The sequence below is a fragment of the Ranitomeya variabilis genome, chromosome 4 (genome assembly GCF_051348905.1).
Source record: "Ranitomeya variabilis isolate aRanVar5 chromosome 4, aRanVar5.hap1, whole genome shotgun sequence".
NCBI lineage: Eukaryota > Metazoa > Chordata > Amphibia > Anura > Dendrobatidae > Ranitomeya > Ranitomeya variabilis.
This window is the reverse complement of record NC_135235.1, coordinates 391,957,874-392,246,231: the sequence shown is the minus strand read 5'-3', so window position 1 is coordinate 392,246,231 and position 288,358 is coordinate 391,957,874. Positions and strand designations below refer to the sequence as shown.

Below are 288,358 nucleotides of genomic sequence, written 5' to 3'. Positions count from 1 at the left end.
ATAGATATCGTTTACAGTAAACAAATTTACAATGGCAGACTGGTACAGAGGGGAGAGGCCCCTGTCCTTGTGGACTTACATTCTATGGGACAATGGGGAAGAGATAGAATGTCGGGGGTGCAGCAGCTCTGGTGGTGGTGAGGCGGCAGAATGGTTATTGCAGGCTGTAGGCTTTCCTGAAGAAATGAGTTTTCAGATTCCGTCTGAAGGATCCGAGGGTGGTGGATAATCGGACGTGTTGAGGTGTGGAATTCCAGATTTTGTATCATTTGTTTTTATCTAAGTGTACACTAAACATTTTTTTTGTAATTTTTATCCATAATGTGGCTTGTTGCTACTCCGTCTTCTTTTGTGGTTGTGACTTTTGTATCTGGAATATTCCACTATACTGTTGATTCTGTATTATAGTGGGGGAGCTTGACCGTAACATGCTCCCGACCCCATTACTTTACTGATGTTTTATGATTACTGTTTCAATAGTGCTCCATACAGTATAATGGCCCCACATAGTGCTCCATACGGTATAATGGCGCCACATAGTTCTCCATATTGTATAATGGCCTATAATAGTGCTCCATACTGTATAATGGCCCCACATGATCCTACATATTGTATAATGGCCCCATACTGTATAATGGCCCCACATGATGCTCCATACTGTTTAATGGCCCTATATGATACTGTATAATGGCCCCACATGATGCTGCATACTGTATAATGGCCCCACATGATGCTCCATACTGTTTAATGGCCCTACATGATGCTCCATACTGTATAATGGCCACACATGATGCTCCATACTGTACAATGACACTACATGATGCTGCATACTGTATAATGGCCCCACATGATGCTCCACACTGTTTAATGGTCCTACATGATGCTTCATACTGTATAATGGCCCCACATGATGCTCCATACTGTACAATGGCCCCCCCCTGATGCTCCATACTATGCGATGGCCCCACATGATGCTCCATACTGTACAATGGCCCCCACATGATGCCCCATACTGTATAATGGCCCCACATGATGCTGCATACTGTATAATGGCCCCACATGAAGGTTCATACTGTTCAATGGCCCTACATGATGCTCCATACTGTACAATGGCCACACATGATGCTCCATACTATATAATGGCTCCACATGATGCTCCATACTTTATAATGGCCCCACATGATGCCCCATACTGTTTAATGGCCCCACATGATGCTCCATACAGTACAATGGCCCCACATGATTCTCCATACTATACAATGGCCCCACATGATGCTCCATACTGTACAATGGCCCCACATGATGCTCCATACTGTATAGTGGCCCCACATGCTACATATTGTATAATGGCCACACATGATGCTCCATACAGTATAATGACCTCACATAAAAAAATACTACTCACCTCTGCCCGCTCCAACGCTTATCTGGTCTCTTCATATACCACAATCCTACCTGTGGGCACATGTGCCATCTCCTCAGCCATAATGCCGCCACTCTCATCAGCCCACGCGCCATCCCCCTACTCAGCATGCGCGCAGACTGATGGGACGGAGCACTACCTGATGGGACTGCGTGTAGCATGATGGGACGGCGCACGCGCAGTGCTAGTGATAAGGGAGATGGCGAGCGACCTGAAGAGAGTGATGGTGACGCTAGTTTGGAGATGGCATGCGTGCCCCCTCTGGCACGTGTGCCATAGGTTTGTCACTACCGTTATACAGGGCCGGCGTCAGCACCCGGCGTACCCGGGCAAGTGCCGGGGCCCTGGCGAGACAGGGGGGCCTATTTAGGGCCGGCGTTAGGGGCAGGCTGCCTGCATGCGGCCCCTGAGGCAGGCATCTGCGGTCCGAGGTGCAAGCTAGAAGAGAGGAGGCAGAGGCAGCACGGAGCTCTGGAACTTTTGCAGCTGCTGGAGAGCCGCCCACAATCCGTCGCCATGGATACGCAGCAGAGCAGAGTGACTTCCGACTGTCCAGTGACTGGAGAATGAGCCGAGCGTCGCCAAACAGGAAGTGTGCAGCACCTGCCACCTGGAACAAAGGATTGCGGGGGGCCGGGGGGATGCAGAGCCTTGCTGGGAGGACAAGGTATGGGCTCTTATATACTGATTGGGTTGTGTTATATACTACGTGGGCTGGGCTGCTATATGCTACGTTGGCTGCTATATACTACATGGGCTGCGCTGCTATATACTACGTGGGCTGCGCTGCTATATACTACGTGGGCTGCTATATACTACATGGGCTGTGCTATATACTACGTTGGCTGCTATATACTACATGGGCTGCGCTGCTGCTATATACTACGTGGGCTGGGCTGCTATATACTACGTTGGCTGCTATATACTACATGGGCTGCGCTGCTATATACTACGTGGGCTGGGCTGCTATATACTACGTGGGCTGCTATATACTACATGGGCTGTGCTATATACTACGTTGGCTGCTATATACTACACGGGCTGCGCTGCTATATACTACGTGGGCTGTGCTGCTATATACTACATGGACTGCTATATACTACGTGGGCTGTGCTATATACTACGTGTGCTGCTATATACTATGTGGGCTGCTATATACTACGTGGGCTGTTATATACTTCTACGTGGGCTGCTATATACTACATGGGCTGTGCTATATACTACATTGGCTGCTATATACATGGGCTGCGCTGCTATATACTACGTGGGATGTGCTGCTATATACTACGTGGGCTGCTATATACTACGTGGGCTGTGCTATATACTACGTGGGCTGCTATATACTATGTGGGCTGCTATATACTACGTGGGCTGCTATATACTTCTACGTGGGCTGTGCTATATACTACGTTGGCTGCTATATACTACATGGGCTGCGCTGCTATATACTACGTGGGCTGGGCTGCTATATACTATGTGGGCTACTATATACTTCTACGTGGGCTGTGCTATATACTACGTTGGCTACTATATACTACATGGGCTGCGCTGCTGCTATATACTACGTGGGCTGGGCTGCTATATACTACGTTGGCTGCTATATACTACATGGGCTGCGCTGCTATATACTACGTGGGCTGGGCTGCTATATACTACGTGGGCTGCTATATACTACATGGGCTGTGCTATATACTACGTTGGCTGCTATATACTACACGGGCTGCGCTGCTATATACTACGTGGGCTGTGCTATATACTACGTGGGCTGTGCTGTATACTACTATGTGGCTGTGCTATGTACTACTATGTGGGCAGTGCTGTATACTACTGTGTGGGCTGTGCTATATACTACTGTGTGGGCTGTGCTATATACTACTGTGTGGGCTGTACTGTATACTACTGTGTGGGCAGTGCTGTATACTACTATGTGGGCTGTGCTGTGTACTACATGGCTGTTCTATAAACTACGTGGGCTTTGTTATATACTATGTGGCTGTGCTATATACTATATGGGCTGTTATGATACGTTGGCTGTGCTATATACTACGTGGCTGTGTTATATGCTACGTGGGCTGTTATATACTACATGGCTGTGTTATATGCTACGTGGCTGTGCTATATACTACGTGGCCTGTGTTATATACTACATGGCTGTGTTTATATGCGATCATGAATCGTGGTATGTGTTAAAGGGGGGGCCCACTGAGACTCTTTCGCCCGGGGCCCTCAAAAACCTGGAGCCGGCCCTGCCGTTATAGACAGTATTGTGTGCACGAAATCATAAACCTCAGAGCTAGAGGAACTCCAATCTATTCATCTATTTAGTGAGACCATTAGAATGGAGTTGCTGTTTTCTGGGCAGTACACATTACAGCCCTCATTCATTGAGTCATTTTGTGTTCCAGTCTTGGTGACTGGTCTGCCATAGCAAGATGTGCCAAATCCATTCAGCGTTGTACACCGCTTGCTGAATTTGACGCCTCCGTCCACTGCCGTGCTCTGCCCGAGTACTATACTGCACTGGGAGTCCATGGTTGTCATAATTTACTCCACTTTCGTGCTGGAAAATATGATGAATCTGTCAATCTCCTCCCTGCCAGGCTCTCCCCACTGTTTAGTGTGGCCCTGGCACAAACACTGCAAAAGCCAAATTCTACCAAATCCGTCTGATGAATTATGTGCTATGAAAAAGGCAGAAACTGAATGCAACTTTAATTACTTGCAAAAAAAATACGGTTTGCTGGTCTGACAGAAATAATCTAAAAATGCAAAAATATTATTACATTAATGATGTTTATCCCATGAAAAATTAAGCAGTGCCCCAAAGTATATTTAGCAGCCATGAGACGAGAAAGGACTGTAATACGATGTTCCCTGTGCCTATGAGCACAGGATCCTCGGTGCAGACTGCAGCCGGCTCTGTAGAGAGCAGCTGCTGGAATCTCCTCACTACAATGCAGTTGCTGTATGGCGCCACTCACTGGAATGTAGCGCTACTCAGGAGTCAGGTCCAGTCTCCACACATGCGCACTGCAACTTCCTGGGATGGTTAAGCGCTGCCCACACAGTGGGAGGTGCCGCCTCTTCTGGTGACGTCATCGCGCATAGGAGCAGCTGCCTTCTGGACACGCCCTCCCTCCCGCCTCTGTACCGGAGTGATAGCGCCCCGATACCTGGCACCAGGTCGCCCACCTGTAGTGGCAGCTTTGGGGGTCTCATTGCTCGGTATGTATGCTAGCTTTGTCTGACTGGCTGCTCGTTTGTATAGCCGACACTAAACAATCCCTGGTGGTAAAAATCGATTTTTTTTTAAAGGGAACCTGTCACCACGTTTTTGGAAGATGGGATAAAAATAGCGTTAAATAGGGGCAGAGGTGGGCATTACATTAGTGTGTTTGTTATGCGTTTATTACCCACCTAAGTTGCCGAAATACCTTTGCAAAGTCTCCGTTTTCGCCTGTCAATCAGGCTGGTCTGGTCAAAAGGGCGTCTTGTCTTCCCCCAGATTTTGCGTAGTTTTCCGTTGGTGGCGTAGTGGTGTGCGCATGCCCAAAGTCCTGAATCCTCTGCCAGGGGATTTAAAAGAGCGCGCTGTTCGTTTTCATTGGTGATCGGTGGGCGCGGCCATCTTCCTTTGGCCGCGCGTGCGCAGAAGCGGCGCTCTGCTGGCCGCGGCTTCAGGAAAATGGCCGCGGGATGCCGCGCGTGCGCAGATGGATATCGCGGCGGCCATTTTCCTGAAGCCACGGCCAGCAGAGCGCCGCTTCTGCGCACGCGCGGCCAAAGGAAGATGGCCGCGCCCACCGATCACCAATGAAAACGAACAGCGCGCTCTTTTAAATCCCCTGGCAGAGGATTCGGGACCTTGGGCATGCGCACACCACTACGCCACCAACGGAAAACTACGCAAAATCTGGGGGAAGACAACGCCCTTTTGACCAGACCAGCCTGATTGACAGGCGAAAACGGAGACTTTGCAAAGGTATTTCGGCAACTTAGGTGGGTAATAAACACATAACAAACACACTAATGTAATGCCCACCTCTGCCCCTATTTAACGCTATTTTTATCCCATCTTCCAAAAACGTGGTGACAGGTTCCCTTTAAATAAGTAAAATCCCTCTTCCCAGTTCAGGAATGGGATGCCAGAAATCCGGATGGGACTCACACCAGTGTAGAGAGAACTGCATTGGCCTCAGTCACACCTCACTGGTGCCTGCAGAGAAAGTATAATGGATAGAACGGCCATTCAGGATCTGTGGAAAGCTGGGTGACAATCCCTATGTGCAGTGTCGTCATTGATTGCCCCTCGCAGTGCGGCTATAAGGGGTCTGCAGATGATAAAAGCTGTAGGCTGACACCAGTCATGTGCCCGAGCAGAATGGCGGACCCCGCTGGCTTCATGTATAATGCCGCTACGAGGCTGCTCCCCTCTGCGGTGACGGCACGCACCGGGTGGACCAGGCCTGGGGAATCGAACCCTTCTAGCAGGGTGAGATGGGCTGCCTAGTAATGGGGGCTGGCCACCCACCACCAATTGGCACCCCCCGCTGTGATGCAGGCTAATGTGCTACCAAATTATCGCCAAGAGTCGTAGGAGAATGCAGACGATGATGGTGTTATATATAAATACATATGTACATTTTGTTGGCTTGAGTAGCTTTGATTCTTTTTTAAATGTTTTTTTTTTTATTGTTGTCTTAGGTCTTAAAGCACTAGGTCCCTGTCTTTACTAATATACTCAGCAGCCACTGTCTTCAGCGCCGCTCCGGTCCCGAAACTTGTGATCGCAGCTCCTGACTGACCGGAAATCAGAGGTAACGGTCACAAGCTCTGGGTGTAAGTCTGTGAGACCCTCATTCTGGCTCCATAGACTTACATTACATTGTCACCTCTGGTCTGCCAGGCAAACACTGGAGCGATCCGGCTGGTCACAACACCAGAGCAGCAATGATAAAAAGTGAAGATGGTGGCTGGTAAGTATGCCACTAAGGGCAGGGAATGTATATTGGTAGCACCTCTCCAGCGCTGCAATAAAGAAAAAGGTGGAGTGGTGCTTTACTATTCCTTCTATTTGCCTTCATTATGTCCTTTCATGTTTCCAGATGCCACCTTATTGATAGAAGTCTGATACAATTTCTTCTACTGGTGCACAGTCGCTACCTCTGATGTTCCTGGGACAATGGACATAAATAATGACAAGATTGCTGGGAGAATCTTAAATCTAACCCTTGAGGTCATCTATCTGCTGACCGGAGAGGTGAGGCATATAACCATGAATAAAGGCATAGCTGTCAGCAGAATGATGCTTCAGACAATCAGCCGACAGCCATCTTTGCCATCTCTCCCATACATGGAGACGCGATTGGTTGAGCACCTCTGTATTTTCTAGGAATAAGGGTACTGTCACACATTGGCACTTTGATCGCTACGACGGTACGATCCGTGACGTTCCAGCGATATCCATACGATATCGCTGTGTCTGACACGCAGCAGCGATCAGGGATCCTGCTGAGAATCGTACGTCGTAGCAGATCGTTTGGAACTTTCTTTCGTCGCTGGATCTCCCGCTGTCATCGCTGGATCGTTGTGTGTGACACCGATCCAGCGATGCGTTCGCTTGTAACCAGGGTAAACATCAGGTTACTAAGCGCAGGGCCGCGCTTAGTAACCCGATGTTTACCGTGGTTACCAGCGTAAAAGTAAAAAAAAACAAACAGTACATACTCACATTCCGGTGTCTGTCCCCTGGCGTTCTGCTTCTCTGCACTGTGAGCGCCGGCCGGCCGGAAAGCGAGCACAGCGGTGACGTCACCGCTGTGCTTTCCGGCTGGCAGACACAGTGCAGAGAAGCACAGCGCCGGGGGACAGATACCGGAATGTGAGTATGTACTGTTTGTTTTTTTTTACGTTTACGCTGGTAACCACGGTAAACATCGGGTTACTAAGCGCGGCCCTGCGCTTAGTAACCCGATGTTTTCCCTGGTTACCCGGGGACTTCGGCATCGTTGGTCGCTGGAGAGCGGTCTGTGTGACAGCTCTCCAGCGACCACACAACCACTTACCAACGATCACGCCCAGGTCGTATCGCTGGTCATGATCGTTGGTAAATCGTTTAGTGTGACAGTAACCTTAGTGTCTGATTGACGTGGCGGACAGTATCTTATCTCAATTAGATCAAAGCGATTCACAGTCCAAAATTCGACGCATTTAATGATGGAGACTGAGGTGAGGAATTCAGTAATAAGATGGGGACACATCCAGAGAGGCAATGGATTCAATCATAAGATGGGGACACGTCAAGGGATTCAATGATAAAATGGGGAAACGTCAAGGGATTCAATGATAAAATGGGGACATGTCAAGAGAGGTCAGGGGCAGCACGGTGGCTCAGTGGTTAGCACTGCAGCCTTGCAGCGCTGGAGTCCTGGGTTCAAATCCAACCAAGGACAACATCTGCAAGGAGTTTGTATGTATGTGATGGGGACACATTTTCAGAGAGGTGAGAGATTCAACGATAAGATGGGGACACATCAAGAGAGGCGATGGATTCAATGATAAGATGGGGACACTTCCAGAAAGTTGAAGGATTCAATGATAAGGCTAGGTTCACATTGCGTTAAAGCAGCCCATTCAACACATGCGTTAAACGGGCTGCGTTAACGCAAGTGCTGAAATTCGATTGCGCTAGCACAGATAGAGCTAGCAGATGCTCTATCTGCGCTAGCGGTGACGGACCCGGAAACGCTGCAGCCCGCGTCCAAGGGTCCGTCACTCAATGATGGCACATAGCTAGCGCACGCCCATTTTGATGTGCCCGAAATAGGTCTTAATGGCAGCGTTAACTGACTGCGTTATGCCGCAGTGTAACGCAGTCCGTCTAACGGACTGGGGAAAAGTAATGTGAACGCAGCCTAAGATGGGGACACGTTGAGAGAGGCAAAAGATTTAGTGAGGAGATGGGAACATGTCCAGAGAGGTGAGGGATTAAGTGATAAGATGGGGACACAACCAGAGAGGCGAGGCAATCAGCAATGAGTAAAATTGAGCCATGGTCAGTAAGGTCAGGGATTGAGGATGACATTAAATGTTTTTGTATTAGTAAAAAAGGAATAGGCTTTATATAAATAAAACAACTGGAAGATAAGGTTGTGTTTCACAACTTGATGTAAGATTTCACCCTGCCATAATGTTGTATTGTATATTTATCATTTAGGGTTATATTTTTACAAAGAAGACATTTGAGGAACCTGAGATATCTGGTAATAGCTCAGGAAGATGGAGCAGGACACAAAATGACATTGCAGTGTCTCCTCATGTGATGACTCAGGAGAACGATAATGAGCAGAAGATTTTACAACTCACCAACAAGATTGTGCATCTCCTAACTGGAGAGGTGAGCATGGCTGGGAGATTATTCTGTAAAAAGGAGGACATGTGAATGCTTCCTCAACACAGTTTCTAGCACTGGAAAGGGTGTTGGAGGAGAATGAGGGGGCATGTAACGGTGTCAGTGGCATGACTAGAGGGCTGGCATCACTGTCAACAGTATCTATGTCCCCGGAACTGGGTACAGTTGAAAGCTGCCCTGACACTTGAAGATTGTCAGGCAAAAAACAGAGGATGCAGGCGTTATTGCACTGGCTGCGGTCTACAGGCAGAAGCTAGTTGTCACCTTCATGACCAGGCGAACTTTTACAATTCAGACCAGTGACACTTTATGTGATAATAACTCTGGAACACTTCAACGCAGCCCACTGATTCTTAGGTTGTTTGCTCATTACATATTGTACTTCATGACAGTGGTAACATTTGTTCAGTATGACTTGTGTCTATTTGTGAAAATAATGAAAATTTAGTGAAAATGTTAAAAATGTTTGGAATTTTCAAACATTTTCATTCTTATGTCCTTAAACCAGACTGCAACACCTAATTCCCCCAAGCCCTCGATCACCTGTAATAAAAATTAAATTTAAAAAACAATATACCATACCTGTCGGTCGTTGTGTCCCACGCTGTAATCCATGTCTGGGGGCTAAATAGTTTTTCAACCTGGATGGTGCCAAGATGCGACTGTCCCTGCTGAAAACCACTGGTGAATAAGATGCTGAGAGCGCATCTTGGCACCGTCCGCTGCCACACGTGTGCCTTAAGTATTACACATATAAATGGACGTGTGAAACCGGCCTTAAACCCAAATTTCACACTTTCACATGGGGAAATGGATAAAAATGGCACCAAAATTTGTCCCACAATTTCTGCTGAATGTGGCATTACCCTATATATGGCTGTACAGTACTACTTAGCCACACAGTGAGCCTCTGGAGGGACGGAGCGCTATTTGCCTCCTAGAGCGCAGATTTTCCTAGAAAAGTTTGTGGACTCTATACAGAGCCCCTAAGTGCTAGAAGAGCAGAATCCGCCCTCAGGTGAGACCATTTGGGAAATATTGGGAATTTATCTTCAGGTATGGTGATGACTTGACTCTTGAGTGTTTTCCAGAAACAACCAGCAGTGGATGTTGCTGAGTGAAACTTGGAATTCTGCTATTGTAGTGCTCGTACATTTTTCTCAGCTTTTTGCATGCCTAAACAGACGGAAACTGCAGGATCACAGGTCAGACAGCGTCCTCAGTGCCTCCATCTGCCTCATTATAGGGAATCTTCTGCCGAGGGTTCCATCTGAATCACATGTTTCAGAGATGTACACAGAAACACTGGTGCAAACGCTCAGCGCAGTGCGCAAGACAAATATGAGCCGAGCCTTACTGCGATCTTTGAGAGGCAGAACGAACAAATCAACAGAAACTGAGGAATTGGTTTTATTTATTTTTTATGCCTTGTGTATAAGTGCTTAGACAGTGCCATTACAGCGATAACAGATTAACATAGTTTTTTTTTTCTGTTTGATTGCTGTGACACACTAAAATGCTCTTTTTTTTTTTTCTAAGTGTAGTGTTGCCGACAGTCATATGAGAGCTTGTTTTTTGACAATTTGACATTTTTTATTGGTACCAGTTTCAGGCACATGACATTTTTTTAATCACTTTCTATCCTGATTTTTTGGATGCAGAATGAACAAAAACCAGCAATTCAGGAATTGTTATTTTGGTTTGTTTTTTTTTTCTGTCGTTACGCGTGTGGTAAAATTGATAAGGCAACTTTATTCTTTAGGTCAGTTCGATTACAGCGATACCATATATAGATAGATAGATTCAAAAAAAGGAAAGCAGCACAAAAAGGTTTGAAAAAATAAAGTGGACTTTAATGCCTGAATGGCGTGGCAATGTTTCGGATGTGATATCTTTTCTCAAGGCTTGAGAAAGGATATCACATCCGAAACATTGCCACGCCATTCAGGCATTAAACTAAACTTTTTGTTCGACGGTATGATGATAAAGCATAGGTTTTTTTTGCCTTGTGCCATTAGCTGTCTGATCGCTGTTATAAAGCATTGCAATGCTTTATATCTGTCAGTGCTACACTGACAGAAGCCTCTTAGACCATGGTCTGCTCATGGTCTAAACAAGCTTGCCATAGCCTGGTGATCCGGATGTCGTCATCCGGTCACCATGCCAACGATCAAGCCCTCGCGATGACCTCACGGGGGCGCTGATTGGAGGGGACAGGGAGCCCTCTCCCTGCCTTCTAAATGCTGTGATCAGTATAGAATGCAGCATTTACAGGGTTAAACTGCTGGGAGTGGTGCGGTCACTGTTCTTTAGGGCTTGTGCACACGCTGCGGATTCCATTGCGGAATTTTCAGCAGCGGATTTGATAAATCCGCAGTGCTAAACCGCTGCGGTTTTTACTGCGGATTTATCGTGGTTTCTATTGCGGTTTCCTCTGCGGGTTTTCACCTGCAGATTTCTATTGGAGCAGGTGTAAACCCGCAGTGGAATCCACACAAAGAATTGACATGCTGCGGAATATAAACCGCTGCGTTTCCGCGCTTTTTTTTTCCGCAGCATGTGCACTGCGGATTTCGTTTCCCATAGGTTTACATTGTACTGTAAACTCATGGGAAACCACTGCGGACCCGCAACAAAATCTGCAGCGTGTGCACATACCCTTACAATGAGAGTCGGGTGTCAACTGTCATATTCGCTGAACATCCATCCGTCTTGCGATTGCGCGCTCTCATATCGCACGTATCCATACATCCTAGGTGGGGAGGTCCTTTCCAAGTAGGACATATGGCTACGACTCTAAGGTCATGAAGGGTTTAACCCCTTAAGCCCCGAGGGTGGTTTGCACGTTAATGACCGGGCCGATTTTTACAATTCTGACCACTGTCCCTTTATGAGGTTATAACTCTGGAACGCTTCAACGGATCTTGGCGATTCTGAATTTGTTTTCTCATGACATATTGTACTTCATGATAGTGGTAAAATTTCTTCGATATAACTTGCGTTTATTTGTGAAAAAAACGGACATTTGGCAAAAATTTTGAAAATTTTGCAATTTTCCAACTTTGAATTTTTATGCCCTTAAATCACAGAGATATGTCACACAAAATACTTAGTAGGTAACATTTCCCACATGTCTACTTTACATCAGCACAATTTTGGAACCAAAATTTTTTTTTGTTAGGGAGTTATAAGGGTTAAAAGTTGACCAGCAATTTCTCATTTTTACAACACCATTTTTTTTTAGGGACCACATCTCATTTGAAGTCATTTTGAGGGGTCTATATGATAGAAAATACAAAAGTGTGACACCATTCTAAAAACTGCACCCCTCAAGGTGCTCAAAACCACATTCAAGAAGTTTATTAACCCTTCAGGTGTTTCACAGGAATTTTTGGAATGTTTAAATATACGGTAAATGAACATTTAACTTTTTTTCACACAAAATTTACTTCAGCTCCAATTTGTTTTATTTTACCAAGGGTAACAGGAGAAAATGGACCCCAAAAGTTGTTGTGCAATTTGTCCTGAGTACGCTGATACCCCATATGTGGGTGTAAACCACTGTTTGGGCGCATGGCAGAGCTCGGAAGGGAAGGAGCGCGCCATTTGACTTTTCAATGCAAGATTGACTGGAATTGAGATGGGACGCCATGTTGCGTTTGGAGAGCCCCTGATGTGCCTAAACATTAAAACCCCCCACAAGTGACACCATTTTGGAAAGTAGACCGCCTAAGGAACTTATCTAGATGTGTTTTGAGAGCTTTGAACCCCCAAGTGTTTCACTACAGTTTATAACGCAGAGCCGTGAAAATATAAAATCCTTTTTTTTTTCCGCAAAAATTATTTTTTAGCCCCAGTTTTGTAGGCGTCATGTTGCATTTGCAGAGCCCCTGATGTACCCAAACAGTAGAAACCCCCATAAGTGGCCCCATATTGGAAACTAGACCTCCCAAGGAACTTATCTAGATGTGTAGTGAGAACTTTGAACCCTCAAGGGTTTCACTACAGTTTATAACGCAGAGCCGTGAAAAAAATAAAATTTTTCCACAAAAATTATTTTTTAGCCCCCAGTTTTGTATTTTCCGAAGGGTAACAGGAGAAATTGGACCCCAAAAGTTGTCCAATTATTCCTGAGTAAGCTGATACCCCATATGTGGGGGGGAACCACTGTTTGGGCGCATGGCAGAGCTCGGAAGGGAAGGAGTGCCATTTGGAATGCAGACTTAGATGGATTGGTCTGCAGGCGTCACGTTGCATTTGCAGAGCCCCTGATGTACCAAGGGTAACAGGAGAAATTGGACCTCAAAAGTTGTTGTCCAATTTGTCCCAAGTACGCTGATACCCTATATGTTGGGGTAAACCCCTGTTTGGGAGCACGGGAGAGCTCGCAAGGGAAGGAGCACTGTTTTTCTTTTTCAACTCAGAATTGGCTGGAATTGAGATTGGACGCCATGTCGCGTTTGGAGAGCCCCAGATGTGCCTAAACAGTGGAAACTACCCAATTCTAACTGAAACCCTAATCCAAACACACTCCTAACCCTAATCCCAACGGTAACCCTAACGACACCCCTAACCCTGACACACCCCTAACTCTAATCCCAACCCTAATCCCAACCATAAATGTAATCCAAGCCCCAACCCTAACTTTAGCCCCAACCCTAACTTTAGCCCCAACCCTAACTTTAGCCCCAACCCTAACCCTAACTTTAGCCATAACCCTAGCCCTAACCCTAGTGGGAAAATGGATATAAATACATTTTTTAATTTTATTATTTTTCCATAACTAAGGGGGTGATGAAGGGGGGTTTGATTTACTTTTATAGCGTTTTTTATAGCGGATTTTTATGATTGGCAGCTGTCACACACTAAAAGACGCTTTTGATAGCAAAAAAGTTTTTGAGTCTCCACATTTTGAGACCTATAATTTTTCCATATTTTGGTCCACAGAGTCATGTGAGGTCTTGTTTTTTGCGGGACGAGTTGATGTTTTTATTGGTAACATTTTCGGGCACGTGACATTTTTTGATCGCTTTTTATTCCGATTTTTGTGAGGCAGAATGACCAAAAACCAGCTATTCATGAATTTCTTTTGGGGGGGCATTTATACAGTTCCACGTTTGGTAAAATTGATAAAGCAGTTTTATTCTTCGGGTCAGTACCATTACAGCAATACCTCATTTATATCATTTTTTTTATGTTTTGGAGCTTTTATACGATAAAAACTATTTTATAGAAAAAATAATTATTTTTACATCGCTTTATTCTGAAAACTATAACTTTTTTATTTTTTTGCTGATAATGCTGTATGGCAGCTCGTTGTTTGCGGGACAAGATGACGTTTTCAGCGGTACCATGGTTATTTATATCCGTCTTTTTGATCGCATGTTATTCCACTTTTTGTTCGGCGGTATGACAATAAAGCGTTGTTTTCTGCCTTTTTTTTTTACGGTGTTCACTGAAGGGGTTAACTAGTGGGACAGTTTTATAGGTTGGGTCGTTACGGACGTGGCGATACTAATTATGTGTACTTTTATTGTTTTGTTTTTTTTATTTAGGTAAAGAAATGTATTTATGGGAATAATATTTTTTTTTTTTTCTTTTTTTAGGAATGTTTTTTTTTTTTCTTTACACATGTGGAATTTTTTTATTTTACTTTGTCCCGGGGGGGACATCACAGATCGCTGATCTGACAGTTTGCATAGCAGTCTGTCAGATAACCGATCTGACTTCCAGTACTGCAGGCTTACCAGCGCCTGCACTGAGCAGGCGCTTGGTAAGCCACCTCTCTGCAGGACCCGGATGCAGCCCCGCGGCCATTTTGGATCCGGGGACTGCAGGGAGAGGAGGTAAGAGACGCTCGGAGCCACGCGATCACATCGCTTTGCTCCGAGGGTCTCAGGGAAGCCCGCAAGGAGCCCCCTCCCTGCGTGATGCTTCCCTATACCGCCGGAACACTGCGATCATGTTTGATCGCAGTGTGCCGGGGGCGGTCCGTGACCGCTCCTGCACATAGTGCCGGATGTCAGCTGCGATAGTCAGCTGACACCCGGCCGCGATCGGCCGCGCTCCCCCCGTGAGCGCAGCCGATCGCATATGACGTACTATCCCGTCGGTGGGAATTAAGGCCCACCCCACCTCGACGGGATAGTACGTCATATGGGATTAAGGGGTTAAAGGTGTGGCTTTTAGGATCAATTCTTCCATGAAGCTCGCATCTGGCCAGACTTCACTAAATTTCCTTGGTCGACCACTGCATCGAGGGTCAACGACTCTTCATTTTGTTTGTGTCTTCCATGCTGAGAAGCAGGTAGATTCATCAAGGAGGCATCAGATTGGCCCCAAATTTATTCAGCAGAAGAATAAGAACACTGACTATATGTTTTGGGTTAAAGTGGTTGTCCAAAGTTGGTACAAAGGTCTGCAGTCACTCTACTGACTTCAGATTTGTGAATCCTGACAGCGCGTGCGGTGTGCTGTTAGGATTCTCCGGTGTCTGTGGCGAGATAAAGGTAGTTAAATGAGCACACATATGCATCATGCATGCTTCTGTCCACATTCCGACTAGACATCTGTAGCCTTCCCTTGAATGCAGCGAGGCCTCTCACGTCTAGTCAGAATGTGGCCGTGAATATGCATATCACAAACTTGCAGTTACATGACAGCCAGCACAGGAGAACCCTGTCATCATGCACCATGCACATTATCAGGATTCACAAGTCTGCAGTCACAGACTTTTGTGCCAACCTTGGACAACTCTTTTAAGAACTATTTTCATAGTAAAGAAGAACAAGGAGCTCAGGAAGTAATGATATAGTCCCATAGAGCACTGATCTCAACATCATGTACTCTGTCTGGGATTACATGAAGAGATAAATTATTTGCCTATATCCACAGAAGATATGTGGTTAATAGTGATGAGCGAACATGCTCGGATAAGGTGTCATCAGAGTATGCTTTGGTGCTATCCAAGTGCCTTTGGCGTGCTTGAAAAATTTGTTCGAGTCCCTATGCCTGCATACATGCTGTTGAACAGCTGCAAGACATGCAGCGGCGACTCAACCATAGTTTTTAAGCGCACAGAAATACTCAATTCGGTCACAAGCGTGCTTGGATAACACTCGCTCATCACTTATCAACAACTTTGTTTCAAGCATGTGATGGCTGTTCAAATTCATCTGTGGCTAGTAATAAATGTGATGAATATGAAAATCACACCTGAAACCAGATAAAAAGGGGAGAAGTAGACTCAATCTTTGCATTGTGTGTCTGGGTGTACAACACTAAGCTTGGAGAACTATCTGAGGATTTGAGAACAAATTGTTGAACAGTATCAACAATCTCAAGGTTCCAAGTCCATTTCCAGAGATCTTGATGTTCATTTGTCCATGGCTTGCAACATAATCAAGATGTTTCCAACCCATGGCACTGTAGCTAGTCTCCCTTGACGTGGGCAGCAGAGAAAAATTATTGAAATGTAATAAGCTGCCTCAATCTGTCCTGCAGGCTTGGGGTGCATCAGTGTCAGTGTGAACTATTCGTCAACATTTGAATGAAATGACACACTATGGCAGGAGGCCCAGGAGGACCCCACTGCTGACAGTGAGACATAATGAAGTCTGCGGTTTGTCAAAATGTATGTGACTAAGCCAAAATCTTTCTGGGAAAGCGTCTTTTGGACAGATAAGACCAAGATAGAGCTTATTGATAATGCACATCATTCTACTGTTTACCGACAATGGAATGACGCCTACAAAGAAAAGAACACTGTACCTACAGTCAAATGTGGTGGAAGTTCAAAGATGTTTTAAGATTATTTTGCTGCCTCTATCACTGGGTGCCTTGAATGTATGCAAGGCATCATGAAATCTGAAGAATACCAAAGGATTTTGGGTCACAATGCAGTGCCTTGTATCAAAATGGGTTTGCATCCTAGGTCATGGGTCTTCCAGCAAGAAAGTGGCCCCAAACATATTTCTAGAAGCACCCAGAAATGGATGGAAACAGAGTTCTAGAAAGTTCTGAAGTGGCCAGCATGGACTCCAGATCTAAATCCCATCAAACGCCCATGGATAGATCTTAAAATTGCTGTTGGAGAAGGCACCCTTCAAATATGAGAGAACTGGAGCAGTTTGCAAAAGAAGAGTGGTCCAAAATTTAAGATGCGAGGTGTAAGGAGCTTGTTGATGGTTATAGGAAGCGATTGATTGCAGTTATTTATTCCTAAAGGGGTGTGCAATCAAATATTAAGTTGAGGGTGTCAACAATTTTTTGTCCAGCTCATTTTGGGGGTTTTGTGTGAACTTATGTCCAATATGCCTCTTTTTTTCTCTGATTTTTTTATGTGTTTTTTTTCCAATACATGCAAATTAAATAAATGTGTATAATAAAGTATGTGTAATTGCAATAATTTTCTATGAGAAATACTTCACTTCTAGAACAATTTCAAGGGTACCAACACTTTCAGCCATGACTGCTATTGACCTGAAATTCTCACCAGATGTTGGTAGCAACCCATCCAATCCACACCGGCAAAGAAATCAAACCATAGATGTCATCAATTAAGAGAGATATTGTTGATATTTTTTTTGAGTGGGAATACATAACTATGTAGAGCTTACCAAAGCCAATTGAACCCACTCATCTGAGCAGCATGCTGCAAAAATTGCCCTTGGTATTCTCTCTTAGTTGCAATGCTTCTGAACTCATCCACGGTATGCAGCTGCACATGCCACAATGGAGGGGTAAGTCCCCCCTCTGCAGCAGTCGCGCATGAGCCCCCATAGCTGTCTCACAAGGTGCTGCATCAGAGGGACACTTTCTTTTTTCACATGGGGATGGGTGGGGGAGTACACTTTTTTGATGTATATACTTTTTGTCAGATTACTTATAGACTGCCATGTGATGACTCTTGTCCGTGTCAGATTCCTAAATAAATGTTAATATTCTCTCACCTAGGTCTGGGAGTATTTAGAAGGACACAGAAATCTGTACATGGACATCATAGTAAATGACCCATCCCTCACATCACAGGGTAAGAGGATACATTCACTGCCTGTTACAGTAGGTAGCGCCTAATCATGTGCCTAACGCATAAAGAATTTATATTAAACCACTGTTTGTTTGTTTTCTACAGATGGTCCTAATAGGAGATATACACCTGAAAAATGTCCCATCCCTCTTTACTCCAAGGAACTTCCAAAGGAAGATCAAGATACCTCACAAGACTCTCAGGTAGAATGGAATGGAATTGGAGCAATTAAAATCCTCTCTTTATATCCAGATGAGTCCATCGTGTTGTTTATGAATTACGTAGGGTGAAGATTTGATTGATATTAAAGTTGAAGTACTAGAGGATGAAGAAGATGCATTTGAGAAGAATGAGGAGCAATGCAAGGAGGAGTCGCCTACTACCACACCATGTGAGTAATAATTACTAAACCCATGAGGTTGTCCCATGTTTGTAGCCTTTTTGTCCCTAGTCATTACGCTTCATTCAGATGTCCCTTTTTCCTGTATGTGTTCTGTCTGTGTTGTTCATGGCTAGAACACAAACTCATAGTCTAGGAGGCTCTTCAAATCTTCATGTGTGTTTGCAAAAGATAACCTAGACATGTCCATTTTTGTACCAAGTCCTGGATCATTTCCCAATGAAAGACTGTTGTCTCGATTCGTTGTACACGCTAATCTTAATGAAGGAATATTTTGGAGTAGAATGCGCCAAATTCAATGAGGTGCATGCCACTTAATGAATTTGACACATCTTCTCAGTGGCGTAAGCCTCACCAGAAATGCGTAAAAAAATGTTGATGAATTTGATGGGCAGACATTGCCCCAGACTTGCCCAATTTGACAGAGCTGCTATCAAAGTTGTGTAAGAGTGGAAAGTCCCAATATTTTTGCAGAACTACACATTGCTCGAAAAATTTTCTGTTGTGAACACTTTGAAGAATCATGGTCTATGGGTCTGTGGAAAACTTAGCACATGAATGCCATACTAGTTGCATCCTAGTGATATGCATTTTTTCACTGAGTGTTTACGAGAAAAAGTTATAAAACTCTGATGGTAGAAAAGAACAAACTGACCAAACACTTTTATATAGTATAAATTTCTGTACCACAATGAAAAATTGTATTATATTTTGTAGGTGATGGAAAGAATAGGAAGATTGTTGCTGGGGAAGATCCAATTTTATCTATTTGTGATATGAAAGAAAAAGACATTGCAGTGGTTAAGGAAAATCAGGCTCTGGGTGGACCAGATGTAGCATGTGATGGTTCTGGCCTCAAGAGAAGTGGTCCCGATACAACAAATATTGATGTGCATTGCACATCCCATACATGTAATGACTTGTTCCCATGTTTTCATTGTTTTACAAAAAATTCAAGTCTAATTCCAGAAGAGACAATTGATGTATGTAAAACCCCATTTTCATGCTCTGCCTGTGGAAAATGTTTTACCAAGAAATCAAATTTGGTCCGCCATCAGATTATTCATACAGGTGAAAAGCCTTTCCCTTGCCCCGAGTGTGGAAAGCGCTTCAAAACGAAAAGTGATCTGGTGAAGCATGAGAAAACACACACTGGAGAGAGACCTTTTTCATGCATTGAATGTGGCAAACGTTTTTCAGGTAAATCTAACCTTTTTTATCATCAGCTAATCCACACAGGAGAGAAGCCATTTCCATGCTCTGAGTGCGGCAAATGCTTTACACGTAAACAGCAGCTTCTTGTTCACCAGAGGACACACACAGGGGAGAAGCCATTCCCATGTTTGGAATGTGGGAGATGTTTCAGTAATAAGTGTGATCTAGTTTTCCATGAGAAGACTCACACTGGAGAGAGACCGTTTTCATGTTCGAAATGTGGTAAAAGTTTCATTCGGAAGTTTCGGCTCATTCATCACCAGAAAACTTGTAGACATCAAGATACTTAACCATGCAACTGGGGAACACAACGTAATAAAAATCGCTTCCCTCAATTTGAAGCCATTCCCAGTTTCTTTTCTGTAATGGATCATTTGCCAAGGAGCTTTGAAGACTAAAGTACCGCATGAGAATCAAGGAAGCAGTGAGAAGTGTATATGGTTTGACATTATTAGAATGTCTCACTATGCACACAGAGTTGGTTTTAGGAAGACTTGTCATCTTGAGATAAATACTCCAGCTTGTTGTTACGTATGCTACTATGGTTGCTAGTTATTGTACTCTCATTTTTTTAAATTTTTACAGCTAGTCATTAGAAAAGAGAGGTAACATTTTTCTTATAGTGTGTATTAATTAAATTGTCCCAATATATATTGTCTTTCCACTTGAGGTCAAGCTTCAAAGGGTTGTCTCAGGAGACATTATATAAATTATGTAAATAATTTCCCCCCCCCCGGTGACTAAACTGATTGTAACTAAGGAAGTTACAAGAAAAGTATCTCCTTAAAGGGGTTGTCCGATCTTCTGTTGAAAGTCTGTAGTCTTTCTGTGACTGCAGAGTTCTGAATCCTTGCTTGCCCACTGCATGTGTCAGGAGTCTGCAGTGTTACCAGTAAGAGTTTGCGGTCATGTGACCACAGGTATTCGATTTGAATGCATGTGGTCACACATTGACTAGTTGTGCTCAACCCCACTAAATAGAAAGGAATTGAGTGAGGCCATGCACATCTACTCTTAATGTGGCCGGCATTATGCAAACTGCATACTTGTGGTCACATGACTGTCTGCTCTCACTGGTAATACTGGAGAATCCTGACAGCGAGTGTTGCTCACAATGTAAGGATGAAGAAATCTGTATAAAGTGACTGCAGACTTTCATCAGAAGATCGGGCAACTCCTTTCAAGAAGACGTGAGTATCTCCTCCAATTGGTGCTGCTCCACTGATTCTGGAAATGTTTTTATTTTCCTTTTGATCCACTCCCTTCCAAAGTTATGCTCCTGGCTAATGAAGGGGATGTTAACCCCTTTACCCCCAAGGGTGGTTTGCACGTTAATGACCAGGCCAATTTTTACAATTCTGACCACTGTCCCTTTATGAGGTTATAACTCTGGAACGCTTCAACGGATCCCGGTGATTCTGACATTGTTTTCTCGTGACGTATTGTACTTCATGATAGTGGTAAAATTTCTTTGATATTACCTGCGTTTATTTGTGAAAAAAAACGGAAATTTGGCAAAAATGTTGAAAATTTCGCAATTTTCCAACTTTTAATTTTTATACTATCACAGAGATATGTCACACAAAATACTTAATAAGTAACATTTCCCACTTGTCTACTTTACATCAGCACATTTGGAAACAATTTTTTTTTTTGTTAGGGAGTTATAAGGGGTTAAAAGTTGACCAGCAATTTCTCATTTTTACAACACCATTTTTTTTCAGGGACCACATCTCATTTGAAGTCATTTTGAGGGATCTATATGATAGAAAATACCCAAGTGTGACACCATTCTAAAAACTGCACCCCTCAAGGTGCTCAAAACCACATTCAAGAAGTTTATTAACCCTTCGGGTGTTTCACAGGAATTTTTGGAATGTTTAAATAAAAATTAACATTTAACTTTTTTACACAAAAAATTTACTTCAGCTCCAATTTGTTTTATTTTACCAAGGGTAACAGGAGAAAATGGACCCCAAAAGTTGTTGTACAATTTGTCCTGAGTACACCGATACCCCATATGTGGGGGTAAACCACTGTTTGGGCGCATGGCAGAGCTCGGAAGCAAAGGAGCGCCATTTGACTTTTCAATGCAAAATTGACTGAAATTCAGATGGGACGCCATGTTGCGTTTGGAGAGCCCCTGATGTGCCTAAACATTGAAACCCCCCACAAGTGACACCATTTTGGAAAGTAGACCCCCTAAGGAACTTATCTAGATGTGTGGTGAGCACTTTGACCTACCAAGTGCTTCACAGAAGTTTATAATGCAAAGCCGTAAAAATAAAAAATCATATTTTTTCACAAAAATGATTTTTTCGCCCCCAATTTTTTATTTTCCAAAGGGTAAGAGAAGAAATTGGACCCCAAAAGTTGTTGTCCAATTTGTCCTGAGTACGCTGATACCCAATATGTGGGGGGGAACCACCGTTTGGGCGCATGGCAGAGCGCGGAAGGGAAGGAGCGCCATTTGGAATGCAGACTTAGATGGATTGGTCTGCAGGCGTCACGTTGCATTTGCAGAGCCCCTGATGTAACTAAACAGTAGAAACCCCCAATAAGTGACCCCATATTGGAAACTAGACCCCCCAAGGAACTTATCTAGATGTGTTGTGAGAACTTTGAACCCCCAAGTGTTTCACTACAGTTTATAACGCAGAGCCGTGAAAATAAAAAATCCTTTTTTTTTCCACAAAAATTATTTTTTAGCCCCCAGTTTTGTATTTTCCAAGGGTAACAGGAGAAATTGGACCCCAAAAGTTGTTGTCCAATGTGTCCCCATATGTTGGGGTAAACCCCTGTTTGTGCGCACGGGAGAGCTAGGAAGAGAAGGAGCACTGTTTTACTTTTTCAACGCAGAATTGGCTGGAATTGAGATCGGACACCATGTCGCGTTTGGAGAGCCCCTGATGTGCCTAAACAGTGGAAACCCCCAATTATAACTGAAACCCTAATCCAAACACACCCCTAACCCTAATCTCAACTGTAACCCTAACCACACCCCTAACCCTGACACACCCCTAACCCTAATCCCAACCCTATTCCCAACCGTAAATGTAATCCTAACCCTAACTTTAGCCCCAACCCTAACCCTAACTGTAGCCCTAGCCCTAACCCTAGCCCTAACCCTAATGGGACAATGGAAATAAATACATTTTTTTAATTTTTTGTAACTAAGGGGGTGATGAAGGGGGGTTTGATTTATACTATTTATAGCTCGTTTTCTAGCGGATTTTTGATTGGCAGCCGTCACACACTAAAAGATGCTTTTCATTGCAAAAAATGTTTTTTGCTTTACCACATTTAGAGAGCTATAATTTTTCCATATTTTGGTTCACAGAGTCATGTGAGGTCTTGTTTTTTGCGGGACGAGTTGACGTTTTTATTGGTAACATTTTCGGGTACGTGACATTTTTTTGATCGCTTTTTATTCCGATTTTTGTGATGCAGAATGACCAAAAACCAGCTATTCATGAATTTCTTATTTATTTTTTGGGGGGGCGTTTATACCGTTCCACGTTTGGTAAAATGGATAAAGCAGTTTTATTCTTCGGGTCAGTACGATTACAGCGATACCTCATTTATATAATTTTTTTATGTTTTGGCGCTTTTATACGATAAAAACTATTTTATAGAAAAAATAATTATTTTTGCATTGCTTTAGTCTGAGGACTATATCTTTTTTGTTTTTTTCTTTGATAATGCTGTATGGCAGCTCGTTTTTTGCGGGACAAGATGACGTTTTCAGCGGTACCATGGTTATTTATATCCGTCTTTTTGATCGCGTGTTATTCCACTTTTTGTTCGGCGGTATGATAGTAAAGCGTTGTTCTTTGCCTCGTTTTTTTAAAAAATTTTTACGGTATTCACTGAAGGGGTTAACTAGTGGGACAGTTTTATAGGTTGGGTCGTTACGGATGCGGTGATACTAAATATGTGTACTTTTATTGTTTTTATTTTTTTATTTAGCTAAAGGAATGTATTTATTGGAACAATATATATTTTTTCTTATTATTTATTTAGGATTTTTTTTTTTTTTTTTTTACACATGAAATTTTTTTTTTTTTTTTTTTACATTTTTACTTTGCCCAGGGGGGGCATAACAGTAAAGTGACAGATCACCGATCTGACACTTTGCTGTGCACTGTGTCGGATTGGCGATCTGACGTGCAGAGTTCCAGGTTTCCTGGCGCCTGCTCTGAGCAGGCGCTGTGAAGCCACCTCCCTGCAGGACCCGGATGCCGCGGCCATTTTGGATCCGGGCCTGCTGCAGGGAGGAGGAGGTAGGAGACCCTTGGAGCAACGCGATCACATCGCGTTGCTCCGGGGGTCTCAGGGAAGCACGCAGGGAGCCCCCTCCCTGCGCGATGCTTCCCTATACCGCCGGAACACTGAGATCATGTTTGATCGCAGTGTGCCGGGGATTAATGTGCCGGGGGCAGTCCGTGACCGCTCCTGGCACATAGTGCCGGATGTCAGCTGCGATAATCAGCTGCCACCCTGCCGCGATCGGCTACGCTCCCCCCGTGAGCGCGGCCGATCGCTATGACGTACTATCCCGTCGAGGGTCAGATAGGCCCAGGTCACCTCGACGGGATAGTACGTCTAAGGTTAGAGAGGGGTTAAATGGCTTCACCCAACCACTAACCATGAAAGGAGAAAAAGTTTTGGTGTTATCATTCATATTCTCTGAAAAAAGGCCAAGGAAGCAAAAATTCTTCCAGTGTATGTAAATTTTTGCGCACAACTGTAGTGTGTTATAGAGGCCTGATCCAGAGGCTACAAAAATTGTTCTGCTCCAAGTGTCATACAGTAGGGGACCTGGCTTTGAAATAGTTTGTAGCATCTAGTGTGCTATAGAGGTCTGATCCAGAGGCCACCACAAAGTCCTTCTGTTCCCAGTGTCATACAGTAGGGCACCTGACTTTATAATAGTTGGTAGTACTTAGTGTGTTATAAAGGCCTGATCCAGAGGCCACCAAAAATCCTTATGTTCCTAGTGTCATACAGTAGGGGACCTGGCTTTAAAATAGTTTTTATCACCTAGTGTGTTATAGAGGAATGATCAGAGGAAACCAAAAATTATTCTGTTCTTAGTGTCATACAGTAGGGGACCTGACCTTAAAATAGTTTGTAGCATCTAGTGTGTTATAGAGGCCTGATCCAGAGGCCACAAAAATAGTTCTGTTCCTAGTGTCATACAGTCGGGGACATCTAACTTTCAAATTGTTTGTAGCATATCTTCTTTGTCATACAGATCTCATCCACGCTCAAACAATTCTTTCTTCTGTGACTAACACGATACAACACGCCATATTTCACCTTGGAATTTACTGTCGCTGAAATTCAGCTGTTTGCAGAGGTTGGGCAGAGTTTCAAATCTAATTATTTATTGCTAATACTGTGCTCCTACCACACTATCTGAGCAACATGACTGAGAAAATGCGAGGCCATGGTGGAAGGGGAATTAGGCTTGGTGCTCAAGGTGTACGTGGGGTAGGTGGTAATGTTTGTGATAGCACAGTGAACCAACGTCACGTCCTATGCAAATACAACTGACAACTTCTGTTACTGGATTGGCTACTCTACTACCTTTCTTTTGCAGGTGCACAGCGGTACGCCTTGTGGATGAGGTCCAGAAAGAGCATCTGCTTGAGTGGATGGCAATCGCAGCTTCAAGTGGCCTCTCCTCTTCTTCTTTCACCTCAACATCACACCCAGTACAGTCCACAGAGGTGGCACCCAAATTCTCCTTGCTTCCCCCCGCGTCCCAACTCTCCAACCATACAACTGACTGTATGGAACCATAGATGGGTGAGTCTGAAGAGATGTTCACACATTCTATGCTATAGTCATCAGAAGTGTACTCAAAAGCTTCACAGAGTCAAGAGGAGGAAATCTGCACAGATGCCCCAATTTTTTTGAGCTTGGATCTGGGGCAGGATGAAGTAGGGTCCGAACAGCATTCTGATCCTCATCATCAGACGTTAACCCCTGGGAGGGAGGTGATCTTGATGAGACTCAGATATCTGAGGCTCACGTGGACTGTACGGTGCTGTCAGGGCAGGAAGAAGAGGAGGGTGACTCCAAGGGCGAGGAATGTGATAACAGAGGATGATGATGATGAGGTGTTAGATCCCAGTTGGCGTGAACACAGAGGCACACAGCTGAGTAGGTCATCTGAGGCAGAAGACGAGGAGATTAAGTTGCACCGTACGTCACAGACATGTAGTGATGCAGCCATGAAACAGTGCACCCTCAGCCATAACTGTGGCTGTGACCAGCAGCATCCGTGGGTCTGAAGTTCCCAGGGTGGCAAGGGTTGCCTGTCCTGGGCTTTTTTTGACACTGCAAAAGATGAGCCAACACACGTATTCTGCCAGCTTTGCAAAAAAAACCTGAGTAGAGGTAAAAAGTACACTAATTTGACTAGTACATGTATGAGCCTTCACATGTGCAATCAACATGCATTACTCTGGGAATCCCACTGCGCTAAAATGCGGACCTCAACAACTATCAACTGCCCCATCAATCGCATCTGCTGCTTTTTCCTTCTCCGCTGTTACCGAGCCAACTATTGAGATGGAGGTCTTCAAACGTAGAACCTTCGGTTCTTTACCTGCTTCAGTCATGCTGACTGAGAACCCACCATTCAGCTGTAACAGAAGCGGACATGCCTGCTGTTTTTGACCAATCTCAGAGAACGAGCACATCACAACCTTCTCAATCCACTGTAACATCTCTGCCTGCACCTCTCTCATGGTCCAGTAGTTTGTTCGGTTCACCATACTCAGCCCTTTCTCAGCACTGCTGCCAGCCCATGGTTCCGCAGTTGTGGTCACGTAAAAAACTGTCCTTCAACGCATGACAAAGCTAAGAGGGGACCTGAATTTAGAATAGTTGGTCACTCCACCATCTCTAATCTGTTGGCCATGGAAATGCTGCCTTTCCACCTGGTAGATACAAATGGTTTCTGAAAGCTGATAGTCGTCGCAGTCCCCCAATACCAATTGCCTAGTTGCCATTACTTTTCTAAGAAATCTGTGCCTGCGCTACACCAGCATGTCGCAGACAACATCATCCATTCCTTGACTAAATCTCTGTCTGCCAGGGTGCATTTCACCACAGACACTTGGAAGAGTAAGCATGGCCAAGGGCGATACATCTCGCTGACTGGGCACTGGGTGACTCTGGTGGCTGTGGGGGCAGGCGCTGCTCCACAAGTCTTGGAATCCCCAAGGGTTGCAGGACAAACCTCTACATTTAATACTTCCTACACTGCTTTTGAGTCGCTCGCCTAGGCTGTGGGATACTTGGTACCAGGTCCGGTACTTAAAGGGGATGTCACGGTGGCTGCGACCCAGTTTGTGGCCCTGGGTGCCCAATTAAAGGGAAAGTCTTTTAGGGGTTTTATGAATAAAGTTCGTGTCACCTGTGGTATTCAGTCAGTAGGGACCGATGTTGCTTAAAGGGGTCCTCTGGGGTGGTGGTATGGCAGCTAGATGGTACAACTTCCCACAGGTGAAGATGGGTCCCCAGGGCTCCCAGCATATAGTGAAGATGGTGGGTGGTGCGATGAAGAATGAGGACACAGGTTTGCAATGTCTTTACCTGGTTTTCTGTAGGCTTCAGGCAACCGCAGTCCAGGGCACCAGACAACAGGTAAAGGCAGGGTCCGGCCGGCTTGGAAGCAAATCGAGACTCTTCCTTACCAGGTGGAGATCAAAGCCTTCCTCCAAGTGTGGTGGTGTTGTAGTCCCTTACTGCCTAAGGCTTCCAATAAGGTCCTCACAGTTCCTCTCTATCCCCCATAAAGGTTAGGACACAACCCATATGACAGGTGAACTGGGCCTTTTTACAGGGTCTCTATCATGACCCGGGCCCTATAGATATCACTGTGTCTCCTGGGTATCAATGCGGTCAGGTGATGTACAATCCAGCGGTCCTGTTGGTTTAAGCTATGCCACTATAGAGTTCAGAATGACCATGGTCTTCCAGCTACTGGAATCTGCACTAGCCAGGGAGGTAGCCACTTCTCAGCTCTGCTCCACTGGTGTTATTCTCCTGCGCTTTCTCCCTCCTGCACTCTTTCTACAAGCTGTTCTTTCTTTCTGTTTCCTTCTTCCAGGAGCTGTAGTACCTTGGACTACATGGCCCCTTCAGACTTTCTGGCACTCACTTCCAGTCTGCACTCTCTGCTGTCTGGGACGAACTGTCTACTTTCCCTCCAAAACCAGAATATATCAAGGGGAGTTCACCCTGAATCCGGGTTTAGAGCTCCCCCTTCTTGTCTGGAGTGTGAACGTGTTGTATGTAGTGATTACCTGGTGAAAGATATCCTTCATCGCTTCCAAGCATGACTGTTATGACCCCAATGGCGAGGGTCTCAGAGGAACAAGTAAGTCTGCGAAGTACAAAAATCCAGCTCATAGGGCAGTGGTAACTGGGTTGACCATATATCTACTCCTAACGCCAACACTAGAAGTAGCCGGGGAACATGCCTACGTTGGTCGCTAGATGTCTCGCGCCAGCCGGAGGACTAACTACCCCTAGAAGAGGAAAACAAAGACCTCTCTTGCCTCCAGATAATAGACCCCAAAAGTTGGATACAAGCCCCCCACAAATAATAACGGTGAGGTAAGAGGAAATGACAAACACAGAGATGAACTAGGTTTAGCAAAGAGAGGCCCACTTACTAATAGCAGAATGTAGTAAGATAACTTATATGGTCAACAAAAACCCTATCAAAATTCCACACTGGAAATTCAAGAACCCCCGAACCGTCTAACGGCCCGGGGGGAGAACTCCAGCCTCCCTAGAGCTTCCAGCAAGGTTAGGATACAGATTATGTACAAGCTGGACAAAAATGCAAACAAAAACAAATAGCAAAAAGCAAGAAAGCAGACTTAGCTTAATCTAGCAGGAACCAGGATCAGTAGACAAGAGCACAACAGATTAGCTCTGATTACAACGTTGCCAGGCATTGAACTGAAGGTCCAGGGAGCTTATATAGCAACACCCCTGAACTAACGGCCCAGGTGAGCATACAAGGGATGACTGACATACCCAGAGTCAAATCACTAGTAACCACTAGAGGGAGCCAAAAAGCAAATTCACAACAGTACCCCCCCCTTAGTGAGGGGTCACCGAACCCTCACCAAGACCACCAGGGCGATCAGGATGAGCGGCGTGAAAGGCACGAACCAAATCGGCCGCATGCACATCAGAGGCGACCACCCAGGAATTATCCTCCTGACCATAGCCCTTCCACTTGACCAGGTACTGAAGCCTCCACCTGGAGAGACGAGAATCTAAGATCTTCTCCACCACGTACTCCAACTCGCCCTCAACCAACACCGGAGCAGGAGGCTCCGCAGAAGACCACAGGCACAACGTACCGCCGCAACAAGGACCTATGAAATACGTTGTGAATGGCAAACGACACCGGAAGATCCAGGCGAAAGGATACAGGATTAAGGATTTCCAATATCTTGTAAGGACCAATGAAGCGAGGCTTAAATTTGGGAGAGGAGACCTTCATAGGAACAAATCGAGAAGACAGCCATACCAAATCCCCAACGCGAAGTCGGGGACCCACACCGCGGCGGCGGTTGGCAAAACGCTGAGCCTTCTCCTGTGACAACTTCAAGTTGTCCACCACATGACTCCAGATTCGCTGCAACCTATCCACCACAGAATCCACCCCAGGACAGTCAGAAGGCTCCACATGTCCCGAGGAAAAACGAGGATGGAAACCAGAGTTGCAGAAAAATGGCGAAACCAAGGTGGCGGAACTAGCCCGATTATTAAGGGCAAATTCAGCCAACGGCAAGAAGGTCACCCAATCATCCTGATCAGAAGAGACAAAACACCTCAAATAAGCCTCCAGAGTCTGATTAGTTCGCTCCGTTTGTCCGTTAGTCTGGGGATGAAAAGCGGATGAAAACGACAAATCAATGCCCATCCTACCACAAAAGGATCGCCAGAACCTGGAAACAAACTGGGATCCTCTGTCCGACACAATATTCTCAGGAATGCCGTGCAAACGAACCACGTTCTGGAAGAACACAGGAACCAGATCAGAAGAGGAGGGCAGCTTAGGTAAAGGAACCAAATGGACCATCTTGGAGAAACGATCACATATCACCCAGATGACAGACATGCCCTGAGACACCGGAAGATCAGAAATGAAATCCATAGAGATGTGTGTCCAAGGTCTCTTCGGGACAGGCAAGGGCAAGAGCAACCCGCTGGCACGAGAACAGCAAGGCTTAGCTCGAGCACAAGTTCCACAGGACTGCACAAATGACCGCACATCCCTTGACAAGGAAGGCCACCAAAAGGACCTGGCCACCAGATCTCTGGTGCCAAAAATTCCCGGGTGCCCTGCCAACACTGAGGAATGAACCTCGGAAATGACTCTGCTGGTCCATTTAGCAGGCACAAACAATCTGTCAGATGGACAAGAGTCAGGCCTACCAGCCTGAAATCTCTGCAACACACGCCGCAGATCAGGAGAAATAGCTGACAAGATAACTCCTTCCTTAAGAATACCCACAGGTTCAGCGACTCCAGGAGCATCAGGCACAAAGCTCCTAGACAGAGCATCGGCCTTCACATTCTTAGAACCTGGTAAATACGAGACCACAAAGTCAAAACGGGAGAAAAACAATGACCAGCGGGCCTGTCTAGGATTCAGGCGTTTAGCAGACTCGAGATACATCAGATTTTTGTGATCAGTCAAGACCACCACACGATGCTTAGCACCCTCGAGCCAATGACGCCACTCCTCAAATGCCCACTTCATGGCCAACAACTCCCGATTGCCCACATCATAATTTCGCTCTGCCGGCGAAAACTTCCTGGAGAAAAAGGCACAAGGTCTCATAGTAGAGCAACCAGGGCCTCTCTGCGACAACACGGCCCCTGCCCCAATCTCCGAAGCATCCACCTCCACCTGAAAGGGAAGTGAGGTGTCAGGTTGGCACAAAACAGGCGCCGAAGTAAACCGGCGTTTCAACTCCTGGAAAGCCTCCACGGCAGCAGGAGCCCAGTTAGCTACATCAGAGCCTTTCTTGGTCATATCCGTCAATGGTTTAACAACGCTAGAAAAATTTGCGATAAAACGACGGTAGAAGTTAGCAAAACCCAAGAACTTCTGAAGACTCTTAACTGACGAGGGTTGAGTCCAATCATGAATAGCTCGGACCTTGACTGGGTCCATCTCCACAGCAGAAGGGGAAAAAATGAACCCCAAAAAGGGAACCCTCTGTACACCAAAGAGACACTTTGAGCCTTTAACAAACAAAGAATTTTCACGCAAAATCTTAAAAACCATCCTGACCTGCTCCACATGCGAGTCCCAATCATCAGAAAAAAACAGAATATCATCCAGATAAACAATCAAAAATTTATCCAGATACTTCCGGAAAATGTCATGCATGAAGGACTGAAAAACTGAAGGTGCATTAGAGAGCCCAAATGGCATCACCAAGTACTCAAAATGACCTTCGGGCGTATTGAATGCTGTTTTCCATTCATCGCCTTGCTTAATGCGCACAAGGTTGTACGCACCACGAAGGTCTATCTTGGTGAACCACTTGGCACCTTTAATCCGGGCAAACACGTCTGACAACAGCGGCAAAGGATACTGAAATTTGACAGTGATCTTGTTTAAAAGCCGATAGTCAATACAAGGCCTCAAAGATCCGTCCTTTTTGGCCACAAAAAAGAATCCCGCACCAAGAGGGGAAGAAGAAGGACGGATATGCCCCTTCTCAAGAGACTCCTTGATATATGAACGCATCGCGGTATGTTCAGGTACCGACAAATTAAACAGTCTCCCCTTAGGAAACTTACTGCCAGGAATCAAATCTATTGCACAGTCATATTCCCTATGAGGAGGCAGTGCACTAGACTTAGACTCGCTGAAGACATCCTGATAATCAGACAAATACGCCGGAACTTCCGAAGGCGTAGAAGAAGCAATAGACAAGGGCAGGGAATCTCCATGAATTCCATGGCAGCCCCAACTTGACACCGACATTGCCTTCCAGTCCAAGACTGGATTATGGGTCTGTAACCATGGCAAACCCAAAACAACCAAATCATGCATCTTATGCAGAACAAGAAAACGTATCACCTCCCGATGTTCGGGAGTCATGCACATGGTAACCTGTGTCCAAAACTGCGGTTTATTTTTTGCCAAAGGCGTAGCATCAATACCCCTAAGAGGGATAGGATTTTCTAATGGCTCCAGAACAAAACCGCAGCGCTTGGCAAATAACAGATCCATCAGACTCAGGGCAGCACCTGAGTCTACAAACGCCATGACAGGATACGATGACAGTGAGCAAATCAAAGTTACAGATAGAATAAATTTAGGTTGCAAATTACCAATGGCGACAGGACTAACAACCCTAGTAAGACGTTTAGAGCATGCTGAGATAACATGTGTAGAATCACCACAGTAGTAACACAAGCCATTCTGGCGTCTATGAATTTTCCGCTCATTTCTAGTCAGGATTCTATCACATTGCATTAAATCAGGTGCCTGTTCAGACAACACCATGAGGGAATTTGCGGTTTTGCGCTCCCGCAACCGCCGGTCGATTTGAATTGCCAGGGCCATGGAATCATTCAGACCTGTGGGAATGGGAAAACCCACCATCACATTCCTAATGGCTTCAGAAAGGCCATTTCTGAAATTTGCAGCCAATGCACACTCGTTCCACTGGGTCAGCACGGACCATTTCCGAAATTTTTGGCAATACACTTCAGCCTCGTCCTGGCCCTGAGACATAGCCAGCAAGGCTTTTTCTGCCTGAATCTCAAGATTGGGTTCCTCATAAAGCAAACCGAGCGCCAGAAAAAACGCATCAATATCAGCCAATGCCGGATCTCCTGGCGCCAGCGAGAAGGCCCAATCCTGAGGGTCGCCCCGTAAAAAAGAAATAACAATTTTCACTTGCTGAGCGGAGTCTCCAGATGAACAGGGTCTCAGGGACAAAAACAATTTACAATTATTCCTGAAATTTCTAAATTTAAATCGGTCTCCGGAAAACAGTTCAGGAATCGGTATCTTAGGTTCTGACATGGGATTTCTGATAACATAATCTTGTATGCCCTGCACACGAGCAGCAAGCTGATCCACACCCGTAATCAAGGTCTGGACATTCATGTCTGCAGCAAACACAAGCCACTCAGAGGTAAAGGGGAAAAGAAAAAAAAAAATGAGAAAAAGAAAAAAAAAACTCAGAATTTTCTTTCTTATAATCCCGCTTCTGCAATGCATTTAACATTTAATACTGGCCTGGCAAACTGTTATGACCCCAATGGCGAGGGTCTCAGAGGAACAAGTAAGTCTGCGAAGTACAAAAATCCAGCTCATAGGGCAGTGGTAACTGGGTTGACCATATATCTACTCCTAACGCCAACACTAGAAGTAGCCGGGGAACATGCCTACGTTGGTCGCTAGATGTCTCGCGCCAGCCGGAGGACTAACTACCCCTAGAAGAGGAAAACAAAGACCTCTCTTGCCTCCAGATAATAGACCCCAAAAGTTGGATACAAGCCCCCCACAAATAATAACGGTGAGGTAAGAGGAAATGACAAACACAGAGATGAACTAGGTTTAGCAAAGAGAGGCCCACTTACTAATAGCAGAATGTAGTAAGATAACTTATATGGTCAACAAAAACCCTATCAAAATTCCACACTGGAAATTCAAGAACCCCCGAACCGTCTAACGGCCCGGGGGGAGAACTCCAGCCTCCCTAGAGCTTCCAGCAAGGTTAGGATACAGATTATGTACAAGCTGGACAAAAATGCAAACAAAAACAAATAGCAAAAAGCAAGAAAGCAGACTTAGCTTAATCTAGCAGGAACCAGGATCAGTAGACAAGAGCACAACAGATTAGCTCTGATTACAACGTTGCCAGGCATTGAACTGAAGGTCCAGGGAGCTTATATAGCAACACCCCTGAACTAACGGCCCAGGTGAGCATACAAGGGATGACTGACATACCCAGAGTCAAATCACTAGTAACCACTAGAGGGAGCCAAAAAGCAAATTCACAACACATGACATCACTCTCCCCGTGGGGAAAGCAATGCCACTGTGACGGCCAGGACCCTGGGGCGTCACACTTCTGCCTCCTCCTCTATCTCCTCTAGTGCCTCCACCTACACCCTGAACCTACGTCTTAATGAGACATGCGCAGCGTCAGACTGGAGCACCTTGGGCCCACCAGACAAAATCATTCTTGTGGCCCGCCATGTAGCTACATAGAAATAAATACAACACCACCAGTTGTGTTGTAACACACACTAATATCAGTGTATAATATAAGATACTACACTTCCTAATGTTATAGAAATAGTTGGCACCCAGATTTTGGCTCAATGATAAATGTCTTTATTACAGAAACCGACCTTGCGGATACAGTTATTGGTAAAGCAATCCCTTCTACAGAGAGTGCCCATTGCACTCCAACGGGGAGGGGCAGAACTCCCACATACATATAAACCTATAAACAACCAAGAGCATAATGCCCCCCAAAAATTCATAACATCAACAGTTTCATGTGAAATGTGTAAATTTTATTAACATAGTACAAAAACAAAAGGTAAAAAAAATCAAATAATGCCAGTAATGAGGATAAGGTAAATGACTAAAAGACACACTAACATGGAGATGCACACATTACGCATTGTAAGGGTGCCAACACAAGCAATATATAAGATAAATAATCTATTAGATAAAGTACCAGCATTGCGAAGGTTGTAAGGATGGAGGGGAAAAATGCAGTAATCTTAGGCTGCATAGCCAGTAACTCATGAGCATAGCTCTGCCATGTCCCTCCTAAATCCACCCATATTGCAACGTACCCATAAAGTGCAAATCAAACTAAGTAACATATCATGTGTTGCGCTTACCCATGTGTGTAATCTCCTGCTGGAAGTGTCAAACAGATAGCCCCGATGCGCGTTTCGCGTTCTGAGCTTCCTCGGGGGGCTGTGTGGATACTGGTAAAGAGGGGTTTTATATATCAATACTACAGCTGCAGCTGATTACCGCACAAGTCATGCGGCGCATGAGGGCGGATCATCCCGCCGGTGCTGCGCTCCTTCCGGTCATCACAGCGATGTACAGAGAGGGAGAAAAGCTCCCGTGACGTCAGAAGTCTGGGCGTCACTGTTTACAGATGCCTTTGGGGGCGCGGTTTAGCTCGGAGTCGATCACGCATGCGCACTACTCCGGCGGCCATTTTGGACCAGGGAAGAGATACTGGCAGCACACACAGACAGGTGACGTATGTCAAAGAAGCGTTATAAAAATAAAGTTATATGCGATACTCATCAGAAAAATACAGAAAATACAAATATTTGTTCCCAGCACCACAATAATAAGTGTCAACAAAGTGCAACGTGCAGTATCTTAATGGAGTCCATATCTTCATGTATGTATCACAGCAGTGGTGTCAGAATCGCTATAATGACAATGCCACCTCTTCTTTTGTTGGTTATACAATCAAAAAAATGTCCAAGCAGCAAACATCTCTATTCTGAGTAAATGTAAGTGCGATTTCGTCATTGCAGAGTAAGTGTAGGTACGAGATAAAACAACTGGAACCAAACAAAAAAACACAAGACAAATTAATAAAACCAAAATAATAAATAAAACATGAGAAACAAAGGAAAATAATTGATACCAAACCACGTCTATAGAAATGGAACAAAGGATAATTTCTCATTAAGGCCATTTGGGGCCATAGTCCCCAGTGACACAATCCACCGGCATTCTATTTGTGCCAGTGTGTGTTTAAGGTCCCCACCCCTAATGCCGGAGTGGACCCGATCGATCCCCCGTACCTTAAATGCATCCGGGTTGCAATCATGGTGTCTGAAATGTCTCGGAATGGTCTTAAGTAGGGTTGAGCGAAACGGATCGGTCATTTTCAAAAGTCGCTGACTTTTGGCAAAGTGGGATCGGCCACGCGGTCGACGATCTTCGCGCCAAAGTCGCGTTTCATATGACGCTTTCCCCGCCATTTTTTTTCAGCCAATGAAGGAGTGTGGGCAGCGCGATGACATAGTTTCCGGCTTGCTTTTGCGGCGTCACAGAGCCATATTACTGTTTGGGATGTAGTGATTTTCACAGTAAAGCACAACCTATGGTTTGCACGGGAGAGAGAGAGAGGGAGAAAAAAAAAAATTCCCCATTGACTTGCATTGGGTTTCGGGTTTCGGTCAGCCCCCCGACTTTTCACACGATCCGACTTTCGAGGAAGTCGGGTTTCACGAAACCCGACTCGATCCTAAAAAAGCAAAAGTCGCTCAACCCTAGTCTTAAGTTCCGAGACATTAATGACGTCCCTTGCAGCTACAATATCTCTGACATGTTCTCGGTCCCTGACACGGAGTTCACGAGAAGTGAGGCCAATATAAATTAAATTGCAGGTACAAGTAGCATAATATCCTACATAAGCAGTGCTACATGAAATGTAGCTTGTGATCCGGTACTCCCTACCCCCACCCGCCGCCAAAAAAGTAGTAGCCCTAAGAATATTCCTACAAGCCTTGCAAGAGCCACATGGAAAACAGCCCCACCTCTGTAGTACCGATCCAAAAATTCTGGGGGGAACTGGGACATAGTGACTCCTTACCAACTGATCTTTAAGACTCCTCCCCCTTCTAGCCGTAAGGAGGGGTCGGTTGGGCAAAATTTTGTTTAGGGTGGGTTCTGTTTTTAACACTGACCAATGTCTCCGCAGGACCTCCCGAATGTCATCCCACCTGTTGTTAAATGTGGAGAAAAATCTAAGTGGCTGATCTTTCTTAATAGGGGTAGACCCGGAAGGCCTGCAGAGCAATTGGTCTCTGGGAGCCCCCCTGGCACGAAGATAGCCCTTTTTGATGACTTTCCTGCTATAGCCCCGATCCTGGAAACGATTGGTGAGGTCTCGGGCCTGACAGTCAAAGACTCCATCCGTGGAGCAAATCCTTTTCATTCTTAAAAACTAGCCTATTGGTATGGCACGTATAGTAGACCTAGTATGTGCTGAAGTGGAATGCAGTAGGGCATTGAACGACATCTCTTTCCGGAACACGTCGGTCTGTATCCCCCCATCCTTATACTTAATTATTTTAATATCCAGAAAGTCAATATCATCAATGGCTACCCTATGTGTAAGCCGAATGTTACGACTATTCTGATTAAGTCCACGGATGAAGTCCAAGAGGGCAGGCTCGGGACCCTGCCAAATCAAAAACACATCATCCATATAACGATACCAGCACTGCACATGGGAAGCGGCGCATGCGCCCTCCCCAAAAACCTCCCTCTCCCACAATCTGAGAAAGAGGTTAGCGTACGAGGGCGCACACGCCGCACCCATGGCAGTGCTGCGGTTCTGTAAAAAATATCGATCTTTGAATGTAAAAAAGTTGTGTGTCAAAATAAATTGAAGTAATTCCAGGATCAGGGCACGCATAAGGGGGTCAAGGTTGCTCAACTGCTCTACTGCTCTACTCAACTGCCTCTAACCCATCATCATGCTTGATGCTAGTGTACAGAGATTCTACATCGATTGTTGCAAACACCATGTCTGGCTCTAAAGTGAGGCCATCCAGTTTCCTCAGGACGTCCGTGGTGTCTCTGACATAGGAGGGGAGCGACTCCACCAAAGGGTGCAGATAGTACTCAAGAAATTTACAAATAGGGTCGCATAGCCCTCCTATGCCAGAGACAATCGGACGCCCCGGGGGTTCCACTGGATCCTTATGAATCTTCAGCAGCAGGTAGAAGGTATGGACCACCGGATACTCGACAAACAGGCCTTCAAATACCTTCTTATATATAACACCCCGTGTCAGGGCCTGATCTAAGATACCAAACAACATCCTAAAGAAACCAGATAGTGGGTTACATGACAGAGATGTGTATGATTCACAATCTCTTAACTGGCGAAAGGCCTCCCTCTCAGTGATAAATGTCCCCTGATGTGTATTAACCACTAAACCAATGTTTTATAGCACCAGCGCAATGGATGGGATTAATGATGTCTCATCCATACACTGAGAAAATCCGAAGCATGAATTGACCGATGCAGATTTGACATGAACAATTTGTCAATTCATGCTGTGGATATTCACCACCGATTTCATGCTTTTCAATACAAAAGATCAGGTCTGTGGTAAAGGTGCAACATTACATAGTAGTAACCGCAGAAATAGCTGCACAATGTCTGTGTGGATATTTCCGCTGTTAATTTGCTGTGGGATTTCCATGGTAGAAATTCTGCAGCAAATACATTATGTGAATGTCCCCATTAATAGTGCTGGGGGTCCTAGATCACTTATGTTTGGTGATAGTGAATTTTTTGGAAATCTCTCTGCTACCTTATAAGGCCATATCTTTTTACGAAGGGCCTTATTTTCTTAGTGGTGGGGGAAACAAACCTTTAGTCTGTCAGGGGTGATACAGGGAGAGGGGTGTCAGTCAGTCAGGGGTGATACAGGGAGAGGGGTCTCAGTCAGGGGTGATACAGGGAGAGGGGCTCAGTCAGGGGTGATACAGGGAGATGGGCTCAATCAATCAGGGGATGTAGTCAGCAGATGTAGACCAACCATGACTGTTCACATTTCCACAAATTTGTGTTAACATCAGCAGCAGCCACAGCAGGCACAGAAGCCACACTAAAGATCACAGAGTGCAGTTATATGACATTAGTGCATCACACAAAAAAATGCAATATCACCTAGTCTGTACAGTCTGCGGTTGGGGTGCAAAAGTCCTTTGAGATCTATGACTTGTTCATCTTGATGAAAGTTAGGCGGTCTACACTTTCATGGAACAGCCGGCTGCACTGAAGACGCGGTATGAGAGAATACTGGCTACCGGGCATGATAAAACCTCCAAGGCGTGTGAGCCGAGCTCAGGCCACTCATCCATTTTGGAAGACCAAAATGTGAAAGGGTCCAAACCCTCTCTGATGGTATTGATATTCGGTTCTAGATACTCCTCCACCATTTTCTCCGTTCGTTCACCACATTAAAGATTTGGATTCTGTTATGCTGATGCACGAGCTGGTCTAAAAAAGGTGTCAAAGGACTCACAGAAATTGCTTCTTCCAGCTACACCACTGCTGCTGCTAATCTTTTGGCATTGGCGAATTGACGTGCCGGAGGTTGGAAGTCTAGAGAATGATGCGAACTGTGTGCTTCACTGCTGTTTTGGGGAAAAGCTCTCTTAAGGTTGTATAAAAGCGTGTTTCGATATTCCAGCATTTACGCGTCCCTTTCCAGGGGGGGATGCATGTGGCAAAATTTGGTTTTATAATGTGGATCTAACAGAACGGCAACCCAGTAGTCAGCAGTATTCCTAATCATAACTATATGGGGATCATGTTGCAGATAGTGCAGCAAGAAGGCACTCATATGTCGAGCTCTACCATGAGGTCCAAGGCCGTGCTGTGTTGCTGTCTGGGTAACAATGAGGCTCATTTCCTCCGGCCCCTCCTGCCAACCACAAACAACAGAGAGGGGGGATTATCCTCTTCATCTAAAGCTAGGTTCACATTGCGTTAATGTGTGCACGCTAACGGACAGCGTTGCACGGCGAAAATGTCGCAATTAACGCCGTGCAACGGGTACGTTAGCGCACCCATTGACAGCAATGTGAAGTTTCCCTCTAGCGCATCGCAAGCGCGTGCCTTTTTCGGCTCGCGCTAGTGATGTGCCGTTCTTCTGTGGCGCGCCTCGGACGCTGCTTGCAGCGTCCGCGGCGCGCCCGAGGTCCGTTCCCTGCTCTCGCAGATCGGGGATCTGCGAGAGCGGGGACGTTAACGCGACCCCTAGCGCGGCCCCTAAATAAACATTGCGTTAGCGCAATCCGCTAGCGCTAGCGCTAAACGGATTGCCCTAACGCAATGTGAACCTAGCCAGTAGTTGCTCACCCATCACTTCTTTCTCCTCCATTTGTTCCTCCAATCTTGCACCTTCGATAACAGTTTGTCTGTTATCACCAGTCCCCCTCAATCGCAGTAATCCACGCTCCCTTGGCACCTGCCTGTGTGACAACAGTCTGGAATTTAGAGACAATGTTATCCCTTCCGCATCCTCTTCTGCTTCCTCCTCTTCTTCTGGGACCACCATCTCCCACAGGCTATTCAAAGTCTGCGCCAGCATATCGAAGACTGGAATAGTGATGCTGATGACGGCATCGTCAGCGCTAACCATCTTAGTAGCCATTTCAAAACTGTGCAGAAGGGTATAGAGGTCCTTAATCAGTGCCCACTTTGTAAACATGGTATGCCCACGTCCGTACTGCGTTGGCCCAGGCTATATGACATGACATACTGCGTCATGGCTCGTTGCTGCTGCCATAGTCGCTGCAACATGTGCAGAAATTCCACCGTGTCGGCACATCGCGTATCAACCTGTTAACTGCCATGGACAAAGATCTCTGTATAGATGCAAGTCAATGACCAGAGGGGTTTGAACAATGGAAATGAGCACACAGCTTATGTGCTTTCTGGAGCACCTCACCCAGGCCAGGATAGTGGTGGAGAAAACGCTTTACCACCCGGTTGAGGATGTGAGTCATGCAAGGCACATGCGTGAGATTGCCTCGCCGTAGGGCTGCCTCCAGGTTAGCACCATTATCGGACACGGTATACCCTGGATGCAGGTTCAGCAGAGACAGCAATTGATCAAACTCAGCCTGCAGAGCTGTCCGCAACTCTTCCGCTGTATGACTGCGATCTCCAAGGCATATCAATTTTAATACTGCCTGATTGCGGTGAGCCCTGGCTGTGCGGTATGGAGGTGGTGGGGATTTGCTCTGCAGTGTTGGAGCGCGTGTCTCATTCAGGCAGAGGTTGAGGGCGCAGTTGGATGCCCCAGAGGAGATAGAGGAGGCAGAAGCACTGGAGGAAGTGTTAAATGTAGAGGTTTGTCCTGCAACCCTTGGGGATTCCAAGACTTGTGAAGCAGCGCCACAGTCACCAGTCACCTAGTGCCCAGTTAGCGAGATGTAACGCCCTTGGCCATGCTTACTCATCCAAGTGTCTGTAGTGAAATGCACCCTGGCAGACAAATATTTAGTCTAGGAATGGGTGATGTCTGCGACATGCTGGTGTAGCGCTGGCACAGATTTCTTAGGAAAGTAATGGCGACTGGGCAATTTGTACTGGGGGACTGCGACAGCCATCAGTTTTCGGAAACCCTTTGTATCTACCAGGCAGTAAGGCAGCATTTCCGTGGCCAACAGATTGGAGATGGTGTTCAACCCCTTAGCTTTGTTATGCATAGGAGGAAACAATGTTTTCCATGACCACAACTGTGGAACCGTGGGCTGCTGCAGTCCTATGAGAGGGCAGAGTACGGTGATCAGAACAAACTGCTGGACCATGAGAGAGGTGCAGGCGGAGATGTTACGGTGGATTAAGAAGGCTGAGGTGTGCTCATTCTCTGAGATTGTTAAAAATTAGCAGGCAATTCCGTTACAGCTGATGGCGGGCTCTCAGTCAGCATGACTGAAGCGGATAAAGAACCCGAGGTTCTGCGGTCGAAGACCTGCATCTCAATAGATGGCACGGTAACAGCGGAGGAGGTAGAAGCAGCATATGCGATTGGAACGGCTGATGGTTGTTGGGGTCTGGTTCTTGGGGTCTGCTGGTCCCCTTTTTAACGAAGTGGGATACCCAGAGTAACGCATGTTTATTGCGCATGTGAAAGTTCATACATGTGGTAGTCAAATTATTGCACTTTTTACCTCTACTCAGTTTTTTTTGCAAAGTTGGCAGATTATGTGAGTTGGCTCATCCTTTGCAGTGGCAAAAAAGGCCCAGGCTAAGCAACCCTTGCCATCCCTGCAAGCTGCAGACCCACGGATGCTGCTGGTCACAGCCACAGTTGTGGTTGAGGATGGATTGCTTGTCATGGCTGCATCACTATGTGTCTGTGACGTACAGCACAACGTAAACTCCTCGTTTTCCTCCTGAGGTGACCTACTCAGCTGTGTGCCTCTGTGTTCACGCCAACATACTCTGTGTTATCACATTACTAACTTTTGCAGTCACCCTCCTCCTCTTCCTGCCCTGACAGCAAAGTAACGTCCATGTGAGCCTCAGATATCAGGATCACCTCCACACAGGGGTTAACATCTGATGACGAGGGTCAGGATGCTTTTCAGACCCTACTTCGTTCTTCCCCCGGATCTAAGCTGAAAAAATTTTGGGCATCGGCAGATTTCCTCTTCTTGACTCTGTGATGCTTTTGAGTACAATTCTGCTGACCATTGCATAGAATGTGTGAACATCTCTTCAGACTCACCCATCTGTGGCTCCGTATAGTCAGTTGCCACTTTGGAGAGTTGGGACGCGGGGGGAAGTAAGGAGAATTTGGGTGCCACCTCTGTGGACTGTACTGGGTGTGACTTTGAGGTGGAGGAAGAGTAGAAGAGGCCACTTGAAGCTGCGCTTGCCATCCACTCAAGCACATACTCTTTCTGGGCCTCATCAAGAAGGCGTACCGCTGTGCATTTGTCAAAGAAAACTAGTGTAGTAGCCCATCCAGTAACTGAACTTGTCAGTTTGTAATAATTATAGGGGATAACTCAGGAGACTCTTTGCGTGGAACATGACAACTACAGGACACAGTTTTATAAGTGGTAAAGTCTGTATTATCACACGGTGATTCAAACAGGTGCAGAGAGAAACTCAAGTCCACAACACTTGGTGCAAATATTAAACTATAGGAAACTTCAGAGGAAAATGCAATCAAGCAGAAAGTCTATGAAGCACAATTATTCTTGAGGATACTTGACACGAATAAGTCCTTGCTTAGTCCACAACACAGATAGATATGCTTATAAGGCAGTTCAAATAATATCTTAGCTCAACCAGGGAGGTCTGGGTAATAGTCTCAGGTTCTTGCAGAGCAGAAACAGCTTACATGTCCAGCAAATGCAGATGGAAGCAAACATGAGCAGCAGATGAAGGAGGATGTATGCAGCAGGAACTCAGAGCAGAGTAGCAGGATAACCTCACAGGTTCACAGGAGCAGGTATATAGCCAGGGAGTCACCAGAGGTCAGGAGCTGGATGCAAGGCAGAATACTCTAGCACAGACTGAAGGCTGGGGTGGAGTTTTATAGCAGGAAGACACAGTGCACATGAGACAAAAGACGCCATCTTGGAAAAGGGCAGTAATGCACAAAAAGGTAATAAAAAATGTTCAGAGTCCTGACACAGTTGTCTTTGCATAGGACATGACGTTGGCTCACAAGTGCTTTCACAAACATTACCACCTACCCCACGTACACCTTGAACACCAAGCCTAATTCCCCTTCCACCACGGCCTCGCTTTTTCCCAGTCATGTTGCTTAGATAATGAGGTAGGAGCACAGGAAATTCTGCACCACCTCTGCGAACAGCTGAATTTCAGCGGCAGTAAATTCCAAGGTGAAATATGCTGTGCCGTGTTAGTCACAGAAGAAAGAATTGTTTGAGTGTGGATGAGGCCTGTGTGACAAAGAAGTTATGCTACAAACAATTTGAAAGTCAGATGTCCCCTACTGTATGATGTTAGGAACACAAGAATTTTTTGTGGTCTCTGGATCAGGCATCTATAGCACAGGAGATGCTGCATACTATTTGAAAATCAGGTCCCTTACTGTGTGACACTAGGAACAGAAGGATTTTTTGGTGGCCTACGGATCAGGCCTCTATAACACACTAGATGCTACAAACTATTTCAAAGTCAGGGCTCCTACTGTATGACACGTGGAACAGAAGAATTTTTTGTGGTCTCTGAATCAAGCCTCTTTAACACACTAGATGCTGCAAACTATTTGAAAGTCATGTCTGCTACTCTATGACACTATGAACAGAAGAATTTTTGTGGCCTCTGGGTCAGGCTTCTATAACACACCAGATGCTATAAACTATTTCAAAGTCAAGTCCCCTACTGTATGGCACTAGGGACAGAAGAATTTTTGTGGCCTCTGGATCAGGCCTCTAAAAAAGACGAGATGCTATAAACTATTTTAAAGTCAGGTCCCCTACTGTATGACACTAGGTACAGAAGGATTTTTTGGTGGCCTATGGATCAGGCCTCTATAACACACTAGATGCTACAAACTATTTGAAAGCCAGGTCTCCTACTGTATAACACTTGGAACAGAAGAATTTTTGTAGTGCCTGGATCAGGCCTCTATAACTCACTAGATGGTATAAACTATTTTAAAGTCAGGTGCCCTACTGTATAGCACTAGGAAAAGAAGGATTTTTGGTGGCCTATGGATCAGGCCTCTATAACACTAGATGCTACAAACTATTTTAAAGTCAGGTTTCCTAATGTATGACACTTGGAACAGAAGAATTTTTTGTGGTCTCTGGATCAAGCCTTTATAACACACTAGATGCTACAAAGTATTTTAAAGTCAGGTCCCCTACTGTATGACACTAGGGACAGAAGGATTTTTCGGTGGCCTATGGATCAGGCCTCTATAACACACTAGATGCTACAAACTATTTGAAAGTCAGGTCTCCTACTGTAGGACACTAGGAACAGAAGGATTTTTTTGGTGGTCTATTGATCAGGCCTCTATAAAACACGAGATGCTATAAACTATTTTAAAGTCAGGTCCCCTACTGTATGACACTAGGGACAGAAGGATTTTTTGGTGGCCTATGGATCAAGCCTAGGTAACACACTAGATGCTACAAACTATTTAAAAGTCAGTCCCCTACTGTATGGCACCAGGAACAGAAGGATTTTTTGGTGGCCTATTTATCAGGACTCTGTAACACAATAGATGCTGCAAACTATTTTAAATACAGGTCTCCTACTGTATGACACCAGGAACAGAAGAATTTTTGTGTCCTCTGGATCAGGCCTCTTTAACACACTAGATGCTACAAACTATTTTAAAGTCAGGCCCCCTACTATATGACACTAGGAACAGAAGAATTTTTGTGGCCTCTGGATCAGGTCTCTATAACACACTAGATGCTACAATCTATATTAGGCTGGAGTCACACACAACGTATAAAAAAACAGTCCGTTTTTGATGGCTGAGATACGCAGAAAATTTCCTGAACAGTGATCCGTATTCAATGTGAGGATGCGATTTTTTCTCCAAAAATTATCCGTGTGTCATCCGTATGGCATCCGTATGGCATCCGTATGGCGAGATTTTCTCGCCGGCTTGAAAAATGGACATAGAATGGATCCATGGCCTCAAATATTCGTAAAAACATATATACAGTCTATATATATATATATATATATATATATATATATATATGAAGACTCAAAAAAGAGGCAGCACTCCATTGTTAAAGTGAAACATGTGGTAGGTTTAATCGACCCACATAGCCGGGCTCGGCTTTGAGTCTTTGTGAATCTGGTGCAATCATTGGACTGGTTGCCTGGGGCCCTGCACCCGAAGATAAGTACAAGTGTTGTGCTGTTCCTTTTTCTTTACAATATATATATATGTATATACACTCACCGGCCACTTTATTAGGTACACCTGTCCAACTTCTTGTTAACACTTAATTTCTAATCAGCCAATCACATGGCGGCAACTCAGTGCATTTAGGCATGTAGACATGGTCAAGACAATCTCCTGCAGTTCAAACCGAGCATCAGTATGGGGAAGAAAGGTGATTTGAGTGCCTTTGAACGTGGCATGGTTGTTGGTGCCAGAAGGGCTGGTCTGAGTATTTCAGAAACTGCTGATCTACTGGGATTTTCACGCACAACCATCTCTAGGGTTTACAGAGAATGGTCCGAAAAAGAAAAAAAATCCAGTGAGCGGCAGTTCTGTGGGCGGAAATGCCTTGTTGATGCCAGAGGTCAGAGGAGAATGGGCAGACTGGTTCGAGCTGATAGAAAGGCAACAGTGACTCAAATCGCCACCCGTTACAACCAAGGTAGGCCTAAGAGCATCTCTGAACGCACAGTGCGTCGAACTTTGAGGCAGATGGGCTACAGCAGCAGAAGACCACACCGGGTACCACTCCTTTCAGCTAAGAACAGGAAACTGAGGCTACAATTTGTACAAGCTCATCGAAATTGGACAGTAGAAGATTGGAAAAACGTTGCTTGGTCTGATGAGTCTCGATTTCTGCTGCGACAATCGGATGGTAGGGTCAGAATTTGGCGTAAACAACATGAAAGCATGGATCCATCCTGCCTTGTATGGAGCATCTTTGGGATGTGCAGCCGACAAATCTGCGGCAACTGTGATGCCATCATGTCAATATGGACCAAAATCTCTGAGGAATGCTTCCAGCACCTTGTTGAATCTATGCCACGAAGAATTGAGGCAGTTCTGAAGGCAAAAGGGGGTCCAACCCGTTACTAGCATGGTGTACCTAATAAAGTGGCCGGTGAGTGTATATATATGTCAGTGAGAAACATATATACATATATTTATATTTAATACAGAGCTAGATAGCAGAAAAGCTGGTAATTCAAAAGCCGGCTTTTGCTATCTCCTTCCCAAACCTGACAGGATATGAGACATGCTTTACATACAGTAAACCATTTCATATCCCTTATTTTTTTTACATATTACGCACTACTAATGTTAGAAATGTCTGTGTGCAAATTTTTTGGGCTGTAGCTGTTAAAATAAAGGGTTAAATCATGGAAAAAAACTGGCGTGGGCTCTCGAGCAATTTTCTCCGCCAGAGTGGGAAAACCAGTGACTGAGGGCAGATATTAATAGCCTAGAGAGGGACCATGGATATTGCCCCCCCCCCCCCCCCCGGCTAAAAACATCTGCTCCCAGCCACCCCAGAAAAGGCACATCTGTAATATTAATTAAAATACTATACTTGTGAATGGAGCACAATAGAAGCAGTGCACAACACACTTGTAGAACATGTGCCCTGCTGGCTTTGTCTATGGACATCAGTAATGGCCCCCCAAAAAAAGTGCTGAAAGGTAAATTTAACAGCCACACTGGACACTTGCTAGCAACACTATCTGACTGCTATACAGCCGCCTAACCAACTAGCTAAAATTTTGCTGCTATCAGTGCCAGCCTCAGGAGCAGCCTCTCTGCACTGTTACAGTGTCAAAATGGCGGTAAAACAAGATGTCCACTATTTATATTGAGAGGGACATGTGATTTCAGCAGCCAATGACTCAAGCCGTTGTGAGAGGACATTGTGGGTATTTCCTGTGACCTGATTGGCTAGCTGCAATGTGCACACATAAAGTTAGGGGGAAAAAATTACTGTTTACAAGAACGCCGCGCCTCTGAACTCTGCAAACCACCTCCCCTCAACAAACACGTGCCAAACGCTCATGATACACCACCATTACCATTGCTAAAGTGCTGAAAATACTTTTGTGGCAATGCAAATATTTTCCTGCACTTTTACCGAATGTTACCGATTTTTGCCAACTTTATAAAATGTTGCTCGTGTTTCCGATCACAAATCCGAATGTGCCATATTTGTGCCGAATTTATGTTTGGCCATTGTTTTCTGAACAAATTCGCTCATCTCTAGTGGCGACGTGAAGAGAGTACTTCTAGAGAACCATTTTGGAACTTCAATTTAGGAACAAGATCACCTGAAGGTCTCAACTTGCGTCGCAATATTATTTATCATTAGTAGGTTTCTTTTTGTGCTGTAAATATGTTGTTTATTTTTAATTGTCTTAATTCATGTATGTAATTTTTGCGTCATTAATAATTCTTTGTAAAAATGTTTTGATGTTTTCATGTTTCTGTTGTATTGCTCATTTATGCAGTTTTATTTATCATGTGATTTGTTTTTGTCCAATGAGCATCATTTACTAGGTATTTAGGATTGATGGGAAAGATTTCCCATCAGGCCATAAGTAAGAACGCAGTTTGCGTTTGAAACGTGTCTCCATGTTGTTTCCTGTCCCCCGCAATGTGCCATGGAATGTTTAGAATTTTAAAGAGAACCTGTCACCCCCCCCCCCCCCAGGCTGCATTCTGTCAAGGTGGCTCTTTTAGTTTGAGTCCCTGCAAACGCTGAAATAATCGTTTTTATAATGTGCCCCTCATACCTGAATTTGTCAGGGGGGCACGTCTTTTCCCCCTGACACAAACGCCTCCCAGCCGTCACTCAGGGCCTCCGTGTGCCGGGCCCCGCTTCCATTTCCTTCCTTAACGTCCCCAGCGCATGCGCTGTAAGTTTGAACGACAGTGCAAACTGGACATGCCCCCCCCCCAAATAAACTTACCACGCAGGCGCCGGGGACATAAAAGCGATTATTTCAGCGTTTGCAGGGACCCGAACTAAAAGAGCCACCTTGACAGAATGCAGCATTAGTGCTGCACAAGGTGGCTCATTTAGTTAAAAACGCCTGGGGGTTCCTTTTAAAGTGTCTTTAATAAAGGATTTTCATATTTTTATGGATTGTTGCCAGAATCTGGAATTTTTTCTACTTGTCTGTAAAATTGACATTCCATGGACAGAAAATCTGGGACTAGGTAACGTAAGTAGTCTGTTAATTAATGTCCTAAGTAAATGAACGCAGAAATATTGTGTGTATACTTTATGTACAGTATTATCGACTGTATTGATTTGCCTGTTGAAAGTAATCTGTATTGTTTCCTGTTAGCCTTCTATTACTTCTAACTACTTTGTCTTATAAAATAAATACCCGTTGTAAGTCATCACTGAGTCGCCCTTACATCGCCCATTGCACTGTCGTATCTAGTTTACACAGAGATCTGATGTTATATACATGATATTATGCCTCTGGTATAATATGTGATGTCTGTACTTATAGTATAATATAATCTATCCCGTTATCCTATGCAGACGGTCTGATATGTGTGTCACGGTATATCATAAACCAGTCATGTATACTGTGTGTGCTATACTATGTGCACAAACATCGGATGGTATACAGAATAATAAGTGACTGGCATATAATATACTCTAACCTTTTTTCAATACTTGGATTAGTATGTATAACCCCTTTATGACCTATGACATACCTTTACGTCATTTCACTGCAGTTGGAATGTTTTTCCCATTATCCAGTAAACTATATGGTAAAATCAATGGCGTCTTTCAGAAGTACAACTCGTCCTGCAAAAAAAAAGCCTTCACACAGCCATATTGACGAAAAAATAAAAAAGTTATGGCTCTGGGAAGAAAGGGAGCAAAAGAGCAAAAAAAAAAAAAAGAAAAAAAAGAAAATCCCAAAAGTGGTGTAGGGGTTTACGACCGCCGATACGCCTTTTAACGGCGGCCGCTAAGGGTACTTAAACCACAGCGCCGTTAATTAACGTGAATAGCGCTCCCCAGAGTCGGATTTTCTCTGGGGTCTCGGTTACCGGGGGTAGCCGAGACCCCAGAGAACATGATTCGGGGGTTTTTTACCGACCCCCGAGTTGCGATCTCCGGTAATTAACCGTTTACCAGCGGTCGCAAAAACCCCCCAAAAAACGCGATTTCCCATTTAATTTCTCTGTCCTCCAATGTGATCGCACATCAGAGGACAGAGAAATGGGGTCCCCGATTGCCCCCGATGGCCACCCGATATTCACCTGTCTCCCCCGGTGCTCCTCGTGGCTCCCGATGGGCGCCGCCATCTTCTTCCGGCAAAAAAATGGCGGGCACATGCGCAGTGCGCCCGCCGGCCGGCACCCGGGAGATCTTTGGGGTCTCGGCTGCTGGGGGTAGCCGAGACCCCAAAGAACATGATCGGGGTCGGTTTTTACCGACCCCTGTTTTGCGATCGCCGGTAATTAACTGTTTACCGGTGACCGCAAGGAAAAAAAAAAAAAGCGATGTGTAATTCTCTGTCCTCTGATGTGATCGCACATCAGAGGACAGATAAATAGGGGGATTCAGGGACCCTATCATACTTACCGGTGTTTCCCCGGGTCCTCCTGTGTCTCCTCCTTCCCGCCAGCTTCTTCCTATGGAAAGAAAATGGCGGGCGCATGCGCAGTGCGCCCACTCTCTGCTGCCATCTGCCGGCCGGCAGGAGAGAGGAGTTGGGGCTAAAATTAGGGTTAGTGTTAGGGCTAGGGTTAGGGCTAGGGTTAGGGTTAGTGTTGGGGCTAAATTTAGGGTTAGGGTTGGGGCTAAATTTAGGGTTAGGGCCGGGGCTAAATTTAGAGTTAGGGCTAGGGTTAGGGTTGGGGCTAAGGTTAGGGCTAGAGTTAGAGTTGGGGCTAAAGTTAGGGTTAGGGTTGGGGCTAAAGTTAGGACTAGGGTTGCGGCTAAAGTTAGGGTTAGAGTTGGGATTAGGGTTTAGATTAGGGTTGGCATTAGGGTTACATTTGGGATTAGGGTTAGGTTTGGGATTAGGGTTAAGGTTAGGGTTGGGATTAGAGGTGTATTGGGATTAGGGTTAGGTTTGAGGTTAGGGTTGAGATTAGGATTAGGGGTGTGTTGGATTCTGATTAGGGTTCTGGTTGTTTTGGGGTTAGGGTTGCGATTATCCTTAGGGCTGTGATTAGGATTATGGATCGGGTTGGCATTAGGGTTAGGCCTCTTTCACACTTCAGTCTTTTGGCGTCAGTCTGAAATCGTCATTTTCGTCAAATAGCGGATCCGCCATTTTTTTTTTGCGGATCCGCTATTTTCCCATGGACATGCATTAGCGACGGATTGTGGCGGATGGTCGTCTGTTCCATCCGCCATGCGACGGATCCGTTGAGATTTGGTGGACGTCATCTAGACATTGACGGCCATTGTAAAGTTTTTTGTCTGCGCCAAAAAGGCGGTTCGCTATGCATCCGTCGCGTTCGTCATTCCATAGAATGGCCGCCTATGGGCGACGGATCCGTCATTTCGGCGGATCCGTCGCCCCAATCCGCTTTTTCAATTGCTCATGCTCCAAAAAGTAGATACTTTTCCCAGACAACCCCCAAGTAATGGATCCGTCAAAAAAACGGATCCGTTAGAACCGTTTTCTCAACAATTGTGATCCGTCACTATGTCGGAGCTGACTGACGCCAAACAACTGAAGTGTGAAAGAAGCTACTTTCACACTAGCGTCGGGCTCGGCCCGTCGCGGTGCGTCGGGCCGACGTTCCCGACGCTAGCGTTGTCTCCGCCGCACAACGGGGGCAGCGGATGCATTTTTCCAGCGCATCCGCTGCCCTATTGTGAGGTGCGGGGAAGTGCGGGGAGGTGGGGGCGGAGTTCTGGCCGCGCATGCGCGTTCGGAAAAAGCGGACCGTCGGGAGCAAAAAACGTTACATGTAGCGTTTTTTGCTCCCGACGGTCCGCCACTGCACGACGCATCCGTCGCACGATGGGTGCGACGTGTGGCAATCCGTCACAATGCGTCGCTTAATGTTAATCAATGGTGAAAAAACGCATCCTGCAAACACTTTTGCAGGATGCGTTTTTTCGGCAAAACAACGCATTGTGACGGAATGCAGTTAACGCTAGTGTGAAAGTAGCCTTAGGGGTGTGTTGGGGTTAGATTTGGGGGGTTTCCACTGTTTAGGTACATCAGGGGTCTCTAAATGCCACAGCCAATTTTGCGCTCAAAAAGTCAAATGGTGCTCCCTCCCTTCCGAGCTCTGCCGTGCACCCAAACAGTGGTTTACCCCCACATATGGGGCATCAGCGTACTCGGGATAAATTGGACAACAACTTTTGGGGTCCAATTTCTCCTGTTACACTTGTGAAAATAAAAACTTGGGGGCTAAAAAATCTTTTTTGTGGAAAATTTTTTTTTTTTTATTTTCACAACTCTGCATTATAAACGTCTGTGAAGCACTTGGGCATTCAAAGTTCTCACCACACATCTAGATAAGTTCCTTGAGGGCTCTAGTTTCCAAAATGGGGTCACTTGTGGGGGTTTTCTACTGTTTAGGTACATGATACATCAGTGTCTCTGCAAACGCAACATAATGCCCGCAGACCATTCTATCAAAGCCTGCATTCCAAAATGGCGTTCCTTCCCTTCCGAGCTTTGCCATGCGCTCAAACAGTGGTCTCCCCCACACATGGGGTATCAGTGTACTCAGGACAAATTGGACAACAACTTTTGGGGTCCAATTTCTCTTGTTACCCTTGTCAAAATAAAAATTTGGGGGCTTAAAAATCTTTTTTGTGGAAAAAAAATTTTATTTTTATTTTCACGACTCTGCATTATAAACTTCTGTGAAGCACTTGGGCATTCAAAGTTCTCACCACACATCTAGATAAGTTCCTTGGGGGGTCTAGTTTCCAAAATGGGGTCACTTGTGGGGGGTTTCTACTGTTAGGTACATCGGGGGCTCTGCAAACGCAACATAACGCCCGCAGATTCTATCAAGTCTGCATTCCAAAACGGCGCTCCTTCCCTTCCGAGCTCTGCCGTGCACCCAAACAGTGGTCCCCCCCACACATGGGGTATCAGTGTACTCAGGACAAATTGGACAACAACTATTGGGGTCCAATTTCTCTTGTGCCCTTGTGAAAATAAAAACTTGGGGGCTAAAAAAATCTTTTTTGTGGAAAAAAAATAAAAAATTTATTTTCACGACTCTGCATTATAAACTTCTGTGAAGTAGATGGGCATTCAAAGTTCTCACCACACATCTAGATAAGTTCCTTGGGGGGTCTAGTTTCCAAAATGGGGTCACTTGTGGGGGGTTTCTGCTGTTTAGGTACATCAGGGGCTCTGCAAACGCAACATAACGCCCGCAGACCATTCTATCAAAGTCTGCATTCCAAAACGGCGCTCCTTCCCTTCCAAGCTCTGCCATGCGCCCAAACAGTGGTTTACCCCAACATATGGGGTATCAGCCTACTCAGCATAAATTGCACAATAAATTTTGGGGTCCAATTTCTCCTGTTACCCTTGAGAAAATAAAAAATTGCAGGCTAAAAAATAATTTTTGAGGAAAAAAAAGGATTTTTTATTTTCACGGCTCTACTTTATAAATTTCTGTAAAGCACTTTGGGGTTTAAAGTGCTCACCACACATCTAGTTAAGTTCCTTAAGGGGTCTAGTTTCCAAAATGGGGTCATTTGTGGGGGGTTTCCACTGTTTAGGCACATCAGGGGCTCTCCAAACGCGACATGGCGTCCAATCTCAATTCCAGCCAATTCTACATTGAAAAAGTAAAACGGCACTCCTTCTCTTCCAAGCTCTGCGGTGCGCCCAAACAGTGGTTTACCCCCATATATGGGGTATCAACATACTCAGGAGAAATTGCACAACAACTTTTGTGGTCTAATTTCTCCTGTTACCCTTGTGAAAATAAGAATTTGTGGGTGAAAAGATCATTTTTGTGTAAACAAATGCGATTTTTTATTTTCACGGCTGTACTTTATAAACTTCTGTGAAGCACTTGGGGGCTCAAAGTGCTCACCACACATCTAGATAAGTTCCTTAAGGGGTCTAGTTTCCAAAATGGTGTCACTTGTAGGGGATTTCCACTGTTTAGGCACATCAGGGGCTCTCTAAACGTGACATGGCATCCGATCTCAATTCCAGCCAATTCTGCACTGAAAAAGTCAAACGGCGCTCCTTCTCTTCCAAGCTGTAGTACATGCCTGCACAAGGCAATCTTGCCTTATGCAGGCGTGTACTACGGAGGACAGAGAATGAACTTCAGTCTAATATTGCAGCCAGCATGCAGCCAGCAGGTAAGGAAAGGGTGAATCAAACACCCGAAAACCCCGCCCATATGACTGAAAATTGTTCCCTCCAAATTCAGGTGACAGAGTCCCTTTAAGTCTTGTTTGCCACAGGGATCAAATTCTTATTTCTCACTGCAAAATGCAAATACATTTATATCATTTATACAATGTGATTTTCTGGATTTTATTTTTGATATTCTATCTCTTAATGTTAAAATTAACCTACCCTTAAAATTATAGACTGTTCATATGTTTGTCAGTGGTCAAAGTTACAAAATCAGAAAGGGTTCAAATACGAATTTCCCCCACTGTATATGTGCATGCAGGTCAATGCAAGCTGAATAAAATCATACCTTAAAGCGAACCTGTAAGCAGGATTGTGCTGAATAACCCACAGACATTCTCAGGTTGGCCCCGTTATACTGATTAAAATGAGACCTTGGTTGATAAAATCCATCTTGTGGTTGTTCTTTATTTGTAGTTTTCAGTTAATGAGATTCTCGTGCTCCGGGGCGGCTTCTGGGGGTCTTCATGTGGTGCTCTGCTTACATATTCATCTGTATGGCTTGAAACAGGTCACTGATCCACTGATCCTTCACTGACCTGCCCCCTAATTTACATAATGCATAGAGTATAGTGGGGTTAGAAAATTTTTGACATTCAGCAAATTGGCGCCGGCACCTGCTCAGTAGCATGTATCACAAAATTCATATAATATTGTCAGGTAAAAGAAAAAAAAACGTAATCAAAATGGTGCCGATGGCAGCGCGTGTGCAGTAGCATCTATCGCGTTCTGATAGATGCTACTGCGCAAGTGTCGCTGGCGCCATTTTGCTGCAGCCAAATGTATTTTCTCCAGCAAAATGGCGGTGGCACATGAACAGTAATATCTATCGCTTGCCAATAGATGATACTGCACAAGCGCCACCAGCACCATTTTGCTACAGCTACATTTTTTTCGCTAAGGCAAAATGCCGGAGGTGCATGCACAGTAGCAACTATCGGCAAGTGATAGATGTTACTGTTATTATTCATTATTCTGTATGGAGCAATATATGGGGCCTATTATACACTGTATGGAGCCATATATGGGGCTCATTATACTGTATTGAGAATTATAGGGGGTCCATTATTCTGTGTGGAGCAATATATATCACCTATTATATACTGTATGGAGCAATATATGGGGCTCATTATTCAGTATGGAGCAATTTATGGGTCCCATCATATACTGTATGGAGAATTATATGTGGCTCATTGTACTGTATGGAGCAATATATGGGGCATATTATATGCTGTATAGACCAATATATGGGTCTCATTATACTGTATGGATAATTATATGGGGTCCATTATTCTGTATGGAGCAATATATGGCTCCTATTATATACTCTATGGAGCAATATATGGGGCTCATTATTCTGTGTGGAGCAATATATGGGGCTCATTATTATGTATGGAGCAAAATATGGGTTCCATCATATACTGTATGTAGCATTATATGTGGCTCATCATACTGTATAGAGTAATATATGGGGCTCAGTATTCTGTATGGAGTACTATGTAGTGCCCATAATACTATATGTAGCAATATATGGGGCTCATTATTCTGTATGGAGCACTATGTGGTGCCCATAATACTGTATAGAGGACTATACCATCTGGATTCTGACAAATTGTAGAATGAACAATAGATATCACTCATGTAATGTCAGAAGTAAGTGAAATCTTTGGCATTGCACTATACCTATATTTCTCTGCCACATTTGTGCATCATGAATTGTGATATGTGTTAAAGGGGCCCACTGAGTCTCTTTCACCTGGTGCCCATAAAAACCTGGAGTCGGCCCTGGGGATGAGGTTGCCATGCATGACAGGATGGGGTTGGGGGCCATGCATACCAGGAAAGGGATGAGGTGGCCATGCATACCAGGATGGTGGTGAGGGGGCTATTTATACTTCGATTGGAGGCATATATATACAGCTCTGGCAAAAATTAAGAGACCACTGCAAAATTTTCAGTTTCTCTGATTTTTCTCTTTATATCTCTTTATATGTTTTTGAGTAAAATGTACTGAACATTGTTGTATTATATAAATTACTGACAACCTGTCTCCAAAATTTACAGCTAAAAATGTTGCATTTGTTTGCAGCACATGGGAAATCGACAAAATAATAAAAAAGAAACAGTGCTTTCAGACCTCAAATAATGCAAAGAAAACAAGTTCTTATTCATGTAGAAACAACAATAATCTTGTTTTAACTCAGGAAGAGTTCAGAAATCAATATTTTGTGGAATAACCATGATTTTTAATCACAGCTTTCATGCGTCTTGGCATGCTTTCCACCAGTCTTTCACACTGCTTTTGGGTGACCTTATGCCACTCCTGGCACAAAAAGTTCTTTTGTTTGATTGCTTGTGACTATCCATTTTCCTCTTGATAACATTTCGGAGGTTTTCAATGTTGGGTTCAGGTCTGGAGATTGGGCTGTCCATGACAGGGATTTGATGTGGTGGTCCTTCATCCACACCTCGATTGACCTAGCTGTGTGGCATAGTGCATTGTCCCGCTGGAAAAACCAGTCCTCAGAATTGGGGAACATTGCCTGAGCAGAAGGAAGCGTTTTTCAAGGATAACCTTGTATGTGGTTTGATTCATACATCCTTCACAAAGCTTAACCTGCCCAATTCCAGCCTTGCAGAAGCATCCCCAGATCATCAACGATCCTCCAGCAAATTTCACAGTGGGTGTGTAAGGGGGTGCCACACCTTTACCCCTTTAAAATGTATAGTTGTGTAATAAATTATGCTGCTATGTATATACGAGTAGTATGTTACTATGTGTAAGATATGTATTGATTACATGTTGTTATGTGCATATAGTGATAGGGTAAGTGTAGTACCCTTAGTCGGACACTATATGGGGCACAATATTATACATAGTTATGTAGGAGGGGCTGTCTGTATTAAGTGGAAAATGTCTTCCCGTTTAGTGCCTAGTGCCCGTGCTGGGCAGATAGCTCCGCAACGTTCAAGCGTCATACCAAGCCATGCAGAGTCCGGATGGACAGCAAGTGCAGATTTGGCAGCAGTGTAACCACAGTTCGGGACAGAAGCTAGAGAAGTGGTCCTTGACCAGTACAGTGACTCAGGTCTTTCAACATGTGGCAGATCATTGCTTGGGCTGATGCCCTCCGTACCGTTGCGAAACAGACGAGGGAAACTCAGGTGCTGTGAGCTCGCACAGGGAGGACGCTGTGTTATGACAGGAGGCGATACAACCCCGTAATGTACTGCAGGATATAGGAGAAAGCATAGGGAGAGTGGAGAATGCGAACTGTTTGGAACCTAATACTGATGGTGTAACTGACTGGAATGTGCTGCGACAAGTGAATAGTAAAGTTCATCATTTTAAGTTGGAAAAGGACTCTGTCTCTTATTCTACAAAGGGAGCAGCAAAACTTCAGCCAGCCCGATGGGACCCAGATGGTTCAGAGGGTGAAGCGAAAGGTAGGCTGCAGAAGGGACATTGTTTGCATGTAACTGGGGGCCAGGACACGTGTAACCAGTTGTTCTCAGCCACGACTATGGTCCTGGCCCTGCCTTTTACAGGTGCAAGACACTGTGGCTTGTACGCCTCTCCAGGTCTCCGTCTGACCATTAGACAACCAGATGTTTGGCAAAGCTGAATATTAGACTCATCAGAGAAGATGGTCCAATCCTTATGGTCTTGGGCAAAATTCAGCCTGGCTCCCCTTTGCTTCTCATTGATGAAAGGCTTTTTTCTAGCTTTACATGACTTGAGTCCTGCCTCTAGGAGTCCGTTACGAACTGTTCTTGCCATGCACTTCACCCCAGCTGCCGTTTGCCTTTCCTTTTGTAGGTCACTTGATGTCATCCCGCGGTTGCTGAGTGACATTTGAATAAGATGACAGTCAGCCTGGTTAGTGGAGAGTCACTTTCGCCCTCTGCCGATCTGTAGATTTGTTGTCCCCAATGTCTACTGCTTGACCTTGTTATAATGGACTGCTGTCTTCGAAATTTTAAGGATGTAGAAAACATGACGCTCACTGTATCCCTCTGCTAGTAAAGCCAGAATTGAGCCCTTCTTTTCCTCACTCAAGACTTTTCTTTTCAACTCCTTTGGCATGGTTAAAAGTTATTTTTTCATTCAAATTAATTTTAGGCTATTCCTAGCACTTGTTTGGCCATCCAGCTTTTCCTATTGCAAGAGGATTGTGAAAACCACAGCAGTGTTTTTTATACTTTCCCTCGTTAAATTAGAACCGGTTCAGGTGATCACCTAATCAGAAGCACATCGAGTGGAATGAGGTGTACACTGGAATGGAATGGCATGTTAGACATGCAGAGATGGTGATCTTTAGAAAATTTTGCAGTGGTCTCCTAACTTTTCCAGAGCTGTTTATATATATATATATATATATATATATATATATATATACACTGTACCAGGATTGTGGGATATTGGCACAGAACTTTCCACATTTTTTACTTACATTTTTTTCTTTTTTCTTCTCTAAAACCTAAAGCCTAGGTGCGTCTTATGGTCCGAAAAATACGGTATATATCAGTGAGCGAGTGGGTACGTGGAGGCCATAATACTGTAGGACTGCATTATATTCTATGAGGGGGGCTGCATTATATTCTATGTGGGGGGCTGCATTCTACTACATGAGGGATACATTATATACTATGAGGGGGCTACATTATATTCTTTGAGGGGACTATATTATATTCTATGAGGGGGGCTACCCCAACCCCTGCTATAGCATTAAGACATGTACTACCTTATATTATACCATTATATTAGCATGTTTTACCAAACAATTGATGGCCTTTTATTTATTTATATGTAGCTGCATAGTGGGCCCCAAGAATCATTTTCTCTGGTGGGCCCAATGTGCTCCAGTCTGATGCTGGAAGGGGCCCAACATGGAGGATATTATTACTGGAAGGATTAGGGATATTCTACAAGGAAGGGGAGATATTATGACAGGAACGGTCACAGGATGGGCTCATTGTTACTGGAAGGAGCCTAGGATTGGAACATTATACGAGGAAGGTGTCCAGGATGGGGAAAATTATATCAGGAAGGGCCCAGAATAGTGAGATATTATGACAGGAAGGGGCCCAGGATGGGGAAAATTATATCAGGAAGGGTCCCAGGATGGGATATTATATTAGGAAGGTGTCCAGGTTGTGGAATATTATATCAGTAAGGGGCCCAGAATGGTGAGACATAATACCACGAAGGTGTTTCATGTTTGCATGTTTCAGCACTGCAGTGTGCTGCCTTATTTGCTTGACTGTATAAGAGTTGGTGACTCTAGGTTCAGCACCTGTTCACACTTAGTCTATGTTTGGATGTGACGGTCAGTTTTTTCAAATGTATTATTTAGCCTTCTGACCGAGCACTCCGCCTCCTAGCCACAGGTGTTTTAATTGCAACAGGTCCATTACCCCTCCACAGAGAGAGAGAATGTTAGTCTAAGAAGAGGTTTTTCGTAGGTACCTGTTGTGAATTTGCTTTTTGCTCCCTCTAGTGGTTACTAGTTTTTTGACTCTGGTTTTTCTGTCATTCCTTTTATCTGCACCTGGGTCGTTAGTTAGGGGTGTTGCTATATAAGCTCCCTGGACCTTTAGTTCAATGCCTGGCAACGTAGTTATCAGAGCTAGTCTGCTGTGCTCTTGTCTACTGATCCTGGTTCCAGTTATATCAGCTAAGTCTGCCTTTTGGCTTTTTGCTATTTGTTTTGGTTTTGTATTTTTGTCCAGCTTGTTCCAAATCTATATCCTGACCTTTGCTGGAAGCTGTAGGGGGCTGGTGTTCTCCCCCCGGACCGTTAGACGGTTCGGGGGTTCTTGAATTTCCAGTGTGGATTTTGATAGGGTTTTTGTTGACCATATAAGTTACCTTTCTTTATTCTGCTATCAGTAAGCGGGCCTCTCTGTGCTAAACCTGGTTCATTTCTGTGTTTGTCATTTCCTCTTACCTCACCGTCATTATTTGTGGGGGGCTTCTATCCAGCTTTGGGGTCCCCTTCTCTGGAGGCAAGAAAGGTCTTTGTTTTCCTCTACTAGGGGTAGCTAGATTCTCCGGCTGGCGCGTGTCATCTAGAATCAACGTAGGAATGATCCCCGGCTACTTCTAGTGTTGGCGTTAGGAGTAGATATATGGTCAACCCAGTTACCACAGCCCTATGAGCTGGATTTTTGTATTCTGCAGACTTCCACGTTCCTCTGAGACCCTCGCCATTGGGGTCATAACAGTTTGCCAGGCCAGTATTAAATGTTTAATGCATTGCAGAAGAGGGATTATAAGAAAGAAGATTCTGAGTTTTTTTTTTTTCTTCTTCCCCTTTACCTCAGAGTGGCTATGCTTGCTGCAGACATGAATGTCCAGACCTTGATTACAAGTGTGGACCAGCTGGCTACTCGTGTGCAGGGCATACAAGACTATGTTATCAGAAATCCTAGGTCAGAACCTAAAATACCGATTCCTGAACTGTTTTCCGGAGACAGGTTTAAGTTTAGGAATTTCGTGAATAATTGTAAATTGTTTTTGTCCCTGAGACCCTGTTCATCTGGAGATTCTGCTCAGCAAGTAAAAATTGTTATTTCGTTCTTACGGGGCGACCCTCAGGATTGGGCTTTTTCGCTGGCGCCAGGAGATCCGGCATTGGCTGATCTTGATGCGTTTTTTCTGGCGCTCGGTTTACTTTATGAGGAACCCAATCTTGAGATTCAGGCAGAAAAGGCCTTGCTGGCTATGTCTCAGGGGCAGGACGAGGCTGAAGTGTATTGCCAAAAATTTCGGAAATGGTCCGTGCTGACACATTGGAACGAGTGTGCACTGGCCGCTAATTTTAGAAATGGCCTTTCTGAAGCCATTAAGAATGTTATGGTGGGTTTTCCCATTCCCACAGGTCTGAATGATACTATGGCACTGGCTATTCAAATTGACCGGCGGTTGCGGGAGCGCAAAACCGCAAATTCCCTCATGGTGTTGTCTGAACAGACACCTAATTCGGGGCAATGTGATAGAAAAACCGCAAATTCCCTCATGGTGTTGTCTGAACAGACACCTGATTTAATGCAATGTGATAGAATCCTGACTAGAAATGAGCGGAAAATTCATAGACGCCGGAATGGCTTGTGCTACTACTGTGGTGATTCTACACATGTTATCTCAGCATGCTCTAAACGTATAGCTAAGGTTGTTAGTCCTGTCACCGTTGGTAATTTGCAACCTAAATTTATTCTGTCTGTAACTTTGATTTGCTCACTGTCATCTTATCCTGTCATGGCGTTTGTAGATTCAGGTGCTGCCCTGAGTCTCATGGATCTCTCATTTGCTAAGCGCTGTGGTTTTACTCTTGAACCATTAGAAAATCCTATTCCTCTTAGGGGTATTGATGCTACACCATTGGCAGCAAATAAACCGCAGTATTGGACACAGGTTACCATGTGCATGACTCCTGAACACCGCGAGGTGATACGTTTCCTGGTTTTACATAAAATGCATGATTTGGTTGTTTTAGGGCTGCCATGGTTACAGACCCATAATCCAGTCCTGGACTGGAAGGCTATGTCAGTCTCAAGTTGGGGCTGTCGTGGTATTCATGGGGATTCCCTGCCTGTGTCTATTGCTTCTTCTACGCCTTCGGAAGTTCCGGACTATTTGTCTGATTATCAGGATGTCTTCAGTGAGTCTGAGTCCAGTGCACTGCCTCCTCATAGGGACTGTGACTGTGCTATAGATTTGATCCCAGGCAGTAAATTTCCTAAGGGAAGACTGTTTAATCTGTCGGTACCTGAACATACCGCTATGCGTTCATATATCAAGGAGTCTCTGGAGAAGGGACATATTCGTCCGTCTTCTTCCCCTCTTGGTGCGGGATTCTTTTTTGTGGCAAAAAAGGACGGATCTTTGAGACCTTGTATTGATTATCGGCTTTTAAATAAGATCACTGTCAAATTTCAGTATCCTTTACCGCTGTTGTCTGACTTGTTTGCCCGGATTAAGGGTGCCAAGTGGTTCACCAAGATAGACCTTCGTGGTGCGTACAACCTTGTGCGCATTAAGCAAGGTGATGAATGGAAAACCGCATTCAATACGCCCGAAGGTCATTTTGAGTACTTGGTGATGCCTTTTGGGCTCTCCAATGCGCCTTCAGTTTTTCAGTCCTTTATGCATGACATTTTCCGGAAGTATCTGGATAAATTTTTGATTGTTTATCTGGATGATATTTTGGTTTTTTCTGATAATTGGGATTCGCATGTGGAGCAGGTCAGGTTGGTCTTTAAAATTTTGCGTGAAAATTCTTTGTTTGTCAAGGGTTCAAAGTGTCTCTTTGGTGTGCAGAAGGTTCCCTTTTTGGGGTTCATTTTTTCCCCTTCTGCTGTGGAGATGGACCCAGTCAAGGTCCGAGCTATTCTTGATTGGACTCAGCCCTCGTCAGTTAAGAGTCTTCAGAAGTTCTTGGGCTTCGCTAACTTCTACCGTCGTTTTATCGCTAATTTTTCTAGCATTGTGAAACCTTTGACGGATATGACCAAGAAGGGCTCCGATGTAGCTAACTGGGCTCCTGCTGCCGTGGAGGCTTTCCAGGAGTTGAAACGCCGGTTTACTTCGGCGCCTGTTTTGTGCCAGCCTGACGTCTCACTTCCCTTTCAGGTTGAGGTGGATGCTTCGGAGATTGGGGCAGGGGCCGTTTTGTCGCAGAGAGGCCCTGGTTGCTCTGTTATGAAACCTTGTGCCTTTTTCTCTAGGAAGTTTTCGCCTGCCGAGCGAAATTATGATGTGGGCAATCGGGAGTTGTTGGCCATGAAATGGGCATTTGAGGAGTGGCGTCATTGGCTCGAGGGTGCTAAGCATCGTGTGGTGGTCTTGACTGATCACAAAAATCTGATGTATCTCGAGTCTGCTAAACGCCTTAATCCGAGACAGGCCCGCTGGTCATTGTTTTTCTCCCGCTTTGATTTTGTTGTCTCGTATTTACCAGGTTCAAAGAATGTGAAGGCCGATGCTCTTTCTAGGAGCTTTGTGCCTGATGCTCCTGGAGTCGCTGATCCTGTTGGTATTCTTAAAGATGGAGTTATCTTGTCAGCTATTTCTCCGGATCTGCGACGTGTGTTGCAGAGATTTCAGGCTGATAGGCCTGAGTCTTGTCCACCTGACAGACAGTTTGTTCCGGATAAGTGGACCAGCAGAGTCATTTCCGAGGTTCATTCCTCGGTGTTGGCAGGTCACCCGGGAATTTTTGGCACCAGAGATCTGGTGGCCAGGTCCTTTTGGTGGCCTTCCTTGTCGAGGGATGTGCGGTCATTTGTGCAGTCCTGTGGGACTTGTGCTCGAGCTAAGCCTTGCTGTTCTCGTGCCAGCGGTTTGCTCTTGCCCTTGCCTGTCCCGAAGAGACCTTGGACACATATCTCCATGGATTTCATTTCTGATCTTCCGCTATCTCAGGGCATGTCCGTTATCTGGGTGATATGTGATCGCTTCTCCAAGATGGTCCATTTGGTTCCTTTGCCTAAGCTGCCTTCCTCTGCCGATCTGGTTCCTGTGTTTTTCCAGAACGTGGTTCGTTTGCACGGCATCCCTGAGAATATTGTGTCAGACAGAGGATCCCAGTTCGTTTCCAGGTTCTGGCGATCCTTTTGTAGTAGGATGGGCATTGATTTGTCGTTTTCGTCTGCTTTCCATCCTCAGACTAATGGACAGACGGAGCGAACCAATCAGACTTTGGAGGCTTATTTGAGGTGTTTTGTCTCTGCTGATCAGGACGATTGGGTGACATTCTTGCCGTTGGCTGAGTTTGCCCTTAATAATCGGGCTAGTTCCGCCACCTTGGTTTCGCCTTTTTTCTGCAACTCTGGTTTCCATCCTCGCTTTTCTTCGGGTCATGTGGAGCCTTCTGACTGTCCTGGGGTGGATTCTGTGGTGGATAGGTTGCAGCAGATCTGGAATCATGTGGTGGACAACTTGAAGTTGTCACAGGAGAAGGCTCAGCGCTTTGCCAACCGCCGCCGCGGTGTGGGTCCCCGACTACGCGTTGGGGATTTGGTATGGCTTTCTTCCCGCTTTGTTCCTATGAAGGTCTCCTCTCCCAAATTTAAACCTCGTTTTATTGGGCCTTACAAGATATTGGAAATCCTTAATCCTGTATCTTTTCGTCTGGATCTTCCTGTGTCGTTTGCTATTCACAATGTATTTCATAGGTCCTTGTTGCGGCGGTACATTGTGCCTGTAGTTCCTTCTGCTGAGCCTCCTGCTCCGGTGTTGGTTGAGGGCGAGTTGGAGTACGTGGTGGAGAAGATCTTGGATTCTCGCCTCTCCAGGCGGAGGCTTCAGTACCTGGTCAAGTGGAAGGGCTATGGTCAGGAGGATAATTCCTGGGTGGTCGCCTCTGATGTTCATGCGGCCGATTTAGTTCGTGCCTTTCATGCCGCTCATCCTGATCGCCCTGGTGGTCGTGGTGAGGGTTCGGTGACCCCTCACTAAGGGGGGGGTACTGTTGTGAATTTGCTTTTTGCTCCCTCTAGTGGTTACTAGTTTTTTGACTCTGGTTTTTCTGTCATTCCTTTTATCTGCACCTGGGTCGTTAGTTAGGGGTGTTGCTATATAAGCTCCCTGGACCTTTAGTTCAATGCCTGGCAACGTAGTTATCAGAGCTAGTCTGCTGTGCTCTTGTCTACTGATCCTGGTTCCAGTTATATCAGCTAAGTCTGCCTTTTGGCTTTTTGCTATTTGTTTTGGTTTTGTATTTTTGTCCAGCTTGTTCCAAATCTATATCCTGACCTTTGCTGGAAGCTGTAGGGGGCTGGTGTTCTCCCCCCGGACCGTTAGACGGTTCGGGGGTTCTTGAATTTCCAGTGTGGATTTTGATAGGGTTTTTGTTGACCATATAAGTTACCTTTCTTTATTCTGCTATCAGTAAGCGGGCCTCTCTGTGCTAAACCTGGTTCATTTCTGTGTTTGTCATTTCCTCTTACCTCACCGTCATTATTTGTGGGGGGCTTCTATCCAGCTTTGGGGTCCCCTTCTCTGGAGGCAAGAAAGGTCTTTGTTTTCCTCTACTAGGGGTAGCTAGATTCTCCGGCTGGCGCGTGTCATCTAGAATCAACGTAGGAATGATCCCCGGCTACTTCTAGTGTTGGCGTTAGGAGTAGATATATGGTCAACCCAGTTACCACAGCCCTATGAGCTGGATTTTTGTATTCTGCAGACTTCCACGTTCCTCTGAGACCCTCGCCATTGGGGTCATAACAGGTACCCATTCCCATTCACATGGAGACGTTTATTCTCAGCGAGGAAAGGAAAGCGTAGGACCTGGTATAAGAGAGATGCCATAAAGTGGCTACCAGGTACACATAAAATTGGCCATTTTTATGCACTGAACGCTCTCATTTTTCATATTTCTAGTGCAGTAATGCAGTTCAATTTTCGTGTTTCATGTTTGCATGTTTCAGCGCTGCATTGTGCTGCCTTATTTGCTTGACTGTATAAGAGTTGGTGACTCTAGGTTCAGCACCTGTTCACACTTAGTCTATGTTTGGATGTGACGGTCAGTTTTTTCAAATGTATTATTTAGCCTTCTGACCGAGCACTCCGCCTCCTAGCCACAGGTGTTTTAATTGCAACAGGTCCATTACCCCTCCACAGAGAGAGATAATGTTAGTCTAAGAAGAGGTTTTTCATAGGTACCCATTCCCATTCAGATGGAGACGTTTATTCTCAGCGAGGAAAGGAAAGCGTAGGACCTGGTATAAGAGAGATGCCATAAAGTGGCTACCAGGTACACATAAAATTGTCCATTTTTATACGCTAAACGCTCTCATTTTTCATATTTCTAGTGCAGTAATGCAATTCAATTTTCGTGTTTCATGTTTGCATGTTTCAGCGCTGCAGTGTGCTGCCTTATTTGCTTGACTATATAAGAGTTGGTGACTCTAGGTTCAGCACCTGTTCACACTTAGTCTATGTTTGGATGTGACGGTCAGTTTTTTCAAATGTATTATTTAGCCTTCTGACTGAGCACTCCGTCTCCTAGCCACAGGTGTTTTAATTGCAACAGGTCCATTACCCCTCCACAGAGAGAGAGAATGTTAATCTAAGAAGAGGTTTTTCATAGGTACCCATTCCCATTCAGATGGAGACGTTTATTCTCAGCGAGGAAAGGAAAGCGTAGGACCTGGTATAAGAGAGATGCCATAAAGTGGCTACCAGGTACACATAAAATTGGCCATTTTTATGCGCTGAATGCTCTCATTTTTCATATTTCTAGTGCAGTAATGCAGTTCAATTTTCGTGTTTCATGTTTGCATGTTTCAGCGCTGCAGTGTGCTGCCTTATTTGCTTGACTGTATATGAGTTGGTTACTCTAGGTTCAGCACCTGTTCACACTTAGTCTATGTTTGGATGTGACGGTCAGTTTTTTCAAATGTATTATTTAGCCTTCTGACCGAGCACTCCGCCTCCTAGCCACAGGTGTTTTAATTGCAACAGGTCCATTACCCCTCCACAGAGAGAGAGAATGTTAGTCTAAGAAGAGGTTTTTCATAGGTACCCATTCCCATTCAGATGGAGACGTTTATTCTCAGCGAGGAAAGGAAAGTGTAGGACCTAGTATAAGAGAGATGCCGTAAAGTGGCTACCAGGTACACATAAAATTGGCCATTTTTATGCGCTAAACGCTCTCATTTTTCATATTTCTAGTGCAGTAATGCAGTTCAATTTTCGTGTTTCATGTTTGCATGTTTCAGTGCTGCAGTGTGCTGCCTTATTTGCTTGACTGTATAAGAGTTGGTGACTCTGGGTTCAGCACCTGTTCACACTTAAGGTACCATCACACTAAACGATATCGCTAGCGATCCGTGACGTTGCAGCGTCCTGGCTAGCGATATCGTTGTGTTTGACACGCAGCAGCGATCAGGATCCTGCTGTGATATCGCTGGTCGTTGATTAAAGTTCAGAACTTTATTTGGTCGTCAGATCGCCGTGTATCGTTGTGTTTGACAGCAAAAGCAACGATGGCAGCGATGTTTTACAATGGTAACAAGGGTAAATATCGGGTTACTAAGCGCAGGGCCACGCTTAGTAACCCGATGTTTACCCTGGTTACCAGTGTAAAATGTAAAAAAACAAACACTACATACTCACCCTCTGATGTCTGTCACACGTCCCTCGCCGTCCGCTTCCTGCACTGACTGAGAACCGTCCGTAAGTGAAAGTACAGCACAGCGATGACGTCACCGCTCTGCTGTTAGGGCCGGCGCTCAGTCAGTGCAGGAAGCGGACGCCGGGGGACGCGAAGGTGAGTATGTAGTGTTTGTTATTTTACATTTTACACTGGTAACCAGGGTAAACATCGGGTTACTAAGTGCGGCCCTGCGCTTATCAACCCGTTGTTTACCCTGGTTACCCGGGGACCTCGGCATCGTTGGTCGCTGGAGAGCGGTCTGTGTGACAGCTCTCCAGCGACCAAACAGCGACGCTGCAGCGATCGGCATCGTTGTCTGTATCGCTGCAGCGTCGCTTAGTGTGACGGTACCTTAAGTCTATGTTTGGATGTGACGGTCAGTTTTTTCAAATGTATTATTTAGCCTTCTGACCGAGCACTCCGCCTCCTAGCCACAGGTGTTTTAATTGCAACAGGTCCATTACCCCTCCAGAGAGAGAGAATGTTAGTCTAAGAAGAGGTTTTTCATAGGTACCCATTCCCATTCAGATGGAGACGTTTATTCTCAGCATGGAAAGGTAAGCGTAGGACCTGGTATAAGAGAGATGCCGTAAAGTGGCTACCAGGTACACATAAAATTGGCCATTTTTATGCGCTAAACACTCTCATTTTTAATATTTCTAGTGCAGTAATGCAGTTCAATTTTCGTGTTTCATATTTGCATGTTTCAGCGCTGCAGTGTGCTGCCTTATTTGCTTGATAATACCACGAAGGGGCCCAGGATGGGAAAAATTATATCAGGAAGGGGCACAGGATAGGGGATATTATATTAGGAAGGTGTCCAGGATTGGGGATAATATATTAGGAAGGTGCCCAGGATGGGGGCATACCAGGAAGGTGCCCATGGATGGGGGACATTATACCAGTTACCAGGATGAACTTCAAGAGGGTGGAAATTGTACCAGGAAAGGACCCATGATGGCGACATTATACCAAGATAGGGGACATTATTGGAAAGGGCCCAATGGGAGACATTATTACTGGAAGGAGGCCAGGAAGGAAGACATTATACCGAAAAGGATGGAGAGCATGATATCAGGAAGGGGCCCAGAATGGAGGACATTATACCATGAAGTGGCCCAAGATAGAGGACATTATACTAGGAACTGACCCAGGATGGAGGACATTGTTACAGGAAGAAGCCCAGCATGGGGGACATTATACCAGGAAGAGGCCAGAATGGAAGATATTATACCAGGAAGTTGCCCAGGATGGATAACATTATTGCAGGAAGAGGCCAAGAATGAAGGAGAGGATATATACCAGGAAGGGTTCCATGATGGGGATATTATACCAAGATGGGGAACATTACTGGACGGGGCCCAGAATGGGTGGCATTGTTACTGGAATGATGCCAGGAAGGGGGACATTATACCAGAAAGGGGCCCAGGATGGGGCACATCATATCAGGAAGGGGCCAAGGATAAGGGACCTTATTACAGGAAGGGGCCCAGGATGGGGCACATTATATCAGGATGGGGACATTATTGCTGATGTAGTACCGATATTTAAAAAAAGTAAGAAGGTGGATCCAGACAACTACCATCCGGTAAGGCTACTTTCACATTTGCGTTTAAATCCGCAGCGTTTAAAACGCATCCACAAGTGGTTGAAAAAAACGCATGTAAAAGTGCACAAACACGGCGTTTTTTAGAGGCCGCGTTTGTATGCATTTACATGCGTTTTTTTCCTGCGTTTGCGTTTTAATATCCGCATGCGTTTTGTATTCCTATATTTATCATTAGGGACGCATGCATTTTTGTTCGCGTTTTGCCGCGTTTCACGACGCAGTGTCTACACATTTTTTCTCTTGTGGAACGCATGCAATCATGAACGCATGTGCTTATGAAAAAAAAAGACATATAGTAAATAGATCAATGGCTGCACTCAATTTTACTGTACTAAAGCAAGGAAATGTGCGATACATGAAATGTGAATAGCATAATGGCTTGTGAAATCTATGAAAAAACACATGAGATGCTTAGCAAAAGATTTGGCCAAAAATTGTGAGCCCATCCACCAAACGTCAGGGTAATCTCAGATCGGATGGGTACCTGACCTCTCTGTCTAGTGTGAACACTTACCTATGGCTAATAACATGGTAAAGCCTGCATTTATAGGAAGGTCGGAACCAACTGTGTTTGGATGTAATTAAAATCACAGCATGGTGAAGGGTGGGGCGTTCAAGTCAGAAAAAATAGTACATAGTAAATATAGGAAAACTGACTGAAGTGTTCACACTAGGCAGAGAGGTCAGGTACCCATCCGATCTGAGATTACCTTGACGTTTGGTGGATGGGCTCACAATTTTTGGCCAAATCTTGTGCTAAGCATCTCATGTGTTTTTTCATAGATTTCACAAGCCATTATGCTATTCACATTTCATGTATCGCACATTTCCTTGCTTTAGTACAGTAAAATTAAGTGCAGCCATTGATCTATTTACTATATGTCTTTTTTTTGGTTATGCACCAGTCCAGACTAGATTGCTGTTCAGTCAGTTTTCCTATATTTACCAGCCTAAGTCTGACATCAGTAGTCTGCAACGTTTTTGACAGCATTATAAGAGATGACCTGCAAAGATATATTGCAAAGAATAATATAATAAATGACGACTAACACTGATTCATGAAAGATTCGTGTCTAACCAACGTGTTGGGTTTCTATGAGAAGATAAGTGCAAATCTGGATTTTGGCAATGCAGATGATGCGATTTATCTGGACTTTGCAAAGGCATTTGATACTGTACCACATAATAGCCTTATATTCAAGCTACAGAAGCAACGACTGGAGGAAACTATATGCAGATGGGTAAGTAATTGGCTAAATGACAGGAAACAAAGAGTTGTCACAAATGGTATGTTCTCTAAATGGGATATAGTCAGCAGTGTGATACCGCAGGGATCTGTGCTAGAACCGATTCTTTTTAAACTCTTTATTAATGACCTAGTGGATGGGATTGAGAGGAAAGTGTCAATTTCTGCTAACACCAAACTATGTAGGATACTAAAATCTGACCTTGACATTACAATATTGATAAACTATCTGGATAAGATGAATGGGCATATACAATAATCTCGCCAAGACAATTTTCTATCACATTGGTTCCTAGGGTCATTATTGGGTTACATTCTCGCCAATCAATTTCTACAATTATCAGACCTTGGCCTTTCAACTCTACTTGCCCCACCTTAATGGTCACCTCTTTATACCCCACTTGTGGCAAAGGCTGACCATTGCTGGTGACTATTGTCAGATCATTATCTGGGCTGCGGGTAATGTCAGAGTCAGCCCAGTACCGTTTGTAAAGGATATATGGTATAGTCGTCACCTGGGAGCCGGTGTCCAATAAAGCGTTCATCGGGATGCCATCAGTCACAACTGGGAGGATCGGTTGTCCTCCGATGTACTTGTCTCGCCAACTCTACAGGCCTGGTCGCCTTATTCCTGGGGGTTGGCCCTCTGCCCCAGGGGTTTCCCATTTAAAAAACATCCTCTTGCCAAGTGCCCCACCTTGCTGAAGACGGCAAATTGGTTGTCCAGTCGAATCGTAGCGATCGCTGCATCTCCCTCTGGTCGGTGTGATTTTCCTCTGCCGTCGCCACGGGACGTCAACTGGACAGGAGGCCAGCTGGATCTTTTCCTTTGGGAACGATATTTGCATGGACTTCACGGTTTGGGTCAGGGTAGCCACACTTTTGGTTAACTTTTGGACCTGGAGATGTAGTTCTTGAGAAGGGTCATTATCTAGGGTCTGCGCGTCGGCCTCAACGGGGGCCTGGGGAAAGGATGCCACTTCCTGGTGGTATGTAATTGCTGGGTGCCTAGGGGGCTCTGTGCCGCTGGAATTTGGTTCATGCAGCACCCGGATAGCCCTATCTTTAAAGTGCGCAAAGTCCAGGTCAGGGTTTTGTAGGGCCATGATGCGCAGCTGTGTCCTTTGGGTGTTGGACAGGAGCCCCTCAATAAACTGCTTGGTTAGCAATCTGTCCTTGTCTTGCACGCTGTTGGGGTCAACCTGTTTAATGGCCTGCAGTGCCTCTTGAAGATTAAGGGCATAGTCCCGTATACTGTCCTGCACCCTTTGTTTGCACCAAAGAATCTCATTTTTATCTTTACTGCAGTACGGATGTCAAACCTGTCCTTCAGCCTGGCCAAGATTTGCTTGACAGTTCTTTTATCAGTGTCCAGCCAGGACTTTACATCCCTCTGGGCCGCACCAGTTAACTGGCCAGTGAGGATGCTGACTTTTTGACTCTCAGACAGGGGGTACACTTCAAACAAACTACATAATCTCTCCTTGAAATTGCTCAGGGTGTGCAACTCCCGAGTATTGCGGTAACCAGGCCGCTCCCGTTATGTACAGCATTGATAGTGGCATTATGGGGGCTTTGGCCGCCACTGGATCTCCACCGGGGTTGGACATTTTCCTCCCCCTAGTGAACCTTAGCCAGGTTCTGAGTTTATGCTGGCTTATCAGGGCCTCTTGTTTCTCGCCAGCTGATGTCAGAGCGCGGGGCAGGGTTTCTCTTCGCGCCTCTTCCACCTCACGCACGCCGCGCGGCGTGACAATGGCAGTTACCAAACAGTTCAATAAAGTTTATGGTACACAGGGCCCAGTGGTACCGGGCTGCGAAATCCTGTTCGTGACGCTAGGTTGCAACGCCCACAGTTGGGTACTCGGAACCGGGTCGGGCAGTTTTTTTGGGAAGTCATAGGGCCGTGACCCGACTCCGTTTCCCTGGGCGTGCAATAAAAATGCAAGGGGAAAAGTTATATGAGATTGATTCGTGATGCCACCCGTGGTGTTCGGTAAGGGATGGCCGACGCTGCGGTTCAGGTCCACTGGAGCCGATGGTGATGCAGCAAAGATGGTACAGCTCCCCACGGGTGGAGTGGGGCCCCAGGGCAGACATGACAGTAGGTTCAGGTTGTGGTGAACGTTGGGGTGCAGAGAATAAGCAAGGGACATAGAAAAGTGCAGTTTTCTTTACCTTTACTTCTTGGTAGATGAACATGCAGTCCGGGGTACCAGTTACAGATGACAGCAGGAGTCTGGCTAGTCTGAAAGCATTCAGGGGGTCCACCTTGCCAGGTGGGGTTAGAGGCCTTCCTGCTGTGCTTTATTATCAGGTCCCTGCTGCCTGTAGCTAGCTGCGGCCCTCTCCTGCATGTTGGCTTCAACCTGTATGGCAGATAGCGCGAGCCTATCACGGGCACTGCCTGTTCACTAGCAGCCCCGGGCTCTTAGTCTGCCTCCGGGTGTTTGGTATGGCCAGGTAGCTTGCAATCCCCTGCCCTCCAGATTCGGTTGTTGGGGTGTACAGCACCCGCACAGCCAAGGACTCTGGCACCCTTCTTGTCAGCGTTCCACTCGGGGTCAGCTCTGATGCAGCTGCAATTCCCCAGAGCCCTTGTCTCTGCTCTTCTCTCTCTCCTCCGACTGACATCCTAACAGCCTGACAACTGACTCCTCCTCCCAACCAGAGAGAGCAGCTCCCCTGAAGTCGGATCTAGAGCTCCCCCTTCTGGTCTGGAGCCAGAATTGTGATGCATGCTGTGTATTACCTGGCATGGGGACCTCTTTCTGCTTCCAGGCATGACATCACCCCTCAGAGGGAGGCACCGTCACAGTGGCAACCGGACTCTGGGGTGCCACACATACATGCAAATTTATGTATGTATGTATTTTATGTAGATAAATGTAGAGTAATGCACCTAGGATGGAGTAATTTTATTGCTGCATATACATTAAATGGTTCCATACCTTGCAACTACAGAACAGGAGAAGGACTTGTGTATTGTTACGCCGCCTTTTCATACTTACCTGTCCGGCCGGCACGCTCCCGATGCTCCCTTCTCTTCTCTGTCTTCCTGCTTTTCCGGCGCTTGTCCCTCCTGTGCTTCGCGCATGCGCAAACGCGCTCCTTTCGTCGCTGGGGCTGCTGGGAGGTCGTGACCCGGTGGCTCCGCCTCCAATATGGCGGCGCCCGTCGAGTACTTCTTCCCGGTGCCTGCCCTGCTTAGACGCCTTTGCGTCTATTGCGTTTGCTGGTTTACCGCCAGTAACCCCTTAGGTTCCTTGGCTCTGATCCGTGTTATCTCCGCAGTGTTCCTTACGTCCTCTGTTTGCTGTCCCCTGCCTGTTCTGTGTTCCTGCCGTATCCTGCCTAGTCCTATGTTCCTGCCGTATCCTGCCAAGTCCTGTGTTCCAGCCTTATCCTGCCAAGTCCTGTGTTCCTGCCGTATCCTGCCAAGTCCTGTGTTCCTGCCGTATCCTGCCAAGTGTCCCGTGCTCCTGCCTTGTTCTGCCAGTCCTGTGTTCCTGCCGTTCCCAGACAGTCCGAAGGCTCCGTTGTCCTCCATCTCTCGAGTACCAGCATCTTATCGGTTAGTACCCTGTCTTTGCTGCTTCCGCCATTTTAGTCACTTCACTAGTCCCGTCTCCCCACTGCCTGTCGTTCTCTCTGTGCTCTAACTACAGTCGTCCCTTTGGCTCCGGCAGTTGCGGCTTCACCCTCCTTGGGCCTGTCCCTAACTCTCCCTGTACAGGGGGTGGCTTCATCTGGTCCACTCGTCCTCGGGGGCTCTGAAGCCGTGACCCAGAGGGTCCACTTCCTTAGACCTTATATGTATTCTGGTAACAAGTACGCTGAGCAGCAGTACTCAATGTCAAGCAGTAGCCTCAAAAGAAAACAAGATTTTAGGATACATAAAAGGAGAGATAAAATCCTGCATATTGGTATCCCTTTATAAATCTCTTGTGAGGCCACAGCTGGAATATGTGATCCAGTTTTGGTCTCCACATTTTAAAAAGGATATTCAGAAGTTAGAGTCAGTTCAAAGGCATGCAAGTACATTATTACAAGGCATGGAAGGACTTTCATATGATGAGAGGTTGGAAAAGTTTGTCGTGTTTAGCTTAGAAAAAAGACACCTCAGAGGAGATCTCATTTATATGTATAAATTTATGTGTGGCCAGTACAAAGGACTGGCACATGACTTATTCCTTCCAAAGACCATACTAAGGACCAGGGGGAACTCATTAAGGGTGGAAGAAAGGTGATTCTGGCAGCCAGTTAGGAAAGGGTTGTTTATAGTTGAGTAGTCAGACTGTGGAATGCCGACCACAAGAGGTTGACAGCTTTTAAAAAAGGGCTGGATGATTTCCTCAATACACATAACATTGCGGATTATAGTTAAGAGGTTGGGAGAAGTCTTATCCCAGGAGATAAATGGTGAGGAACATCCTATCCTATAACTAAGTAGGAAACTCTCCTCTTGTGAAAAGAATTATGCTATAGTAGAAAAAGAATGCTTGGCCATCAAATGGGCAATTGACACTCTGAGGTATTATCTGCTAGGCCAAAAGTTCAAGCCAGTGTCAGACCATGCGCCTCTGAGATGGATGTGAGAAAGGAAGGGGAAGGGGGGCATATGTGAGAAGGTCACTGGTAAAATACTGGAGGGGAGCTATGTGTTCACTCAGGATGTTGGCCTCATTGATATGAACATGGAAAAATGCTCCACCATTCTAATTACTGAGAGGGGTTAATTGGACATATTAAGGGCTGCCTTTTAATGAACAGCTGAAGAGCAGGTGGGAGGCTGTTCACCATATCTCCACCCCAGGGTGTGGTCCAGGGGCTGGCTGGCAAATTTTAGCCTGGGGGGCAACCACACAGCAGTGGCCCATGAGTCGCGGCCCATCCTTAAAGGGGTTGTCGGATCTTAAGCTACATGTCTAAAGTCACTGTGTGTGAATCCCCATATCGTGCACACTGTGAGGATTCTCTGGTGCCGGCGCCGGGAACAGGTGGTCTTGTGACTGCAAGCATGCGAATGAATATGTATTATATATATGTGGCGCCCCCACTGCCGCAGGGCCGAGGGGTACCCGGTACCGGGCCTCTGAGTCTCTGCTCTGGGGTTGTCACGGTGGCTAGGCCCGATCCGTGACCCTGCCAAGGGGCGCACAGTGAATGATGTGACGGATGTGGATGGTGCGGTGCGGTAAATAACGAAGACACCAAGTTTGCAGTCTCTTTACCTCTTTACTGAAGGTTTTAGAGTCCTCAGTCCAGAGCGCTGTTACCAGGGCTGTCAGAGACCGGCCGGTCCAAAGACACATCAGGAGTTCTCTTTACAGGTGGGAATCAGTGTCTACCTTCTAGCGCTGGGTGTTGTAGTTCTTCCCTGCTGAGCTCCCGGGATAGTCCTCACAACTGGTTCTGTCTATCTCTGATGTTCGTTCTCTCCGTCCTCCAGATGATATGGTAGGACGCACCCGTATGACGGGGTAGGCCTGGAGTTCTTCCGGGACCCTAGAGTCGCCCCTCTCCCACAGCTGCCTCCGTTGTCTGCTTAGGTGTTAAGTGAGACAGCCAACCTGTAATTGGCTGTCCTGCCGTGGTTTACAGTAGTACTTAAAGTCTCTTACTTGCTCGGCGTTCCGGCCACCGACTGTTTGCGCCTCAGAAGGATGTTGCCTCGGTCTAACAGCACGACTCCTTCTGGTCCTAATTCCTCTTTACTGTATTCCCGTTGTGCACTGGTTAGTTCTGCTCTGAGGAGTCTGCCAGGATCCCATCCCTGACAGGTCCTCTCACTAGCTCTTCCCAGCTACTTCTCTCAGTCTTCCTGTCCAACCCCCAGTTTTACCAGAGTGTGAGGAGTGGCCTACTAGATAGGACCCCCCCCCCTGGTGGCCGGAGTGTGAAGTGTAGTGAGGTGTTACCTGATCAGAGAAACTCCTTTAGTGCAATCAGACGTACCATAGCTCCCCATAGTGGCGGAGCCACAGTACTGCAACGACCAGGACTCTGGGGCGCTGCACTCCCCCCCGGTTAAATCCAGTACTCCGGGACTGGGAAAACAAGAACAACAATACATGTTAGCAGGAAACACACAAAATTTTGAAATAGCATAAACAATTAAACATAACAGTGCTTCCCTTTATGGTAGGTGAGAACTCTTGAACGTTGCGAAATTTAGGTCATGCACAGTTTATGACTCTCAGTTCAGTGGTTGAAACAGCGGGGACCCCGGGTAAACAAAGGGGTCCCCCTTTTTGAAAGTTTTTGAGCAATTCACCGTCCATTACTCTATTGTCCATTTTAAAACCTGTAACAAAAGATATGCACACAAACAATTTCAACTGAATAGCAGCCCTTATTAATACCTCCAAGTTTTGTAGCGGAGGGGAGTTTGATTTTGAGTGCTGCGTGTGGACCTTCGCAGCGCAGGGGTTGCTATTGGCCTAACAGGGCCCGCTATGCTTGCTACCGCTGGTGTAGTGCACTGTCTTCTAGCTACACTTCTAGTGAGTCTGGGTAGCACTGGCAGGTTGGGGCTCTCAGAGCTGCTGCTATCAACAGTGGGTACAGCAGATTCACCGATAGCAGAGGGAGGATTTGCCGGTTCAACGGTTGGCATGGCATCTTCAGGTAAGGCTTGTTGAGGTTGCGGGACCGGATGATCTGGTACCACCATTGTTTCTGGTGGGTCCGACTGTTGAAACATTAGAACAGGTACCACGATGGCTTGATTTATCTGAGTCCAGGACTGGGGAAAGTCACCAAGGACGGTATGGATCATCTTCTCCTTTTCCACCGGCGGGGAGATTTCTGAGGCCGTGTCCCTCTCTCTCAACTTATCGGGGCAGACCTTAAGATGATCCCTGGATACCGCTGTCGAGGTCTCCCCTCTGTCCTTGCTGATGAGACAGACCTTCGTGTTGTCGAAGTCGGATGGCAGGATGGTATACGGTTCCGCTTCCCATTGGTCATCGAGCTTGTGTAATCTCCTCTTTCGTTTAAGTACTTGCTCACCAGGGGGCAGGGGAATCGCAGGAGCGTGTTGGTTATAGTCCCTTTCTTGCTTTTGCCTAGCCTGGGCGAGACTCCTTTCTACACACTCCTGTACCTCGCGGTACCTTCGCTGCCTCTCTGCATCCCAATCGGCATCCGGCGAGGTATCTTCGGGTACTAGGACCCCCATGTCCAGATCAACGGGTAACCGACTAGATCTTCCTCGCATCAGGTACGCTGGAGTACAGTTGGTGGAACTTACTGGGATGTGATTGTACATATCCACCAAGTCAGGCAACTTTATCGGCCACAGGTTCTGTTCCTCCACAGGCAAGGTCTTCAATAAATCGATTACCACTTGGTTCATCTTCTCACACATCCCGTTGGTTTGAGGATGGTACGGTGTGGTTCTGATCTTCTTACACCCGTACAGTTGACAGAATTCTTGGAACACTTCCGCTTCGAATGCAGGTCCCTGATCAGTCAGTACCTTCTCTGGGTAGCCATGGGGCCTACAAAAGTGTTGCTGGAAGGCCCTGGCGGCAGTCCTGGCCGTTAGATCCTTGACAGGTACAACCACCAAAAACCTGGAGTAGTGGTCCACGATGGTAAGGGTGTAGAGATAGCCCGACCGGCTAGGTGTCAGCTTCACATGATCCAGCGCGACCAGTTCGAGCGGCCGTTTGGTGATGATAGGCCGCAGGGGAGCCCGTTGACTGTCACGGTCCTTCCTGCGCAGACTACATGGACCACACTCCCGACACCACTTCTCAATGGTTCTCTTCATGCCGATCCAATAGAACCTCCCTCGGAGTAGCCTTTCTAGCTTCCTCCATCCGAAGTGTCCGGCTCCATCATGGTAGGCTCCCAGAACCATGGGCGCATCTCGCCTTGGCACCACTATCTGCCACACCAATTCATGAGTACGTGGGTCGATGCTCCTCCTGCACAACTTGCCATCATGGATAAACAGTTTGCTTCTCCCCTTCCACAGCTGTTGGGTTTCTTGTGGGTCATCTGGGCCAGGGTGCAATCCTGCCTGCGTCAAGAGCTCTTTCACCCGACGGACCGCGGGGTCACCATCCTGGGTTTCCGCCCACCCGTAATGGGGCAGGGGATTCAGCGTGGCATCCGGTTGATTCTTGTGCCTGTTCTTCACATGATGAGAGTTCTGGGTGGCTTTGGGGCGATGGAATGCAGGCAGCTCCACCTCTTCAAGTGCTTCCGGGTCTTCTCCCGCTTCTGGCAAATTGGGCATTCGGGACAAGGCATCGGCATTGGCATTCTCGTGTCCTGCCCGGTACTTGATGGTGAAATCGTAGTTGGACAGCCGGGCCATCCATCGCTGTTCCAAGGCCCCGAGTTTGGCAGTATCCAGATGCGTTAGCGGGTTGTTGTCCGTGAAGACGGTGAATTTCGCGGAGGCCAGGTAGTGTTTGAACCTCTCTGTCACTGCCCAGACAAGGGCAAGGAATTCCAGCTTAAAGGAACTGTAGTTGTCAGGGTTCCTTTCCGTGGGACGGAGTTTCCTGCTGGCGTAAGCGATCACCCTTTCTTTGCCTTTCTGGACCTGAGACAGCACGGCTCCTAATCCCACATTGCTGGCATCTGTGTACAGCACAAACGGTTGGTCATATTCGGGGTAAGCCAGTACCTCTTCTCCCGTCAGTGCCGACTTCAAACAGGTGAAGGATTCCTCCAGCTCCTCGTTCCAATCAAAGGGGGTGTTCTTCCCCTTGGTCTTCTTTGGTTGGCCCACCAACAGGTTTTGCAGGGGTGCGGCCTTCTTGGTGAAGTCCTTAATGAACCTCCGGTAATAGCCTACCAGCCCTAAGAACTGCCGGACTTCGTGGAGGTCACTGGGCTTTGGCCAGTCCTTGATCACTGTGACCTTGTCGGGGTCTGGGGCCACTCCTTCAGCGCTCACCACATGGCCCAGGTACTGCACTTTAGGTTTCAGCAGATGACACTTGGACGGTTTCACCTTTAAGCCGAAGTTGGACAGGGCTTCAAACACCTCGGCCAGGTGCTTCAGATGGTCTTCGTAGGTCTTAGAGAAGACAATGACATCATCCAAATACAGCAGCACAGTTTCAAAGTTCATGTGTCCTAGGCAGCACTCCATCATCCTCTGGAATGTCCCGGGAGCATTGCACAATCCGAAGGGCATGTAGTTGAACTCGCAGAGACCCATTGGTGTCGTGAAGGCCGTCTTCTCTTAGTCCGCCTCCGCTACAGGAACCTGCCAGTACCCACTGGTGAGATCTAAGGTAGAGTGTTGTGAATTCGGTTTGTGGGCTCCCCCGGTGGTCTGTTATGGTAGTGTCTCTTATGTGCCTTCCTCCATCTCTGATTACCTGTCGCCACCCTCTTGGGGAGTTTCCTATTTAAGGCTGCTTGGCTGTTAGTCACATGCCGGCCAACAATGTGCTAGTAGCATTCTGTTGCATTCACCTGCCTCAAGTTCCAGTTCAGCTAAGTTGAATTTTGTTTCTTGTTTTGCTATTTTTGTCCAGCTATCTGCAATGTGACTCTTCAGTGCTGGAAGCTCTTGTGGACAGAAAATTACTACTCCAGTGGCATGAGTTGTCACTGGAGTTTAAAGTATTTTCTGGATGGTGTTTTTGAATAGTGATTTTTAGGTCGACCGTGAAGTAACACTTTCCTGTCCTTCTGCTATCTAGTAAGCGGACCTCACTGTGCTAAATCTGCTGTTCATCCTACGTATGTCATTTCCTCTGAACTCACCGTCAATATCTGTGGGGGTCTACTATCATCTTTTGGGGTTCCTCACTGGAGGTAAGGCAGGCCTGTATATTCCTCTTATAGGGGTAGTTAGATCTCCGGCTGGCGCGTGGTGTCTAGGGCATCGTAGGTACATCCCCCGGCTACTGTAAGTGTTGGGTCAGGTTCAGGTCACGGTCGACCTTAGTTTCCATCACCCGAGAGCTAGTCCGTTTTGTATTCTTTTTCCCATGGTCATTGGGGTAACCATAACAGTTTGGCCGGCCTATAAAAAATCTATGTGTTAAAATATGCACTAAAGTAGGAAGGAGAAGAAAAGGTTTTTTTTTTTTTTTTTTTTCTGTGTTTGAAAGTGCACCTTAGTTTGATCATTTGTATTCCTTGCTTAAACTGCAGTCTTCAGACTTTTTTTTCTCTCCTCTCCTCTTAACCTCTGAATGCTTGGGTTACACCCATTTGAAACATGGATCCACAGAGTTTAGTTGCAGGTTTGAATAACCTTGCGACAAAAGTACAGAACCTACAAGAGTTTGTTATACGTGCTCCAATGTCTGAACCTAAGATTCCTCTGCCTGAATACTTTACCGGAGACAGATCCCGGTTTTTGAGTTTCAGAGAAAATTGCAAATTGTTTTTGTCTCTGAGATCTCACTCTGCTGGTGATCAGACTCAACAAGTTAAAATTGTTATCTCTCTACTGCGCGGCGACCCACAAAGTTGGGCATTTGCATTATCGCCAGGGGATCCTGCGTTGTTAAATGTAGATGCGTTTTTTCAGGCTTTGGGGTTGCTTTATGAAGAACCTAATTTGGAGATTTTGGCTGAGAAAGCCTTGATAGCTCTTTCCCAAGGGCAAGATGAAGCTGAGATATACTGCCAGAAATTCCGTAAATGGTCGGTGCTTACTAAATGGAATGAGTGCGCTTTAGCAGCTAATTTCAGAGAAGGTCTCTCTGATGCCGTGAAGGATGTCATGGTGGGGTTCCCTGTGCCTACAGGTCTGAATGATGCCATGAAATTGGCTATCCAGATTGATCGGCGTTTGCGGGAGCGCAAATCTGTGCACCATATGGCGGGGTCTTCTGAGGAAGAATCTGTGCACCATATGGCGGTATCTTCTGAGCAAAAACCTGTGCACCATATGGCGGTGTCTTCTGAGCAAAGACCTGTGCACCATTTGGCGGTGACCTCTGAAAAGGCATTAGAGCATATGCAATGCGATCGTGTTTTGTCTAGAGGCGAACGTCAAAATTACAGGCGCAAAAATGGATTGTGCTTCTACTGTGGAGATCCAGCTCATGTTATATCAGCATGCTCTAAACGTATAAATAAGGTTGATAAAAAGGTTGATAAATCTTTTTCTACAGGTACCTTGCAGTCAAAATTTCTTTTGTCCGTGACATTGATTTGTACCTTATCATCTGTGACTGTGAATGCTTATGTGGATTCTGGCGCCGCTCTGAGTCTCATGGATTGGTCCTTTGCCAAGCGTTGTGGGTTTGATTTGGAGCCGTTGGAAGTTTCTATTCCCCTGAAGGGTATTGATTCTACACCTTTGGCTAGCAATAAACCACAATATTGGACACAAGTGACTATGCGTCTTACCCCAGACCATCAGGAGATTATTCGTTTCCTTGTATTATATAACCTACATGATGTCTTAGTGCTTGGATTACCATGGTTACAGATTCATAATCCCGTCTTGAACTGGAAATCTATGTCTGTGTTGAGCTGGGGATGTCGGGGTATTCATGGGGATGCACCTTTGGTTCCTATTTCTTCATCTACTCCCTCTGAGATCCCAGCATTTCTGTCAGATTTTTATGATGTCTTTCAAGAGCCTAAAGTTGATTCTCTCCCTCCCCACAGAGAGTGTGACTGCGCTATTGAATTGATCCCCGGTAGTAAGTTTCCTAAGGGTCGCTTGTTTAATTTGTCTGTACCTGAACATACTGCTATGCGGGAGTATATCAGAGAATCCTTGGAAAAGGGTCATATTCGCCCCTCGTTGTCTCCACTAGGGGCAGGATTTTTCTTTGTAGGTAAAAAGGATGGTTCATTGAGACCTTGTATCGACTATCGACTTTTGAATAAGATTACAGTTAAATACCAGTACCCGTTACCTTTACTTACTGATCTGTTTGCTCGTATAAAGGGGGCTAAGTGGTTCACTAAGATCGATCTACGTGGTGCGTATAATTTGGTGCGGATTAAGCAGGGGGATGAGTGGAAGACCGCATTTAATACGCCTGAAGGCCATTTTGAGTATTTGGTAATGCCTTTCGGTCTCGCAAATGCCCCTTCCGTTTTTCAGTCCTTTATGCACGATATTTTCCGTGAATATCTGGATAAGTTTATGATTGTGTATTTGGATGATATTCTTGTTTTTTCGGAGGACTGGGAATCTCACGTTCAACAGGTCAGGAGAGTTTTTCAGGTTTTGCGAGCTAATTCTCTTTTTGTAAAGGGCTCAAAGTGTAGTTTTGGAGTTCAGAGAATTTCCTTTTTGGGATATATTTTTTCCCCTTCATCTATGGAGATGGACCCTGTCAAGGTTCAGGCTATTTGTGATTGGATGCAACCTACTTCTTTGAAGAGTCTGCAAAAGTTCTTGGGTTTTGCTAATTTCTATCGCCGATTTATAGCGGGTTTTTCTGCCATTGCTAAACCTTTGACTGATTTGACCAAAAAGGGTGCTGATGTTGCTAATTGGTCCTCTGCGGCTGTGGAGGCCTTTCAAGAGCTTAAGCGCCGCTTTTCTTCCGCCCCTGTGTTGCGCCAACCTGATGTGTTACTTCCGTTCCAGGTTGAGGTGGATGCTTCGGAGATCGGAGCAGGTGCAGTTTTGTCGCAGAAAGATCCTGACTGCTCAGTAATGAGACCATGTGCGTTTTTCTCCCGAAAGTTTTCGCCCGCTGAGCGAAATTATGATGTGGGAAATCGGGAACTTCTGGCCATGAAGTGGGCGTTTGAGGAGTGGCGTCATTGGCTTGAGGGTGCTAGACACCAGGTGGTGGTCCTCACTGACCACAAGAATCTAATTTATCTTGAGTCGGCCAGGCGTCTGAATCCTAGACAGGCGCGCTGGTCGTTGTTTTTCTCCCGATTTAACTTTGTGGTGTCATATCTGCCTGGGTCCAAGAATGTGAAGGCGGATGCCCTCTCTAGGAGTTTTGAGCCTGACTCGCCTGGTGATTCCGAACCTACCGGCATCCTGAAGGATGGAGTGATATTGTCAGCTGTCTCCCCAGACCTGCGGCGTTCTTTGCAGGAGTTTCAGGTGGATAGGCCTGATCGCTGTCCGCCTGGTAGACTGTTTGTCCCTGATGATTGGACCAGTAGAGTTATCTCGGAGGTTCATTCTTCCGCGTTGACAGGTCATCCTGGAATTTTTGGCACCAGGGATTTGGTGTCTAGGTCCTTCTGGTGGCCTTCTTTGTCTCGAGATGTGCGCATGTTTGTGCAGTCTTGTGATGTTTGTGCTCGGGCCAAGCCCTGCTGTTCTAGGGCCAGTGGGTTGTTGTTGCCCTTGCCTATTCCTAAGAGGCCTTGGACGCACATTTCTATGGACTTTATTTCTGACCTTCCGGTTTCTCGTAGGATGTCTGTCATCTGGGTGATTTGTGACCGTTTTTCCAAGATGGTTCATTTGGTACCTTTGCCCAAATTGCCCTCCTCCTCTGAGTTGGTTCCTCTATTTTTTCAGAATGTGGTGCGTTTGCATGGTATTCCTGAGAATATAGTGTCTGACAGGGGTACTCAGTTTGTGTCTAGATTTTGGCGGACGTTCTGTGCCAGGATGGGTATCGATTTGTCTTTTTCGTCTGCATTCCATCCTCAGACTAATGGCCAGACTGAGCGTACTAATCAGACCTTGGAGACTTACTTGAGGTGTTTTGTGTCCGCTGATCAGGATGATTGGCTTGACTTTTTGCCATTGGCAGAGTTTGCCCTTAACAATCGGGCTAGTTCTGCCACTTTGGTTTCTCCATTTTTTTGTAATTCAGGGTTTCACCCTCGGTTTTCGTCCGGTCAATTGGAGTCTTCGGATTGTCCTGGAGTGGATGCTGTGGTTGATAGGATGCATCAGATTTGGGGACAGGTTGTGGACAATCTGAAGTTGTCCCAGGAGAAGACTCAACAGTTCACTAATCGTCATCGGCGTATTGGTCCTCGTCTTGGTGTTGGGGACCTGGTGTGGCTGTCTTCTCGATTTGTTCCTATGAAGGTCTCGTCTCCTAAGTTTAAGCCTCGGTTTATCGGCCCTTATAGGATTCTGGAGGTTCTTAATCCTGTGTCCTTTCGTTTGGACCTCCCAGCATCTTTTAATATCCATAATGTTTTCCATCGGTCATTATTGCGGAGGTATGAGGTACCGGTTGTTCCTTCTGCTGATCCACCTGCTCCTGTGTTGGTTGAGGGTGAATTGGAGTATGTGGTGGAAAAGATCTTGGACTCCCGTGTTTCCAGACGGAGACTTCAGTATCTGGTTAAGTGGAAAGGTTATGGCCAGGAGGATAATTCTTGGGTGACAGCATCCGATGTTCATGCTCCCGATTTGGTTCGTGCATTTCATAGTGCTCATCCAGGTCGCCCTGGTGGTTCTGGTGAGGGTTCGGTGCCCCCTCCTTAAGGGGGGGGTACTGTTGTGAATTCGGTTTGTGGGCTCCCCCGGTGGTCTGTTATGGTAGTGTCTCTTATGTGCCTTCCTCCATCTCTGATTACCTGTCGCCACCCTCTTGGGGAGTTTCCTATTTAAGGCTGCTTGGCTGTTAGTCACATGCCGGCCAACAATGTGCTAGTAGCATTCTGTTGCATTCACCTGCCTCAAGTTCCAGTTCAGCTAAGTTGAATTTTGTTTCTTGTTTTGCTATTTTTGTCCAGCTATCTGCAATGTGACTCTTCAGTGCTGGAAGCTCTTGTGGACAGAAAATTACTACTCCAGTGGCATGAGTTGTCACTGGAGTTTAAAGTATTTTCTGGATGGTGTTTTTGAATAGTGATTTTTAGGTCGACCGTGAAGTAACACTTTCCTGTCCTTCTGCTATCTAGTAAGCGGACCTCACTGTGCTAAATCTGCTGTTCATCCTACGTATGTCATTTCCTCTGAACTCACCGTCAATATCTGTGGGGGTCTACTATCATCTTTTGGGGTTCCTCACTGGAGGTAAGGCAGGCCTGTATATTCCTCTTATAGGGGTAGTTAGATCTCCGGCTGGCGCGTGGTGTCTAGGGCATCGTAGGTACATCCCCCGGCTACTGTAAGTGTTGGGTCAGGTTCAGGTCACGGTCGACCTTAGTTTCCATCACCCGAGAGCTAGTCCGTTTTGTATTCTTTTTCCCATGGTCATTGGGGTAACCATAACAGTAGAGAAGTAGTTAGCAGATTTTAAGGCAGCCAGAGACTCCTCTATCCTGGGCAGTGGGTATGCATCCTTATGTGTAATGCGATTCAACTGCCTGTAATCAACACACATCCTCATTGTACCATCTTTCTTTTTAACAAGGACTAACGGAGCTGCCCAGGGGCTACAGCTGTCTCTCACCACCCCAGCCTCCTTCATTTCCCGCAACATGTCCTTGGCACACTGGTAATGAGCTGGGGGTACAGGGCGATATCTCTCTTTTATGGGTCGGTGATCTCCCGTGGGGATGTGATGTTGGATCCCTTTCACCTGCCCAAAATCTAAGGGGTGTTTGCTGAATACCTGCTCGTACTCGTGTACCACCCTGTAGGCCCCCTGTTTTTGATGGGATGGGGTAGAGTCAGTGCCCACATGCAATTCCCGACACCAGTCTTTCGAGTGCTCTGCAGAACCTTTGTTCTCCGCCACGTTTGACGGGACCAAGGGTTCAGGTGTCTGTATCACACTATTATTGACAGTGAACAGTTTGGCGAGCGTGGTATACTTGGTGAGGTGAACCTCTTCCTCCCCACAATTGAGGACACGTACGGGCACTCTCCCCTGGCGGACGTCGACCACCCCCCGGGCTGTCAGAACAGTAGGCCTATTGTCTGAATATACGGGTTCTACCAAGGCCTGGTAGTCCTTACCCCTGAGGCCTATGGCTGCTCGACACCATATTAACATCTCACTCCTGGGGGGTATCGCGATGGGGTTTGAATCACTCACAGTGACACGACCAATCTCACCACCAGTCAGCTCTACCTGCTGTCTCTGCATCAGAGCTCTGATTTCCTTCTGCAGGGCACGTTGCTCACTGTGGCCAGCGGTTTCTGCCACCTGTTGCAACAAAACAATAACTTCTGCAAGACAATTTTCTATAACATTAGTACCAAGAGTCATCATGGGATTACATTCTCGACGATCAATATCAACAATCACAATCCCTTGGGCTTTCAATTCCACCCGCCCCACCTTGATGGTGACCTCCTTATACCCCACTTGTGGCAACGGCTGACCATTACTGGCTATTATGGTGAAATCATCGTCAGGGCCACGAGTAATATCAGCGTCCTCCCAATACCGTTTATAAAGCACGTAAGGTATAGTCGTCACCTGAGAACCGGTGTCCAGCAAAGCGTTCAAGGGGATTCCATCAATCACTACAGGGAGAACTGGTCGTCCTCCAATATACTTGGTTCTCCAATGCTGCGGGCCTGACCGTCCTACTCCTGGGGGTTGGCCCTTTGCCCCAGGGGTTGCTCGTTTAAAGGACAGTACCTTGCAAGGTGGCCCACCTGGTGACATCGGCGGCAGATGGGTCGTCCGTCCTGATGGAAGCGATCGCTGTCCCGGCCTCTGGTCGGTGGGGTCCTCTTCTGTCACGTCCAGGGGACGTCTTCTGGTCCGGAGGCTAGCTGGATCTTTTCTTTGGGGGCCTCCTGTAGGGACTGCACCGTCCGGGCTAGGGCAGCAACGCTCTTGGTTAGCTCTTGCATCTGGAGGCGAAGTCCTGCAGGGGAGTCGTCCTCGAAGCTCTGGGCGTCGGCCTCCGCGGCAACTGGGGTATCCGATGCCACCTCCTGGTGGTATGTGAGAGCGGGGCGCCTGGGTGGTATTGCGCGGCTGGGCTGTCGTTCCTGCAATGCCTGGATAGCCTTATCTTTGAATTGCGCAAAAGTCAAGTCTGGATTTTGCATGGCCAGGAAGTGCAATTGGCCCCGCTGGTGACTGCACAGGAGCCCCTCAATGAACCGCTTCTTCAGAAGTTTATCCTCATCTTGCATGCTGCCGGGGTCACTCTGCTTAATGGCCCGCATCGCCTCTTGGAGATTAAGGGCATAGTCCCGTAAGCTATCCTGCGGCCTTTGTTTGCATCCATAGAAAGTCAGTTTAATTTCTGTAGCAGTGCGAGTATCGAAGGTGGCTTTAAGCTTTGCAAAAATCTGTTGTGCAGTTCCCTTATCCTCAGCGGGCCAGGACTTAAATTCTCTCAGAGCCGCCCCAAAGAGTTGGCCGGTTATCATATGAACCTTCTGAGGCTCTGTCAGGGGATAGAACTCGAGCAGGCTGCAGAGCCCGTCTTTAAAGTCAGTGAATGTATGCGACTCCCCAGAGTATCGTGGGAGCCAGGCCGCTCCGGGCAGGTACGGCATGGAGAAGGGCATTATGGCTTTTGTGTTAGCGGCAGTGTCCGACTGGCTGAGGGGAACAGCGGGTTCTGCGGCAACCGGTGGTGGTATTAGGGCCGCGGCTTCACTCGCTGCGGGGACCGGAGCTGCCCCTGCGTCCGCGGCTGCGGCCGCCACCTCCTCTCCTCCCGACTCGGACATGGCTGTCCCTTCCTCCCACTAACCTGCTGGAGGTTGGAGTTCCTCTTCCGGGATTGGCGCCTTACTGCGCTTTCCGTTCCGCGCTTCTTTTGGCTGGTTCCGCCCACAAAGCTAAGGCTCCTCCCTCCGTGCGCGGCAATGGCGAATTTTGGCGGTAAATGGCAATGCACAGTCCAAGCACAATAAATCACAGTTCCAAGGCACACATGACCTGATTCTTCAAGCTTAAGTAGGATCCTGTTCGTGACGCCAAGTTGTGGCGCCCCCACTGCCGCAGGGCCGAGGGGTACCCGGTACCGGGCCTCTGAGTCTCTGCTCTGGGGTTGTCACGGTGGCTAGGCCCGATCCGTGACCCTGCCGAGGGGCGCACAGTGAATGATGTGACGGATGTGGATGGTGCGGTGCGGTAAATAACGAAGACACCAAGTTTGCAGTCTCTTTACCTCTTTACTGAAGGTTTTAGAGTCCTCAGTCCAGAGCGCTGTTACCAGGGCTGTCAGAGACCGGCCGGTCCAAAGACACATCAGGACTCTTTACAGGTGGGAATCAGTGTCTACCTTCTAGCGCTGGGTGTTGTAGTTCTTCCCTGCTGAGCTCCCGGGATAGTCCTCACGACTGGTTCTGTCTATCTCTGATGTTCGTTCTCTCCGTCCTCCAGATGATATGGTAGGATGCACCCGTATGACGGGGTAGGCCTGGAGTTCTTCCGGGACCCTAGAGTCGCCCCTCTCCCACAGCTGCCTCCGTTGTCTGCTTAGGTGTTAAGTGAGACAGCCAACCTGTAATTGGCTGTCCTGCCGTGGTTTGCAGTAGTACTTAAAGTCTCTTACTTGCTTGGCGTTCCGGCCACCGACTGTTTGCGCCTCAGAAGGATGTTGCCTCGGTCTAACAGCACGACTCCTTCTGGTCCTAATTCCTCTTTACTGTATTCCCGTTGTGCACTGGTTAGTTCTGCTCTGAGGAGTCTGCCAGGATCCCATCCCTGACAGGTCCTCTCACTAGCTCTTCCCAGCTACTTCTCTCAGTCTTCCTGTCCAACCCCCAGTTTTACCAGAGTGTGAGGAGTGGCCTACTAGATAGGGCCACCCCCCCTGGTGGCCAGAGTGTGAAGTGTAGTGAGGTGTTACCTGATCAGAGAAACTCCTTTAGTGCAATCAGACGTACCATAGCTCCCCATAGTGGCGGAGCCACAGTACTGCAACGACCAGGACTCTGGGGCGCTGCATATATATATATATATATATATATATATATATATATATATATATATATATATATATATATATATATATATATATATATATATATATATATATAAAACACACAGTCCTACTGTGACAGTCACACACACAACCCCACTGTATAATGACAGGCACAGCCCCACTGTATAATGACAGGCACAGCCCCACTGTATAATGACAGGCACAGCCCCACTGTATAATGACAAGCACAGCCTCACTGTATAATGACACACACACGCACAACCCTACTGTATATTTAATGACACACACACAGCCTCACTGTATAGTGACACACACGCACGCACAGCCCCACTGTATAATGACAGGCACAGCCCCACTGTATAATGACAGGCACAGCCCCACTATATAATGACACGCACAGCCCCACTATATAATGACACGCACAGCCCCACTGTATAATGACACGCACAGCCCCACTGTATAATCTCACACACAGCCTCACTGTATAATCTCACGCACACACTGTATAATCACACACACAGGGCCGGACTGGGACAAAAAAAAACAGCCCTGCCACACAAACCCCACCAGCCCACATACTATAACACTCCCCATCCCGATCAGTGAATTTTGCTATACTTTGTCCTGCCCTTCAACACTTCTCTTAAAGGCGTTATTTGAAGAGCCACATGTGAATGGCGCCGCAGTGCGCATGATCGAACACAGGTCCATTTACATGGTGCTCTTTACACCGCAGGCAGGCATCAGGGACACCCTGGGGATGAGGAGAGCCCAGAGGATGGCAGAGGACTGAGGAGCACAGCGCCCAGTGACCGCTCTGCAGAGGACTCACAGCAGAGCTGCCATCTCCCTCACAGGGGACCAGCGCTCCTCCTGCCGCCCAGCAGTATCTGCTCCGGAGCCAGGCGCCTCCTCCTCTCCTTCATTAGTGCCCCCGGCGCCTGCGTTGTAAGTTGGAAGGGCAGCACAAGCTGCGCATGCCCGAAAAAAACTTACAGCGCAGGCGCTGGAGACGCTAATGAAGGAAGAGGAGGTGGCGCCTGGCACACAGAGTACTGAGGGAGGCGTTTGTGTCAGGGGGAAAAGACATGCCCCCCTGACAAACTACAGGTATGACAGGCAAATTCTAAAAACGATTACTTCAGCGTTGGAAGGGACCAGAACTAAAAGAGCCACCTCCACAGAATGCAGCATTAGAGCTGCACAAGGTGGCTTTTTTAGTTAAAAACGCCGGGGAGGGGGGGGGGGGAGGGGTGACAAGTTCCCTTTAATACAGGTGCTCATTACGGTGGAATAACACTAGCATATGGCATTGGATGTGATCTGCCAATGATACTTGGCTCTTGCTCTGCTGTGAGCATGATCCGAGTGTCCGTGCTCCAATGCTCTCGCAGCACAAGTGTGGAGGAGACGGAGAAATTAATTTCTCCATCTTCTCAATGGTCTGACTCGCCGTGTATCAGACTGCAACATCTGCTGAGAAAAAAAAAAACGACTGCACACGGACAGCAAGTGAGAAGAGAATCGTACCACTTTTGTGGAAGAAAATGGAACCGATTTTTTTTTATACACTATATTAGTCCATGTGGCAACATTTCACTTCCATATCAGAGAAATGTGCAGTTATGGATCCGAAACGTTGCCACATGGGCCAATAAGAAGTACGCTACTTTTCTCACAATTAATCAGAGTGATAGATAGACAGATACACACACATACATAATAAGAATAGATACTGAGAATTACACCATTTATGCAGGACAGTAGAAGTATACACAGCTCCACAATATACCGTATATACTTGAGTATATGTCGACCCAAGTATATGCCGAGGCACCTAATTTTGCCAGAAAAAAACTGGGAGAGCTTATTGAGTCGAGTATAAGCCAGGTATGCATTGTCCCCACATCCCCGTCCTTGTATGCATGGCTCCCCTGTCCCTGTATGCATGGCTCCTTATCCCCGTCCTTGTATGCATAGCTCCTCATCCCTGTCCTTGTATGCATGGTCCCCCCATCCCTGTCCTTGTATGCATTGCTCCTTATCCCAGTCCTTGTATGCATGGCTCCTCATTCCCATCCTTGTCTGCATGGCTCCCCCGTCCCCATCCGCATGGCTCCTCATCCCCGTCTTTGTATGCATGGCTCCTTATCCCCATCCTTGTCTGCATGAGCTCCTTATCCCAGTCCTTGTATGCATGGCTCCTTATCCCCGTCCTTGTATGCATGGCTCCTCATCCCCGTCTTTGTATGCATGGCTCCTTATCCCCATCCTTGTCTGCATGGGCTCCTTAGCTCCTTATCCCCATCCTTGTATGCATGACTCCTTATCCCCGTTCTTGTATGCATGGGCCTCTTATTCCCATTTTTGTATGCATGGCTCCTTATCCTCGTCCTTGTATGCATGGCTCCTTATCCCCGTCCTTTTATGCATGGCTCCTTCCTTGTTCATGTATGCATGGTTCCGATAAAAAAAAAACCACATCCTACTTACCTTCTCTGCATGCCCTCGCAGCATCTCGTTTTGGTGCCAGCAGCTCCTGTGGCTGGGTGATCACGTGTCCCCCACTCATTAAGATAATGAATATTTACCCACGCCTATGGGAGTGGAGAGGGGTGAATACTCATTACCTTAATGAGAGGCAGACACATGATCGCTCGGCCTGAAGAGCTGCTGGCGCCAGAACAAGATGCAGCGAGGGAGCGCAGGGAAGGTAAGTAGGATGTGTGCTGGAAGCCGGCGGCTGTGAACCCTATAAGAGAAATGAATATTCACGGCACTGGAATATTCTGTGACTCGCTGCTCCCCCTCCATTTTTCTGGGACAATGACTCGTGTATAAGCCGAGGGGGGTGTTTTCAGGACAAAAAAAATATGCTGAAAAACTCAGCTTATACATGAGTTTATACGGTATACTACAATCTATTATATACACAGAGGCATATTATATACCGTGTTAAGGAATATAGAGCGGTGTATATATTATATTAGATGGTGGCCCGATTCTAACGCATCGGGTATTCTAGAATATGCATGTCCACGTAGTATATTGCCCAGCCACGTAGTATATTGCCCAGTGACGTAGTATATTGCCCAGCCACGTAGTATATTGCCCAGTTACGTAGTATACAGCACAGAGCCACGTAGTATATTGCACAGCGATGTAGTATACAGCACAGAGCCACGTAGTATATTGCACAGCCACGTAGTATATTGGCCAGTCACGTAGTATATTGCCCAGCTACGTAGTATATTGCCCAGCCACGTAGTATATTGCCCAGCCGCGTAGTATATTGCCCAGCCTTGTAGTATATTGCCCAGCCATGTAGTATACAGCACAGAGCCACGTAGTATATTGCACAGCGATGTAGTATACAGCACAGAGCCACATAGTATATTGCACAGCGATGTAGTATACAGCACAGAGCCACGTAGTATATTGCCCAGCCACGTAGTATATTGCCCAGTTACGTAGTATACAGCACAGAGCCACGTAGTATATTGCCCAGCCACGTAGTATATTGCCCAGCCACGTAGCATATTGCCCAGCCACGTAGCATATTGCCCAGCCACGTAGTATATTGCCCAGTGACGTAGTATATTGCCCAGTGACGTGGTATTCAGCACAGAGCCACGTAGTATATTGCACAGCGACGTAGTATACACCACAGAGCCATGTAGTATATTGCCCAGCTACGTAGTATATTGCCCAGCCATGTATGTCACAGGTTAAAAAATAAAAAATAAACATATACTCACCTTCCGAGGGGTCCCTTGTAGTTCTGTCGCCTGTGTGCCGTGCAGCGGCAGCTTCCGGTCCCAGGGTGTGATGACGTCGCAGTCACTTGACTGTGACATCATCGCAGGTCCTTCTCGCGCAGGCGCTCAGGACCCGTGATGACGTCGTGGTCACATGACCGTGACATCACGGCAGGTCCTTCTCGCAGACCATCCTTGCCAACGGAACCTGCCGCTTGCATGGACCGGTCACCGGAGCGTCGCGAGGAGTGGGAAAGGCGGCGGAAGGTGAGTATATAATGATTTTTTATTTTTTTTAAATTATTTTTAACATTAGATCTTTCTACTATTGATGCTGCATAGGCAGCATCAATAGTAAAAACTTGGTCACACAGGGTTAATAGCGGCGGTAGCGGAGTGAGTTACCCGCGGCATAACGCGGTCCGTTACCGCTGGCATTAACCCTGTGTGCGGTGACTGCGGGGAATATGGAGCGGGCGCCGGGCATTGACTGCAGGGGAGTAGGGAGGGACTAATCGGACTGTGCCCGTCGCTGATTGGTCGCGGCAGCCATGACAGGCAGCTGGCAAGACCAATCAGCGACTTGGATTCCATGACAGACAGAGGCCGCAACCAATGAATATCCGTGACAGACAGACGGAAGTGACCCTTAGACAATTATATAGTAGATAGTGTAGAGATGTGGCAGCAGTGTATATATAGTGTGTGTACACCAGTCACAGTATCACATACAATATATAGGTGATACTACAACTATACACATCAGTCGCAGTGTCAACTATATATACATAGCGCCATACTATACAAACATCTCTACACTCTCTCTCTATATAATATATATATATATATATATATATATATATATTCAAAAAATATATACACACACACATCTCTACAATATACGGTAATTAGGACAGAATTATACTATGTTCTGATGCATACATCACGTAGGAGACACAGAGGCTGATGTACATAGGAGACACCGCGACTGCTGAATATATATCACATTGAAGCTACTGTATATACAATATATAGTTGACACTGCGACTGATGTGTATAGTTGTAGTATCACCTATATATTGTTTGTGATACTGTGACTGGTGTACACACATTATATAGATGAAACTGATAAAATAAAATATATATATATATATATATATATATATATATATATATATATATATATATATATATAGACACAGATAGATAGTGCTGCTATACACAGCAGTATCACCTATACAACGTATATGCAGTAGTCTATACATTATACAGGTGATACTGCAAATGTTGGATACACGATATATAGGCGATACTGCTACTGCTGTATATAATGATAGTATCACCTATATATCATGTATACAGCTGTTTATATACATTATATAGGCAATACTGCTACTGATGTGTATATATGTTATATATAGGTGATACTGTTGTGTATATATATACGTGTGTGTATACACACACACACCAGTATCGCCTATATAACGACATATATACACAGCAGTATCACCTATATACACATCAGTAGCGGTATTGCCTATATAATGTGTATAGACTACTAAATATACATTATATAGGTGATACTGATGTATATAATCACTATACTACCTATATAATGTATGTATAGCAGTCTACATCTTATATAGGTAACACTGCTACTTATGTGTATATACTTTATATAGGTGGTACTGCTGTGTATACATGTACATATATGTGTATACATACATGTGTGTGTACAGTATACTGTATATACAGTATGTATACACACACACTGCAGTGTCACCTATATAAGGTATATACGCATCAGTAGCAGTGTCACCTATATAAGATATAGGCTGCTATACATACATTTTAGTGGTATAGTGATTATATACAGCAGTATCACCTATATAACGTATATATAGCAGTCTATACACATTATATAGGTGCAACTGCTGTATATACATTAAAAAATCATCTTGGGACTCACCCAGATCCCTGAGATTGGGGGGGGAGGTCGGGAGGATGAAGGGCTGAGGTGTGTCGGGTCCTCTCCAGCGTCGGCAGTGAAGAGGATCCCAGGCATTGGTGAGCAGTCTTCTCTGACGCTGGTACAGGCCGGCCAGCGTCAGACACAGTCAGGTGGAGGCGTCCTATGCGCGCCGGCCTTTTCAAATGTGCGCGTGTGGTCTCCTGCTTGCCCGTGCTGACACGGGCAGCAGACGAGCACGCGCAGGAACTAGGACCGCGGCCGTGCTCGCGCACTAGCGTGGGCCGCCGCGGCACTTGTCAGCGCAGGCAACGCGCGCACACAGGACCTGGCTTAGTTTTAAAGGGCCGGCTGGAGGGATGCGGCGCGCTATGTATTAAAATCGCTGCCGGTCCTCCAGCGGCCCTGTGCAGCTGCTCAGGCACCGGCCCGGGGGGCATATGCACTCCTGCCACCTGGCCCAGTCCGCCCCTGGTGTGGTCCAGAAGCTAAATGTGGAGTCTTTGGGCTCATTCAGTGTTCTGTGTACTCTAGAAGGGAGCTGACCTCCAGAGCTGGGCTCTTGGTAAACAGAGCTGAAACCTGTTTTGCTGTGCGGGTGGATTCCTGCTATTACAAGTACTATAGTGAATGCTATTCTTTTTGTTTATGAAGAAGACTGAATATGTCTATTTATTTTGTTTGCACTCATTTATGAAGCCTGTTTTAATACACCAATTGAAAATTTAAATGGAAGCATTCCTGTGACTACCTCATTAAGCAGCCAGGTGACAAGATCTACCACAGGGGTGACTACACACAGCACTTAATCTTAATTATCCTGGTGTCTATTTTCAGTAAATCAGGAGGCACAGACTTTTATCTTTATGTTGACTCTTCTTGTAGGTTGAATTGATATTTTTAAATTGATGAATGGTTGTTTTTTACCTCTTATTTCAGTTCCTACAGTTTATTGCACTGTTACTTTAGCAAAACAGGTATGCAGGGTCACTGAATAATGATATTTGCTGATATGTTGATTACACATTATACCAGGCCATGCAGTTTGTTGACTTGCAAACATTGAAGGATAAACTAAATAATCAAACAACATGAGTTAATCTCATCACTAGTGTTGAGCGATACCTTCCAATATTCGGAAATATCGGGATCGGATTGGATCAGCCGATATCCAAAAATATTGGATATCGCCGATACCGATACCGGAAACCAATGCAAGTCAATAGGAAACAAATATCGAAATGAAAATAAGCCCTTTCTTTCCTTGTACATCCTGTTCTGGAGGGGGGAAGAGTGTGAGCGGTGCATGGGCGGAGACTGCGTGTCTGTGTGGGACCGTGGGGGGTCTGTGCGGGCCTGCCGGGGGTCTGTACGGGCCTCTCGGGGGTCTGTGCAGGCTGCCGGGGGTCTGTGCGGGCCTGCCAGGGGTCTGTACGGGCATCTCGGGGGTCTGTGCGGCCTGCCTGGGGTCTGTGCGGCCCTCTCAGGGGTCTATGCGGCCTGCCGGGGATCTGTGCGGCCTGCCGGGGGTCTGTACGGGCCTCTCAGGGGTCTGTGCGGCCTGCTGGGGGTCTGTATGGCCTGCCGGGGGTCTGTACGGGCCTCTCAGGGGTCTGTGCGGCCTGCCGGGGGTCTGTACGGGTCTCTCGGGGGTCTGTGCGGCCTGCCGGGGGTCTGTGTGGGTGTGCAGGCATCATCCGATGGGACTACAAGTCCCATCGGACTATGCATGCTACAATGGCAGTGATTGACACATTAGCCAATGATGGGACAGTAGTAGTTCCATCATCCGGCTAATGTATTGAATGTAAAAAAAAAAACATACATACTACATACAACATACATACTACATACATACATACTACATACATGCAACATACATACAATATACATACAACATACTATATTATACATACATACAACATACATACAACATACTATATACTACATACATACATACAACATACATACATACATACATACTACATACATACAACATACATGCAACATACTACATATCTCCATACAACATACATACATCATACATACAACATACATAAAACATACATACTACATACATACTACATACTGTAGCGTGGCTAAAGGTTGGATAGTCGACGGGAGGTATGTATCACAGAGAAGGCTTGTCGCTGTGATGTAACCCGGAGTGTTTTCTTTAATGCACATAAAGTAATAAGGCATTGTTTGGTATATTTGGGTCCGGGTTACGGGTAGCTATGAGAGATGGGAGGATCTGGCTACCCATATACCTCACCCCTGGGTAAGGGGCATAACCATGCCTATCTATGTTTGTTTCAGGACCTGTGGTGATGTCAGAACCACATGTCTAATCATGTGACAGGTACCTGGGTGTGGTTTCAGGCTACATAATGGAGGTGTGTTTGGCACATGCTGTGAGTGTTTGGGAATCTGTGAGTGTGGACAGAGATCCCTGTGTCCAGGCAGGACACTACAGACAGGAGTCTGTGTGTGTGGAGGAAAAAGTCTCCACAGTGTGTTAAGGCTCCAGGACTGGGCCTGCGTGCCTACAGACCTGAGAGAGCGGAGCTCTTCTATGGACTTTTATGTTATGTCGGCCTGATGTACGGACTGTTTTCCTTTTGGTTGCTGCCTTGCTGGTTTATGGAGCAAATAAACCCACATGGACATTAAAGAGAATGTGCCTCCTGTTTCCTCCTACGCATCTGAGCGTGTGAACCCCTACAATTGGTGTTTCGGATGCGGGCAAAGATCCAAAGAGCACATGTTGCAGCGCTGGCTGGTCTGAGCCAGAAGAGTGGACGGTCTTGAAAACCGTGAGTAAATACTGACCGGGGTCAGTGAGAATTGTTATTGGTGGGATACCTTCGAGGAGAAGAGGGTCCCAGGAACCTGTGCGGCAATGACGGGTAACGGTCTTGAAAACCGTGTGTAAATACTGACCGGGGTCAGTGAGAAAACTGTTGTGTCTGGGCACCTCTGAGGCCGAGGGATGTCCAGGAACCTGTGAAGTTGCCAACGGGTGATGGTCTGAAAACCGTGTATTGTACTGACCGGGGTCAGTGGAAAACTATGTTTGGGCTGTGTGTAAAGCCGGGTGCATAACAGACCGGAGTCTGTGGTGTTCTGACCGGGGTCAGTGAGAGACTGAGTTTTTTTTTTCCCTGAGAGTCAGCTTGCTGTGGCTCGGTGTGGTCATGAAGGTGACAAGCAGCTTGCTGTGGATCGGCGGGTCCACGAAGGTGAAAAGCGGCTTGCTGTGGATCGGCGGGTCCACGAAGTCTGCGGTTGAGCTGTGCAGTGCAGTTGCAGCAAAGAAAAAAAAACCACATTGCTGGTTTAGAGTGTGCAGACTCTTAAAGGGCCAGAGTCACATTGGTGTGCTGGGCGAACTGGGGCCTGAGAGTGCTGTGGGAAGTCCACAGGGTGTACCCCAGAGTGGGGTGGTGTCCCTAAAAGTGGGTGGAGTCCCAAAAACGGAGCAGTGCCCAAATAATTATGGTTGGCCAAAAAGGGTCTGCGTCTCAAAAGGGGGTAGCTGCCCAAAAGGGGGTGGAGTCCCTAAAAGGGGTGGTGGCCCTAAAGGAGAAAATGGTCCACAAGGGGGCGGTAGCCCACAAGGGGGTCGTGACCCAAAAAGGGGAAAAACAATGTTTGTGTTTTGTGTATTCCGAGTGGGGCATAGACTTCCCATTTGATGACAGCCCACAGGTGTGTACTGTTATGTTACACTGTGAAGGAGTATCTGGACTGCTGGACTCAAAGAGTCAGGTGACTCTGACGGGAACTCCTCTCGTTCTCTGTCTAACCGAGAAAAAGGTCAATGTTCGCTGCATTCATGGGGTGACTGTTGACTATACTGTGGACAGAGTGAACATTGATATGTCCAAAAAAGTAAAGTGCCAAGATGGCGGTATAACACCAGACTTGTTCTACCCATTTGAGAGGGACCGGGACTTTGTGATCTTTGAAGACATATGGGAAGTTGACGCAGTGTGGGGTTGTTCAGAGGAGAGACGGAATGGTCATATTGAAGCCCCACTACAGCAGCAGGTTGTGGGGATTCCTGTTAATGGGATGTGTAAAGAGAAAGTAGCGCCACCTAATGTCAATAGTCCAGAGTTACGGGTGACTGGAAGAAAGTGTGGGTCTGACACCTGTTTAAGTGGGGACTTGCTGTTCCAGGATGACAGGGTGAGAGGGGGTGACTCCTATCCCAACTGTTACTCGAGCGCAAAGGGAAAAGAGTACAGTAAGGAGGAGCCCAGTAAAAATCACCGATCTTCATCTCGTCGTGGGGGCTGCAGAAAGGCGGGACAGGTTACACCCTCTGAGAAGAGAGATGATGAGGAAGAGACAGGGTCAAGTACAGATCAGGTTACTGTCCTTGATAAGGAGGTCACTTTACCTCTGACAAATCCCAGCACAGAGGTAGGGCTGGAATTAAAACAGATCTGTGGTAGTCCCATATCTGCAATGCCCGGAAAGGGTGAAGTGGCTCAGTATGAAGGCTCAAGAGTACCTGATGCTGAAGAGATGGAGAACTCTGAAGTTACCAAGAGCCCAGGAGAGACCCTAGAGGTGGATGCAGAAACAGGTGGAACTCTGAAGAGGCAGAGTGTGGGTGGGCAAGAGACCCCATCTGAAAGTTTAATTAAAGAACTGGTGGTGCGACATGTGCTAGCCAAAAGAGAGCAGGACCATGAGATAGAGCTGCTTAAAGAGACAGTCGAGCAAGAAAGGGTCCGGAGACTGGCGATTGAGCACAGAGTGGATGAGCTGGAGAAGGAAGTCTCTGAGCTCAGAGGTCACCTATCAGTGTGTCAAACCATGAATAGGGCCATATTGAAAGATATGGACGTGCTCAGAGTGGCTCAAGAAAAGCATCAGCAGGAGCTTTTCCAGAGAGAGGAGGAGCGTCGCTGCCTGGCAGAGGAGTTGCCAATGCCCATCTTGGCGAAGGCTCAAGCAGAAGAAAAGACTGGGGAAGAGTTTGTGCTAAAGGCGGAACAAGACAGTCACCCGGTTGTGGCAGATGTCCGTGAAGGTGAGACCCCGCTTTTCAAGAGCATAATAGAAGTACCTGAAGACATGCGAGAAGCGTGCGCCAGGAAGGGTGTGCATGAGGCATTTAGAAAGGCAGTAGAGGCGTGTAGTGTGCACTGGGCGCCTGAAACTCAGCAATTGGTCATACTGTCGACTAGGGAAGTCACAGTGAAGCGGGTGGCTGTCCTAAGGGATATGCAAAAAAAAAAGTTGGGAAACTTGGGAGAGTGATGCAGGGGATGGTGGATAAATCCAGTCTGAAGAGACTGAGGATACCGGCTGATGAAGAGGTCCAGGCCATGGGTGAAGATGGGATGGTTCCGTTCCTGGTTGTCGGATCCAGAGAGAGTCTTAGGAATATCCGCATGCTCCTGGAATATCGCATGGCATACCTAAGGGAGGTAGAACAGCTGAGACTTGAGAGACTGCAAGTTAATAAACAGCTGCTAGAGAGGCGAAGAGGTGCTCTAAAGCCTGGAAGTCCTCAAGCTGAAGTTAACAGAGGATATAGACGTAAAGAGAAGAGCTGCTCTCCGAAGAAAGACAATAGGAGAGATCAACAACCGAGAGAGGACCGAAGGTGGTCAGATGGAAGAGCTAGAAATAGTGACTCCTCAGTTAGCTCAGGGCTCAGTGACTTAAGCGGGAGATCCTGTAACGGACGAGATGACAAGGGGTCATCGTTATCAAAGGATGTGACGGAAAGGGATGACGAATGCCGACGAAAGGGTTCAATAACAGGCCCTGACTTAGACTGACGGTTTGGCTGTCAGGGACGACTGAGAGGGTCTCTAGTCAGTTTAGGACAAGTGCCAAGCCTCACGGCTTTAGGCAGAGGGGGAGGTATGTAGCGTGGCTAAAGGTTGGATAGTCGACTGGAGGTATGTATCACAGAGAAGGAATGTCGCTGTGATGTAACCCGGAGTGTTTTCTTTAATGCACATAAAGTAATAAGGGTAGCTATGAGAGATGGGAGGGTCTGGCTACCCATATACCTCACCCCTGGGTAAGGCGCTTAACCATGCCTATCTATGTTTGTTTCAGGACCTGTGGTGATGTCAGAACCACATGTCTAATCATGTGACAAGTACCTGGGTGTGGTTTCAGGCTACATAATGGAGGTGTGTTTGGCACATGCTGTGAGTGTTTGGGAATCTGTGAGTGTGGACAGAGATCCCTGTGTCCAGGCAGGACATTACAGACAGGAGTCTGTGTGTGTGGAGGAGAAAGCCTCCACAGTGTGTTAAGGCTCCAGGACTGGGCCTGCGTGCCTACAGACCTGAGAGAGCGGAGCTCTTCTATGGACTTTTATGTTATGTCGGCCTGATGTACGGACTGTTTTCCTTTTGGTTGCTGCCTTGCTGGTTTATGGAGCAAATAAACCCACATGGACATTAAAGAGAATGTGCCTCCTGTTTCCTCCTACGCATCAGAGCGAGTGAACCCCTACAATACATACAACATACATACTACATACATACAACATAATACATACATACTACATGCATACTACATACATACATACTACATACAATACATTCATACATTACATACAATACATACATATAACATAGATTACATACTCACCATCACTTGTCATTTTGATCCCCAAAGCCAGTGTCATTTGTAAAAAATATGAAAATAACAAACAACCAATATACTCCCTGATCCGCAGAAATCCACGAGTGTCCCACGACGATCTCCCGTGGAGAATGGCAGCATCAGCTGATGAGACTGCTCTCTAGGGGCTCCAGGAACACAATGACGGGAGGAAGGTATCCTTCCGCACTGTATTCCTCCCCTGCTGTAAAAAAATAGTCCCTAGTCTCACTTTTGGCATTGCTGTGTGAGAAATTTTCCCATGCAGCAATTGCCATAAAGTGAGACTCTAAACTCTATTAACCTCTCAGTGATGCACTGCAGGAGCCATTGTCTCCTGTCAGTGTGTCACTGAAGGTCCTATAGAGCAGTGACATCACCTGATGTCACTGTTCTATAGGGGAGATTTACTAGTATTGGAATAATAATGGATATGCATCTTATTGACACCTCTCCATTATTAATCCGGCTTAATGTCACCTTACAATAGCAAGGTGACATTAACCCCTTATTACCCCATATCCCACCGCTACACGGAAGTGGGAAGAGAGGGGCTAAGTGCCAGAATTGGCGCATCTTACAGATGCACCATTTCTGGGGCAGCTGCAGACTGGTATTTGTAGCTGGGGGAGCAATATCCATGGCCCCTCTCTAGGCTATGAATATCAGCCCGCAGCTGTCTGCGTAGCCTTTCTGGCTATAAAATATAGGGGGACCCCATGTCATTTTTTTGGGGGATCCCCCTATTTTAATAGCCAGTAAAGGCTACGTAGACAGCTGCGGGCTGATATTCATAGCAGGCTACAAATATTGGCCGTCGGCTTTCCCCCTCTGGCACAGAAAATTGCACGGGAGCCCATGCCGTTTTTTTCCGTTTTTTTTTTAATTAAACGCTCATTAAGGCCTCTTTCACACTTGCGTCGGTACGGGTCCGTCGCTATGCGTCGGGCCGATGTACCGATGCACGTTGTGAAATTTGTGCACGACATGGGCAGCAAATGCAGTTTTTCAACGCATCCGCTGCCCATTCTGAAGTCCGAGGAGGAGGGGGTAGAAAATGGCGGACGCGACGGACCAAAAAACGTTCACTTGAACGTTTTTTCGTGCCGACGGTCCGCCAAAACACGACGGATCCGTTGCACGACGGACGCGACGTGTGGCCATCCGTCGCGATCCATCGCTAATACAGGTCAATGGGTAAAAAACGCATCCTGCGAGCACATTTGCAGGATCCGTTTTTTTCCCAAAGCGACAGATTGCAACGGATTGCTAAAAACGCAAGTGTAAAAGTAGCCTTAGAAACATCGGCCTTTCTATTATATATCTATGGATATATCTATCTATAGATATATTTATAGATAGATATATCTATAGATACATAGATGTATCTATCCATATATCTGGCTACCTATATTGCTGGGACTGTTCTATGTGTTGGTTGCCTGTTTTGTGGTTCAATAAAGTATTGCCACACTGTGATACCCTCACCCTGTATTGTCTGAGCAGTATAATGCCCACAGTAAAAAGAGATCTGGCTTTTGGTGAGATAATCCCTGGTCCATGCGGTTTCGGGCTAGAGCACTAGAGCATCCACTGAGCCCCCATGTCTCCACAGGGTGTAATATTATTGTTAGTACTGTGGCTTTTATAATGAGTATGGTGGTATGATCATGCTGTTGCAGTATTATTTATCCATTGTATGTGATATGACTGATGTATTGGTATAGTGAATTTTGCTCAGTAAGAGGATGGTGGTTATATTCAGACTATGCCAAGGTAAAATATGGGCATGGTATGACAGTATTTGTCTGGTATGTGGTATTATTGGTAAATTGGTCTTGGTATAGTGGGTTTTGGTCAGTAATAATATGGGGATAATATTTGGTATTTGGTAACTTTGTGACTATATTATTTAAACATATTGCTTAGAAAATTATCTAACTGCCGTATTTTTCTTTATCACACATATATTATATTTGTATTATTTTTTACAGGGAGGCTAGTACAAACCTCACGCTATTCGGACAAGCACAGCGACATGCTTGTGTGTGTGTGTGTGTGTGTGTGTGTATGGAGGAGGAAAAGAGCACCAGGTCCAAATTTTGCACTGAGACCAACAGGATTCTAGTTATGCCCCTGTTTCCATGTTAGGCCGGCGTCACACACAACGTATAAAAATACGGTCCATTTTTCACGGCCGAGATTCACAGAAATGTTCCCTAACAGTGATCCGTATGTCATCCGTGTGCAATGCGAGATTGCGATTTTTTTTTTTCTCATTAAAGTATCCGTCTGACATCCGTATGTAATCCATATGGCGAGATTTTCTCACCGGCTTGCAAAATGGACATATAATGGATCCATGGCCTCAAATATTCGTGCCAACATATATATATATATATATATATATATATATATATATATATATATATATATATATATATAGTCTATATACTGTGTATATATATATATATATATATATATATATATATATATATATATATATAGATGTCATACACATATATATATATGTATATCTTTATATTTCATGCAGAGCTCAGTGTATGCTCAGTGACTACTGCTGACCTCAATTAGGCTGCGCTGACTCCCCGCAAGACGCGGTGAACTTGACAGTGTGGGAAAATGTTCAGAAACTTTCCCACGCTAATTAGTTCATGTCCGGTCAGGTGGGGAGGCTGCGCAGGCAGCTTTTCATTCATTCCTCCATGGTTTACAACCCAGCCGGTAGATTTGGACCGCTCCGGGTTGTAAACTATTTAACCCCTTGAGGTGGATTGCAGCGTGGAACTTGACTGTACAGCGGACAGGTATAGGATATTGTTGCTTTTTTGTTTTGCATTTTTTTACAGAAGAACGAGGGCTGTTATGACCCCAGTGGACAGGGTCTCAGAGGAACGTGTAAGTCTGCAAGATACAAAAATCCAGCTCATAGGGCTGTGGTAACTGGGTTGACCAAATAGCTACTCCTAACGCCAACACTAGAAGTAGCCAGGGATCATGCCTACGGTGATCGCTAGATGACTCGCGCCAGCCGGAGAATCTAACTACCCCTAGGAGAAGAAAACAAAGACCTCTCTTGCCTCCAGAGAAAGGGACCCCAAAGCAAGATACAAGCCCCCCACAAATAATAACGGTGAGGTAAGAGGAAATGACAAACACAGAAATGAACCAGGTTCAGCAAAGAGAGGCCAGCTTACTAATAGCAGAATATAGCAAGATAACTTATCTGGTCAACAAAAACCCTATAAAAATCCACGCTGGAGATTCAAGAACCCCCGAACCGTCTAACGGTCCGGGGGGAGAACACCAGCCCCCTAGAGCTTCCAGCAAAGGTCAGGATACAGATAGGAACAAGCTGGACAAAAATACCAAACAAAACAAAAGCAAAAAGCAAAGAAGCAGACTTAGCTTGAAAAACAGGAACCAGGATCAGAGGACAAGAGCACAACAGATTAGCTCTGATTTCAACGATGCCAGGCATTGAACTGAAGGTCCAGGGAGCTTATATAGCAACGCCCCTGAACTAACGGCCCAGGTGAGGATATAGAAAAAGACAGACGCTCCAGAGTCAAATCACTAATGACCACTAGAGGGAGCAAAAAGCAAAATCACAACAGTACCCCCCCCTTAGTGAGGGGTCACCGAACCCTCACCACGACCACCAGGGCGATCAGGACGAGCGGCGTGAAAGGCACGAACTAAATCGGCCGCATGAACATCAGAGGCGACCACCCAGGAATTATCTTCCTGACCATAGCCCTTCCACTTGACCAGGTACTGAAGCCTCCGCCTGGAGAGACGAGAATCCAAGATCTTCTCCACCACGTACTCCAACTCGCCCTCAACCAACACCGGAGCAGGAGGCTCAGCAGAAGGAACCACAGGCACAACGTACCGCCGCAACAAGGACCTATGAAACACGTTGTGGATAGCAAACGACACAGGAAGATCCAGGCGAAAGGATACAGGATTAAGAATTTCCAATATCTTGTAAGGACCAATAAAACGAGGTTTAAATTTGGGAGAGGAAACCTTCATAGGAACAAAGCGGGAAGAAAGCCACACCAAATCCCCAACACGTAGTCGGGGACCCACACCGCGGCGGCGGTTGGCAAAGCGCTGAGCCCTCTCCTGTGACAACTTCAAGTTGTCCACCACAAGATTCCAGATCCGCTGCAACCTATCCACCACAGAATCCACCCCAGGGCAGTCAGAAGGTTCCACATGACCCGAAGAAAAACGAGGGTGGAAACCAGAGTTGCAGAAAAACGGCGAAATCAAGGTGGCGGAACTAGCCCGATTATTAAGGGCAAACTCAGCTAACGGCAAGAAGGTCACCCAATCGTCCTGATCAGCAGAGACAAAACACCTCAAATAAGCCTCCAAAGTCTGATTAGTTCGCTCCGTCTGTCCATTAGTCTGAGGATGGAAAGCAGACGAAAACGACAAGTCAATGCCCATCCTACTACAAAAGGATCGCCAGAATCTGGAAACGAACTGGGATCCTCTGTCTGACACAATATTCTCAGGGATGCCGTGCAAACGAACCACGTTCTGGAAAAACACAGGAACCAGATCGGAAGAGGAAGGCAGCTTAGGCAAAGGAACCAAATGGACCATCTTGGAGAAGCGATCACATATCACCCAGATAACAGACATGCCCTGAGACACCGGAAGATCAGAAATGAAATCCATGGAGATATGTGTCCAAGGTCTCTTAGGGACAGGCAAGGGCAAGAGCAACCCGCTGGCACGAGAACAGCAAGGCTTAGCTCGAGCACAAGTCCCACAGGACTGTACAAATGACCGCACATCCCTAGACAAGGAAGGCCACCAAAAGGATCTGGCCACCAGATCTCTGGTGCCAAAAATTCCTGGGTGACCTGCCAACACCGAGGAATGAACCTCGGAAATGACTCTGCTGGTCCACTTATCAGGCACAAACAGTCTGTCAGGTGGACAAGAATCAGGCCTATCAGCCTGAAATCTCTGCAACACACGTCGCAGATCTGGAGAAATAGCTGACAAGATAATACCATCCTTAAGAATACCAACAGGTTCAGCGACTCCAGGAGCATCAGGCACAAAGCTCCTGGAAAGAGCATCGGCCTTCACATTCTTTGAACCTGGTAAATACGAGACAACAAAGTCAAAACGGGAGAAAAACAATGACCAGCGGGCCTGTCTAGGATTCAGGCGTTTAGCAGACTCGAGATACATCAGATTTTTGTGATCAGTCAAGACCACCACACGATGCTTAGCACCCTCGAGCCAATGACGCCACTCCTCAAATGCCCATTTCATGGCCAACAACTCCCGATTGCCCACATCATAATTTCGCTCCGCAGGCGAAAACTTCCTAGAGAAAAAGGCGCAAGGTCTCATAACAGAGCAACCAGGGCCTCTCTGCGACAAAACGGCCCCTGCTCCAATCTCTGAAGCATCCACCTCAACTTGAAAGGGAAGCGAGACATCAGGCTGGCACAAAACAGGCGCCGAAGTAAACCGACGTTTCAACTCCTGGAAAGCCTCCACGGCAGCAGGAGCCCAATTAACCACATCGGAGCCCTTCTTGGTCATATCCGTCAAAGGTTTCACAATGCTAGAAAAGTTAGCGATAAAACGACGGTAGAAGTTAGCGAAACCCAAGAACTTCTGAAGACTCTTAACTGACGAGGGCTGAGTCCAATCAAGAATAGCTCGGACCTTGACTGGGTCCATCTCCACAGCAGAAGGGGAAAAAATGAACCCCAAAAAGGGAACCTTCTGTACACCAAAAAGACACTTTGAGCCCTTGACAAACAAAGAATTTTCACGCAAAATTTTAAAGACCATCCTGACCTGCTCCACATGCGAGTCCCAATTATCAGAAAAAAACAGAATATCATCCAGATAAACGATCAGAAATTTATCCAGATAGTTCCGGAAAATGTCATGCATAAAGGACTGAAAAACTGAAGGGGCATTAGAGAGCCCAAAAGGCATCACCAAGTACTCAAAATGACCTTCGGGCGTATTGAATGCGGTTTTCCATTCATCCCCTTGCTTAATGCGCACAAGGTTGTACGCACCACGAAGGTCTATCTTGGTAAACCACTTGGCACCTTTAATCCGGGCAAACAAGTCAGACAACAGCGGCAAAGGATACTGAAATTTGACAGTGATCTTATTTAAAAGCCGATAGTCAATACAAGGCCTCAAAGATCCGTCCTTTTTAGCCACAAAAAAGAATCCCGCACCAAGAGGGGAAGAAGACGGACGGATGTGTCCTTTCTCCAGAGACTCCTTGATATATGAACGCATAGCGGTATGTTCAGGTATCGACAGATTAAACAGTCTTCCCTTAGGAAATGTACTGCCTGGAATCAAATCTATTGCACAGTCACATTCCCTATGAGGAGGCAATGCACTGGACCTGGACTCGCTAAAGACATCCTGATAATCCGACAAGTACTCCGGAACTTCCGAAGGCGTAGAAGAAGCAATAGACACAGGCAGGGAATCCTCATGAATACCACGACAGCCCCAACTAGACACAGACATAGCCTTCCAGTCAAGGACTGGATTATGGGTCTGTAACCATGGCAGCCCCAAAACAACCAAATCATGCATTTTATGTAGAACGAGAAAACGTATCACCTCGCGGTGTTCAGGAGTCATGCACATGGTAACCTGTGTCCAATACTGCGGCTTATTTTCTGCCAATGGCGTAGCATCAATACCCCTAAGAGGGATAGGATTTTCTAATGGTTCAAGAATAAAACCACAGCGCTTAGCAAATGAGAGATCCATAAGACTCAGGGCAGCACCTGAATCTACAAACGCCATGACAGGATAAGATGACAGTGAGCAAATCAAAGTTACAGACAGAATAAACTTAGGATGCAAATTACCAACGGTGACAGGACTAACAACCTTAGATATACGTTTAGAGCATGCTGAGATAACATGTGTAGAATCACCACAGTAGTAGCACAAGCCATTCCGGCGTCTATGAATTTTCCTCTCATTTCTAGTCAGGATTCTATCACATTGCATCAAATCAGGTGTCCGTTCAGACAACACCATGAGGGAATTTGCGGTTTTTCTATCACATTGCATCACATCAGGTGTCTGTTCAGACAACAACATGAGGGAATTTGCGGTTTTGCGCTCCCGCAACCGCCGGTCAATTTGAATAGCCAGGGACATGGTATCATTCAGACCTGTGGGAATGGGAAAACCCACCATAACATTCTTAATGGCCTCAGAAAGGCCATTTCTAAAATTAGCGGCCAGTGCACACTCGTTCCAATGTGTCAGCACGGACCATTTCCGAAATTTTTGGCAATACACCTCAGCCTCGTCCTGGCCCTGAGACATAGCCAGCAAGGCTTTCTCTGCCTGAATCTCAAGATTGGGTTCCTCATAAAGTAAACCGAGCGCCAGAAAAAACGCATCAATATCAGCCAATGCCGGATCTCCTGGCGCCAACGAAAAAGCCCAATCCTGAGGGTCACCCCGTAAGAATGAAATAACAATTTTTACTTGTTGAGCAGAGTCTCCAGACGAACAAGGTTTCAGGGACAAAAATAATTTACAATTATTCCTGAAATTCCTAAACTTAAATCGGTCTCCTGAAAACAGTTCAGGAATCGGAATCTTGGGTTCAGACCTAGGATTTCTGGTAACATAATCTTGTATACCCTGCACACGAGCGGCAAGCTGGTCCACACTTGTAATCAAGGTCTGGACATTCATGTCTGCAGCAAGCTTAAGCCACTCTGAGGTAAAGGGGAAAAGAAAAAAAAAAAAAGAAAAAAATGAGAGAGGAAAAAAAAAAACCTCAAAATTTTCTTTCTTATAATCCCACTTCTGCAATGCATTAAACATTTAATACTGGCCTGGCATACTGTTATGACCCCAGTGGACAGGGTCTCAGAGGAACGTGTAAGTCTGCAAGATACAAAAATCCAGCTCATAGGGCTGTGGTAACTGGGTTGACCAAATAGCTACTCCTAACGCCAACACTAGAAGTAGCCAGGGATCATGCCTACGGTGATCGCTAGATGACTCGCGCCAGCCGGAGAAGCTAACTACCCCTAGGAGAAGAAAACAAAGACCTCTCTTGCCTCCAGAGAAAGGGACCCCAAAGCAAGATACAAGCCCCCCACAAATAATAACGGTGAGGTAAGAGGAAATGACAAACACAGAAATGAACCAGGTTCAGCAAAGAGAGGCCAGCTTACTAATAGCAGAATATAGCAAGATAACTTATCTGGTCAACAAAAACCCTATAAAAATCCACGCTGGAGATTCAAGAACCCCTGAACCGTCTAACGGTCCGGGGGGAGAACACCAGCCCCCTAGAGCTTCCAGCAAAGGTCAGGATACAGATAGGAACAAGCTGGACAAAAATACCAAACAAAACAAAAGCAAAAAGCAAAGAAGCAGACTTAGCTTGAAAAACAGGAACCAGGATCAGAGGACAAGAGCACAACAGATTAGCTCTGATTTCAACGATGCCAGGCATTGAACTGAAGGTCCAGGGAGCTTATATAGCAACGCCCCTGAACTAACGGCCCAGGTGAGGATATAGAAAAAGACAGACGCTCCAGAGTCAAATCACTAATGACCACTAGAGGGAGCAAAAAGCAAAATCACAACAGAGGGCTTCGCTTGGACTGAGAGTGTAATAAAAATGTTAAACCTGTGTGTTTCATTATTTCATTAAAATACTTTATTCTAGATTTATCTGTGGTTAAAACACGGCTTTCTTGGTATATGATCAATGAAAAATTATCTGCCATACTTACAGATAAAGTCGGTAAATTTGAGAAAATATGGCTTCCCTGGGCGGAGTACGCCAACCACACCCCCTTTGCCACACCTGTATTTCATCTAACCAACCCTGATCCCCCTGATTCTGATTGAATCATTAACGATAACTGGACACAATATACCCCCCTCCTCGGGTTCCCTCTTCCCCTCCCTTGCCTCCTACCCTGTTGTTAGTTCGTCTGTTTGTTTGTTAACCGTTTACATGCTCTCTTATGCATATTGCAAATATTATTATTATTTATTTATATAGCACCATCAATTCCATGGTGCTGTACATGAGAAAGGGGTTACATACAGGGTTATAAATATCATTTACAGTAAACAAGTTTACAGTGACAGACTGGTACAGAGGGGAGAGGACCTTGTCCTTGCGGACTTACATTCTATGGCTACAGCTCTGTATTGAGATTTGCTATCACCTTATTTGTAAAATGTAAACTTTCAATACAAATTTATTGTTCAAAAAAAACCAAAACTTTATTCTTAATGTGTGTGTGTATTTTTAACCCTTTCATACTATTGAATTAATAATGGTTAGGTGTCTTATTAACACCTCTCCATTATTAACCAGCCTTAATGTCACCTTACAATAGCAAGGTGACATTAACCTCTTATTACTCCATATGCCACCGCAGCAGGGCAGTAGGAAGAGAGAGGCTAAGTGCCGGAATAGGCGCATCTTATAGATGTGCCTTTTCTGGGGTGGCTTGGGGCAGATGTTTTTAGCCAGGGGGGCCAATAACCATGGTCCCTCTCTAGGCTATTAATATCTGCCCTCAGTCACTGGCTTTCCCACTTTGGCGGAGAAAATTGCGCAGGAGCCCACGCCATTTTTTCCGTGAATTAACCCTTTAATTTAACACCTACAGCTCCAAAATTTTACACACACACTACTAACATTATTAGTGAGGGGCATATAAAAATCTAACGGATATGCAATGGTTTACTGTATGTAATCCATGAGTCATATCCTGTCGGCTTCTGCAATGATTTTACAGAACCCGACAATTGAATTATCGGCTATTCTGCTACCTAACTCTCTATGAAATATAAATAAATAAATTATATATATATATATATATATATATATATATATATATATATATATATATATATATATGTGTCTCACTGACATATATATCTACCTATACTATGTGTAGACATTTATTATATCTATTCTATTTTAACCTATCAGTGTGATTTTACATTACACAACAATGAATTGCCGGCTTTTCTAAAGGACACCGGTGCGTATTTCTCGCAAGTCACACTGATGGTCCGTGTGGTGAGTGAGTTTTTCTCGCACCCAAAGACTTTCATTGGCAAGTCGCGGCTGATACACGGTGCAAATCGCAGCATGCTGCGATTTCACTCACATGTATAATATGGGTGAGAAAAAAACGGGTGATGGGAGCTGCTCCATACATTAACATTGGTCCGAGTGCTATGCAATTTTTTATCGCATAGCACTCGTCCGTATTTCTCGCTAGTGTGACTCCGGCCTTATTGAGAGACTAGAAAAAAATAAGATCAGGAAGCACTGACAGTGTTCTAAACATTTTTAGCGCAAACCACTCATTTAATCCCTATTTGTGGCCAGACCAAGTCATTGTCTCCATTTACGTCTCTTGTAAGCCTCTAGTATAACTTGTACACTAACGCTATAATAACTCCTTGTCTGATCTCATGTTCTATTCCTTATGTATCTGCATTATTTGCTGCCCGGCATGTAAAACAGAATTCCCTCAGAGACATGGAAAGAGGGTGAAGATTAGAGCCAGGGGACAGTGTTGGAGATAAGACACATGTGATATTTGACTTCTTGTACCTCTGCCTGAGAGGGTGGAGAGGGTAGATAACGATATGTTCAGTACACAAGATGGGATGTCACTCAAGCAGGAGATAAATACCGGGAACATAATGGTATGATTTATTTCAGCTCCAGGACATCGGTAAGTGTCTGATCTTACTGCAGCTAATCTGTTTGCAATCAGTTTTTAAGATAATTTTCTGTTCTATATTATTTTATAGATGTGACACAAAGAATAATAACATGTATAGTATGTATTTATAGAAACATGTCCATGAAAGTATTGTAATCACAATTGTGGATATCATCTATCTCTAGGCTTAAGCTGCTCATAAATATTGATTTTGAAGAAACTATTTAAACTTAGAACTTTTGTTCAGGGTTTATATACAGATTAAATTAATTATAGTATTGTCACAATTTTTTAATTTCATTTGCCTCTAGATATCCTCAAGTTCTAAAGAAAGACCCTTTGCTAATTCCTTAATTACAGGACATGTTGATGATGGATACGTGTAAGTATATAACATGTATGCTATATGTATTGCTTTGAGAATCACTTAAAAGGGATATTCCCATCTCCAAGATCCTATCCCAGAATGTAGTAGGTGTAAAAATAATAATATCACCAAATACCTCAAATTAGAAATGCAATATAGTTTTTATTATTCGTTATGTCTTTTTCCTCATGTTCAGGCAATGTAGGACCTTAGGTATCCATGGCTACGACACCTAGCAACTAACTAACTGTCACTGTATCTGTGGTCGTAACCATGGATACCTACGGTCCTGCAATGCCTGCACATTAAGAAACAGACATAGCGAATCAGAAAAACTGTACTACATTTCTAATTGGAGGCATATTTTAATATGATTACTTTTACACCTACTGCATATTGGGATAGGGTCTAGCAGATGGGAGTATCCCTTTAAAGAGGTTGTCAACCTTTGGGAACAATTTATGTTTTCTTCAATTCATGTATTTTGGCCTAAAAATCATGTTTACAATGAGGTTTCATTAAAACTTTTGCAGCATTTGCATCTTTGTGTTCCTGATCGTTCAACTTTGATTTGGTCCAGAATCATAAGAAAGCTGAGAGGGGCTGAGAAAAAGACAGACAAAAGAGTTACAAACTCTGTGTCAGATAATCATAGCAGGTTGACCGATGGATTCTCAGCTAATTCTGAAGCCAGCCATAGACAACGCAATACAGAGGCTATAAAACAAATGTTGCAACATTTTTCTTGAAAAAAAACCACTATAAACCTGCAGAACAAATATGGAGTTAATATCATTCTAAAGCCACCTCACTGACAGCCTGGCTATTGGGAACAAATGAACGTTATTCCTTCTGGTACTTCCAGCTTTCAGTCATGGAGGTGCAGCCTGTAGACAGTGAGCGGCTGCTGGATTCACACCCCTGGCACTGACTGACAGCCAGTTCAGAGTTGCTCCAGTATTGAGCCAGCCCTAAGTCAGTGCCAGGGCATGGTTACAGCCGTTGTTCACTATGTACTTAGCAATGACTGAGCCCGCGTTTCTATGACTGAAAGCCGGAGGCTGACCTGGAGAAATAAAGTTTGTTTCCTCCTGATAATCGGTCATTCAGTGAGGCAGCGGTGGCATAGCTTTAGAACACTATTTACTGGCAGATTAGCCCCATATCTGCAAGTTAATAGTGTTTATAGGTTCCCTTTAAATAAAAAAAATTATCTCAATGATGAACAAATCAGTCACAACTTATAGAAGCACTCCCATTATTTTTTTTATTTGTTAATCATGTGTAAATATATGTGCTGCATACTCTAATCGCCATCTTCCCCGTGACTGTAAGGCTGTGTGCAGGATTATTCGCGTTTTTTCGCGATAAAATCGCTATAAAAACGCTTAAAAAATGCATACATTAAGCATCCCATTATTTTTAACCCCTTAATCCCATATGACGTACTATCCCATCAAGGTGACCTGGGACTTAATTCCCAGGGACGGGATAGTACGTCATAGCGATCGGCCGCGCTCACGGGGGGAGAGCGGCCGATCGTGGCCGGGTGTCAGCTGACTATCGCAGCTGACATCCGACACTATGTACCAAACATGATCGCAGTGTTCCGGCGGCATAGGGAAGCATCGCGCAGGGAGGGTGCTCCCTGCGGGCTTCCCTGAGAACCTCGTTACAAGGCGATGTGCTCACCTTGTACCGAGCGTCTCCTCCCTGCAGGCCCCGGACCCAAAATGGCCACGGTGCTGCATCCGGGTCCTGCAGGGAGGTGGCTTACCAAGTGCCTGCTCAGAGAAAGCGCTGGTAAGCCTGCAGCCTTGAACGTCAGATCGCTGATCTGACATAGTGTATTGCAAAGTGTCAGATCAGCGATCTGACCTTATAACATGATGTCCCCCCCCCCCCCCCGGGGCAATGTTATAAAGTAAAAAAAATATATATATATTTAGATGTGTTAAAAAAAAAAAAAATTCCTAAATGAAGAAAAAAAAAAAATATTGTTCCCATAAATATATTCCTTTATCTAAATAATAGAAAAAAAACAATAAAAGTACACATATTTAGTATCGCCGCGTCCGTAACAACCCGACCTATGAAACTGTCCCACTAGTTAACCCCTTCAGTGAACAACGTAAAAAAAAAAAAACGGGGCAAAAAACAATGCTTTATTATCATACCGCCGAACAAAAAGTGGAATAGCACGCGATCAAAAAGACAGATATAAATAACCATGGTACCGCTGAAAACGTCATTTTGTCCCGCAAAAAACGATCCACCATACAGCATTATCAGCAAAAAATAAAAAAGTTATAGTCCTCAGAATAAAGCGATGAAAAAATCATTATTTTTTCTATGCAAATGCAACGTGACGCCTGCAGACCAATCCATCTAAGTCTGCATTCCAAATGGCGCTCCTTCCCTTCCGAGCTCTGCCATGCGCCCAAACGGTGGTTCCCCCCCACATTTGGGGTATCAGCGTACTTAGGACAAATTGGACAACAACTTTTGGGGGCAAATTTCTCCTGTTACCCTTGGAAAAATACAAAACTGGGTGTTAAAGATAATTTTTGTGGAAAAAAATGATTTTTTATTTTCACGGCTCTGCGTTATTAACTGTAGTGAAACACTTGGGGGTTCAAAGTTCTCACAACACATCTAGATAAGTTCCTTGGGGGCTCTAGCTTCCAATATGGGGTCACTTGTGGGGGGTTTCTACTGTCTAGGTACATTAGGGGCTCTGCAAATGCAATGTGACGCCTGCAGACCATTCCAACTAAGTCTACATTCCAAATGGTGCTCCTTCCCTGCAGAGCTCTGCCATGCACCCAAACGGTGGTTACCACCCACATATGGGGTATCAGCGTACTCAGGACGAATTGCACAACTTTTGGGGTCCAATTTCTTCTGTTACCCTTGGCAAAATACAAAACTGGAGGCTAAAATTAATTTTTGTGGAAAAAAAAAATAATTTTTATTTTCACGGCTCTGTTTTATAAACTTTAGTGAAACATTTGGGGGTTCAGAGCTCTTACAACACATCTAGATAAGATCCTTAGTGGTCTACTTTCCAAAATGGTGTCACTTGTGGGGGGGTTTCAATGTTTAGGCACATCAGGGGCTCTCCAAATGCAACATGGCGTCACATCTCAATTCCAGCCAATTTTGCATTGAAAAGTCAAACGGCGCTCCTTCCCTTCCGAGCTCTGCCATGAACCCAAACAGTAGTTTACCCCCACATATAGGGTATCAGCATACTCAGGACAAATTGCATAACAACGTTTGGGGTAAAATTTCTTCTGGTAACCTTGGGAAAATAAAAAATTCGGGGCGAAAATTCATTTTTGTGAAAAAATATTATTTTTTATTTTTACGGCTCTACATTATAAACTTCTGTGAAGCACTTGGTGGGTCAAAGTGCTCAATACACATCTAGATAAGTTCCTTAGGGGGTCTACTTTCCAAAATGGTGTCACTTATGGGGGGTTTCAGTGTTTAGGTACATTAGTGGCTCTCCAAACGCAACATAGCGTCCCATCTCAATTCCAGCCAATTTTGCATTGAAAAGTCAAATGGTGCTCCTTCTATTCTGAGCTCTGCCATGCACCCAAACAGTGGTTTATCCCCACATGTGGGGTATTGGAGTACTCAGGACAAATTGTACAACTTTTGGGGTCCATTTTCTCCTGTTACCCTTAGTAAAATAAAACAAATTGGAGATGAAGTAAATTTTGTGTGAAAAAAAATTAAATGTTAATTTTAAACATTCCAAAAATTCCTGTGAAACACCTGAAAAGTTAATAAACTTCTCGAAGGTGGTTTTGAGCACCTTAAGGGGTGCAGTTTTTAGAATGGTGTCACACTTGGTTATTTTCTATCATATAGACCCCTTACAATGACTTCAAATGTGGTGTGGTCCCTGAAAAAATTGGTGTTGTAAAATGAGAAATTGCTGGTCAACTTTTAACCCTTATAACTCACTAACAAAAAAAAAAAATGTGTTTCCAAAATTGTGCTGATGTAAAGTAGACATGTGGGAAATGTCACTTATTAAGTATTTTGTGTGACATGTCTCTGTGATTTAAGGGCATAAAAATTCAAAGTTGGAAAATTGCAAAATTTTCAAAATTTTCACCAAATTTCCGTTTTTTTTTCACAAAAAAACACAGATAATATCAAAGAAATTTTACCACTGTCATGAAGTACAATATGTCTCGAGAAAACAGTGTCAGAATCACCAGGATCCGTTGAAGCGTTCCAGAGTTATAACCTCATAAAGGGACAGTGGTCAGAATTGTAAAAATTGGCCCGGTTATTAACGTGCGAACCATCCTCGGGGCTTAAGGGGTTAATGCATTCTTCCATTTTTTTGTGCACATGATGCGTTTTTTTTTCCGCAAAAAAAAATGCATCACGGTAAAAAACGCAGCATCTTCATTAATTTTGCGGATTTTTCGCTTTTTCCCGCTATTTAATGCATTGGGAAGCTCCGGAAAAAAACGCACAAAAAACTAGCAAAAAAACGTGCAAAAAACGCATGCAGATTTCCTGCAGAAAAAGTCCAGTTTTGTTCAGGAAAATTCTGCAGAAAATCCTGAATGTGTGAATGTGTGCACATAGCCTAATTGCGACCAGTCGGCTCACAGTGGGTTCTATGTGTGAGTGAGAAGACGCAATTACAATATAGAGGACGATCAAGGCACCACTGGATATCAGGGAACACAGAGATCAGCAAATATTTCATTTCCCTCACAGTACGCAGCACACATATTTACACATATTTATCAAATAAAAAAATTAACACAAGTGTTTTTTTTTATCTACCTTTCCTATTGCCTTTGGGCGAGCAGAAGGCTAACAGCACTTCCAAGTGCCTCTCAGAAAAAACAGCAACTTAGAATTTGGTGGGGTCACAGAAGAGCATAGCTCCATAGCTCACAACTTTTGCCTTTACAAAATAATTTTACCCCTCGATTCCCCTTTCATTGCTCCATAAAGTGTGATGTCAACAACAGTGTCCCCCAAACACAATATATTACCCCCACAGCGAATTCTTTCACATTAATCTCCACACGCACGATATGATAACCCTACTGTACCTCCCCCCACCCGGAAAAACAAAGCAGGCCCACCCATATAGACGAGCAAAACAGTATAATAGCTCCCTCACATAGACCTGAAAATAGTATAATGGTCCCCCACACAGACCTACAAATAGTACAATGGCCCCTACACAGACCTGCAAACAGTATAACGGTGACTCCACAAAGACATGCAAACAGTATAATGTCCCCCCACATAGAACTGCAAACAGAATAATGTCCCCCCACATAGACCTGAAAACAGTATAATGGTCCCCCACACAGACCTGCAAATAGTACAATGGCCTCTACATAGACCTGCAAACAGTATAACGGCGATTCCACAAAGACATGCAATCAGTATAATGTCCCCCCCCCCACATAGAACTGCAAACCGTATAATGTCCCCCCCACATAGAACTGCAAACAGTATAATTGCCCCCATAAAGACCTGCAAACAGTATAATGTCCCCCCACATAGACCTGCAAACAGTATAATGTCCCCCCACATAGAACTGCAAACAGTATAATTGCCCCCAATATAGACCTGCAAACAGTATAATGATCCCACATATAGACCTGCAATCAGTATAATACCTCCACATACACCTGCAAACAGTATAATGCCCCCCACATAGACCTGCAATCAGTATAATGCCCCCCACATACATCTGCAAACAGTATAATGCCCCCACATAGACCTGCAAACAGTATAATGATCCCACATATAGACCTGCAATCAGTATAATGCCCCCCACATACATCTGTAAACAGTATAATCATCCACCACATAGATCTGCAAACAGTATAATGATCCACCACATAGACCTGCAAACAGTATAATGATCCCACATATAGACCTGCAATCAGTATAATGCCCCCACATACACCTGCAAACAGTATAATGCCCCCCACACAGACCTGCAATCAGTATAATGCCCCCCACATACATCTGCAAACAGTATAATCATCCACCTCATAGACCTGCAAACAGTATAATAATCCCACATAGAGACATGCAATCAGTATAATGCCTCCACACACACCTGCAAACAGTATAATGCCCCCCACATAGACCTGCAATCAGTATAATGCCCCCACATACATCTGCAAACAGTATAATGCCCCCCACATACACCTGCAAACAGTATAATGCCCCCCACATAGACCTGCAATCAGTATAATGCCCCCACATACATCTGCAAACAGTATAATGCCCCCCACATACACCTGCAAACAGTATAATGCCCCCACATAGACCTGCAAGCAGTTTAAGGATCTCACATATAGACCTGCAATCAGTTTAATGCCCCCCATAGGTCTGCAAACTGTAGAATGCCCCTCCCCCACATACACCTACAAACAGTATGATGTCACCCACATAGGCGTGTAAACAGTATAATAACCCCCATATTGTCCTTCAAACAGTATAATGGGCTCCGCACAGTCCTGCAATAATATAATGGTCCTCACACAGCCTCCCAAATTGTATATTGGACCCATATAACATAAGGAGGACTATTCCTACACCTCTATTAAGGTCCGATATTAATTATTAACGTCAGGCTTGACTGCCAATAATTAATATACAACTTAGTGATGCCTTAACGTTATCTGATCCTTGTGCTATATAGTAACTGAGACAAAGCCATGCATCAATAAAGAATATTTATTACACCTCAAAAGTCCACAGTCTGCTTTACATATACCCAAGCTGGTGACTAGAAATCTATCTATCCAGTGGCGTAACTACAAAGTTATGGGCCCTGGTGTGAAGTTTCAAAATGCCCCCCCCCCCCCCCCAACATTCCAAAATATTTTCCACACAAATTTACATTTTCCCTATTCATTTCGCACACTATAGCATTATTGAAAGTTGTATAGTGTGACCTCAGTGGCGTAACTATCCGGTGCCCCATCCTGGCATATATTTGTCCCCTGTACTACCATTGTTATGTAATTTATAAAGGAAAATAAACCATTATACTCATCAGGGGCTTACATAGAAGTCATGGGGATCCATATAAGAAGTATAATGCACCCCCATAGTCCTCCTTATAATATAACGCACCCCCATAGTCCTCTATATAATATACTGCACAGTTCATAGTCATCCATATAGTATAATACACTCCCCATAGTCCTCCATATAGTATAATAGACTCCCCATAGTCCCCCATATAGTATTATACACTCCTCAGTCCTCCATATAGTATAATACACTCCTCAGTCCTCCATATAGTATAATACACTCCTCATAGTCCTCCATATATTAAAATACACTCCTCATAGTGCTCAATATAGCATAATGCACTCCTCATAGTCCTCCATATAGTAAAATAAACAGTTCAGTCCTCCATATAGTATAATACACTCCTCAGTCCTCCATATAGTATAACACACTCCTCGGTCCTCCATATGGTATAATACACTGCTCATAGTGCTCCATATAGTATAATGCACCCCTCATAGTCCTCCATATAGCATAATACACTCCTGAGTTCTCCATATAGTATTATACACTCCTCATAGTCCTCCATATATTAAAATACACTGCTCAGTCCTCCATATAGTATAATACACTCCTCTTACTGCTCCATATAGTATAATGCACAGCCATCGTCATCCATGTCGAACAATTCACTTCTCATAGTATAATGCACCCCATAGTTCTTGATATAGTATAATGTATTCCCCATAGTCCTCAATACAGTATAATGCAGCCCACATATAGTATAATGCAGCCACCCCACAGAGTATAAGAGTATAATAGCCACCCCACAGAGTATAATGCAGCCAACCCACAAAAGTATAATACAGTCCCACCATACAATATAATGTAACCTCCATAGAATATAATGCAGCCCCCTCATAGTATAATGCAGCCCCTCCATACAGGGGCAGTGAGAAAGACACGGGCAAATGGTGCCTAGGAGGCGGAGAGAAGAGCACAAGGGGACTAGTGGGCAAGGGAGACCGACATAAGGGGACATAAGGGGACACACGGGGACTAGTGTGCCAGGAAGACTGACAAGGGGACACACGGGGACAAGTGGGCAAGAGAGACTGACACAAGCGGACACACGGGGACTAGTGAGCCAGGGAGACTGACAAGGGGACACACGAGGACTAGTGAACAAAGGAGAGTGACACAAGGGGACACACAGGGACTAGTGGGCAAGGGAGACTGACACAAGGGGACACACGGTGACTAGTGGGAAAGGGAGACTGACACAAGGGGACTAGTGGGCAAGGGAGACTGACACAAGGGGACTAGTGGGCAAGGGAGACTGATACAAGGGGACTAGTGGGCAAGGGAGACTGATACAAGGGGACTAGTAGGCAAGGGAGACTGATACAAGGGGACACACGGGGACAAGGGATACAAGCACAAGGGGACAAGGGAGACAGGCACAAGGGGACACACAGGGACTAGTGGGCAAGGGAGACTGACAAGGGGACTAGTGGGCAAGGGAAACTGACACAAGGGGACACACGGAGACTAGTAGGCAAGGGAGACTGACACACGGGGACAAGGGAGACTGACACAAGGGGACACACAGGGACTAGTGGGCAAGGGAGACTGACAAGGGGACAAGTGGGCAAGGGAAACTGACACAAGGGGACACACGGAGACTAGTAGGCAAGGGAGACTGACACAAGGGGACAAGGGAGACTGACACAAGGGGACACACGGTAACTAGTGGGCAAGGGAGACTGACACAAGGGGACACATGGGGACTAGTGGGCAAGGGAGACTGACACAAGGGGACAAGGGAGACTGACACAAGGGGACACACGGTAACTAGTGGGCAAGGGAGACTGTTGTGAAATTGGATTTTGGGCTCCCCCGGTGGCCACTGGTGGAATTGAACTGGTGTGCATCATCCTCTCTGTTCACCTGTTTCCATCAGGATGTGGGAGTCGCTATTTAGCCTTGCTCCTCTGTCACTTCCATGCCGGTCAACATTGTAATCAGAAGCCTTTCTGTGCATGTTCCTGCTGCTAGACAACTCCCAGCTAAGTTGGACTTAGCCCTTGTTTGTTTTTGCATTTTGTTCCAGTTCACAGCTGTAGTTTCGTTTCTGTGTCTGGAAAGCTCTTGTGATCTGAAATTGCCACTCTGATGTTATGAGTTAATACTAGAGTCTTAAAGTAATTTCAGGATGGTATTTTGATAGGGTTTTCAGCTGACCATGAAAGTGCCCTTTCTGTCTTCCTGCTATCTAGTAAGCGGACCTCAATTTTGCTAAACCTATTTTCATACTACGTTTGTCATTTCATCTTAAATCACCGCCAATATTTGTGGGGGCCTCTGTCTGCCTTTCGGGGAAATTTCTCTAGAGGTGAGCCAGGACTATATTTTCCTCTGCCAGGATTAGTTAGTCCTCCGGCCGGCGCTGGGCGTCTAGGGATAAAACGCAGGCTACGCTACCCGGCTACTGTTAGTTGTGCGGCAGGTTTAGTTCATGGTCAGTTTAGTTTCCATCCTTCCAAGAGCTAGTTCGTATGTTTGCTGGGCTATGTTCTCTTGCCATTGAGAACCATAACAGTTTGACCGGCCTAAAAGGGTTAAATTAATTGACAGAGAAAGGAGAGAAAAGAGAAGTCTGCTGAAGATTTTTTTTTTTTTTTTTTTCTCAGTTCTGAGTGTGCTTGTAATTGAATCACTTGCAAGTCTGCCTATATTGCAGCCTTTCTCTCTCTCTCTCCTTCTAATCCTGGAATGGCTCTGTGTTCACCTGTTTAAAATGGATATTCAGAGTTTAGCTGCAGGTTTGAATAATCTCACCACGAAAGTTCAAAACTTACAAGATTTTGTTGTTCATGTTCCTATATCTGAACCTAGAATTCCTTTGCCTGAATTTTTCTCGGGGAATAGATCTTGCTTTCAAAATTTCAAAAATAATTGCAAGTTGTTTTTGTCCCTGAAATCTCGCTCTGCTGGAGATCCTGCTCAGCAGGTCAGGATTGTGATTTCTCTGCTCCGGGGCGACCCTCAGGATTGGGCTTTTGCATTGGCTCCAGGGGATCCTGCGTTGCTCAATGTGGATGCGTTTTTTCTGGCCTTGGGGTTGCTTTATGAGGAACCTCAGTTAGAACTTCAGGCGGAAAAGGCCTTGATGTCCCTATCTCAGGGGCAAGACGAAGCTGAAATATACTGCCAGAAATTCCGTAAATGGGCTGTGCTTACTCAGTGGAATGAGTGCGCCCTGGCGGCGAATTTCAGAGAGGGTCTCTCTGATGCCATTAAGGATGTTATGGTGGGGTTCCCTGTGCCTGCGGGTCTGAATGAGTCCATGACAATGGCTATCCAGATCGATAGGCGTCTGCGGGAGCGCAAACCTGTGCACCATTTGGCGGTGTCTACTGAGAAGACGCCAGAGAATATGCAATGTGATAGAATTCTGTCCAGAAGTGAACGGCAGAATTTTAGACGAAAAAATGGGTTGTGCTTCTATTGCGGTGATTCAACTCATGTTATATCAGCATGCTCTAAGCGTACTAAGAAGCTTGATAAGTCTGTTTCAATTGGCACTTTACAGTCTAAGTTTATTCTATCTGTGACCCTGATTTGTTCTTTATCATCTATTACCGCGGATGCCTATGTCGACTCTGGCGCCGCTTTGAGTCTTATGGATTGGTCCTTTGCCAAACGCTGTGGGTATGATTTGGAGCCTCTTGAAACTCCTATACCCCTGAAGGGGATTGACTCCACCCCATTGGCTAGCAATAAACCACAATACTGGACACAAGTAACTATGCGGATTAATCCGGATCACCAGGAGATTATTCGCTTTCTTGTGCTGTATAACCTACATGATGTGTTGGTGCTTGGATTGCCATGGCTGCAATCTCATAACCCAGTCCTTGACTGGAAAGCTATGTCTGTGTTAAGCTGGGGATGTAAGGGGACGCATGGGGACGTACCTGTGGTTTCCATTTCATCATCTATTCCCTCTGAGATTCCTGAATTCTTGACTGAATATCGTGACGTTTTTGAAGAACCTAAGCTTGGTTCATTACCTCCGCACCGGGAGTGCGATTGTGCCATAGATTTGATTCCGGGTAGTAAATACCCTAAGGGTCGTTTATTTAATCTGTCTGTGCCTGAACATGCTGCTATGCGAGAATATATAAAGGAGTCCTTGGAAAAGGGACATATTCGTCCTTCGTCATCTCCCTTAGGAGCCGGTTTTTTCTTTGTGGCTAAGAAAGATGGCTCTTTGAGGCCGTGCATTGATTATCGGCTTTTGAATAAAATCACGGTTAAATATCAATATCCGTTGCCACTGCTGACTGATTTGTTTGCTCGCATAAAGGGGGCCAAGTGGTTCTCTAAGATAGATCTTCGTGGGGCGTATAATTTGGTGCGAATTAAGCAGGGGGATGAGTGGAAAACCGCATTTAATACGCCCGAGGGCCACTTTGAGTATTTGGTGATGCCTTTTGGTCTTTCAAATGCCCCTTCAGTCTTTCAGTCCTTTATGCATGACATTTTCCGTGATTATTTGGATAAATTTATGATTGTGTATCTGGATGATATTTTGATTTTTTCGGATGACTGGGACTCTCATGTCCAGCAGGTCAGGAGGGTTTTTCAGGTTTTGCGGTCTAATTCCTTGTGTGTGAAGGGTTCTAAGTGCGTTTTTGGGGTTCAAAAGATTTCCTTTTTGGGATATATTTTTTCCCCCTCTTCCATCGAGATGGATCCTGTCAAGGTTCAGGCTATTTGTGATTGGACGCAACCCTCTTCTCTTAAGAGTCTTCAGAAATTTTTGGGCTTTGCTAACTTTTATCGTCGATTTATTGCTGGTTTTTCTGATGTTGTTAAACCATTGACTGATTTGACTAAGAAGGGTGCTGATGTTGCTGATTGGTCCCCTGCTGCTGTGGAGGCCTTTCGGGAGCTTAAGCGCCGCTTTTCTTCCGCCCCTGTGTTGCGTCAGCCTGATGTTGCTCTTCCTTTTCAGGTTGAGGTCGACGCTTCTGAAATCGGAGCTGGGGCGGTTTTGTCTCAGAGAAGTTCCGATTGCTCCGTGATGAGACCTTGTGCTTTTTTCTCGCGTAAATTTTCGCCCGCCGAGCGGAATTATGATGTTGGGAATCGGGAGCTTTTGGCCATGAAGTGGGCTTTTGAGGAGTGGCGTCATTGGCTTGAGGGGGCTAGACATCAGGTGGTGGTATTGACTGACCACAAAAATCTAATTTATCTTGAGTCCGCCAGACGCCTGAATCCTAGACAGGCGCGCTGGTCGTTGTTTTTCTCTCGGTTTAATTTTGTGGTGTCCTACCTGCCGGGTTCTAAGAATGTTAAGGCGGATGCCCTTTCTAGGAGTTTTGAGCCTGACTCCCCTGGTAATTCTGAACCTACAGGTATCCTTAAGGATGGAGTGATATTGTCTGCCGTTTCTCCAGACCTGCGGCGGGCCTTGCAGGAGTTTCAGGCGGATAGACCTGATCGTTGCCCACCTGGTAGACTGTTTGTTCCTGATGATTGGACCAGTAAAGTCATTTCTGAGGTTCATTCTTCTGCGTTGGCAGGTCATCCTGGAATCTTTGGTACCAGGGATTTGGTGGCAAGGTCCTTCTGGTGGCCTTTCCTGTCTCGAGATGTGCGAGGCTTCGTGCAGTCTTGTGACGTTTGTGCTCGGGCCAAGCCTTGTTGTTCTCGGGCTAGTGGATTGTTGTTGCCCTTGCCTGTCCCGAAGAGGCCCTGGACGCACATCTCGATGGATTTTATTTCGGATCTTCCTGTTTCTCAGAAGATGTCTGTCATCTGGGTGGTGTGTGATCGTTTCTCTAAGATGGTCCATTTGGTTCCCCTGCCTAAGTTGCCTTCTTCTTCCGAGTTGGTTCCTCTGTTTTTTCAAAATGTGGTCCGTTTGCATGGTATTCCGGAGAATATCGTTTCTGACAGAGGTACCCAATTCGTGTCTAGATTTTGGCGAGCATTCTGTGCTAGGATGGGCATAGATTTGTCTTTCTCGTCTGCTTTCCATCCTCAGACTAATGGCCAGACCGAGCGGACGAATCAGACCTTGGAGACATATTTGAGGTGTTTTGTGTCTGCAGATCAGGATGATTGGGTTGCTTTTTTGCCTTTAGCGGAGTTTGCCCTCAATAATCGGGCCAGTTCTGCCACCTTGGTGTCTCCCTTTTTCTGTAATTCGGGGTTTCATCCTCGATTTTCTTCTGGTCAGGTGGAATCTTCGGATTGTCCTGGAGTGGATGCTGTGGTGGAGAGGTTGCATCAGATTTGGGGGCAGGTAGTGGACAATTTGAAGTTGTCCCAGGAGAAGACTCAGCTGTTTGCCAACCGCCGGCGTCGGGTTGGTCCTCGGCTTTGTGTTGGGGACTTGGTGTGGTTGTCTTCTCGTTTTGTCCCTATGAGGGTTTCTTCCCCCAAGTTTAAGCCTCGGTTCATCGGCCCGTACAAGATATTGGAGATTCTTAACCCTGTGTCCTTCCGTTTGGACCTCCCTGCATCTTTTTCTATTCATAATGTTTTTCATCGGTCATTATTGCGCAGGTATGAGGTACCGGTTGTGCCTTCCGTTGAGCCTCCTGCTCCGGTGTTGGTTGAGGGCGAGTTGGAGTACGTTGTGGAAAAAATCTTGGACTCCCGTGTTTCCAGACGGAAACTCCAGTATCTGGTCAAATGGAAGGGATACGGTCAGGAGGATAATTCTTGGGTGACTGCCTCTGATGTTCATGCCTCCGATTTGGTCCGTGCCTTTCATAGGGCTCATCCTGATCGCCCTGATGGTTCTGGTGAGGGTTCGGTGCCCCCTCCTTGAGGGGGGGGTACTGTTGTGAAATTGGATTTTGGGCTCCCCCGGTGGCCACTGGTGGAATTGAACTGGTGTGCATCATCCTCTCTGTTCACCTGTTTCCATCAGGATGTGGGAGTCGCTATTTAGCCTTGCTCCTCTGTCACTTCCATGCCGGTCAACATTGTAATCAGAAGCCTTTCTGTGCATGTTCCTGCTGCTAGACAACTCCCAGCTAAGTTGGACTTAGTCCTTGTTTGTTTTTGCATTTTGTTCCAGTTCACAGCTGTAGTTTCGTTTCTGTGTCTGGAAAGCTCTTGTGATCTGAAATTGCCACTCTGATGTTATGAGTTAATACTAGAGTCTTAAAGTAATTTCAGGATGGTATTTTGATAGGGTTTTCAGCTGACCATGAAAGTGCCCTTTCTGTCTTCCTGCTATCTAGTAAGCGGACCTCAATTTTGCTAAACCTATTTTCATACTACGTTTGTCATTTCATCTTAAATCACCGCCAATATTTGTGGGGGCCTCTGTCTGCCTTTCGGGGAAATTTCTCTAGAGGTGAGCCAGGACTATATTTTCCTCTGCCAGGATTAGTTAGTCCTCCGGCCGGCGCTGGGCGTCTAGGGATAAAACGCAGGCTACGCTACCCGGCTACTGTTAGTTGTGCGGCAGGTTTAGTTCATGGTCAGTTTAGTTTCCATCCTTCCAAGAGCTAGTTCGTATGTTTGCTGGGCTATGTTCTCTTGCCATTGAGAACCATAACAGGAGACTGACACAAGGGGACACATGGGGACTAGTGGGCAAGGGAGACTGACACAAGGGGACACACGAGGACTAGTGGGCAAGGGAGACTGACACAAGGGGACTAGTGGGCAAGGGAGACTGACACAAGGGGACAAGGGAGACTGACACAAGGGGACACACAGGGACTAGTGGGAAAGGGAGACTGACACAAGGGGACTCACGGGGACTAGTGGGTAAGGGAGACTGACACAAGGGGACACACAGGGACTAGTGGGCAAGGGAGACTGACACAAGGGACACACAGGCACTAGTGGGCAAGGGAGACTGACACAAGGGAGCTAGTGGGCAAGGGAGACTGACACAAGGGGACACAGGGACTAGTGGGCAAGGGAGACTAACACAATGGGACTAGTAGGAAAGGGAGACTGACACAAGGGGACACATGGGGACTAATGGGCAAGGGAGATTGACACAAGGGGACTAGTGGGCAAGGGAGACTTACACAAGGGGACTCGTGGGCAAGGGAGACTGACACACGGGGACTAGTGTGCCAGGAAGACTGACAAGGGGACACACGGGGACAAGTGGGCAAGAGAGACTGACACAAGCGGACACACGGGGACTAGTGAGCCAGGGAGACTGACAAGGGGACACACGAGGACTAGTGAGCAAAGGAGAGTGACACAAGGGGACACACAGGGACTAGTGGGCAAGGGAGACTGACACAAGGGGACACACGGTGACTAGTGGGAAAGGGAGACTGACACAAGGGGACTAGTGGGCAAGGGAGACTGATACAAGGGGACTAGTGGGCAAGGGAGACTGATACAAGGGGACTAGTAGGCAAGGGAGACTGACACAAGGGGACACACGGGGACAAGGGATACAAGCACAAGGGGACAAGGGAGACAGGCACAAGGGGACACACAGGGACTAGTGGGCAAGGGAGACTGACAAGGGGACTAGTGGGCAAGGGAAACTGACACAAGGGGACACACGGAGACTAGTAGGCAAGGGAGACTGACACACGGGGACAAGGGAGACTGACACAAGGGGACACACAGGGACTAGTGGGCAAGGGAGACTGACAAGGGGACTAGTGGGCAAGGGAAACTGACACAAGGGGACACACGGAGACTAGTAGGCAAGGGAGACTGACACAAGGGGACAAGGGAGACTGACACAAGGGGACACACGGTAACTAGTGGGCAAGGGAGACTGACACAAGGGGACACATGGGGACTAGTGGGCAAGGGAGACTGACACAAGGGGACAAGGGAGACTGACACAAGGGGACACACGGTAACTAGTGGGCAAGGGAGACTGACACAAGGGGACACATGGGGACTAGTGGGCAAGGGAGACTGACACAAGGGGACACACGAGGACTAGTGGGCAAGGGAGACTGACACAAGGGGACTAGTGGGCAAGGGAGACTGACACAAGGGGACAAGGGAGACTGACACAAGGGGACACACAAGGACTAGTGGGAAAGGGAGACTGACACAAGGGGACACACGGGGACTAGTGGGCAAGGGAGACTGACACAAGGGACACACAGGCACTAGTGGGCAAGGGAGACTGACACAAGGGAGCTAGTGGGCAAGGGACACTGACACAAGGGGACACAGGGACTAGTGGGCAAGGGAGACTAACACAATGGGACTAGTAGGAAAGGGAGACTGACACAAGGGGACACATGGGGACTAATGGGCAAGGGAGATTGACACAAGGGGACTAGTGGGCAAGGGAGACTTGACAAGGGGACTCGTGGGCAAGGGAGACTGACACAAGGGGACTAGTGGGTAAGGGAGACTGACACAAGGGGACTAGGGACACAAGCACAAGGGGACAAGGGAGACAGGCACAAGGGGACACACAGGGACTTGTGGGCAAGGGAGACTGACACAAGGGGACACACGGGGACAAGGGACACAAGCACAAGAGGACAAGGGAGACTGACACAAGGTGACACATGGAGACTAGTGGGCAAGGGAGACTGACACAAGGGGACAAGGGAGTCTGACACAAGGGGACACATGGGGACTAGTGGACAAGGGAGACTAACACAAGGGGACTAGTGGGCAAGGGAGACTGACACAAGGGGATAAGGGAGACTGACACAAGGGGACACACGTGGACTAGTGGGCAAGGGAGACTGACACAAGGGGGCACATGGGGACTTGTGGGCAAGGGAGACTGACACAAGGGAACACACAGGCACTAGTGGGCAAGGGAGACTGCCACAAGGGAACTAGTGGGCAAGGAAGACTGACACAAGGGGGACACACAGGGACTAATGGGCAAGGGAGACTAACACAAGGGGACTAGTGGGCAAGGGAGACTGACACAAGGGGACACACAGGGACTAGTGGGCAAGGGAGACTGACACAAGGGGACTAGTGGGCAAGGGAGACTGACACAAGGGGACAAGTGGGCAAGGGAGACTGACACAAGGGGACTAGTGGGCAAGGGAGACTGACACAAGGGGACTAGTGGGCAAGGGAGACTGACACAAGGGGACAAGTGGGCAAGGGAGACTGACACAAGGGGACTAGTGGGCAAGGGAGACTGACACAAGGGGACACACGGGGACAAGGGACACAAGCACAAGGGGACAAGGGAGACAGGCACAAAGGGACACACAGGGACTAATGGGCAAGGGAGACTGACACAAGGGGACACACGGGGACAAGGGACACAAGCACAAGGGGACAAGGGAGACAGGCACAAGGGGACACACAGGGACTACTGATCAAGGGATACTGACACAAGGGGACACATGGGGACAAGGGACACAAGCACAAGGAGACAAGGGAGACAGGCACAAAGGGACACACAGGGACTAATGGGCAAGGGAGACTGACACAAGGGGACACATGGGGACAAGGGACACAAGCACAAGGAGGCAAGGGAGACAGGCACAAGGGGACACACAGGGACTAGTAGGCAAGGGAGACTGACACACGGGGACAAGGGACACAAGCACAAGGGGACAAGGGAGACAGGCACAAGGGGACACACAGGAACTAGTGGGCAAGGGAGACTGACACAAGGGTACACACGGGGACAAGGGACACAAGCACAAGCGGACCCATGGGAACCAGGAGGAAGGGGAGAAGGGCACAAGGGGACACACGGGGATTAGGAGGCAAAGGTGACAGGCACAAGAGGACACAAGGGGACTCCGAGGGCAGAGTAGATAGGGACGCACGGGGAGACAGGGCTGCAAGGGGACAGGGGAAGACGGGGGAGACTTGGGAGCAGGGAAGAAGGGGGCACAGGGATTATGAGGACAGGGTAGATGGGGAACACACGGTGAGAAAGGGGACTGGGAAGACCTGAGAGCAGGGCAGACAGGTCACACAGCGATAAGGGGCAGGGAATGCATGGGGGGTGCAGGAGGACTCAGGGCATGGGAGATGGGGAGCATTGGGAGACCAGGCGAGGAGTTACAAGGCACGTACGGGGGTTCGGAGGAACACAATGACCTGAACCTGGGGACCTATAAGGACATGGGGCACGGGAGAGCAGGGAGGAAACAGGGCTGGTGTCACAGGGGGCCGGGGACGCTGGGCGCCGAGGACAGTGAAACACGGGCAGCAGACACACCTCACTGCTGCCAGTCCCATACACCTCCATGTGCATCCCCGAATTCTCCACATGGCTGAGCTGCTGCGGCATCCCCCTCCTGGGCGGCTTGGTCCACGTGCCCCCCGTCAACTCCAGAGCCGCCTGTTCCCGGTCTCAGCAGCCGCCACAGGCTCTGCCAATATGGCGGCCGCCATCACCTGTGCAGATGCTGCACTGTCTGGGCCCCGCACACAGCGGGTGCACAATGAAGTGACGTCATTGCGCACCCGCATTGGCAGAGGGGAATAATAGGAGAGGGAGCGTCAGCTGACGCTCTCTCCTTCATCATTGCATTGAACTTTACCGGCGTCATAGACGCCAGTATAGTTCAATGCGGCGGCGGCGGGAGTCAGGTGCCACTGTCCTGCCAGGCCCCTGACCTGCCAGGCCCGATCACAGGGGCGACTGCTGCGACCATGGTAGTTATGCCCCTGACACACATGCACACACACACGCTCATACACAAGCTCACACACATCTCACACTCTCCTCTCTGGTACAGAGGAAGCTGATATAAACGTGCAGCTCTTCAGCTTCTCCTGCTTACAGCAGCTCTGTCCTGTCTTGCATCTCCCCCGCTCTCGCCTTCTGTCCCAGCAACCTCTGCGACCGTGGTAGTTACACCCCTCTATCTATCTATCTACACATATATTGATACTACAACAATTATGCAGCAATAGCGGAACAACATCACACATACCTAATTATATCTCCCACCCATGTTACGTAAAAACCACACGCACAATAATTACAACCCACCCACCTATCACTTGCTAACTAATTGTCCATATATAATGCATGGGTATGCAGGGCCCATTAAGTAAGGGGTTGCAGGGGATCAGGTGGTAAGTGGATACTTAAACAGATATGTTCCTCATGATGCCAGTGGAATAAGAGAGAGCATGTGGGCAGAGCTGGGGTTTTTAGTCCAACAGCCAAAAGGAAGGGTCCATTTTCCTTTGAGAGGAAATTATGTCAGTCTATTTTATTATTTCCGATAAACTGGCTAAGGTTCATTCTTAGCTGAACATATTTTTCAGCAATTGACTGGACATCCCTATTGTCTCCCCTCCTCCCCCCTCAGCAACAATACTGTTGCACTATATATGAGGGGAATGATATGAGTGGGGACATTATTCATGTGGAATATATGTGTGAGGGATTATATATGTAGCGCCCCCACTGCCGCAGGGCCGAGGGGTACCCGGTACTGGGCCTCTGAGTCTCTGCTCTGGGGTTGTCACGGTGGCTAGACCCGGTCCGTGACCCTGCTGAGGGGCGTACAGTAATAGATGTGGATAGTGGTGGTGGTGCAGTGCAGTAAGTAACGAGGACACCAGGTTGCAGTCTCTTTACCTCTTTACTGAAGGTCTCTGGGTCCTCAGTCCGGAATACGGTTCACCAGGCTGCGCAAGTCCGGCCGGTCCAATGGCACCTCCAGAGTTCTCCTTGCAGGTGGAAATCTGTGCCTTCCTGCTAGCGCTATGTGTTGTGGTCCTCCCCTGCTGTGCTTACGGGATAGTCCCCACAACTGTTGTGTCTGTTTCTCGTGTTCCCTCACAACTCGATTAGATGATCTTCTGCTAATCTTCCGTCCCTCCCAGGTGTTATGGTTGGGACGCACCCGTATGACGGGTAGGCTCGGAGCTCTTCCGGGACCCTAGAGTCGCCCCTCTCCACAGGTTGCCCCCTATGTCTGCGTAGGTGATTTAGGTGAGACAGCCCGCCTGTGACTGACTGTCCTGCCGTTGGTTTGAAGTATGGCTTAGAGCTCTGTACCTCCTCGGCGTTCCGGCCGCTGGTTGTTTACGCCTCAGTAGGATGTTGCCTCGATCTTACAGCACGACTCCTACTGGTATTCTCCTTCTTGCTTTGATCTCGTTTCTCACTCAGCACAATAAATCTCGCTTCTTGTCCTTTCTTAGGGCACCGCCGCTATGAAGTGCAGGCGCGGTCCCGTATCTTTCTCTCTGTTTGCCAGGCCTCTGTCAGGATCCCACCCCTGACAGGGACCCCACCGAATCTTCCCCTGCAACACCCTCTGCCACAAGGTGTTGCCTGGTTCCAACCCAGTCAGCGTTCTCTCTAACTTCCTGCCTGACCCCCAGTTTTACCAGTATGTGAGGAGTGGCCTAATGAATAGTACCCTTAGCTCCCCTTGGAGGCCCGACTGTGAAATGTATTGGTGTATGTGATACCTGGTCAGATGAACTCCTTCAGTGTCATCAGACGTACCATAGCCCCCCTTAGCGGCGGAGCCACAGTACTGCAACGACCAGGACTCTAGGGCGCTGCATATATATATATATATATACAGTACAGACCAAAAGTTTGGACACACCTTCTCATTTAAAGATTTTTCTGTATTGTCAGGACTATGATAATTGCACATTCACACTGAAGGCATTAAAGCTATGAATTAACACATGTGGAATTATATAATTAACAAAAAAGTGTGAAACAACTGAAAATATGTCTTATATTCTAGGTTCTTCAAAGTAGCCACCCTTTGCTTTGATGACTGCTTTGCACACTCTTGGCATTCTCTTGATGAGCTTCAAGAGGTAGTCACCGGGAATTGTCTTCTAACAATCTTGAAGGAGTTCCCAGAGATGCTTAGCACTTGTTGGCCCTTTTGACTTCACTCTGCGGTCCTGCTCACCTCAAACCATCTCGATTGGGTTAAGGTCTGGTGACTGTTGAGGCCAGGTCATCTGGCGTAGCACCCCATCACTCTCCTTCTTGGTCAAATAGCCCTTACACAGCCTGGAGGTGTGTTTGCGGTCGTTGTCCTGTTGAAAAATAAATGATGGTCCATCTAAACGCAAACCGGATGGAATAGCATGCCACTGCAAGATGCTGTGGTAGCCATGCTGGTTCAGTATGCCTTCAATTTTTAATAAATCCCCCACAGTGTCACCAGCAAAGCACCCTCACACCATCACACCTCCTCCTCCATGCTTCACGGTGGGAACCAGGCATATAGAGTCCATCCGTTCACCTTTTCTGCGTTGCACAAAGACATGGTGTTTGGAACCAAAGATCTCAAATTTGGACTCATCAGACCAAAGCACAGATTTCCACTGGTCTGTTGTCCATTCTTTGTGGTCTTTAGCCCAAACAAGTCTCTTCTGCTTGATGCCTGTCCTTAGCAGTGGTTTCCTAGCAGCTATTTTACCATGAAGGCCTGCTGCACAAATTCTCCTCTTAACAGTTATTGTAGAGATGTGTCTGCTGCTAGAACTCTGTGTGACATTGACCTGGTCTCTAATCTGAGCTGCTGTTAACCTGCGATTTCTGAAGACACAGACCCCCTAAGAAGAAGCGAAACGCGAAACGCGCGTCGGGGAAGACACCACGCATACAGGTTATGTATTTAGCTTTTTGCACTATAGTTTATTTTTAGGCGCATGTTTATTTAGTACTTGCTATGGATCGTAACCTATCCCCTGATAGTCCTTATACTAATATGGCTATGGCAGTAGCGGCATGATCATAGATAACCTGGGACATATAACTTATTTGCACTATTGCAGTTATTTATATATATAGCACTAAGCACTTTGTATATTGTCCCTGTGTGACTATATTTGTATTAAGCACTGCACTTTGATTACTTTATCCAGGGCATATATGCATTATGGTTTTGCTCTGGTCATAAGGATTAGGACTGTGGGTTTATGCGTCTTTATCTAACCTTGCTGCTAATTAAATTGTTAGTATGTGGATTTGTATACATACCTCTTTATTATTCTATATTATCTAGTGTATGGTGGTGTCAGTTCTTTGCATTTGTGTCTCTGTTTTTGCGTGTATTTTAAATTTTATTATTTAATAAAGAATTTGTTAAACTTTATCTTGGATATCTGGCATTGGCTTCCGTATTTTTGTAGGATTTCTTTGAATTGTGGGAAGTGCCATATTTGTAGCCATTTTTCTATATTATATTTATTGTAGAGATGTGTCTGCTGCTAGAACTCTGTGTGGCATTGACCTGGTCTCTAATCTGAGCTGCTGTTAACCTGCGATTTCTGAAGCTGGTGACTCGGATAAACTTATCCTCAGAAGCAGAGGTGACTCTTGGTCTTCCTTTCCTGGGGCGGTCCTCATGTGAGCCAATTTCTTTGTAGCGCTTGATGGTTTTTGCCACTGCACTGGGGGACACTTTCAAAGTTTGCCCAATTTTTCGGACTGACTGACCTTCATTTCTTAAAGTAATGATGGCCACTTGTTTTTCTTCACTTAGCTGCTTTTTTCTTGCCATAATACAAATTCTAACAGTCTATTCAGTAGGACTATCAGCTGTGTATCCACCAGACTTCTGCACAACACAACTGATGGTCCCAACCCCATTTATAAGGCAAGAAATCCCACTTATTAAACCTGACAGGGCACACCTGTGAAGTGAAAACCATTCCCGGCCACTACCTCTTGAAGCTCATCAAGAGAATGCCAAGAGTGTGCAAAGCAGTCATCAAAGCAAAAGGTGGCTACTTTGAAAAACCTAGAATATAAGACATATTTTCAGTTGTTTCACACTTTTTTGTTAAGTATATAATTCCACATGTGTTAATTCATAGTTTTGATGCCTTCAATGTGAATGTACAATTTTCATAGCCCTGAAAATACAGAAAAATCTTTAAATGAGAAGGTGTGTCCAAACTTTTGGTCTACTCTATATATATATATATATATATATATATATATATATATATATATATATATACTAAAATCCCACATCCTAGATATCACTGAATGAAATGTTCCAGTTATATATCTTTATTCATTACATAGTGGAATGTGTTGAGAACAATAAAACCTAAAAATGATCAAAGTAAACCACAGCTAATATCCCACGGAGATCTGGAGTTGGAATAATACTCAAAATCAAAGTGGAAAATGAAGTTACAGGCTGATCCAACTTCAGTGGAAATGCCTCAAGACAATGAAATGATGCTCAGTAGTGTGTGTGGCCTCCATGTGCCTGTATGACCTACCTACAATGCCTGGGCATGTGTTATGATCTGGTGGCCTAGGAGCAGCATGGACGAGCTCTGGAGTAGGTGGCCTCTATACTGACCGCAGACCCTGAACTTAACACCGCAACTATAAGTAGCCGTGGGATGTTCCTGTCACTCCCTCGACACCTCGTCACAGCCGGAGGACTAATTACCCCTAAATAAAGAAACAGGAAAACTATCTTGCCTCAGAGAAAATCCCCAAAGGAAAGACAGCCCCCCACAAATATTGACTGTGAGAGGAGAGGGAAATTACAAACGCAGACTGAAAACAGAATTTAGCAAAGGAGGCCATGCTACCTAGAAAGAAAAGACAGGACAGAGTACTGTGCGGTCAGTATTAAAATACTACAAAAATCCACCATAGAGAATACAAAAATCTCCACACCTAACTAAAGGCATGTAGGGTAACTCTGTGACTCCAGAGCTTCCAGCTTGGCTGAATAAATCTTACACAGACAAAGCTGGACAAGAAAAAACATAGCAATTCACTGAACTATAAAGTCCACCGCATGTGGACTGCAAAAACAAAGCCAGAACTTATCTTTGATGATTTGGACAATCCAGCAGGAGAAACCAAGCAGAGATGTTAATCCTCCAGAAAACAATGGACAACTGGCACTCACTAAAGGGTGAAGCCAGACTAAATAGCCCCGTCCAAAGTGGAAGCACCTGATGACTGCTGTGAATGACAAACAGCAGCACTACTACTTATAACCACCGGAGGGAGCCCAAGAGCAGAACCCACAACAGAATTCACAACAGTACCCCCCCCCTTGAGGAGGGGTCACCGAACCCTCACCAGAGCCCCCAGGCCGATCCGGACAAGCCAAATGGAAGGTACGAACCAAATCGTCAGCATGAACATCGGAGGCAACAACCCAAGAATTATCCTCCTGGCCATAACCCTTCCACTTGACAAGATACTGAAGCCTCCGTCTTGAAAAACGAGAATCCAAGATCTTCTCCACAACATACTCCAACTCCCCATCAATCAACACCGGGGCAGGAGGATCAACAGAGGGAACCACGGGCACCACATATTTCCGCAACAAAGATCTATGAAAAAAATTATGGATGGAAAAAGAGGCTGGAAGGGCCAAACGAAAAGACACTGGATTGATAATCTCAGAAATCCTATAAGGACCAATAAACTGAGGTTTGAACTTCGGGGAAGAAACCTTCATAGGAACATGACGAGAAGACAACCAGACCAAATCCCCAACCCGAAGCCGGGAACCCACACGCCGACGACGGTTGGCAAAACGCTGAGCCTCCTCCTGAGACAACACCAAATTGTCCACAACATGAGCCCAAATCTGCTTCAACCTGTCAACCACAGAGTCCACCACAGGACAATCAGAAGACTCAACCTGCCCTGAAGAAAAACGAGGATGAAACCCAGAATTACAAAAGAATGGTGAAACCAAGGTAGCAGAACTAGCCCGATTATTAAGGGCAAACTCGGCCAATGGCAAGAAAGCCACCCAATCATCCTGATCGGCAGACACAAAGCATCTCAAATAAGTTTCCAAAGTCTGGTTAGTTCGCTCGGTTTGGCCATTTGTCTGAGGATGAAATGCGGAAGAAAAAGACAAATCAATGCCCAGCTTAGCACAAAAGGACCGCCAAAACCTAGAAACAAACTGGGAACCTCTATCTGACACAATATTCTCCGGAATGCCATGCAAACGAACCACATGCTGAAAAAACAACGGAACCAACTCAGAAGAGGAAGGCAATTTAGGCAAAGGTACCAAATGAACCATCTTAGAAAACCGGTCACAGACCACCCAGAAAACAGACATCCTCTGGGAAACAGGAAGATCCGAAATAAAATCCATAGAAATATGCGTCCAAGGCCTCTCAGGGACCGGCAAAGGCAAAAGCAACTCACTGGCGCGGAAGCAGCAAGGTTTGGCCCGCGCACAAGTCCCACAGGACTGCACAAAAGAACGCACATCCCGTGACAAAGAAGGCCACCAAAAGGACCTACTAACCAAATCTCTGGTACCAAAAATCCCAGGATGGCTAGCCAACACAGAACAATGAACCTCAGAAATCACTTTACTAGTCCATCTGTCAGGAACAAACAGTTTCCCCGCTGGACAGCGATCAGGTTTATCAGCCTGAAACTCCTAAAGAACCCGTCGCAAATCAGGGGAGATGGCAGAAAGAATCACCCCCTCCTTCAGAATACCAACCGGCTCAAGAATCCCAGGGGAATCAGGCAAAAAACTCCTAGAGAGGGCATCAGCCTTAACATTCTTAGAACCCGGAAGATACGAGACAACAAAATCAAAACGGGAGAAAAACAGGGACCATCGGGCCTGTCTAGGATTCAGCCGTTTGGCAGACTCGAGGTAAATCAGATTCTTATGATTGGTCAAGACCACAATACGGTGCTTGGCCCCCTCAAGCCAATGTCGCCACTCCTCAAATGCCCACTTCATAGCCAACAACTCACGATTGCCGACATCATAATTGCGTTCCGCGGGCGAAAACTTTCGAGAAAAGAAGGCACACGGTTTCTTCAAGGAACCATCAGAATTCCCCTGAGACAAAACGGCCCCTGCCCCAATCTCAGAAGCGTCAACCTCAACCTGAAAAGGAAGAGAAACATCCGGCTGACGCAACACAGGGGCAGAAGTAAATCGGCGCTTAAGCTCCTGAAAGGCAGAAACAGCCTCAGAGGACCAATTAGCTACATCAGCGCCCTTCCTCGTCAAATCGGTCAGGGGTTTAACCACACTGGAGAAGTTGGCAATGAAACGGCGATAAAAATTAGCATAGCCCAAAAATTTCTGAAGGCTCTTCACGGATGTGGGCTGGATCCAATCATGAATGGCCTGAACCTTAACCGGATCCATTTCTATAGATGATGGAGAAAAAATGAAGCCCAAAAAAGAAACCTTCTGTACTCCAAAGAGGCACTTAGACCCCTTCACAAACAAGGCATTATCACGAAGGACCTGAAATACCATGCTGACTTGTTTCACATGAGACTCCCAATCATCTGAAAAAATCAAAATATCATCCAAATATACAATCATGAATTTATCAAGATAATTCCGAAAAATATCATGCATGAAGGACTGAAACACAGATGGGGCATTAGAGAGTCCGAATGGCATCACAAGATATTCAAAATGGCCCTCGGGCGTATTAAACGCAGTTTTCCATTCGTCACCCTGCTTAATACGATCAAGATTATATGCCCCTCGAAGGTCAATCTTAGTAAACCAACTAGCCCCCTTAATCCTGGCAAACAAATCAGAAAGCAAAGGCAAAGGGTATTGGAATTTGACCGTGATCTTATTCAAGAGGCGATAATCAATACAGGGTCTCAAGGAGCCATCCTTCTTGGCAACAAAAAAAAAACCTGCTCCCAATGGAGAAGAAGATGGCCGAATGTTCCCCTTCTCCAAAGATTCCTTTACATAGCTCCGCATGGCGGCATGTTCAGGCACAGACAGGTTGAAAAGTCGGCCCTTAGGAAACTTAGAGCCTGGAATCAAGTCAATAGCACAATCACAGTCCCTATGCGGTGGAAGGGAACTGGACTTGGGCTCATCGAAAACATCCTGGAAATCTGATAGAAACTCAGGAATTTCAGAAGAGGGGGATAAGGAAATTGACATCAGAGGAACGTCATCATGAACCCCCTGACAACCCCAACTAGTCACAGACATAGATTTCCAATCCAACACCAGATTATGTACCTGTAACCATGGAAACCCCAGCACAATAGCATCATGCAAATTATGCAACACCAGAAAACGACAATCTTCCTGATGGGCTGGCGCCATGCACATGGTTAACTGTGTCCAAAACTGAGGTTTATTTTTAGCCAATGGTGTAGCATCAATACCCCTCAAAGGGATAGGACTCCGCAAAGGCTGTAAGGGAAAACCACAACGTCTGGCAAATTCTAAGTCCATCAAATTTAAAGCGGCGCCTGAATCCACAAATGCCATGACAGAGAATGACGATAATGAGCAGATCAGGGTCACAGATAACAGAAATTTAGGTTGTACAGTACTGATGGTAACGGAATTAGCGATTCTCTTGGCACGCTTAGGGCAATCAGAAATAACATGAGCAGAATCGCCGCAGTAAAAGCACAAACTATTCTGATGTCTGAATCCTTGGCGTTCAGCTCTAGACACAATCCTATCACACTGCATTGGCTCAGGACTCCGCTCGGAAGACAATGCCATAGTGTGCACAACTCTGCGCTCACGCAAGCGCCGATCAATTTGAATGGCCAGAGACATAGAATCACTCAGACCTGCAGGCGTGGGGAAGCCCACCATAACATCTTTAACAGATTCAGAAAGACCCTTTCTGAAAATTGCCGCCAAAGCATCCTCATTCCACTTAGTAAGCACAGACCATTTTCTAAATTTCTGGCAATATGATTCTGCCGCTTCTTGACCCTGACACAGGGCCAACAAGGTTTTCTCAGCATGATCCACAGAATTAGGTTCATCATACAATAACCCAAGCGCCTGAAAAAAGGTATCTACATTAAGCAAGGCCGGATTCCCAGATTCCAGGGAAAATGCCCAATCCTGCGGGTCGCCACGCAACAGAGAAATGACAATTTTTACCTGCTGGATGGGATCACCAGAGGAACGGGGCTTCAGAGCAAAAAACAGTTTACAGTTATTTTTAAAGCTCAAAAATTTGGACCTGTCCCCAAAAAACAGATCGGGGGTAGGAATTCTAGGCTCTAAAACAGGAGTCTGCACGATATAATCAGAAATACCCTGTACTCTAGCAGCAAGTTGATCCACCCGAGAAGCAAGTCCCTGAACATCCATGTCAGCGCCTAACTCCTGAGCCATCCAGAGGTGAAGAGGGAAAAAAAAAACACAACAGAGTACAGAAAAAAAATGGCTCAGCACTTTCTTTCCCTTATTTTGAGATGCGGTATTCTCATTGTTGGCCAGTTGTACTGTTATGATCTGGTGGCCTAGGAGCAGCATGGACGAGCTCTGGAGTAGGTGGCCTCTATACTGACCGCAGACCCTGAACTTAACACCGCAACTATAAGTAGCCATGGGATGTTCCTGTCACTCCCTCGACACCTCGTCACAGCCGGAGGACTAATTACCCCTAAAGAAAGAAACAGGAAAACTATCTTGCCTCAGAGAAAATCCCCAAAGGAAAGACAGCCCCCCACAAATATTGACTGTGAGAGGAGAGGGAAATTACAAACACAGACTGAAAACAGAATTTAGCAAAGAAGGCCACGCTACCTAGAAAGAAAAGACAGGACAGAGTACTGTGCAGTCAGTATTAAAATACTACAAAAATCCACCACAGAGAATACAAAAATCTCCACACCTAACTAAAGGCATGGAGGGTAACTCTGCGACTCCAGAGCTTCCAGCTTGGCTGAATAAATCCTTACACAGACAAAGCTGGACAAGAAAAAACATAGCAATTCACTGAACTATAAAGTCCACCGCATGTGGACTGCAAAAACAAAGCCAGGACTTATCTTTGATGATTTGGACAATCCAGCAGGAGAAACCAAGCAGAGATGTTAATCCTCCAGAAAACAATGGACAACTGGCACTCACTAAAGGGTGAAGCCAGACTAAATAGCCCCGTCCAAAGTGGAAGCACCTGATGACTGCTGTGAATGACAAACAGCAGCACTACCACTTATAACCACCGGAGGGAGCCCAAGAGCAGAACCCACAACAGAATTCACAACAGGCATGCTCCTGATGAGGCGGCAGATGGTCTCCTGAGGGATCTCCTCCCAGACCTGGACTAAAACATCCGCTAACTCTTGGACAGTCTGTGGTGCAACGTCACGTTGGTGGATGGAGCTAGACATGATGTCCCAGATGTGTTCAATCGGATTCAGGTCTGGGGAACGGGTGAGCCAGTCCATAGCTTCAATGCCTTAATCTTGCAGGAACTCCTGACACACTCCAGCCACATGAGGTCTGGCATTGTCCTGCATTAGGAGGAACCCAGGGCCAACTGCACCTGCATATGGTCTCACAAGGGGTCTGAGGATCTAATCTCGGTACCTAGTGGCAGTCAGGCTACCTCTGGCGAGCACATGGAGGGCTGTGCGGCCCTCCAAAGAAATGCCACCCCACACCATTACTGACCCACTGCCAAACCGGTCATGCTGAAGGATGTTGCAGGCAGCAGATCGCTCTCCACGGCGTCTCCAGACTCTGTCACGTCTGTCACATGTGCTCAGTGTGAACCTGCTTTCATTTGTGAAGAACACAGGAAGCGGTGGCAAATTTGCCAATCCTGGTGTTCTGTGGCAAATGCCAAGCATCCTGCACGGTGTTGGGCTGTGAGCATAACCCCCATCTGTGGATGTCGGGCACTCAGACCATCCTCATGGAGTCGGTTTCTAACCGTTTATGCAGACACATGCACATTTGTGTCCTGCTGGAGGTCATTTTTCAGGGCTCTGGCAGTGCTCCTCCTGTTCCTCCTTGCACAAAGGCTGAGGTAGCGGCCCTGCTGCTGGGTTGTTGCCCTCCTACAGCGCCCTCCATGTCTCCTGGTATACTGGCTTGTCTCTTGGTAGCATCTCCAGCCTCTTGACACTACTCTGACAGACACAGCAAACCTTCTTGCCACAGCTCGCCTTGATGTGCCATCCTGGATGAGCTGCACTACCTGAGCCACTTGTGTGGGATGTAGAGTCCGTCTCATGCTACCACGAATGTGAAAGCACAACCAACATTCAAAAGTGACCAAAACATCAGCCAGAAAGCATTGGTACTGAGATGTGGTCTGTGGTCTCCACCTCAGAACCACTCCTTTATTGAGTGCCTTGATAATTACCAATAATTTCCATCTGTTGTCTATTCCATTTGCACAACATCTGAAATTGATTGTCAAACAGTGTTGCTTCCTAAGTAGACAGTTTGATTTCACAGAAGTTTGATTTACTTGGAGTTATATTCTGTTGTTTAAGTGTTCCCTTTATTTTTTTGAGCAGTGTATATAAACCTATACTATGTGTATACATTTATTTTATCTATTCTATTCTAGCCTGTCAGTGTGATTTTACTGTACACTGCACTGCATTGCGGGCTTTTCGAAATGACACCAGTGCGTATTTCTCGCAAGTCACACTGATGGTCCGTATGGTATGCGGGTTTTTCTCGCACCTATAGACTTTCATTGGTGAGTCTCGGCCAATATACGGTGCAAATCGCAGCATGCTGCGATTTCACTCGCACGTATAATACGGCCGAGAAAAAAACGGATGATGGGAGCTGCCCCATAGATTAACATTGATCCGAGTGCTATGCGATTTTTTTATCGCATAGCACTCGTTCGTATTTCTCTCTAGTGTGACTCCAGCCTTCGTCTGTACCTGAAGCAGGAGGGAATTGTTGGTTGTCAAACAAGGGCACAACTTACGTGATATAGTTAATGAGATTAAGACTTGCTCTCATGTTCACAAAAAGCGTTGAGTGAGTATTGGTAATTGTTTAGTTTGTGCATGTATTTTCTCAATCTGAGGTAGAGATGTGAGTGTCCAGGGAGTGGTCCCTGTGAGGAGCTGGCCTTGTTCAAAGTCTATTGGACAAATGGATTTAGAGTGAAATCTGCGGCTCTAAGAAATGCAGACTTTTTCCAGCACGGAGCACTAGTTACATCAAACAAACATCAAGAGATTTGCTTGCTTGTCAGTTCAACCTCAGGAATCAATGTTTCCATTCAGTGAGAGTAAAGGCCCCGTCTCACATAGCGAGATCGCTAGCGAGATCGCTGCTGAGTCACAAGTTTTGTGACGCAACAGCGACCTCAGTAGCGATCTCGCTATGTGTGACACGTACCAGCGACCCGGCCCCTGCTGTGAGATCGCTGGTCGTGTCGGAATGGCCTGGACCTTTTTTTGGTCGTTGAGGTCCCGCTGACATCGCTGAATCGGTGTGTGTGACACGGATTCAGCGATGTCTTCACTGGTAACCAGGGTAAACATCGGGTTACTAAGCGCAGGGCCGCGCTTAGTAACCCGATGTTTACCCTGGTTACCATCGTAAATGTAAAAAAAACCCAAACAGTACATACTCACATTCCGGTGTCCGTCAGGTCCCTTGCCGTCCGCTTCCCGCACTGACTGACTGCCGGCCGTAAAGTGAAAGTACAGCACAGCGGTGACGTCACCGCTCTGCTGTTAGGGCCGGCGCTCAGTCAGTGCAGGAAGCGGACGCCGGGGGACGCGAAGGTGAGTATGTACTGTTTGTTATTTTACATTTTACACTGGTAACCAGGGTAAACATCGGGTTACTAAGCGCGGCCCTGCGCTTAGCAACCCGATGTTTACCCTGGTTACCCGGGGACATCGGCATCGTTGGTCGCTGGAGAGCGGTCTGTGTGACAGCTCTCCAGCGACCACACAGCGACTAAACAGCGACGCTGCAGCGATCTGCATCGTTGTCTGTATCGCTGCAGCGTCGCTATGTGTGACGGGGCCCTAAGCAGAGGAAGAAGTGCAGGATGGATGAAGATTAGTAATCAAAGGAACACAATCAATCTATTGTTTTCCCAGGCAGTAGTCCCATTGTACAGATGGGGATAGTAGACCCAATTGAGCCATCACCACAGGAGTCTCACATGCAGTCCCAGGTGATGGGCTTCTGAAATATTCTTCATTCTTTGCGTTCTAAGCAAATGTATAAGGGAGAGGGTGTGAACACTTCTGCCCATCCAGGTGGATGATCCCAGGGAGGGAGAACAAGAAGTCACATGTCTAGTCAGGGAGTTGTTGGAGTGACGTCGAGGGGGCGAGGATCTTGGCTGAGAGCCTTGAGCCCATGGATGGATGGCCTATGGAGTTTGGAGATTAAAAAAAATAGAAATTAGGAAATAAGTCTCACCATGTTGTAAGGAAAACACACAAAGAAAAGAGGATAGGGACGTGCATGAGCAGGATCAGAGGAGCAATACACTGTGGGCGAAGCTGTGCAGCCATTAACCTTAGGGAGGTTATGCACCCCTGCATACCCTCAGTGGATGATGGTGCGTCCAAGGAGTAGATGGCTGACAGCTGCGAGTGGTGGCAAGGTGATCCGCTGTGGTAGCCAGGTAGGGCTTCAGTATTCCCTGCTGAAGGGAGATTCTCTGTGCAATGCCTGGAAGGACCGTGGTGCACACTGGGAGTCACGTGACCGTAGGTCCTTGCAGTCACGTGATGGAAGGTCCTGATCTGCCTGTGAGGTGCCTGTGAGAGCCGCTCCTGCCGCGCACCCTCAGGGAAGGAGAATAGCATTCATAGGAAACAAAATTGTGGTCTGGTGAGGAGCGCTGAGTTGAAAATGGTGGAAACAATAAAAAAGCCAATGTTTAGCTTGCCACCTGATGAAGACGACAGAACGCCGTTGAAACGCGTTGTGCATTATCTTTCAATAAAGGTCTGCACTTTAAAAAAAAAAATAATAATAATATATACAGTACAGACCAAAAGTTTGGACACACCTTCTCATTCAAAGATTTTTCTGTATTTTCATGACTATGAAAATTGTACAATCACACTGAAGGCATCAAAACTATGAATTAACACATCTGGAATTATATGCTTAACAAAAAAGTGTGAAACTGAAAATATGTCTTATATTCTAGGTTCTTCAAAGTAACCACCTTTTGCTTTGATTACTGCTTTGCACACTGTTGGCATTCTTTTGATGAGCTTCAAGAGGTAGTCACCGGAAATGGTTTTCACTTCACAGGTGTGCCCTATCAGGTTTAATAAGTGTGATTTCTTGCCTTATAAATGGGGTTGGGACCATCAGTTGTGTTGTGCAGAAGTCTGGTGGATACACAGCTGATAGTCCTACTGAATAGACTGTTAGAATTTGTATTATGGCAAGAAAAAAGCAGCTAAGCAAAGAAAAACGAGTGGCCATCATTACTTTAAGAAATGAAGGTCAGTCAGTCCGAAAAATTGGGAAAACTTTGAAAATGTCCCCAAGTGCAGTTGCAAAAACCATCTGTTAGGGGTCGAGTTCCCGCCTCTGCACAGGGGGAACCTCAGGCCATCTCCGCTGCGGTCTCCCATTCTTCTCCTGCCGCAGTGGAGCCTGCTCAGCGGAGACGTCAGTCCCAGCGTCTCGCTCAGTCTGACTCTGTACAGAGAGTTACTGCTGCTTTTCCTGCTTCTGCCATTGGAGTCAGTGCTGGGCAGCGGCGAGCAGACGCTTCTGGGACTAAGTCCTGCTTTTATCGTTCTGAGTATGCCCAGAGTAAGATCTCTCAGTGGAGATCGAGGGTCACATGATCAGACACTGCAGCTAAGGCCATTGGTCCTTCAGGAAGGCCCTGTAGGTGCTCACGCTCTGTGGCAGCCTCTCATTGGTCCTTCTAACTTAAGGTCCTGTACGTGCTGCAACTATTTAAGGCTCGCATGGCCACACGGCCATGCGCTAGTATTGTTTTAAGTTATGTACTTTGCGCCAGTGTGGTCATGTATGATTGTGTTCAGGGACCCGGCTGAAATAAGCCCCTAGAATGCTGGCACCTCCGGCGAGGAGTTTGTGTGTGTGTGTATTCAGGGACCTGGCTGAGAAAAGCCCCTAGAACGCTGGCACCTCCGGCTAGGAGTTTTGTGTGCGTGCATGACCACTGACTGCTCTCGTTTGGGTAGTTAGCCTGTGCCACTGTGAAGTCTAACAGGGCGCAGTGCTTTGAGTTCACGTGAAGTAACAGAGTTAGCTCATACCGCCATATTGTTCCGCCGTTTGCTAGCAGCAGGTTCGCCTGCACGGTGGACCCCGGGCTGCGAACGCATCTATTATAATAAAATCTCTATATTCATTTGGTGCGTTCCGCTAGCCCTAACATAACACTAGCGCCAGGGTCTGGCTAGTAAATGGTGGACATTCAGCAATCTTTGCGGTATTTCCAGTAGTTGGAGGGTAGGTTGGCGGCTCTCGAGAGCTCAACCTCAGCTGTGGATGTTACCGCAGTTGATGTACAGGCTGCTAGCGTGGCTGCAGCAACCCTGTCCACTGCCACCCCTGTTCCGACATTATCTCGCCTTCCGCTGCCAGAGAAATTTTCTGGAGACAGCAAGTCCTGTAGGAGATTCGTGAGTCAGTGCTCTATTCACCTCGAGCTCCTGGCTGCACGTTTTCCCACAGAGCAAGGAAAGGTGGGATTTATTGTTTCCCTCTTGTCTTACAGGGCGTTGGAGTGGGCTACATCGCTGTGGGAGCGAGGTGATCATGTGGTGCAGAGTGCTCCGCTGTTCCTGAGCATTTTTAAACAGGTCTTTTTAGGACCTCGAGTCACCCATGACACGGCGCTCCAACTGCTGGCATTAACTCAGGGTGAGTCCTTGGTCAGCCAATTTGCCGTCCACTTCCGTACTTTAGTTTCTGAGCTAGAGTGGTCGGATAAAGCCCTTATCCCCATATTTTGGAGGGGGCTGGCTGGTCACGTTAAGGACGCTCTGGCCACTAGGGAGATTCCTGCCACACTGGAGGAGTTAATATCTGTCTCCACTCGTATTGACCTCCGTTTTAATGTGCGGAGGTTAGAGCGAGCTCAGTGTAGGCAGAGGTTTTGGCTGGCTCCCACCTTTGCCAAACCTCTGGAATCTCCGGTCCTGGTTCCTGAGTCACATGTGCACCTCCGGCGAGGAGTTTGTGTGTGTGTGTATTCAGGGACCTGGCTGAGAAAAGCCCCTAGAACGCTGGCACCTCCGGCTAGGAGTTTTGTGTGCGTGCATGACCACTGACTGCTCTCGTTTGGGTAGTTAGCCTGTGCCACTGTGAAGTCTAACAGGGCGCAGTGCTTTGAGTTCACGGCTACTCTGTGAAGTAACAGAGTTAGCTCATACCGCCATATTGTTCCGCTGTTTGCTAGCAGCAGGTTCGCCTGCACGGTGGACCCCGGGCTGCGAACGCATCTATTATAATAAAATCTCTATATTCATTTGGTGCATTCCGCTAGCCCTAACACCATCAAGCGCTACAAAGAAACTGGCCTCAGAAATCGCAGGTTAATAGCAGATGAGATTAGAGACCAGGTCAATGCCACACAGAGTTCTAGCAGCAGACACATCTCTACAACAACTGTTAAGAGGAGACTTTGTGCAGCAGGCCTTCATGGTAAAATAGCTGCTAGGAAACCACTGCTAAGGACAGGCAACAAGCAGAAGAGACTTGTTTGGGCTAAAGAACACAAGGAATGGACATCAGACCAGTGGAAATCTGTGCTTTGGTCTGATGAGTCCAAATTTGAGATCTTTGGTTCCATTGACCATGTCTTTGTGTAACGGAGAAAAGGTGAACGGATGGACTCTACATGCCTGGTTCCCACCGTGAAGCATGGAGGACGAAGTGTGATGGTGTGGGGGTGCTTTGCTGGTGACACTGTTGGGGATTTATTCAAAATTGAAGGCATACTGAACCAGCATGGCTACCACAGCATCTTGCAGCGGCATGCTATTCCATCCGGTTTGCGTTTAGCTGGACCATCATTTATTTTTCAACAGGACAATGACCCCAAACACACCTCCAGGCTGTGTAAGGGATATTTGACCAAGAAGGAGAGTGATGGGGTGCTACGCCAGATGACCAGGCCTCCACAGTCACCAGAGCTGAACCCAATCGAGATGGTTTGGGGTGAGCTGGACCGCAGAGTGAAGGCAAAAGGGCCAACAAGTGCTAAGCATCTCTGAGAACTCCTTCAAGACTGTTGGAAGACCATTTCTGGTGACTACCTCTTGAAGGTCATCAAGAGAATGCCAAGAGTGTGCAAAGCAGTAATCAAAGCAAAAGGTGGCTACTTTGATGAACCTAGAATATAAGACATATTTTCAGTTGTTTCACACTTTTTTGTTAAGTATATAATTCCACATGTGTTAAGTCATAGTTTTGATGCCTTCAGTGTGACTGTACAATTTTCATAGTCATGAAAATACAGAAAAATCTACAGACAATCCTTTGTCCAAACTTTTGGTCTGTACTGTATATATTTTTTTAAATTGCTTCCACCATTTTCAATTCAGCGCTCCTCAACAGACCGCGATTTTGTTTCCTATGATCCCTTACCCTCAGGTCAGTCAGGGAACTGCACCCAGGATAAGTAGTTGCCAGAGAGGCTGCCCTGTGATGTACTGGTTATCAAGGCACTCTGCAGTAAGGACGGTATATATATCACCAGTCCTTGGCCGGGAATATATTTATAAACCTCCAGCCGTCATTGCCAGGATCCCCCAATAACACCAGAACGGTATGCTGCCACCAGTTCCTCATTATACATAAGCCCGGTCTGTTAACAAGCTTATAACAGTTCAGAAACCAACCCCAGGTAGCATATAAGTACTAGCCGGACTCATGGACGTGAGAAATCAAGATGTGAGATAAAAGAGCAGCCCAAAATTAATTGATATTTTAATTGTCGAAATGCGCACTAGATACTACAAATATATACAGAGTAATATACAGATATTACAGCCAGAAGTACAGATAAAAGTAGGGTACAGGGTGGGCATAGCAGTTAGCGATATGTGTCATGTTACCAATCCATATAACTTGTGGATGAAGGGAAGCTCTCATATCCACAGGCACTTTCTTAGTTTCTGGTCCGTCTCCACGCATGACATGACGTGGCTTCCATGGCAGAACAATGACAAAGGCTAAAGGTGTGTAGCTAGCTTTTAACCACTAGCTCGCCCCCTCACATGTTTGCCACTGCCCCTCTGGGTTGGACTTTTATTCCATTAAAAAGGAAAAAAGTGTTGTCAAGACAGATTCAAAAGAATCCAACATTCTAATGAGTTTCTGGCCATATCCCTTAGTCGTAGAACACTTTAAGAGTTTGTTCAACGATGGGGATATCATTTAAATGATACAGATCATCCAAGTTCCCCATAATTTATGTACCAATGTACTTAATTGCGTCTGTCTGCCACTTAAAAACAAAGATGGAAATTAGTTGTTGTGTCAGTTCAGCATTAAAGGTTATGTTCATGGCTTCTGTTTTAGAGTAGTTGACTTTAAAGTTGCTTACACAGCCAAATTCTTCTAATTCCTTTATTATAGAGCGAAATAAGATGATTGGATCTAAAACAGAGCAACAAGTCACCTGCGAATAGAGCTAGTTTATAGTGATGTGAGCCTATAATAACTCCACTTATATCTGGAATTTTACATAATGCTGCTGCTAAATGTTCCTTTACCAATGTACAGTGTCTTGCAAAAGTATTCGGCCCTCTGGAACTTTTCAACCTTTTCCCACATATCATGCTTCAAACACAAAAGATAAGAAATGTAAATTTTTGGTGAAGAATCAACAACAAGTGGAACACAATTGTGAAGTTGAACAAAATTTATTGGTTATTGGAGAGAGTGGAGCACATTTAGCAAAGCTTTGGTTTATGATTTAGATTGGTGAATCCTGCCCAAAGAAGGATCCAATGCAAAATTAAAGTCACCTCCAATGATAATAAAAAAATACTAGTTTAAGTATTGACAGTATGTCTTATTTTGGCCACAATTAGGGAGACAGAAGTTTGCCAAAGTATAAATTTTGGAGAAGATAGAGATCTTAACAAACACATACCTCCTCTCCATGTGTTTCTAAAATAATATGCAGCAGTTATACCATAATTCCTATTTAATGTATCCTTAATAAGGCTGACAACAGATCAGAACATTTATGTAAATGGGAGATGTTCTGGATTGATGGTCTCAACATCTTCACTTCTTTTGGGCGCAATGATGCCCTTGAATCTATTCTTCAGCCTATACTGTACCTCTGCTCCTTTCTACAGAACACTTTTTTTTATTATCAAGTAGGATTCATGATGTTATGAATGTGCCTTGTATATTATACACATGTGGTCAAAATTGTTGGTACCCTTCGTTTAATGACAGAAAAACCCACAATGGTCACAGAAATAACCTGAATCTGACAAAAGTAAAAATAAATTAAAAAAATCTATGAAAATGAACAAATTAAAGTCAGGCATTGCTTTTCAAACATGCTTCCACAGAATTTTTATAAAAATGAAACTCATGAAATAGGCCTGGACAGAAATGATGGTACCCTTAACCTAATATTTTGTTGCACAACTTTTTGAGGGAATCGCTGCAATCAAACGATTCTTGTAACTGTCAATGAGACTTCTGCACCTCTCAACGGGTATTTTGGCCCACTCCTCAAGAGCAAACTGCTCCAGTTGTCTCGTGTTTGAAGGTTGCCTTTACCAGATGGCATGCTTCAGCTCTTTCCAAAGATGCTCAATAGGATTTAGGTCAGGGCCCATAGAAGGCCACTTCAGAATACTCCAATGTTTTCCTATTAGCCATTCTTGGGTGTTTTTAGCTGTGTGTTTTGGGCTATTATCCTTTTGCAAAACCCATGGCCTGCAACTGAGACAAAGCTTTCTGACACTGAGCAGAACATTTCTCTCTAGAATCCCTTGATAGTCTTGAGATTTCATTGTACCCTGCACAGATTCTAGACACCCTATGATAGATGCAGCAAAGCAGCCCCAGAACATAACAGAGCCTCCTCCATGTTTCAGGGACAGTGTTCTTTTCTTGTTATGCTTCACTTTTCCGTCTGTAAATATAGAGCTGATGTGCATTGCCAAAAAGTTCCATTTTTGTCTCATCTGCCCATAGGACATTCTCCAAGAAGCTTTGTGGCTTTTCAACATGTAGTTTGGCAAATTCCAGTCTGGCTTTTTTTATGATTTTTTTCAACAATGGTGTCCTCCTTGGTTGTCTCCCATGAAGTCCACTTTGGCTCATACAACGACGGATGGTGTGATATGACACTGATGTTCCTTGACCTTGAAGTACACTTTTAATCTGTTTAGAAATTTTTCTGGGCTCTTTTGTTACCATTCGTACTATCCGTCTCTTTGATTTGTCATCAGTTTTCCTCCTGAGGCCACGTCCAGGGAGGTTGGCTACAGTCCCATGGATCTTAAATTTCTGAATATATGCACAACTGTAGTCAAAAGAACATCAAGCTGCTTGGAGATGGTCTTATAAGTGTTACCTTTAACATGTTTGTCTATAATTTTCTTTCTAATCGCCTGAGACAACTCTTTCCCTCTCTTCCTCTGGTCCATGTTGAGTGTGATATGCAGCGCCCCAGAGTCCTGGTCGTTGCAGTAATGTCGCTCTTCCACCAGGGGGAGTGATATTACGTCTGATGGTACTAAAGGAGTTCACCTGACCAGGTATCACAAGTCACACACTACACTTCACACTCCAGTCCACCAGGGGGAGCCTTGCTTCTATCTATTAGGGCACTCCTCACACACGAGTAAAACTTGTGGGTTGGATAGGAAGTCAGTGAGAAGCTACCTGGGTTTGACCCAGAGAGGACCTGTCAGGCAGACAGGGGGAGAAGGAGGAACATCTGAGCTGCAGACAGAGGGTCCCTGTCAGGGGTGGGATCCTGACAGAGGCCAAGCACGAGATAGAACGTTACGGAGCTGCGCCTGCACCCATTGCAGCAGCATCCTAAGAAAGGACAGGAAAGGAATTGTATTGTGGAGAGTGAGAAACGAAGTCACAGCACAAGGAGATAATACCGGGAGGAGTCCTGCCCCAAGATCGGCAGCCTCCTTCTGAGGCGCGCAGCCGGTGGCCGGAACACCGAGGGAGTAATTGACTCTACGTATTACTTCAGAGACCGGCAGGACAGTCAATTCCAAGTTGGTTGCCCGACCTTAATACCTAAGAAGACACAGAGGCAAATTGTGGGAGAGGGGCGTCACTAGGGTCCCTATAAATAAGCTCCAGGCCTACCCCGTCATACGGGTTGTCCTATCCATACCATCTGGGGGATAGAGAGAGAGAGAAGATCAGAAACATCCACGAAAGTTGTGAGGACTATCCCGTGGTGCTCAGCAGGGAGGTACTACAACACACAGACGCTAGGAGGAAGGCTACTGATTTCCACCTGGATAAGGGAACTCTGTATGTGCCTTCGGAACGGCCGGATTCTGCCTGCCCTGTGAACGGTACTCTGGACTGTGGACGCTGAAGTCTTCAGTAAAAGGTAAAGAGACTGCAACTTTTGTGTCCTTGTTATTCACTGCGCCTTACATCGTCCAGCATCACTACCTACACATCCGGGAAGCCCTGGGGACATACTTCACCTGTGGGAAGGTATACCATCTAGCTGCCATTCCATCACCCCAGCGGACCCCTAAGCAGCGTCGGTCACCCTGACCGAATACCACAGGTGGCGTCACGAACACCAGACAAACTTGACCTTTAATTGGACGCCCCTCGGAAGGGCCAAGGACCGGGTCGGGCCACCGTGACATCCCCAGAACAGAGAGGGACCCGGTACCGAGTACCCCATTGCCCTACACGTGGGGGCGCTCCATGATACACACCATGTCACCAAACAGCACATTGAGTATCTGTAACCCTATATACAGACCCACTCACTGATTCCAAGATTGTAGACACTTGTGATACTAGTTAGTGGACACACCTTAATTTAACATGTCCCTTTTGTCACATTATTTTCAAGGGATACCATCATTTCTGTCCAGGCATATTTCATGCGTTTTATTTTTATTTTTTAATTCCGTGGAAGCATGGTTGAAAAGCAATGTCTGACTTTCATTTGTTCATTTTCATAGATTTTTTATTTATTATTACTTTTGTCAGATTCAAGTTTTTTTGTGACTATTGTGGGTTTTTCAGTCATTAAACGAGGGGTGCCAACAATTTTGACCATGTGTGTATCAGTACCCTAACATGATAATAATTAAGTAATTCTAGCATATATTTTTTAAGCTATATTAAAACAACTAGATGTTGTGTAACCTCTAGTGCTGAGCGAACGTGCTCGAATAAGGTATTTTCCAAGCATGCTCTGAGTGTCTTTGGCATGCTCAAATAATATGTATGAGACCCCACGGCTGCATGTCTTGCGGCTGTTAAACAACCGCAACAAATGCAAGGATTACCTGTTTGTTAGGCAGATACACCAATAACAGCCTTTTCTCTGTGTAATCGCCACAGTCTCAATGACGTACAGTAGGGAAAATAAGTATTTGATCACTTGCTGATTTTGTAAGTTTGCCCACTGACAAAGACATGAACAGTCTGTAATTTTAACCCCTTTACCCCCAAGGGTTGTTTGCACGTTAATGACCGGGCCAATTTTTTACAATTCTGACCACTGTCCCTTTATGAGGTTATAACTCTGGAACGCTTCAACGGATCCTGGTAGTTCTGACACTGTTTTCTCATGACATATTGTACTTTATTATAGTGGTAACATTTCTTTGATATTACCTGCATTTATTTGTGAAAAAAACGGAAATTTGGTGAAAATTTTGAAAATTTAGCAATTTTCCAACTTTGAATTTTTATACAATTAAATCACAGAGATATGTCACACAAAATACTTAATAAGTAACATTTCCCACATATCTACTTTACATCAGCACAATTTTGGAACCAAATTTTTTTTTTGGTAGGGAGTTATAAGGGTTAAAAGTTGACCAGCAATTTCTCATTTTTACAACACCATTTTTTTTAGGGACCACATCTCATTTGAAGTCATTTTGAGGGGTTTATATGATGGAAAATGCCCAAGTGTGACACCATTCTAAAAACTGCACCCCTCAAGGTGCTCAAAACCACATTCAAGAAGTTTATTAACCCTTCAGGTGTTTCACAGGAATTTTTGGAATGTTTAAATAAAAATGAACATTTAACTTTTTTACACAAAAAATTTACTTCAGCTCCACTTTGTTCTATTTTACAAAGGGTAACAGGAGAAAATGGACCCCAAAAGTTGTTGTACAATTTGTCCTGAGTACGCCGATACCCCATATGTGGGGGTAAACCACTGTTTGGGCGCATGGCAGAAGCGAAGGAGCGCCATTTGACTTTTCAATGCAAAATTGACTGAAATTCAGATGGGACGCCATGTTGAGTTTGAAGAGCCCCTGATGTGACTAAACATTGAAACCCCCCACAAGTGACACAATTTTGGAAAGTAGACCCCCTAAGGAACTTATCTAGATGTGTGGTGAGCACTTTCACCCATTAAGTGATTCACAGAAGTTTATAATGCAGAGCCGTAAAAATAAAAAATCATATTTTTTCACAAAAATGATCTTTTCGCCCCCAATTCTTTATTTTCCCAAGGGTAAGAGAAGATATTGGACTCCAAAAGTTGTTGTAAAATTTGTCCTGAGTACGCTGATACCCCATATGTGGGGATAAACCACTGTTTGGCCACAAGGGAGAGGTCGGAAGGGAAGGAGTGCCTTTTGACTTTTCAATGCAAAATTGACTGGAATTGAGATGGGACGCCATGTTGCGTTTGGAGAGCCACTGATGTGCCTAAACATTGAAACCCCCCACAAGTGACACCATTTTGGAAAGTAGACCCCCTAAGGAACTCTTCTAGATGTGTTGTGAGAGCTTTGAATCCCCACGTGTTTCACTACAGTTTATAACGCAGAGCCGTGAAAATAAAAATTATTTTTTTTCCCCACAAAAATTATTTTTTAGCCCCCAGTTTTGTATTTTCCCAAGGGTAACAGGAGAAATTGGACCCCAAAAGTTGTTGTCCAATTTGTCCTGAGTACGCTGATACCCAATATGTGGGGGGGAACCACCGTCTGGGCGCATGGCAGAGCTTGGAAGGGAAGGAGCGCCATTTGGAATGCAGACTTAGATGGATTGGTCTGCAGGCGTCACGTTGCATTTGCAGAGCCCCTGATGTAACTAAGCAGTAGAAACCCCCGATAAGTGACCCCATATTGGAAACTAGACCCCCCCAAGGAACTTATCTAGATGTGTTGTGAGAACTTTGAATCCCCAAGTGTTTCACTACAGTTTATAACCCAGAGCCGTGAAAATAAAAATATTTTTTTTTTACACAAAAATAATTTTTTAGCCCCCAGGTTTGTATTTTTCTAAGAGTAACAGGAGAAATTGGACCCCAAAAGTTGTTGTCCAATGTGTCCTGAGTACGCTGATACCCCATATGTTGGGGTAAACCCCTGTTTGTGCGCACGGGAGAGCTCGGAAGGGAAGGAGCACTGTTTTACTTTTTCAATGCAGAATTGGCTGGAATTGAGATCGGACGCAATGTTGCATTTGGAGAGCCCCTGATGTGCCTAAACAGTGGAACCCCCCAATTATAACTGAAACCCTAATCCAAACACACCCCTAACCCTAATCTCAACTGTAACCCTAACCACACCCCTAACCCTGGCACACCACTAACCCTAATCCCAACCCTATTCCCAACTGTAAATGTAATCCTAACCCTAACTTTAGCCCCAACCCTAACTTTAGCCCCAACCCTAACTTTAGCCCCATCCCTAACCCTAACTGTAGCCCTATCCCTAGCCCTAACCCTAACCCTAGCCCTAGCCCTAACCCTAACTCTAGCCCTAACCCTAACCCTAGCCCTAACCCTAGCCCTAATCCTAATGGGAAAATGGAAATAAATACATTTTTTAAATTTTTTAATTTTTTGTAACTAAGGGGGTGATGAAGGGGGGGTTTGATTTACTATTTATAGCGGGTTTTCTAGCTGATTTTTATGATTGGCAGCCGTCACACACTAAAAGACGCTTTTTATTGCAAAAAATGTTTTTTGCGTTACCACATTTTGAGTGCTATAATTTTTTCATATTTTGGTCCACAGAGTCATGTGAGGTCTTGTTTTTTGCGGGATGAGTTGACGTTTTTATTGGTATCATTTTCAGGCATGTGACATTTTTTGATCACTTTTTATTCCGATTTTTGGGGGGGCGCTTATACCGTTCCGTGTTTGGTAAAATGGATAAAGCAGTTTTATTCTTCGGGTCAGTACGTTTACAGCGATATCTCATTTATATCATTTTTTTGTGTTTTGGCGCTTTTATACGATAAAAACTATTTTATAGAAAAAATAATTATTTTTGCATCGCTTTATTCTGAGGACTATAACTTTTTTATTTTTTTGCTGATGATGCTGTATTGCGGCTCGTTTTTTGCAGGACAAGATGATGTTTTCAGCGGTACCATGGTTATTTATTTCTGTCTTTTTGATCGCATGTTATTCCACTTTTTGTTCGGCGGTATGATAATAAAGCGTTGTTTTTTGCCTCGGTTTTTTTGTTTGTTTGTTTTTTTACGGTGTTCACTGAAGGGGTTAACTAGTGGGACAGTTTTATAGGTCGGGTCATTACGGACGCGGCGATACTAAATATGTGTACTTTTATTTTTTTATTTTTATTTAGCTAAAGGAATGTATTTATTGGAACAATATTTTTTTATTATTATTATTTATTTAAGGAATTTTTTTTTTTTTTTACACATGTAATTTTTTTTTTTTTACATTTATACTTTGCCCCAGGGGGGGGGCATCACAGTAAAGTGACAGATCGGTGATCACACAGCACAGCAGAGAGGCTTCCCGGCACCTGCTCTGAGCAGGCGCTGTGAAGCCACCTCCATGCAGAACCCGGATGCAGCCCCGCGGCCATTTTGGATCCGGGGACTGCAGGGAGGAGACGCTCGGTACAAGGTGAGCACATCGCCTTGTACCGATCGTGTCAGGGTAGCCCGCAGTGTGCCGGGGGTTAATGTGTCGGGGGCGGTCCGTGACTGCTCCTGGCACATAGTGCCGGATGTCAGCTGCGATAGTCAGCTGACACCCGGCCGCAATCAGCCGCGCTCCCCCCGTGAGCGTGGCCGATCGCGCTGGACGTACTATTCCGTCCTTGGGAAGTAGGGCCCACCCCACATGGATGGAATAGTACGTCCGATGACAGAAAGGGGTTAAGGGTAGGTTAATTTTAACATTGAGAGATAGAATATCAAAAATAAAATCCAGAAATCACATTGTATAAAATATATATAAATTTATTTGCATTTTGCAGTGAGTATTTGATCCCTCTGGCCAACAAGACTTAATACTTGGTGGCAAAACCCTTGTTGGTAAGCACAGCAGACAGATGTTTTTTGTATTTGATGATGAGGTTTGTGCACGTCAGGAGGAATTTTGGACCACTCCTCTTTGCAGATCATCTCTAAATAATTAAGCTATTGAGGCTGTCACTTGGCAGCTGGGAGCTTCAACTCCCTCCATAAGTTTTCTATGGGATTAAGGTCTGGAGACTGGCTAGGCCACTCCATGACCTTAATGTGCTTCTTTTTGAGCCACTCCTTTGAGAGAGAAAATGTTGGGCACATGCGCCGAGATCTGCCGGCACCAATGAGAAATTTTTCCTATTGGTTCCTTTTGATCACTGTGATAGACCCTATCACAGTGATCAAAAAAAAAAAAAAAAAGTAAATAAACCCCCCCTTTATCACCCCCTTAGTTAGGGAAAAATAATCAATTAAAAAATATATATTTATGTCCATTTTTCCATTAGGGATAGAGTTGGGCTAAAGTGAGTTGAGCTAAAGTTGAGGCTAGGGTTAGAGTTAGCATTAGGGTTAGCGTTAGGGCTAGGGTTAGGGCTAGGGTTGGATTATGGTTAGGGTTGGGATTAGGGTTAGAGGTGTGTTGGTATTAGATTTGTGGTTAGGTTTATGGTTGGGATTAGGGTTAGGAGTGTGTTGGGGTTAGTGTTGGAGTTAGAATTGGGGTTTTCCACTGTTAAGTACATTAGGGGGTCTCCAAATACGACATGGCCCCACCATTGATTCCAGCTAATTTTGCGTTCAAAAAGTCAAACGGTGCTCCCTCCCTTCTGAGCCCTGCCATGCACCCAAACATATGGGGTATCAGCTTACTCAGGAAAAATTTCACAACAACTGTGGGGGTCTAATTTCTCCTGTTACCCTTGAGAAAATAAAAATTTGGGGGCGAAAAGATCATTTTTGTGGAAAAAATATGATTTTTTTATTTTCATGGCTCTACGTTATAAACTTCTGTGAAGCACTTGAGGGTTCAAAGTGCTCACTACACATGTAAATAAGTTCCTTAGGGGGTCTAGTTTCCAAAATGGTGTCCCTTGTGTGTTTTTTTCACTGTTTAGACACATCAGGGGCTCTCCAAACGCGACATGGCGTCCGATCTCAATTCCAACCAAATCTGCATTGAAAAAGTCAAACGACACTCCTTCCCTTCTGAGCTCTGCCATGCACCCAAACAGTGGTTTACCCCCACATATCGGGTATCCGTGTATTCAGGAGAAATTGCACAACAACTTTTGAGGTTCATTTTCTCTTTTTACACTTGTGAAAATAAAAAAAATTGGTTCTGAAGTAAAATGTTTGTGATAAAAAGTTAAATGTTCATTTTTGCCTTCCACATTGCTTCAGTTCCTGTGAAGCACGTAAAGGGTTAATAAACTTCTTGAATGGGGTTTTGAGTGGTGTCACTTTTGGGTATTTTCTGTCATGTACACCCCTCAAAGTGACTTCAAATGTGATGTGGTCCCTAAAAAAATGGTTTTGCAATTTTTGTTGTAAAAATGAGAAATCTCTGGTCAACTTTTAACCCTTATAACTTCCTAAAAAAAAAAAAAATTGTTTCAAAAATTGTGCTGATGTAAAGTAGACATGTGGGAAAGGCGCCGGAAAAGGTCAGAGGGCCCAGCACCTGCGCACTGCAGTACTTTGCTCTGCCCTCAACAGGGCAGACAAAGTACGCCTGCATCGGAGCCACAGCCTGAAGACAAGAAGAGGACGTCATCGTAAGAAGAAGGGAGGCCCCGGACCGGACCGCAACGCCTATCGGACCAGAACAGAACAGAACCGGGACCGCCCCTGGGTGAGTATAATCTAACCTCTTTTTCTAATCTTTCAGGATACATCGAGGGCTTATCTACAGCATTAGAGAATGCTGTAGATAAGCCCCTGATGCTGGTGGGCTTAGGCCACCTTCGATTTTGGGGGTGACAGGTTCCCTTTAAGCAGCAAATTGGCTCTGTCACTATAGGGTTAAAGAGCTTTCGTAGAAGTAAAGATTGTTGATCCTTTTTTGGTGTCTCTATTAAATCACTTTTGCCACACTGTGGATTCGATCTTTGTATATCACCTGTATAATATTTCCTTTTATTTCTCATGAAGCAGCCAAAGAGCACCTTCTAGATGGGAAGAATGATGGAGAAGTGGATATTACTTGGAACAGTACAACTAATAAACTTAGTAATGTGACTGTTATGGATGAAGATATGTCTGTCTGGGAGTTCATCAAGAATAAAATAAATAGTAGTTTTGTACAGGTAAGTTAAAGCCATATTTCTTCCAACTATCCCAAGTAGACTCCATTTTTGTAGATGTTTAAGAGCAATATAAAATTATACTACAAGATCACAATACGTAAGAGAACAGATCTGTGCTTTGACATAGAAGTTGGTTCAAAACAATCAACTCCTAGCCCTTATATATTTAACCCCTTAAAGACCGCCAATATGCCTTATTACTCTGGTCATAAAGGGTCCTTATTCCTTTTTACATCACTCAGAAACAAGTGAATAGTGCCCCATTGCAGGATCTGACTGAGTGGTTGTCAGCTGTATAGTACAGCTGACGCCCTGCTGCATCGGCCACGGTCATTTAACACACGCTTTCTGGCTATCAGAGTGAGGGTGCTCTCTTTTTCACCTCACTGTCACCCCTACAACACAATTGCAAGGTGCCAATGATTGCTATGGCAACTCAAGACCAAATTACGGTCTCAGGGTCTGCCATGTACAGTGACCTGTTTGGAACTGCCATAAAACTGACAGCAAGAAACCAGTCTCAACTTTTAAAATTTTCATAGCCTAGGAAAAAAGTACCAAAAAAAGGTTTATAAAATTTGTAAAATTGTTAAACGAAAGAAAGCATGAAAAAAATCATAGAACATGTTTCGCCATAAAAACAAGGGTTTTTGTTTAAATGAATACAGTGGGGAAACCAGTATTTGATGCACTGCAGATTTTGTAACTTTTCCCACCTACAAAGAACGGAGAGGTCTGTAATTTTTGTCGTAGGTACACTTCACCTATGAGAGACAGAATCTAAAAATAAATCCAGAAAATCACATTGTATAATTTGTAAATAATTAAATTGCATTTTATTGCATGAAATAAATATTTGATCACCTTCACCTACCAACCAGCAAGAATTTCGGCTCTCACAGACCTGTTAGTTTTTCTTTAAGAAGCTCTCCTGCTCTGCACTCATTACTTGTTTGAACTGGTTACCTGTATAAAAGATACCCGTTCACGCACTCAATCAATCACATTCCAACCTCTCCACCATGGCCAAGACCAAAGAGCTGTCTAAGGAAACCAGGGACAAATTGTAAACCTGCACAAGGCTGGGATGGGATACAGGACAATAGGAAAGCAGCTTGGTGAGAAGGCAACAGCTGTTGGCACAATTATTCTAAAATGGAAGAAACACAAGATGACTATCCATCTTCCTTGGTCTGGGGCTCCATGCAAGATCTCACATCACGGGGTAAGGATGATTCTGGCAAAGCTCAGGAATCAGCCCAAAACTACTTGGATCACAGTCTCAAACATTACTGTTAGTAACACACTACGTTACACACTACGTCATGGATTAAAATCCTGCAGGACACACAAGGTCCCCCTGCTCACGCTAACACACATGTCCAGGCCCATTTGAAGTTCACCAATAACCATCTGGATGATCCAGAGGAGGCAAGGGAGAAGGACATGTGGTCAGAAGAGACAAAAAAAGATCTTTTTCGTATCAACTCCACTCGCGGTGTTTGGAGGAAGAAGAGGTTTGAGTACAAACCCAAGAACACCGTTCCAACCATGAAGCATTGTGCTGGAAACATCCTACTTTGGGGGGGCTTTTTTGCAAAGAAACAGGTCGACTGCAGCATACTGAAGGGAGGATGGAGTCATGTATCGCGAGATTTTGGCCAACAACCTCCTTCCCTCAGTAAGAGCATTGAAGATGGGTCGTGGCTGGGTCTTCCAGCATCACAAATGACCTATAACACACAGCCAGGGTAACTAAGAAATGGCCCCATAAAAAGCATTTTAACCCCTTAATCCCATATGACGTACTATCCCATCGAGGTGACCTAGGAATTAATTCCCAGTGATGGGATAGTATGTCATAGTCGATCGGCCGCACTCACGAGGGAAGCACGGCCGATCGCTGCCGGGTGTCAGCTGATTATTACAGCTGACATCCGGCACAATGTGCTAGGAGCGGTCACGGACCGCTCCAGGCACATTAACCCCCGGAACACTGCGATCAAACATGATTGCAGCGTTCCGGCGGCACATCGCGTTGTTCCGAGGGTCTCAGGGAAGCACGCAGGGAGCCCCCTCCCTGCGTGCTTCTCTGAGACCCTCGGAACAATGCGATGTGATCGTGTTGTTCAGAGGGTCTCCTACCTCCTCCTCCCTGCAGGCCCTGGATCCAAGATGGCCGTGGGGCTCCTTCCGGGTTTTGCAGGGAGGTGGCTTGCAAGCGCCTGCTCAGAGCAGATGCCACCAAGCCTTCCTGCAGTGCCTGTGTGATCGCTGATCTGACACAGTGCACTGCTAAGTGTCAGATCAGCGATCTGATAATATATAGTGATGTCCCACCCTGGGGCAATGTTATAAAGTAAAAAAAAAAATATTTACGTGTAAAAAAAAAATAAAATTCCTAAATAAAGATTAAAAAAATATTGTTCCAATAAATACATTTTTGGGAGCACTAAACTTTATCAGCATGCACAAGAGACCACAAAAACACAGCAAAAAAATGCAGCAAATACGCAGCAAAGCTTGTGCAGCGCCCCAGAGTCCTGGTCGTTGCAGTACTGGAGCTCCGCCGCTAAGGGGGGCTATGGTACGTCTGATGGCACTGAAGGAGCTCTTCTGACCAGGTATCACAGTCACCAATACACTTCACAGTCTGGCCTCCAGGGGGAGCTAAGGGTTCTATGTATTAGGCCACTCCTCACAATCTGGTAAAACTGGGGGTTAGGCAGAAAGTTAGATCAGGAAGCTGACTGGGTTGGAACCAGGCAACACCTTGTGGCAGAGGGTGTTGTAGGGGGAAGATTCAGAGGGGTCTCTGTCAGGGGTGGGATCCTGGCAGAGGCCTAGCAAACAGAGAAGAACGTTACGGGACCGCGCCTGCACGATATAGCGGCGGTACCCCAAGAAAGGATAAGAAGCGAGGTTCATTGTGCTGAGTGAGAAACGAGATCAACGCAACAAGGAGAATACCAGTAGGAGTCGTGCTGTAAGACGAGGCAACATCCTATTGAGGCGCATAACCGGTGGCCGGAATGCCGAGGAAGTATAGAGCTCCAGCCAAACTTCAAACCAACGGCAGGACAGTCAGTTATAGGTGGGCTGTCTCACCCAATTCACCTAGGAAGACACAGGGGGGTAACAACAGGAGTGGGGCGACGCTAGAGTCCCGGAAGAGCTCCGATCCTCCCCGTCATACGGGTGCGTCCTAACCATAAGATCTGGGGGACGTGGAAGAACATCAGAATCGAGTTGTGAGGGAACACGAGAAACAGACACAACAGTTGTGAGGACTATCCCGTGGTGCTTAGCAGGGAAGGACTACAACACACAAGCGCTAGAAGGTAGGCACAGATTTCCACCTGCAAAGGGAGCTCTGGATGAGCCATCGGACCGGCCGGACTTGCGCAGCCCGGTTAACCGTATTCCGGATTGAGGATCCTGAAGCCTTCAGTAAAGAGGTAAAGAGACTGCAAACTGGTTTCCTCGTTATTTACTGCAACCTGCACCGCACCACCACAACATCATCACCATCTCGCACACCTATCATTGTACGCCCCTCAGCAGGGTCACGGACCAGGTCTAGCCACCGTGACAACCCCAGAACAGAGACTCAGAGGCCCGGTACCGGGTACCCCTCGGCCCTGCGACAGTGGGGGCGCTACACTTGCTTTTTGTAAGCAGCTTCTTTACAACTAAGAGATTAGGTTTTGCCTGCAGAAAAAAACACAGTAAGGCTATGTTCACACGATGCGGTTTTTGCTGCGGATCCGCAGCGGATTTGCAGCTGCGGATCCGCATCCTTTTTCCATGCAGGGTACAGTACAATGTTACCCTATGGAGAAAAAAAAACCGCTGTTCCCACGTTCCTTTTTTCCGCTGGAAAATCCGCGCTGATTTTCTGCGGAAAAAAAGAAGTACCATGTCAATTCTTTCTGCGGATTCCGCTGCTGTTTTCCACCTGCACCAATAGGAAAAAGCAGCTGGAAACCCGCAGTGGAATCCGCAGTAGAAAAAGGACTGAAAACCGCAGTGAAAACCACCGCAGGTTTTGCACTGCGGATTTCACAAATCAGGACCTGAAAAATCCACAGCGAAAAAAGGATCGTGTGAACAAGCCCTAAAAGCGCATCATGTGAACTTAGCCATAAAGTCACTTCAAAACTGAAAAGGTCAGTAAATAAACTGTTTTGTAAATTATCTTAAAATAAAATGAAAATTGGCACTAAACTTTTTAAGTCTTCTAACATGCTAAGAAAATTAAAGAATGTTTGAAAATTGCTGCATCACATTACTGTAAGGCACACTTCCCTTGAGAAAGCACCTTTGTGAAAAGCGCGTCGGGACAACTGTGGCGGTGTCTTGGTGATCACATCATCATCACTTAACAACGGGTTTATTTATATGACCTAGCTGGACTATATAGAAATCTCCTGTAGATATATTTATTTAATGTCAATTTGTCAACTATTTTCTATGATCAATTGACTTGAATTGATGTGGCACCTATGCCCTAAATTACATTGGACTCACCATCACTTTTTGTACTTGATTTATCCTCCTTGTTGAAATCCTCATACATGTGTCCTCTTTTTGTATGATACATGTTTTCAAAAAATGTTTAATAAAACTTTATTGATTTTATACTCTTGTCTCAGTGGTTAATGGATACTCGTTATCCATATGTAGGTACTATATGATTAAATCTACCACATGTACCCGTATTTTCCGGCGTACAAGACGACTTTTTAACCCCTGAAAATCTTCTTAAAAGTCGGGGGTCGTCTTGTACGCCGGGAATCGCCTTGTACGCCGGGTGTATATGGTGGGTGGGGGGGGGAGTGATCCTGATGACGACGAGGGGGCGTCTCACAGGAAAGTGAGTATCCCCCATTACCTTATCATAGCGCTGCAGCGTGGGGTCTCTGTGCTGGGAGCGGCGGCTGCTGTGCTGTGCTGTGCTGTGGCGGCTCCTCTTCTGCAGTGTGGGGCCTCTGGTGCTGTGGGGCGGTGGCGGCGGTGGCGTATCTTCATGCAGTCGGGGCTCCTCCGGCATCTCAAAGCCTAGAAGCCCCGCCGGCAACTCCATCGGTGTAATGCGCTGGCCTCCGGGAAAATGGCCGCTGCTTAGATTCAGATCTCGTGTCCCGAGATTTCGGGACGAGATCTGAATCTGAGCATGCACAGCCCCCAGCGGCCGGGCCACCGCATCGCACCTATTGAGCTGCCTCCGGGAAAATGGCCGCTGCTCAGATTCAGATCTCGTCTCCCGAGATCTCGGGACGAGATCTGAATCTGAGCAGCGGCCATTTTCCCGGAGGCCACCTGACCGCATTGTACCGATGGAGTTGCCGGCGGGGCTTCCAGGCTGAGATGCCGGAGGAGCCCCGACTGCATGAAGATACGCCGCCGCCACTGCCCCACAGCACCAGAGGCCCCACACTGCAGAAGAGGAGCCGCCACAGCACAGCAGCCGCCGCTCCCAGCACAGAGACCCCACGCTGCAGCGCTATGATAAGGTAATGGGGGATACTCACTTTCCTGTGAGACGCCCCCTCGTCCTCATCAGGATCACTCCCCCCCCCCCAAAAGGCACATATTCACCGGCCCTATAAGACGACATACGGTGTATAAGAAGACCCCCAACTTTTAAGAAGATTTTATTTTTTAACTGGTAAAGTTGGGGGGTCGTCTTATACGCCCAGTCGTCTTATACGCCGGAAAATACGGTATATAAATATATAAATAATCATTAATGGAGAAACGAGTAGGGATATGTCTCTAGCAAGAACTAACTGTTATGTCTTTTGAATATTTGTTTGAGATTGCATTACTTTAAAGTAGATACATGAGAAATGTCATGTATTATCTTGTTTGTTTGGTATGACTATCTGTTTTAAAGACACAAAAATGTAAACTTTGAAAATTGCAAATGTTTTAAAATTTTCATAAAATTTCAGATATTTTCATAAATAAACTTTAATCATATTGACCTACGTTTACCATTAACAAAAAGCACAATTTCTCATGAATTCCAAAGCTACTGCCACACGTCAGATTTGAAAAATGATGTTTGGTCACAAAAGTCAAAATTGTCTCTAACTAATGGGTTAAATCATGAAGTCACAGAAAGTTATTTATTTTGCATTTATAAACCATTGCTGATTTGGCATGTTAATTATCTTATGAAAACAGGATAACCAGGATGCCTTCTATGTTGCGAACCTAAGTGATGTGGTGGACAAATACTGCCATTTTCAAAGGGATCTGCCCCGAGTAAAGCCTTTCTATGCTGTGAAGTGCAACAACAGTGAACAGGTTATTCAGGTTCTCGCCAAGCTGGGTACTGGATTTGACTGTGCAAGCAAGGTAATCAATTTCACGATTCTTGGCTGTAAGTAGACCATCTATATGATGACCTGCAGACCAATTGTATTACTCTAGGCATGCTAGACATGCATGAAACGCACTGATCGAGAGTTATAGATGGCACAAGTACATGCTCTATGGTCACCATCTTGGTCCCATCAATATATTCCCAAATATAGCACAATCATTGCATCAGATATTAATGTGTAACATGCACATACAGGTGCATCTCACAAAATTAGAATATCATCAAAAAGTTAATTTAATTCAGTTCTTCAATACAAAAGTGAAACACATATTATATAGCGTTATTACAAACAGAGTGATCTATTTCAAGTGTTTATTTCTGTTAATGTTGATGATTATGGCTTACAGCCAATGAAAACCCAAAAGTCATTATCTCGGTAAATTAGAATACTTTATAACGCCAGCTTGAAAAAAATGATTTTAACATCCTAAATGTTGGGCTACTGAAATGTATTCAGTAAATGCACTCAATACTTGGTCGGGGCTTCTTTGGCATCAATTACTGCTTCAATGGAGGCGATCAGTCTGTGGCACTGCTGAGGTGTTATAGAAGCCCAGGTTACTTTGATAGCAGCCCTCAGCTCGTCTGCATTGTTGGGTCTGGTGTCTCTCATCTTCCTCTTGACAATACTCCATAGAATCTCTATGGGGTTAAGGTCAGGCAATTTTCCTGGCCAATCAAGCACAGTGATACTGTTGATTTTAAAGCAGGTATTGGCACTTTTGGCAGTGTGGACAGGTGCCAAGTGCTGCTGGACAATGAAGTTTCCATCTCCAAAAAGCTTGTCGGCAGAGGGAAGCATGATGTGCTCTAAAATATCCTGGTAGACGACTGCGCTGACTTTGGTCTTGATAAAACACAGTGGACCTACACCAGCAGATGACATGGCTCCCAAACCATCATTGATTTTGGATGCTGAGCTCTGTATAACCCCGCCCACATCACTGATTGGCAGCTTTCTGTGTTTACCTTGCATAATAAGAAAGCAGCCAATCAGTGGTGGGGACGGGGCCATATAGGGCTCATGAACATGGAGGACTACATGGAAGCAGGTTTACTATTCCTCTAGTTATGGTCTCCTGCAAATAAAATGGTAATTTTACCCAAACTACAGCAAGCGGCCCAGTGCATCTTTGGAATCAAAGTCTCGGCCCCTCCTACATTATGGTGCCCTCAGAGAAGGAGAGTTCCGGTCAATTACTAACTGTTGCACAATACTCTCCCACCTTTTCAGCATGGAAAACATTTGTGAGATAATATAATTTCCAAACATAGATATCTATCATTAAAGGGTGACGTCCAGTTTACAGATATCTGCCGGCTCTCATGGACAAGCATCAGTATACAAGCAGGCAGATATCTGTAGGTGTCCATCACCGGCCTGCTCACCTTGGATATGTAGTTTTTTTTTATTCCTCAATTTTTTTCTCCTAAATTTCTATTGGTTGGCTGGTTGGCTCATTTTTTTTACTTGATGGTATTCTTAGTTATTTTTTATTTTTTATGTTTTGTAATTATGTAAAAAGCAAGTAATATGGAAATATAAAAATAAGTTTATCTAACAAATTCAATGAAGAAAACATTTAATTAGAAACATAATTAGACCTCACAAAATACTATCTTCAGCCGTGGTTGGCGTCTTATTTATAATGACTGACATTTTATTTCTGCAGGCAGAGATTGACTTGGTGTTGAGTTTAGGAGTGCCGGCAGATGATATTGTCTATGCCAACACTTGCAAGCAACCATCATTCATTCGCCACGCAGCCTTGCAGGGAGTGCACAAAATGACTTTTGACTGTGAAAGTGAACTGCTAAAAGTGGCAGAGAACCATCCAGCGGCTGAGTACGTGGGTATTAAACTAGGTGTAATATTAAAGAGGCTGTTCCTTTTCAGATATATTTTGCCTGCCGCCTCAGTTCACTTTAATAGCTGAGCACTGCTCTGGTCTCTATTGTTTGGCTGCAGCCATTATGTCACAAAGACAACACTGAAGCCAATCAGTGTGCTCAGGGGTTTGTGCCATCTAAATCAGGAACTCCATGATTGGCTGCAGCGCTGTCAGTGTCATGTCACCACTGCAGTATATACGTAATCAGTGAACATACACTGGAGATGCAGTGCTGCATCTGGGAGGGAAATTAAAGTGCAATTTGTTTTTTAACCCCTTCACAATTTCCGTCGTACATGTACAGCAAAAGTCGGAAGCCGTGGTGGGGAGCAGACTCACCCGGCAGGTGATGGCTGTGTAGCCTGCCACTAACAATTGCAGGTGGAGGACCATCGGCATTTAACATGCGTCGGCATGCGTACACATCATTCTTTCCACACATTAGTGCCCCGATGATGTGATCACGGGTCACGATCAGTTGTCATAACCGCTGGGGGTCAGCTTATGACCCCTGTGCCTGTCATTACGAAGCTCCTGTGAAACCCTGCTTGTGTTTAGGCTTCGAAGGACACAGTGATTTCTGCTATATACAGCAATGCTGAAAGGATCGGATAATTGCATCTTCAAGTCCCCTAAGGAGGCTAACAAGAACAGTGAGAAGTAAAAAAAAAATATAAAAAAAAAAACAACTAAAAGATCAAATCACCCTCGTTTGAAATTAAAGGTAGTAAAAAAATACACATATATGGTACCGTCGTGTTCAGAAAAGTCTTATCTATGAAAATATATAAATAATTAACCCGATAAGGAAACACCATAAATGAAAAAAATTCAAGAACGCCAAAATTATGGGGTTTTTTTGTTGCCTCAATTCTACAAAAAATGTTGTATCAAGCAATCCAAAAGTTACATCTATACCAAAATGGTATTAATAAAAACATTGTCTCATCTCATAACAGATAAGCCATCAAAGAGCTCCATTGGCTGAAAAACAGAAATGTTGCAGTCTCAGAAAATGGCGACACAACTCAAAAACATTTTTTATGCAAACTTCCGATTGTTTTTTTTCACCACTAAAATAATAAAATGTGGACATGTTGGGTATTGCCGTAATCATTTTGATGAAGGGAATCGTATTGTGAGGTCATTTTTACTACAAAATGAACAGCATAAAAACAGTTCCCAAAAAACAATGTCAGAATAGCCTTTTTTTAATAATTTCACTGCACTTGGTATTTTTTTCCAATATTATAGTACACTATGTGGTAAAATAAATTATCCTGCAAAAAAAACAAGCCCTGATATGGCCATGTGGACAGAAAAAATAAAAGGGTTATAGCTCTGGGAAGGAGGGGAGGAAAAAATGGAAACACAAAAATGGAAATTGGCCACGGCATGAGGGAGTTAATGAGTTGAGCCAGGAAGTAAAAAGTTTATGAAATGAAATGGGACAACTAAATTTAAAATTTTCCTTTACATATAGGAAAAGAAACAGTGCCAGCATCAAAAATGGATTAATATCAAATATGTTTATTTAAATCTTCTTAAAATAGCAGTAATCTATATTAAACATGGAAGACAAAAAGAGAGCCGCATTTCGAGCAAATTGTGTCGTATCATGGGAGGTTGGTCAGGCAGCTCTTATATACAAACGGGTATGATTTATCATACCTGAAACCAAATTTTTTAAAATGAAACAGACATGTACAAAAACATTATTCAAGTCCCCCAAAAACTAACATATTTAAAAAGCAAGTATATAAATATGTTCTGACAAAGTCACTGTTGAACTACTGCAGGGGAGATATGTGTCACTGCGCTAAGGCTACTTTCACTATAGCGTTAACTGCAATCCGTCACAATGCGTCGTTTTGCAGAAAAAACGCATCCTGCAAAAGTGCTTGCAGGATGTGTTTTTTCTCCATTGGCTAACATTACACAACGCATTGCGACGGATTGCCACACGTCGCAACCGTCGTGTGACGGTTGCGTCGTGTTGTGGCGGACCGTTGGCACAAAAAAACGCTACATGTAACGTTTTTTGCCGCCGACGGTCCGCTTTTTCCGACTGCGCATGCGTGGCCGGAACTCCGCCCCCACCTCACAATGGGGCAGCGGATGCGCTGGAAAAATACATCCGCTGCCCCCGTTGTGCGGCGGAGACAGCGCTAGCGTCGGTAACCTCGGCCCGACGCTAGTGTGAAAGTAGCCTTAATGGCATCAGTGATGTGAAAACCAGAGTATTTTCCTCCAGCGCACGAAGTGATGTGAGGGGTTAAGCTAATTTTCATAATTAGCTGGCTTTTATGTGGACATCCATAGAGCAGGTGGGAGGATGTCCACCTTATCTCTACCCCAGGGTGTGGTCTGGGGCTTAAGTAGCTGGGCTCCAGAGGCAGTTATTAATTTAGCAGGACTGGAGGGAGGACCTCAAGTGTCCTGAGGAGAAAAGACGGAACCTGTGTTGCTCCAGAGCGGGCTGCTACCTCCCAACGTATGGACTGTGTTACAGCATTTTGTTTTCTTTGTTGTTTTCCTGTTTTGCCTGAAGAGCTGTGTTTTACTTTCCCCTTCTTGTTGGTTTGTGCTGTCATATAAGAAACCAACTGAAGATTTAAAGAAACAGTGTTCCTGTTTTCTACCTCTGTGTACCGCCAAGTGAGTTGAACTACAACAGTGTCCATATATATGCAAATTACCATATAGAGAAAAAAAAAAATGAAAAAAAAACACTAACCAAGTCAATATTGTAAAATTAGTTCCTGTCTACTGTTTAGACAGTTTGGGCAACACGTTTTTAGAACAAACATCCTTTAGAATTCCTGATTGAGCAGTTTTAGCCACATAGCTCCACCTCAAATTGGTTTGATGACCCCTTTCTATAGCTTGAATGTGATATTAGATGCTTGTACATTGGTGGAATGTGTGACAATAATAGAGATATTTTAATTCATTTTCCATATATAAATGCCACCTTATATGTGGTTTTAAAGGAGCAAGAAGAGCAACAACATTTTGTATAAAGTGCATGCTGCAGGTTAAAGGACATTTTGAGTGTTACAATTAATGTATGTTTTAATTTGATATTGACACTGAATAACACATGAACGGAAATGTTGGAAATGTCCAGCACACTGCAGCACTTACAATGTGTAGAACGACATCTGTGACATTCCTCTGTTTATCAGACGCAAATACTGTACAATCGATTTGAGCGCTGCCTGGCAGAGGAGCTGTAAACATCTCCCTGCTCCACCAGGAACTCCAATAGAACGCAGGCTACTTCCGGCCTGTGCCCTGTTGGAGACAGCGCGTGCTGGGTACGTCGGGCAATGCAATTACATAACTGCATCGCATTGTTCAGCACCCACTGCTATAATTGACAGAAGATGAGATGGAGGCTGCGCTTGACAATGGGTATTCATGATGCCCGTGAGTTTCACTTAAAATTGACCATTAAACTTTAATCTCTGCTGACTACCAGCCCCCCCCCCGCGCTCCTTTTGCCCTGTACCCCAATAATTACACAACAAACGTTCGTTTGGATAAATTGGCCACAGCAGCCTTTTTATTAACATTAACCCCTTCACCCCCGGAGCTTTTTCCGTTTTTCCGTTTTCGTTTTTCGCTCCCCTCCTTCCCAGAGCCATAACTTTTTTTATTTTTCCGTCAATTTGGCCATGTGAGGGCTTATTTTTTGCGGGACGAGTTGTACTTCTGAAAGACATCATTGATTTTACCATGTCGTGTACTAGAAAACGGGAAAAAAATTCCAAGTGCAGTGAAATTGCAAAAAAAGTGCAATCCCACACTTTTTTTTTGCTTGCCTATTTTGCTAGGTTCACTAAATGCTAAAACTGACCTGCCATTATGATTCTCCAGGTCAGTACGAGTTCATAGACACCTAACATGACTAGGTTATTTTTCACCTAAGTGGTGAAAAAAAATTCCAAACTTTGCAAAAAACAAAACAAAACAAAATTGCGCCATTTTCCGATACTCGTAGCGTCTCCATTTTTCGTGATCTGGGGTCAGGTGAGGGCTTATTTTTTGCGTGCCGAGCTGGCATTTTTAATGATAGCATTTTGGTGCAGATACGTTCTTTTGATCGCCCGTTATTGCATTTTAATGCAATGTCGTGGCGACCAAAAAAACGTAAATCTGGCGTTTCGATTTTTTTTCTCATTACGCCGTTTAGCGATCAGGTTAATGCTTTTTTTTATTGATAGATCGGGCGATTCTGAACGTGGCGATACCAAATATGTGTAGGTTGGGGTTTTTTTTAATTGATTTATTTTGATTGGGGCGAAAGGGGGGTGATTTAAACTTTTATATTTTTTTTATTTTTTTCACATTTTTTTTTAACTTTTTTTTTTACTTTTGCCATGCTTCTATAGCCTCCATGGGAGGCTAGAAGCAGGCACAACGCGATCGGCTCTGCTATGCAGCAGCGATCATAAGATCGCTGCTACACAGCAGAAATGCCGGTGTGCTGTGAGCGCCGACCACAGGGTGGCGCTCACAGCCACCGGCGATCAGTAACCATAGAGGTCTCCAGGACCTCTATGGTTACAATGTACAAGCATCGCCGATCATGTGACGGGGGTCGGCGATGCGCTCATATCCGGCCGCACGGCCGGATGCGGTAGTTAAATGCCGCTGTCTGCGTTTGACAGCGGCATTTAACTAGTTAATAGCGGCGGGTGATCGCGATTTCACCCGCCGCTATTGCGCGCACATGTCAGCTGTAAAAAACAGCTGACATGTCGCGACTTTGATGTGCGCTCACCGCCGGAGCGCACATCAAAGCAGGGGACCCGACATCTGACGTACTATACCGTCAGATGTCGGGAAGGGGTTAAAACATAACAGTTTATTAACATTAGAACCCCAGGGAAAGGTGGTCCTCGAAGCCCCAAGAATCAACCAACTTATATCCAATCTCCATAATTTGGCCTCCAGGTCGTGTCCTTGCCTCTAGCCGCTAAGCACCAGCTCAGAGACGCTTAAAGACTCGCCCGGCCAATATCCGCCAAAATCCCAAGGCCCCAGTCTTCTCGACTGTATAACCACCATTTCATTCTCTAAGCCACACCAGGGGGAGTCCAAGATCTCACACATCCCCCCCCCCTCCAAGCCGCCATTTCTTATCACCACCAACTTCGAGGACCTCTTTCCCCCCCCGCCACCAACACCAATGTACTGACTCCTCAGACATTTGTGTCCCGCCACACCAGCAGCCCTTTCTCGATACCCTCCTGTACTGCTAGACACCATAAGTCCAAGCCAATGGCATTCAAATGGACACCATCCTTTCTCCAATACTCGCCCGTCCCCGACTCCAAATCCAAATGGCGAATTACAAGGGCCCCGTTCCGCACCATAAAACGGGAAACAGCCCTGTTAACTTTTATTGTGGCCCTGTTGATACCCTGTACCGACCGTGCCCCGAACCAGACTTTTATAGGAACGATATCCGACCATATTACCAACAAGCGCGGGAACATAGCCCACAACCTTAAGACATCAAACTTAATATCATTGATCAATTCTCTACAAGGGCGTTTACCAAGATCGTTGCCCCCCAAATGGATCACCAATAAATTCGGCACCCGGTCCAAATGCCCAAACTTGTGAAATTCCGGCAGAAGCTGCTTAAAGTACATTCCACGTTTACCAATCCGATGTATTACTGTCGAAGACTTTTCCACACCGAGCTGTCTCCCTTCAGGGCGAACGTCCGCTCGCACCGCTGCCCAAAAGACGAACGAGTGGCCCATAATCCATGCGAGTAAAGGCCTGTTCCCTGAAAAGAAAAAAGACAACAAACCAAAACATAATAACCGCGAAGCACAACCCGTTCAAATCAACTCCCAATTCAAAAAACACCCTTCAGACCAAGGACGGGCGAATATACGACCTAAACCTGACGGATTCCCAACGGCCGATCCTTCGCACTACGTCCTCCCCTAAACCTCGTCTGGCTGCTTCCGTAGCTGCACCTATTCTGAACGAATGCCCCGAATAATTCTCTGCCGAAATGCCCCCTCGCATCAAGCAGCGCTTAAATATAGTAACAAACTGATATCGAGATAAAAATGACCCATCTCCGTGCAACAACAATGGCTCATCATCCCAGACCTCTCCCTTTGAAAATTCCCTAAAACATAATACGGGGCATAACGGGGAACCCACAACCTCAAAGAGCACAATTTTACACCATTTCCCGACCAAATCCGTTTTCGATTGACGCAGCCAAATCACCAACCTATCCCCGTGCAAAACTACATCCCGGCCCAGCAATCCCCCTTTTTTATGCCTTGAGGGGCTGACCAACTCACCCAAACGAAAAGCCCCAAAAAATGCCAGAGCAAATGCCAGCTTAAACAGGATAACCTCTGATTGGTTAGAAGAAACCCCTGGCAATTGTTCGCCTATCCGCAGTAAAATCTCATAAGAGACAGGGCTTCGTCCATCTAAACTTTTCCAACCCTTCCGCCACCCTTTCATCACCTGAAGAACCATAAATGACTTAGTAACGTCACGTGTTGTGAATTCTGATTGTGGGCTCCCCCGGTGGTGTTTTATGGTAGTGCCACTTATTTGCCTTCTTCTATCCTTGATCACCTGTTGACACCCATTAGGGGAGTTTCCTATTTAAGGCTGCTTGGCTGCTGGTCCGATGCCGGCCAACAATGTATCAGTAGCATTCTGTTGCATTCTCCTGCCTCAAGATCCTGTTCAGCTAAGTTGAATTTTGTTTCTAGTTAATGCTATTTTTGTCCAGCTATTTGCAATGTGACTCTCTGTAGCTGGAAGCTCTCGTGGACTGAAATTGCCACTCCAGTGGCATGAGTTGTCACTGGAGTTTTAAAGTAATTTCAGGATGGTGTTTTTGAGTAGTGTTTTGAAGTTGACCGTGAAGTGACTCTTTCCTGTACTTCTGCTATCTAGTAAGCGGACCTCACTGTGCTAAATCTGCTGTTCATCCTACGTATGTCTTTTCCTCTTGACTCACCGTCAATATCTGTGGGGGGCTGCTATCTCCTTTTGGGGGTCATCTCTGGAGGTAAGGCAGGCCTGTATATTCCTCTGATGGGGTAGTTAGATCTCCGGCTGGCGCGTGGTGTCTAGGGCATCGTAGGAAACACTCCCCGGCTACTTCCAGTGTTGTGTCAGGTTCAGGTCACGGTCACTTTAGTTCCCATCACCCGAGAGCTAGTCCGTTGTTATTTTGATTTCCCTGCCATTGGGAAAATCATAACAGTCACGTAACCCCCTAAATTTAAATCCAAATGCCAAACCAGCCAAAAATTGATTAACCTTAGATACCGACGATCCTGAATCCCATTTCTGACCCAGGAGCAACAGCAATTTTTCGTCGTCGTGCACGTCTGTGTCCAGCGACGACCCCCAATCCACCCAAGTATTCCATGCCTTAACATAGTGTGACCAAGACCCTGGAGCCAGTGACCTGGACAATAACCCTCTTACTGCACCAACGGAAGCTTCCATAAGTCCTCTGGGCAGAACACTCGCATGAGATCCACTTGAGACACGACATCCGGAACCCGATCCCACTGTGAATGAGAAATAGTGTGAGAAACCAACGAGTTGTTAAACGGCCGGAATTCAGCAGTGACCCATAAATTACACCGTAGACCCAACCAAACCATATGCTGCAAGACTCTTAGCAAAGCCGGATCTGCGGATAACAGTGAATTTATTGCTTTCGCAGCACCCTCACATTCACAACTAAAACAAATCTTTGTGTTACGAACTTCCGTTCCCCATAAAGATAAAGCAACTGCAATGGGGAACACCAAACACAGCAATCGATTAGCAGAAAAACCGTTGCCAACCCACAACGGTGGCCACTGACATGCTAGCCAACTCTCTTTAAAGACCAAACGAAAACCGTGCTCGTCCACCGGGCCGATCGCAAATCCCAAATCCTCCGCATGCACTACCGGTCCGATCCATAGCGACCTCCCATTATATGATTCCAGAAAAAGCATCCAAACCTTCAGGTCATCTTTCAAGGCCCTCCAAAGCCTGATAAAATGTGACGGGGCCTGAACTCCTACTGTAGCCAAGGACAACCTGCGACAAAAAGCCCTACCCATCGGCATGATACGGCATGCGAAGTTCAACTTCCCTAGCAGTGATTGAATCTCGCGCAGCGTTACCTTTCTTAGTTCATAGACTCTCCTCACCACCACCATTCTCAAACCCGCCAATTTGTCATCAGGCAAACGACATTCCATTGCGCCCGTATCAATCTCGATGTCCAAAAAACTCAGACACGTTACCGGACCAACCGTCTTGTCAGGAGCTAACGGAACGCCGAACCTTCTCGACACAATCTCCATTGAGTGAAGCAAAATTGAACAATCCACGGAATGCGCTGGACCCACAAATAGAAAATCATCCAGATAATGGATGCAGGACCGAAGTCCAGATACATCTTTCACCGTCCATTCCAAAAACGTACTGAACATTTCAAAATACGCACACGATAGAGAACAGCCCATCGGCAAATAACGATCCACATAAAAACCCCTGTTCCAGAAACACCCTAGCAAATGCAAACTATCTGGATTAACGGGTAACAAACGAAACGCGGCCTCAATATCGGTTTTAGCCAACTAGGCTCCCTGCCCACAATGCCTAACCCATTCCATAGCTGTGTCAAATGACGTATAAAGAACCGAGCACAGCTGTGGGTCAATTCCATCGTTAACCGACAAACCTATTGGGAACGAAAGGTGGTGAATTAGCCTAAATTTGTTAGCCTCCTTTTTGTGCACTACCCCCAATGGGGACACTCTCAAGCCCTCCATAGGGAGGGACTGAAATGGGCCGGCCATTCTTCCAAGTGACACCTCCTTGTTCAACTTTTCTGTTACTACTTCAGGAAATTCGTAGGCCGATTTTAAATTCTTTTTGGACAACTGCACCTTAACGACCACAAAAGGTATTGAAAAACCATCCCTAAAACCATTTCGTAAGGTTAACGCTGCTTTTTTATCAGGGTATCTATTTAGGAACCGTTCCATCTATGCCAGACGCACTGGCGTCACCCCTTTTATCAAATCGGTCTGACCCTTTCTGCTTCCCTCCCTTAAAACATCTTGCTGCCCCGTGATTACCTCCACATGAGGAACATTCATGCTTAAATTTGCACTTTGCCCCAAACCTGCAGGTCCCTTTGTTAAAAGCGAAACACAGTCCCCTCTGCATGACCACCGAGTGCCCTGACTGTCCTGAACCCCCGTTGCCTCCAAGAAATGACTGAGTTCCCTGACTTAACCTGACCGGTGCTGTCACCCTCATCCACAAGGAAATATCCTTGTGGTCCCACCGGATATTTGGACGTACCGCTTTTCGTTGGCGGAATTGCTCGTCATATCTAATCCAGCCTTGGCCCCCATAAACCCTGTAGGCCTCCCCGATGATATCTAAATAACAAAACAAGGGGGCACAAGTCTCCGGCGATTTTTTTCCCCTATTACGCTAGCAAAAATTGCAAAAGTCTGTAACCAGTTAGAAAAAGTACGTGGGATCAACCTAACCTGAATGAGTCCCCGACTCCCTCCGCCTCCAGGGCCCCCCTCTCTCTAACATTACCCAGCCACGCCGATAACGGCGATGATTAAATCTGTCTACCCCTCGTCTCCCACATTTGGAATAAATCCTTTAACCCTTGCATTAAAATACCCGCACCAAGACTAACCCCCCCACGGGAACCTCCCCTCTACACAAATCAACATTAGGGGCTAGTGATGGCATTAAAGAAGAAAAGACGGCACTCTCACCTGGCTGCCTGGGTGCTGTGTTCCCAGCAGCCGCTGATCCTGTGTCCAGATGCGATCCGTCAGTTCACGGTCCTCCTTGATGGTGCGGGCTCGCCGTTTCACGGGCTTCCAAGGGCCAGTCTTGAGATGCCGCCGCGCTGATAGGACCCACGGAGTGGTCTCGCTCCACGGATGGGGGCACGGCTGTTCAAGGTGCGCAGCGGGACGACCCTGCTCCGCTGACCTGTCCCCCCTTGATGAATCCTCCCCTCTGTGCTCTAGTGCCCTCAGCCCCTCTGTAGCCCACATTACTTCTGTATGCACCCCCCCGGCTAGATCCCCATGAGACTGGAGGATCCCCAGCGCTTCCTGCACTGAAACAGTTAATATCAGCAGCAGCCAGTGAGTGGGCGGAGCTAAGCCAGCGCCCATCACTGACTGCTCTGCGTTCTGGGGCCTGTGCTGCTGCCGCCTGGGAGCCTCTCACATCACGCTGAGCGGCGGCCCGGATGGATGGGTTCACCGCCGCTCCTGCACCTGGCTCCTGTTCACCGGCCGTCCCCGGTAAGTGTGCAGCCCTCCCACGCCGCACCGCTGGTGGAGGCGCCCGCCATGCAGGCCCCCGCCCGCTCCTCTGCACCGATCGTCGCTGCTGAGCCGGGCCCGTTCCTGGCTGGGCACCTGCCGCTCCCCTACCCGGATCCTGTGGCGCAGACGTTCCTTCAGATGAAGGGGAGGCCGACACCTCCCCCCGCTGCAGGCCCTGCCGATTTGTGGGATTCCTCCCGGCTCCTTGGCAGTGCCCGCTATAGCTGCGGCTAGCTGCTGAAGCCGGAGGGTTCCACTGAGGGGCTCCTCATACGGCGCCGGGCCCTGGGGGTGACCTCGGGGCTCAAGCGCTCCGGAGGCCGAGACCTCCGAGGCTGGCGGCCCTCAGTCAGGGAAGGAGATGACCCGGATCCCCCTTCAGGAAGCAGGCCTTGTAAGGACGCCTGCAGCCAGCCTGCACCCCTGGTTCTAGCTGCATCACGGAGGTGCTGTAAAATTTCTTCCACCTCCATTATCTCTAAACCCACAGAGCTTACTATCTTGTTCAGAGGGGCACCAAAATGGTTGATCCTCTAAGATGGGTGCCCCCTTTTATAGTCAACCCCCCCCATCACCCCCTCCTTCCTGCCCATTTCACCCCCAACCAATCTGTAAGCCCTGATTCAAATAATATCCTCTCCTCACTCCACATTATCGCCCCCTCCTTTCTGCTCACTCCCTATAGGCCCACTCAACCCTGTCATGTCGTCCTCCCTTAAAGGCCTGCGGCCTAGTCCGTCCTCACTGGACGGGGAGCCTGGATTAGGTGACTATACGCTTTTTTTATTTTTTCAATAATTGGGGGCTATCATAAATTGGGGTGGCTGTGGGGACATTATGAGGTGCTGGCTGTGAGGACATTTCAAGGGGCTCACTGTGGGGACAGTAAAAGGGGCTGTGAGGGGCATAACAAGAGAGGCTGTGGGTTACATTTCAAGAGGGGCTTGCTGTGTGGACATTACAAGAGGGAACGTGAGGAACATCACAAGAAGGGCTGTGGGGACATCACAAGAGGGACTGTGTGGGACACCATACTGTATGGGAGACTGTGGGGGGACATCATACTGTACATGGAAGGCTGTGGTGGACTTCAAGCTGTATATGAAAGGCTGTGGTGGTGACCATACAATATAATGGGGGGGCTGTGGTGGACATATACAATATGTCGTCCCCCACAGCCCCTCTTGTAGAGAGACTGTTAGGACATTATACTGTATATAGAGGGCTGTGGTGGACATACTATATATGAGGGTCCATGCTGGTGACCATACAATATAATGGGGAGCTGTGATGGACATCACAAAAGGGGTTGCAGGGGACACCATATTACCTGGGAGACTGTGGGGGACATTATACTGTATATGGAGGGCTCTAGTGACCATACTATATAATGGGAGGCTATGGTGGACATCATACAGCAGTGGGGGCTGGGGTGGACATCATAGTGTATATTTGGGGGCTGTAGTGGATATCTTATACAGATGGCTGTGGTGACCATCGTACTGCATAGAGGAACAGTGTGAGGAGAGAGATACAGATTGGAGAGGACAACATGGTGGGCAGTACAAGGGCATACTGTGAAGAGGAGGCACAAAATGGATATGGAGAGGGGAGCGTGAAATGGGGCCACAGGGTGGGGAGAGGTTGGCATGGCCAGGAGACAATGTGGAAATATAGAGAGTGCAAGGTAAACTAGTGGAGAGGGGAAAGCCAATGCATGGGCTGTGGTGCATAAGTGCGGATGGTGTGACAGTTGTATTTGATAATAGCAGACAGTTTTGTTACTATAGCTCATAAGGACAGACAGTGTGGCCGCCATATAAAATAGGAGGTTTATTTAGAGCATAGTATGGACAGATATTTTTATGCAGAGGGCATTTTAATAACAGGTTTTTTATTTTTAAGAGCATCAGGTTGGGATTTGCTGCATAAAAACAGAAAAGAGGGAAGACTGCAGAGACGAGCTTTGCACTTGAAAGTCATCATGGCATCTGGACAAGGTGGAGATAAACAGAAAAGAAACAACTCAATCAGAGAAGATGACACCTATAAGATACCTGGATGTAAATGTTCACTTGTTGATACTGACTATGTCTCATCAGTAATGTGGTTCCAGTATGGTCCGCAGTCTGTTAATAACTGATAATGACAACTCCCAGCATCACCTTACTATTATTAAGGACATACTGGGAGTTGTAGGTTCATGAGATACAAATGTATGAGTCTGATTTCAATTGATTTCTGTACTAAGCTTGGTGATGTAGTCATTTACTTTTGGTGGTTCTGGTGATGTATACATGTACTGATGATGATACTGGTGTTATATTTATTTACTGATGGTGGTTTTCAAGATGTATTCATGTACTGAGGATGGTGCTTGCTTGTGCCTTAGTTATGCACTATTCATGGCTCTGGTGTTCTATTTGTGTGCTAATGATGATTTTGGTTTTGTACTGATGTTGCTTCTGGGGAAGAATACATGACCATAACAACCATCACTACATGAATGCATCAAAAGAACCATCATGTGTACATGAATGTCACCAGAACCACTATCCGTACAGGAACATGGCACCAGAACCATTATCAGTTTAGCTTCCATTAGGGTATCCACCAAATGCTGAACACCTTAATTGAAACCAGTAGGCCCCCATTATTTTAATTTTATGCTATATCAGTCTTCATGACTGTCCTTGGGTTTGACATTTAACCCCTTCACGCTGTGGCTATATTCCATTTTTTTTTTTTTTTTTTTTTTCATTTTAGTTTTTTCCTCTCCTTCTTCCAAGAGCCATATATTTTTTTAATTTCCCATCATTATAGTCATATGAGGGATTGTGGGACAAGTTGTGCTCTTGAATGACACCATTTATTTTATCATGTGATGCGCTGGAAACCGGGATGCTTTGTGATTTATTTTTTTTTTTTTTACCATTTTCACTATATAGTAACACTAACCTGGCAAGATGATTCTGTCACACAAGTACACAGATACCAAACATGTATAGCTTTTTTTGGTGGCGAAAAAAGAATTCAGGAATTCACAGAAAAAAATATCTTGTGTCACCATTTTCCGAGACCCATAATGTTTTCATTTTTTGGGATATAGGTCTGTGTCAGAAAAGATATATATCTTTGATCGTGTTGTAGATAGAACAACATTTAGATTTGAAAGTCCTCAGTGGTTGATACCTTTTAATGGCTAACTGAAAAGATGGTAACAAATTGTGAACTTTCGAGACTACACAGGTCTCTTCATCAGGCATCGACTAAAACAAAATCTGAAGAATCACATATTTATGCACAACACATCACAGAACTAATGCAGTAGATAAGATGAGTGACGTGAAGTAGAAACTATCATTATGGGAGAGGGATAAACAGTTGTGGCCGTAAATATTGGAACAGTTCATAGATAGGAGTGTGAAAGTTTTATTGTCTTCTGATTGGGGTCTGGTTCTGTGTTGTGATGCCCCCACATGGGCTGAGGAGAAAATTCCTTAGTTGATGTAGAAAGACATAAATCCATGCAACACATTCATTCCTGCACTGAGTGTCAAAGGTCGTCATGAGTTTATACTCCCAGATCCTTCTGTCTCTCTGAGATTTAAAGTTACCTTTTAAGGCCGGGGTCAAACTTGCGAGTTCAATGCGAGAAACTGGCATCAAGTCCTGGCACTGCCGCCGGCTCTCGGGACCGGAGTCGCACGCTCCGGACTTGATGCGAGAGACTCATGCAAGTTTCTCACATTGAACTCGCAGGGATACAAAAATGTTTGGCCACAGGTAAATCTATATTCTTTTTTTTCTTTTCTGGTGTGGCAATAAGGTCTGTGCCAAACGTTTTAACTGATACCATCATTCTGGTGTTTCGATTTTTGTATTTTTTATCCTCATTATGCCATTTACAGGTCGTATTAATTTATTTTATATTTTGATAGATCAGACTTTTACGAATACAGCAATACTAAATATGTGTATTTTTAAAATTTATTATGGTTTTATTTTTAGTGGGGCAAAAGGGGGGTAATTTGAACTTTTTCTTTTATTTTTCCATATTTTTTAATATTTTTTAAACTTTTTCCTGTATTTAATAGTCCCCTTAGGAGACTTGAAGCTGCAATTGTCTGATCGATTAAATTATATTATATATAGCAGTGCATCAGCATGTATAGAGAAAACCATGATCTCCTATGAATGTCAGCTAAACTTCTGTTTTTCACAGGAAAATTGTAATGAAAGGCACGTGGGTCTTCAGCAGACCCCTGACTGTCATGACAACCACCGGCACCCCATGTCGTGTGTTAAATGTAGGTGTTAGAGGCACATGATGGCTGTTTAAATCAGCCATCATGTGCCGAGAAAGATGCAGGCTTGGTGTGCCAGCTCGCATCAAAGTCAGGGAGCTGGCTAATAACGTAGAAGTACATCATATGTCGGTAATGGGTTAAAATATAGAATGTCAGGTATGAATATTGCTCTTTGGCTCTGGTATCATGTAAATGGTCCACAATCATTATCTAACTTTGGAAACACAGTCCTTGTTGAGCCTCAGCCCTGAATGACACAACTTTTTTTAACTTTTGCTGGTATTTTTTGGTGAAATGGATAAGTATTCTAGCAGAAGTGATCTTCAGAGCTTTTTACCTGAACCATCGAAAAAGGAGGAGGGAGGCGCTAACGGACTTATTACCTTAGTCTCTGACCGATACTAAATAAAAAAAAATATATAGAATCAAGCTTCTGGAGCCACAAAAAAAGAACACAGAGGCAAGGGGACACAGGGTAAATACCCATGAAATATTGCACCAAGGGTATTACATGAATGATGAAAAGGGCTTTTCAATAAAAAAAAAATAGAGCTGCTAAGAAGGTAAGTATCAACTGATGTATTTTTTTTTTATTGAAAAGTCCTTTTCATCATTCATGTAATACCCTTGGTGCAATATTTCATGGGTACTTACCCTGTGTCCCCCTGCCTCTGAGTTCTTCTTTTTTGTGGCTCCAGAAGCTTGATTCTATATTTTTTTAATTTATTTTTTACCAATGCCAATAAAGATTATTATGTTTTAATCTTAAATATTTTGCATTTATTGTCTTCCCCACTCATGTATTGGAGGTTGTGTATATAGAGGATTCATTTACATATGGTACAGTTGGCAGCACAACAAAGGAGTTTGCATTAGATGTGACTGCATGGATTTTATAAATTACCTCAAGCTTTTTTTCTAAAGTCTGAAAAAATTCAGAACGGTCTAGTTGTTTACATTAATATATAGTTTCTAGTATAGCAGAAAGTATAATGATCTCTTGAGCATATAATAAAAATAAATCTTCAAAAAAGGTTTGATTGACTTTATATTTCCTGATTAATTTCTACCATCCCTCCAATGCAGGTTGATCCTCCGAATTGTCGCTAATGACTTTGGGTCATATACTTCCCTTAGTAAGAAATTCGGTGCCCCGTCACAAAAGTGTGAAAATCTCTTAAAGATGGCAAAGATCCTTAATTTACCCGTAATTGGAGTCAGGTAAATACTTATTGTTAAATATATTTACTCAGAATTTCCAATTTAAGTAAGTGAGTATTGAATGCAGCTACGATTGAAGTCAAGTATATATTTCACTGAAACCAACCATAGCGGGAGAGCAGACTTATCTGGCACCACACACATCCAGCCCTTCCCAGCGTTGCACCAGGGGATGGACAGGTCTCTCCCTCACGTGTACATTGAAGAAAATCACCTGCCATGGTGCTGGGAAGAGACGACCAGTAGCGTAGCTGGACAGGTCTGGTCTCCGGCTATGGTCCCAAAGCCAGATCTTTAAAGCATGTTTTCTCTGAAGCGGCAAAGCATTTTAGAGAACAATACAGTACAGACCAAAAGTTTGGACACACCTTTTCATTTAAAGATTTTTCTGTATTTTCATGACTATGAAAATTGTACATTCACACTGAAGGCATCAAAACTATGAATTAACACATGTGGAATTATATACTTAACAAAAAAGTGTGAAACAACGGAAATTATGTCTTATATTCTAGGTTCTTCAAAGTAGCCACCTTTTGCTTTAATGACTGCTTTGCACACTCTTGGCATTCTTTTGATGAGCTTCAAGAGGTAGTCACCGGGAATGGTCTTCCAACAATCTTGAAGGAGTTCCCAGAGATGCTTAGCACTTGTTGGCCCTTTTGCCTTCACTCTGCGGTCCAGCTCACCCCAAACCATCTTGATTGGGTTCAGGTCTGGTGACTGTGGAGGCCAGGTCATCTGGCGTAGCACCTCATCTCTCTCCTTCTTGGTCAAATAGCCCTTACACAGCCTGGAGGTGTGTTTGGGGTCATTGTCCTGTTGAAAAATAAATGATGGTCCAACTAAACGCAAACCGGATGAAATGGCATGCCGCTGCAAGATGCTGTGGTAGCCATGCTGGTTCAGTATGCCTTCAATTTTGTATAAATCCCAACAGTGTCACCAGCAAAGCACCCCCACACCATCACACCTCCTCGTCCATGCTTCACAGTGGGAACCAGGCATGTAGAGTCCATCCGTTCACCTTTTCTGCGTTGCACAAAGACACGGTGGTTGGAACCAAAGATCTCAAATTTGGACTCATCAGACCAAAGCACAGATTTCCACTGGTCTAATGTCCATTCCTTGTGTTCTTTAGCCCAAACAAGTCTCTTCTGCTTGTTGCCTATCCTTAGCAGTGGTTTCCTAGCAGCTATTTTACCATGTATGTATGATGTGTCTGCTGCTAGAACTCTGTGTGGCATTGACCTGGTCTCTAATCTGAGCTGCTGTTAACCTGCGATTTTTGAGGCTGGTGACTCGGATAAACTTATCTTCAGAAGCGGAGGTGACTCTTGGTCTTCCTTTCCTGGGGTGGTCCTCATGTGAGCTAGTTTCTTTGTAGCGCTTGATGGTTTTTGCCACTGCACTTGGTGACACTTTCAAAGTTTTCCCAATTTTTCAGACTGACTGACCTTCATTTCTTAAAGTAATGATGGCCACTTGTTTTTCTTTACTTAGCTGCTTTTTTCTTGCCATAATACAAATTCTAACAGTCTATTCAGTAGGACTATCAGCTGTGTATCCACCAGACTTCTTCACAACACAACTGATGGTCCCAACCCCATTTATAAGGCAAGAAATCCCACTTATTAAACCTGACAGGGCACACCTGTGAATTGAAAACCATTCCCGGTGACTACCTCTTGAAGCTCATCAAGAGAATGCCAATATTTGATACAATAGAAAAACAGAACTTAATATTTGGTACAGAAACCTTTGTTTGCAATTAGAGGTCAGACGTTTCCTGTACCTCTTGGCCAAGTTTGCACACACTGCAGCAGGGAATTTGGCCCACTCCTCCATACAGATCTTCTCCAGATCTTTCAAGTTTCGGGGCTGTCACTGGGCAACATTAAGTTTCAGCTCCCTCCCAAGATTTGGTGTGAGTCTCATCCTAAAATCAGCTATAAGAAATCGTCATGCATGAAATAAGTTGCCATAGAGCATATTAACTATAATGGCAAAAACACCCCATAAGGCAGTCTAGTCTATCTATGTAGTCTATCTAGTAAGTCCAAAGTGCATATAGCTCAAAGGTTTAGCCATAAGGGAAGATATCAGATAGCTTAAAGATCTGTAGCCAATATACAGTCATATCATGATCCATATTTATTGCACTCCCCGTGGCATGCTAGGTAGCCTGCTGTATGGCACCTCAACACACATTTTGCAGCTCGTGCAACTTCGTGAGCAGCAGTGGCGTAATGACTGCTGTCACAGTGGTCTTCACTCTGACCGGGCCCAGCATGTCAGGGGCTCTTCAATACTAGCAGAAACTTCAACTGGATTTGCATCCTCAAACGCACCTCCAGCTGAATTTTATGACCCCACGCAGACCAAGCAGAGGCCAGCAGCTGCACGTGACTGGGGGTGCATGGCAGCAACATCATGCACTCACGTCGCACGCTTAAGTCAGCTGCTGACTTACAAGAGGATGAGTGCAGCAGGGAGCGAAGGGAAGATAAGTATTTATTTTTAAATCAGTGGCTATACTAGTACATGGATGACTGTAGGGGTGGTGCATTATATTTTATGGGTGACTATGGGATGTGCATTATACTTTATGGGTATGCGTTATATTTTATGGATGACTGTGCTTTGCATTATGCTTAATGGATGACTATGGAATGTGCATTATACTATATTGGTGATTATGGGATGTTCAGTATACTCTATGGAGGACTATGGGCTGTGCATTATACTATATGGAAGACTATGGGCTATGCAGTATATTCTATGGAGGACTATGGGTTGTGAATTATACTTTTGCTATGGGGCCCTATGATTTCTGTGTATTCCCCTGGTGAGTATATTGTTTTATTTTTTTCTATACATTAACGAACAGCGGCAGAACGGGGCACATATACCAGGATGGGGGATATATACCAGGAAAAGGCCCACATATACCAGGTGAGGGACATGCAGTATGTAGCAGGATAAAGAGCGTATATATAGTGCAGAGCAAAAGGGTAACAATGTTTTGAACTTTTGACTTTTAGGCTTCATAATTCATTATCCACTTCTGCTTTGAACTTGAGACTGCCATTATTTTATTGACAATCATCTTAGATATTTCAGAAATTTGACTTGCAAATATTTAGCATATTCTTGTCATGTCACTGCATTGTTACTGTTTTGCTCCTAAAGATCTAAATTTTTATTTTTATTATTTTGTAAATCCACCCTTGGCTTTCAACACTGTCTGAATCCTTCTAGGCATGCTCTCGGTCAAATTAAAAAATGTGTTGACCGAAATTTGATCTCAGGTCTCTTTCACACGTTGCCAAAGTTGGTACATTCTGGTCGACTCACTTGGGTATGTATACAGTTTTTTCTTGAATTCTACCACAAGTGTTCGATTGGGTTGAGGTCTGGGGACTGTGGGGGGCCTTTCCAGCACCTCTAATGCATTGTCATTGAACAATTTCTTTGCCAGTCTCAACATACACTTCGTGTTGCCATCCTGTTGGAACACTATGTCATCCTTTTCAAACCCACAGTACTGGCCTGGCTGGTAGAGGGCTGTAGTGATAGTTGACTTTGTGGAACTTTCTCCCATCTCCCTACTGCATCTCTGGAGCTCAGCCACAGTAATATTGGGGTTCTTTAACTCTCTCACCAAGGCTCTTCTATCATTATTACTCAGTTTGGCTGGACTGCCAGGTCTAGGAAGATTTCTGGTAGTCCCAAACTTCTTCCATTTAAGGATTATAGATGCCACTGTGCTCTTAGGAACCTTGAGTACTGCAGAAATTCTGTTGTAACCTTGGCCAGATCTGTGCCTTGCCACAATTCTGTCTCTGAGCTCCTTAGCCAGTTCCTTTGACCTCATGATTCCCATTTGGTCTCACACTCCGGTGACCGCTCCATGCATTGCGGTCTCGCGAGATGATGACGTAGTGGTCTCGCGAGACCGCTATGTGATCATCTCGCGAGACCGCAATGCACTCTTGGGACCGGAGCGCGCGAGGAGCATCGGTAAACGCTTTGCCTGCATCCGGGGGCCAACGGAAGGTGAGTATATAACTGTTTTTTATTTTAATTATTTTTTTTAACAGGGATATGATGCCCACATTGCTATATACTACGTGGGCTGTGTAATATACTACGTGGGCTGTGTAATGTACTACATGGGCTGTGTAATGTACTACGTGGGCTGTGTAATGTACTACGTGGGCTGTGTAATGTGCTACGTGGGCTGTGTAATGTAGTACGTGGGCTGTGCTATATACTACGTAGGCTGTGCTATATACTACGTGGGCTGTGTTATATACTACGTGGGCTGTGTTATACACTATGTGGGCTGTGTTATACACTATGTGGGCTGTGTTATACACTATATGGGCTGTGTTATACACTACGTGGGCTGTGTTATACACTACGTGGACTGTGCTGTTATATACTAAGTGAGCTGTGTTATATGCTACGTGGGCTGTTATAAACTAAGTGGCTGTGTTATATGCTATGTGGGCTGTTATACACTCCGTGGGCTGTGCTATATACTACGTGGCTGTGCTATATACTCCGTGGGCTGTGTTATATACTACATGGCTGTGCTATATACTCCGTGGACTGTGCTATATGCTACATGGCTGTGCTATATACTACGTGGCTGTGCTATATACTACGTGGTTGTGCTATGTACTACGTGGCTGTGCTATATACTACGTGGCCGGCCGCGAACAATCAGCGACAGGTGCAGTCCGGTGTCCGAATCATGTGTATAAATTGCATTATTCTAAAATCTTCATAAATAAACTACATACATATTCTAGAATACCCGAAGCGTTAGAATCGGGCTACCATCTAGTGTGTGTGTATATATATATATATATATATATATATATATATATATATATATATATAATCTCAAAAAATAAAGGGAACACTAAAATCCCACATCCTAGGTAACACTGAATGAAATATTCCAGTTGTAAATCTTTATCTAATATATAAAGCTGAATGTGTGTATGTATGTATGTGTGTGTGTATGTCCGGGATTGGCATCTGAACCGTCGCAGCTACAGCCACAAGATTTTGCACAGTCACACGTCTGGACCCCGAGAGCGTCATAGGCTATGTTGTGAGGCGAAATTTTAACCCCGCACATTCCAATTCACCAAACAATTTTGCCCCTATCTACATAATGGGGAAAAAATGAAAGGAAAAGTGTTGGAGGCAAAAAACAGCTGCCAGATGTGAACAAGGGGGACTTAAAGAATGAGAGCGATGGCGCCAAAGAGTATATACTGTACAGTTGCTAAGGTGGGGCCCCGACATGGGATAATCACCACACCACCACGGGGATATGAACACACACACAAAATGCGCCACACACTACCATGTGCTCGAACACATATATCACCCTCAGCACACATTTCACCACACATACACCAACCTCGCCACATAAAAGTCGAAACACAAAAGTCGCCGCTCAAAACTCGCCACGCGCAAAACTCTCCACATGCAAAACTCGCCACATGTGCAAAACTCACCTCATGGAAAACTCGCCACACGCAAAACTTGCACACGCAGAAAAATTGCCACATGCAACACATGCAAAAGTTGCCTCACACAAAACTTGCACATACTCAAAAGGCACCACACATAAAACTCGCCACGCGCAAAACTCGCCATGCGCAAAACTTGCTGCACACAATTTGCTACACTAACCTGTCACATGCAACTCGACACACAAAAGTCGCTACATGCATGTCGCCACACGCAACTCAACACACACAACTTGACACACGAAACTCGCCCTAAAACACACACAAGTCTGGTATTATCCTTCAAAAATAAAAATCTGATTAATAAGCAGACAAACTACAAGAGCAACAAATGTACCATATAGGAATCCGGCAGCTGTCAGTCACATGACCAGTCTATTATGTGTATGTGTGAGCTAATATATACTGCCAGGGGGTGGGCTTACTGTTGGCTGGGAATTTATCAGGCTGCCAATTTAGCTTACAAATACTGTGGTAAAAATACTGACCAAATAACGTGTGAACGAGGGCTAATACAGGAGGAGATGACATACAGATATATACTATATACAGGAGAGATGACACACAGGTATATACTATTTACAGGGGAGATGACACACAGGTATATACTATATACAGGAGGAGATGACACACAGATATATACTATATACAGGAGAGATGACACACAGGTATATACTATATAGAGGAGGAGATGACATACAGGTACATACTACATACAGGAGGAGATGACATACAGGTATATACTATATACAGGAGGAGCTGACACACAGGTATATACTATATACAGGAGCAGATTACCTACAGGTATATAGTATATACAGGAGGAGATGACATACAGGTATATGCTATGTATAGGAGGAGATGACATACAGGTATATACTATATACAGGAGGAGATGACACACAGATATATACTATATATAGGTGAGATGACACACAGGTGTATACTATATACAGGAGATTACATACAGGTATATCTAATATATAAAGCTGAATGTGTGTATGTATGTATGTGTGTATGTCCGGGATTGGCATCTGCACCGTCGCAGCTACAGCCACAAAATTTTGCACAGTCACACGTCTGGACCCCGAGAGCGTCATAGGCTATGTTGCGAGGTGAAATTTTAACCCCGCGCGTTCCAATTCACCAAACAATTTTGCCCCTATCTACATAATGGGGAAAAAGTGAAGGGAAAAGTGTTGGAGAAAAATTGACAGCTGCCAGATGTGAACAATGGGGACTTAAAGAATGAGAGCGATGGCGCCAAAGAGTATATACCGCACAGTTGCTAAGGTGGGGCCCCGACATGGGATACTCACCACACACGGGGATATGAACACAAAAACAAAATGCGCCACACACTACCACGTGTTTGAACACATATACGACCCTCAGCACACATTTCACCACACACACACCAACCTCGCCACATAAAAGTCGAAACACAAAAGTCACCACTCAAAACTCGCCACGCGCAAAACTCGCTACATGCAAAACTCGCCATATGCAAAACTAGGCTCACGCAAAACTCGCCACACGTGCAAAACTCACCTCATGGAAAACTCACCTCATGCAAAACTTGCACACAGAAAAATTGCCACATGTACAAAAGTTGCAACACATGCTAAAGTTGCCTCACACAAAACTTGCACATACTCAAAACGCACCACACATAAAACTCGCCGCCAGAGAAAACTCGCCATGCACAAATCTTGCTGCACACAACTTGCTACACTAACCTGTCACATGCAACTCGACACACAAAATGTTGCTACACGCATGTCACCACACAAAACTCATCTCACAAAAGTCGCTACATGCATGTCGCCACACGCAACTCAACACACACAACTTGACACATGAAACTCGCCCTAAAACACACACAAGTCTGGTATTATCCTTCAAAAATAAAAATCTGATTTAATAAGCTGACAAACTACAAGAGCAACAAATGTACCATATAGGAAATACGGCAGCTGTCAGTCACATGACCTGTCTATTATGTGTATGTGTGAGCTAATATATACTGCCAGGGGGTGGGCTTCCTGTTGGCTGGGGATTTATCAGGCTGCCAATAGCAACCAATCACAGCTCAGCTTCTATTTTGCTACAGTTAATTAATCTGAGCTCTGATTGGTTAATATAGGCAACAAAGACATTCTCAGTATAACAAAGCTAATATATGTTGTGAAATGCTTCTATTAGCTTAGTTTTTGCCTTTTAATAATTACATTTCTATCTATTTGTTTTGTGGTTTTTGCGTGCAGAATAAATTTTTGTTAACACATTCTATTTTGCTAACAGCAGTCATTAACCCGGGCGAAGCCGGGTAGTACAGCTAGTTCATTATATAGTAGAATGTGTTGAGAGCAATAAAACCTAAAAATGATCAACGTAAATCACAACTAATATCCCACTGAGGTCTGGAGTTGGAATGATGCTCGAAATCAAAGTGGAAAATGAAGTTACAGGTGTTACAGGCTGATCCAACTTCAGTGGAAATGCCTCAAGACAAGGAAATTATGTTCAGCAGTGTGTGTGGCCTTCACGTGCCTGTATGATCTCCCTACAACGCCTGGGCAAGCTCCTGATGAGGCGGCGGATGGTCTCTTGAGGGATCTCCTCCCAGACCTGGACTAAAGCATCCGTCAACTCCTGGACAGTCTGTGGTGTGACGATGGTGGATGGTGCGAGACATGATGTCCCAGATGTGTTCAATCGGATTTAGGTCTGGGGAACGGGCGGGCCAGTCCATAGCTTCAATGCCTTCATCTTGCAAGAACTTCTGACACACTCCAGCCACATGAGGTCTGGCATTTTCAAGCATTAGGAGGAACCTAGGGCCAACCGCACCAGCATATGGCCACATAAGGGGTCTGAGGATCTCCTTTCGGTACCTAATGGCAGTCAGGCTACCTCTGGCAAGCACATGGAGGGCTGTGCGGTTCTCCAAAGAAATGCCACCCCACACTAATACTGACCCACTGCCAAACCGGTCATGCTGAAGGATGTTGCAGGCAGCAGATCGCTCTCCACAGCGTCTCCAGACTCTGTCACGTATGTCACATGTGCTCAGTGTGAACCTGCTTTCATCTGTGAAGAGCACAGGGCGCCAGTGGCAAATTTGCCAATACTGGTGTTCTGTGGCAAATGCCAAGCGTCCTGAATGGTGTTGGGCTGTGAGCACAACCCCCATCTGTGGACATCAGGCACTCAGACCATCCTCATGGAGTCGGTTTGTAACAGTCTGTGCAGACACATGCACATTTGTGGCCTGCTGGAGGTCATTTTGCAGGGCTCTGGTGCAGCGCCCCAGAGTCCTGGTCGTTGCAGTAATGTTGATCTTCCACCAGGGGGAGTGATATTACGTCTGATGGTAATAAAGGAGTTCATCTTTCCAGGTATCACAAAACAGACCCCACACTTCACACTCCAGTCCACTAGGGGGAGCCTTGTCTCTATCTATTAGGACACTCCTCACATTAGGGTAAAACTGGTGGGCTGGATAGAAAGTTAGTCAGAAGCTGACTGGGCTCGGCCCAGGCAACACCTGTCAGGAGGAACATCTGAGCTGCAGACAGAGGGTCCCTGTCAGGGGTGGGATCCTGGCAGAGGCCTAGCACGAGACAGAAAGACACGGAGCTGCGCCTGCCCCATGTGCGGCAGCATCCTAAAGAAGGACAAGAAAGGAATTGTGTTGCAGGGAGTGAGAAACGAAGTCACAGCACAAGGAGACAACACCAGAAGGAGTTCTGTCCTGTAAGAGGCTGCCTCCTTCTGAGGCGCATAGCCGGTGGCCGGAATACCGAGGGAGTAATTGACTCTACGCATTACTTCAAAGACCGGCAGGACAGTCAATTCCAAGTTGGCTGCCCGACCTTAAAACCTAAGAAGACACAGTGGGAAATTGTGGGGGTCAGGGCGTCTCTAGGGTTCCTATAAACAAGCCTCAGGCCATCAGTCATACGGGTATGTCCTATCCATACCATCTGGGGGACAGAGAGGAAGAAATAACATCTAGAACATCTACGAAGGTTATGAGGACTATCCCGTGGTGCTCAGCAGGGAGGTACTACAACACCCAGGCGCTAGTAGGAAGGCTACTGATTTCCACCTGGATAAGAGAACACTGGATTTGCCTTCAGACCGGCCGGACTCTGCCTGCCCTGTGATCTGTACTCTGGACTGTGGATGCTGAAGTCTTCAGTAAAAGGTAAAGAGACCGCAACCTTTGTGTCCTCGTTATTCACTGCACCTTACATCGTCCACCATCACCACCTACACATCTGGGAAGCCCTGGGGACATACTTCACCTGTGGGAAGGTATACCATCTAGCTGCCATTCCATCACCCCAGCGGACCCCTAAGCAGCGTCGGTCACCCTGACCGAGTACCACAGGTGGCGTCACGAACACTAGACAAACTACACCTTTAATTGGACGCCCCTCACAAGGGCCATGGACCGGGTCAGGCCACTGTGACATCCCCCGAACCGAAGGACCCGGTACCGAGTACCCCATTGCCCTTAACATGGGGGCACTCCACTGGCAGTGCACCTCCTGTTCCTCCTTACACAAAGGCTGATGTAGCGATCCTGTTGCTGGGTTGTTGCCCTCCTACGGCCCCCTCCACATCTCCTGGTGTACTGACCTGTCTCCTGGAAGCGCCTCCAGCCTCTGGACACTACGCTGACAGACACAGCAAACCTTCTTGCCACAGCTCACAATGATGTGCCATCCTGGATGAGCTGCACTACCTGAGCCACTTGTGTGGGTTGTAGAGTCCGTCTCATGCTACCACGAGTGTGAAAGCACAACCAACATTCAAAAGTAACCAAAACATCAGCCAGAAAGCATTGGTACTGAGATGTGGTCTGTGGTCTCCACCTGCAGAACCACTCCTTTTTTGAGTGTGTCTTGATAATTGCCAATAATTTCCATCTGTTGTCAATTTCACATGCTGTTGTGCAAATGGAATAGATTGTCAAACAGTGTTCCTTCCTAAGTGGACAGTTTGATTTCACAGACATTTGATCTACTTGGAGTTATATTCTGTTGTTTAAGTGTTCCCTTTATTTTTTTTAGCAGTGTATATACTGTTTGTGTGTATGTACTGTATGTATGTATGTATGTATGTATGTATGTGTGTGTGTATATATATATATATATATATATATATATATATATATATATATATATATATATATATATATATATATATATATATATATATATATATAAAAATTATATATTTGTAAATCATTAGAAGGAAGAAGTGGCAGCACTCACCGATCTTCAAAGCAGATGAATCTTTATTGCATTAAAATCTTCACGGCTCGGGGGTGCATATACAACGGAGTGTACAAGCTCAAACGATGGCCGTTTCGCGCTGCTTGAGCGCTTCAACGGGTTTGTGAATGGACGGACGTGACGCCAGAAGGAGTTTATGCAGTGGGCACACCTCCTCCCAGATCCACTCGGCCCAATCACTGGTACGTAATACTAAAAACAACTAAAAACAATTCCTAACAATTCAATGAGTAAACGCTGTATTTGACTTGTGTAGCGTATATTAGACCTGGTATTTAAAGAATTATGGATATGAGAAGTAACATTATATATCCCTGAGTCAAATGATTATCAGACATCTGTTCAGCTATATCCAACCATGCTTACTCTAATGACATTTGGTGGCTAGTTCAAACGAACTATTACAATACCCTTTAGGCATATTTAACAGACATCACTAACATACGGTCCAAACATTACGACATAGCCCCAATTTTTAAGAAAAAATGGCAATCTATAATATAACGGTAGGAGCGTCACTCTGTCCGAAGCCTTTATGGACTGTGCAAGCGCGACGCTCCTAGCGTTAGATTATAGCCAGTGTCCGTAGTCTAGAAAAAAAAAAAAGTGGCGCCGGAAAGCGCGGACTGCGCAGGCGCCGATTCCGGGAGCAGGGGGACATTTAGGAACCGTAAACAGGGGACGTGGGGACACGGTGGACTTGATCCCGCCCTCATGATGCTGTGGCAGTTCAAGCCACAGCAATTTCCTACTTACTCCACCTGATTCCGGCCCATGAATGTCCCTCTGCTCCTGGAATCGGCGCCTGCACAGTCTGCGCTTTCCGGCACCATTTTCTGGAAGACTGCATCTTCAAGAAAATGGCGCCGGAAAGCGCGGACTGCGCAGGCGCCGATTCCGGGAGCAGGAGAACATTTATGAGCCGGAAACGGGGGGCATGTGGACACGATCCCGCACTGATGATGCTGTGGCACTTCATGCCACAGCAATTTCTTACTTAAGCCACCTGATTCCGGGCCATGAATGTCCCCCTGCTCCCGGAATCGGCGCCTGCGCAGTCCGCGCTTTACGCCGCCATTTTCTTGGATACTGCAGTGTGTCTTCAAGAAAATGGCGCCGGAAAGCTCGGACTGCGCAGGCGCCGATTCCGGGAGCACGGGGACATTTATCAGCCGGAAACAGGGGGCGTGTGGACAGATCCCGCACTCAGGACGCAGCAATTCAAACTTACGCCACCTGATTCCGGGGCCATGAATGTCCCTCTGCACAGCTGCCCGCACTCAGCACCACCATGCACAGCCGCCCACACTCAGCACCGCCACGCACAGCCGCCCGCACTCAGCACCGCCACGCACAGCCGCCCGCACTCAGCACCGCCACGCACAGCTGCCCGCACTCAGCACCGCCACGCACAGCCGCCCGCACTCAGCACCGCCACGCACAGCCACCCGCACTCAGCACCGCCACGCACAGCCGCCCACACTCAGCACCGCCGCCCGCACTCAGCACAGCCGCCCGCACTCATCACAGCCACACTCGGGCAGTAGAGCCGGAGAGAGAAAGATGGAAGCAACATATGGCAGAATGGAAACATGAACAGGCAGCATGGGTGCAGCACATTACAACAGAATGGGGGCACAGGATGGGAGCAGCACATGATAGAATGGGGGCACAGGATGGGAGCAGCACATGACAGAATGGGGGCACAGGATGGGAACAGCACATGACAGAATGATTGCGCACGATGGGAGCAGCACCTGACAGAATGGGGGCGCACACATGACAGGATGGGGGGTGCAGGATGGGAGCACATGACAGGATGGGGCGCAGGATGGGAGCACATGACAGGATGGGAGCAGCACATGACAGAATGGGGGCACAGGATGGGAGCAGCACATGACAGGATGGGGGTGTAGGATGGAGCAGCATATGACAGGATGGGAGCACATGACAGGATGGGGAGGCAGGATGGAGCAGCACATGACAGGATGGGGGCGCAGGATGGAGCAGCACATGACAGGATGGGGGTGCAGGATGGAGCAGCACATGACAGGATGGGAGAGCAAGATGGGAGCAGCACATACCAGGATGGAGACCATATACCAATATAAATGCTCGCCACCCGGGCGTAGAACGGGTTCAATAGCTAGTACATTTATATTAGTGTATTATACGGAGGGAATACAGCTGATACTGATCACAAAAATATTGCCATGTCTACCTTATCATTTAAGCCTGTAGGCCCCATGGCTTCTGTTTGCATTATCCATCTTGCTTCCCTTCTCAGTAATAAATTATGGAGGTCACCTCCTCTTCTAGATGGTACTACTTTTTCTATACCAGCGAATGTCATCACCCTGGGGTTCCCCCCCATGTACTTCCCGTATATGGCTTATTAACCTTGGGACACCCTTACCAGATGTTATGGATTTGAAATGTTCCCTAAAGCATATATACATGTGTCTTATTGTTTTCCCTATGTAGTACCGCCCACATGGGCAGAAGACCACATATACAAGATAATTGGTTTTACAGGATATATATTGGGTCACTTTATGTGTGATGGGTCCTATGTTCAAAATTTTATCCGTTACATAGTACTGGCAATATGTGCAATGCCCGCAACGGTAATTCTGGAGCGGCTCCCAGACGCAGGGCAGCGGGGTACTCGATACCGGGTCTCTCTCTCTCGGTTCTGAGGATGTCACGGTGGCCCGACCCGGTCCGTGGTCCTGCTAAGGGGCGCCCAATAAAAGGTGTAGGTGGTGGTGTAGGTTGCAGTAAATAACGAGGACACAGGGTTGCAGTCTCTTTACCTCTTTACTGAAGGCTTCGGCATCCGCAATCCAGAGCACTGCTAACAGGGCTGGCTGAGACCGGCCGGTCCGAAGGCACATCCAGGGTTCCCTTTGCAGGTGGAAATCAGTTGCCTACCTACTAGCGCCTGGGTGTTGTAGTACTTCCCTGCTGAGCACCACGGGATAGTCCTCACAACTGTCGTGTATGTTTCTGTTCTTTCTCTCCGTCCCCCTGATGATATGGATAGGACGCACCCGTATGACGGGGTAGGCCTGGAGTTATTTTATAGGGACCCTAGAGATGCCCCTCTCCCACAATTGCCTTCGTTGTCTTCATTAAGGTGAGGCAGCCAACCTAAAATTAACAGCCCTGCCATTGGTTTGAAGTAAGAGCGTAGAGCCCAATACTTCCTCGGCGTTCCGGCTACGCGCCTCAGTAGGATGTTGCCGATCTCGGGGCACGACTCCTACTGGTTCTATCGCCTTTGTGCTGTGATTTCGTTTCTCACTTCTCCACAATATACTTCGCTTCGTGTCCTTTCTTTAGATGCCGCCGCAATGAAGTGCAGGCGCGGCTCCGTAACGATCTGTTCTTTCACTAGGCCGCTGTCAGGATCCCACCCCTGACAGGGACCCCCCTGGATCTTCCCAAACAACGCTCTTCTCTCACTAGATGTTACCTGGGCAAAACCCAGTCACCTTCTCTCTAACTTCCTATCCAACCCCCAGTTTTACCAGAGTGTGAGGAGTGGCCTAATACATAGAACCCTTTGCTCCCCCTGGTGGCCGGAGTGTGAAGTGTAATGTGTGACTGTGATACCTGGTCAGGTGAACTCCTTTAGTGCCATCAGACGTACCATCACTCCCCTTAGTGGCGGAGCGACAGTACTGCAATGACCAGGTCTCTGGGGCGCTGCAATTCCCCTTAGGGGTACTCGACTCAAGCCAATTATTTGTTTTATCGTTCATAATGCAATTACATACCAAAATGTCCCTTATCCTAACACTGCGCCTATTTGAGATTAATGGGCCCCTGGCTACCACGCCAGTTAAATCTTTCTTTGCCCAAGAGGTGCCAGTTTTTTCTAATGGCTGCTCTTATATGTTTATCCATGGGACCATATTGGAAGCAAAATGTAAACCTTTTATCTTTTGTATTTCGTGTGCCTTGAGTATTATCAGTACTCCTTTCGCTCATTTTACTCACTGCTTCGTGCCAAACTTTGTCCGGGTACCCTCTATCCTTCAGCCTGTGGCTTATCTCACGTGATTGTTGATCAAAGCCCTCTTGTGTGTTATTGGCTCTACGTGTTCTGAGGAGCTGGCTATAGGGTAACGAGCGTTTCGTATGGTTCGGGTGATAACTGTTGTAGTGCATGACTGAATTGGTGGCCACCGGTTTCCGATATAAAGAGGTGCATAATTCTCCTTCTTTGATTTGTAGAGACACGTCCAGAAAATCTAAATGTGCACCCCCAAAATTAGACGTGAATGACATTCCCGTAGTGTTAGTGTTAAGATGGGTCACAAATTGGGCAAAGCTCTCCTCAGGTCCATCCCACACAAAGAACATGTCATCGACATATCTGAGGTACAGCTTGATATGTTTGAGAAACACCTTATCTGCTGAATAAATGTATACCTCCTCGAAATGACCTAAAAATAGGTTAGCACATGTACAAGCTGCCGGAGTCCCCATGGCGGTACCGATGATCTGTATGTACCAGAGGTCCATGAACATGAAGGCATTGTGTGTCAAAATAAACATAAGGCCATCACAGATGAAATCAATAAAATTTCGATCCCTATTTGTAGTGCTCAAAATCTGGCGTATAGACTCCACTCCCTCTCTCTGGGGAATGCGCGTATATAGGTTCGTCCGGTTAGATCTCTCAAAATTTATCCGCAACAAGAATCTTTTTGAGTCGGGACAGGTGTTCACATGGAATAAACTACAGAAAATGGACAAAATACGCAGTAACAATTTTGAGAGATCTAACCGGACGAATAGGAAATTTGGGAGACGCAACACATTTCGGAGGAGAGACTATGTAACCACAGAATCAGATTCAAGTTTTAGTGAGGGGGCAGCTGCTTCAGGAGGTTCAGCAGAAAGATTAACTGCAGTAGAAACCGGAGAGACAGATTTCCCTTTAGGAGGAGAATGCGCCGAGGAGGAAAGAGGAGGCGGTTTTACACAGAATCGCATGTCTCGTGGAGACAGAAACAATAGAAGAACCCCCTGATCAGCATGTGGTGAATCTGACTAGCCACCCTCTCAATGCTGCTCATCTATCTTTGTTGGCGAAGGGCCTAAATTATTGTATTCCCATTGACTTTGATTTAACAGATTTTAAAATCGATCTGTTCAAATCTATTAGAAAGATCCGTCTGTGTTGTGTATCCGCTTTTTGGGCTCCCCTGGTGGTTGCTGGTGGTACTGGTGACTTGTTTGCACTTTGCTGCTTCTGTTCACCTGCTTCCATCAGCGTTTGGGAGTTTCCTATTTAGCCTTGCTCTCCAGTCATTTCCTTGCCGGTCATCATTGTAACCAGAGCCTTCGGTTGCATGTTCCTGCTACTAGTCTGCTGATCAGCTAAGTGGACTTTGTCCTTTTGTTTTGTATCTTTAGTCCAGTTTGCAGTTTTTGTAATTCTCTGTAGCTGGAAGCTCTTGCGGGCTGAAATTGCCACTCCTGTGTCATGAGTTGACACAGGAGTCTTAAAGTAATTTCAGGATGGTTTTTTGAAAGGGTTTTCAGTTGACCGTGAAGTCCTCTTTTGTATCCTTCTGCTATCTAGTAAGTGGACCTCTCTTTGCTAAATCTACTTTCATACTGTGTATGTCTTTTCCTCTTATTTCACCGTTATTACATGTGGGGGGCTGCTATCATCTTTTGGGGTATTTCCCTAGAGGTAAGCCAGGTCTGTTTCTTCCTCTACCAGGCTTAGTTAGTCCTCCGGCTGGCGCGTGGCATTTAGGAAGCCGTAGGTATGCTCCCTGGCTACTATTAGTTGTGTGGTAGATTTAGCTCACGGTCAACTCGAGTTTCCATCACCCGAGAGCTCGTTCGTTATTTATATGTTTCTTACGTTCCCTTGCCATTGGGAACCATGACACATCTGTACAAATCGCTCCTTAATAACTTAACAGTACCCAGTACATTAGAAGGAGAACTACCATGTACTGTAGGCCCATTAGGTTTCACGGCCGGGGCAGATTTAAAGACTCTAGCTGAGAACCGAGGGGAGGCTGAATTACTTTTGAGCCTCACAGAGGAAGAACCTCATACTTATACATACCATGTAGCGCCCATAACACCATTCACTGGGGGGGGGGGGTAACATCGAAATATATGCCCCCCATTTCCCCGGGGAACGTTATTGATCTGTTTGAGACACAAGTGTTAAAAGATGTAGAAGCCCTTGTATACCAGAAAGCTCCACCTAATCTCACTTCTATGGAAAAGGGTGCATTAAAAGAAATAGCAGGGTGGGAGGACACCATAGTACGGCCAGCGGATAAAGGGAGCAAGACAGTGCTAATCCCAAGAGACATGTAAATCAGGGAGGCTAACAGACAGTTGGCAGATAGGAGCACATATAGGCAGCTTCAAGGTGACCCCACATTTAAATATAAGGGTGAATTGAGATCGTTATTAAGGAAAGCGGTGGAAACCAATGTCATCTCACAGAAGAAAGCTGAAAAATTGCTGCCGGAGTTCCCCATGAAACCACGTTGGTACCATGTCCTTAAGATACATAAGGCGATCATAGATCCACCGGGCCGACCCACTGTGTCTGGGGTCGGGTCCCTCACAGAACCACTCTCTAAGTATATTGATTGGTTGCTGCGACCATTATTGACAAGCATTCCCTCATACACAAAAGATACTAATTCTTTTTTGATGTATATTCAACAATTTGTTTGGCAACCTGGATTTATGTTGGCCTCAGTGGATGTAGTCAACCTATACACGCGCATTCCCCAGAGAGAGGGAGTGGAGTCTATACGCCAGATTTTGAGCACTACGAATATTTTATTGATTTCATCTGTGATGGCCTTATGTTTATTTTGACACACAATACTGGGTACGATGACACGTCACTCCTCATTAAAGGTGGTGCTCGAAAGAGGGGTTACCACTCCCCTATCAAATACTCAAAAAATTGTTTAGGCATTCTCAAGATTCAATGCTTGTACAGAAATATTTTTTATTCAAGAAATTTTTACTCCAGAAAATTAATGTAACGTTTTGGTCATTTCATTGACCTTCATCAGACAAAAGAATGATAGGGGTAATTAGGCGCCTTTCTCTCTGGTCTGTACCCGCTATCCGCTGCGCTATGTGTGGGGAACTGTGACACATTGCTGATGACACCCTGAATAATTACCCCTATCATTCTTTTGTCTGATGAAGGTCAATGAAATGACCGAAACGTTACATTAATTTTCTGGAGTAAAAATTTCTTGAATAAAAAATATTTCTGTACAAGCATTGAATCTTGAGAGTGCCGAAACAATTTTTTGAGTATTTTGACACACAATGCCTTCATGTTCATGGACCTCTGGTACATACAGGTCATCGGTACCGCCATGGGGACTCCGGCAGCTTGTACATTTGCTAACATATTTTTAGGTCATTTCGAGGAGGCATACATTTATTCAGTAGATAAGGTGTTTCTCAAACATATCAAGCTGTACCTCAGATATGTCGATGACATGTTCTTTGTGTGGGATGGAACTGAGGAGAGCTTTGCCCAATTTGTGACCCATCTTAACACTAACACTATGGGAATGTCATTCACGTCTAATTTTGGGGGTGCACATTTAGATTTTCTGGACGTGTCTCTACAAATCAAAGAAGGAGAATTATGCACCTCTTTATATCGGAAACCGGTGGCCACCAATTCAGTCATGCACTACAACAGTTATCACCCGAACCATACGAAACGCTCGTTACCCTATAGCCAACTCCTCAGAACACGTAAAGCCAACCAATAACACACAAGAGGGCTTTGATCAACAATCACGTGAGTTAAGCCACAGGCTGAAGGATAGAGGGTACCCGGACAAAGTTTGGCATGAAGCAGTGAGTAAAATGAGTGAAAGGAGTACTGATAATACTCAAGGCATACGAAATACAAAAGATAAAAGGTTTACATTTTGCTTCCAATATGGTCCCATGGATAAACCTATAAGAGCGGCCATTAGAAAAAACTGGCACCTCTTGGGCAAAGATAAAGATTTAACTGGCGTGGTAGCCAGGGGCCCATTAATCTCAAACAGGCGCAGTGTTAGGATAAGGGACATTTTGGTACGTAATTGCATTATGAACGATAAAACAAATAATTGGCTTGAGTCGAGTACCCCCAAGGGGAATTACCGTTGCGGGCATTGCACATATTGCCAGTACCATGTAACGGATAAAATTTTGAACATAGGACCCATCACACATAAAGTGACCCAATTTATATCCTGTAAAACCAATTATGTTGTATATGTGGTCTTCTGCCCATGTGGGCGGTACTACATAGGGAAAACAATAAGACACATGTATATACGCTTTAGGGAACATTTCAAATCCATAACATCTGGTAAGGGTGTCCCAAGGTTAATAAGCCATATACGGGAAGTACATGGAGGGAACCCCAGGGTGATGACATTCGCTGGTATAGAAAAAGTAGTACCATCTAGAAGAGGAGGTGACCTCCATAATTTATTACTGAGAAGGGAAGCAAGATGGATAATGCAAACAGGAGCCATGGGGCCTGCAGGCTTAAATGATAAGGTAGACATGGCAATATTTTTGTGATCAGTATCAGCTGTATTCCCTCCGTATAATACACTAATATAAATGTATTGCCGGTTTTTCTTAAAAATTGGGGCTAGGTAATGTTTGGACAGTATGTTAATGATGTCGGTTAAATATACCTAAAGGGTATTGTAATAGTTCGTTTGAACTAGCCACCAAATGTCATTAGAGTAAGCATGGTTGGATATAGCTTTACAGATGTCTGATAATCATTTGACTCAGGGATATATAATGTTACTTCTCATATCCATAATGCTTTAAATACCAGGTCTAATATACGCTACACATAAGTCAAATACAGCGTTTACTCATTGAATTGTTATGAATTGTTTTTACTTGTTTTTAGTATTACGTACCAGTGATTGGGCCGAGTGGATCTGGGAGGAGGTGTGCCCACTGCATAAACTCCTTCTGGCGTCACGTTCGTCCATTCACAAACCCGTTGAAGCGCTCAAGCAGCGCGAAACGGCCGTCGTTTGAGCTTGTACACTCATTTGTATATGCACCCCCGAGCCGTGAAGATTTTAATGCAATAAAGATTCATCTGCTTTGAAGATCGGTGAGTGCTGCCACTTCTTCCTTCTAATGATTTAATGCTGGGCTCGGCACCCGAGATCAGCTGGCCAGCGTCTGCTGACAGCCGATGTGTTCACAAAGCCTTAAATTGGATGGTGCGGTCAACTGTTTCCTTATCAGTGGAATTATATATTTGTGATGCAGTGTGCCATGCTGCAGCTAGGGGGCGCTGTGTGCACCTCAGGATATGCATGTGCAACACCCCAGGTAACGGTTGTTGCAGTGATGTTGCCTTCCTTTCGGGGAGGGTGATGTCATGCTTGGAGGCAAGGGAGATTCTCTCTATCAGGTTAGTCACTCACATTCAACACATCTGAATCTAGGCCAGGAGGGGGAGCTCAGGACCCGGATTCAGGGGAGCTTCCTTAGACTTTATGTATCCTGGTCTAGAGCAGGAGTCAGCTAGTCTGAGAGAGACAGTGGAGAGAGATAGTCAGTCTCCAGGAGGGAGAGATAGAAGAAGGACGTCTGGAACAGGCGGAGGGGCCCAGCAGCCACGAGGGAGCTGCAACCCCTGGAAAGAGGGATAACTTGAAGGAGTTGAATAGTAGAGGAGCTTAGAGGGAAGAAGCACAGAGGAGGAAGAGGCTCAGCAGGGAAACGGTGGAAGGACACCCTGGGAGCTAGAGCGCAGAATCCGGTAGCCCGAGGTCGTGTTGTTCTCCAGGACGCGCAACAGCATCGGAGGGCATAGGACTGTATGTCAATTGCCGGCACCAAGTCTAAGGTGAAGCAGTAGAGCCCAGGTCATGATAGAGATCCTATAAACAGGCTCGCACTGCCTATCGTACAGACATCTGTCTTGGGACAGGAGAGAGAGGACTTTGCAACTAAGCTTCAAGCGGCAGGGACCTCGCCATCTTAGCGCAAGTAGGAAAGGCTTATGGACCTCACCTGGGAGAGGGATCTCCTACTGCCTTCAAGGTGGCCGGACCACAGCTTCCCTGCACTTGGTACCCTGGACTGCGGACTGCTTTCATCAGTAAACCAGGTAAAGACTGCAAACCTGTGTCCGTTTCTTTACTATATCATCCACCACATCATTGGTGCCATACACTTGGGAAGCCCTGGGGACCCCGCTTCACCTGTGGGAAGCGTCACCATCTAGCCGCCCTACCATCACCCCAGAGGATTCCTTGAAGCGGCGTCGGTCCCTACTGACCAAGAACCACAGGTGGTGTCACGAACAATAGACTTTATCCACAATACCCTTTAAAAGACATTTTCCCTTTTGATGGGCGCCCAGGGCCACGGACCGGGTCGCAACCACTGTGACATCCCCTTGAAGACCAACCCGGTACCTCCCCACGGCACTGGCGGGCGTTCCACATGGAGGCATAACTATAAGGGTGATAATGAGATAGTGACTGGCATTATTGTAAATGTAGTATGTGTCGCAGAGGGAGTCTGCACTGTAAGCCAGTAATGTTGTTGCTTTGGGACCTGTAGACCCACAACTATTTGTATAGTTGTAAAGGGAGGCTTGCAGGGTTAGTTGGAGAGCTGGGTGGGTCTGACTAACCACACACACCTCCCACCCAGGAGGTGGGGTTACAGGTTTATAATGTGACCATGGTGTGGTCACATGGGGAGAGCGTGTGTAGGACCTGGAAGGCTTGTGTGTTGGGAGATCCTGGGAGTAGGATCGGATCCCTGAATAGCGCACTGAGAGGCCATGGACCTGAAGACTTGTGTGATGGGAGGTCCTGTGTGTGGACCAGATCCCTGAATAGCCCACGGAAAGGCCAAATGTGCAGAGTGGTGACAGCTACTGTGTTGGGCAGCTACCAACCTTTGGAGGGTCTGGACTGTCGTTAATGCCCTGGTCGCAAGGATACTGATCCCCGTTAGGCTGCTTCCCAGGAATGTGGACTGACAAGGAGTCAGCGTGTGGAGCAGGAGCTCCTGGAAGGTAACCCAGAGTATACGGAACTGTGTGCACTGACAGGGGGTCAGATAATGAACTGTGCGGTCACCCATGGTAACTGGACGGAGTAAGGTCCTGCATGTGTACTGCCTGCAAGCTAATGTCGTGCTATGAAGTATCTGAGTCAAAACTGTATAGCTATGAAGTGCTATGGACTTTATGTGGTCTGTGATGTGTAACATGGCCTACAGCGGTTTATGAAGTGTAAATAAACCACATAGAATGTTTATGTGGAAAAAAGCGTGCCTGTCTACGTTTATCCTGTTGCCAAGCAAGTGTCCCCAACACACTCAGTAAGCTCTATCTTACATAAAATATACCCAAGAATATTTCCTTTGAAAACTATGTAAATGACATAGCGATTACTCCATGTATAAGGTCATGTAACAATCATATTATAATCGGATCGCATTCGCATGTAAATTGCATGTAATTCGGATGCTAGATGATAAAAATTGCATTGTACTTCCACTATACTGTCCCATGGCATTTCCATTATTTACAAAGCCCTCCTATCCTGTGGCGTTGCTGACAAATTTCAATTCATGACCTCCTGGGAGTCCTCGTTGGGTTTTGAGGCTTCCCTGGAGGACTGGCGGTTTGCAATGATACATCCCGCTAAGTTCTCTTCATGCATTGGCCACTTGGAACAGGTAAAAAAGATACAATTACATTGGTATATTACTCCGTCCCGTCTGGCGAGGTTCTCCCCATCTTCCTCCCCCCTCTGTTGGAAGGGTTGTGGTGCTGTGGGGTCGGCTTCCCATGTCTGGTGGTCATGTCCGCGGGTTCGGGCTTTTTGGCGTGAGGTGGAGGCACTGATTACTGAGCTGACGTGTCTCCCCCTTCTGCTGAGTGGGCAGCTTGCGGTTCTGGGTATTTCTCTCATCGACCTCCCCTCCTCTCTCCGGCCCGTAATCTCTAATGTTCTTGTGGCCGCCAGACAATGTATTGCAAAGTACTGGAAGTCCCCGGCCCTCCCCTCCAGAGCCGAGTTGATTGCGAAAATTGAACTGCATTTCTGTTATGAGGTGATTATGGCGCAGGATCTATCGCGGAGGTCCAGGGTTCTTTCGTGGTGGGACCCATGGATCTCCTCCACACACATATCTCAGTCGGCACTTGCCCTCATCTAGCATTTTAATTTAAAATTTTGTTTTTCATTTAAAGTTTTATGCAAGGCCTCGCGTCTACTATTGTCGCTCGTCATGACTGACTCTATTATTGTGGATTTTATGTGTTTTGCTTTGTCTACATTATGGTCCTATTGTATTATGTACTGGGGTTTTTGTTGCCCTCCTTTCCTTGTTCTCTCCCCCTCCCTTACTCCTCTCCCCCTCCTGATGTTTCTTTTTGAAATGTTGTTTGATATGCAATCTTTCAATAAAAATTTATTGGTTTAAAAAAAAAAATTGCATTGTACTGGCAGGAAAATTGCACGACACTTGCATGAAATTTTTTCCACTGTTCTGGACCGAAATTGGACTTTTTTTTTACGGTGATGGGTATGAGCCCAAACAAACAGTACAAGAATACTTTATATTTTTATTTTTATGCTGTTGCTCATGCATTATACACTGTGTTCTAAATTATTATGCAAATTGGATTTAAGTGTCATAAAGATTTAATTGTTTTGTTTTTCAAATAAACCCGTGGATAGTATTGTGTCTCAGGGCTCAATGGATCACTGAAATCAATCTTAAACACATGTGATAATTGGTTTTCCAGGTGATTCTAATTGAAGGAAAACTATTTAAAAATGATGTTCCACATTATTAAGCAGGTCACAGTTTTCAAGTAACATGGGAAAGGATCTCTCTGCTGCTGAAAAGCATCACATAGTGCAATGCCTTGGTGAAGGGATGAAAACATTAGAAATTTCCCGAAAACTTAAGCGTGATCATCGTACTGTTAAGAGATTTGTGGCTGAATCTGAGCACAAATGCGTTTGTGCTGATAAAGACATAATGAGGAAGATTTCTGCTAGGCAAGTTCATCGGATTAAGAGAGCAGCTGCTAAAAAGCCATTACAAAGCAGCAAACAGATATTTGAGGCTGCTGGTGCCTCTGGAGTCCCTCGAACCTCAAGGTGTAGGATCCTTCAAAGGCTTGCTGTGGTGCATAAACCTACTATTCGGCCACCCCTAAACAGTGTTCACAAGCAGAAATGGTTGTATTGGGCCCACACATACATGAAGACTAATTTCCAAACAGTCTTGTTTACTGATAAGTGTTGAGCAACCCTGGATGGTCCAGATGGATGGAGTAGTAGATGGCTGGTGGATGGCCACCATGTCCCAACAAGGCTGCAACGTCAGCAAGGAGGTGGAGGAGTCATGTTTTGGGCCAGAATCATGGAGAAACAGCTGGTGGGGCCCTTTAAGGTTCCTGAAGGTGTGAAAATGACCTCTGCAAAGTATATAGAGTTTCTGACTGACAACTTTCCTCCATGGTATAAAAATCAGAAACGTGCCTTCAGGAGCAATATCATCTTCATGCATGACAATGCACCATCACATGCTGCAAAGAATACTTCTGAGTCATTGGCTGATATGGGCATAAAAGGAGATAAACTCATGGTGTGGCCACCATCTTCCCCTGACCTCAACCCTATAGAGAACCTTTGGAGTATCATAAAGAAAAAGATCTATGAGGGTGGGAGGCAGTTCACATCAAAACAGCAGCTCTGGGAGGCTATTCTGACTTCATGCAAAGAAATACAAGCAGAAACTCTCCAAAAACTCACAAGTTCAATGGATGCAAGAATTGTGAAGGTGATATCAAAGAAGGGTTCCTATGTTCACATGTAACTTGGCCTGTTAGGATGTTTTGGAGTTAAATAGCTTTTTTGTTCAGTGAATGTGACCTCCTATTGCTGCAAATTCCACAAATGAGCATTTTCAGTTCTTTAAAACATATCAAATGTCTAGAAATTCTACTGTGCCTAATAATTTGTAACAGTGCATTTTGAGTTTTTATTCATTTTGGAGATTATACTGTTATTATTGGGAGGTTTCTTCAATAAAATTCGATGTATACTCTAACGGGTGATGAATTTTATTAGACTGACTGTCATTTGCTTTGCACCAACCATTTAGGAAAATCCGATAAAAATCTAATTTGCATAATAATTTGGAACATAGTGTAAGGGATTAGGTGACTTTATTCTTTGGGTTGGTGCGATTACGGCGATGACAGATTTCTATCAGATTTTTTTATGTTTTGCTAATATCACACAGTAAAGTTTTTAGAAAAAAAATATTTTTTCATCGCCATATTCTGAGAGCTATAATTTGTTTATTTTTTTACAAACAGCTGTATAAGGGATTACTTTCTGTGCAATATGTACCTTTCTTGTTTTAATGCAAACGCTGCTTTTAGTGACGAAACAGGTTTTCATATTTTGTGTGCACTTTTTGTGGGTATTTTTGTTTTTTCCCTTTTTTCCATATTTTATTTCACTTTTTATACTTTTTCACTTAGTCCCTCTGTGGGACAAAAATATTTTTGACTTTGAATCCTGGTCTCATACACTGCAGTACTCATGTGCTGAAGTGCATGAAACCTGCCAGTTCTTTAGTGACTCAGCCTGTGAGACCTCGGAGGGCCATGGCAACTATGGACACTGGCGATTATGGTTGCGGTGGAGGATGATAGTGTTAAAGGGGGTGTTTTAATGCTCATTTAATCAATTAGATGCTGCTGTTGTAATTAACATATAAATAATTAGATCTCAGCCACATATAAGTCCACAACTGGACAAAACAGAAACTCCCCACCAATATATATACTAATCCGAAAAAAGGAGTCATCGAGTTGTCTTTAGAGGTATAACAAAGTAATAAGTTTATTAACAACCATTTATATTAAAATGCCAATATAAAATACATACTCAGAGTCATAATAGCATAATACTGTGAATCATGGAAACAGGTAAACAGAAACCACAGGTCACACCTATAGTATACGCCTTGAAAGCCCAGGTGAACACAGTAAGTAAGTGGCACTACCAGCTTACTAGTCCCACCAGAAGTATATCTAAGGTGAAAGACTAACAATAAATGAAAGACCGGGCCTTACCCATATTAGACGCAGTGTGTACCTGTGGAAACGCCAGCCCCTACGCGCGTTTCGCGTAGGCTTCTTCGGGGGGCTGTTGTAATTAACATTAACAGCAGCATTTAAAGGGTTAATCGGCTCTGACTTGTTCCAAAATCGTTTGGGGTCGATGCCTCCGGGTGTCAACTTTCATATACAGCTGGGATTTTTCTCCCACTGAGGGCGCTATTTACTTATTTTTCTCCCCTGTTTTAAAACGGTGCTGATGTCTAAGGCCCCTTAATGACCAACGTTTTAATGCGTATCAGCGTTAGTTAAGGGTTTACAGTGAAAATGCAAAACGGCAGGAATAAAGAGGAAAAATTGGGCACCTTTTAACCTGGTGACATGTTCTCTTTAAAAACAATTAATTACTTCTAATTATTATCTTTTGCATTTATACCATATCAAAGCCATTTTGATTTCTGATCTAAGAATCCTTTTACACTCTAAAATGATTGCTCATTCATGAGATGAAATGATATTTTGTCTTACACAAAGGATTGTTCTCAGAAGTTATCTTGGGTAATCAGAACAATGGCAGCATATGAACATTGAGAAATCTATCAGTGATCATTCAGTATGCATCTGAAACGTGATCTGTGTCATGATCCAGACCGGGTTTTGAGTCCTGTCTTCCCCTTTTTCTGGTCTGGGGATTCCAGGGGTTAACTTTCTCAGCCTCTGTCTGGTCTCAGATTTGCTATTTATCTCAGCTGTGTCCTGCAGACCATGTCAGTTATAGTTTCTGCCTAAGGCGTCTGTAGCTGACTCTGTTTGCCCTGATTTGTCCTGCTGCTTGCTTACTGAACCCGTGTCTGTTTTTCCCCTCTTCCCTTCCAGACTCAGTGTTCCCCTTTCGTGTATTGACTCTCTGGTTTTGACTTGGCTTGGACCCTGACCTGTGGTTTTGTCTCTTGTCTTTGGCATATCTGCTCCTGACCAGTACCGACCTATTTGGCTTGTTGTTGACTCTGCTTATTCCTTTTGTACTGCGCTACAGTCTTATATTGACCCGGCTTGTTTTGACTACTCCGCTGCCACCTGGTGGTGGCCTCGCTGCTGCATTGAAGGTCTGGTCTTGCTGTGTGCAGTCCTTCCTCCACTCTATTGCCACTTAGTGGAGCTTGAATTTACCTGCATTGCAGTGGCGTGACAATCTGCCTATCTAAAGAATGTACTAAACGACTGTCAATCGGAAAATACTTACCGATTGTTGGTTTTTTAGTGCCTCAAAATCGTCTAGACCTTTACAATATGAAGACAGTAAAAAGTTCAGCCAGCAGCACTCTTTCATCAGAGGGATGCCAGGTCCAAAACCAAGGAACCCACTAGGTCATAATGTAAATATTCAAGAAAAGCACATCCAGCCCATGAATGGCAGCGCTTCCCAGGACTCACATCCAAAGATGATATTTTATATTTTTTTATTTCATAACTTAAAATAGAAGAGATACAACGCGTTTCGGATACAGTATATATCCTTTTTCAGGTATCATAAAAACACAGTACAAATCCTACTAGTATAAAATTCAATTACACTTATATATAGTATCAAACCTTTTATCCCAGCCTCAGAAACTTGATTTGGGGTGTGGACCAAGTTCAGGAAAACACCCACTGATTGATACAGCCTTGTTAACATTGATGCAAGAATGAGAGAGAAAAAAAAAAACAACCTTTACACTCTCTCTATGATATCATTCAATCCATTTGGAAATAATGTTCCCGAACGATATATCCAAAACGTTTATTTCCTGTTTAAAAGCGCATTCCTGTTTGCAACTCCAGAGGGTATCTGCTCCACTGGAGTTACTTTTATGTTAAAAATGTTAATATGTTTAATTAGCAGATGCCTTGAGAGACTGTTTTAAAAAGCCGTTTTTTGCTCTATTTCTGTGGCCATTAATGCGGGAGCGCAGTGTCTGTACAGTGCGTCCCACATATTGCAAACCACAACTGCATGTGATGACATATACAACATGATCACTACTACAGGTGAGCCTTTGTGAGATTTCAAAGACATCACCAGTATTATTACATTTGATAGTTTTAGCCCCATGATCTAGGATCCCACAGGTACAACATTTTTTGGAGTTACATTTAAAAACTCCGGTGCCTTGAAGAACTCCACATAAAGTTTGATCCTTATTTTTATAAATGTTTTTTCTTTTTGAATCCAACTGTTTTTTTAATTTACTGGGGGCCACCAAATTTTTCAAAGTTTTCCCCCTTCTATATGTAATCCCTGGTTTATCAGGGAGATGTTTTCCCTAGACAAGGTCACGCTTCAAGATATACCAATATTCAGAAAGCACAGTTCTTATGACTTTATTTCCCCTATTGAATGTTGTCACAAAATTCAATTTCCAGTGATCATCACTTTTTTCTTTACCAATAGTCAAATTATTTCCCTTCCTGGTTTTTCCTTTTAAACATTCCTCCTGTGTTTTTATTTTGTTGTCCCTATATGCACCATTTATCAAATTTTTGGGGTATCTTTTTTCCTTAAATTTTCTTTTTAAAATTTTAGACTGAGCTACATAATCAGATTCTCTCGTACAATTCTTTCTGATGCGAAAAAAATTGGCTGTGGGGTATATTAACCTTCCACTTCTTGTAATGTGCACTATTGAAATCTAAAAACAGAAAAAAGGTTTTTATCAAATCCTGTGCCGACCATGGCGTTATTTTATCATTTACCAAAATTGCATAAGAACTGTGAAAAACCACTTGGTATACCAATTATATCAGGAATAGGGTCTTTAACTTGTCATCTTTCTCATTATATTGACTTGTTTCTACAAGATCTAGTAAAGTCTCTTCCTTCATATTTGAGAGATTCCACACAATTAATCGAGGAACTGAGGGATACTGAATGGGAAGATAACTATTCCTTTATCTCATTGGATGTAAATTCATTATATTCCGACATAGATCATGAAATGGGGGTAAATGCAGTGGGTTTTTATTTAGCAAAGACAGAGATGCTCCCCGAACAAAGAGATTTTCTGTTAAAGGGTCTGAAATTCATTCTTGAACACAATGTGTTCATTTTTGAAGGTGTACTGTACTTACAGTTGCTCGGCACCGCGATGGGGACTCGGGTCGCGCCAAGTTTCGCAAACTTATTCATGGGGTGATTCGAGTCCTCATCGTCACTTTCTAAGCCTGTTTTCTATGACAAAATAAGGCTTTATAAGCGCTTCATAGATGATCTGATTATCACATGGAAGGGGACAGAGGAGGAAGCGGCACAATTAATAAAGGAGCTCAATAATAACACCTGGGGGATTACCTTTACATCACAAATTAATAAAGAAAAAATGGTATTTCTTGATTTAGAGATCAGCTATAGTGGGAAAAAAAATCATTACGAAATCCCACTTCAAAAAAGTGGATGCAAATGGCTTTTTAGATTTCAATAGTGCACATTACAAGAAGTGGAAGGTTAATATACCCCACAGCCAATTTTTTCGCATCAGAAAGAATTGTACGAGAGAATCTGATTATGTAGCTCAGTCTAAAATTTTAAAAAGAAAATTTAAGGAAAAAAGATACCCCAAAAATTTGATAAATGGTGCATATAGGGACAACAAAATAAAAACACAGGAGGAATGTTTAAAAGGAAAAACCAGGAAGGGGGATAATTTGACTATTGGTAAAGAAAAAAGTGATGATCGCTGGAAATTGAATTTTGTGACAACATTCAATAGGGGAAATAAAGTCATAAGAACTGTGCTTTCTGAATATTGGTATATCTTGAAGCGTGACCCTGTCTTGGGAAAACATCTCCCTGATAAACCAGGGATTACATATAGAAGGGGGAAAACTTTGAAAAATTTGGTGGCCCCCAGTAAATTAAAAAAACAGTTGGATTCAAAAAGAAAAAACCTTTATAAAAATAAAGATCAAACTTTATGTGGAGTTCTTCAAGGCACCGGAGTTTTTAAATGTAACTCCAAAAACTGTTGTACCTGTGGGATCCTAGTTTTAGCCCCATGATCTATCAAATGCAATTGGAGCGCCCCCACACCGCCGCAGGGCCGAGGGGTACCCGGAGCCGGGCCTCTGAGTCTCAGTTCTGGGGTTGTCACGGTGGCTAGACCCGGTCCGTGGCCCTGTCTGTCAGTGGGGGACGTCCGATGCAATAAGGGGTGTTGTAACGGTGCAGTTGTGGGGTGCAGGTCGCGGTAAATAATGAGGACACCAGGTTGCAGTCTCTTTACCTCTTTACTGAAGATCTCTGGGTCCTCAATCCAGAATACGGCTCACCAGGCTGCGCAAGTCCGGCCGGTCCAATGACACTTCCAGAGTTCTCTTCACAGGAGGAAATCTGTGCCTTCCCCCTAGCGCTATGTGTTGTAGTCCTTCCCTGCTGTGCTTACGGAAAGTACCCCACAACTGTTGTGTCTGTTTCTGATGTTCCCTCACAACTCGACTAGATGATGTTCTGCTAATCCTCCGTCCCTCCCTGAGGTTCGGGTAGGAACGGCACCCGTTTGACGGGTAGGCCTGGAGTTCTTCCGGGACCCTAGAGACGCCCCTCTCCCACAATTGCCTCCCAAGACTTCATAGGTGATTTGAGTTAGACAGCCCGCCTGAGACTGACTGTCCTGCCGCTGTTTGGAGTATTGCTTGAAGCTGAATGTTATTCTACTCCCTCGGCGTTCCGGCCACCGCTAGTGCGCCTCAGTAGGATGTTGCTTCGGTCTTACAGCACGACTCCTACTGGTATTTCTCCTTTGCGTGATCCCGTTTCTCACTCAGCACAATCTATCTCTCTTCTAATCCTTTCTTGGGCACCGCCGCTACCCGGAGCAGGCACGGTCCCGTTACGTTCGTTCTCGTTGCCAAGCCTCTGTCAGGATCCCACCCCTGACAGAGACCCTACTGTATCTTCCCCTACAACACCCTCTGCCACAAGGTGTTGCCTGGTTCCAACCCAGTCAGCTTTCTGATCTAACTTCCTGCCTGACCCCCAGTTTACCCACTATGGTGGGGAGTGGCCTAATGAATAGAACCCTTAGCTCCCCCCGGAGGCCCAGCTGTGAAATGTATTGGTGTCTGTGATACCTGATCAGATGAACCCCTTCAGTGCCATCGGACGCACCATGGCTCCCCATAGTGGTGGAGCCACAGTACTGCAACGACCAGGACTCTGGGGCGCTGCACAATAATACTGGTGATGTCTTTGAAATCTCACAAAGGCTCACCTGTAGTAGTGATCATGTTGTATATATCATCACATGCAGTTGTGGTTTGCAATATGTGGGACGCACTGTACAGACACTGCGCTCCCGCATTAGTGGCCACAGAAATAGAGCAAAAAACGGCTTTTTAAAACATAGTCTCTCAAGGCATCTGCTAATTAAACATAATAAAATTTTTAACATAAAAGTAACTCCAGTACTCCATGCCATCAAGATGGTTTCCTTACCACGTTTTCTGTATGTTTTTCGATCCTTGCCCATTCCTCTCCCCGCCAAAACGTTGCTTGATATCCACAACACTATTTCTAAATTCATTTGGCAGGGGAAGAAGCCTAGAATAAGGCTTAAGACTATGTTTATCAACAGGAGACGGGGGGGTCTGTCCCTACCCAACTTCATCTTATATTATAGAGCAGCCCAACTAGCCCAGCTAATAGGTGCTAATGCAGACAAACACAGCACACCCAGATGGGTGAATCTCGAATCACACCTCCTTTCCCCATTTACCCTTCCTGGCCTCATGTGGACACTGCAGAGACTCCCGAAAGGGATTCATAAGTCAGCCCCATTTACAGCACACTCCCTGATGCTGTGGAGGAAGGAGAGATTTAAACACTCCCTGCAATCTGGGTCCTCCTTAATGACACATATTTTTCACAATCTGGCTTTCTCCCCAGGGTTGGATTCTCGCCCTTTCAGTTGGTGGACATCTAGGGGTTTAATTACCCTCAAACAGCTTACCTCTCCATTTAACATTCTACTCACCAAGCAAGAGTTCATCCAAAAATACTCTCCACCAAGCTCTGAAATATTGCGTATCATCCAAATTTTTCATTTTGCTGAACAGATACTGCGACATGGTACCACACACCGCCCATCAGGTTATGAACAAATATGTTTAAGTGACCCACTGGGCGGGGGAGCTATCTCTTTAATTTATTCGATCCTAAATGCAATACCAGAAGATGTAAAACTTAAATATATGATACAGTGGGAAAATGACTTCAATAAGATAATGTCCCCATCAGATTGGCAAAAATGTTGTTGCTCCCTTACTAAGGGCAGTCTCCAGACTTCTATAGTTGAGACGTCTATCAAACTTCTACATAGAACATATCTAGTCCCGAGCAAGCTTCATGCTATCTTTTCAAACATATCGGATCGGTGTTTTAGAGGATGTGGCGCTCTGGGAGATCTGAGGCATACGTGGTGGGATTGCCCGGTTGTGTCCGCCTTTTGGTCAAAAATCAAATCTATTGTAGAAGAGCTGTATGGTGGAGCGATCCAGTTGGAAATAACAGTGTTCCTGCTAGGGGCCAGATATCCGGGCTTCTCCAACAAACTACATAATTTAGTTAATCAACTATTTCTGGCTGCTAAGCTGCACATTGCAGCGAAATGGAAAACAGCTACCCTATCTCTCTCCCCAGTAATTGACAAGATGAACACTATCATGCTATGTGAACGAATACAAGCTACAAGAGAGGACTCCTGGGAGTCATATTATAAAGTGTGGAGACCATGGATTGAAAGGAATCCTAACAGTAATCTTGATCAAATTTTAGCATTATCCCTATGAGGCTAATCTAATATCCGATGGTTTCTATTAGACTTGTGTTGTGGATTCTGTTTTTGGGCTCCCTCTGGTGGTTACAACTGGTACTGGGTGACTTTGGTGGGTTGCGGTCTCCGGTTTCCACCTGTCCATCAGAGGCTGGGTGTTTCCTATATAACTTGGCTTTCCTGTCATTCCCTTGCCGGCTATCAATGTATCAGTGTGTCTCTGTTACCTTTGCTACCTGCTCCTAGGCCTTCAAGACAAGCTAAGTCTGGATTTCCCTGTTCATGTTTGCTTTCTTGTTTTTAGTCCAGCTTGCAGATATGTAATTCTCTGCTGCTGGTTGCTCTAGTGGTCTGAAATTACCACTCATGTACCATGAGTTGGCACATGAGTTCAAGTAATTTCAGGATGGTATTTTGAAGGGTTTTAAGCTGACCGCGCAGTTCACCTTTTGTATCCTCTGCTATCTAGCTTAAGCGGGCCTCATTTTGCTGAATCTGTTTTCATAACTACGTTTGTGCCTTCCTCTCATTTCACCGTCTTTATATGTGGGGGGCTGCTATTTCTGTGGGAATATTTCTCTGGAGGCAAGATAGGTCTGTGATTCTTCTGATAGGGGTAGCTAGATCTCCGGTTGGCGCGAGACGTCTAGAGTCCCCCCAGGAACGTTCCCCGGCTGCTGTTAGTTGAGTGTTGAGGTTCAGGATCGCGGTCAGCTCAGGTTCCATCACCCTAGAGCTCGTTCCTGTTTTTGCCCGTGTTATGTGTTTAATTCCCTGCCATTGGGAACATGACAGACTTGCTCCTTATACCTGACCATTGATTGTTTGATCGGTACCACTATGATGCAGTTATGGATCTCTTACTCCCCCCCCCCCCCCCCTTCCTTCTTGTTTTTCTTTCCATTTACCTGTCTTTGTCTATGTGTTTATTTGTATTGTTTAAATACCATTAAAGCTATTCTGGAATTTGTTAATATTTAAGTATATTCCCCTGCGCGGGATTTTGATTGTAAAGCTTTCTGGATTTATCTTGAAAATAAAAACTTGTTGAAACTAAAAAGTAACTCCAGTGGAGCAGATACCCTCTGGAGTTGCAAACAGGAATGCTCTGTTAAACAGGAAAGAAACGTTTTGGATATATCGTTTGGGAACATTATTTCCAAATGGATTGAATGATATCATAGAGAGAGTTTAAAGGAGGTTTTTTTTCTCTCTCTCTTTCTTGCATCAATGTTAATATTCTGCCACCGATATATGTGGATGAGATGTGTCTGAGGGATGTGATCACGAATCTCTGTATAAACAATGGCGGACAGCGTTACTCGCCAACCTGTGCTCCCAGTCCCTATCAGCTGCGCGTGGTGATCCGGAAGGATGATGCAGTGATAAATTCAACAGGCTTTATTTACAGTACCTTGATGAGATGAGGTGAGAGTGAGGACTGTAGGTTAGAGCTGTTATAGAATCACCAGATAGAGATAATAGAAGCTCCAGGTTAGAGGTAACAAGAGAATCCTTTCTCCAGCTCTGCAGCACATATGTGTTCTAAGATGGCATGGAGTACAAAACAGGAAGAGAAGGAAAAGGATAGGAGGAGCTATAGACAGAGAGGTATTATGGGAAGTACCATAACAAATATTACAGTGTAATACAGCAATGGCTAGTAGATGGCAGCAAAGTATAACAAATACAATGGATGATAGAACAAGTATATTACCATTACATAAATGTCCATGTATGGCTGAAAGTCTATCAGAATAAACTGAACAGCACAGTTAACAAGGCTGTATCAATCAGTGGGTGTTTTCTTGAACTTGGTCCACACCCCAAATCAAGTTTCTGAGGCTGGGATAAAAGGTTTTATACTATATATAAGTGTAATTGAATTTTATACTAGTAGGATTTGTACTGTGTTTTTACGACACCTGAAGAAGGATATATACTGTATCCGAAACGCATTGTATCTCTTCTATTTTAAGTTATGAAATAAAAAAATATAAAATATCATCTTTGAATGTGAGTCCTGGGAAGCACTGCCATTCATGGGCTGGATGTGCTTTTCTTGAATTACTCATCCTGTGTGAGCCTTACTCTGGCTCTTTCACTTGGATCCACCCGAGGCAAGCTGCAAGCCCTGTATATTGAAAAGTATCTCAGAGGGAATTTTGAGGATACACAATCTAAAGCCATTTTAGTCTTTTATCAGGTGAGTGCATAAAATTGTGCACCCTTTAAAGACTATAATATTGTGTTTACGCACTTAGGGTGCTGCGATTTGTCTGTTCTTCTCTCCCAAACAGGTTTTTTTTGTATAATGTAAATATTAGAATAGTAGACATCATCCACACTGGTTGATAAAGTAATCAAAACATACAATTATTATGCTAAATACATAAAAGTTATGTTTTGACCCATTACAGGTATTTGTTTGACCAAGAACTGTAATGGGTGTAAACGTAGTGAATGTGTATTTTGTGCCATAAACCTTTTCTTTACAATATGAAGATCTGCCAAACCATGCCACAAGCAAAACGAGTCACAAATGTTCAGAAAGTGAAAGTATAATGTTACTGATCTCTATAGGTTTGTTAGCTTTATGACACGTGTTATGTAACTGCTATTAAACTTCTGCTTCAGTTTTCATGTCGGTACAAAATCCAAGAATCCTCAAGCTTTTTACCAAGCTATTGCTGATACCAGACATGTATTTAACCTTGGAAAGAAAATTGGTCATGGAATGAGGCTCTTAGATATTGGAGGAGGGTTTCCAGGAGAATATGAATTCCAGCCAGGATTTGACCAGGTAAGCTTAACAAGTAGGCCTGGCTTGTATGTATAATCCAATACTTTTTGTTTAGATGTATGCGGCATTAGACTCCAACAGATAGTAGGTGATACTCAGTGGCGTAACTACAAAGTTATGGGCCCCGGTGCAAACTTCCAAATGGGGCCCCCCCCTACCCCCCCTACCCCCGCGACGCACCCCCCACCCCCCCTTCCCCCGCGACGCGGGTCAGCTCAGTTTGAGGAGGGGCAAACATCTGAGGGCCCCCAACCAGGTAACCATGTTTACAACTACAGTGGTGCACCCTAATTTGTGAAAACCTCAGCAGATGATCGCGCTGTTACTGAATATAAATCTCTATACAAAGACCAACACAGATATTACCGCAGATGGTGACATATAGTGGTACATACCAGTCCTGCAGAACATATAGGAGATTACAATACAGTTATAGATGGTGACTTACAGGTTACGTTCTTTCTGATGAAGTCGTTAATAGTGATGAGCGAATATACTCGTTACTCGAGATGTCCCGAGCACGCTTGGGTGTCCTCCGAATATTTGTAAGTGCTCGGAGATTTTGTTTTTATCACCGCAGCTGAATGATTTACATCTGTTAGCCAGCTTGATTACATGTGGGGATCCCCTAGCAACCAGGCAACCACCACATGTACTTATGTTGGCTAACACATGCAAATCATTCAGCTGCGGCGAAGAAAACTAAATCTCCGAGCACTATAAAATACTCTGAGGACACCCGAGCGTGCTAACGAGTATATTCGCTCATCACTAGTCGTTAACTTTTCCCGTTTTTCTATCTAGCCCAGACCACCATAACATCTTCCAGGCACAACGCATCTGTAGAATTTACAAAAAAGATACATTTGACTTCTCACATTTCCAGCACTGTCCCCCACTATTATGATCAGCCTGCACAAACTCCTCATCCTTCTGTCATCCCAGTTCAGAACTGCTGCTGCCGTATGTGTCCCTATTACGGAACTTGCTGTGCGGTACACAGTTTTCCTCATAATATCCCACATCATAATGCTCACCATTGTAACCCTTATAAAGTAAAATGCCTCTATAAGGCCCTCTAAAATCGCCCCTAAAAAATATTAATGACCTGTGTAAGTGCCCTAGAAAGCAGTGTCCACATTTTTACACTTTGAAAGTAATAATGTCCATTCTGTGCACCTTTGATAGACACAATACTGAATGCACATAAAAGTGCATCTCACCAAATTAGAATATCATCAAAAAGTTAATTTATTTCAGTTCTTCAATACAAAAAGTGAAACTCATATTATATAGAGTCATTACAAACAGAGTGATCTATTTCAAGTGTTTATTTCTGTTAATGTTGATGATTATGGCTTACAGCCAATGAAAACCCATAAGTCATTATCTCAGTAAATTAGAATACTTCATAACGCCAGCTTGAAAAATTATTTTAAAATCAGAAATGTTGGCATACTGAAATGTATGTTCAGTAAAGTTCAATACTTGGTCAGGGCACCTTTGGCATCAATTACTGCATCAATGCGGCGTGGCATGGAGGCGATCAGCCTGCGGCACTGCTGAGGTGTTATGGAAGCCCAGGTTGCTTTGATAACAGCCTTCAGCTCGTCTGCATTGTTGGGTCTGATGTCTCTCATCTTCCTCTTGGCAATACCCCATAGATTCTCTATGGGGTTAAGGTCAGGCGAGTTTGCTGCCCAATCAAGCACAGTGATACTGTTGTTTTTAAACCAGGTATTGGTACTTTTGGCAGTGTGGACAGATGCCATGTCCTGCTGGAGAATGAAATTTCCATCTCCAAAAAGCTGGGTGTTGTGAATTCCGTTCTCGGACTCCCTCCTGTGGTCGTGAATGGTACTTTGGTTAGTTCTGCTCTTGGACTCCCTCTGGTGGCTTTGAGTGGAACTGCTGGTCACTGAGGTTGGCTTTGTCAGCTGCTCTCGTTTATTGCTCCCTATTTAACTCCACTCAGATCGTTACTCCATGCCAGCGTTCAATGGTTCAGTATTGGTTCAGATCTCTTTTGGACTTCTCTGAGGACATGTCTACTCCAGCAGAAGCTAAGTCTTTGCTAGTTCATTTTTTGTTACTGCTTCCTGAATATATTTCTTAGTACTGCTATTTCTAGTCCGGCTTGCTATCATGATATTCCCTTGCTAGCTGGAAGCTCTGGGGTGCAGAGTGGCACCTCCACACCGTGAGTCGGTGTGGGGAGTCTTTTGCTTACTCTGCGTGGTTTTTTTGTAGTCTTTTGTGCTGACCGCATAAGTTCCCTTTTCTATCCTCTGACTAAATTAGTGAAGTCTGGCCTCCTTTGCTAAAACCTGTTTCATTCCTGTGTTTGTGACTTTCCTCTTAACTCACAGTCATTATATGTGGGGGGCTGCCTTTACCTTTGGGGAATTTCTCTGAGGCAAGGTTAGGCTTCTATTTCTATCTTTAGGGGTAGTTAGCTCTTAGGCTGTGAAGAGGCGTCTAGGGAGAGTTAGGTACGCTCCACGGCTATTTCTAGTGTGTGTGATAGTAGTGTTTGCGGTCAGCAGAGTTCCCACTTTCCCAGAGCTTGTACCGATTTCTAGTTTACTCATCAGGTCATTCCGGGTGCTCCTAACTACCAGGTCCTTAACAGTACAGCTGGCCTGCAAAGTGTTAATGCATCTCAAAAGAGGGATAAGAGAAGTTCTGAACCCATTTTTTTTTTCTTTGCAGTGTGTTTTGTCTCTCTTTTCCCCTTAATCTTTGGGTGGTTCAGGACTCAGGTGTAGATATGGATATTCAAGGTCTGTCCTCTTGTGTGGATCATCTCACTGCAAGAGTACAAAGCATTCAAGATTATGTAGTTCAGAATCCGATGTTAGAGCCTAGAATTCCAATTCATGATTTGTTTTCTGGGGATAGATCTAAGTTTCTGAATTTCAAAAATAATTGTAAACTGTTTCTTGCTTTGAAACCCCGCTCCTCTGGTGACCCCATTCAGCAAGTAAAAATTATTATTTCTTTGTTGCGTGGCAACCCTCAAGACTGGGCATTCTCCCTTGCGCCAGGAGATCCTGCATTGCTTAATGTAGATGCGTTTTTTCTGGCGCTTGGATTGCTTTATGACGAACCTAATTCAGTGGATCAGGCAGAGAAAATCTTGCTAGCTTTGTGTCAGGGTCAGGATGAAGCGGAGATATATTGTCAGAAGTTTAGAAAATGGTCTGTGCTTACTCAATGGAATGAGTGTGCCCTGGCAGCAATTTTTAGAAAGGGTCTTTCTGAAGCCCTTAAGGATGTTATGGTGGGATTTCCCACGCCTGCTGGTCTGAATGAATCAATGTCCTTGGCCATCCAAATTGATCGTCGTTTGCGTGAGCGCAAAATTGTGCACCATTTGGCGGTGTCCTCTGAGCAGAGGCCTGAGCTTATGCAATGTGATAGAACTTTGACCAGAACTGAACGGCAAGAACACAGACGTCAGAATGGGCTGTGTTTTTACTGTGGTGACCCCACTCATGCTATCTCTGATTGTCCTAAGCGCACTAAGCGGTTCGCTAGGTCTGTCACCATTGGTACTGTACAGCCTAAATTTCTTTTGTCTGTTACTCTGATTTGCTCTTTGTCATCCTACTCGGTTATGGCATTTGTGGATTCAGGCGCTGCCCTTAATTTGATGGACTTGGAGTTTGCCAGGCGCTGTGGTTTTTTCTTGGAGCCTTTGCAGTATCCTATTCCATTAAGGGGAATTGATGCCACGTCGTTGGCCAAGAATAAACCTCAATACTGGACTCAGTTGACCATGTGCATGGCTCCTGCACATCAGGAAGATATTCGCTTTTTGGTGTTTCATAATTTGTATGATGTGGTCGTGTTGGGTCTGCCTTGGCTACAGGTTCATAATCCAGTATTGGATTGGAAATCAATGTCTGTGTCTAGTTGGGGTTGTCAAGGGGTACATGGCGATGTTCCGTTGGTGTCAATTTCTGCTTCCACTCCTTCTGAAGTCCCTGAGTTTCTGTCGGATTACCAGGATGTATTTGATGAGCCCAAATCCAGTGTCCTACCCCCTCATAGGGATTGTGATTGTGCTATAAATTTGATTCCTGGTAGTAAGTTTCCTAAGGGCCGACTTTTCAATTTATCTGTGCCAGAGCACGCCGCTATGCGGAGTTATATAAAGGAGTCCTTGGAGAAAGGGCATATTCGCCCGTCTTCATCACCGTTGGGAGCAGGGTTCTTTTTTGTGGCCAAGAAGGATGGTTCTCTGAGACCCTGTATAGATTACTGCCTTCTCAATAAGATCACGGTCAAATTTCAGTACCCTTTGCCTCTGCTGTCTGATTTGTTTGCTTGGATTAAGGGGGCTAGTTGGTTCACCAAGATAGATCTTCGAGGGGCGTATAACCTTGTGCGTATTAAACAGGGCGATGAATGGAAAACAGCATTTAATACGCCCGAGGGCCATTTTGAGTACCTGGTAATGCCATTCGGGCTTTCAAATGCTCCATCTGTGTTTCAGTCCTTTATGCATGATATCTTCCGAAAGTATCTGGATAGATTCATAATTGTATATTTGGATGATATTTTGGTCTTTTCGGATGATTGGGAGTCTCATGTGAAACAGGTCAGAATGGTATTCCAGGTCCTTCGTGCTAACTCCTTGTTTGTGAAGGGGTCTAAATGTCTCTTCGGAGTTCAGAAGGTTTCCTTTTTGGGCTTCATTGTTTCCCCTTCTACTATCGAGATGGACCCTGTTAAAGTTCAGGCCATTTATGATTGGACTCAACCTACATCTGTGAAGAGCCTCCAGAAATTCCTGGGCTTTGCTAATTTTTACCGTCGCTTCATCGCTAATTTTTCTAGTGTGGTTAAACCTTTGACTGATTTGACAAAGAAAGGTGCTGATGTGGTGAATTGGTCCTCTGAGGCCGTTGAGGCTTTTCAGGAGCTGAAACGTCGTTTTTCTTCTGCCCCTGTGTTGCATCAGCCAGATGTTTCGCTCCCTTTTCAGGTCGAGGTTGATGCTTCTGAGATTGGAGCAGGGGCTGTTTTGTCTCAAAGAAGTTCTGATGGCTCTGTGATGAAGCCATGTGCTTTCTTTTCTAGAAAGTTTTCGCCTGCTGAGCGTAGTTATGATGTTGGCAATCGGGAGCTGCTAGCTATGAAGTGGGCATTCGAGGAGTGGTGACATTGGCTTGAGGGAGCCAAGCACCGCGTGGTGGTCTTGACGGATCACAAAAATCTGACTTATCTCGAGTCTGCCAAGCGGTTGAATTCTAGACAGGCTCGATGGTCGCTGTTTTTCTCCCGCTTCAATTTTGTGGTCTCATACCTTCCAGGTTCTAAGAATGTGAAGGCGGATGCCCTTTCTAGGAGTTTTGTGCCTGATTCTCCGGGAGTCCCTGAGCCGGCTGGTATTCTCAAAGAGGGGGTAATTCTGTCTGCCATCTCCCCTGATTTGCGGCGGGTGCTGCAGGAGTTTCAGGCTGATAGACCTGACCGTTGCAGCGGAGAAACTATTTGTCCCTGATAGATGGACTAGCAGAGTTATTTCTGAGGTTCATTGCTCAGTGTTGGCTGGTCATCCTGGGATTTTTGGGACCAGAGATTTGGTGGCTAGGTCCTTTTGGTGGCCTTCCTTGTCTCGGGATGTGCGTTCTTTTGTGCAGTCCTGTGAGACTTGAGCCCAGGCTAAGCCCTGCTGTTCTCGTGCCAGTGGGTTGCTTTTGCCCTTGCCAGTCCCGAAAAGGCCTTGGACGCATGTTTCCATGGATTTTATTTCAGATCTTCCTGTCTCTCAGAGGATGTCTGTCATCTGGGTGGTTTGTGATCGCGTTCGTTTGCATGGCATTCCGGAGAACATTGTGTCGGACAGAGGTTCCCAGTTTGTCTCTAGGTTTTGGCGGTCCTTTTGTGCTAAGATGGGCATTGATTTGTCTTTTTCTTCAGCTTTCCATCCTCAAACAAATGGCCAAACCGAACGAACCAACCAGACTTTGGAAACCTATCTGAGATGCTTTGTTTCTGCTGATCAGGATGATTGGGTGACCTTCTTGCCATTGGCCGAGTTCGCCCTTAATAATCGGGCTAGTTCGGCTACTTTGGTTTCGCCTTTTTTTTGCAATTCTGGTTTTCATCCTCGTTTTTCTTTGGGGCAGGTTGAGCCTTCTGACTGTCCTGGTGTGGATTCTGTGGTGGACAGGTTGCAGCAAATTTGGACTCACGTAGTGGACAATCTGACGTTGTCCCAGGAGAAGGCTCAACGTTTCGCTAACCGCCGTCGTTGTGTTGGTCCCCGACTTCGTGTTGGGGATTTGGTTTGGTTGTCTTCTCGTTATGTTCCTATGAAGGTTTCTTCTCCTAAGTTTAAGCCTCGTTTCATTGGTCCTTATAGGATTTCTGAAATTCTCAACCCTGTGTCATTTCGTTTGGTCCTTCCAGCTTCTTTTGCCATCCATAATGTGTTCCATAGGTCGTTGTTGCGGAGGTACGTGGCGCCTATGGTTCCCTCCGTTGATCCTCCTGCCCCGGTGTTGGTTGAGGGGGAGTTGGAGTATGTGGTGGAAAAAATTTTGGATTCTCGTATATCGAGACGGAAGCTTCAGTACCTGGTTAAGTGGAAGGGCTATGGTCAGGAGGATAATTCCTGGGTTCTTGCCTCCGATGTCCACGCTGCCGATTTAGTTCGTGCCTTTCATTTGGCTCGTCCTGATCGGCCTGGGGACCCTGGTGAGGGTTTGGTGACCCCTCCTCAAGGGGGGGGGGGGGTACTGTTGTGAATTCCGTTCTCGGACTCCCTCCTGTGGTCGTGAATGGTACTTTGGTTAGTTCTGCTCTTGGACTCCCTCTGGTGGCTTTGAGCTGAACTGCTGGTCACTGAGGTTGGCTTTGTCAGCTGCTCTCGTTTATTGCTCCCTATTTAACTCCACTCAGATCGTTACTCCATGCCAGCGTTCAATGGTTCAGTATTGGTTCAGATCTCTCTTGGACTTCTCTGAGGACCTGTCTACTCCAGCAGAAGCTAAGTCTTTGCTAGTTCATTTTTTGTTACTGCTTCCTGAATATATTTCTTAGTACTGCTATTTCTAGTCCGGCTTGCTATCATGATATTCCCTTGCTAGCTGGAAGCTCTGGGGTGCAGAGTGGCACCTCCACACCGTGAGTCGGTGTGGGGAGTCTTTTGCTTACTCTGCGTGTTTTTTTTTGTAGTCTTTTGTGCTGACCGCATAAGTTCCCTTTTCTATCCTCTGACTAAATTAGTGAAGTCTGGCCTCCTTTGCTAAAACCTGTTTCATTCCTGTGTTTGTGACTTTCCTCTTAACTCACAGTCATTATATGTGGGGGGCTGCCTTTACCTTTGGGGAATTTCTCTGAGGCAAGGTTAGGCTTCTATTTCTATCTTTAGGGGTAGTTAGCTCTTAGGCTGTGAAGAGGCGTCTAGGGAGAGTTAGGTACGCTCCACGGCTATTTCTAGTGTGTGTGATAGGAGTAGTGTTTGCGGTCAGCAGAGTTCCCACTTTCCCAGAGCTTGTACCGATTTCTAGTTTACTCATCAGGTCATTCCGGGTGCTCCTAACCACCAGGTCCTTAACAGCTGGGCTTCCATAAAACTTCAGCAGTGCCACAGGCTGATCGACTCCATGCCACGCCACATTGATGCAGTAATGGATGCCAAAGGAGCCCCGACCAAGTATTGAGGGCATTTAATGAACATACATTTCAGTAGGCCAACATTTCAAATTTTAAAATAATTTTTTCAAGCTGGTGTTATAAAGTATTCTAATTTACTGAGATAATGACTCTTGGGTTTTCATTGGCTGTAAGCCATAATCATCAACATTAACAGAAATAAACACTTGAAATACATCAATCTATAATGACTCTATCTAATATGAGTTTCACTTTTTGTATTGAAGAACTGAAATTAACTTTTTGATGATATTCTAATTTTGTGAGATGCACCTGTATAATAATAGTGCTTATTAAGGGCCCACTTATCATTTAATAATATCCCCTCATTTACAGTAATAATGTCCCCAAGTCCTTCCCACATTCAGTAATAACATACCCTGAGTCCCCCTGTGCACAGGATGATATCCCCACAGCTCCCTATACATAGTATAATGCCCCCACAGCTCCCCTATGCATAATATATTGCCACCACCGATCCCGCATACACAGTATGATGGTCCCACAGCTCCCTATACACAGTATGATGTCCCTGGTAGCTCACTATGTGCACTGATTCCCCCATACCACCCCTATACACAGAATTATGGGTCCTCAATTCCCCTACACACAGTATGATGCCCCCAAATATTCCCTATACACAGTATAATGCCTTCACAACTTCCTTTACACACTATAATGTCCCCTATGCTGTATGACGCCTCCACACTGTATGATGGCCGCACAGTAGCCCCCTCACTGTATGATCGCCCCCACAGTTGTCCGTACACTGCATGATGTCCCCTACGGCTATCTATATACAGCATAATTCCCAAACAAATCCCTATACACAGAATGATGGGACAACAGCTCCCACACACACAGCATGATGTTCTGTTGCCGTAATTTCCATCAGCAGTGCATGTGGAGCGCCCCCACACCGCCGCAGGGCCGAGGGGTACCCGGAGCCGGGCCTCTAGGTCTCAGTCCTGGGGTTGTCACGGTGGCTAGACCCGGTCCGTGGCCCTGTCTGTCAGTGGGGGACGTCCGGTGCAATAAGTGGTGTTGTAACGGTGCAGTTGTGGGGTGCAGGTCGCGGTAAATAACGAGGACACCAGGTTGCAGTCTCTTTACCTCTTTACTGGAGATCTCTGAGTCCTCAGTCCAGAATACGGTTCACCAGGCTGCGCAAGTCCGGCCGGTCCAATGGCACCTCCAGAGTTCACTTCACAGGTGGAAATCGGTGCCTTCCTTCTTAGCGCTATGTGTTGTAGTCCTTCCCTGCTGTGCTTACGGAAAGTACCCCACAACTGTTGTGTCTGTTTCTTAAGTTCCCTCACAACTCGATTAAATGATGTTCTTCTAATCGTCCGTCCCTTCCTGATGTTACGGTTAGAACGGCACCCGTTTGTCGGGTAGGCCTGGAGTTCTTCCGGGACCCTAGAGACGCCCCTCTCCCGCAATTGCCTCCCAAGACTTCATAGGTGATATGTGTTAGACAGCCCGCCTTAAACTGACTGTCCTGCCGCTGTTTAGAGTATTGCTTGAAGCTGAATGTTATAATACTCCCTCGGCGTTCCGGCCACCGGTAGTGCGCCTCAGTAGGGTGTTGCTCCGGTCTTACAGCACGACCCCTACTGGAATTCTCCTATCGCTTGATCTCGTTTCTCACTCAGCACAATCTATCTCGCTTCTAGTCCTTTCTTGGGCCCCGCCGCTTCCCGGAGCTGGCGCGGACCCGTTACGTTCTTTCCAATGCCAAGCCTCTGTCAGGATCCCACCCCTGACAGAGACCCTACTGTCTCTTCCTCCACAACACCCTCTGCCACTAGGTGTTGCTTCGTCCAATCCAGTCAGCTTTCTGATCTAACTTCCTGCCTGACCCCCAGTTTACCCACTATGGTGGGGAGTGGCCTAATGAATAGAACCCTTAGCTCCCCCCGGATGCCCGGCTGTGAAATGTATTGGTGTCTGTGATACCTGATCAGATGAACTCCTTCAGTGCCATCGGACGTACCGTAGCTCCCCATAGTGGCGGAGCCACAGTACTGCAACGACCAGGACTCTGGGGCGCTGCACATGCGTCCTGAAGTCCAGATGACAGAGTGAGATTAGGATTATGCATTTGTGAGTGCGTTGCCCCACCTGATAAGATGACCAGCGTTGAGCGTGAAGGTGCCTGCACAAGATTTTGGACAGGGAGGTAGGTCACTCAAACAAGAGGGACCTGTAAATCGGGGAGCTTTGGACAGGGAAAGATGGAAAAAGGATGGAGGGCAGTAATAGTAGGTCCAAGCCCAACTCCAAGGATTACTTTGTAAGAGAAGCAAGGATTACAAAAACAAGGTATAGATTTAATATGAATTGCAGTGGTTTAACATACTGTAGATGTTTTTGGTTTATGGAACAAGATCCTGCTGACAAGTGTTCTCTTTAGGAATATATTATACATTTGTGCTTTTAAACAATTTTGACCCTGTTCTCATACTGAGATGTAATGATGAATTCTGTGTTCTGGGCCCAGACATAGGTAGGGAAGGACACCTCGGAAGCATAGCCTCTAAAAAGTCTGTGTTTAAAATGATCAGATTCACACTTTTAAGTATATTGTTAGGATTCGTTCACATCTTCGTATAAATACAACAAGTGCAATGTGATAAAAAATCACATTGCACTCGCGCCAGTGTTATTCAATGAGGTAGTGTTCATTTGCGTGTTTTTCCTGACTTAGAATCGGTCTGTGGAACAAATTTCAGCATGCTGCGTATGGTTACATAAAATGGCCAAGATTCCCAATGCAAGTAAAAAAATTGGACCGCACAGACCATCCGTATGTCATCCACTACTAACGCACAAATCTGAAAGAAAAAAAATCTAAAGGTATAGATAGATGACAGAAAGATATTTCAAAGATAGAATAGATATCATGCAGATATATAATATCACTGTGCCTTTCATGTGGCACTAAAGGGTGTTTAGGCTGGTATAACTGAATATTTTTTAGTCCATTCAAAAAGTTAAAAGGGTTGTGCAGTGAAAATAAGTTGTCACCTATCAATTGGATAGGTGATGACTCATTGATCAGTTGGAGTCTGACCTCTGGGTGTTGCATCTATCGGCAAGGAACTTCTATACCTGGTAGAATGACATGGCAGTGTGCATGGCCGGCTGCAGTTCAATTCATTCTCTATTGGGCAGCCGGAATGACGATCGGGCATTCATGCTGTCACTCCATTCTAATGGGGGGAAAAAGTGACCTGACAGGAATAAAAATCTGCCAATCGGTACGTTCGTTCATCAGGTGAAATGATCTTTTGTACAGCATAAAAGATCACTGTTCTCGGCAATGCATTGTGCTGGATAAACAGGACTTCGCTCTGCCGAGAACCATGGCTGACTGACAAGATGCAGCTTGTACTGAGCAATGTGAGGTTTCAGCAGCATGAATGAGGGACACTGAGGAGCTGTCAATCAGGCTACGTGGATGAAGATTGAATTTAAACTTTCAAAGAAGTAACCAGCCTTATGGATTTTGATCATGGTTTTTCTTAGCCTCATCAGAAGGAAGAGATCTATTTAGCATGCACATTGTATGATGAAATCTGGTGACAGATCCTTTTTTAAATACCTGTAATCTTCTCTTATTTTAGTTTGCTACTGTGATTACAGAGGCTTTGGATCTGTATTTTCCCAGCAAGGAAGAAGTGGAAATTATTGCTGAGCCTGGAAGATATTTTGTTAGCTCTGCTTTTATGTCTGCAGTCAATGTCATTGGCAAAAAAGAGGACTATGTGACAGGTTAGTACAGGGGCAGATCATGGACTGTGTCTTTCTCTCTTTCTCTCTTTCTCCTCTCTTCCCCGGATCATCAACTACAAAAAAAAAGACCTGAAACAGCTAGTCGGATAAGGCAAAAAACCCAGATCCGTCTGCATTTTGCAGTGTTTTTTTTAAGGGGGAATTCTTGACAACAAAATGTATTCCCTGCATTCACTACTCTAAACTTACATGTGAAGTATGAAGGGGACAGCATGTGGGGGACAGTATGGAGATGAGGCAGCTTGTGAGAAAGAATTTGGAGAGTTGGCAGATTGTGGGGAACAATGTGTAGAGGGGCAGCTTGTGTAAGACAGCATGGAGAGGGGCAGCTAGATCAGGACAGTATACAGAATAGAGGGGGACAGCTTGTGGGGGGCAATAAGAAGAGGGGCAGCATAGAAGGAAACGGAAGATGGGGTAGTGCAGAGATGGCTACAGCTTAAAGGGAACCTGTCACCACGTTTTTGGAAGATGGGATAAAAATAGCGTTAAATAGGGGCAGAGGTGGGCGTTACATTAGTGTGTGTGTTATGCGTTTATTACCCACCTAAGTTGCCGAAATAACTTTGCAAAGTCTCCGTTTTCGCCTGTCAATCAGGCTGGTCAGGTCACATGGGCGTGGTGTCTTCACCCAGTTTTGGCGTAGTTTTCCGTTGGTGGCGTAGTGGTGTGCGCATGCCCAAAGTCCGGAATCCTCTTCCAGGGGATTTAAAATAGCGCGGTGTTCGTTATTGCATTGGTGATCGGTGGGCGCGGCCATCTTCCTTTGGCCGCGCGTGCGCAGAAGCGGCGCTCTGCTGGCCGCGGCTTCAGGAAAATGGCCGCGGGATGCCGCGCGTGCGCAGATGGATATCGCGGCGGCCATTTTCCTGAAGCCGCGGCCAGCAGAGCGCCGCTTCTGCGCACGCGCGGCCAAAGGAAGATGGCCGCGCCCACCGATCACCAATGCAATAACGAACACCGCGCTATTTTAAATCCCCTGGAAGAGGATTCCGGACTTTGGGCATGCGCACACCACTACGCCACCAACGGAAAACTACGCCAAATCTGGGGGAAGACAACGCCCATGCGACCTGACCAGCCTGATTGACAGGCGAAAACGGAGACTTTGCAAAGTTATTTCGGCAACTTAGGTGGGTAATAAACGCATAACACACACACTAATGTAACGCCCACCTCTGCCCCTATTTAACGCTATTTTTATCCCATCTTCCAAAAACGTGGTGACAGGTTCCCTTTAAGGCTGCCGTCACACTGTCATTATTTGGTCAGTATTTTACATCAGTATCTGTAAGCCAAAACCAGGAGTGGGTGATAAATGCAGAAGTGGTGCATATGTTTCTATTACACTTTTCCTCTATTTATTCCTCTCCTGGTTTCGGCTTACAAAAACTGATGTAAAATACTGACCAAATACTGATAATGTGACGGCAGCTTAAGGGTAGTGATGGGCAAACCCCCCGATGCTTGGGATTGGAGGGTTCGCCCAAGTTTTTTCTGTAAAGTTCGGGGCCGGAGATGTCGCAAACTTGCATCCGAACACCGAACTTGGACTTTACATATATGGAATGGGGCGGTGTGTGTGTGTGGGGGGGGGGGGCTGTAAAAAAAACCCATAAAATTAATAATAAACATTATAATTATGCTTACCTGTCCAGCGACGCATCCTCCCGTCCCACTGTCTCCTGGCCGTATCTGCTTCCGGGGCCGCTCATTACCTTCTAGCGGTATTCACTGCACTCGTCAGTCTTTGACTTTTTCCGGCAGTGTTCAAGCAGTGATGTCACACCACACACTATCAGGATTCTATGTCAGGCTTTTATCAAAAGATCAGGCAACCCCTTTACGGATTACATAATGGAATAAAAATGATTGGTTGACCTTGGACCTTTACAGACTCTTGTCAACAAAGAACTGATTTAACCTTCTTTATAAATTACCTCCTATGTATTTGGGTTGTGAGAATTAACAAATATTCTTCATATATGGGAATCCATGAGGCACTTATTGAACAGTATCTTTAGTTTCAATATTATTATTGATTTTATATACAGATATGTTAGCTAGGCTCCATTTTGTTATATATTGTATATGATATTAGAGAACACATGAACAATAGCATCTCACCTCTTATGCTATATATGCTCTTATGCTAAAAGTAGCAAAATATGTTGACTTTTCAAAGCAATTTACACCAAAATTCCACCAAAATAGCTTTGACCAATCAAGGCCTCAGGAAACTAGAAGAGTTCAAATAATCATTATTCTAATATATTAACCGGCATCATTATTTTTGTCATGTCCTATCATATTGCACAATTTCATTTATTTTCACTCTTTTGCTTCACTTTTGACCTATATTATTGGGGATTACAGGGTAAAATTACAGTAGGAAATGGAACTTCTGGGACTAATATTTTACTATATACCTGTGTTAATGCCAGCATCTGAGGTACTATTATGTACTACTTGAAAGAGAATACATTCTTATATGCTTAAGAGAAATCAATTCTGACTAGGAGATAGCTATGTATTGACCTTTTTTTTTTGACAGACAAAGATGGGAAACAGGCCAGGAATTTCTCTTATTGTCTCAATGATGGAGTATTTGGAGCATTAAAACTTGATTATATAGACAGAGAAGAATTGAAACCACTGAAGGTAAAATACATCTTCATTATCTTATACCTTCCAATGATATATACCTAGAATCAAAGCATAGGCCTTTGATAAAGATGCTTAACCCCCTTGCAACCCAGGGCAATTTACCTTTTTCATTTTTTCGATTGAGACACGCCCATTGAGACACGCCCTCTTGAAAATATCGAATGCATGCGCATAAAAAATGCAAACGCAGGCACAAAAACACATACAAACGCATGCACGCACAGCATTTCTTTTTGCCATCATGCGTAAGCTGATGCAGATAAAAAACGCTGCGTAAATATGCTTTTGCATGCGTTTTGGCATGTGTTTGCGCATGCAGATAATGCGCTGAGCACAGACATGCAAATGTGAACTTAGCCTTATTTGTGCTTTTTATTTCCAATGTTCCCGATGTCATAAAACTGACCTGGCAATATGAATCTCCAGGTCAGTATGAGTACATAAATATCAATGTATAGTTTTTATTTATTATTTAAGTGGTAAACAAAATTTGGAAATTTGTAAGGAAATTTTTTTTTTAGCTTTCTGAGACCCATAACATTTTCACTTTGGGAAAACGGGGCTGTGTGAGAGCTTATTTTTTTGCTTTCTGAGCTAGCATGTTTGTTTATATAATTTTGGGGTATATATGATATAATCTGTTTCTTAATTGTGTTATTTTCAATGTGGCAAAAGGGGGTGATTTGATTTTTTAAATTTTTTTTACTGTTCACTGTGTGGTATCCCGGTACGCGTTCAACTGCTGCTGAATGAGACAGTTGTCGTGTGGCAGTACATTCATTCCAGTGTGTCATAATTAGTTTGGGCACTGTGAATTAGGAGATGCAATACATTGCATTGTACACCGACGATTCATAAATGTGCTTTGCTGCCATCTATTGGCTAATGTGTATATATGAAAGTTAAGTGATTATTCTCCTCACAACAAGCTGCCATAGAAACGGCTGGGAGGAGCCTCCCAGCTCAGGGCTTGCACACTTCCTGAGGTAACTTCCTGTTCTTCTGAGCAGTTCAAGCTGCCTGAGGAAGCAGAATAATTTTCCATATGAGTTCACACTGAGGGGACATCTTTCTCCTCATAATCTCCTCCACTATGGAGTGAAGCCTCATCCAGTTAGGAGAGAACGCCACACATGTGCTCTCCTGCATGCTGGTTATCCTTTTTGCTTCTAGCCAGTACCAGATCCAAGTTGCTACCACGCCACCGACTTTGTTTACCCTACCTCCTACGAAAGAGAATGGTATTCTTAAAACTGTGACAACTTCCACCCTTTAGTGTTTCCACAGCAAGCCAATCTGTGAAGGGCCCTCCATCAATGTAATATTTCTTGGACTGCGCATAACTCTTCCTCTAATAGTAAGTGAAGAGAACTCTGCGCCAGCCGCTCTGTGAGGCCATAACCTAACTTGTCTCCTGAGGAGAGAATCATTACTTTTATATGCCCAATATACTGTGAACTTTGCCTTTAAGAGAGAGACTGTACCCTGTTACTTCTTTCAGTAAAATTGTTATGTTTACAAGTTCACCTGCATGTCTGGCTGCTTGAGATTGCACTAATACCACGGGTGCTCCAAAACCTGCACCCAGACACCACCACTACAGGAGTGCTCTGGGGGGGTCCTATACCATCCACAAGTGCCACTTCCCGCTATTGACAATTGTTGTGGACACTAGGGAAGTGTTGAGGGGTCCAATTACCCACTTTAGCTACTGTGACATTATTATCTGCTGCCAGTGGGACTACATGCTCCAGCTGGCCCTTCTGCAACATCTGGCACTTCTCCTGTGGCCCACTACAATGTGTTTAATAGCTCCCCTTAAGCGAGCATTGAAACATAGCAGTGCTTACATCATTGGTGAACTGATGGGCATGTGGATTAATTAGCTCCCTGTCGGCGCGTATTAGATCCCATTGTTTTGTTAGAGATTGACAGAATTGAAGAGGTTAACAGCTTTCGGCACAGCACCGTTCCACCCGCTGCTGTTGAAGGCACATGATGGCTGATTAAATCGGCAGTAATGTGCGTGGAAAGATGAGAGCTTGGCGTGCGTTTAGCAAGTTGAAGATGAAATGATCTCTAAAAGGTCTAAAGTTAAAGGTGACACATTTATTTTGTATCATCTTTAAATTTTTTTAACTGTTCACAATAATAATAATTTTGACCAGGGGTGCCCAAACTTTTACCTGCCACTGTAAATGTATGTCATATATTGTGAAGGGAAAGCAAACCAGGCACCTTATTGAGGCTGCTACCTGAACCATGGGCATCTAAATGACTAACTGGCTCCATTATTGTTGTTGTGCATGTTTTACACCCAAAAATGTTGAGGCCAGTCCCTGACATCTCCCTACCTCACTCCTGCAGGTCTCTCCTATGTATGTGTGTGTGTGTATAGGGAAAGACCTCTCATCCATAGGGAACATGGTGGGAACAAGCCACCCAAACCTGCCTAGGACTGTTCATCCGAGAAGAATGTCCCTTGGACATCCTTCCGAAGTGTGTCATCTCTATAAAAATGGTGAAACCGGGTGTATTTGTCCAAATCTGCCCTGATGATAAAGATAAATGACGGAGGATATTCTTCAAAGCTTTATTTCAAACAGGTTAATAGTCAACGAGTTTCAAGGTCATGCAGGACCTCTTCCTCAGGACAAAACCTTACAAGTGGATTGTCAGATCTACACGTACTTATATGCTGTCTCATTATTTTTTTTTCCTCTTAAAAAAAAACCAAAAAACCTGCCAAACTGGGCACATGACAAGTCAAAGTTCATAAAGCAAAAATATCACAAACAATGATTAAATACAATACAAATAGACAGACCTTGTATGCAACAAATCTATGAATAAAAAGAACCATCCAGAGAAAAATATAAAAACAAATATTTATATAAAATGTATAAAATGATTGCTGAATCAAAAACTCCTTTATCAAAACTTGTGTATTTGTCTTTGAGAAACATCTCACTCGGGATGTTAAAATGACCTGAATTTACCAAGCCTAAGTCATAAGGGCTGCAGCCACTCATGCCACTCATGTTTTGTTCACTGGTAAGAATGTGTAACCCGCATCGGGTCACCAGGAACATACTCTAGACCTGGCTAACATTAGAAAACAGACTGCTGCTGGTTAAGGATGATGGATAAATGTCATGGTTCCCAATGGCAAGGGAACGTAAAAAACACATAAGTAACGAACGAGCTCTCGGGTGATGGAAACTCGAGTTGACCGTGAGCTAAATCTACCACACAACTAACAGTAGCCAGGGAGCATACCTACGGCTTCCTATATGCCACGCGCCAGCCGGAGGACTAACTACGCCTGGTAGAGGAAGAAACAGACCTGGCTTACCTCTAGGGAAATACCCCAAAAGATGATAGCAGCCCCCCACATGTAATAACGGTGAATTAAGAGGAAAAGACATACACAGTATGAAAGTAGATTTAGCAAAGAGAGGTCCACTTTCTAGATAGCAGAAGGATACAAAAGAGGACTTCACGGTCAACTGAAAACCCTTTCAAAAAACCATCCTGAAATTACTTTAAGACTCCTGTGTCAACTCATGACACAGGAGTGGCAATTTCAGCCCGCAAGAGCTTCCAGCTACAGAGAATCACAAAAACTGCAAACTGGACAAAAGGTACAAAACAAAAGGACAAAGTCCACCTAGCTGATCAGCAGACTAGTAGCAGGAACATGCAACCGAAGGCTCTGGTTACAATGATGACCGGCAAGGAAATGACTGGAGAGCAAGGCTAAATAGGAAACTCCCAAACACTGATGGAAGCAGGTGAACAGAAGAAGCAAAGTGCAAACAAGTCACCAGTACCACCAGCAACCACCAGGGGAGCCCAAAAAGCGGATACACAACAGTACCCTCCCCTTAAGGAGGGGGCACCGAACCCTCACAAGAACCGCCAGGGCGATCTGGATGAGCCCTATGAAAGGCACGAACCAAATCCGAGGCATGAACATCAGAGGCAGTTACCCAAGAATTATCTTCCTGACCATAGCCTTTCCATTTAACCAGATATTGAAGTCTCCATCTGGAAATACGGGAGTCCAAGATCTTCTCCACGACGTACTCCAATTCACCCTCCACCAGCACAGGAGCAGGAGGTTCAGTAGAAGGAACCACCGGTACCTCATATCTCCGCAACAACGACCGATGGAACACATTATGGATAGCGAAAGATGCCGGGAGGTCCAAACGAAAGGAAACAGGGTTAAGAATCTCCAAAATCCTATAAGGACCGATGAACCGAGGCTTAAATTTGGGAGAAGAAACCCTCATAGGGACAAAACGGGAAGACAACCACACCAAGTCCCCAACGTGAAGGTGGGGACCAACACGACGACGACGGTTAGCAAACTGCTGAGTCCTCTCCTGGGACAATTCCAAATTATCCACCACTTGTCCCCAAATCCGATGCAACCGATCCACCACCGCATCCACTCCAGGACAATCCGAAGATTCAACCTGACCAGATGAAAAACGCGGATGAAACCCTGAATTGCAAAAGAAAGGAGAAACCAAAGTGGCAGAACTAGCCCGATTATTAAGAGCAAACTCCGCCAACGGCAGAAAGGCAACCCAATCATCCTGATCCGCAGACACAACACCTCAAATAAGTCTCCAAAGTTTGATTAGTTCGCTCCGTCTGGCCATTGGTCTGAGGATGGAATGCAGACGAAAAGGACAAATCAATGCCCAACCTGGCACAGACTGCCCGCCAAAATCTAGACACGAACTGGGTACCCCTGTCAGAAACGATGTTTTCCGGAATACCATGCAAGCGAACCACATTTTGAAAAAACAGAGGGACCAACTCAGATGAGGAAGGCAACTTAGGCAATGGCACCAAATGAACCATTTTAGAAAAACGGTCACACACCACCCAGATGACAGACATCTTCTGAGAAACAGGGAGATCCGAGATAAAGTCCATAGAGATGTGCGTCCAAGGCCTCTTCGGAATAGGCAAGGGCAACAACAACCCACTAGCCCTAGAACAACAAGGCTTGGCCCGAGCACACACATCGCAAGACTGCACAAAAACACGCACATCTCGAGACAGGGAAGGCCACCAGAAGGATCTAGCCACCAAATCTCTGGTGCCAAAAATTCCCAGATGACCTGCCAGAGTAGAAGAATGAACTTCCGAGATGACTCTAGTGGTCCACTCGTCAGGAACAAACAGTCTACTAGACGGACAACGATCAGGTCTATCCGCCTGAAATTCTTGCAAAGCACGTCGCAAATCTGGAGAGACAGCAGACAAAACCACTCCATCCTTAAGGACACCAGCAGGTTCAGAATTCCCAGGAGAGTCAGGCTCAAAACTCCTAGAAAGAGCATCTGCTTTCACATTCCTAGAACCCGGTAAGTACGAGACCACAAAATTAAACCGGGAAAAGAACAACGACCAACGTGCCTGTCTAGGATTCAGGCGCCTGGCAGACTCCAAATAAATTAAATTCTTGTGATCAGTCAAAACTACCACCTGATGTCTGGCACCCTCAAGCCAATGACGCCACTCCTCAAATGCCCACTTCATGGCCAAAAGCTCCCGATTACCAACATCATAGTTTCGCTCGGCGGCCGAAAATTTTCGCGAAAAGAACGCACAAGGTCTCATCACTGAGCAGTCGGAACTTTTCTGTGACAAAACCGCCCCCGCTCCGATCTCGGAAGCATCGACCTCAACCTGAAAGGGAAGAGAAACATCAGGCTGGCGCAACACAGGGGCGGACAAAAAGCGGCGCTTAAGCTCCCGAAAGGCCTCCACGGCAGCAGGGGACCAATTGGCAACATCAGCACCCTTTTTAGTCAAATCCGTCAAAGGTTTAGCAACGCCAGAAAAACCAGCTATAAATCGACGATAAAAATTAGCAAAGCCCAAGAATTTCTGGAGACTCTTCAGAGAAGTAGGCTGCGTCCAGTCGTAAATAGCCCGAACCTTGACAGGGTCCATCTCAATAGAAGAAGGGGAAAAAATATACCCCAAAAATGAAATTTTTTTTTTTTTTTTTTTTTTTAAATCTTTTTATTAGAGTTTAAAATATGATATAATACACAACATACATTTCCAATGATAATGATACAGAAATGTGATAATGTTAACAATCATGTATCCCCAAACCCTCCCACCCCTACCCAAACCAAAAACTCAAACCTCTGGACTTTGTGTACATCCAACCATAAAGGTACCTCAAGGAATTGGTGAGTCACCACCTATCCGCTGCAATAAGTACCATTGGGTATTTTCAAATTGTGCTCTCAGCTTCTCCCTAGTCTCCAAAGGGAGCGATGGAATAAAAGTAACCCATGTAGAAAAGAATTTACCTACTTGTTTTTCTTTGTTAGTCAATGCATCCAACCACTCCATTCTAAATATATACTGTATTTTTGTGCGAATGAAAGAGAGTGAAGGAACTAAAGGATTCAACCACTGATGCAAAATACTCTTTCTAGTTGCTGAAGCCCATATCGTAAGTGTTGCCTTGATATGTTTGGGTAATTTTCGAGATGTTTCATCTAGGATATTAAAAATAGCCCATTGTGGGGTAAGTGCAAAACCCGTTCCACAAATTTTTTGCAGTTCTTTATGTACCTCTCCCCAAAGTTCCCGAATTTGCGGGCAACTCCATAAGTGATGGTATATGTCAGTATTACGGGCTTTACATTTGGAGCAAGAGTAGACGACAGATGGGGACATTTTAGATTGCATGCAAGGTGTGATATAGGCTCTATGTAATATTAGAAGTGCCATGTCGGTATAACTGCTATATGGTAAAATTTTCCTTTGTGTCATGGTGGCCTCAAAAAGGTCACTCACCTCCAAGTCAGGCATATCCCTCAGCCATCTCGCCACTCCCGTGGTTTTCCCTTCCCCCACCCATTTTTTACGCAATAATGAATAGATGATACTTATAGAAGCCGGGTTAGATTTTACATTCCGAATGAACCTATCTAAGTTGGTCTTCCCCTCCGTCGTCTCCCCCCGTGTCTGACATTTCTGAACCAGGCTACGCGCTTGAAGAAATAAAAACGGTTTATTATTAAATAATGGGTATTGTTGTGATGCCTTTTCGAAAGATATTATTGAGAAATTAAGATCCAAGAGGTCTACCACCTGCCTGCAACCCTGAGAAGCCAAAATCTTATAAAAAGACGGTGTGGAGCCCTCCATGAATTTCGGGTTTCCCAAAAAAGTCTGGAATGGAGATAAATTATATCTTAAACCACTAATTTTCCTACATTGTCTCCAAGTCTGCATCGTTTGCCAAAGTGATGGGTGGTCCTGTATTCCCACTGGGAGTTCCTCCCCGCCCAAATGTAATAGACATGGTAGTGAAATGTGTGGATAAAATTGTTGCTCTATTTCAACGTTTGCAAAGTGAGAAAGACCCCTAATCCAATCAATAGCATATCTAAGGTTAGCCGCTAAATTATATCTTCCCAAATCAGGAAAGTTAACACCACCCTCCAATTTGGATGCCTGTAGTTTTGCGAGACTAATGCGTGATCTACCTCCAATCCCCCAAATGAATCTTCGGAAGTTTAGGTTCAACAGCTTCTGATCCGATTGAGTCAAGAGCAGTGGCAGAGTCTGGAAGGCATAAAGCAGTTTAGGAAAAACTATCATTTTAATTAAATAGCATCTGCCAGAGAATGACAGTGAGAAGTGTTTCCAGGAGTGGAGAAGATCAATTATGGAGGAGACCAATGGCCTATAATTAGTTCTATATAAAATAGATGGGTCTGCAGGCAACCTTATCCCCAGGTATTTAATAGATTCCTGACACCAATGGAATGGAAATGTGGGGTCGTTCAATCTCCCGGATCTGAAAACTGCTAGGGCTTCAGATTTACTGTAATTGACCTTGAAACCAGAGCATTTACCAAAACTTTCCAAAATAAGCATAATGGCCGGGATTGCTCTGACTGGGTTGGCAATAAATAAAAGCACATCATCAGCAAAGGCCGAGATCTTTACCGATGCAGCTCCCACCTTCACCCCCTCAAATGCCGTCTCATTTTGTAACCTTCTCAGAAATGGGTCTAATGCTATGTTGAACAATAGTGGAGACAGGGGGCATCCCTGTCGGGTTCCCCTCTGAATCTCAAAGGGTCTGGATAGAACATTGTTCACGGATATCCTGGACAGTGGCTTCCTATAGATTGCCTTGACCGCTTCACTAAACCACGGACCAAACTCTCGGAAGGATAACAAATCATACAAATAGTTCCAGGATACTCTATCAAACGCCTTGTCTGCGTCTAGGCTTACCACAATGGTTTTCATATGTTTATTTGCTCTACTATAGGATATTGCACTCACCGCTGTCCTAATGTTGAATGTAATGGATTTCCCGTGAATAAAACCAGTTTGTTGTGGTGATATCAATTTTGGCATTATTTTCTGTAATCTGTCTGCCAGAATTTTTGTGAAAATTTTAAAATCTGAATTTAATAATGAAATAGGTCTATAACCTTTGACCTGAGCATGATCTTTACCCGGTTTAGGGAGAACAATAACCACCGCCTCATTGAAATAGTCTGGTATGTGACCAAGTCCAACTATCTTATTAAATAGTTCACTCAAATAGGGAGCTATACATGAACCCAAGATCTTATAGTGTTCGTTACTGAACCCATCTGGGCCGGGTGCTTTAGATACTTTAAGTTTAGTTATGGTCTGTACAATTTCTGAAGGTGTTATTGGGGAATTAATGGTCTCTCTCTCTTCCTCCGTAAGCGTTGGGGCAAGGCTGTTTGTGAGGAATTCCCCGCTTCCTCCCCCTGTTTCTGAACTATACAACTCACTGAAAAAAGAACGAAACTCATCCACTATCTCTTCGCTCTTAATCAGGGTGTGACCACTGCGTTGTTGAATTTTGTGTATTCTCATCTGTTTCCTATATGGTCTAGTGAGAGATGCCAACACCTTCCCCGGCTTGTTACCCCATTTAAAATATTTTTGTTTTTGATAGTCTAAGTTGAATAAAGCCAATTCATGAGCTAAAGTGTCTGCCTCTTCCTTTGCCCTTAAGTATTTTTCCTTTGTTAATGGAGTGTTATTTAATTTGAAATCTTTGTATGCTTGAGTTAGTGATTTTTGTGTAACCCTGGCTTTATCCATTATGTCTTTCTTTTTATGACTAACGTAAGAAATGATTTGACCTCTCAACACGGCCTTAGAGGCCATCCAGAACAGGTGTGGGCTATCACAGTGGACCTGGTTATCATTTTTATATACTTCCCATGACATTTGTAGGTATTTTCTAAAATCGTCTGATTGGTATAGGTATGAAGGAAAGCGCCACCTCCGTTCCTGGTGAATGGGGGATACTAATTTGGACTGAAACGTTACCGGGGCATGATCCGAAATATGAATATTTTGCATGTTTGAGTGTGTTACTAAGGGTATCAAAGATTCGTGTAATAACCAACAATCAATCCTGGCATGTGTATCGTGTACATGTGAGTAATGAGAGTAGTCCTTCTCCAAAGGATGTTGTAGCCTCCATACGTCAATCAAATCAAAGTGATCTATTAGTGATTGAATGCCACTACCCTGCATTGAACGATGAGTATCCTTAGGGTTAGATCTATCCATAGAAATGTCTGCTACCTCATTAAAGTCACCTCCCATGACCACCCGTGACGTATCCCATCCCGCCAATCTCTCTCGTAGTTTGACTTGAAATTGGACTTCAGGTGCATTTGGGGCGTAAATGTTGACTAGGTTGAAACACGATCCCTCAATCATGATTTTGACTAGCAGAAATCTGCCTTGAGGGTCTTCTAGAGTGTCTAGTATCTCATAGTTGAGGCCATTATATATCAATATGGCTACTCCTCGTTGTTTTTTTGTATATGAGGCCTCAGCACAAAGTGTATATTTTCTGCTAAACATAGAAGGGAGTTTACCCTTAACCCAATGCGTCTCTTGGAGAAAAACAATGTGGAAATTCTGTTTTTGCAGGAAATGTAAAACTTTTTTCCTTTTGACCGGGGTGTTAAGTCCATTGACATTCCATGAGCACCAATGTAAAGAGCGGATAGTGGTATCTTTGGTGCTTGTCTGATTAGTCATTAACCTATCCCTTTTCGGGTGACCATCAGACCCACCAGTATAAGATGTATATGAGATCCCCACCCATCCCAGCGAGTGAGCGTAAGATCTCCCTGGACCCAAGATTTAAGTGTACACAAGCAGAACCCATCCCCCCCTCCCAATTTCTCTTCCCAATTTAACTCTATAACAATAACAAGTGTCTTCAACCTTAAAGTGAACATAACATATAAAGTAAACATGCCGTTTAAGGGCATAAAAATGTTAGCACAAGCAAGATATCACTTAATAATGACATATTGAAATAGCTATCTTATCGGGATTTAACAGAATTAGAGTGAGCCCGGGGATGTTTCATGAAGGAATTCCAGAGCCTTTCCTGGATCGCTGAAGGACCAGTTTTTCCCATCCATAACAAAGCGCAGAATCGAAGGGTACTGCAGATTAAAGCGAATATTTTTATCCACCAAAATTTTACAGGCAGGATTAAATGCTTTGCGTTTAGCTGCCATGGCGGCCGAGTAGTCCTGGAATAGTAATAGTTTGTGATTTTCATACAACAGAGTACGTTGTTTCCTGAATGCTGCCAAGATACGAATTTTATCTTGGAAATCCAGGATTTTGAAAATGACCGGACGCGGCCTGCCTCCCTCTCCTCCTCTTGGGGGTCCTAGTCTATGTGCTCTTTCAATGGCCACGACGCCTGATGTTGGCAGTACTCCAAGAGCTCTAGGCAACCATTCAGATGTGATTTTTACCAGATCTGAGGAAGGGATCGACTCTGGGAGGCCTATAAGTCTCAGATTGTTACGACGGGACCTGTTTTCAAGGTCATCTACTTTGTCTATTAAATCCGAAATAATCTTTTCTTTATCATCTAATTTATTTGTGAGAGTTATGGTAGAGTCCTCCAGATCAGATATTCTTTGTTCTGCGTCAGTTATGCGTGCTCCCTGGGTATTAACTTGTGAGACTATTGTGTCCAATGAAGTTTGAAAAGCTGCCAAACGATTGTCTATCTCAGGCATCAACCGTTCTATGATAGTGGTTGCTATTGATTGTGGGTTGTCTGTAATGGTGTCCGCCCTTGATGATACCGGAGATGTGCCAGCCTGGTTACGTGTAGAGCTTCTGCCGGCCTTGGTACCTTTGCCCACATATTTGTCCATGGTGAGATGGGAGCCTGAGATATTTGTTAAGTTGTTAGTGATATCTTTGTGCTTGATAACTACATCCGGGGATGAATCTAAATGTCCTTTACATTATCACTTCAGGTGGGCTTTCACTTAAAACTCTGTGACCTCCAAATATGATGCAATGATACTATAGTTACTATAGAGTTATGATGAACGCCAGTACCGGATTACGCTATGCAGATTCTATAAATCACCCTACAACAGATATGCCTCCTTGCAGAAATGTTTCTTTCCTTGTGACTGATTTAAATCAGGAGCATCGCATCCATTCTCCCACAGCGGCGCTATTGCTTGCTACCAGTCTCCACCGGTCAATATGAGGGGGGGTAGGAGGTGGGGGTCTATTGCGCCTTCCTCTTGGCAGCTTAAGATCTCGCTGCTGTCACTTGCTCCCCTTATGCCGAGATAATAAATATGACCCCTGCGCTGCTCACCTTGTCCTTGTGGCAGCTATTATAGCTGCTGTTCTGCTCACCTCTCCCCTCTGGCTGTGCGCAGTGAGCTGTAGGTGCTGTCGTGCTTTCAAGCAAGATGGCGCCGGCTCACCTCCTTTTCCCGCGCTGATCTTCTACGCCTCTCCGAAGTTTCTCACCGCTCCTGCACACCTCCGGTTCCTCTCAGCGGCTCCTGTCTTCCTCATCAACCTAGGTTAGTGCCTCTGTATGCCGCTCTCTTTTCTTCCTTCGGTCTCAGCCTCCTCCACCGCCGCCGACCCTGCTGGCCCTCTCTTCCCGCGCTGAACTTCAGCGCCTTTCCGGAGCTGCTCACTGCCCCTGTATGTCTCAGGACCTCTCCGGCGGCTCCTGCCTTCTTCACCGACCTAGTTCGGTGTTGCTGCGAGTCGCGCACACTTTCCTGTCGGTCTTTACACTGCCTCCGACCCTGCAAGCTGGAAGCTGCGCAGGGTGCTGCAATGTGCTCGGCGCTGCTTGCGCCTCTTGACTCCCGGGGGGAAACCGGATAGCTGGGATTACCTCCGGTATCCCTTGTCCGGTCCTTATCCTGGATTCTGGGTGAAAAAATCAGCGTTTTAGGTGTTATTTACGCTTTAGGTCCAGGAGCTCTATTAAAAAAGCGGCCGTTCACTAGCTCCGCCTCCCGGAAGTCGCCTTTTTTTAAAATGAAATTTTTTGAACCCCAAAAACACACTTTGAACCCTTTACACACAAAGAATTCTCCCGCAAAACCTGAAAAACCCTCCTGACCTGCTGAACATGAGACTCCCAGTCATCAGAAAAAATCAAAATATCATCCAAGTACACAATCATAAATTTATCCAAATATTCCCGGAAAATATCATGCATTAAGGACTGAAAGACAGAAGGTGCATTAGAAAGGCCGAAAGGCATTACCAAATACTCAAAATGGCCCTCAAGCGTATTAAATGCGGTCTTCCACTCATCCCCCTGCTTAATTCGCACCAAATTATACGCCCCACGAAGATCAGTCTTAGAGAACCACTTAGCCCCCCTTATGCGAGCAAACAAATCAGTCAGCAAAGGCAACGGATACTGATATTTGACTGTAATTTTATTCAGGAGACGATAATCAATACAAGGCCTCAGAGAGCCATCCTTTTTAGAGACAAAGAAAAAACCGGCTCCTAAAGGTGATGAAGAAGGACGAATATGTCCCTTTTCCAGGGACTCCTTAATATACTCGCGCATAGCAGCATGTTCAGGTACAGATAGGTTAAACAAACGACCCTTTGGAAATTTACTGCCAGGAATCAGATCTATGGCGCAATCACAATCCCTGTGAGGAGGGAGTGAACCAATCTTAGGCTCTTCAAAAATATCACGATAATCAGACAAAAATGCCGGAATCTCAGATGGAATAGATGACGAAATGGACACCATAGGAGTGTCCCCATGAGCCCCCCGACATCCCCAGCTTAACACAGACATAGCCTTCCAGTCAAGGACTGGGTTATGAGACTGTAACCATGGTAATCCAAGCACCAAAACATCATGTAAATTGTACAACACAAGGAAGCGAATCACCTCCTGATGGTCTGGAGTCATACGCATAGTCACTTGCGTCCAGAACTGTGGTTTATTACAAGCCAAAGGTGTAGAATCAATACCCTTCAGAGGTATAGGGACTTCCAGAGGCTCTAAATCAAACCCACAGCGCCTGGCAAAGGACCAGTCCATAAGACTCAGAGCGGCGCCCGAGTCCACATAGGCATCCACGGTAATAACTGATAATGAACAAATCAAGGTTACAGACAAAATAAATTTGGACTGTAAAGTGCCAATTGAAATGGACTTGTCAACCTTCCTAGTACGCTTAGAGCATGCCGATATAACATGAGCAGAATCACCACAATAGAAGCATAACCCATTTTTACGCCTATAATTCTGCCGCTCGCTTCTGGACATAACTCTGTCACATTGCATTTTCTCTGGCGTCTCTTCAGAAGATACCGCCAAATGGTGCACGGGTTTGCGCTCCCGCAAACGCCGATCAATCTGAATTGCCATTGTCATGGACTCATTCAGACCTGTAGGCGCAGGGAACCCGACCATAACATCTTTAACGGCATCAGAAAGGCCCTCTCTGAAATTTGCCGCTAAGGCGCACTCATTCCACTGAGTAAGCACAGACCACCTACGAAATTTTTGGCAGTATATCTCCGCTTCATCTTGCCCTTGAGATAGGGCTATCAAAGCTTTTTCAGCTTGAATCTCCAAATTAGGTTCCTCATAAAGCAACCCTAAAGCCAGGAAAAACGCATCCACATTGAGCAACGCAGGATCCCCTGGTGCCAATGAAAATGCCCAATTTTGAGGGTCACCTCGCAGCAAAGAGATTACAATCTTAACCTGCTGGACAGGATCTCCTGAGGAGTGAGGTCTGAGAGAAAGGAATAATTTACAATTATATTTGAAATTCAAAAACCGAGATCTATCTCCGGAAAACACCTCTGGTGTAGGGATTTTAGGTTCAGAAATAGGAGCATGTATAACAAAATCTTGTAAATTTTGAACCTTCGTAGCAAGATTATTTAAACCTGCAGCCAAACTCTGGACATCCATGTTAAACAGCTAAGGTCAGAGCCATTCAAGGGTTAAGAGGAGGTAAGAAGCAGCTAGACAGCAATTAAGGGCTAGGCAGCAAAACTCTGAGGGAAGGAAAAAAAAATAATTTCCCTTCAACACTTCTTTTTCTCCTGCTTCAGCCCAAACAATTAACACTTTGTTGGCCGGTCATACTGTCATGGTTCCCAATGGCAAGGGAACGTAAAAAACACATAAGTAACGAACGAGCTCTCGGGTGATGGAAACTCGAGTTGACCGTGAGCTAAATCTACCACACAACTAACAGTAGCCAGGGAGCATACCTACGGCTTCCTATATGCCACGCGCCAGCCGGAGGACTAACTACGCCTGGTAGAGGAAGAAACAGACCTGGCTTACCTCTAGGGAAATACCCCAAAAGATGATAGCAGCCCCCCACATGTAATAACGGTGAATTAAGAGGAAAAGACATACACAGTATGAAAGTAGATTTAGCAAAGAGAGGTCCACTTTCTAGATAGCAGAAGGATACAAAAGAGGACTTCACGGTCAACTGAAAACCCTTTCAAAAAACCATCCTGAAATTACTTTAAGACTCCTGTGTCAACTCATGACACAGGAGTGGCAATTTCAGCCCGCAAGAGCTTCCAGCTACAGAGAATCACAAAAACTGCAAACTGGACAAAAGGTACAAAACAAAAGGACAAAGTCCACTTAGCTGATCAGCAGACTAGTAGCAGGAACATGCAACCGAAGGCTCTGGTTACAATGATGACCGGCAAGGAAATGACTGGAGAGCAAGGCTAAATAGGAAACTCCCAAACACTGATGGAAGCAGGTGAACAGAAGAAGCAAAGTGCAAACAAGTCACCAGTACCACCAGCAACCACCAGGGGAGCCCAAAAAGCGGATACACAACAGATAAATGAGTGGGTAACTCCTGGGAATGTATAGAATTAAATCAAAATGCTGGCGAAAAAAACCTTTTTTTTTAGGAATAGCAGAGAAGGGAAAAAATTAGCAGAGAAGAGAAAAAGTTAAAATAGTGACGAGGGAATGTGGAAAACATCATATGAAAATGAATGAAACAGTGAAGAGTGGTTAATTCATTCATTTTATAATAAAGGACGCGGAATGAAAATACAAATTCATTATTTAAACTTGCTGAATAGTGTTAGGTGTGGAGAAACAAAAAACCTGTGATGTAGTACAGCAGATTGCTGCCAGATTCATTGGCAGTGGACCGATGTCAACAGTGGAGAACGTGACTCTGTATAGGTGAAACGAGTTTGGAAAAACAGTTAAGCATGGGAATAAAACCATGAGGATTCATGGTGAAAAGCATTGAGTTACAAACTGGCTCTGTGCATAAGGCTATGTGTCCACGGGGCGTATTGGCAGGTCTATAAAGACGCGCCGCATGTGCGATAACGCAGGTCTGCCGCCTGCGTGTTTGTATGCATAGTGGAGATGGGATTTCATAAAATCCCCTCCACTATGCTGTAACATCTGGACGCTGCGGATTGGACACTGCAGCTGTACGCAGCATCCAATCCGCAGCAAAAACTCAATCAATACACCCCATGGAAACATACCCTAAGGCATCTGAAAAACCAGATCTGTGAGCAGGGATGAGGGTTGGTGGACTGAGTTCCCTTACCAGAAGTGGACTGGTGATTATTTTATATTACATATTCTCCTACATAGTGTGAGAGGGGAAAAATATAAGGTTACCCATGTGCCCTCATAAATAGAATTTCCTCAAGGTAGGAACAAGAACTGAAGGCCCCGAGGGTGCAGCCTCCAGGGAGGAAAAGAGTCTATGGGATGAAAATACTGTCAGGACCTCTGGGGGAATCTCCTCAATGGGAAATATTCTTAATTGTCTGAATTCTTTATTGTGCATGGTGGTGCAATGACGTGAGACCATGCTTCAAAAAACCCTTTTGAATGTTGGAACGCTGGGAATTTAAAACATTTGTGCAACGGTTGGATGGTCCTGCGACATATAGTTTCTGACAGGAGCAAATAATTACATAGATCACAAAGCTGGAGATGTAGGACATAGGAGTGTTGATGGGGAAAAGTTCGCCATCACAATAAAGAATTCAGACAATTATGAATTTTCCCCATTGAGCAAATTTCCCCAGAGGTCCATAACCGGATTGAACAATTAAACTGAAAAGAAATTTTCTGGATCTATAAACTGAACACCCTAACTCCAAATGCTCTTAACATTAGAACTACCGGAGGGGTCATTTTGACCCTTTTGCTATTTCTTTTTGCTATAATTTCTAAAATTTTAACAAATGAGTTCTGAGTTTTTGTGACTTTTATTTATTCATGGTAGTGTATATTTTAGGACACAAATTAATTGAAACTTTTTCAGGGGCCTGGATTTTACAATTCATACCTATAAGTACTCAATCAGTAGTCTTCACCCAGATGTAGCAGTTGGAAACAACAAGAAAAAAAAACGGAAACTGTACAATTTTACAATAAAACAAAGGTTGGAGTGGACACAGTAGACCAGATGACTCGAAAGTACACCACAAAATCTGGAAGCCGCCGACGTTTTGTAATGTACTTGATTTAGCAGCTAAAACGCAACTATACTCTATAAAACAGCAACTGGGAGTAAAATTAGCAGATGGGAGTTCATTCTTCAGCTTCATGCTATGACCATGTAAAAGGAAAATGCGTGCTGTACTTGATCTTAACACTGTTCCTACTAAGTTAAAATAAATGTTCTTTAATTTGTTGGCAACAAAAAAGTTATTTTTACTCCAGAGTCAGTACTTTTGAACGGGGGTCAAAATGACCCCTAATGGTAGTTATAGGTATTATGAAACCTGCGGTAGGTCTAGTGTTAATGAAATAACGGATGTCTTTTTATGACCATTTTTATATCTGCTGATTTTAATTTCAAATTTTATATTACATATATCATGGATTATTTACTCTCAATTTGTCTAATCTTTTTCAGTTATCACCAAAATGTCTGTTCCACCACAAACTATCATTAACAGCAAGTCCAATTTCACGTCTAGACTTATATTCAAGGATCACCCAATACTCTAGCACCTACTTTTTTCCACATTAATCCATTCTTAATAATAATAAAAAAATTCTACTGCTTATCTCTCATTCACGATGAAGGGTTATTACAAGTATGCACAAATTTCTTCTCAGTGAGGGATCTCCAACCCCCCCGGTATTTTAATCCCATAGACTCTTTTCCTCCCTGGAGGCTGCACCCTCAGGGCCTTCAGTTCTTGTTCCTACCCTGAGGAGATTCTAATTTTGAGGGCACACGGGTAACCAGGTCGCGCTCATTTTAACGTTGCTCTTTTTCCTTATTTTTCCCCTCCGACTCTGTGTGAGAATATATAATATAAAATACTCACCAGCCCACTTCTGGTAAGGGAACGCAGTCCAACAGCCTCCATCCCTGCTCACAGATCAGATTTTTCAGATGCCATATGCACAGAGCCAGTAGGTATCTCAATGTGTTTCGCTATGAGTCCTCCCTTGCTGAAATGTTTTTCCAAACTCGTTTTACCTATACAGAGTAACGTTCTCCACTGTTGATATCGGTCCACTGCCAATGAATCTGGCAGCAATCTGCTGTCCTACATCACAGCTCGGTTGTTTCTCCACACCTAACACTATTCAGCAAGTTTAAGTAATGAATTTGTATTTTCATTTCTCGACCTTTATTATTAAATGAACGAATAAACCACTCTATTCACTGCAATTTCATTCATGTCCCCATAAAACCCATGCCAAATAAATATGCAAAGACAATTAAACTGATGGAATAAAATGACCGTGAGGTTTTATTTTGGGTTACATAAAATACTTATAAAATGTCCAATAAATAAACTTCCATATACCATATGTCCAAAATTCCAACTTCCAGTAACCAAATCCACCCATAAATGAGTGATTTTTCCCACAAGGCCAAGACTCAGAGAGTCAAGCCCCCCCCAAATCACACAGCCATTTTTCAATTATAATTTCCATATTCAAATTAAAAATATCTAATCCAATATCGGACAAATGAACCAAGTCCTGTCTGAACATTCCCGGTAAAAATCCTTCTAAATCCGTATGTCTAAAAGAAAAACCTTTAACAAGGGGTAAAAATTTTTCCATGGAGAGATTAACCCTCTTCCGAATCTTATTCAAAAAAGAAAATTGACTTTGGTGCCATTAGAGCCTGGGGATAATCTCGGAAAAAAACAATGTTAGTTAACCCCTTAATCCCACATGACGTACTATCCCGTCGAGGTGGGGTGGGCCTTAATTCCCACCGACGGGATAGCACGTCATATGCGATCGGCCGCGCTCACGGGGGGAGCACGGCCGATCGCGGCCGGGTGTCAGCTGACTATCGTAGCTGACATCCGGCACTATGTGCCAGGAGCAGTCACGGACCGCCCCCGACACATTAACCCCCGACACACCGCGATCAAACATGATCGCAGTGTTCCGGCGGTATAGGGAAGCATCGCGCAGGGAGGGGGCTCCCTGCGGGCTTCCCTGAGACCCTCGGAGCAACGTGATGTGATCGCGTTGCTCCGAGCGTCTCTTACCTCCTCCTCCCTGCAGGCCCCAGATCCAAAATGGCCGCGGGGCTGCATCCGGGTCCTGCAGGGAGGTGGCTTACCAAGCGCCTGCTCAGTGCAGACGCTGGTAAGCCTGCAGCGCTGTAAGTCAGATCGCCGATCTGACAGAGTGCTGTGCAAACTGTCAGATCAGCGATCCCCCCGGGACAAAGTAAAAAAAAAAATAATAAAAATTCCACATGTGTAAAAAAAAATAAAAAAATTCCTAAATAAAGAAAAAAATATATATTCTTCCCATAAATACATTTCTTTATCTAAATAATAAAAAAAACTATAAACGTACACATATTTAGTATCGCCGCGTCCGTAATGACCCAACCTATAAAACTATCCCACTAGTTAACCCCTTCAGTGGACAACGTAAAAAAAAAAAAAACGAGGCAGAAAACAACGCTTTATTATCATACCGCCGAACAAAAAGTGGAATAACACGCGATCAAAAAGACAGATATAAATAACCATGGTACCGCTGAAAACGTCATCTTGTCCCGCAAAAACGAGCTGCCATACAGCATCATCAGCAAAAAAATAAAAGTTATAGTTTTCAGAATAAAGCGATGCCAAAATAATTATTTTTTCTATAAAATGGTTTTTATCGTATAAAAGCGCCAAAACATAAAAAAAATATAAATTAGGTATCGCTGTCATCGTACTGACCCGAAGAATAAAACTGCTTTATCAATTTTACCAAACGTGGAACGGTATAAATGCCCCCTCACAAAAATCGGAATAAAAAGCGATCAAAAAATGTCACGTGCCTGAAAATGTTACCAATAAAAATGTCAACTCGTCCCGCAAAAAACAAGACCTCACATGACTCTGTGGACCAAAATATGGAAAAATTATAGGTCTCAAAATCTGGAGACGCAAAAAGTTTTTTACTATAAAAAGTGTGTGACAGCTGCCAATCATAAAAATCCGCTATAAAAAACGCTATAAAAGTAAATCAAACCCCCCTTCATCACCCCCTTAGTTATGGAAAAATAATAACATTAAAAAAGTATTTATTTCCATTTTCCCATTAGGATTAGGGCTAGGGTTAGGGCTAGGGTTAGGGTTAGGGCTAGGGTTAGGGCTAGGGTTAGGGTTAGGGTTGGGGCTAGGGTTGGAGCTAAAGTTAGGGTTATGGTAGGGGCTAAAGTTAGGGTTAGGGCTAAAGTTAGGGTTGGGGCTAAAGTTAGGGTTGGGGCTAAAGTTAGGGTTGGGGCTGTTATGGACCTGGTGGTTAGGTGCACCAGGACTGACCTGATAGTTAAACACGGAATCAGGACGAGCTCTGGGGAAATGGGAACTCTGCTGACCGCAAACCCTTCTCCTATCAACACAACTAGAAACAGCCGTGGAGCGTGCCTGACTCTGCCTAGACGCCTCTTCACAGCCTAAGAGCTAACTACCCCTAAAGAAAGGAAACAAAGCCTTACTTGCCTCAGAGAAATTTCCCCAAAGGTAAATGCAGCCCCCCCACAAGTATTGACTGTGAGATAAGAGGAAATCACAAACACAGGATGAAATAGGTTTTAGCAAAGAGAGGCCAGTCTAACTAAACAGATTGAGGATAGAAAAGGGATCTTTGTGGTCAACACAAAAAGCTACAAAAACCACGCAGAGTGTGCAAAAAATAACCCCCGCACCGACTCACGATGCGGTGGTGCCCACTCTGCACCCCCAGAGCTTCCAGCTAGCCAGGTAGTTTCATGATAGCAAGCTGGAGTAGAACTTAGCAAGAAAAACCATATGTAACAAATGAACAAGCAGGAACTTAGCTTGTGCTGGAGTAGACAGATCCTCAGAAAGATCCAGGAGAGATCTGAACCAGTACTAGAACATTGACAGCTGGCATGGAGTAACGATCTGAGTGGAGTTAAATAGAGAATCAGCCTAGCCCCAAACGAGGGCAGCTGGAGAAGGAATCTCAGAACCAGCAGCTCCACTCACAGCCACCAGAGGGAGTCCACGGACAGAAGTACCATTCATGACCACAGGAGGGAGTTCGAGAACGGAATTCACAACAGTACCCCCCCCTTGAGGAGGGGTCACCGAACCCTCACCAGAGCCCCCAGGCCGATCAGGACGAGCCAAATGAAAGGCACAAACTAAATCGGCAGCATGGACATTAGAGGCAACAACCCAGGAATTATCCTCCTGACCATAGCCCTTCCATTTGACCAAGTACTGAAGTTTTCGTCTCGAAATACGAGAATCCAAAATCTTCTCCACCACATACTCCAACTCCCCATCGACCAACACCGGAGCAGGAGGATCAACGGAGGGAACCATAGGCGCCACATATCTCTGCAGCAACGACCTATGGAACACATTATGGATGGCAAAAGAAGCAGGAAGGGCCAAATGAAATGATACAGGATTAAGAATTTCAGAAATCTTATAAGGACCAATGAAACGAGGCTTAAACTTAGGAGAAGAAACCTTCATAGGAACATAACGAGATGATAACCAAACCAAATCCCCAACACGAAGTCGGGGACCAACACGGCGACGGCGGTTAGCGAAACGTTGAGCCTTCTCTTGGGACAAGGTCAAATTGTCCACCACATGAGTCCAAATTTGTTGCAACCTGTCCACCACAGAATCCACACCAGGACAGTCCGAAGGCTGAACCTGCCCTGAAGAAAAACGAGGATGAAAACCAAAATTACAAAAAAAAGGCGAAACCAAAGTAGCCGAACTGGCCCGATTATTAAGGGAGAACTCAGCTAATGGCAAGAAGGTCACCCAATCATCCTGATCCGCAGAAACAAAGCATCTCAGATAAGTTTCCAAAGTCTGATTGGTTCGTTCGGTTTGGCCATTTGTCTGAGGATGGAAAGCCGAAGAAAAAGACAAATCAATGCCCATCTTAGCACAAAAGGACCACCAAAACCTTGAAACAAACTGGGAACCTCTGTCAGACACGATGTTCTCCGGAATGCCATGCAAACGAACCACATGTTGGAAAAATAATGGAACCAAATCAGAGGAAGAAGGCAATTTAGGCAAGGGTACCAAATGGACCATTTTAGAGAAGGGATCGCAAACCACCCAGATGACCGACATCCTTTGAGAAACAGGAAGATCTGAAATAAAATCCATGGAAACATGCGTCCAAGGCCTTTTCGGGACCGGCAAGGGCAAAAGTAACCCACTGGCACGAGAACAGCAGGGCTTAGCCCGAGCACAAGTCCCACAAGACTGCACAAAAGAACGCACATCCCGCGACAAGGAAGGCCACCAAAAGGACCTAGCCACCAAATCTCTGGAAGGCCACCAAAAGGACCTAGCCACCAAATCTCTGGTACCAAAAATCCCAGGATGACCAGCCAACACCGAACAATGAACCTCAGAGATAACTCTATTAGTCCATCTATCAGGGACAGTTTCTCCGCTGGACAACGGTCAGGTCTATCAGCCTGGAACTCCTGCAGCACCCGCCGCAAATCAGGGGAGATGGCAGACAGAACTACCCCCTCTCTGAGAATACCAGCCGGCTCAGGAACCCCAGGAGAATCAGGCACAAAACTCCTTGAAAGGGCATCAGCCTTCACATTCTTAGAACCCGGAAGGTACGAAACCACAAAATTGAAACGGGAGAAAAACAGCGACCAACGAGCCTGTCTAGGATTCAACCGCTTGGCAGCCTCGAGATAAGTCAGATTCTTGTGATCTGTCAAGACCACCACGCGATGCTTGGCTCCTTCAAGCCAATGTCGCCACTCCTCGAATGCCCACTTCATAGCCAACAACTCCCGATTGCCAACATCATAATTACGCTCAGCAGGCGAAAACTTTCTCGAAAAGAAAGCGCATGGCTTCATTACAGAGCAATCAGAACTTCTCTGAGACAAAACAGCCCCTGCTCCAATTTCTGAAGCATCAACATCGACCTGAAAAGGGAGCGAAACATCTGGCTGACACAACACAGGAGCCGAAGAGAAACGACGTTTCAACTCCTGAAAAGCCTCAACGGCCGCAGAGGACCAATTCACCACATCAGCATCCTTCTTGGTCAAATCAGTCAATGGTTTAACAACACTAGAAAAATTAGCGATGAAGCGATGGTAAAAATTGGCAAAGCCCAGAAATTTCTGAAGGCTCTTCACAGATGTAGGCCAAGTCCAATCATAAATAGCTTGGACTTTAACAGGATCCATCTCGATAGTAGAAGGGGAAAAAATGAAGCCCAAAAAGGAAACCTTCTGAACTTCAAAGAGACACTTAGATCCCTTTACAAACAAGGAATTAGCACGAAGGACCTGGAACACCATTCTGACCTGCTTCACATGGGACTCCCAATCATCCGAAAAGACCAAAATATCATCCAAATATACGATCATGAATCTATCCAGATACTTTCGGAAGATGTCATGCATAAAGGACTGAAACACAGAGGGAGCATTAGAAAGGCCGAATGGCATCACCAGGTACTCAAAATGGCCCTCGGGCATATTAAATGCTGTTTTCCATTCATCGCCCTGTTTAATATGCACGAGATTATACGCCCCTCGAAGGTCTATCTTGGTGAACCAACTAGCCCCCTTAATCCGAGCAAATAAATCAGACAGTAGAGGCAAAGGGTACTGAAATTTGACCGTGATTTTATTAAGAAGGTGGTAATCTATACAAGGTCTCAGAGAACCATCCTTCTTGGCCACAAAAAAGAACCCTGCTCCCAATGGTGAGGACGACGGGCGAATATGCCCTTTCTCCAAGGACTCCTTTATATAACTCCGCATAGCGGCGTGTTCTGGCACAGACAAATTGAAAAGTCGTCCCTTAGGGAACTTGCTACCAGGAATCAAATTAATAGCACAATCACAATCCCTATGAGGAGGTAGGGTACTAGACTTGGGCTCATCAAATACATCCCGGTAATCCGACAAAAACTCAGGGACTTCAGAAGGAGTGGAGGAAGAAATTGACAATAATGAAACATCCCCATGTACCCCTTGACACCCCCAACTGGACACCGACATTGATTTCCAATCCAATACTGGATTATGGACCTGCAGCCATGGCAAACCCAACACGACCACATCATGCAGATTATGCAACACCAAAAAGCGAATATCCTCCTGATGCGCAGGAGCCATGCACATAGTCAACTGGGTCCAGTACTGAGGCTTATTCTTGGCCAAAGGCGTAGCATCAATTCCCCTCAAAGGAATGGGATGCTGCAAGGGCTCCAAGAAAAAACCACAGCGCCTGGCAAACTCCAAGTCCATCAAATTCAGGGCAGCGCCTGAATCCACAAATGCCTAACAGAATAGGATGACAAAGAGCAAATCAGAGTAACGGACAGAAGAAATTTAGGCTGTACAGTACCAATGGTGACGGACCTAGCGAACCACTTAGTGCGCTTAGGACAATCAGAGATAGCATGAGTGGAGTCACCACAGTAAAAACACAGCCCCTTCTGACGTCTATGTTCTTGCCGTTCAGCTCTGGTCAAAGTCCTATCACATTGCATAGGCTCAGGCCTCTGCTCAGAGGATACCGCCGAATGGTGCACAGTTTTGCGCTCACGTAAGCGCCGATCGATCTGTATGGCCAAGGACATTGATTCATTCAGACCAGCAGGCGTGGGGAACCCCACCATAACATCCTTAAGGGCTTCAGAAAGACCCTTTCTGAAAATTGCTGCCAGGGCACACTCATTCCACTGAGTAAGCACAGACCACTTTCTGAACTTCTGGCAATATACCTCCGCTTCATCCTGACCCTGACACAAAGCCAGCAAAATTTTCTCTGCCTGATCCACAGAATTCGGTTCATCATAAAGCAAACCCAGCGCCAGAAAAAACGCATCTACTTTACGCAATGCAGGATCTGCTGGCGCCAGAGCGAATGCCCAGTCTTGAGGGTCGCCACGCAACAAAGAAATAATGATTCTCACTTGCTGAATAGGGTCACCAGAAGAGCGGGGTTTCAGAGCAAGAAACAGTTTACAATTGTTTTTGAAATTCTGAAATTTAGATCTATCCCCAGAAAACAAATCAGGAATTGGAATTCTAGGCTCCAACATAGGATTCTGAACTACATAATCTTGAATGTTTTGTACCCTTGCAGCGAGTTGATCTACACTAGAGGACAAACCTTGAATGTCCATATCCACACCTAAGTTCTGAACCACCCAGAGTTTAAGGGGAAAAGAAAGGCAAAACACACTGCAGAGAAATAAAAAAAATGGTCTCAGAACTTCTCTTTTCCCTCTATTGAGATGCATTAACACTTTGTGGGCCAGCTGTACTGTTATGGACCTGGTGGTTAGGGGCACCAGAACTGACCTGATAGTTAAACACAGAATCAGGATGAGCTCTGGGGAAATGGGAACTCTGCTGACCGCAAACCCTACTCCTATCAACACAACTAGAAACAGCCATGGAGCGTGCCTGACTCTGCCTAGACGCCTCTTCACAGCCTAAGAGCTAACTACCCCTAAAGAAAGGAAACAAATCCTTACTTGCCTCAGAGAAATTTCCCCAAAGGTAAAAGCAGCCCCCCCCCACAAATATTGACTGTGAGATAAGAGGAAATCACAAACACAGGATGAAATAGGTTTTAGCAAAGAGAGGCCAGTCTAACTAAACAGATTGAGGATAGAAAAGGGATCTTTGCGGTCAACACAAAAAGCTACAAAAACCACGCAGAGTGTGCAAAAAATACCCCCGCACTGACTCACGATGCGGTGGTGCCCACTCTGCACCCCCAGAGCTTCCAGCTAGCCAGGTAGTTTCATGATAGCAAGCTGGAGTAGAACTTAGCAAGAAAAACCATATGTAACAAATGAACAAGCAGGAACTTAGCTTGTGCTGGAGTAGACAGATCCTCAGAAAGATCCAGGAGAGATCTGAACCAGTACTAGAACATTGACAGCTGGCATGGAGTAACGATCTGAGTGGAGTTAAATAGAGAATCAGCCTAGCCCCAAACGAGGGCAGCTGGAGAAGGAATCTCAGAACCAGCAGCTCCACTCACAGCCACCAGAGGGAGTCCACGGACAGAACTCACCGAAGTACCATTCATGACCACAGGAGGGAGTTCGAGAACGGAATTCACAACATGGGGCTAAAGTTAGGGTTAGGGTTTGGATTACATTTACGGTTGGGATTAGGGTTGGGATTAGAGTTAGGGGTGTGTCAGGGTTACCGTTGGGATTAGGGTTAGGAGTGTGTTTGGATTAGGGTTTCAGTTAGAATTGGGGAGTTTCCACTGTTTAGGCACATCAGGGGCTCTCCAAACGCGACATGGCGTCCGATCTCAATTCCAGCCAATTCTGCATTGAAAAAGTAAAACAGTGCTCCTTCCCTTCCGAGCTCTCCCGTGCGCCCAAACAGGGGTTTACCCCAACATATGGGGTATCAGCGTACTTGGGACAAATTAGACAACAACTTTTGGGGTCCAAGTTCTCTTGTTACCCTTGGGAAAATAAAAATTTGGGGGGCTAAAAATCATTTTTGTGGGAAAAAAAGATTTTTTATTTTCACGGCTCTGCGTTGTAAACTGTAGTGAAATACTTGGGCGTTCAAAGTTCTCACAACACATCTAGATAAGTTCCTTGGGAGGTCTAGTTTCCAATATGGGGTCACTGATGGAGGTTTCTACTGTTTGGGTACATCAGGGGCTCTGCAAATACAACATGACGCCTGCAGAGCAATCCATCTAAGTCTGCATTCCAAATGGTGCTCCTTCCATTCCCAGCTCTGCCATGCGCCCAAACAGTGGTTCCCCACCACATATGGGGTATCAGCGTACTCAGGACAAATTGGACAACAACTTTTGAGGTCCAATTTATCCTGTTACCCTTGTGAAAATACAAAACTGGGGGCTAAAAAATCTATTTTGTGAAAAAAAAAAAAAAATATTTTCACAGCTCTGCGTTATAAACTGTAGTAAAACACTTGGGGGTTCAAAGCTCTCAAAACACATCTAGATAAGATCCTTAGGGGGTCTACTTTCCAAAATGGTGTCACTTGTGGGGGGTTTTAATGTTTAGGCACATCAGGGGCTCTCCAAACGCGACATGGTGTCCCATCTCAATTCCAGTCAATTTTGCATTGAAAAGTCAAACGGCGCTCCTTCCCTTCCGAGCTCTGCCATGCGCCCAAACAGTGGTTTATCCCCACATATGGGGTATCAGCGTACTCAGGACAAATTTTACAACAACTTTTGGGGTCTATTTTCTCCTGTTACCCTTGGTAAAATAAAGCAAATTGGAGGTGAAAATTTTGTGTGAAAAAAGTTAAATGTTCATTTTTATTTAAACATTCCAAAAATTCCTGTGAAACACCTGAAGGGTTAATAAACTTCTTGAATGTGGTTTTGAGCACCTTGAGGGGTGCAGTTTTTAGAATGGTGTCAAACTTGGGTATTTTCTATCATATAGACCCCTCAAAATGACTTCAAATGAGATGTGGTCCCTAAAAAAAAATGGTGTTGTAAAAATGAGAAATTGCTGGTCAACTTTTAACCCTTATAACTCCCTAACAAAAAAAAATTTTGGTTCAAAAATTGTGCTGATGTAAAGTAGACATGTGGGAAATGTTACCTATTAAGTATTTTGTGTGACATATCTCTGTGATTTAAGGGCATAAAAATTAAAAGTTGGAAAATTGTGAAATTTTGAAAATTTTCACCAAATTTCCGTTTTTTTCACAAATAATCGCAAGTTATATCGAAGAAATTTTACCACTATCATGAAGTACAATATGTCACGAGAAAATGTCAGAATCGCCAAGATCCGTTGAAGCGTTCCAGAGTTATAACCTCATAAAGGGACAGTGGTCAGAATTGTAAAAATCGGCCCGGTCATTAACGTGCAAACCACCCTCGGGGCTTAAGGGGATAAAGGGAAAATCTGCCTTATGAAAATAATATCAGACCGCATAGCGGCCAAAAGGTTCAGAGTATTGATTTTTCCTAGATCATTCCCAGCGATATGCAAAACAATCAAATCCGGACGAGGAAATTTCTCTATACAATTCCTCAATTCATCTACCAGTGAAGGCCACCTCATTCCGCGCATACTATCCCAGAACACCTCAGTACTATAAGGGTTAAAAGATAAATTTTCCGAATACGATCATTGTCTGGCCCTCTTCTGGGCCCAAAGGAATGACCAACGATCCAAATAATTGTTGGACCTAAAAGAAAATAAAGAATTAATCATCATACAACTCATGACGGACATAAGTTTGAACCTTTTTGAATCCCATCTTCCCATCCTTTTGACTTTAGAGTCAGATAAGGCAGCCCTAGAAGCTTCCATGGCTGCTCCAATCCTAAAGGAATGGGAGGTGATCCTAAGATGTCCTTTACCTATAAAACTCAAGCATTTTTTTAGTATAAAATTAAATTGAAAAACAGTGACTGGAGATTTATCCTTGTGTAAAAATAGTGGGCCCTGTGCTGTAGGCCTAAATTTAAGCCATCTGCACAAATTATACACTGGGCAGATGCTTGTGTCAGAATGCAAATTTAATCTAATTTTAGTCCCTCTGCCTAGCTGATCCATTTTGGATTTTCTTAAAAATAATAGAATGAAAGAGTCATCGATTTTTACATCAGCAAACATAAGCCCGGGAGGCTCCGATTTCTTTGGTGAGACCACTTCACTAATCCGAAAAGCCCCAAAAAATGTAAGACAAAATATTGCTTTAAATAACAACGCTTCTTCCGGGTTCGAGCAAACATGAACAAGGGCTGAACAAATGCTTCTCGATAACGAAAAAGAAATAGGTCGCCTGGAATCTGGTAAAAATTTACTCCATTTAAAACCCTTTAAAAATTATTTAACAAGAAAAAATTCAGTTAGTGCCGTCCCACCATAAGATTTCAAAAAGAAGGAAACTCCTGCAAGGCATTTTGCAGTTGCAGAGTAAGAAAGATTCTTCACAACTAACGATTCTGCGAATCTCAGAGCCGCAACAGCGTTGGAAACTGTCGCATCAAAGCCGTGAAGCTCATAGAAATCAATCCATTTTTTCCATGCAGCTGAATAGTCAGCCCATGATCTCCTTGACAAAGAATTCTGAATAAAATAGGGAATTATGCCGAGATTATATCCCATACTGAGAGAGGGCAAGAGGTTGCTTCTTTGTCTGCCATAGGCACCTGTTGCTAAAAATTATGCAACTGACGATTCAGTAATAATTCAGTTAAAAAATTACACTTACTCACTCCTGAATTTGCTTTCAGCAAGATATTGCATTTTAAACAGGCTAATACCATTTGCCTAAGAATTCTAGCTGCCCAGAAATTCTTTGAAGATAGGGTATTAATAGCGAAAACAACCCCCTGATTTGGAGAGGATAACAAAATTCTAGAGTTCTGAAGCCTATGGCCCCATAGATGGATTCCTATAAAATTTGAAAAAAGCTCAATGACCAGAGAATTCTTATTTACCTTCTTGGATAACCATTTGTCAGGCCACTGAATGCTGACTCCAAAGTTGGAGTCCGTAGAAAAAATAAACAATAGAATCAGCAGTAACAAAAGAAGACTGTAATAATGATCTCCCCTTAAATTCTGACAAAAAGGAAAGCCAGATTTTGGCGTCCTCCTTTAAATCAGAGCGAACTCTAATGTGGGAATTATGAGAGGAGAATCCTTTAGTGGCTTCATAAAGGCCTCTAGAGAAAATGCGACGTATTGGTATTACCCGTAGTGCAAAATTCAACAACCCTAGCAGAGATTGTAACTCTTTCAGAGTGATCTTGTCTTTAGACAAGAAGTCAGAAAGAGAATTGCTAAGTTTAAAGATTTTGTCTACCGAGAGAATAGATTCCATACTTTCGGAATCAATAGTAATACCTAGAAATTCAATGCGATTTGATGGACCGACTGTCATTTCATGAGCGATCGGAACACCAAAATGGGCGCATAACTGTAAAAAACTTTCAACGGTCTTCTTGCAGGATGGAGATGGGGGCGGGCCAACAAAAAGGAAGTCATCCAAGTAATGGAGAATGCCGACTTCTGTGCAGTTAGATTCCAGAACCCAGTGTAAAAAAGAAAAAAAACTTTCAAAGTAATAACATGACAAAGAAAAAACCCATTGGGAGGCATTTATCGAAAAAGAAGCACCCATCAAAATAGAAACCTAAAGAATTGAAACCAAGAAGAGTATGTGACAGAGCATAAAGTCTTATCCACCTCATCATTCAGTGACTGTCCCAGTGGATAGGACAAGTGATGGATCATGCGAAAAGAGCCGGAATCCTTCTTAGGAAAAATACCTAAGGGGGATATCCGAAAATGTAAAAAAGGGGGGTGAGGGGGGATGAAAAGGGGCCCGCAACCCTGCCTAACTCCAATTCATTAAAAATTTTATCTCTAGCAACTTCCGGGAAAACAGACAGGGAAGGTAAATTCTTAACTAAATTACATCCTTTCCCTTTAAACTGAGGGACATAAAAACCTAAGGAAAATCCATCAAATAATAACTTACTGGGGTCTCCTTGTCTGGGTACCTGTTTAACCAGCATACCATTCTTCCCAGAATCACCGGGGTCTGAGCTTTTTGCATTAGAATCCTTGGCTGATGATAGCTGAGCTGCCTGTTTTTTAAAACATTTGGACATAGGGTGTGGGTTCCCGCAGAAAGAACATTCATGCCGGAACCTACAGTTGTTGTTCCACTTGCAAAAGGATTCATTGAAAGAGAAACAAACCCCTTTTTTAGGAAATGAGCTATTAGATTGTCTACTGCTACCTTGCCTCATTGGCAGCATAAGATTAATCCAAAGACCAATGTCTTTAGAACCCCACTTAAGCTCAGGATGAACTGATAATTTATGTCTAAATGCCTCGTCGTAATTGATCCATGCAGAGCCACCAAAATTTCTATAAGCCTCTTTCTATAAGGCTCTTCCTGATGACGACGGCTGAAGTCTCGCGCCGGGCTGCGAGACTTCACTGGAGGACGGCGTCCCGACTTCCTGCTTGACTCGCGGACGCCGCGCCTGGATGCTGAAGGAGACGCGGACGGGGAGAAAGTCGCTCTCTGCTTCCTGGACCTAGCCCCGGACACAGTAACTTGAGGAGCCGGAGGTATTTGACACGAAGGCGGGGAGGGGACCTCGGCTAGAGGAGGAGGAAGGATAGCTTCAGAGGCTGCCGTTATAGGTCTCATAGCTAGGCAGCTCCTCAGCCAATCCATTCCATCCTCTCCGCCGGCCCTGGACAGAAGATCCTGAAGTAATTTCTCCATTCTCTGAAGAATCCTCTTCTTTCTTCTTGTGCCAGCAGAATGGAGAAAATACCAGCTGACAGGAGTTAATATAGTTAAAAAAAATGCCAAAAGAACAAATGGCCAATGAAAATGCGGTAAAAAAGGCTCAAAAGAGAACAGCTAGAACCGGTTTGAGCAGGAGTTCTAAACATAACACACCATTACATTAACCCTAAATTGACCCTAGGCTAATAGAAAAGTGTATTAAATAGGGTCTATGTGGACATGAGACCCCCACATGTTGCATATTTGTTTTAGGCGGGGGGGCTCACATTCTGATTTGATGTTTTTCACATTCCCTCATCACTATTTTAATTGTTTTCCCTTCTCTGCTAATCCTAAAAAAAAAAAAAATTGCGCCAGCATTTTTATTTAAGCCTATACATATGTGTAACACACATGAAGCTTTTTTCCTGGGAGTTACCCATTCTATTACTCGTCATCCTTAACCAGCACCAGTGAGTCTTCTAACATTAGCCAGGTCTAGAGTAGGTTCCTGGTGACCAGATGCGGTTTACACATTCTTACCAGTGAACAAAACATGAGTGGCTTGAGTGGCTGCTGCCCTAATGGCACATGCTTAGTAACTTCAGGTCATTTGAACATGAGTTCGTATTTTGTATGGGATGTTTCTCAAAGACAAATACACAAGTTTTGATAAAGGAGCTTTTATTCATTTTTATACATTTTTATATAAATACTTGTTTTTATATTTTTATTTTTCTGGATGGTTCTTTTAATTTGTAGATTAGTTACATACATGGTCTGTCTATTTGTATTGTATTTAATCATTGTTTGATGTTTTTGCTTTATGAACTTTAACTTGTCATCTGTCCGGTGTGGCGTTTTTTATTTCTTTTGAGAGGAATATAAGAACATGCAGATCTGACAATCCACTTGCTAGGTTTTGTCCTGCTGAAGAGGTCCTGCATGACCTCGAAACACGTTGAGTATTAACCTGTGTGAAATTAAGCTTTGAAGAATATCGTCCGTCATTCACCTTTATCAGCAGGGTAGATTTGAACACATACACCTGATTTCACCATTATCCTCGGTCTCTGGACCCGTGTCCTGCAGCAGCTGATCCATGCTTTTCACATGTTGCTTAGTTGCAACAAAGCAAGGTGAGCATACCTCTCCCCGCTGCACCCCATGTTTTTAACCAGTTAAGACCATATTTGCGCTTTATTTGCTCTCCAGATTTTCTACTTCTATCTGTATAAAAAAAAACACCAGTGTTTCAGAATAAAGCATGCATGCTGCAATAACACAGACAGGCTCTGATTTATGCTACGTGTGGTTCAGAATGTACTGTCCAATTCACTTTATCGCCTGTACGTATAATATTATATACCAAAATACACCAAGGTTGTACCAGATTGGAGCATGTATGCTTACACTATTTTCTTCACTAATAGGACTACAACAATTCACAACACCATGTATCTACACTTTGGGGACCCTGCTGCACGGACGAAGACATTATTATGAAAGAGGTCTGTCTCCCAGAACTGGAAATCGGTGATTGGTTAATAATGCGGAACACGGGTGCCTACAGTTTATCAAAGGCTTCTACGTTTAATGGATTCCAGACACCCACTGTGTACTACACACTGAGTAAAGACAAGCTGAAGAGATTACAAAAACTATAAAGATGATCGATAAATATCCAGCACCTATAAGGTAGCCAATGGCTGCCATGTCCGATTCAGGACTATTATACTAAACTCAAAAAGTATTCGGACAACAAAAGTAAATACAAATTGATCTTCTAACCCCTTTGAGACGGAGCCCTTTTTCATTTTTGCATTTCTGCTTTTCGCTCCCCTTGCTCCCAGAGCCATAACTTTTTTAATGTTATGTCAATATGGCCATGTGAAGGTTTGTTTTTTTGCAGGACAAGTTGTACTTTTGAACGACACCATTGGTTTTACCATATGGTGCACCTAAAGATGGGAAAGAAATTCCAAGTGCAGTGAAATTTAAAAAAAAAAGTGCAATTCAACAAAGTTTTTTTGGAGTTTTTTTTACCATGTTCACCAAATGCTAAAACTGACCTGCCGTTATGATTCTCCAGGTCATTATGAGTTCATAGACCCCAAACATGTCAAGGTTCTTTTTTATTTAAGTGGTGAAAAAAATCCACAGTTTGTTAAAAAAAAAAAAGCGTAATTTTCCAAGACCAGTAGCGTCTCCATTTTTCGTGATCTACGGTGGGTGAGGGCTTAGGCCGCCGTCATACATGCGAGTTTTACGGACGTAAGAGCGCAGAAACTACGTCCGTAAAACTCGCATAACATACGGCACAATGATTTTCAATGGGTCTAGTCCTATCAGCCGTATATTACGGATCCGTAATATACGGCGTTCTACGGCCGTACAAAATCGCAGCATGCTGCGTTTGTCAGCGTATTGCGCAAAAAAAATCGCCAATGAAAGTCTATGTGGGCGAGAAAAATACGGATTCCACACAGACCAGCAGTGTGACTTGCGAGAAATACGCAGCGGTGTTAGTGAAAAGTCGGTAATTCAATTGCCGGCTTTTCATTTCTCCTGCCTAAACCCGACAGGATATGAGACATGGTTTACATACAGTAAACCATCTCATATCCCATTTTTTTTTGCATATTCCACACTACTAATGTTAGTAGTGTGTATGTGCAAAATTTCAGCGCTGTAGCTGCTAAAATAAAGGGTTAAATGGCGGAAAAAAATGGCGTGGGCTCCCGCGCAATTTTCTCCGCCAGAGTGGTAAAGCCAGTGACTGAGGGCAGATATTAATAGCCAGGAGAGGGTCCATGGTTATTGGCCCCCCCGTGGCTACAAACATCTGCCCCCAGCCACCCCAGAAAAGGCACATCTGGAAGATGCGCCTATTCTGGCACTTGGCCTCTCTCTTCCCACTCCCTGTAGCGGTGGGATATGGGGTAATGAAGGGTTAATGCCACCTTGCTATTGTAAGGTGACATTAAGCCAGATTAATAATGGAGAGGCGTCAATTATGACACCTATCCATTATTAATCCATTTGTCTGAAAGGGTTAAAAAACACACACACACATGATTTAAAAGTATTTTAATGTAAGAAACAAACAGGTTGTTTTAGTATTTTATTGTTCTCTCAATCCATCAGGAACACCCTCGCTTGGCAAAATAATAAACACACAATATACATACCTTCTGATGTCCTATCACGTCCCACGAGGTAATCCATCTGAAGGGGTTAACTAATATTACAGGCATGAGCTGCGCTAAACCACTCGCTCGTGCCTGTAATCCCCGGGTGCTGAAAGGAAAGCAGAGTGATCTATACTTACATTCAGTCGCGGTGATGCGCCCCTGCTGGATGTTCTCATGAACTGCAGCCTGGGAACTTTTTCCCACGCTCCAGGTCATATGAGGACATCCACCAGGGGGCGTATCACCGCGACTGAAGGAAATAAATATCACAGTACACCTGTTGGTGGCAATATATTCTAATATCAATCTATGTATGTATATAAAGAAAAAATTATATATTTATTATTCAGACACCATAAGCCACCAGGGTGCGCTGTGTGACAACTTTCTGTGGTAACCACAGTATAGACCGAGCTAAAACCAAAAACAATACAGGAAGGATCCAACTCCAGATGGAAAAACCGAAGCAAGAATTATTATTAAAATATGCCTTTATTTATGGGTATGGCAGTGGCTACAGAATTTTTTAAAAAAATATTTGTTTACAAATTAATACAAACATATAAAAAATATATAGCGCGGCACCAGGATTATAAGGTATATCTAATATTCCTATTCCCCCTCCTATATCAGGATAATCTCAATTGTGCTACATATAAATCAATCTATGTGGTAAAATTCATTAGTGAACAATAAATCCGTGGAAAAACTAAATAAATGAATAAATAGAAAGGTATAATAGAGTATACCAATATAACTCTTTGCATTAATAAAGTGACCGAGTGCATCAAATCCAAATATTGATCATTTAAAGTGCCAAAGTGAAAGGGGTTTAGGAACCACTCACTGGGTATAAGTAGTGACAGCCTGGGCGAGACGCAGGCACAGGCTGTATCCCCCTCAGGTAATACGAACATATTGCTACTATATAGGTTATTTATACACGTGGGTTCAGCACAGGCTGTCACTACTTATACCCAGTGAGTGGTTCCTAAACCCCTTTCACTTTGGCACTTTAAATGATCAATATTTGGATTTGATGCACTCGGTCACTTTATTAATGCAAAGAGTTATATTGGTATACTCTATTATACCTTTCTATTTATTCATTTATTTAGTTTTTCCACGGATTTATTGTTCACTAATGAATTTTACCACATAGATTGATTTATATGTAGCACAATTGAGATTATCCTGATATAGGAGGGGGAATAGGAATATTAGATATACCTTATAATCCTGGTGCCGCGCTATATATTTTTTATATGTTTGTATTAATTTGTAAACAAATATTTTTTTAAAAAATTCTGTAGCCACTGCCATACCCATAAATAAAGGCATATTTTAATAATAATTCTTGCTTCGGTTTTTCCATCTGGAGTTGGATCCTTCCTGTATTGTTTTTGGTTTTGACTGAAGGAAATGTAGGTCAATGACCTACATTTCCTTCATTCGCCGGGGAATTACAAGCACGAGCACAGCTGCATTTGCAGGGCTCCTGCTTGTAAATTATTTTAACCCCTTCAGATGGATTACCTCGTGGGACGTGACGGTTCAACAGAGGGTATGTATCTTGTGCATTTATTGTTTTGCCAAGCGAGGGTTTGCAAATGGATTGAGAGAGCAATAAAATATTAAAACAACCGCTGTGTTTATTTCATTAAAATACTTTTAAATCATGTGTGTGTGTTTTTTTAACCCTTTCAAACAATTGGATTAATAATGGAAAAGTGTCATAATTGACGCCTCTCCATTATTAATCTGGCTTAATGTCACCTTACAATAGCAAGGTGGCATTAACCCTTCATTACCCCATATCCCACCGCTACAGGGAGTGGGAAGAGTGGCCAAGTGCCAGAATAGGCGCATCTTCCAGATGTGCCTTTTCTGGGGTGGCTGGGGGCAGATGTTTGTAGCTAGGGGGGGCCTATAACCATGGACCCTCTCCTGGCTATTAATATCTGCCCTCAGTCACTGGCTTTACCACTCTGGCGGAGAAAATTGCGCGGGAGCCCACGCCAATTTTTTCCACCATTTAACCCTTTATTTTAGCAGCTACAGCGCCCAAATTTTGCATACACACACTACTAACATTAGTAGTGTGGAATATGCAAAAAAAATGGGGATATGAGATGGTTTACTGTATGTAAACCATGTCTCATATCCTGTCGGGTTTGGGAAGGAGAAATTAAAAGCCGGCAATTGAATTACCGGCTGTTCACAGATATCGCGCTGAAGTAAATATAAATACAGAATATATATATATATATATATATATATATATATATATATATATATATATATATATGTGTGTCTCAATGACATATATATACTGTATATATGTTTTCCCGAACATTTGAGCACATAAATCCATTAGATGTCGGTTTTGCAAGCCTGCGAGAAAATCTCGCAGTACGGATGCCATACGGATTACATACGGAGGATGCCATGCGCAAAATACGCTGACACACCCTGACTACGGATCAATATTTTGGGAACATTTCTCCGTATTACGGCCGTAGTACGGACGTATAATACGTTCCGTATTGTCTTACGCCAAGTGTGACGCCGGCCTTATTCTTTGCGCGCCGAGCTGACATTTTTAATGATACCATTTTAGAATAGATACAATCTTTTGATCGCCTGTTATTGCATTTTAATGCAATGTTGCGGCGACCAAAAAAAAGTAATTCTGGCATTTTTACTTTTTTCCTCGTTATGCCGTTTAGCGATCGGGTTAATTTTTGCTTTATATTGATAGATTGGGTGATTCTGAACGCGGTGATACGAAATATGTGTATGTTTGTTTTTTAGTTTAATTTTGAATGGGGCAAAAGGGGGGGTGATTTAAACTTTTATATATTTTTTTAAATATTTTTAAAAACATTTTTTTTTACTTTTGGCATGCTGCAATAGTCTCCATGAGAGACTAGAACCTTCCATAATCCGATTGGCTCTGCTACATACAGGCAATTATCAGATCGCCTGTATGTAGCAGAATTACTTGCTTTGAGCGCCGACCACAGGGCAGCACTCATAGCAATCCAACATTGACAGCCATAGAGGTCTGCAGGAGACCTCTGGTTGTCATGCCAACCCATCGGTGACCCGCGATCACATGACGGGTGGATTTATAGCACGATTGCCGGAAGCGCATGTTAAATGCCACTGTCAGAGTTTGACAGCGCCATTTAACGGGTTAATAGCCGTGGGTGGATCACAATTCGACCCGCGGCTGTTCCGGGAAAAGATGTGGGCTCAGCGCCGGAGCTCACATCAAAGGGGGGAGACACAACATGCGCAGTGCATGTACAGCGCATGTCGTGAAGGGGTTAGATGAATAATAATTGTAAAAATTATTATAAAAAATTATGAGAGTGTAAAAATATTATAAAAAAGAGAATCAAACAAAGAAATCCATCTAAAGGTTTCATAGGATAAATAGTTTATGTACAAAAAAATAAATTGCATTGCATATGACTTCTGACTGTCCACCAGGTAATATATTATCTGCATACATCAGCACTAGAATAGGTAACTACGAAACATAGTGGGATAAATGTGATAAACACAAATAACTGGCCTAACATCCTGTTATTATAGTGAATCCCCTCTTATCAGACACTAAACAAGTAACTTTGCTCTGAAGATAGTCAGAGTAATGACAGAACAAAAATCAGTACAAGTCAAATTATCCATACAGGCACTGGCGGTGCTGATGTCCACACATAATATATTATCTGGTGGCAGAGGAGAATGTAGGTTTTCCTGTGTGAGCAGATTGCGGGATGCAGTAACGGACAGGAGGCAAATCAAGACTTAACAGATTTATTAACAGGGGAATACTCCATGCAGGGAGGTAATGGGTTAAGAAGGGGGTAGGGGAGGTGCTACTAGCACAGTATGAGGGCAGGGTGAGGTAACAAAATAATCAAATGTTCATGAAAGGGTTAACTTATCAGTTCACCGGTTTTCTGGCTGCAGAGCCTTGGGTTTCAGAGGTGGCGCCTACGCAACTGGCACGTGATGACTCTGGTGTTGTCCTGAAGAAGCTGGGGATCCAGTTCCAAGCGATGACGTTGAGTCCTTGTTGTACCGAGCGGGGTCCTGGATCTGAGGTTCGTCATACGGGGTGCAGCACAGGCTGCAACACCACTGGAGCGAGACTCAGCTCAGCAGTAGTAAGCGGGTGAGGAATGACACAGTTCTCTATCAGTCACCCGGTCTGTCTTATAAACAGAAGCGCATTTTTCCAGCGCATCCGCTGCCCCATTTTGAGGTGCGGGGAAGTGCGGGGAAGTGCAGGGAGGTGGGGGCGGAAAAAGCGGACCGTCGTGAGCAAAAAACGTTACATGTAGCGTTTTTTGGTCCCGACGGTCCGCCACAACACGGCGCAACCGTCGCACGACGGTTGCGACGTGTGTCAATCCGTCACAATACGACGCTTAATGTTAGTCTATGGGGAAAAAACGCATCCTGCAAGCACTTTTGCAGGATGCATTTTTTCGGCAAAACAACGCATTGTAGCGGATTGCAGTTAACGCTAGTGTGAAAGTAGCCTTAGGCTACTTTCACACTTCCGTCTTCTGGACTCCGTCGCAATCCGTCATTATGGGCAAAAAACAGATCCTGCAAAATGTGCTTGCAGGATGCGTTTTTTGCCCATAGACTTGTATTAGCGACGGATCTCGATGGATGGGCACACATCGCATCCGTCGTGTTTTGGCGGACGCGACGCACAAAAAAAGTTCAATGTAAGGTTTTTTTGTGCGTCGCGTCCGCCATTTTCGACCACACATGCGCGGCCGAAACTCCGCCCCCTCCTCCCCGGACTGCAGAATGGGCAGCGGATGTGTTGAAAAACTGCATCCGCTGCCCACGTCGTGCAGTAATTTCACAACGTCCGTCGGTACGTCGACCCGACGCATTGCGATGGGCCCGTACTGACGGAAATGTGAAAGTAGCCTTAAACTAATTGAAAAAAGGAAAGTTCAGTGTTAGGAGTAATTACAATTACTTTGCGAAATGCTGAAGGTGATCCCTATACACATCACATAGCAATAGATGGATCAAAAATAATGTAAAGAATGGGGATTGGAAAGAGAACGGAGAATCAAAAACACAAAACAGAAAAGAATCCTCTTCATATGTTTATCAGACCCAGGGCCGGCCCAAACGTATAGGCGAACTAGGCGGCCGCCTACGGCGCCAACCCTAAGGGGGCGCCAGAGAAAAAATAGAAAAAATTATAAAAAATCTTTTCAAAAGGCAAAAGGTGTATGGAGCAGAGCTGCATGTGTATGAGGTGTATGGAGCGAAGCCGTGTGTGTATGAGGTGTACGGAGCGGAGCCGTGTGTATGAGGTGTATGGAGCGGAGCCGTGTGTGTATGAGGTGTATGTAGCGGAGCTAAATGTGTACGAGGTGTACGGAGCGGAGCCTGTTATGGTTCTCAATGGCAAGAGAACATAGCCCAGCAAACATAAGTACTAGCTCTTGGAAGGATGGAAACTAAACTGACCATGAACTAAACCTGCCGCACAACTAACAGTAGCCGGGTAGCGTTGCCTACGTTTTTTATCCCTAGACGCCCAGCGCCGGCCGGAGGACTAACTAATCCTGGCAGAGGAAAATATAGTCCTGGCTCACCTCTAGAGAAATTTCCCCGATAGGCAGACAGAGGCCCCCACATATATTGGCGGTGATTTTAGATGAAATGACAAACGTAGTATGAAAATAGGTTTAGCAAAATTGAGGTCCGCTTACTAGATAGCAGGAAGACAGAAAGGGCACTTTCATGGTCAGCTGAAAACCCTATCAAAAACCATCCTGAAATTACTTTAAGACTCTAGTATTAACTCATAACATCAGAGTGGCAATTTCAGATCACAAGAGCTTTCCAGACACAGAAACGAAACTACAGCTGTGAACTGGAACAAAATGCAAAAACAAACGAGGACTAAAGTCCAACTTAGCTGGGAGTTGTCTAGCAGCAGGAACATGCACAGAAAGGCTTCTGATTACAATGTTGACCGGCATGGAAGTGACAGAGGAGCAAGGTTAAATAGCGACTCCCACATCCTGATGGAAACAGGTGAACAGAGGGGATGATGCACACCAGTTCAATTCCACCAGTGGCCACCGGGGGAGCCCAAAATCCAATTTCACAACAGTACCCCCCCCTCAAGGAGGGGGCACCGAACCCTCACCAGAACCACCAGGGCGATCAGGATGAGCCCTATGAAAGGCACGGACCAGATCGGAGGCATGAACATCAGAGGCAGTCACCCAAGAATTATCCTCCTGACCGTATCCCTTCCATTTGACCAGATACTGGAGTTTCCGTCTGGAAACACGGGAGTCCAAGATTTTTTCCACAACGTACTCCAACTCGCCCTCAACCAACACCGGAGCAGGAGGCTCAACGGAAGGCACAACCGGTACCTCATACCTGCGCAACAATGACCGATGAAAAACATTATGAATAGAAAAAGATGCAGGGAGGTCCAAACAGAAGGACACAGGGTTAAGAATCTCCAATATCTTGTACGGGCCGATGAACCGAGGCTTAAACTTAGGAGAAGAAACCCTCATAGGGACAAAACGAGAAGACAACCACACCAAGTCCCCAACACAAAGCCGAGGACCAACCCGACGCCGGCGGTTGGCAAAAAGCTGAGTCTTCTCCTGGGACAACTTCAAATTGTCCACTACCTGCCCCCAAATCTGATGCAACCTCTCCACCACAGCATCCACTCCAGGACAATCCGAAGATTCCACCTGACCAGAAGAAAATCGAGGATGAAACCCCGAATTACAGAAAAAAGGAGACACCAAGGTGGCAGAGCTGGCCCGATTATTGAGGGCAAACTCCGCTAAAGGCAAAAAAGCAACCCAATCATCCTGATCTGCAGACACAAAACACCTCAAATATGTCTCCAAGGTCTGATTCGTCCGCTCGGTCTGGCCATTAGTCTGAGGATGGAAAGCAGACGAGAAAGACAAATCTATGCCCATCCTAGCACAGAATGCTCGCCAAAATCTAGACACGAACTGGGTTCCTCTGTCAGAAACGATATTCTCCGGAATACCATGCAAACGGACCACATTTTGAAAAAACAGAGGCACCAACTCGGAAGAAGAAGGCAACTTAGGCAGGGGAACCAAATGGACCATCTTAGAGAAACGGTCACACACCACCCAGATGACAGACATCTTCTGAGAAACAGGAAGATCCGAAATAAAATCCATCGAGATGTGCGTCCAGGGCCTCTTCGGGATAGGCAAGGGCAACAACAATCCACTAGCCCGAGAACAACAAGGCTTGGCCCGAGCACAAACGTCACAAGACTGCACAAAGCCTCGCACATCTCGAGACAGGGAAGGCCACCAGAAGGACCTTGCCACCAAATCCCTGGTACCAAAGATTCCAGGATGACCTGTCAACGCAGAAGAATGAACCTCAGAAATGACTTTACTGGTCCAATCATCAGGAACAAACAATCTACCAGGTGGGCAACGATCAGGTCTATCCGCCTGAAACTCCTGCAAGGCCCGCCGCAGGTCTGGAGAAACGGCAGACAATATCACTCCATCCTTAAGGATACCTGTAGGTTCAGAGTTACCAGGGGAGTCAGGCTCAAAACTCCTAGAAAGGGCATCCGCCTTAACATTCTTAGAACCCGGCAGGTAGGACACCACAAAATTAAACCGAGAGAAAAACAACGACCAGCGCGCCTGTCTAGGATTCAGGCGTCTGGCGGACTCAAGATAAATTAGATTTTTGTGGTCAGTCAATACCACCACCTGATGTCTAGCCCCCTCAAGCCAATGACGCCACTCCTCAAAAGCCCACTTCATGGCCAAAAGCTCCCGATTCCCAACATCATAATTCCGCTCGGCGGGCGAAAATTTACGCGAGAAAAAGGCACAAGGTCTCATCACGGAACAATCGGAACTTCTCTGCGACAAAACTGCCCCAGCTCCGATTTCAGAAGCGTCGACCTCAACCTGAAAAGGAAGAGCAACATCAGGCTGACGCAACACAGGGGCGGAAGAAAAGCGGCGCTTAAGCTCCCGAAAGGCCTCCACAGCAGCAGGGGACCAATCAGCAACATCAGCACCCTTCTTAGTCAAATCAGTCAATGGTTTAACAACATCAGAAAAACCAGCAATAAATCGACGATAAAAGTTAGCAAAGCCCAAAAATTTCTGAAGACTCTTAAGAGAAGAGGGTTGCGTCCAATCACAAATAGCCTGAACCTTGACAGGATCCATCTCGATGGAAGAGGGGGAAAAAATATATCCCAAAAAGGAAATCTTTTGAACCCCAAAAACGCACTTAGAACCCTTCACACACAAGGAATTAGACCGCAAAACCTGAAAAACCCTCCTGACCTGTTGGACATGAGAGTCCCAGTCATCCGAAAAAATCAAAATATCATCCAGATACACAATCATAAATTTATCCAAATAATCACGGAAAATGTCATGCATAAAGGACTGAAAGACTGAAGGGGCATTTGAAAGACCAAAAGGCATCACCAAATACTCAAAGTGGCCCTCGGGCGTATTAAATGCGGTCTTCCACTCATCCCCCTGCTTAATTCGCACCAAATTATACGCCCCACGGAGATCTATCTTAGAGAACCACTTGGCCCCCTTTATGCGAGCAAACAAATCAGTCAGCAGTGGCAACGGATATTGATATTTAACCGTGATTTTATTCAAAAGCCGATAATCAATACACGGTCTCAAAGAGCCATCTTTCTTAGCCACAAAGAAAAAACCGGCTCCTAAGGGAGATGACGAAGGACGAATATGTCCCTTTTCCAAGGACTCCTTTATATATTCTCGCATAGCAGCATGTTCAGGCACAGACAGATTAAATAAACGACCCTTAGGGTATTTACTACCCGGAATCAAATCTATGGTACAATCGCACTCCCGGTGCGGAGGTAATGAACCAAGCTTAGGTTCTTCAAAAACGTCACGAAATTCAGTCAAGAATTCAGGAATCTCAGAGGGAATAGATGATGAAATGGAAACCACAGGTACGTCCCCATGCGTCCCCTTACATCCCCAGCTTAACACAGACATAGCTTTCCAGTCAAGGACTGGGTTATGAGATTGCAGCCATGGCAATCCAAGCACCAACACATCATGTAGGTTATACAGCACAAGAAAGCGAATAATCTCCTGATGATCCGGATTAATCCGCATAGTTACTTGTGTCCAGTATTGTGGTTTATTACTAGCCAATGGGGTGGAGTCAATCCCCTTCAGGGGTATAGGAGTTTCAAGAGGCTCCAAATCATACCCACAGCGTTTGGCAAAGGACCAATCCATAAGACTCAAAGCGGCGCCAGAGTCGACATAGGCATCCGCGGTAATAGATGATAAAGAACAAATCAGGGTCACAGATAGAATAAACTTAGACTGTAAAGTGCCAATTGAAACAGACTTATCAAGCTTCTTAGTACGCTTAGAGCATGCTGATATAACATGAGTTGAATCACCGCAATAGATGCACAACCCATTTTTTCGTCTTAAATTCTGCCGTTCACTTCTGGACAGAATTCTATCACATTGCATATTCTCTGGCGTCTTCTCAGTAGACACCGCCAAATGGTGCACAGGTTTGCGCTCCCGCAGACGCCTATCGATCTGGATAGCCATTGTCATGGACTCATTCAGACCCGCAGGCACAGGGAACCCCACCATAACATCCTTAATGGCATCAGAGAGACCCTCTCTGAAATTCGCCGCCAGGGCGCACTCATTCCACTGAGTAAGCACAGCCCATTTACGGAATTTCTGGCAGTATATTTCAGCTTCGTCTTGCCCCTGAGATAGGGACATCAAGGCCTTTTCCGCCTGAAGCTCTAACTGAGGTTCCTCATAAAGCAACCCCAAGGCCAGAAAAAACGCATCCACATTGAGCAACGCAGGATCCCCTGGAGCCAATGCAAAAGCCCAATCCTGAGGGTCGCCCCGGAGCAAGGAAATCACAATCCTGACCTGCTGAGCAGGATCTCCAGCAGAGCGAGATTTCAGGGACAAAAACAACTTGCAATTATTTTTAAAATTTTGAAAGCAAGATCTATTCCCCGAGAAAAATTCAGGCAAAGGAATTCTAGGTTCAGATATAGGAACATGAACAACAAAATCTTGTAAATTTTGAACTTTCGTGGTGAGATTATTCAAACCTGCAGCTAAACTCTGAATATCCATTTTAAACAGGTGAACACAGAGCCATTCCAGGATTAGAAGGAGAGAGAGAGAGAGAGAAAGGCTGCAATATAGGCAGACTTGCAAGAGATTCAATTACAAGCACACTCAGAACTGAAGGGAAGGGGAAAAAAAAAAATTCTTCAGCAGACTTCTCTTTTCTCTCCTTTCTGTCAATTAATTTAACCCTTTTTGGCCGGTCAAACTGTTATGGTTCTCAATGGCAAGAGAACATAGCCCAGCAAACATAAGTACTAGCTCTTGGAAGGATGGAAACTAAACTGACCATGAACTAAACCTGCCGCACAACTAACAGTAGCCGGGTAGCGTTGCCTACGTTTTTTATCCCTAGACGCCCAGCGCCGGCCGGAGGACTAACTAATCCTGGCAGAGGAAAATATAGTCCTGGCTCACCTCTAGAGAAATTTCCCCGATAGGCAGACAGAGGCCCCCACATATATTGGCGGTGATTTTAGATGAAATGACAAACGTAGTATGAAAATAGGTTTAGCAAAATTGAGGTCCGCTTACTAGATAGCAGGAAGACAGAAAGGGCACTTTCATGGTCAGCTGAAAACCCTATCAAAATACCATCCTGAAATTACTTTAAGACTAGTATTAACTCATAACATCAGAGTGGCAATTTCAGATCACAAGAGCTTTCCAGACACAGAAACGAAACTACAGCTGTGAACTGGAACAAAATGCAAAAACAAACGAGGACTAAAGTCCAACTTAGCTGGGAGTTGTCTAGCAGCAGGAACATGCACAGAAAGGCTTCTGATTACAATGTTGACCGGCATGGAAGTGACAGAGGAGCAAGGTTAAATAGCGACTCCCACATCCTGATGGAAACAGGTGAACAGAGGGGATGATGCACACCAGTTCAATTCCACCAGTGGCCACCGGGGGAGCCCAAAATCCAATTTCACAACAGGAGCCGCGTGTGTACGAGGTGTATGGAGCGGAGCGCGTGTGTACGGAGCGCAGCCGCGTGTGTAGGAGTAGCTATGTGTGGCCATTATATGGTACGAAGTAACATGTGCGGCCAATATACAGTATGGAGCATCATGTGTGGTCATTATACAGTATGGAGCATCATGTGTGGCCATTATACAGTATGGAGCATCATGTGTGGCCATTATACAGTATGGAGCACTGTGTGGCCATATTTTTTTGTTTATAATTATTCTTTATGAAACAGTGTGATCAGCAGTGCTAAATGGGTGTGGTTGGGACGTGGATATGGGTGTGGCTAGGTATGAATGGGTGGGGTCAGATGCGTGGCCTAAAATTTGCCGCGCCGCGCTTTGTGCGCCGCAAACTTTGTCCCTCTTTCCCATCTTTAAAAGTTGGGAAGTATGTTAAAAGTAGTAGGGGCGCAACAAAATAGTTTCGCCTAGGGCGCCGTAATCTCTCGGGCCGGCCCTGATCAGACCTGTAACATTCATCATCACAAAATAGAAAGAAAAGGGAGGTTGGTTGTACAGAGGAACGGAGCAAAAACCATAAATATATCTCAATGAATTGAACAAATCAGTTGTTTCGTTAAGTCCATGGGGACTTAGAGTATTCAATTTGTGAATCCAGAAAATCTCTTTCCTGTTAAGGGTCTGGACTCGGTTGGGGGTATCATGGGGGACATGGTCAATAGAGATCACCCTAAAGGAGATCCTTTTGTTGTGATATATTACATAATGCCTGGAAAGACCATGCAGTAGAAATCCTTCTTGTATATTATGCCTTTGCGAGTTTATTCTTTTATGTAGCTGTTGCGTTGTCCTGCCCACATGTAATTTCTTACATTCGCATATAATGACATAGATGACAAAACTGGATTGGCAAGTCAAATTATATTTAATTTGATACTCATCTGAATTTGCACTGTCTGATGGAAAAGTTTTCGTCTTATGAATGATACTGGCGCAACATAGGCATTTCGAGATGCCACATCTATAGGAGCCTTGTCTGAGCTTTTTTACAGAGGGATTATAATCCTCTTTTTTCTTTAGTTAGCTTGGGACCAACATGTTTTTTTAATGTTGGGACCCTTCAGAAGGTTATCAAGGAATTATTGGAAAGAAGTTTCCTCAATACAGGATCATTAAGAAATATGGCCTAATGTTTTTTTCAGAACCAGGAGAATTCTCTTGTTCTGGGCCGAAAAAGTGGTACTAAAATTGAAGTTAAACCTAGTATCAGATGTTGATTTTTGCTTTTTTAGAGATTAAGTCTGTCTGTTCTAATCTTTTGCTTTCAGAGAAGGCTCTATGGATCAATTTTTTGGGGTAACTTCTTTCATGAAATCTATGTGATAAAACTTTTGATTGGTTAATGAAATCTATATGCATACTACAGTTCCTCTTGATTCTTTTGTATTGGTTGAGCAGAATATTCCTCATCCATTTGGTGTAATGCCCACTGATAGGTGAGTGAATTTGAATTATCTCTCACGAACATTCCTTTTATCTTGGATAAGACCCTATGTGCATTCTATATTCCTTCTAGCTATAGAGAAGAAATAGAAATCCATGAGACATCTCCAGAGAGGGGACATATCACTCCCATATTGAACAAATGGGATTAATTATAGATGGGAAGAGAGGAACTAATTATAACAGGGGAATTGAGACCGAACTGACATGTCAACCTCCATTGAAGTACAGGGCTCTTGCAGTGACCAGGAAATTACCAGAGGAAATTTGCTTTGGGAAAAAGACTGAGATTCCTTTAAGCAGAGGCAGGGAAATACACTTCCCAGGCATAAACTTCCTCTCATCAAAGCACCGGTCTTGGAGTCAGTGATGAATATTTGGGTTTTGCATCTACCCAATACTTATAGGAAACATATTTTCATTGTTGTTGCAAGGGGATGAACATAATGCATTTTTTCACATCACCGTAAGGCCATTCTAACCCCTCCAAATTAATAATAGTCCAGAGCATGTTTAATTTCTATTAAACAGGTAAAATTGCAATAAGAAACATTATGACAATATCTCATGCTTGGGACCTCCAAGGGTGAAGATATCCTAAAAGGTAGGGATCTCATAATATTTTGGAGGGCCTATCATATCTCACATGAGCTTACCAAGGGGAGGTATGTAGGTGTAACCTTGATCTAATAACAACCAGAGTTTGGGTTGCTGTCATTTGTCAGTCCTGGAAGGTACAGCTTACTATGAATTCTGTCTGTTTTCCTAATGAGTATCTGCAGCGCCCCAGAGTCCTGGTCATTGCAGTACTGATGCTCCGTCGCTAAGGGGGGTATTGGTACGTCTGATGGCACTGAAGGAGTTCACCTGACCAGGTATCACAGACACCAATACACTTCACAGTCTGGCCTCCAGGGGGAGCTAAGGGTGCTATGTATTAGGCCACTCCTCACAATCTGGTAAAACTGGGGGTTAGGTAGGAAGTTAGTCAGAAGCTGACTGGGTTGGAACCAGGCAACATCCTGTGGCAGAGGGTGTTTCAGGGGAAGATTCAGGGGGGTCCCTGTCAGGGGTGGGATCCTGACAGAGGCCTAGTGAACAGAAAGAACGTTACGGGACCGCGCCTGAACTTCATCGCGGCGGTACCCCAAGAAAGGACAAGAAGCGAGGTTTATTGTGCTGAGTGAGAAACGAGATCAACACAACAAGGAGAATCCCCAGTAGGAGTCGTGCTGTAAGACGAGGCAACATCCTACTGAGGCGCGTAGCCGGTGGCCGGAAACGCTGAGGAAGTATTGAGCTCCAGGCCTTACTTCAAACCTACGGCAGGACAGTCAGTTATAGGCGGGCTGTCCCACTCACATCACCTAAGAAGACATAGGGGGCAACAGTTGGAGAGGGGCGACACTAGGGTCCCGGAAGAGCTCCGAGCCTACCCGTCATACGGGTGCGTCCTAGCCATAGCATCTGGGGGGGACGAAGAAGAACATCAAAATCGAGTTGTGAGGGAACTTCAGACACAACAGTTGTGGGGACTATACCGTAAGCACAGCAGGGTAGGACCACAACACACAAGCGCTAGAAGGTAGGCACAGATTTCCACCTGCAAAGGGAACTCTGGAAGTGCCATCGGACCGGCCGGACTCCCGCAGCCCAGTTAACCGTATTCCGGACTGAGGATCCTGAAGCCTTCAGTAAAGAGGTAAAGAGACTGCAACCTGGTGTCCTCGTTATTTACTGCGACCTGCACCGCACCACAACCTCATCACACTCTCAACTTTCACTGGACGCCCCTCAGCAGGGTCACGGACCGGGCCTAGCCACTGTGACAACCCCGGAACTGAGACAGAGAGGCCCGGTACCGGGTACCCCTCGGCCCTGCGGCAGTGGGGGCGCTCCATATCTAGCTCCGCTAACCTTTCAGCCACTTCCGTGACATCAGGTTTAGTAATTTTCTTTTGTTATCCATTTTATTCAATGTAATTGTAAATACTGTATTGTGGTGTTCCCATTTTGTATAATTTTCGTATATTTTTTTTATAAAAACTACCTACATTTCTGGATTAAATATATAAAATTTAATAGCTCTGTTCCTCTTGCACTGTAAACTGAAGCCATACACTACCTGTAAAAGGGTGTCCAATCGGCCTATACAAACAATTGGCGGTGGCAGCTGGTGGTTCCCTTTTGTAATAGTGGAGTGATTGTATCGGGGTGCATATATATATATTCCATGCTTTGGAATTGGAAGTGTATATGCCATACGCTCACTGTTAGTTCCCCAATAACCGGCCTAGTTGTGGAAGCAGCCGTGGCTTCGTCCTTCACTCAGTCAATTGCGTATTTGTCCTGACGATTGGAGACAAACGGGGTTGCATCACCTGACAAACTGGTGGCAGGTAGTGATGAACGAATATACTCGTTGCTCGGGTTTTCCAGAACACGCTCGGGTGGTCTCCGAGTATTTGTTAGTGCTCAGAGATTTAGTTTCTCACAGCAGCTGCATGATTTGCGGCTACTAGACAGCTTGATTACATGTGGGGATTCCCTAGCAACCAGGCAACCCCCACATGTACTCAGGCTGGCTAGTAGCTGTAAATCATGCAGCTGCGTCAACAAAAACTAAATCCCCGAGCAGTCACAAATACTCTGAGACCTGAGCAACTCGAGCAACGAGTATATTCGCTCATCACTAGTGGCAGCGGTGGGATTTGCATGCCCCCCTCCCCACACGGATATTATCTGTGACACTGGGCATATTGCACATTGACAAATATCTACTGTGCATACATTGGAATTGACAAACAAGGCATGCTTAGTAGAACAAGGACTAGCCCAGCACCTAAAATGGGCATCAATAATGATACTTCTTTTCAAGGAGAGATCACAGGCTGTGGCAGTGAACGCAGCCTCTGCCCTCTAATGATGACTAGTATGCACTGGAATTTTGAAACAATGCAATATGTTAGTTATGATCACCAAATATAATAAAAATACATACATATTTTATTAAACAAAACCAAACAATTAAACATACAATTAAAGCATTTAAATAAGCACAATTGCTGAAATTGATCCATTCCATGTGCTCATGTAAGAAACTACACCTCTCTTCCAATGTCTCACGCATTAAAAAACTTCCAATCATTTAACTAAATGATTATCACAAAGAAATACTACGGACCACTATACCTGGCTAAAACAGAGCAATCTGATGAAAATAAGCAATACAATAATACAAATAATTCACGTAAATAAATGAGCTAAAAAGATATTTATCTGAAATAGAACTATTTCAACAGTAAGAAAAGATTCTTTAAATAACCATGATTGCACCATACGTCACAAAAAGTGACTACAGCAAAAAAATTAAGATTTGCAGGAGGTACAAAATACATAAGAGACAATGACCTATGATGCAAAGAAAGTGATCGCCAGATATAAGAGACAAAAGGTAAGAATACTGTTAGATTAAGGTAATGTAAGCCTGTAACAGAATCTCCCTCAATGAATGGGAACCATGGACATAAAAAAATGAGTAAGACCTCACGCATATCGCCACCCAAACTGTGACTTCCTCAGGGGTAATCGTTGAACTGATAGTCACTCTTTGTTATGTATATACTCATAAATTTACAAATTAGTGTAAATCACTACCACATATATAGAAGAGAGGAGTGTCCTTCATGTCGGTGTACATCGATTTCAAGTGTGCAAGCACTATCGCTGTGTAGTACTCAGTATGAGCTGATCAGAGGCAAATAATAATAATAATAATAATAATAATCTTTATATATATAGCGCCAACATATTCCGCAGCGCTTTACAGTTTAACAGTTTCAAACACAACAGTCATAGGTAACAACGTTAGCAATACAATAATTAAAGCAAAATAAGACGACCCTGCTCGAGCTTACAATCTACAATGAGGTGGGGGAGATACAAAGTACAGGTGTGTATTTACAATGATGTATTTACAATGAAAGGTAAAGGCAAAGAACACGCATGCGCATCAGTTGAAGATGCTTATTGCGAGAGCGCCATGAACTGAGTCCCATATAAATACAGAGAACCCACACTGCGCATTGATGTCCAAGGACCTCAAGTCCGCAAGTGTCAGCACCACCATTACATTGTATACGTGCAGTGTAAGATGGCGCGCATGCGCACAAACACATAAGGTGTGCAAACACACCAGTGGTATGGTTCATATTGTACAAATGCAGTATACTAATTCAAAAAGAAATACAGAGTTTCAGCAATCAATTTGCGACATGAGTATAATAACGAGCAAAAATGCTCAAGTAATCAATGCTCCTATCAGTGCATCACCAATGAACTGAAAAAAAGATGCAGATGTCATGCGCTAGGTGTCATGTAGTATAAAATATTGAAAGGTCCATTAAGCGCATGCACAAAACACATTACCCATCACAGGCATAGTCCCAAAATAAATTCGGCACTCCAAAGTTAAATGCAGAAAAACTTAGATAGTGATTTATAAACATATGCACATCCACTGTGAATAAATGTTGACATTTCAGCTAAAACTTCATCCCCAGGACTTTAGTGCAGGTAACCTCAGAGCCTTATTACATCACACTTGGATGCCACTCTTCAGTTACACCTGACCTGTTGTGTCGTCACAAAGAATTGAAGATTTTTTCTGATGAAGGCCCAGTGTTGGCTGAAACATCAACATTTATACACATTATTCACACAATCATGAAGCACTGAAATAAGCCGTGGCTGAGAGCGAAGAACCTCAACTCTCCCGGGACACCCACAGGGTGTCCAATCAATGGGACTACTCCAAGCAAGGATATATACAAAAAATAGAGCAAAGAAGTCCACAAATGCATAATTATTTACCAAAAATATAAATGGCGTTTTATTACAATAAATCAATATTACAATATGACAACAAAATCAAAAATCAAACGCTGCAGAAATGTGCTGTATGCACTCTGCAGAATAAAAGGGGACAATAAGGAGGAAACATGACGGAAAAAATTGAGTTGGAGGAGGTGCAAATAGTAAGTCCTTTTGTTGGATGGAAGTAAGCCTAGGAAACATCAATCTATACAGGGTCCCACAGGTATCCCATAAATACAACCAGCAAAAGTTATATAGTAAATATCATAGGCTTACCCATGTCAATTGTCAGGAAGAGTGCCCCCTCCTTCTCAATACCCCCGAACGCACGTTTCGCCAGATGGCTTTTTCAACAGGGTTCATATATAGCCTGTCCCATGGTGTTTAAATATTATCGAAACCGGAAGTGCCGCCGGACACCCGGCGCATGCATGGTGGTGCCCGGTGCGCGTCATCGCTGGTGCCGTCGCAGCTGGGCGTGTATAGAGGTGGAACACCACCGTGTGACGTCAGGTAACACACGCCCAGCCAATAACGACGGCAACAGCCAGAACGGGCGATCCGGGCCACAGCGGGCATGCGCACTGCCGGCGGCCATATTTAAGAAGACCACGGTGGCGGCCATTTTTGAGGAGATTGAAAAACGCTACATACTCCCACTATGTATTACATATCAAGGGTGTGCACCCATAAAAACTCGTGCAAATACTGAATCTAAACATAGATATTTATAAACAAGGGGGGAATTCTAAAATCCCACCTATACCAAAGTGGGAAAACTAATATCACCACGGATATCTTAGACAATTAAAGTGACCAGTGCAATAGATATACATAAATACAATGTGTAGCCAAAGATAAATAAATAGACAATGATGATGGCTTCAAATTTTCTCAGTGTATCCGTGATAGGAGGGAATCCAATGTAGCTTATATGGCATCCAAGAATGCAGTCATATAAACGAAACTAAAAGTAAAAAAATAAAAACACACACAAGACAATTAATGACAACATATAATAAAAAGAATGATGGATATACTCAATTTAGAGAGAGAATATGGTAAAAAGTGCCCAATAATTCCTATAACGCACAGGCACGACGAGATATAAATGGCCGAACACAGCAAAGTAAAATAAATCCATAGGGCCAAGTCAGTCAAAGGAATGGAGCGAAACTCAACTTTTCATTTAGACCCTTCGGAGTTTGGATGTCAAGGGTGAAAATCCACTTGCACTCTCATTGTGCTAGTATTTTGACCATGTTACCGCCCCTGACACCTCCATGTATCCTATCGATACCTCTCACCCTGAGGCCTCGAGTATCTAATCAGAAGCCGATGGATTTTCGGACACGAGACCAAACCTGGTTGTCTCGCATACAGGAGGTCTTTAAGGAGGGTGCTGACGGTTTTGTTATTTCGAATGATGGTGACTCTAGAGAGAGAATTGTTAGATTGAAGTCCTTGTTGCACAGGCGGACAAGGTTGTGGTGAAATAGGGCAACCTTGGGACAATACCTGGCTCGCAACCTGATCCCAAGAGGACTGCGTGTCCAGATATTCCCGTCCTTTCCCATTGAGGACGAAGTATTTTGAACAGAATGGGAGGATGTCGCCACAAAGTGCTCGAGAGGCTTTATTGAGCTACTTATGAAACTAGTTGAAACTAAGTTGGGTGAGTTGGAGAAGGAGATTGATAGTATCCAGACAGCTGTAAAGGATGATTTGACTATAGAGGCACTGGAGAAATTGAATAATGATTTGGACAATGACTTCTTAAAATGGGAGCAGGAGATTTGTGCTACAAAAACAAAGAAACTACAGAGGGATAGTACGGACTATCGCGATAACCGTGTGTATCGTTGGAGGATGGGCAAGAGTAGAACCCGTACAACATCCCAAATAAGATCGGGATCTGTCTCATCTATGACATCAGTAGACGAGTCAAGTATAGCCTCTGATCAATCCAAAATAACGAATGGAGATAGAAGGAGGAAGATACAGCCCAATAGAGCTGCTAAGGGAAAGTATAATGTAAAGAAAAGAAAATTCACCTCTCCAGTATCTTATGATCGGAAGGCAAAAAATACCAACTTAGAGGTGATTAACCTATCCTCTTACTCTCTCTCTGAGACACAAATTGAGGTTTTGAAACTTGGTCTGAACTTTGTTCCTGCTAACCAATTTAATCTCTTTACAGCTGTGAAGGATACTCACCTTTTCTGTCGCAAACTGCTCCTTAAGAAATTACATGGTCAAAAAAATCTTGGTGCTAACTCTTTAAGTGAGGCGGAGGCCGATGCTTTACTGGCCTTGGAGGACCTACTCAGGGAGCAACAGCCAGACTTTATAGGTAAATTTCCTTCTTCTCTCACACCTAGGTCATCTACATTCCCCCCCTTGTCTCTATGCCCTCAGGTAGACATCTTTTGTAGATTGGTGAATGAGGATCTCATGAGGTTGCCACGAGGGGTACATAATGACAACTTAACGATCAATCAAAGAAGAGCATTGGGCGAATTACAAGCTCTTGATACGGTTGTCATTAAACCAGCAGACAAGGGGGGGAATGTAGTGATCTGGCCAACTGATAAGTATGAAAGAGAAGTCCTACGACAGCTAAGGAATAGGGACACCTATCGTGTGTTGCCTCAGGACCCCACTCAAATTTTTACTGATAAATTGGCGTGCATTCTGGGTCTGGTCAGCGAGTCGGGTGTTGTCCCTAAAAAAGTACTTGATGGACTTATGCCTAAATTTCCTAGAGTTGCTACCTTCTATGCCCTGCCCAAGATACACAAGGATGCTGTGAACCCACCGGGGCGCCCCATTGTCTCTGGCATAGGGGGGTTGTGTGAGAACATCTGTAAATTTGTGGATTTCTATTTGAAACCCCTGGTAGAAACACTTCCCTCCTATGTCAGAGACACTACCGATGTGTTAAGAAGGGTTGATGGATTGTCTCTCGAGGCGGGTATGATTCTGGTCACCATTGACATTGAGTCTTTATATACATCAATTAGACACGAAGATGGTATAAGGGCTGCCTGCTTCTTCCTCGAATCTGCTAACTGGGATGGACACCTCTCTGAATTTATTTTGGAGTTACTTGAATTTATTTTGCACCATAATTATTTTGTCTTTAAGGATAGATTCTACTTGCAACTACAGGGTACTGCGATGGGTGCGGCGTGTGCTCCGTCATATGCAAATCTGTTTTTGGGGTACTGGGAGAGACACATCTTCCAGGGGGACGGAGCACACGCTGCAGACCCAGTGGTAGGCTGGTTTCGCTACATTGATGATGTTCTGATGGTCTGGAGTGGTGGCGAAGCCAGCCTATCCAAATTTATGCAGGAATTGAATAACAACAATTTTAATTTAAAATTTACTTATACCTGGCATGCGAATAGAATCAATTTCTTGGACATTACCCTATATGTTGCCGAGGATGGTCGTGTTGAGACTGACCTTATCACAAGGAATCATCTGTCAACTCACTGTTGCACGCCTCCTCGGCACATAATTATTCTATTATTAAGGCCATCCCAGTTGGGAAGTTCTTGAGGAACAGGCGGGTATGCTCTACAGAGACCCGCTTCGAGAGACAATCCGCTATCCTCACAGAGCGCTTCCAAGCACGGGGGTATAGTCGCAGGTGTATCAG

General features: G+C 45.0%; 2 protein-coding genes across 2 annotated transcripts; both read left to right on the top strand.

Annotated features, from left to right (window-relative positions):
* The first annotated feature begins 4,498 nt into the window (after window positions 1–4,498).
* Window positions 4,499–21,538, top strand: LOC143767183 (uncharacterized). The gene is made up of 7 exons (XM_077255282.1): window positions 4,499–4,648; window positions 6,529–6,683; window positions 8,640–8,819; window positions 17,790–17,865; window positions 17,968–18,065; window positions 18,148–18,253; window positions 18,980–21,538. The coding sequence occupies exons 2-7, from the start codon at window positions 6,606–6,608 to the stop codon at window positions 19,765–19,767; spliced, it is 1,326 nt and encodes a 441-aa protein (XP_077111397.1). The 5' UTR covers window positions 4,499–4,648; window positions 6,529–6,605; the 3' UTR covers window positions 19,768–21,538.
* Window positions 21,539–111,328: 89,790 nt separating this feature from the next.
* Window positions 111,329–266,195, top strand: LOC143767185 (ornithine decarboxylase-like). The gene is made up of 9 exons (XM_077255285.1): window positions 111,329–111,400; window positions 158,662–158,816; window positions 165,009–165,182; window positions 166,884–167,056; window positions 182,884–183,018; window positions 218,510–218,675; window positions 229,976–230,123; window positions 232,699–232,805; window positions 265,392–266,195. The coding sequence occupies exons 1-9, from the start codon at window positions 111,382–111,384 to the stop codon at window positions 265,623–265,625; spliced, it is 1,311 nt and encodes a 436-aa protein (XP_077111400.1). The 5' UTR covers window positions 111,329–111,381; the 3' UTR covers window positions 265,626–266,195.
* The last annotated feature ends 22,163 nt before the right edge of the window (window positions 266,196–288,358 follow it).

Coding starts and splice junctions, on each gene's coding strand:
- LOC143767183 (XM_077255282.1), top strand. CDS start 6,606: ATGGACATAAATAATGACAAGATTGCTGGGAGAATCTTAAATCTAACC. Junction 17,866..17,967: donor CCCATCCCTCACATCACAGG/GTAAGAGGATAC, acceptor TGTTTTCTACAG/ATGGTCCTAATAGGAGATAT. Junction 18,254..18,979: donor GTCGCCTACTACCACACCAT/GTGAGTAATAAT, acceptor TATATTTTGTAG/GTGATGGAAAGAATAGGAAG.
- LOC143767185 (XM_077255285.1), top strand. Junction 165,183..166,883: donor GATTTGACTGTGCAAGCAAG/GTAATCAATTTC, acceptor TTATTTCTGCAG/GCAGAGATTGACTTGGTGTT. Junction 167,057..182,883: donor GAGAACCATCCAGCGGCTGA/GTACGTGGGTAT, acceptor CCTCCAATGCAG/GTTGATCCTCCGAATTGTCG.